The sequence below is a fragment of the Vipera berus genome (assembly GCF_964194415.1).
Source record: "Vipera berus genome assembly, chromosome: 1".
Classification (NCBI taxonomy): Eukaryota; Metazoa; Chordata; class Lepidosauria; order Squamata; family Viperidae; genus Vipera; species Vipera berus.
In genome coordinates, this window is record NC_138202.1 from 314,868,781 (window position 1) to 315,157,138 (window position 288,358).

The following is a 288,358-nucleotide window of genomic DNA, read 5'->3' on the forward strand; positions in this document are numbered from 1 at the left end:
GAATGAGTGCCAGTATATCTAGTACCGGTAATCACTAATGAAAGAAGATGTGAGAAGTTTGGTCCTGCAAGAAATTCAATCTTTTTTTTTAAAGAAAACTTTGGGACAACTCCTTGAATTTGGAAAAGTGGAAGCCTGTGCCTAAGACTGCACTGTGAACTTCTTGTAATAGTTTATTTGGAGAGTGCAAGAGGGACGGAATGTGACACAAGTTTCATAATATTACCTCAGCTTTCATGCAGCTGATTGGAGTTTAAAGTAAGAAGATGGTTTGTGACAATGACTGGTGACGACAGGCTCTTAGTCCACCCTGGCTCATGTTACAGGCATTGTTGTTGGTTTTTTTTGACTTTGTGTCTGCTTCTCCAATTATGTGGGGTAGGATAGACTGCCAGAACTCTTTTATCATCTATTTCAAAGTAATATCTTGCCAACCCTCATTTGACTTAGAACAGCCAATAAACCTCACCTTGACCATATAAGAATCCAGGCCTGAAGTATAACTTCCAGAGGAAGACATACTTCTCTTCTTAGAGTTTTCTCTCCTTAAGAACTAAGTAAGGGTGTACACCCCACAATCTGGACAGAAATACTAAATCTACTCCATATCCCAATCTAGTACATTTATTGAGGACTCCAGTCAAGAGGAGCCAAAAGTAGTTGCAGTTTAAAATAGGCACAAACTTTGAAAACTAAAGCTTATAAGGGTCTTAACTTTTGAAGATACTTACAGGCAGAGCCATTTACAAGAAGAGTCAGGGGGGAGGAAAATAACAAGCAGCATTGCAGTGTTGTGATGCAAGCTCTGTCCATTTTATACATGCATTGCAATACCATATGCACAAATGAAAGGGAGAGCTTGTGTCATAGCAGCACAACTTCCAATCCTAGGGATATCTCTATTACAGGGTAATTTCAGGAGTTTCACAGCAGGATCTGACTTTTCTTTTAGCTCCTTGAACGCAATTAATTTCAGCCGAGGACAAATAAGAATAGCTTCCAATGAAGAAAATTCACTTTATTGATCATTACTTCAGTTCATCTAACCATGTGTCTCCCAGGTGATTCTTTTAAAACCTGATTAACTTGTCTAAGTCTAAAAACTTATTTATTCGAACAAGCCGGCCTGGTCTGATGGGTTTGGGGTTTTAACATTGATTTTAATTAATTTATTGCATCGGGCACAATTATTTAATATTTTTTTAACTTTTGTATCTTGTATTTTTGATATTTATTGCCCTGTACACCGCCCTGAGTCCTTCGGGAGAAGGGCGGTATATAAATCAAATAAATATAAATATAAGTCATAAGAACATCAGACTTTATTGTTGATCCAGACACATTTCATTCCACGTATGTCTTTCTTTTGGAGGAATGATCTAGCATATGGGAAAGAGAAGCTTAGGATTGTAAATACATGTAGTCCTTGACTTACAACCACAATTGAACCCAAAACCTCTGTTGCTAAGTGAGACAGTTGTTAAGTGAGTTTTGCCCCATTTTACGACCTTTCTTGTTAAATGAATCACTTCAGTTCTCAAGTTAGTTATACGGCTGCTAAGTGACTCTGGCTTCTCCATTGACTTTGCTTGCCAAAAGGTCACAAAAGGGGACCTCATGACCCCAGGACACAGTGACCATCATAAATATATGAGACAGTTGCTGAACATCTGAATTTTGATCATGTGATCACGGGGATGCTGCAACTGTCATAAGTGTAAAAAACGGTCATAAGTCACTCTTTTCAGTGCCATTGTAACTTCAAATGGTTAATAAACAAATTATTGTAAGTTGAGGACTATCTATATAATACATACGTTTAAGCCCTATAGTAGTCCACCTGTTTGGACCATAGAATTGTTATGTACTCCATGAATCATGAAGCCCTCAATTCAAGTGTTGTCTACACCACAAATAGAAGGCAGCCTCATAGAAACCTCTTCCTCTGATACTTTCAAATGTGTAAATAAGTCCAATGTGGAGACTTACAATATGACTTCTTATAATATGGTATGGTATGATTACTTAAAACAAACTCACATTTGAAACGTATACCAAAACCCTATAGGATAAGGCTGTACACAATTGATGAAAGAGATGTGGTGAGAAGTGAGGTGGGTTGAATTTCAAAGATTGAATCAAAATGAGCAAACAAATCTTTGGCATCAGGTGTCTTGTAATCACTATATTTATCCTGTAAACTTCAGTAACCTTTTTATAGAGCTAGAACAGCATTTCCCTAAGGGCAGGAAAGCAACAGAGCTACTGTTTCTTCACAAATGGCAATATGACCAGGACACATACTAATCTATAAAGGCACATTCCTTTTACAAGTCACAAAAATAGAATATATATAATAAACAGAGGCTCTGGTAATGAAACTTATATCTGAGTATAGACTCTAATGGGCTTTTACACTATCACAAGTATCATTCATATTCTCATTTTCTAAACTGGCAATGACAAGTTATAATTTTGTGAAGACATTGGTCATGTTACAAGCTTGAGCCAATATATTCATAAAATATATGAAGATGTAAATACAATGCTTATAAGTAAGTTCATATTAAGAAGAATATGAATTTTCATTATGTAAGAGAAATGTGGGTCATCTTTATCAGTTAATATTATTATGAAACCAATTGTTTTATTGTTAAAAATAAGCTTCTTGACTATTGTATAATGCAATTGGGATATTACTTTAAATAAGTCCTTGATATGGTTACAACAGTGGAACAATTCTTGTGCTGAATTCACTTGGAAATTATTTAAATACTTCCCTTCACCTCACCTCCCAAAAATCAAAGAAACAAAGATTATTTTTTCTGAGCCAATCCATAATTTACAAATAAACATTCCTCCAGTTGAGTTATTTGTTTACTTTCAATATTTAGTTATAATCTCACTTTTCTACTCTGGCAAGTATTCAAGGTAGCTAAGATCTTATAAAAGTAGAAAATAAATACAGATACTTAAAGGTCAAAACATTGGAGTGTTTGCTAACAATTTTTCATTTTGTATGGCTGCTACTACCGCCTTCCAGGGGTATTCTAGATCAGGGTTTTTCAACCAGTGATATGCGTACCACTGGTGGTGCTTCGACACATGGCAGGTGATACCCATATGACTGGTTGAAAAGCACTGGAAAAAAAAGTGTTAAAAAGGGTAAAAGTGGATGAGCTGAAGCTGCGGCAGTGCCAGAGAGGCCTGGGGAAGAATCAGCTGGAGCTGTGGTGTTGCTGAGAGCCCAGGATCAGCATGTGCGGCTACAGCTGATTGGTGCTTCTGGTGGCCTGGGGTGTCTGGCAGGCACACACAGTCTTCGAGCGGAGATTCAGCTGGAGCAGCGGTGTTGCCAGAACTCTTCTGAGAGCCCAGGATCGGTGCACACACCTACAGCTAATAGGCACTTCCAGTGCACCTAGAAGGGAAAAGTAGAAGTGGGGGGAGAGAGGAGAGGATATAAAAGGAGTAAAACCAGTACTTTTTCCTTTTTTTATGGATTGCAACATTTTATTAGATTATAGAATAAAATACAAACATACAAAAGCAAATAGTAGGACACAGTGGGGGAGGAAAAAGGGAAATAAAAGTGAGGTGGAGAAGGGAAAAAGAAAAGAAAAGGCATTGGCTTCCAACGTCCTCTTTTGCAGTAGATTGAAGCATGAACATAGAACCTCACCTTTTAACTTTTCCATAATAATATAAACTAGCTAGTCCTATAACAACAAATCAATCTAACCAGTGAAACCCAAAATTCCCCCCCTTTTTTTTAGTCATCAACTTTTTTACACCTTGCTAAACACTGGTGGTACTTAAATATTGTCATATCCTAAAGGTACAATCTGTGAAAAGATTGAAAAGTCCTATTCTAGATTAACCTCAGAGAATGAGAGAGATAGAATGCCATCATTGGTGTTATCTGTCTGGCAAATTAAGAGGAAAAATAGAGAAATAGAATCAAAAGCATTGTTTCCTGGCCTTGCAACACTGACGGATATGAGTTGCAGAATTAGCCTTTCTTCCAGTCCTTCCTTTGGGAGGTAGATCAATCTCACAAGTGATATATAAAGCAAAAATTAGCTTTAAAAAATGAGAGGAAGTAAAATTCCTATTTGGCTTTGAGTAGTTTTATGTAAAGCATTCAGTGGCAACAACAATAAAAACATAAAGCTGTTAAAGTTACACACTATAAGTTAAAACAATCTCTAGTAGAATAATATAAAGGAATATATAAAGTTCTGGGCTGGCCATAAATTGAGAGTAATCTACTACTAATAGAGGAATTATCCTGTAAAGGGATTTCTTATTACATAAAAACAAGTTGCTAAGTTTGGGCAGAAAAATAATCACAAAACATAATGAAATGTAAATAGCAACACAAAGGAAAAATATTAACATTGTAAGGAGCTATAAAGCTAGATGGCATCAGCATATTGATAAACCCCACTCTAAAATTCCAAATGATGCCCTTCTCTCATCCATTCCTGTGGTTTTAAACAGATGTTGAAAAGCAGAGGGGGAAGAGATAAATATTTGTGGGTCATTACGGGTCAACATTCTAGATGCCAAACAGTATCCACCAACAACACTTTATAACACAAAGGACCTGGGATCAATATAAAAGTGTGCTCTCAAGATCCAATTAACTAGCATACAAAGATGCCATGGTTTGTAGCATCAGAACTGCTGTAGGATTAAAAGAACTAACAAAGATGCATTTCCCAGTTTTTCCTGTGAATTATCCACTATGATCATCAAAGCAACTTTAATACCATAGTCTAGCCAAAACCTCTGCTGAAATCAGTCTTATCAGTATCATTCAGCTGCAACTGGAATTATGACACTAGCCTAGATTTGTTACAAACAATTTTTTCCAGACTAACCTTATCTCTTTCTCTATTAGCAATAGCAGCTTTGAAGACTGCAATGGACATTGTGTACTTGGAAATCAATTAAGTCTTTGATGAGGATTCTCATAATACTCTCCATAATGATTGGCTAAAATATGGTGTAGATGACATTACAGTTAAATGAATTCACAATTAGCTAAATGACACAATGGCTAAGTAACACAATTGGCTAAGTAACAAAGAGCATCCATTAAAGGCTTCACTTCAGTTTGGAAGGAAGTATCATACTGAACTCTGGGCCCTTTACTACTCAACATTTTTATAAGTGACTTGGATGAGGAAATTGAGAGGATGCTCAAAATGACAAAAGATTGTGAGTAATGGCTAATACTCCAGAGGACAGAGAGAAAATCCATAAAGATCAGACAGGCTTGAGCAGTGGTGTAAAATGAATAGAATGGAATTTAATAATGTATATTTCCATATCTGAGTAGGAAAAATTAAAGGCACAAGTACTGTATAGGACAGGGGTAGGCAACCTTGGCTCTTTTATTACTGCCAAGGTTGCCTACCTCTGGTATAGGAGGACACCTGGCTTGGGAGTAGTACATGTGAAAATGATTTTAATGCCCTTGTTGACCACAAGTTAAATATGACACAGCAGTGTGACACAGCTACTAAAAATTCAATCTTGCATTAAGCAAACATTAGCAGTATAATATCAGATGATGAAAACAAATTGCTCCACTTGACTCTGCCCTGTTCAAAATCCACCTCGAAAACTACATCTACCTCTGGGTTCCACAATTTGGAAAGGAACATGGCAAACTGGAGTGAGTTCAAAGGACAGCTTCTAAGATACTGAGTATTCTGGAATCTAAAACTTTATGAAAAATGGATAATGGATCTGCATTACAGCTTACAAAAGGGATGAGTAAGACAATATACCATAGCAGACCAGATATCTGAAGTATTGCCACATAAAAGAGGGAGCAGACTTATTCTTTGTTATCTCAGAATGCTGGAGTAGAAATAGTAAATTAAAATTATAAGGATATAGATTTAGCTTGTCAGGTGAACTTTATGACTTTATGAACTGTCAGTTGGTGGAACATGCTCCCATGTAAAATGGTGATTTCTCCATTATTGGAAGTCTTTAATGAAAGACTGGGTGATCAGCTGAAAAATGAACCCTAGCAGGAGGTTAGATTAAATAATTCAATCCTATGATTTTATGATTATTTCCTTGTCAGTAGTTTTTCTCAAACGTGAGTATTTGACATTGGCGTATAATTGTGTAATTGTACATTGCAAAAGGAATATCTATTTAATATAGATTTTATTATTCAGAAGGTCATACCATCTCACAAGGATACACCAACCACTTTATTTACAATGGTAGGAGTCTCATTTTGGCAAATTTAATGATCTATGAGGAATAACAGACGATGATCCTCATTTCACTACATACTCTGCTACATCTTCAGGAACCACAAGGTGAAAGATAATCCAAAGTACCAGGACAAGCAGTTAATTTAGGCATCTGATCAGCAAGAAAGATACAAATAACTCACTATAAACAAAGTGTATTTGAGCCGCCCTGTTTCAACATCTTGATGGAGATGTTGCACAATACAGAAAGACAAAACTAGTCCTTTTGTTTCAGAGACAATGGAATTATTGTCATCTCCAATGCTGTGGATTATATGTTAAATAAAGCTTCAGGCAGGGTTCTTTCTATACTTATTTGTTTCACCCCAAGCATCCATCACTTGTTCTCCAAATACAATACTGGATCTTCCATTTCATCATTCAGCTCTTAATAAAAAAACAGGCTGATTTAACTCTGCAACAAGAAAGGTAGCATTTATAAATGATAATACCAAGCAGACATCTCCATATTTCATAGAGCAGTCAGGACATAGATAATATCACTGGTATGGAAAATTCCTTATTCTGATCTATCGTGCACTTAGGTTAAGCACTATTGTAGCTCGAATGAGAGTTTGCTGTCTTAGATTGGCTGAAACAAATATGCGGGTAGAGTCCTTACTCAGTTTATTCCAGTAGATAATTACATTTCTTGGAAGGAGAAAATAGCTTTTGATCTGGCTTAACTACCGACCAATTCATGACCTATTTTTGATGGATCCAAAAAAAGGCAATGGTTGAGGATAAACAGAGAGTCCTGTATTTAGATTTACAACTTGACAAATCTAAAGCTTCATATCACTACTATAGAGACCAAGGTAGCGCCTTTTATGCCATCCCTACATATTTTACAGTATCTTCTCTATCCCACAGACAGGTATTTACACTGGTGAATGTTGACATTGTACACTCAAAGGTGATGAGGGCCAATTCAGGAAGTTCCTTTTTCCAGAATGACTATGTACATGCTGAAATAATTGTGCATGTTCTATTAATTGGTTCTCTGTATGCTGCTTGGCACAAAGAACTATTTTTTTCTGTAATTAACAAAAATTTGGATTGGTCTTATCAAAGATGCTATGCTTTTTACTAAGAGTGTAATACTATAAAAGTTGCAGTGTTTCTATGTTAATCTGCTGTTTATGACCATACATCAATTAAATAAAACAAATGATTTCTCAACTCCTGCAGATGTTTATTATAAACTTTCAATCTAAAACTAAAGAAGGAATGATTGATCCAAGGCAGCAAAGTTATACAAGTCTCTTTCATCTCTGGATCACAACTCTATCTTAATAGAGTATTAAATGCAATGTGTGCCCTAACATATATGTAGAACCAGAAGAGTTGGAACAATTCCATGTTCATAAGGATGTCGTAGAAATCTGAGATGCATCTAACTGGACAAGCTTGATGTGTGAACATTGAAATATCCATGACAAAATGTCTAGAGTCTCCTATCCCATGTCTAAGATCAGCCTGGTTAGTTCAGAAAAGGAGACTTTTTGGCAGCAGTTTGCATCTGAAGGCAGAACAAGAAGCAATGGATGGAAACTAATCAAGGAGAGAACCAACCTAGAAATAAGGAGAAATTTCCTGACAGTTAGAAAAATTAATCAGCTTGCTTTCAGAAATTGTGGGTTCTCCATTACCAAAGGTTTTAAAGAAGAGATTGGAGTGAAATGGTATAGGGTCTTCTGCTTGAGCAGGAGGTTATTCTGTTATTCTGTTATACACTAACATTAGCCTGTCCTGGTTACCAAAGTGCAGCAGTGTGTACTAAAATTTGTCAGAATGATGGAAGGAGCATCTGGTATCAACATGGAACTCCTATAGGCCATGGATCTTCTACCAATCCTCCAAATCTATCTATTGTACCATGGAGTCATCTAATGGACAGAACTGAGCAAAAATAAATTCTCTGACTTCCATAATATACTGTAGATCAGCAGATAACAAATACTGTATTTTATCAGGAGGTGGTAGAAATGTGAGATAAGAGACATCATCACTGCTGCCATTTTGAGTTCCTTTGTTAGGTTGCCACATGAAAGGAAGAGAGGTCAACTCTTGTTCCCTTTTTGTATATGTCCCTCTACTGGTTACTGTTCAGTCTTGACCCCCCAATTTACCCATACACATCATATTTAATGTAGTATCCAGACTGAAAAAGAATGCTAATAAAATCTTACTGTTATGGATGTTGGATGTTCTTACTTGATGCTTACTGGCTATTTTGAAGTTTTTGTATGTATATTGTTGGTCCTAATTCAGTTATTTTGTCCATGATGTAACTAATTCATTCATTCATTCATTCATTCATTCATTCATTCATTCATTCATTCAAATAATAGGGTGGGCATGGAAGAACCTGCAGTAATATATGAAAATGAAGGAATGGGTCTACTCAACTTTACCAAACCTTTCATTCCAAATCCACTTTGTTTTTAATAAAGCCTCAATAATTTCAGAGGTCTATTTTTTAAAAAAAAAATCCTTCCATATACAAGTAAATATCATTAAATTCTTGGTCCACCACTTGCAAAACATATTTTTATTTATTTCTTTTTTAACAATATTTTATTACTTTTTTATAATCACAAATCCTTAATATTTTATCAGCAACGTATTGTCTGGGTTCCAATATTTAGCTTACTAATACATGTTAAACTCCTTTCTCTCTACCTCATTTTTCTAGCCATTGATAAAACATATCCCATGTTTTAAAGTATTCTGAATCTTCTTTCATTTTCAGTGTAAGTGTGTCCATTTCTGCATAGTCCAAAATTTTCTTAATTATCTTTTCTTCCACTGGTAATTCTTCATCTTTCCAATGTTGAGCAAATACAATTCTCGCTGCAGTTAGTACATGTAACATTAAATATACACATTCTGTCTCATACTTTCCTACAATTATACCTAACAAAAATAATTCTGGCTTAAAATCTACATGTTTTTTTATCATTTTCTCTAACCGTATACATATTCTTGACCAAAATCTTTTGGCTTTAGGGCATGTCCACCAAAGATGATAGTATGTGCCTGGTTTTTATCTACATTTCCAACAATTGCTAGACATATTTTTAAACATTTTTGCTAACCTCACAGGTGGTAAATGCCATCTGTAAAACATTTTATATAGATTTTCTTTGTAAGCCACTGCCTTTGTTATTTTAGAGTTTCTTTCCCAAAGGCTTTGCCAGTTTTCTCATTCTAAGTTATGCCCAAAGTTTTTTGCCCATGTTATCATTGTTTCTTTAACTTGTTCCTCTTTCATCTTTAAACTTAACAGATACTTATACAGTTTCTTAATCAATTTTTCATCTGACGCCAATAGTATCTGGTCAAATTCTTTCTGTTCTTTATAAAATCCAGATGTTTTAGCATCTTTTTTATATCTCATTTGAATTTGCAGGTGTGGCCACCATGATAGATCAATGACCTGTTCTTCCAGTTCTTGTCTAGATTTTAATTTCCCTTCAATATTCAAAATGTCTTTATAAGTCACAATTTTTTCATAGTTAATTAAGTTTGGGTGAACAAACGCTTCCATTATTGAAAGCCATCCAGGTATTTTCATATAAATTTTTGCTTTTACTTTTTCCCATTCTAGAAGTGTGGTTTGAAAGTATGTATTTTACTCTTCCCATACCATAGGAAGACATGCCATCCAAGTTGTAGTTCATGCCCTTCTATGTATAGAAGGGACAACCTGAGACCTCTGGGTAATAAGTGACTCCTGGAAGCTTCAGGAATGGGCACCCATGGCTGTATTGATACTTTTTGAATAATAGAAGGGGAATTCTGGGAGTTGTAGGCACAACAGATCTGGACAGTGTCACACCAGGGAAGACTAATGTAGACACTGCATGTAGGCCCCTTTCCACATCAGCTATAAATGTCTTGCTGATTCTTTTGATCTACATAATGACAACTCAATAGAAGCTTATGGAAAATACAAAAGATTTCAAACATGAGTAAACATTTTAAAAATACCTTTTTATTTTCCAAGAAAAATAGAGAAATGATTAAATTGGGTAGCTCTTAATGTTGCTTTATTCTATCCTCCCCTCCCCCAAATCTGACCTTTTTTTCTATTTTGTCTTTTTAACTTTTTTGTTGTTGTTTTCTGTCTTTTTTTTTTAATCTCATTTATATCCCGCCCTTCTCCGAAGACTCAGGGCGGCTTACAATTTAAAGCACAAATCAATGTGCTTAGCAATAGCCTTCATTCTATGTATATGCCTGCTTATTAGGGCTTTCGCCCCCCCCAAGCGGCATTATTACAAAGTCAGCTTATTGCCCCCAACAATCTGGGTCCTCATTTTACCTACCTCGGAAGGATGGAAGGCTGAGTCAACCTTGAGCCTGGTGGGCTGCGAACCTGCACTAATTGCAGGCAGCTGGTGTTACTTAAGGAGGCGTTAGCCCACTGCTCCACCAAGGCTTTTTAAAATAAGACTGGAGGTTAGAAATTCTTGCCAAAGACTTTGGATTGTTCTGGCCATTAGAATTAAAGTGCTTCCAAAGGAATGCATTTTCTTAAACTTGGGTAGGATCATGCACAATGGTTTAATTTTCAGATATCAGATCTAAATTAAAAGATGCATTTTCCAGTTCTCTGGAGATAGCAAGAATGCAAACATCTGTCTACTTAGTGCTGGGAAAATGCCATATCAATAAAAGGAGATTAGGTTAGGATTTGCCTTTTTAAATATTTTGAGAATGAAGCAGATCATTTTCAGCAATAGCCATGAATCAAGTAAAATAATTCATTATCCATCTCTCTACTTCCATAGAATGCAATGAAAAACTATGTAAGATTGCTCACATTATTTTGAGATTATTTTGCAGCATTTATGAGAAAAAAATACATTTCTGTTTATGAACCTTATGAAATATTTGCAAGAACACCTAGAAGGAGCTCGTTATCATTATTTTTATATTTATTGTGTACATTTATATCTCAAATTTCTTTCATTGTGGAACTAATCCCATGAGAGAAAGGACATGGGAAATGCAAGCTCATATTCTTATTACCCGAACATGGATAAGAGTCCATATTTGGGTCTATATCATGGTGATACATCCAATAAGATACTAACTATTAATATATCAAGAGCAGAGTTACTTCTTGAAGAGCAAATACTACCAGTCAGGGAGCAGATTGGTTTCATGGGTGTCTGTCTGAACTTAGATTCCAGCTAGATGAGCAGGTAGAAGATGGTTTCCTGAGATCTCTTGAAGAGCAAGCTGTTTTGGAGGTCCTTCCCCTAATTTCATTTTACTCTCTTTTATACTACCTTCTTTGTATTATTGTAACACTGTTGTATTTTTACGTTTTCTGTTGGTTATGTTTTAATGTTGTATTTTTTCTATATAGGGCAGCATCATTTTGATGGTGATGGCACATAAACAGTTGGTGGATGGCAGGGGAAGAGATTAAGCCCAGGTCTCTCTGTTGTGGGGCACCACAGGAATCTCCTTACTTATATTCAACCTTTACATAAAACTGTTAGGCAAGATAATCCATCTGCATGGGTTCTGCATCAGTTGTTATTGTTTAGCCAGGAATTGAGATGTAAAGTTGAGTATCATCAGTGTACTAATGAGACCTGACCCCCATGCAGATGGATTGCCATCCATCAACCATCAAAATGACTCTTGCTGCCCTGAAAAAAATTCAACATAAAAGATAACCAATAGAAAAAGTACGGTAAAAATACAACAGAGTTACAACAATACAAAGAAGGTAGCCTTGAAGTGCTATATTCAAAAGACGTGCTATTCAGCTCCCTGGAGCTGTTCAGGTCTGGATGGGGAAAAAAATGAGATTGAGATTGAGATTCAGTTCCAGCAAAATGGGTGGAAAGGCCTGTTGATACCATATTTTAGCTCTAAGTGGGATGGCATTTTCCCCAAACAGAAGCAATTCACAATTGGGGGATTCTCTTGCATACAGAAATCTTGTTGGAGAGGAGCTGCTCGGACATTACCCCTGAATTGTATCGGAAGAGGAATGGGAGGGAAGAAAGGAGAGGAGAGAGGGAAGAGAGTAGAGGAGGGGGAAGGAAGTAGGAAGGTCGGAGGGAAAGAGGAGAAGTGGGGAGAAACGGGAGGGGAGTGGTGAGGGAAAGAGGAGAGGAGAGGAAGAAGAGGGAAGTAGGAAAGAAAGGAGAAAGGGAGAAAGAAAGTAGAGAAGAGGAAAGAGAGAGAAGGAGGGTGGATACAGTGAAAGGGGAAATGAGCAGCACCCAAACTTACATGTATGTATCTATGTATTGCAGTATATTTGTTGATTTGTTTGTGGAAGAAATAGAAAAATAAAAATGAATATAAACACAGGGGGGGGGGGAAAGAACTCTTGTTGGAGGAAGATACCAGATGTCAGACCCAGCCCAAGAATGACATAAAACAACCCAGCCAAAGTTCAATTCTTTATTTCCTCATACCATATAGACAAAATTTTGCCAGGCTAAATATTTACTACTATAACCCTAATGGATTCACCCTGGGAGATTTTAGGAAGTGGCTATCCTAAATCTCTTTCTCTGATTCATCTCCAGGTTGTGTCTCTTGTCTTGCCCCCCCCCCCTTGCAATGTGCTCCCTCCATCCTGGGAAACTGATGCTTCACTATAGCCCACCACACCATCTCCCCCTTCATAGACTTATTCCACCACAGAAGAGGTGGCATGAGTCTGCAAGAGGGCCTTTGCACAGCTCCATCTTGTGTGCCATGTGTAATATTTCCTGAAATTAGAAGCTTTATTCACTGTCACTCATTCCTTTAGCCATTACTTGATTGAATTATTGGATCTACATGGAGCTGCCTTGAAGAACTGTTTGGAATCTGTTTGTAGTGGCTCAAAAGGTTACGGTGCATCTCAGGGCTCTCCTGTAATACCTTGAGAATTGCACTGGTTGCCAGTTGGCTTCTTGATATAATTCAAGGTGTAGGTTTTTGCTTTTAAAGCTCTTTATGGTTCAGAGCCTGCATATCTGGAGGTAAATTGTAAGCAGTGATCATATGATGTCTTGCTTAATGACCAAATGGGAAGTAGTGTCATAAGGCTGTTGTAATCATGTGTTTTTCTGCTTAGTAACAGAGTTGCTGGTCCCAATGGTTGCCATTAAATGAGGACTACCTATAATGTATGGTTTCAGTTTTAAAATGGATTTTCTGTCTGTTTTAATCCCAAATTATGAATGTGGAGAATTGAATACTGCTCAGTATTGACTGAACGGAATGACCTATAAGCCCTATTAAAAAAGAGTAAATAAATATTTTTAAAGGTGGAGTGGGTCAGAAAACTTCTCTAGTTCTGGTGCACATGTTCTGGTTCATACATTCTGGTGAGAGAGAAGTTTCCTGAAGATGGGCCCCAGCATGAATCTGAAAGCTCAGAAGACTAAACCTCTGGTCCCAGTGATCAACCCAGATTGGATCCTGCAACATTATCCTGGGACACATACATTTGCCTTCATTCCCTAATTCTGCCTGCTCACCTCCCTGTCCCTCTTTTACCAGGGGATATCCATTAGGAATTTTCCCTGATTAGGAGATATCCACTCAGGGCATTTCAAAAAAAACAATTTGCTTCAACTTCATGGCTGTTTGCTTCAACCTGGGTCCTTCCTTTGACTGTTATGGAAAACCACAAAGGGCTCTGGGTTTTTTGTTTTCAACAGAATAGGATAAAATTAATATAAATGTCTGTTACTAGTGAAGGAATAACAACTGCTTAGTATTTGGACAAATAACTGCATAGGTATGAGGGCTAGGCTCTTCTAACATTTTCTAGATTTTTTTTTTAAAAAAGCTTTGACACAGATTATGTTTATGTTAAATTTATTATCTGTCCAACTCCAGTGGATTCTGGGCAGTGTTCAAAACTAGAAAGAAAACCCCATAAAGCTAGCGGTGAAGATTCCAGTGAACCCAGGAAGATGGAAGAAAAGCTAGGAAAACGTATGAATTGTTGGATGCTGTGGCAACTCAGGAAAGATGGTTTGGTGATGGATGCATATTAGGCAGCATGTTCTCAAAATGTCATATTCCAATCTCTGTTCTTCTGTGGCTTCAGGGGTGGGTCCAGAATGAAAGCTGAAGGAATTATTCCATGGGAATTGAAGGTCAGCCTCCCAGGAAGTTGATTTCACTCTTCTCCTGTTCATCCTCTTACCTTTTTGCTCTATTACAAAGAAATGGAAATAGCACTGCTGTCTTGTTCACAATATCTACCATATTGCAGCAGTACAAACCACTGGTATCTGGGAACACTTCCTGGTTCATTTGGGATTCTGCAGTTAGCAGTTTAGTTAAAACCAGCTCATTTTGACTCATTATCTAGAGCTTGGTTGAACTTCCTGCACACCCTTATTACTAATAGACAGTATCAATTCCTTATGAATCGCAACGTGGATGTTTTATAATTTTAAACATGTTTACATCTTACAACCCAATCCACTAGAGAACACATACACTGGTGGAAGCTTTGGTACAAGTATTCCTCATTAAATAGGAAACTTCACCTGAAAACACACTAAATGCATAGCCAGAAGATCAGCCAGCCTATATAGCTTTAAGATATCTAGATTTATTTCATCTGGTGAAATTTCTTAAATAGCAGCTGTAATAGAAGCTCATAATGTAAATACAGTTTGTGTGTCTACTACCCACATACATACACACACATGCACGTGCGTACAAACAAAAACACAAACTTGGGCTTCCGGTTTGTGTGCACGGTGCTTCTGGACATGCAGGGACAGTCTGTCTCCTGCCGTCCATTTCTTTCTTGTTTGGAGGACCCTGAAAAGGGTCAAAAATTGCCCTGGAGGGGCGATTACCGAGAGGAGGACTTCCCTGCGATTGTGAAAGGGCAGCAGCCCTCTGCTGGAATCTGGGATCATCTCCTTTGGCCTGAAGAAGAAGAGACCGCCATAAAGATTGCCGATCACTAAGCCGCTCCCTGCCGAAAGCCAAAAGTACTACCTAGCACTAAGAAGCAATCTGGAGGACCTGGGTGAGCTTTTACCTTTCCTATTCTCTTAATCATCTTCCTGTGGGACTTTCTTGAAAATCTCCTTCCCCATTTTTTGAGAAAACAGAGAATATCTACTTTGGGAACAAATCTTAAAGCCTCAAAGAAGAAATCCAATTAATGCAGCAAAGAATTTAAGCAATTAAAGCTGTATTTACTAAAAAGCTTCTATTTGTTGCTGGGGACTCACTATCCTATTCTCTCTTTAAACTGTGAATTAAAGAAAAAATTTGGACTAATCCTACAAAAATTTTTAACTCTAATTTTAAATTTATTTTAATTTTTATTTTAATTTATTGTACAGAGGCCTTTAATTTTAATTTTATCTTAACTGCTGTATTTATTGTATGTTATTGTTGTTAGCCGCCTTGAGTCCTTCGGGAGATAGGGCGGCATATAAGTCCCAATAATAAATAAATAAATAAATAAATAAATAAATAAATAAATAAATAAATAAATAAATAAAAGTTCTACATTAATTTGGAAAAATAAAAAAAAGAAAAAACCCTCTTACATTGCATGTTATATGTTGTTGATGACATCTTGTGGCGAAGCCTGGTGCAGCAAGTAAATTTCCTTTTTCTGTTGTGAGAGCTGACTGAATAATAGAGCTGTTCTTGAAGATAAGTGTGGGAACACCTGGCACTGAATACAACTCTTCAGGAGGTGGAAAATCTTTGACTATTATTAAAACAGCCTCCATGGAAGATTTAACTGTAAACAACAACGAAATGGATGAATACATCCCTCCACTTGATTATAAACTAATACTAGATACAATCTTGGCAATGACAGAGCAAATTAAAGCCAAGCTGCAAGAAAAATCTGACAATTTAAAGCCACCAAATCAAAGTCTGACTGTAAATGAGGAAAAGATAACCCAAAACCAAATAGAAGAAGTGGAAACTAACACTAAAAAAGTAGATTTCAAAGAACAACAAAAGCAACCTATAGAAAACCTTAAAGTCCAAACTTTAATAGCAACTACAAAACTTACAAGCCAAAAAGTAACAGCACCTGAAGAAAGCAACACCAAGAGTGAAGACACTAAAGGCCTTCAAATACACTATATTGAGAATTCAATTAATCAAATGTCAAACATAATACCAGCTACTACTTTCTACCTAACCCAGACAGAATTGGAAGAACAAAAAGATTTGATTGATTTAATGACAATTATATTATATCAACCACCAAAAACCGAACTACCAAAGCAAAAATACAATGGTTACAAAGGGGACATTTTCCTTGCAAACCTGACATTTGGATATGGTTCCTGGATTCAAATAAAAGGCCTAGGAAGAAAGGAAGATACATTTGAGAATTTAAAGATACCAAGAGCGAAATATGATTGGCACGAAAGGAAGGCAAGAGTTAGATTTAAAAGAATGAATTTGTTTCTTTTTTGGGATTCCTAAAGATAGACTATAAAAATATCTTTTTATGGATTAAGGGGAATCTCTAAAAAATATCACTGATTTTACATTTAATTTTTAGATTTGTAAAGGAAATATAACTCCGAACTATATTATAGAATTTGGAATGACATATCAAAAGATGGTATTTTAACTATAACTATTTTGAACTATAGTATACAATCTAGAATTTTATATATAAAAGATAGCATTTTAATAATTGTTGAACGGCTAAGGCAAAAATATATTTCTAATAACTGGTGATTTGCTAAGATGAAAATTAGACTTTAATGGTAAAACATAAAAATGTTTTGTAATGAACAATATAAGTTTTGTAGACAAAAGAATTATTCTTTATTGAAATAGGGAATTGTGGGTTACCCAAAATTAAGCTTTTTTCTATATACTATAGGCTATTCTAGAATATTCTATTGCAATTAGATAAAATTTAAAAACAGGATATTGATATATATTAGTGAAAATATATTTTTAATTTTGTTGATTGACTAGGTTATAACTAGAAATATACTAACTTGCTTATTTTGACTATGTAATCACTAAGGCACAGGTCTGCAACCCATGGCTCCGGAGCCGCATGCGGCTCTTTCAGCCGTCTCCTGTGGCTCCCAGTCCTCTGCCATGTGCAGTCCCCCCCAAAAAAAAAGTGGGACTAAAAAAGTTCAACGAATCAATTCAAATATGCAGGGTAGGTGCATATCTCGCCTTGGCTCCACTCTTCAGTCAAACCCTGTTCTGCGCATGCACGCATGTACGCACATGCGTGCACATTTTTTGCGGCTCCCAGTTTTTCCTTTTGTGAGGGAACCGGTTCCGAGTGGCTCTTTCACTGTTTCAGGTTGCTGACCCCTGCACTAAGGGAATTAGAGAGGGCATCTCTGTTGATGTAACCTAACCTATTTACAAATGGCTATTTCTTATTTTAATTACCCAACCACCATATTGTTTCACAAATACATGTACATGTAAATATTAAAAATCAATAAAACTTGTTTAACAAAAAAACAACAACACAAACTTGGCATCATTCATGTATTGTAGTGTAAATAGGAAGTGGATTGAGGGGGAGACTTCTGGTACTGTGCAGAAGCGACTGGTTGCGGGCTTGCAGACTGCTGCATCCCCAGGGCCAACTTTTGTCCTGCCTGGAGACCCTAATGGGTCCAAGCCACCCCGGAGAGGTGGCAAAGAAAGTAGGGTGCCCCAGTGAATCTGGAATGACGGCGGTCGTTCAGTTCATCTTGGGTAAAGGCTTCTAACCAGACAGGAGAAAGGCTGTATTTCATCAGTCAGTCCAAGCTACTTGTAACCAGAGTCGAAAAGAACTAACCAGCATTACAGTAAACAGTGTGCTTGAAACTGGGTGAGGAATCTGATTTTCCCTTTTCTATTCTACACTTAATTTCCTGGAAAAGATCCCCAAGAACCAAAATAGCTCTGAAAGTGAAGGTGGGGGACTTCTGCCCCATCCTTATACTAACAGAAGCAGCGAATTAAAATTTCTATGGAGGATCAAAATATATGGTAGTGAAATAAATTTATAAACTTGAAAGCTAAAATTTAACTTGTACAAGTTTAAGACTGTTGAATGGTTAAGGCTCTCATTTTAAAGACCATTGTTCATATTGAAAACTAAATAGATGCTGACACCTAGTGGTGGATGAAGATTATGACAGCTATGATTTCCATAGACAACTTGCCAAAACCTGGGAAAAGCTAATTTGTGTTTGCGACATTCAAAGTTTAATAATAAAGAACAGCTGTGACCAAAAAAAGACAACAACCTGGGTTGCAGACAAAGAGAATTATACACTTTAGGAAAAAAAATCTTTTTTGAATTCTTTGGATTACAAATATCTATTTAACTGGGACTCTAAAGCTATTTGCAGATAAGAAGGAAAACTCCAACTTTTGGCCATCATGGATCAGAGACATGTAGACAGAACACACCAAGAAAACATAAATACCTCTCAGGAGGAGATATATAGTATACTGCAATTAATTCAAATAACACTGAGTTCAAATCACAATGAAATCCAAAATAACTTTGAAAATACAAATCAATCTATCTCTAAGTTAACTTTACAACAACAAAAAACTTCCAGGAAACAAGAACAGAGAAGAAGCAGACAAAACAAATAAGTGGACATAAAATTGAAAATAGAGATTCAAATACGGAACTTAACAAAGCAAGAAAACATGATTTAATCCTAGTGTGTGTGGGGGGGAAATTACAAGAAATGGAAAAAACAACTCATCCCTTAAGACTACAAAATAAATCTGAGGACAAAAAAACAGTTTGGATAAAATGGAATGTAGATGTTGAAAACATCATAGAGAAAGGAAGTGATAAGAGAAGCAAAGAAGGAGAAAGAGAAAACATTTTCAATAAACATGGAAAGGCAAAAGCCTCACATAAAGACACTTTATTCGATTTACTTCTTATACCTACAGCAACAGTCATGAATATATGGAAAAAACTTTTTGATTCAGCAAAACACTTTGAACAAGAAAGATACTGGTCAAAGAAAAAAGTTCAAAGTGAAAGTTAAGAAAATAGATGATGGTATTTACCTGAGAGAATATTTTAAAAAGAAACATTTGTTTGAATATGGTTAAAGAAATAGAAAAGATTCTGAATACATATGTCATTCTAAGAGAGATGAAATCCTTAAATAATACTGTATGCTTTCCCCCCCTTTTTATTTTATTTCTTGATATAAGTAATATAATACTGCTGAAATGGCCTAGATCAGGGGTGTCAAACTCAATTTCATTGGGGGCCGCATCAGCATTGTGGTTGCCCTCAGGGGGCCAGGTGGGTATGGCCAGGGTGGGTGTGGCATACTGGGTGGGCCTGGCTAGAGTGCCTATGGCCTACTGGGTGGGCATGGCCAGCTCTACATCGTTCGCATCAAGGGTGCCTATGGGGGCCTGGGCAGGAGTGGGACAGATCTGGGGGTCTCTGGCAGGAGGAGGGTCTCTGGGCCAGGGCCAAGGCAGTGGGGACCGTTCCCTCACTGTTTCCAGGATGGCTTCGTGGGCCGCATGAAACCACTTCGCGGGCCGGATCCGCCCCCCAGGCCTTGTGTTTGACATGTCTGGCCTAGATGAAGGAAATGTTTTAGATAATGTGTCTGAATTTAGGGAAATTATAATGTATAAAATAGAAAAAAAATGAATAAGAGTTAAAGGATTAGATGTCTAGGCACATTAAATGGAATATTAAAGATTATATAAATTTTTAATCATAGTTAAAAAGAATAAGACATTTTGGGAATGAATATATATTAGCTTAGGAGGAATATATATTTCAAGTAGTATTTTACTTTTTATGTTTCTTTACTCTTGCTTTCTTTTGCTTTTCTTTACTGTTTTTGCCTAATCTTTAAGAGATGTAAAAATATTCAGATGGTTTATATGGGGAAAATGGATTTAAATCTTTAAATGCAATTAACTGTTGAGAAAATCTTAACCAGCAAGAATACTTAGAACTTTATGGGAGAAACAAATCTAAATAAGGCCTGTAACAGGATATAAGATGAGGCAACCAAAATGATTAGATAGAAAAAAAATATTATATTGATGTGATCATTATTTCTAGGAATATTGGGAAAAGTCATATATGTAACTGTTACTTATCAAAATAATAAGAACTGTATTATTTCAAGGTTTCAAAGAAGACATTTTGGAGAAAAGGGGAAATCAACTAAATGTACTATGTGGATTATAGAAACCAATTGTTAATGATTTTTCTTTATAAATGTAAACCCAGCAAACACGCTGTTTACCAACTATTAAGTGATTTATGTTTTTAAAAAAATCAGTAAAATATATGGGGAAAAAAGGAAGTGGATTGAGATTCTGAAAGAACAAACTCAAAGTGATACAATAAATCAGGAGTAAAAAGTCCAATTCCAATATATATATATATATATATTGGAATTCTCCAGCAGAATTGCAAGTATTGTATTGTAAAAAGGAAGTGGGTTGATTCCAGTAATAATATCTCTGAAATATAAATACTTATACCATTAGCCTGACCACAAATATTTCTGAAGGTTAAACATTCAAGGAAATAGATTAGCAACTCCAGGTTTACAGTAGCAGCAGTGAGTCAACTGCAATTAGAAAAAATATATGATTTCATCATTTCTGTCTCCTGGAAGAATTTGTGAAATAAAAAATTTGGCAACATATTCCTTCCACCCACTCACTCCTTTATCTTTCCCCATTAGAATAGCTCTTTAATTGATAAAATGTATATCTGTGAGCAGTTTAAAATAGATAAACTTCTAATCTCTGTGAGAGTGGAGAGAATGGATGGAAAGAGAATGAAATCACCATCATATCTGCCGGTTCTTCCTCTGCACTCAGGATTGCCGTGACCACGTCCTTCAACTATCCTGCACGTTAAATGGTGAAGGAAAGGGGATTTATGCATTTGGAAAATGTGATGAGTAGGTCAGGATGGAGAAGCTGTGGCTCTCTAGAAGATGTCAAAAGTATCTTCTTCTCTGACACTACAGTTCAAGCTGTGTTAAAGTCCAGCTCTACCTGAACACTTTCAAATCTGGCAAAGACCTTATATACAAACTAAAAAGCGTTGATTCTATTTATTTTGGGGCAGAGGTTTTTTTTTAATTGGAACATTTTCAGTTCATTGTTTTCATTTCATTTCATTATTCTTACAGAGCACAAAAGCTGCATGAAACATTCATTTAGATTCAAACAAGATTTATACTTCACAGTTAACCTCAGAGTTTTCCATCACTGCAATGGTGTAGTGATACATAAATCTGAACATCTATCATTCCCACCCAGAGAAATGTGTTACTTAACCCTTTTTATACAAACATATACAGGTAGTCCTTGACTTACAATCATTTGTTTAGTTACTGTTCAAAGTCACAACAGCACTGAAAAAAGTGATTTACACATTTGGTCCTCGCACTTAGAACTGTCACAGCTTCCTCATAATGATGGCCACAAAATTTGGGCAATTGGTAACTGGCCTGTATTTAGAAAAGGTGCAGCATCCTGGGATCATGTGATCACCATTAGTGACCTTTCTAGTCACCTTCTGACAAAGTCAGTGGAGGAAGCTGGTTTTGTTTAACAATCTCATGATTCGCTTAACAACTGCAATGATTCACTTAACAACCATGGCAAAAAAGTTCATAAAATTGGGTGCCACTCCTGCAACAACTGCTTGATTAGCAATGGAAGTTCTGGTAGTAATTGTGGTCCTAAATCAAGGACTACCTGTAGAGATATATAGACACAGACATATGGGAGGTGGGCTTCAGGCTGTTTGGGATAGAACTATAAAGTAGGAATAGTTTTTTGTAATTATAGTAGTAATACAAAAGATACTACCTGCTATTGTAGTATACATAATCTGAATTTGTAAATGTTGTTGAGTTTGAATGTTACACAAGAAAATGTATGTCCTATAATTAACAATGGAAGAAATGTAATCCCTTACATGTACAAAGCTCAGTCTTAAAGCCATGCATTGCATGCCAAAGATCCTAGTTTTAACCACTGAGCATTTCAAGTAAGGCTGGGAATGATTTTTGTCTGAAAATCTAGAGAATGTGTGCCAGTTCTTGCAAACTCATCAGTGCTAGATAGATCAACATTTATCTTAAGTCAAGTTACCATATGGCATTTGGTTCTGGCTCTGTCTTATGACAAAACAGAAAGTCGTCATAATGTTCAGGATTCTCAGAATAAATCAATGTGTTGTCAGACACAGCATACACACAGTGTATATAGCTTTACTTTGAGCCATAAGATCATTAGGCAGTTAAATAGAAACAGTAGACATATTCCCTAAGAACTGCTCTTAGTATCTACCACTACAGCCGCTAAAGCAGCTTTGTGGCTTTGGATTTGACTGCATTTTCTCTCTGATAAAGCAGATTTTATCCCATACATTTCTTCATAATGTATCTGTTAGTTTACCATAACCTTACTGCAAAAAGAAAAGAAATATGTGACTGAATTAAGACTGAAAACTTAATTAGGGTAATAAGGAACAGCTGTTCACCAGTGTCAATGTATTATTCTTTCTATAAAAAGCTTGATTGCTATGGATGTTTTGAAAGAAACAATCTATGAGAAACTTCACTGGTTTTCCTCTTCTGCTTACACACGCAAATATTCCCCATTTGGCCTGCCTCCCACCTGGGACACATTTTTGGAATTTTACGTATCCTATTCTTGCTTGCATTTATACTTAAGGGACTGTGGCTATATCATTCTGTATTATGATTCACATTATTGTTCTGCTTCTTTCAACTCTTCTGTTGTAAACTGCCTATATTCTCCGCTGATTGGGACGATCAACTAATATTATTAAATAGATCTGAACAAAAAATATTTTATTTATTAGGTTTTTATTATGTCTTGTTGACCCAGAATTAGGGGACAGTATAGGAAATATCAATGGCCCTACTATCTTTGGGCTCTTGCCAAGTCCTAGATGCAGGGTCATGAAAGGCCAGCAAGGAAAATACCCAATGTCCTAACCCACCCAAGAACATATGATATCTATAGGGAAACACCCAGAAGGGAACATGTTTGTTACTTCTGCTCTCTTATCTACAGTATGCCAGACCTACTGGGTGAAATCTTTATCATATGCGTGTCAGCTTTGCTGGATAGCTTGCTTATGTAACCAGAAAGAATAAATACAAGGATTTCTTGTGTTTCGGGGCTGCTCTCATTTAGAGGAGCCCGTCTTTTTGTTCAGCTGAATAAAAACATAAAGCTTGAAGGCAACTTCTGGATTCCTGTATTTTTTTCCAGCAAAACCTCAGAACCTGCATATCAGCCTTTATGAATTCAATGCAGCAATCCTACATAATACTCTTTCATGCTCCTATTTTCTCCACAACAACAACTCTATGAGGTGGGCTGGGCTGAGAGACAGTGATTGACCCAAGATCACCCAGTTGGCTTTCATGACTAAAATAGGATTAGAACTTACAGTCTCCAGGTTTCAAGTCTGCTGCCTTAACCACTTGACCAAACTTGATTCTTGTTTTCAGATTTCTACTCATGGTACTCTCATCTCAGATGAATGTTCCTAAAAGAAGGATGCTCAATTTTTGTGTTTTGAAGGGTAAGAATAACATTTTGGCATATACAGTAGCAACTTCAGTACAGCCCAGATTCCACTAATGCCATATAAAAAGAAAAGTTCATGCTAATAAATGCTATCATATATAAATACATATGCAATTAATATGCATATAATATGGAATGTATTATAATATCACCTTTATAAAAGAAATGTGATACTAAAGAAAGATATTTCTTTCTTGCAACGTCCATATACTTTGCTTGTGACTGTACTTAAGAATATAATTTTAATCAAACCTAAATAAAATTCTGGGTCTAGTTAAAACTGCCTAAAAAAAAATTAATCGGTCCCACAGGTGCCCATTGATAATGAATAATAGCTTCTAATCTCCCCACATTCAAGAAAATAGTATGAAGAAAAATTGTGCTAATTGACACGGTGTACACCCAACGCTAACTTAAACTGCAACAATAAATATTGAAGTTACAGTTCATTTACTGGGATCAGAGCCATTGTGAATGCATAGTTTCCCAAGAATTCATGTGGAAAATTTCTGTCAAAGAGATGGATTATGAGATCCTTCCCCAGATGGTTGAGGATTATGGATTTAAGAATGTCTTTCCTGGCCTTGTATTCATAAGTAGAATTTGCCATAATAACCAACACTTTACAAAAAAAATGAAAGGTATCCTTCTTCTCCTATAAAATGCAGTTAAGCCCTATGAGGACTTTTCCCCCTGTACATAATCCTTCCATGGCAGCTCACCAATAAGATGCAACTACAGAAGATACATTAAACTCAGCAGCAATGATGATATCTATAGCAAAAAAAAAGCATAAAAAAAGAAAGCGAATTGGCCAGGAACTTCCACATCTCCTTTTTATGTTGTAAAATTCCTGCATTTCCCAGAAACTTGAGCAGAGCTCTGAGCTCTCCCTATAAATAAATAATATATAAACAATATGGAAATAGTAGTAGAAATTTCCGCAAATTGGCTTGGCAGATTTTGCATTTCCCTTCTTTTCTGCAGCTCCATATCATTAACATTCCTAGAGGGTCAAGGTTACCTTTAGAATATTGTGAAACAAACCCTAAAGTGCTGCAATGAAAAGTGGGAGACAGGAACTCTCAAAATTAAGAAAGTCACCCAAGGGGTCCAAGACCCTACTGCCTGATTTTGGACAATTGTCCCTTTATATTGCAGTCTCCTTCATCCTCTCCACATACAGACCTCAGCCATGAAATACATGGATTTGAGAAGTCTCCCCAATCTTTTGGAGGATTTCTCCTTTGGGAATGAGGGGAACAAGGAGTCGAAGGTAATTTTTTTTTTTGAAAAAGGTGCTTATCCATCTGATATTTGAATTGAACATTGCACGCAAATAGTCTGAAATCTTATAGCTTAAACCTGTTTTAACAGATGCTGAAAGTATTCCGTGATTATGATTATTAGGATTGAAGCCAGGATAAATGTAGGATTTGAGTGCAATTATTCTGGCTTCAGGGATGATTTAATATTTATAAATTTGACATGATGCCACTTTTCCCTTCCTCCCCCCACATCTGATCTCTCATAAACAGATGAAAGATGCAAATTACTTTCATAAGAGGCCTTTGATTGTACAGAAGACATGTATACTGACTTTAGCAATCATCATTTCCCACTCTTATGTGCCAGTTGCAGCCCGAAGTGCTTTTGCTCCTATAATAAAATATACAAAGTCTTGGATAACATTTAAAAATGTGCTGTTTTCACTTCTGCTCCTGTTATTATTTCACAAGCAAATCATGTTGTCTGTCTTCCAAGATCAATGCATACTCTCTCCTTTTAATCTATTAAATTATAAGATGAGTCTCCTGTACACAATGCAGCGACCACACTAGTTAGTGTACATTGAACATAGAAAGATATGGTTGCAAAGGGCTAATCACTCTGGAAAGAAATAACATATCCACATGGGGTTGGCAAGCTTTAAAAGATGGGTTCTGTCTCCCTGTCAAGAGTTTATTTTCAGACAGAATTCTAACGATATTCAGCTGCAAAAGTCTATCTCTACCAAAATAAATACAGAGATGTCATTAATCTTGATCTTCATCTGTTTGGCTGGAAGTCTTGGGATCTGTGTGTCCTTGTCTCAACCTATGAACCACTGACTTGCAGGTAGCAGTTTCTTAGGAAAAGCCTTCTGAACTAGATTAATTGTGCTGGATTGAAATTTGAATGTTTCTGTAGATAGGAGGAAATATAAGAGGGCCTTGTGTTAAATTTAGGTTAAAGTCCTACATACATACATAGATACATGCATACATACAGTACATACATAGCTGAAGTAGGTTTGTTCTATTGAACTCAGTGAGACTGAGTACTGAGCGGTGATACTGTACAGAGAAATACATTTTCAGATACAAATAGATTAGTGAGTGTGCAGTAAAGAATAGAAATAATTTTAGATTCAAAAGTCTGCTCCAGATTGCCAACATTCATTGAAACAAAATGGGTGATGGCAATGCGTAGTTCAATTATTTTGATTATGTACCATCAAGTTGGTGTTTTGACAACCGGTCTCTAACCGGGGCCTTCAAGTCTTCCAACAGTGCATCCATTGCCACTGTAACTGAGTCCGTCATCTTGCTGCTAGATGCTCTTTTCTTTACTTTTTTCTTTTCTTGCAGCTTTCCCAGTATTAGAGCCTTCTACAGAGAGCGAGGTATTTGTTTAATGTGTCCAAAATATGATAATTTGAGCTTGGTCATTTGTCCCTTGAGTGAGAACTTTGGGGTGATTTATTCAATGATCCATTAGTTTGTTTTCTTGGATCCCCTCAGTATTCTCCAGGAATCTTCTCCAACACTAATTTCAACAAGCATTTCAATGTGTATTGACACCAATTTCAATGTGCATTTCAGTATGTATTAGTATGTATTAGTTTGACAGACCATAGATGCCAGGAAAGGGAATAGTGGGCAATCCAGATAGGAACTTCCATTTCCTATTTAAATGTCAGATGGAATCCCATAGTCAAGTGGGAAGGAAAATCATATTTCTAGGAATCCCTAAAATCAAGCTCTCACCAATATGCTGGGAAACACAAGTGTTGTTCTCCTTTCTGGATTCCATGTGTGCCTTTGTCTAAGACTCATATACTTTAATAGGCCATATCAGGATACAAACTAGCATCTCTAACATATTTATCCTCCATATTCATCTTCAGCAGTAATTTATACGTATTAGCAATCACATTCTTATTGTGAGCCTTATTCTCACAACATTTATCAATTTAGTTAGCTACCATTTGGTCTGTGAGTATTTCATGAATCTGAAATATCTTCATAGGCCAGAAATGGTCTCAACTCAGGAACAATAATCACAGGACTGAAAAAAATTGAATGTTGGATTTCACTACAATCTCTTATATGTATACAATGCATAGTCAAATCCTAAAGTAGCATGCGCTTACATATTTTGAAAAGAAGAAAGTGATTCACCAATCTTTGAACTGATCATCTTAAACAGTTCACTATTTTATTTTTTTAGATATTGCAATAAGCTATTCTGAAGCATGTGGGACAAAGGCTGTAACTGTAATTCTTTATATAACAGGCATTGCCAAGATGTTTATGATACTTGATTATTCCATTACCCACATGTTTTGCATATTTCAGATGCTTTAGCCGTTATGACCATAAAGGAGTTTACTACAATCTGATCCAATATTGAATTAGGTCTATTTAATATCCAGTTTCCATGTACTCTAGCATATTTAATGCTGCAGAGGATAGAAGTATGAGAATGTAGGTTTTTTTCTTCCCTCCCTCCCTAATTTGGTAGGGTCGATTGAGTTGTCTGCTTAGGTGTAGTTCTGAATATGTAAGAAGAAAAAGGTATGTAGAGTCAAGAGTCATGCATACTGTCTCTGATTTCAGTACCCCCATACAGTACATACCAGTTCTTCTTCTTCCTTTTCTAACTTTGAACACTTTATGCAAACATCTGAAATGGAATTCTAAACATTTCAGTTGAGCGTGCTTAAAAGCTTGTTAGGATCAAGAATTCTATATGATGAAGAATCCCACCTGCTGGGAACTGGATTGGTGAAGGCATGCATAGGAATGCTAAAGACAGGGCCCGAACATACACCATTGGCTTCCTGTGGCCTCATATGTTTAAATGCCAATGCTTAAATAAGGACAGTATTTCTCCCCTCCCAGGCAGATGTATTTTCCAGTTCAGCTATCTATTATCTTCATAACTGAAGATGTCAAGGAATAACTAAATTCCAAAAATATGTGCACTACCATCAGGTTAAGACTTGTTTTAAAATCCCTCTACTGAAACCATTCTATTCAGATAGGCTTTCCTAGCTACAGTATAGTGGTCCATGGGAGATGCCTTGAGTTATGCCCAATGGTTTCTGAGGTTTATTCAAAGGTAGATATTTTCCATTGCAACACCTGTTATATTAAATGAGATCCCTTTCAAGATCAGGTAATATCACAGTGTAAACCTTTCTTCTGACAGATGATTGATTGGTCTATTTGTTTCATTGAACATATATGTGTACCACCACAATCAAAACAAACTCTCAGCAACCAGTTGTACATCTGGTTCCCTAGACAATTTTTTTACTATGCTTATTAACATCCAACTAATAATACCATCTAAATAATAATAGTTTATATTTTGACTTTCATCTTATTAGCAGACAATGGTATGGATAGAAGCAACTGTTTGCCACATAGATGGATTGAGAAAGTGAAGAGTTTTGTGGTGAAGAAAGTGCCAACTGATTTTCATCTAGCTTGGGATTTTGAGTTTGGAGTTGCCCTAAGGAAAACAGATAAAACCTGAAGGCTCACCAAACAAGGGCCCAAAATTAAGACTTTTGCCTTACATTAATCATAGCTCAATCATATGACTGTAAACAACAGATATTTGGGTTGAGAATGGTAAAAAGACATTAATATTGAAAGGGAAATTGTATTTTATGCAGTTGTATTACAAAATAAGGAAGAAAAATGGATTGAATATTCTTATATAGAATATATGACCATAAAGTTCTATTGTAAAGTTATTAATATTTCTTCCTCAGTATTGTTTACCATGTTTTACAATTGCTTTTGGCTTTTGTTCTTTTTTTTTCCTGCTACTAATGTTAAAATCTCATATCCACATTTTTTTTGCCTACCATAGAGAAAGTCAATTGGTGCAATATCCTTGTGATTATTGTCTGAGTACATAAATTTGCTGAGGTAACTGTCAACCATCAATTAATAACCCAAACCCTAATTCTAAATTAGGAATCCTAATCAAAACCTGGTGGTGGCGGGGAAGCATAATATAGCAAAAATAAGCAAACAAAATCAATTGGTACATAAAACTCACTGGTGGAGAAAAACTTTTTGGCAGATAAAAAGGAACAAGAACCTTGCATTGATATTCTTGATATGAGGAAAGGCAATTAATAACAAGCCAGCATTTCTTTACATAACATTTTTAAAAAGGGTGCATGTAAAACTCAAAATTTTAAACTCGAAGACTACACTGGCTAGAGGAATATAAACAGTTGGCTCATGTTGCTGGAAGTATTTTCTTGTAAAAAGCTAGTAGCCTTGAACTCTGGAACTGCCTTTCCAATTAAGATAGGTTTGGCACCAACTTTATCGACTTTTTCAGAGCTATTGTAGCCTCCCAATGGCTGTCTTATCTATATCAGGTGGACACAGTAAATCTTTCAAGCTTATCTTAAAATTACAAATGTCATTCCAAATTTCTCATACACACAGACTTACAGGAAAACAGAATCAAGAGGAGCAGACAGGAAGAAGTCAGATATGAGATGAGTCAATAGCACTTAGCAATAGTACTTACACTTACATACCATTCCATAATGTTTTACAGCACTCTCTGAGTGATGTCAGCATATGGCCCCCAACAATCTGGGTTTTCATTTTACCAACCACAGAAAGATGGAAGGCTGAGTCAACCTTGAGCTGGCCAGGATGTACTCTCTATTTACATTTATAGAAATGGGACCGCAATACAATACATATTCTAGATACACAATTAATTGGAGTAAGTCTAATGTTATGCAAAATGAAAGCTGCATATCTATGAAAATGGGTAAAAAAGTGGAAATTGCTAAGATTATGTTAAATACCCGGGAATAATTATTCTTTGGAAATTTTTGTTTAGTGGACATGAAAATAATAATAATAACATAAAATAAAATAAAATAAAATAAAATAAAATAAAATAAAATAAAATAAAATAAAATAATAAAATAAAATAAAATAATAAAATAAAATAAAATAAAATAAAATAAAATAAAATAAAATAAAATAAAATAAAATAAAATAATAATAATAATAATAATAATAATAATAATAATAATAATAATAATAATAATAATAATAATAATAATAAGAAGAAGAAGAAGAAGAAGAAGAAGAAGAAGAAGAAGAAGAAGAAGAAGACGTTGGAAGGGACCTTGGAGGTCATCTAGTCCAACCCCCTGCTCAGGCAGGAAACCCTATACCATTTCAGGCAAATGGCTGTCCAGTCTCTTCTTAAAAACTTCCAGTGTTGGAGCATTCACCACTTCTGAAGGCAGTTTGTTCCACTGGCTAATTGTTCTAACTGTCTGGAAGTTTCTCCTTAGTTCTAGGTTGCTTTTCTCCTTGACTAGTTTCCATCTGTTGCTTCTTGTCCTGCTTTCAGGTGCTTTGGAGAATAGCTTGACTCCCTCTTCTTTGTGGCAGCCCCTGAGATATTGGAACACTGCTATCATGTCATCCCTCACCCTTCTCTTTGTTAAACTAGAGATACCCAATTCCAGCAACCGTTCCCTATATGTTTTAGCTTCCAGTCCCCCAATCATCTTTGTTGCTCTTCTCTGTACCCTTTCTAGAGTCTCAACATCTTTTTTACATCGTGGTGACCAAAACTGGATGCAGTATTCCAGGTGTGGCCTTACCAAAGCATTGTAAAGTGGTATTAGTACTTCACTTGATCTTGATTCTATCCCTCTGTTAATGCAGCCTAGCACTGTGTTGGCTTTTTTGGCAGCTGCAGCACACTGCTGGCTCATATTGAAGTGATTGTCTACTAGGACTCCGAGATCCCTCTCACAGTTACTACTATTGAGCAAGGTACCACCTATACTATACCTGTGCATTTGATTTTTCCTGCCTAAATATAGAACCTTACTTTTTTCACCATTGAATTTCATTTTGTTAGATAGTGGCCAGTGTTTGAGTCTGTCCAGATCCTCCTGTATTTTAAGCCTATCTTCTGGAGCATTGGCTATTCCTGCTAGCTTGGTGTCGTCTGCAAATTTGATGAGTCCCCCATCTATCCCCTCATCCAAATCATTAATGAAGATGTTGAAGAGCACTGGGCCCAGAACAGAGCCCTGGGCACCCCACTACACACTTCCTTCCATGTAGATGCAGTTCCATTGAGGACCACACGCTGAATATGGCCTGTCAGCCAGCTACGATTCCATCTGGTGGTGATGCTATTTAACCCACATTTTTCTATCTTAGCAAGTAGTAGGTTGTGATCTACTTTATCAAATGCCTTACTGAAGTCCAAGTAAATTATATCTACAGCATTCCTCTGGTCCACTAATTTTGTCACTTGGTCAAAGAATGCAATAAGATTTGTCTGGCATGATCTGTTTTTGACAAACCCATGTTGACTTTTAGTGATGACTTTGTTTTCATCAAGGTGTTCGCTGATTTGTTGTTTGATTATCTTTTCCAGAATCTTCCCAGGTATTGAGGTCAGGCTGATAGGTCTGTAGTTTCCTGGATCTATTTTTTTCCTTTTTTTTGAAAATGGGAACTACATCAGCTCTTTTCCAGTCCTCTGGTAGTTCCCCAGTGCTCCAGGATCTTTGAAAAATATAGTTCAGTGGTTCTGAGATCACGTCTGCCATTTCCTTGAGAACTTTGGGGTGTAATCCGTCTGGTCCTGATGATTTGAACTCATCTAGGTTGGTCAGGTGCTCAATTACCATTTTCTTGCCTATCTTAACTTGCGTTTCTATTCTGTTTTTTATGGCACTGGTTTTGGTAGGTTGGACTGTTTTTTTCCCTTTGTGTAAAGACAGATGCAAAAAACAAGTTAAATAGTTGTGCTTTCTCCCTGTTGGTTGTCACCTTCTTGCCACTTTCCTCCACTAATGTACCAATCATTTCCTTAACCTTTTTCTTGTTTTTTATATGTTGAAAGAAACTTTTTTTTGTTATTTTTGACTTTGGTCGCAAGCCTTAGTTCATTTTGATCCTTAGCTTTCCTTACTTCATCTTTGCAGGCACGGACTATTTGCTGATATTCTGACTTAGTTATGTGCCCCTCTTTCCAATTCTTATACTTGTCCTTTTTATCTTTCAGCTTATCAGAGAGTTCTTTATGCAGCCATGCTGGTTTCTTTTGAGAGCTGTTATTTTTCTTCTTTGTTGGTATTGTACTAGACTGGTCCTTTATTATCTCACTTTTCAAAATTTCCCAAACTTCTTGAGTTGTTTTCCCCTTTAGGATTCTCATCCATGGAATTCTTCCCAAGGTCTAAGTTTATTGAAATTAGCTCTTTTAAAGTCCAAGACTCTAGTTTGGCTGTGTTCTATCGCTTGTGCTTCCAGAATGTTGAATTCCAATATCACTTCCCCACAAGGTTCCTGTGGCTTTGACACTTTCTATCATATCATCTCTGTTTGTGAGAATTAAATCCAATATGGCTAATCCCCTAGTTCCCTTCTCTACTTTTTGGGAGACAAAGTTGTCTGCTAGGTTTGTCAGGAAACTGTTAGATTTTCCACTTGCTGCAAAGTTTGTCTCCCAGTTGATATTAGGGTAATTAAATTCTCCCATTACTATTGTGATGTGCTTCTTACATACCTTAGTTAGCTGACTAGCAAAAAGTTCATCTATTTCCTCTGCTTGGTTGGGCAGCCCATAATATACACCTATGGCAATGTCATTTCCCCCCCTTTTATATTGACCCAAATGCATTCAAGTTTACAGTTTTTGTCATTGTTGTGCTCTATTTCTGTAGAGATAAAGTTATTTCTTATATAGAGAGCAACTCCACCTCCTCTTTTGCTTAGTCTGTTTCTTTTAAATAGTTTAAATCCTAGCTGTGTGTTCCATTTGTGGGTTTCATCCTACCATGTTTTCGTAATGGCAACAATACCATATCCACCCTCATTTACCTGAATTTCTAGTTCACCCTGCTTACTGTTCATACTCTGTGCATTGGTGTATAGACATTTGAGTCCTTTATGACTGACCCTGTGTTTACTTGCTACATAACTTGTGTGGTGCCTGACTTCCCTTATTTTTCTTAGATTGCCAGGGACAGTGATGTTCTGTATCAATTAACTCACTGTCCCCATTGTTTAGTTTAAATGTTCCTCCAGAAAAGCTGTGAATTTATTGCCAAGTAACTCAGTCCCTTTCTTGGATGGATGCAGACCATCTCTTTTGTAATTTTTTTCATTGGACCAGCTACAGACATCATGACTAATATAACCAAAGCCTTCTCCTTTACACCACTCCTTTAGCCACATATTAAATTCTGCTATACACTGGCCTTTTCCATTTTGGTCCTTATACACTGGTAAAACCTCTGAAAAAGTAAGCCTACAGCCTATTCTGCTAAGTTCCTGCCCCAAGCTCTGGAAATCATTCTGCACAGACAGCACATCGTTTTGGGACAGATTGCTAGTGCCAAAATGTACAATAGCCTCCACATCACAGTCCTTGCTGGCATTCTTGATTATTTTAGAAATACGTTTCTTGTCCCTACTGGCAGTAGCACCTGGAAGACACCTGACCTCTTTCGAAACCTCTGTGTCCTTTCCTAAATTTACATCCCTTATAATTGAATCACCAACCAGAAGGTGGCTTCTCTTTTTGGATGCCTTTCTCTTCTTGCACGACTGGTGTGTAATACCAGATTCACACTTCTCCCTGTCAAAAACAAGTTTTTCATCTTGGACCATGATCCCCTGCTTATTTGAGTTATTATCAAATTTTATTTCTTAGATAAAAGGGAATGTCATAAGATAATTAAATATATTGATGAGTATGTGGGAAAGAAGAAGTGCAGCAAAATTAATATGATTTCAAAAGTGGCATATATTTTGAAAGGATTGTTTATACTTGTTCCATGTATATTTTGAATAGATTAACAAGTTAATGGAAAAGTTACCTAGAATTTAATTTTTAAAGCAACTCATCTCAAATGATAATAGTGATTTCAATTTTCCTAATTTAAAATATATCACTTGGCATTTTATTAACTTCAATAATGTATTGGGAAGAAAACTGAATCAAGTATGTTATCTGTGAGCTTACGGAACAATTATTTGATATCTTTAAAATATGCTTCATCTACTTGTAGTAGAATTTCTGTGATTTTTCTAGCACTTCAGGCAGCCAGACATATTTGGGCATTACTGGGAAAGAAATTAAAATTTGAATAAAGTTGTCCTAACAAATGTGATGTTTTGGAATAACTCTCTTTTATTATATTTAAAATACAATTTTCCTTTGAAAAACCCCCCTTCCCCCTCCCTCCTCCCCTCCCTACCTCCCCCCCTCCCCCTCTCCCTCCTCTCTCCCCTGCCTCCCACCCCTCTACTTCCCCTCCTCCCCCCCTCCCCCCCCCCCGACTTCCCAGAGCAAAATACAAGGTATATATCTAAAAAGCAATCATAAACAATCATATACTAACAATTATAAACTCTAAAATCCATCACTCTCTAGCTTATATAGAGTAAACCAATCCTTAACAATACTAAATATGTATAAAGAACTAAAATAAAAGAAAACTAGCATCATTCCCATCTATGTTCTTCCACATTTCACTATTACCTAGACATATTCTCACTTACACATCACAAGCACCAATCCCTATTAACCTCTCTAGCCAAAATAGGCTATAATAGATAGTTCTTACACAAATTAACCCGCATTAACCCACAAAATTTTCTTCCTCTTCCTCTGTAGTAAATTGTCCATTAATTCCAAATTGAACATTCTGTTACCATAGATATCATCCCAAAACTCTTAAAAACACAGCTACCACTTGACTATAAGTATATTGTGGAAGTTCCATAGATTTCTACTGGTCTTATTTTTTAATCTTTTTTGAGCGTTTTAAGGCAGCACGCGTCACCCTCTGTTCTCTAGGATCATCCAAAAGAGTTGCAGCTTGATCTCCTCCTGTACCCTTCTCGTCTATCTGTCCATCTTCATCCTCTTGATGTTCTCCTTCTCCAGATCCCTCTGCAGCTTCCAGAAGTGTTGATGGGGTTGCTTTTAAAACATTGTTGTAAAAATCATGCGCTTGCTTCACAGTACCCAAACAGTACCTTTTGCCATCATACATGAAGCTCAACCCAGCTGGGATCTCCCATCTGAACCTTATATCTCTTTGCTTGAGCTCTTGCACAAGAAATATAAAGTCCTTCCTTCTCTTTAAAATCTTTGGAGGAATTTCTTTTAGAACCAAAACTTCTTGACCAGCAATCACAACTTTAGTATCATAGGCAGCTTGTATAACTTCATCTCTAATTTCCCTTTTTACAAAATAAACCACCACATCTCTAGGCAACTTTCTCTGCTTAGCAATCCAGGAATTCACACGAAACACTTTGTCCATGCCTTGTTTTATTTCAGATGCTGGATGGTTCAATACCCCCTCAAAAGCCTCAGAAACCAGCTGCTTTAAATCTTCCTTAATATTCTCTTTTAGGCCTCTAATTCTAACAGCAAACTGCATCTGGTAAAATTGAGCCAAACTCTGTTCGCTATCCATTTTGTCTTTTAAATCTTCAATTTCCAATACTTTTGCTTCTAATATAGCATTCTTTTGAGTCAAGTCTTCCACTTGATCATCCAGCACCTCCACACATTTAGCTACTTTATGCACTGAGGACAAAATGTCTACCTTCATCTCTCTAAGTTTCTGCTCCATCCTTTCTTCCATTCTCTGCTCCAATTTCTCCAATTTCTCCTCCATCTGTGCAAATTTAACACCCATTGACTCCAAAATTAACTGGGTATGTTTTTCAAGATCCTTCGATGTCAATACATCAGGAGAATGCAACGCCTGCAGTAATGATTGTTGTTGCACCGGAGAATTTCCAGCACTCCGAAAAGTTCTAGGGGGAGGTTTAGCCGCCATCTTTTACTTACAATTGTGACGCACTTTCACTTTAAGTTTTAAGCATAGTCCATCAAGCTTGAGAGTAAAATAAAATAATCCTCTTCATCTCTTCACCTTTTCCTCTTGTACCGCTCTGCCTGCTCCTTTAAATCATAGTCCTTTCTTCAGGCAGGGATGGTTCGCAGACGCCTGGCTCTGCTCCAGGAAGTTCGGAGCAGAGACGACGGCCAGCTGGGAGCAACCCAGGCTTCGGGGGAGTTCGATCCTTCAGCCGCCCAAGCTCGAAGCTCAGGCGGCCTCGGAGAACTCTACCCCTACCTGGGGCCTCACCCCCTCCTCTTCTCCCGAGGAGGGGGCTTCAATTTCGCCCGAACAGCTGATCGGCGCTGTTTCGGGCGAAAAAACAAACAGCTGAGCCGCGGGCAGCCAGGGGAGGCTGTCTTCGGCGCCGCGCCGCCAGCGGAAGTCGAATAACTCTCTTAAAAATTACAAGAAAAATAATATTTTGGGATGATTACTCAAAATCGGCTAATTAGTAACAAAACTTTTAAAATGTCTGATAGATTATAAAAGGAATATATTTCACCAGCAACAATTGAAAAGCAATACATACTGATAATATGTTGCTCATTTGGTGATTATGCTATTGCAGCTTCTATAACTCTAGTATAGTTTTTAATGTAATAGGAAAGATTTTTAGAAGTTAAACCAACAATGTAATCATTATCAACAATTACACATTTTCTCTCCAACAACTGGGATAATCTAGTATAATTTTGGAATAGAGAACCTCAGTATCCTATATTATACTATACCAGGGCTCTTCAAACTTGGCCCTTTTATGACTTGTGGACTTCAACTCCCAGAATTCCTCAGCCAGGCATGCTGGCTGAGGAATTCTGGGAGTTGAAGTCCACAAGTCATAAAAGGGCCAAATTTGAAGAGACCTGTACTACACTGAAAGGTTTTAGATTTTAAGAAACATTAAGTATGATTCTCTGCTAAGCTTGTAAGCCGCCCTGAGTCTTCAGAGAAGGGCGGGATATAAATGGAATTTAAATTTTTTTTATCTCAGCAAAAATTCTTTTTCATGTTTAGTGGACTCTTCCATAAATGTTTAAAAAATACAATCCAATTGTCATGCTCATCTCAGATTTAGAAGACTCTGCTCTGGAATCTTCTGAAGATTCTGCTCTGGATATACTAAATGAGTATCATCTTCAGGAGTCAGTAAGCAGACTAGCATCTCAGACTGAAGCTGCTAGCAATCCTCAAGAGCAGCTGTATCCATGGTGAGATCAGAATGCCCAGCCCTTGAGCTCATGCACCAAACAGCCTTTTTCACTTGGCAAGAATGTAACTGTTCTTGATTGGCTCCCATCTGGTAGAGGCTCTATTTAAGAGTTACCATTAACTTATAGGACAATCTAATAGGAAATAACCATTCTACTGAACTCAATGCAATTTTCATAGTCAATAAAAAAACAGGAAAAGCAATACTGGGATACAATCCTCAAAATGACAGAATGATCTCAGTTCGAATCCAAGGCAAACCATTCAATATCACAGTAGTCCAAGTCTATGCCCCAACCACCGGTGCTGAAGAGGATGAAATTGACCGGTTCTATGAAGCCCTACAGCACCTTATAGAACTAACACCCAGAAATGATGTCCTTATCATCATGGGGGATTGGAATGCTAAAGTAGGAAGCCAAAAGATAACCGGAATAACAGGCAAGTTTGGCCTTGGAGTACAAAATGAAGCAGGGCACAGGCTGATAGAATTTTGTCAAGAGAATACGATGGTCATAGCAAACACTCTTTTCCAACAACCCAAGAGACGGCTTTACACATGGACATCACCAGACGGTCAACACAGAAATCAGATTGACTATATGCTCTGCAGCCAAAGATGGAGAAGCTCTATACAGTCAGTAAAAACAAGACCAGGAGCTGACTGTGGCTCAGACCATGAGCTTCTTGTTGCAAAGTTTAGGCTTAAATTAAAGAAAGTAGGGAAAAGCGCTAGGCCAGTCAGGTATGAATTAAATCATATCCCTGTTGAATATACAGTAGAGGTGACAAATAGATTTAAGGAATTAGATCTGATAGACAGAGTGCCTGAAGAACTATGGACAGAGGTTCGCAACATTGTACAACAGGTAGCAACCAAAACCATCCCAAAGAAAAAGAAATGCAAGAAAGCAAAATGGCTGTCTGAGGAAGCTTTGCAAATAGCTGAGGAAAGGAGGGAAGCAAAAGGCAAGGGAGAAAAAGAAAGATACGCCCAATTGAATGCAGAATTCCAGAGAATAGCTAGAAGAGATAAGAATGCCTTCTTAAATGAACAATGCAAAGAAATAGAAGAAAACAATAGAATAGGGAGGACCAGAGATCTTTTCAAGAAAATTGGAGAGATGAAAGGAACGTTTCATGCAAAAATGGGCATGATAAAGGACCAAAATGGCAGGGACCTAACAGAGGCCGAAGAGATTAAGAAGAGGTGGCAAAATTACACAGAAGAACTATACAAGAATGAGCTTAACGTCCCTGATAATCACAATGAGGTGGTCACTGACCTCGAGCCAGACATCCTAGAATGTGAAGTGAAGTGGGCCTTAGAAAAGCTGAGCAACAACAAAGCTAGTGGAGGTGACAGTATTCCAGCTGAGCTATTCAAAATCTTAAAAGACGATGCAGTAAAAGTGCTACACTCAATTTGCCAGCAAATTTGGAAAACTCAACAGTGGCCACAGGATTGGAAAAGATCAGTTTACATTCCAATTCCAAAGAAAGGCAGTGCCAAAGAATGTTCAAACTATCGCACCATTGCACTCATTTCTCATGCTAGTAAAGTTATGCTTAAAATTCTACAAGCTAGACTCCAGCAGTATGTGGATCGAGAACTACCAGAAGTACAGGCAGGATTTCGAAGAGGCAGAGGAACTAGAGATCAAATTGCTAACATACGCTGGATCATGGAGAAAGCTAGAGAGTTCCAGAAAAACATCTACTTCTGCTTCATTGACTATGCTAAAGCCTTTGATTGTGTGGATCATAACAAACTCTGGCAAGTCCTTAAAGAGATGGGCATACCAGACCATCTTATTTGTCTCTTGAGAAATCTATATGCGGGCCAAGAAGCAACAGTGAGAACTGGACACGGAACCACTGATTGGTTCAAAATTGGGAAAGGAGTCCGGCAAGGCTGTATACTGTCGCCTTGCCTATTTAACTTATATGCAGAGCACATCATGAGAAAGGCAGGGCTAGATGAATCAAAAGTTGGAATTAAGATTGCTGGAAGAAACATCAACAACCTAAGATATGCAGATGATACCACTCTAATGGCAGAAAGTGAAGAAGAACTAAAGAGCCTCTTGTTGCGGGTGAAGAAGGAGAGTGCAAAACTTGGGTTGAAACTAAACATTAAGAAAACCAAGATCATGGCATCTGGCCCTCTCAATTCCTGACAAATAGATGGGGAAGAAATGGAGGTAGTGACAGATTTTATTTTCCTGGGCTCCAAGATCACTGCAGATGGGGACTGTAGTCAAGAAATTAAAAGACGCTTGCTCCTCGGGAGGAAAGCCATGGCAAATCTAGACAGCACACTAAAAAGCAGAGACATCACCCTGTCAACAAAAGTGCGTATAGTCAAGGCTATGGTCTTTCCAGTTGCAATGTATGGCAGTGAAAGTTGGACCATAAGAAAGGCTGAGCGCCAAAGAATTGAAGCCTTTGAACTATGGTGCTGGAGAAGACTCCTGCGAGTTCCTTGGACTGCAAGGCGATCAAACCGGTCAGTCCTAGAGGAGATCAACCCTGACTGCTCTTTAGAAGGCCAGATCCTGAAGCTAAAACTCAAATACTTTGGCCACCTAATGAGAAGGAAGGACTCACTGGAGAAGAGCCTAATGCTGGGAAAGATTGAGGGCAATAGAAGAAGGGGACGACAGAGAATGAGGTGGCTGGATGGAGTCATTGAAGCAGTAGGCGTGAGTTTAGATGGACTCGAAAAGATGGTAGAGGACAGGAAGGCCTGGAGGAACATTGTCCATAGGGTCGCGATGGGTCGGACACGACTTCGCAACTAACAACAACAACAATGCAATTTGTATAATCATGATATTCCTTTTCTTACTGCAATAGAAAAGTAGAGAAATGTTACTGTACTGTTACATTTGTTGTGTTCTAAGGTTTTTTCTTCTTTCCCCTTCCTATTTAATTAGTATTATTGTCTTTGGAAATATAGAGCTTTTGTTGGCTAGTTTGAAATGAAATAAATCCGTATTCTTCTCAATTGCTGTTATTGTATTTATAATGCTCAGTAAAACTATTGTTATGGGAGAAAGGAGGGAATGAAAAGTGAAATATAAATTAAATTAATAATACATTATTTTTAGTTGCTTTCTTTCACAGGTTTTACCTAGTTCAAGCACATCTGACCTTCATCAGACTTCCTAGCTACATCTTCTGGTGCAGCAATTCTCAGGTGGAGCCAAACAGAGAAAGTCTTTGTCAAGTCTTTGGATCTAAAAGAGTAGGGCTTTTCAACCAGTGGTATGGGTACCACCTGTGGTACATTGGCACCTGGCAGGTGGTACGCGACCATCCTAGAAAAGTAGCGGGGGAGGGGAATGAGCTGAACTGGTGGCAGCACCACACAAGCCTGAGTGAGAGATAGCTGGAGCTGCAGGGCTGTCAGGGCTCAGCAGAAGTGCCAGGATCAGCACTGCTTTCTAGTTGATTGGCGCTTCTTCGGGGCTGTCAGGGCTCAGTGGAAGTGCCAGGATCAGCGCCAGGCTCCAGCTGGAGCTCGGCGCTGATCCTGGGAAGAAGTGCTGATCGGCTGGAATGTTGCAGCATCTCCAGGGTCTTGTGATTTACATTCAGATGCTTGGCAACTGATTCATATTGATGACGGTCACGGTGTCCCAGGGTCATGTGAAGTGACCAAAACCTGCTGCAACCACCTAGCAGATGGGGGGGAATAAAAACCAAACCTCCCCCCACCCCACCTGCCAATCCTCAACAGAAATGCTCACAACAATGAAAACCTTGGACAGGAGGAAGAGTGCTGCCAGGCAGGCAGGTAGGCGTCTTGCTCGGCTGTGACATGGGGGGCACTGTTTTGAGTGCCATTGTAACTTCAAACTAAGCGAACTCTTGTAAGTTGAGGACTACCTGTACTTCATCACTTTTTTCCTTTTGACACTGCTAGGCGACTGGTGATATTCAGATGTTGCCATATCCTAAAAGTGGTACAATGGGTGAAAAGGCTGAAAAGCCCTGTAAAAGAGAAATTGATGGAGCAGGTTCCAGTTACTAGGTCAGCATTAAGTAAAAAGTATGCTGTTTAAATGCATTTTATTGCTTTTTTTAAAGATTATATACTAGAATTACTATGTTTTACTGTGTTTTTAAATATATGCATGTGAGAAAGGTTTTGCTGTATCATAAATGAACCTGGAAAAAATTGATATTGAAAGACAAGATATAACATTTAAAAAAGAAATAAAATATAATAAAAAGTAATAAAACTATCTGCGTTCCTGCACATATCTAGTCTTGGTTCTGGGCTTGTTTACCTGTTTCCACCATCATCTGACATTCTGAACAGTCACTTGGTAGAACTTCTTGGGCTGCAAATCCAGAACCTTTGTCCTAATGGACCACTTACTACTTGTCTCAAGAAGTTTCTGAACAATCCCAGAAGTGGGTGGAAGCCACTGTGTTTAATTATACAATCTAATGCTGGGATACAGTGGAAACTCTGACATTTCCCCTGACATTTTATGATGGAAACTCTGACGTGCAGACGAGAGCATAAATGCATGTTTGAATAAAAAGAGCAGTCAGTAGACTAGAGTCTGTCTTCAGTGACAATAGAAGCCACCTGGAAGGATTATTTTATTTTAATCTTTAAAGTTCTCTGAATTCAGGGATGTCAGTTTATTTTTCACACATAGAACTCATTCCTTTTAGCCTATAAAATGTAATGTTTGCAAATGTTGAGACACTGAGTCTTTCCTTAATAAATGGATTTACAAACAAAATGTCTTCTCTACAACTTAGCTGCTGGCTGGATGTACATTTCTGCTTAATCAAAAGAAGAGAGAAAATTTGAGGGAAAGACAAGGGGCACTTATTTTCACAAAAGGAAAATGTGATTATAAGTATTATATTTCTTGTAGAATTTTAAGTGTTTTATCAATAAAATCAGTGGCAGAAATATTTAAATGCTTCTATTTATGCTTTTTTTTTCCTATTCAAAAGCTGTGACTATTTTATGTTAGTCAGGTGTATTTCAATCCAGGAACACAGATCCTTAACTACTGGAAGACTTGTAGTCCTATAACATCTTGTGCTGCTGCATTTTGATAAGGGATTTCTAAAAAAGATGTCTTCCAAAATGGGGGAGGAAAGAAAGTCATTTGATGGACAAGAACTGAAGGTCTTTATTTAGAGGAATACAACCAAAAAGGTTCAGAACTTTGAGCCCCTAACAGTGCAAAGTCTATGGAGATATTCCTGAGAATATGATAAGCATCAGTCTATTTGTTCATGTTCCTGAAATGGATTCGTTCTTGCAGGAAAAGGCTGCAAGGAACATCTTCTAGTTTCTCTTTGTTTAGATGTCTCAGTTGATTAACTTTTTTCACTTCTTTTATGTTAAGAAATGGAGTTATTAGGCTTTCATGCCACTTGAATCTCTACAATATGCAGGGTAACTTCTCTCTGCATTAAGCAACAGTGTGTATCTTGTTGATAATCTAATCTTTTACCAACTAAAAAAATTGCTTGATTTTGAGAATTGTATTGCAGTGAAAAATTGAAAATGCCAGTCATTTTCAAGCAAAGACCTGCCTTTTCAAATGAAAAGTGCAGACAACTGCCACCTTGTTGTCTTCTGAATGGCAAGATTAAGATGACTTACAGGAGACAAAAGGAAACATTAAACATATTAAATTATCAGTTTACCCTACCTGTATAATAGAAAGTTTTGATAATCAACTATGTTCCACACCCAAACATATTTAAGGGTCTCAAGTCATTCATTTAATGAAACAAGGACAATTATGTTGTCACCATAATCCATATTTAGTAGATTGCAGTGTAAAGACATGACATTTTCAGAAACTCTGGAATGTTACTTATATAAAATGTATACTTTGTTGGCTTTCAAACACATTTCAAATATTGCATTGTTACTTGTGCATAGAATTGGTATTTTGATTGTTTGCATAACATTTTTCCTCACAGAACAGACATCTCTAGAGTTACTGAAATGGTCTTGAATATCATGTTGTTACTTGTCTCTTAATTAATGTAGCTCTGACCTATCACAACTTGGAAGTAGCTTAAAACAGGTTTTCTTTGAGTAAAAGCCAGATAGTTTAGAAGAAAGATGGATAAGAATTAAAAATATATACAATTATGATGAAATGGAAGATACAGGCAAAGAAATTTTTTTCTCTTCTCTTATTGTATTAGAACAAAAATTCAATTTTGTAAAATAAACGCAGAGATATTTAAAACATAAGAAGTACATCTTTGCACAACAATTCATAGTAAACTACTGGTGGTATTGCCTTCAGATCTTGTGATGGTTCTAGTTTAGATTTAATTCTCAAAGAATATGGCTAATGAGAGTTCCTAGTCTTGAGTCCACTAATTCCTAAATCAAAAGTAGTATAGAAACAGAGAATCCAAGTTTTGAGGAAGTATTATATCTTAGCTACGAACGACCAAGATGCGCTTAATTAACATTCTGTGATACCTTAGCTCATGATGTCTTAGTATTCATATTAAATCTACAGGAGAAGGCAGAGAGAGAAACCTATAAAGTATGCATTGCAATGTCATGATGAAAACACTATCTCTTATGTCTTTGCACGTGACACAAGTATGAAAGGGTGGTGTTTATATTAGGGCATCAAATGTTTCATCATCTTTGTGTCATTTAGAAAGTTGATGCCTATGTGCCAATGCAGCAAATCTCCCATCTTAATTTGCTTATATGAATTTTTGTGAAGCCAACCTACCTGTATTTTTTTTATTTATTTATTTATTTATTTATTTATTTATTTATTTATTTATTTATTTATTTATTTATTTTATTTATTTATTTTAGTTATCTCAACTAGTAAATCTCCACAGTGATAGTTCTTTTTGCTAATGGTCTGATGGATCTGTTAAAAACTCAGTAGTCAATTCTAAAATGCCATTTCTTCAACTTCAGGAAAATATAACATAGAGGTTCATCTTCTCAAACTGAATTGTTCAATCTTTCTCCAATAATGCATATTACTGGAGAACCCTTACTTGTTGCATTTCCTCATTCTTGCTTTATTGCAGCAATACACACACACACACACACACACACACACACACACACACACACCAAAGTACTTTCTCTTTGTTTTAGGAGGAATCCTCTAGAAGATCAGACCACAGTTTATCTAATCCAGTATTCTGATAGTACCTGGGAAAATACAAAAATGATAAGAACAGTTTATGATTGTAAGCTGCCCAGAGTTACCCTGTGGTAATATGTACATGCAATTTCCTCCCTTTAAATGTACAGTGTATAGCCTCCAAAAAATTAAATGACAGTCACTAGTAATCACTTCTCTGGAAGCAACCTGAGAGTTTGCTAGTTACCTGGAAGGTTAAACAGGAATTAAAATGGATTAAAATTTTGCAGCACACCTGTTTTTGCATTGTTGCTATTTCATACAGTACTTGATTTAGAAAAGCAAAGCTGTGTTTCATTTCAGTGAATATATATTGTCTTTCAGTTGGTGTAATCACTATAGAATAACAAATTAAATTGAAATCTGCATTCGATGGCATGATGATTTTAGGCACGTAAGATGAGTAACAGCTGCCTATTGCAAAAGAATGCAATCACATAACAAAAGCTATATGGCACGAGATCACTGAAATTCTTCCTGCAGCTGCCTACAAAAACTATGCACAGTATTAGTACATTTTTCCCAAGTTATGAATTCATCCACCTGTTTTCTTCTTTAAATGTGTTCAAGAACCTCTTCCTCAGATAAAAATTACAGGACCAAACAAGGAGAAATCTTATTGATTTCATTATCCCACTTTTCCAGTGCCACATAAATTCTTCTCATTTTTTATACCATGGTTATTGTTCACTTATATAGTGTTATGCACATAGTATAATTAAAAAAATATTAATCCTGGATCATAATAAAAGTGGCAACTGCTATAGTCTTGGGGCAAATTTCTAATTTGCATTAAAGTCTTCCAGAGATCCTAAAAGGGCTTGTTGATCAGATAAAAACCTCACAAACACAGGCACTTCAGAAAATAAATGCAATAATGTGTTCAAAGTACATTTTCATAAAAGAAATTCAAAAGGAACTAGGAGAAGGGAAGAGCCACTCAGGATTACATGAAATAAATTTATGAAGGGAAGAAATAATAAATAAACAATAATATTAAAATCATATATCAGCAGACAGGCCAAGAATCTTAGGAGTGACCTAGTAAAGAATTTTTAATACATGTTAGATACATATATCGGTAGAACTAAGACTGAAAAAAAAGATGGTGCAAAAAAGGAGAGCAGAGGATCATTGACTGAATAGTTTATAGCTGCTTTTCACACAGTTTGCCTGGAACATGAATCAGTTAGGACTCAATCAAGGAAGAGTTTTGGTACATATAAAACACCCTACATCCGGTGTCCCCATGTACTGCTTTGCTACAGAACTATATGTTCAGCATGAAGATTGGAGAGATGTTTGTGTGTACATTTTGCTGGAAGTGCTTATAATACACCTCCTCTTCCCCAGACACTCACATATGAAAACCCTACACAGAATTTCTAAGCTCCTATAATATCAGAACCAGTATGGTGTAGTGGTTAAGGCATCAGGCTATAAACTAGGACACTGTTAGTTCTAGTCCCACTTAGGCACAAAGCCATCTGTATGATCTCGGGCCAATCATATTCTCTCAGCCCTAGGAAGAAGGCAATGGCAAATCACTTCTGAAAAACTTTGCCAAGAACATTGCAGGGGCTTGTCCAGGAAATCTACAACAATTAGACACAATTGAAAGGAGGGGAAAAATGACTTAGACACAGGAAAGAGTTTGGCAGTTCTGAGGAAAATATGAAGAAGCTGGCTGGAATAAGGTGAGAAGCAGCGTTTTTAGAGAATCTGATGACATTTCCACATCACTACTCCAATCTCTCTAAGCCATTTCAAAAGCCACCTATTGTCTTTTTACTTTTGCCAAACTTGGAACACAACAATAGGCATCAAATATCATGTTACAGTTGACCAATAGGATAGTGAAAAATAACAGATTTCAAACAATGATTACCTCTGCCACTGTCCTTGGAGCCATCATAAATCCCTTGGCCCCATTCTATGCCAAAAGAAAAAGCTGCATTGCTTACCTCCCCATCCATGTTTTGCAGTGCAATGAATGTCCATTTGTCTATTGGCCACAAAATCTAAATAGTTGTTAAAAAGAAGAACTACAAAAAACCAAAACATATCTCCTTCACTGTGTTTTGTGGCTCTGGCAAGCTAGGATAATGAAAGTATATCAGTATTTTTTATCTAGAATAGGGTACAAGCAAGAATTTGAGCCAAAAAGAGAACAGACCACACAGAGTCTGCAAAGTTACAAGAAAATACCAACATTGCTCTGGTTTCAAGTAAACTACAATAAACTGCACTACAATGGAGATCAGGAGAACAGATTTAGATGACAAATATTGACCATATTGTAGAAAAACTACAGCTTAACACTGATTCTGCATCTAGATGGGGGCCAAGAGGCGGAGGGGAAGACACCCTCTGTCAATGAAGTGTTGACAACTGCCTGGAGCCAGCCCTGTCACCTCCCCAGCAGCTGAAACTAGCCAGGAGGGACATGGGTCCAATAAACAGGTTGTAGCGCTCAGTCTACGCATAATCCTGTCCACATCATCCAAAGACACAGGGTCAAACTCACCCCAAATGGTAAAACCAAGACCTGCCCTCTCCACCCCGCCGGACTCTGCCCAGTCGGAGTCCAAACCAGTCCGGATCTGAGCGATTTTGTCCTGCAGATACTGTACAAATTCCTCAGCCCTACCTTGCAAGGGGTCATCCCTCAGTCGCTGATTAAGCAGTGAGCAGGTCACTCTAAACAAGGTGGCTGGGCGGTTATCTGCGGACGCAATGAGAGCAGAAAAGTAAACACGCTTTGCTGCTTCCATCGCCACTAGATAAGACTTAAGATAAGTTCTTAGCTGTGTTCGATCAGATTCAGATCTGCTGGACCTCTAACAGCTCTCTAGGCGTCTTTTCCGGCGCTTCATCTCTCGGAGTCCCTCAGTAAACCAGGGGGACACCTGGGATCTGCCACGGGTCAGGGGCCTCAAAGGCACAACTCGATCCAAGGCCCCAGCAGCCGCCCTCTCACAGGCCACCACCAGGGCCTTGGCAGAGTCGTGGGCAAGGGAAGCAGGAAATGTCCCAAGCTCCGTCTGGAACCTCTCAGGGTCCATCAGGCGCCTGGGGCAGAACCACCTAGTCGGTTCTGCCTCCCAGCAGTGGGGGGTGGCGTACTGAAAGTCTAGCCAGAGAAGGAAATGATCGGACCATGACAGGGGTTGGATGGTTAAATCTCCCCTACCCAGACCATAAATCCACTACCCAGAGATAAAAACCAGGTCGAGTGTGTGCCCTCCGTTATGAGTTGGGTCCTGAATTATTTGAGTCAGGTCCATGGCCGTCATGGAGGACATGAACTCCCGAACCAACTCAGATGCCTCACCCACGGAAGGCAGATTGAAGTCCCCCAGAACTACGAGCCTGGGGAACTCAATCGCCAACCCGGACAAGACATCGAGAAGTTTGGGCAGGGCCTCTGACATGCAGCTGGGAGACAGGTATGTAATCAATAGGCCCAACTGAACTCCAGGACCCCACTTCAAAAGGAGAGACTCATACCCACCTATCTGAGGGATAGTGGCCACTCGTGGACAAAGACTCTCCCTAATAATAACCGCCACCACCACCCCGCCCTGCCCTGGGCCCGTGGCTGGTGAAGCACCCAGAAGCCTGGTGGGCATAATTCTGAGAGGGGGACACCCCCCTCTTGGCCCAACCAGGTCTCTGTGATGCAGGCCAGGTCCGCATTCTCCTCCTCAATGAGATCATGTATGAGGGGAGCCTTGTTCACCATGGACCTGGCATTGAAATAAACCAGCCTAAGCCCAGGGTCCTGCAATTCTATGCCCCTGGGGGAGCGAGAAGAGCAGGGCGGGAACAGGCAACCGCTTGAAGACAGCGGTGGTCCGTTCACCGATTACGATAGAGCCCTCTGCTCCCACACTCTCTGCCCCTCCCAATGACCATCAAAATAGGAAGACCCTCCTCACTCGGAGCTGAGTCCACCCCCAAATCCCTACTCCCCCCCCCATGACCATCTGATGGTCTGGACTGCTGTCCGGGTTGAACTCCCCCAAGTTCATTCCGGATCCCTTGGGCTTTCCCCCTCCTGGATCCCCTCCTGGATCCCCTTTATTTAAAAATCTCAATAAAAAACCCCTCAAACTCCTCTTTGCAGCATGCCATAGAGTGTTTGGAAGCTAGAACTGGCACAGAATGAAGTTTCAGGACCTCCTAGGATGGCCCCTGAAACACCACTGTTAAGTGAGCTGCACAGTTTGTCAGCTTATGGGTTAAATTCAAGATATTTGGGACCAGGCTATCTGAGGAACCTTCTCAAGTGGGATAGACCTGCCTCACTTGCTGTGGCAGAAGGTGCATGCTGGGGATCTTGTCAGCCACGGAATTTTGTCTGGTGGGGTCCAGGAAAAGAGGTTTTTCTGCTGTCACTCCTGCTCCTGGAATATCATGCCACTGGAGGTGAGATCCACCCCCATCTGTTGGCCTTCGAAAGGACCTCAAAATCTGGCTGTGCTAACTGGCTTGGGGTCCCGATGGGAGCCTTTCACATTGGAGCTAGTTAGTGGACTAAGAAAAATTTCCCATCCCCATCCCATTTATGTTCTGATTTCTAGTTTCTGTTACTTTTAAAGTTTTTAAGCTTTAATGTTTATTTATTCTGTTTTTATGATGTTGTAAGCTGCCCAGAGTTGTACAATTAGGAGATGGGTGGCATATACATTTAATAAATTAATAAATTAATAAGTAAAATTCTGAACTATTTTTGCATATGTGAATGGGCCCCGAAAGGGAAAAAAAATAGATACAAATGGTTGGAAAAGACTCTGAGATTAAAAGGTACTGGGGAAATAGAGACTAAGAAAGAGAGATACCTCCTACAGTTATAATTCCCAAATTGCTTTACATTAAATGAGGCTCAGATCTATAGCTACCTTTTAAACCTAGATAGGTTTTAAAAATAAATCTCTCATCTGTGGAACACAGTATTGCAGAATTAACTTTTCTGTAGAAACATTATGTAAATTATTTGCTCATCTCAAATTACCTATCACTGCCTTTCTATTTTTCCTCTCCCTGCTAAATAAATCATACTGTGCATAAATACTATATGTGCGTACACGTGTATATCTGTATGCATGTGTTTGTGTACTTAGCACAATCACATACTGTCATTGAAGTAATAGCAGTTGTAGTACAACATACATTGAGAGTGCTAAATGGGAAAACCTCTACTAATTATTAACTCATGACCAAAAAGGATGGCTGCAAATAAAAATGGATTAAAAACAAAAATATTTGTTTTGTCAGAACAAGTTGTACTTGAATGCTTATGCTCCACAGGCACTCGGGACCTAAAACAAACACTAACAGGCATTTTTAAAGATAGAAAGACTATACCTTTGTCCCAACTGTCATCAAATTAAAGTCAGTAACAGAAAATGATAGAAAAAAGGCAAGGCCCATTTATAGAACTTTGGCTAACAATCAGGAGATTTTACATCACACAAAGAATTTTTGAACTCATTAAATGCCTTAATATGGAAAATGTGTAGCTGCATTAGAGTCATTTTGCAGTCTTGCAATGTATAATTATATAATTTTGAAAACTTTTAAGAATTAGTGCCTGAATATTTCTGTATTCTTGTATTCTTCCATGCAAAATCCGTTTTCCATTTGTGTCTTCCTTTCCTAATCTGCTAAGATGAGAATCATGAGATATTGCTCTCTATGCAATTCTAAAAAAAACTTTCCAGCTGAAAAATGGAATAAATACTTTAAATTATTATCTGCTGACTATTGAATGACCATTATAGTTCAGTTTGGAGATGCAGGCTCTTTGCAAAGTGATAAAACAAGCTTAGCTGCACAGGGAAGAATCTCTTGGATACAGGGCACACCCCCAACAGTGACGTTTTGGTAACCAAAAGAAGAAGGTATGGAAGATACTTTTATCACTATGTGCAGTTTCTTAGATAACCTATCTAAAATTACCCTTTGATTATTCTAACTCAGGGGTCTTCAAACTTGGCCCTTTTATGACTCGTGGACTTCAACTCCCAGAATTCCTCAGCCAGCGTGCCTGGCTGAGGAATTCTGGGAGTTGAAGTCCACGAGTCATAAAAGGGCCAAGTTTGAAGACCCCTGTTCTAACTTATCCTAAAATGCTCCCCTCCCTCTTACTTTAAATAACCATTCCTCAGTGATTTGCTAGATGGCCTAAAAGGTAATGTAAGTCTGTCTTTTAAGATGTATTTTCTGGGAGGAATTCCGTCTCTCCAAATAGGCTCTTTTCTTCTTTCTGTCATGTTCTCTAACCTCATCAATTTTGGTAATATACTCTGTGTGGTTCTGAGGTGGGGAAAATCTATTTTCCACACTGAATGTAATATCTGTTCCACTCTAAAATTCAAACAGATGATCCAAGAAATCTAACCAGCATATAGACACAGGGTCATAGGTGGGGTAGAATACTGATTGTCACAAAGGGTCAATCAAGCTGCCGTTTTCTTTCTACCATTAGTTTGACTGATTGACTGAGCAGCTATGTGCCTCTTTGTTTCATTTTGACTTGACAGTCACTCTACTTTTTTCAAGCAAAGCACTTTAGTTTCTGTTGCCTTCTTAATTTGTGTTTCTGAGTTTGAGACCTTGCTTAGTTCAGGCTCTATATCACCAGTCTCCTTAGGTGCACTGCCTTCAGCTAACTCCTGCAGCTCAGGCTGAAGACTCAGATGTACCCTTAATATCTCCTCTAGAATAGTTTACTCTAGAAACCAATGACATTTCTATCCCTACTAACATTGATGGGGAAAGAAGAGGATGGGGGGGGGTGAAGACTTGGCTCATCAGGAAAGCCTATGGACATTCAACAGAGTTCTGAAGAACTGATAGCGTGCTCTGTTAGGGAATGTCCTGATGTATAAACATACAGTATGTTTTAAAACTTAATACTGCATTGAAATCTTATAACTTTTTTGACTGGACCAGCATAAAACACTGAGTAATTAATTAATTAAATGATCTGTATTTAGTAAAATAATCCATAATGTGAACTGTAATGTTTGACTACTTTAATTACAAATTCTGTGTGTAGCTTTTCTGACTACTAAATTTAACTTATTAGGCACTTATTAGCTGTGGCTCCCACCATAGAAACAGGCAGAAAATGAAACCTACTGTTTTTCCATGTATCTACATATATGCCTCACTCTGTAACAGAGTGAGTGCCTGTTACTCGTCCCAGCTTCTGCCAACCTAGCAGTTCGAAAGCACATAAAAATGCAAGTAGAAAAATAGGGACCACTACGGTGGGAAGGTAACAGCGTTCCGTGCGCTTTTGGCGTCTAGTCATGCTGGCCACATGACCAAGGAGACGTCCTCGGACAAGCGCTGGCTCTTCGGCTTTGAAACAGAGATGAGCACTGGCCCCTAGAGTCAGAAACGACTAGCACGCATGTGCAGGGGAACCTTTACCTTTTACATATATGCCATTTATATATCTGATAGCTCTGCAGAGAAATCATTCACAATGCAACCAAACTGTTTTCAAACTATCTGCAGCTGCTTCTAATTCTTGAACAGGCCTATTTATATGAATCTAATTTTAACACAAAGCAAATCTTCTGTAAAAAAGTTAGCTGCACTGGTAGATACCTCATATTTGATCAAATCTTAGCCAATTAGTATGACTCCCCACCCCTACCCCTTTTTGGATCTCTGAATGTTTTGGAAATGATGCAAAGAGAATAGAATTGCCACAAAAGCCAAGCGAGCACAAGACATGAAATTATTTGTTTCTCTTTCTGATTAGGCAATTGAATGCTGATAGAATTTCTTTTGGTACCACAGTCATTCCAGTGGCAATTCAAATTCTCCAACTGAAATGAACTTGAAAGAGGATAAACTGTCTTCATAATCATTTAATGAGCAATAGGCTACTAAAAAGAGGCATGTGATTTTCCCTGCCCTGACTCATATACTTGCATATTCTTTCTCATTTATTTCAGCCAAATATCAAGCTGAATTCATTTAAATAAAAGGTACCGGTAAGTTGATATGGAAAATTAGAGGCAATATGATTTTGTATGGAAAAAATATAGCAGAGCCAGTTGAAAGAGTACCAAAGTCATTCTATTCACATGGCTTGTCCTGTTTCTTTCAAAATGCACTTCTTTCTATGCCTCAGGTCACTTCCATAAGATCAATCATTCCATGTACAGTATATTCAAAATCAATTTAGCATAGCTATGGAAAAGTTTGGCATTCGCACTAACAGAAGGAAAGGAAGATGTAAGAATGCATTTAACAAAAACTGCACTGTAGACTTCTTGCTATGAAAAGCTTTGCATACAATTTTTGGTGCAGCCAGTTAAATAGCAGTTAAACATGCTTTTGGTATACCATCATGCTTACTTCTTATAAGCTGTCTGTCTTCTATAACTTTAAAAGTATGCTGTGCTGCAGCTGCCAAAAAAGACAACACAGTCCTAGGGTGCATTAACAGAGGGATAGAATCAAGATCACGCGAAGTGTTACTATCACTTTATAATGCCTTGGTAAGACCACACATGGAATGCTGCATCCAGTTTTGGTTGTCTCAATGTAAAAAAGATGTTGAGACTCTAGAAAGAGTGGAGAAAAAGAGTGCAGAGAACAGCAACAAAGAAGATTAGGAGACTGGGGGCTAAAACATATAAAGAAGAATTATAATTTTTCAGTATCTCCGCAGCAAGCTATTTTGGATTTGATTTTGAGATACAGCCAATATCACAAATGACTTTCTCCAAGCTGGTACCTAACCTTGTTCATTGGTGCTGATGGTACTTTATTCTGGAAAATCTGGAAGGTATAAAGATATAAAAGGCTGACCTGGTAAAAGCTAAACAATTATAACTAAACGTAGTGAAAATCTATGAGTGTTTATATTTCACAAAGCAGACAAAACAAAAAAAAGGTTGAAAACTGACAGAAAATAAAGGTAAAGGTAAAGGTTCCCCCGCACATGCGTGCTAGTCGTTTCCGACAGAAAATATATTGATCTTTATCCTCTGAACTTTCAGCTGGCCATTGCAATATAAAATAGAAAACGTCCTTTTGTTGTCTTTAGTATTTAAGTAAGATATTACTTTTTTTTAATGACTGCTATATATTTATGGTTTTCCAAAGCAAAACAGGTTGAAGTATTTGGGTATTAATTTCATTTCCAGTATGTTTGTTTTAATTATGAAAAAATACCATTTAATTTTAAAGCACAACTGTTGAATGCATATGTATTCACAATTTCCGAGAGATTGTTTTGTTCATTTTCCACAGCAGGAACAAGGAGGATCTTTGGGTTCTTCCATATGCTATGGATTAGCATTATCAATCAAAAGGCATTATATATTTTTTCTAGCTTTTCTTCTGTAGTAGATATTATTTATCATTGCAAAAAATATGAAGCAATACCTGAAGAATAAGAGAAGGTTACACATGGGAACTAATGAGTCTGGGTTACTCACACCAGCTTCAAATCCCTATTTTAAGCAGGGCAGCTAATCAACAAAAGTCTTTTCTGAAGTTAAAACTTAAAATTTAACACGGACCTAAACTTTCATGTACAATAATGCAGTTGCTCAGAACAATACAATGTAATCCTTTGTTGGCAGATAAATAAACATAGGGAATCCAGAGAGGAAAATGTAAACTGTAGAGTCAAATGACATCAAATGGAAAAAGACTACAGCTTGTACTAAGTCAAATATATTGAAATCTATGGGAAAATAAACCTTGCTACGGGCATTAAAAATAGTAATTTCGTGATTGTACAAACTCCTTAAGCTATGTATTTAAAACAAAACCAGCAGCTTACATACCCAGCTTTTTTTTGCCTTCATTTCATTTAGGAAAACACTAAGAAAATGTGTACATGGATAAAAGTGAGATAATATTTGGATATCTACTGTATATATATATATATATATATATATATATATATATATATATATATATATATATATATATATATATATATATATATATATATATATATATATATATATATATATATATATATATATATATATATATATATATATATATACACACACACATTTATGCATAGAAAATTTTTGGACAGACTCTGGTTCAAACAAATTTACATTTGGGAAAAGAGAAGCATGGGAAAACTGAAACTGATTTATCCTTTCCCACTCTGGACATAAGTAAACATATTTTGGGTATTACAAACTATATCTCCATTCACTCTCAGTAAGCTGAACTGCAATAACTAACCCCAGTAAGAAATTCCTCTGTTAAAAGAACTATGTGTTTTAGATCAGAAACAGATTCTTTAGGGTGTTGTTAGATAAGTATTTAAGATGTCATGTATTACAAAGTTACTTTGATTCTGGTTGCTTCTATTGATCTCTGCAGCAACTGAGATTGCTTTTCAGCAATATTTTGGACATGAATTGTAAACTTGTAAAGGGCAATTTGATGGGGGGTGGAATGTTTATTTGATGGGGGGGAAATGATGAAATACAAAAAATTGTATAAATGGAATGTAAATGTGCCAGTGTCAAGCCTGGCACTTTAAAACCTCCAGCTAAATACTTGATGCTATAAACAAGGAACCATTAAGGTAGGGAAGGGGGAGCATAGTGGAAATAATTTTTATCAGAAAAGTTTTTTAGAAGGTACAACAATACAAATCTAAAGAAAAAAATAAAGTAAAATAAACAAAAGTGAAGTACAGTAAGAGAATAGAAACAAAATGAAAGAGCAAAGACAAAGGATAAAAGATGTAAAGATATAGAGAACTTCTTTACAGCACTTATAATCGTATCTATACCTTATTTTCTCTGTCTCTGTCTCTAAGATTAGATCATACTTCCCTTCTTTCCATATTCTATCCTTTCTAATAATTAAACCATAAAACACAAGGTCATTTCTATAAAGGATTTCTAGTCAGCAATAAACATATTGTTTTTTTCTTTAAAAAGCAAGTCAATTTTGCCAATCTTTCCATCTTTATGTTATAATAATATCATTGCAGTACCATGTACAAAAACAAGCATCCATAAATACTTTCTGGTTGTCTGTCCAATTGCTCCAGCAAGAGAAATTCTGGTTTATCTGAAGGTTAATCTTTAAAATTCTTTACACCACGGTGTGTATTTGAAACCAGAAAACATCTATTTTTCATTAAACAATGTCTCACCCACTCTTGATTTCAGCAGCTGTACAGTATTAGAGAAAAGGCCACAGTAAAAATGTATAACCTTTAAAAATATATTATGTTAGGAGAATAGTTTGTACAAAATGTGTAAATTACCGGTAGAATAAAGTGGTCACAAAACGATTAGAGAAATGTGTTCCAAATATATTCATTGTTTCTGCTAGTTTTAAAAAAATAAAAGGGAATGAAAAATGGACTGAATTTAGTAAACATTAGAAAGCAATTTTAGATATGGCAATATTTTTTAAAAACTTCTCAATGGCTGTAATTTCTATTTAGCATTTATGTCACAGCTAACTGTCTGTCATGCTTTATAGTTGAAACTAAGCTTCCTTTATGTGGAGAAGATAAAAGAAAGCAGTGCCATCTTCTTCTTCACTCTCCTGCCTGCTGAACAGATTTGGCTCAGCTGCTTCAGAAGCTCTTAAATGGGGACAATGATAATTTTCTTAAGACAAACAAAAAGACAGGAAGTTCTTCCTGCTTTATACACCAGACCCCAATTGATGCCACTTAGGAGATGCTGCCAATATTACTTTATTTTCCTATTGGATGGGCAGTCATCGGGCGGAAGGAAGAAAAATAATCTTATTTAGCAGGACCAGCAAGATACTTTGATCTGTTGTTAGCAAATTCAGGGCCTGGAATATAAATCCATACAAGGTTAGCTCAAGGGCACAGCACAATTCTCAGGATGTGAAACAATTTGTCTTGTGAGGGCTCTAAGGGAGGGAACCAGCCATAGAAAATCTACTGTACTCTTTTGTTTCTTTGCTGTAGAGTCTCAAGAGTATTTGGTTTTTCTACCAAAGCCATTTCTGAAACCAGGTACCATCCAGACTCTAATTACATCAATCATAATAGAAAGTCAGTTCTGGAATTTGGAGCCAGCATGATGAAGCAGGAGGATGTGGAGAGGCTCCTGGCTGATTATTTCCTCCCTTTCAGTTGTGTATCTATTTCTATCGTATGCACATTTCATTGATGCCAACTAAACATCTCCCTCAAAACCCTGTAATTATTGTGCCCCCTTCATTTTATTGATGTGAAGGCTACAAATGTGATACTGGTGGGATTCATCTGGCCACAGGCTGTACCTTTTATAGTCCTGGTTTAGAAAATTAAAGTATATCCATTTGCAAGTCACAAATGTTTCAAAAATATCCCAATTATCCTCAAAATCGGTTTCAGCACAAGCCTCCGAAAGTATTTACGAAGAGGATGTCGTGCACAATTGATGAGATTGCCTTACTGATGATGCTGGGTTATTTAAAGTCAGGAAGGTCCACTTCAATAGATTCACAACTGAAAAACCCAGTTTACAGCCAGTGTTGGAAGGGGTATGGTGAACAGAGCATCCACAGCCGCAATCTTCTTTTTTTTATTCCCAGTGCTTTTGGAGGAAGGGATGGTGATAAAATGGCTGTAACTTTAGCAACCTCACCCAGTGTTTGTCTTTCTAGAAGGGATAACATAAACTACAATGCTTTTAGCAGTAGTTTCTAGTCTCTCTGGTGTGATGTGAAGATTAATTTTGCCATCTTTGGTCTTAAGTCCCAACTTTAAAGTTTGATGTCTTACTATCATGACTCAGACTTATGGAGAAGATACTGACTTTTCCCCTAAGAAATAAAAGCCATGCAATCAGATGAAAAGACTTGGGATTCTGGCTAAATTCCTGACTGATCTTGACAGAAGACAGCATTCACATTGGTTAACATGGGTTTACTCTCTCCTTTTTCACTCATTGTGAAATTCCATCTCCAAGGAATTCCTACTATTTTAAGGACTGGTGATATATGACAAGCTGATTTCCACGGCTGTAGATATCAAAGCCTTAATTAACAATGAGATATGCCTTTCAAATATAAGATATCGAAAGAAACATTTCCCACCCTGCAGCCACCTAAAATTAAAATTATTTCTCCCTTGGCTCCCAAACTTATCTCTCAGCTTGCCTCCCCCTCCCTTTTTTTCCTTAAAAAAAAACATTTGCTGTAAAAACAAGCAACTGCTGTTTTGTAGAATCGAGCAAGAGAAGAAAGATACCAGAGCACATTTCCCTGGAGGCCACTTGTTCTAATGTAAACAATTTTTAGAAAACCCAAAGGTTCCTTCTTCTTGCCCCAATAATTCTGCTGCGCAGGAATATAATTACCATATATGTTTTTAGAACGAAGTTTTATTCTGTGTTTTTGCAAAAGCAGGATAAAATAAATCTAAAAATGTATATGCTTACAAGTACCATTGCAGGAGATTAATTTTAGATTCTGGGTTTAGGGATCTTGCAGTGACTCCCCCCTTGTTATTTCCTCTATTTCATAGTGTTGTATGCTGCTCCTCCTGTATCTCTGACTCTCTTGAACTTAGGGTCCAAAGTCCTGTCCCCTGATAGCACCACAACATATAGGTGCTAATGTTTTGAACTAAATGCTTTTATTCCATTTTTTCTGCTGCCAAAGTAACAAAAAAAATTGATAGCTTACATCATCAGTCAAGAACAGAAATTTGTAACATATATTTATAGTATAAAACATCCATGTAAGAATATAAATTAAAAAAGCAAAGTTCAAGCAACAATCTGTCATGATAAAACTTCTCCTAACCATAATAAAGTACAATACAATAAAGATAGTAACCACAAATCACCTACCAAATAGTGTCTGGAAAATGTCTGTCTCCAGAAACTTCTGAGATGTTAAGAGATGTAGCAATGTTTCATTCTAAGGCAGTGGCTCCAAACCTTTTTTATACCCCACACCCCTAGAATGCTTCTGATATATTCTCGCACCCCTTACAGAAGTTCAAAATAACGGCAACCAATTATGCTTATACACTATAATTTTGAAAACCAAAGTTTTCAGACCCGCCGGAATGTTGTCTCGCATCCCCGGTTGGGAACCCCTGTTCTAAGGGGCAACTATTCCACAGGGCCAGGAGACCAAGTGAAAAATAATGCCTCCGTTCCCCTTATATCACAGAAGTGGGTTATAATTAGGAGCATTTCCACCTTTAAAGCCTTTCATGGCAGAGTTCCAGATTACCTGAGGAACCATTTCATTCCTATTGTATCATCCATTCCACTGATCCAGCAGGAAGGGCATGTTATAGACTTTATTGGGTAAGAATTTCGACTGGCAGAGTCTATGAGGGGAAGCCTTCTCTACTATTGCTCCATCTTGTGGAACATCTTAAACCTGGAAGTGAGGTTGATCTCTACCCTTTTGGCCCTCAGAAGAGTGTTAAAGCCTGGCTTTCTCAACTAGTATGGAAAACCAAGTGATGCACCTCCCTGAGGGTGGCTGGTGCCATGAAAATGCTGTCTTTTTAACTTCGTATATTTTATATGTTTTGGTTTTTTTCTCTCTCTCTTATTGTAAACTGCCCAGAGACACTTATATAATGAGAGGGGCAGTGAATAAATCTGATAAATAAATATACAATTGTGGATATCCTGGCAGTTTAAAATATGAAAATAAAAATGTTTTTACATAAGGCACTTATGTAGTGCTAATATTCAAGGTTACATGCTCCTGTTCCTCCACCATACCCAATTTTTAGATGTGGCTCACAGAACATTCTAAATTTTGTTTAAAAATATTAAGAGAAAAAAAGGAAATATTAAAAAATGTGCATCATCTTTGGGTGAAGCCTACATTAGAAGGTGAATAGAACGTATTTTCATTTATTTCAAATTTGAAGCAAACACTTCTTAACTGGGTCCAGCCAGATGGGGGGCTGCCATGAAATTCCATTCTCATCTATTTCTCCATAGCTTGTGCAGCACAAAGAAGTACAATATGTCTTTTGTTGCTTGAATAAAATTCCATGGCTGGAAAGAGAAGAACTATTTGATCTGGTGATTTATAAATTTGCTTTCAAATAAAACATATCATGGTGACTAGGGCAGTTTTGGTAATTTCCTAGCATTTGGACTGAGTTATAAAGATCCAGGGGGAAGGATTTGGAACAGATCCCTAGTTTATTTGTTTGTCTCTTCAGCCAATCATTCATCCTGAACATAGGTGTGCTGAAATTTTGTGAGATGCACTAGGCCAGGCATGTCAAACTCACGATGTCATGTGATGTTGCATGAAGTATTGCAACTTTTCCCCCATTGGCAGCAATGGGATGGGCATGGTTTCGGCATGATGCATCCGGCCTGCGGGCCAGCAGTTTGACATGCCTGCACTAGGCAGTTGACATGATGTAGAGCAAATAATTATGTTACACACAGATAGGTTATTCTCTTATATTTTTACTTTAATACTCAATGTTTCCCCAGTATTCAGCATTATCTGACTCCTCAGTGCCAGGAACGCAATGTCTGAATTTGACATGGGACCTATTGTTGGAAACGTCATCATACTTTTATCTCAAATGAAAAGATTATGAACACAAACATTATTTTAAAGAACAGAAGCTTGAACATTCTGCAGTGATTTCCATGAAATCTGACACAGTTTGAAGATTCTATCTTGACCCCAAATTGCTGTTGAAAAAAACCTCCTAAAATATATAATCATTTCTCTTTTTCTGTGCCAGATTATAAAGAATGGAATTCTCTTTTTCCACTTTTCATGCTGATTTTGGTCATCCAAGTGATCTACATCTGATTGGGCCAATTCTGGAGTTACAATCTGGGCCTCTGTATTAGATGGGACCCACTGAGAAATGATTAAATATAGTGGAAGTTATTTTATTTTATTTAAATCAAATCAAATTTATGTCCTAGTTCCATTCACATTTTGATTGTGAAATTTTGTGAGATGCACTAGGCCAGGCAAAACCAAATATAGTTCTCAACTCAAAACAAATTGTGCAGTAATGATAAAACATATTTCATAAGGTTGTGCAAAATATACTGTTCAAGGGATAAGCCAGTAGCTAAAGGAAAATAAATCTTCTGGATCTGAACTGGAAAGGGTTTGTAATTTTTCACATGTCCAGAGGATAATGAAATATTCCATTCCTGGAATTATACAATTTTCACAACACCAATAATTCAAATACTTCGAACTATTTTTTCAGCTATCCTTGAAACAGAACTGCATGATTGTCCATTTTTATTAAAGGTAGTTCTTGGCTTACATCCATTTGTTCAGTGGCCATTCAAAGTTATGACACTGTTAAAACAAAGGACATACTACGGGTTGCCAAAGTTCCAGAAGTCATGTGATCGTGATGAGGCATGGAGATGCTCAGCTTGCAATTATGACATTGCAAGGAGGTATAGTCAAGTGAATACTATTTGTGACCTTCCCTGCTGACTTCCACAAACAAAGTCAATGTGGAAACCAGCAGGGAAATAAAAAATTGCTCCTGTAAATTGTTCCCACCTGTAGCACCCCATCTGCCCTGGCCTCCCCCAACTCACACATGGCCTTTGCCAGACTTCTCAAGCCCTTCTATAGATGACCAGGCTGAGCCTGAGGGCAGGTCAAATGCTTCATCAGTCTAGAGTCCTTGTGCCCCTGAAAGAGACCTAAGTCCAGCCCCCCCCCCCCGAAGTCCATTGACTCTTATCTGGTACCAATTCGCATTGACCATTAGTTCAGATTCTTGTGTATAGGTTGCATGGAATAAATTTGCAGTGCTTTTGTACTCTATCCTGGCTCCTGGTTTCTTGTGCCTTGACACCTTCCCTAGCTTCCTCCCATCTGCAGCAGGGTCTAGGACAACTCACCACAACCAACTTGCTGTGGCCAACTCACCACAGGACAACTTGCTGTGGCCAATTGTTTTAATTGATTTTAATTTTTTGTATTTCATGGTTTTAACTGCCCTGTAAACCGCCCTGAGTCCTACGGGAATAGGGCGGTATACAAATTCAATAAAACAATAAAACAAATTTGCCACAGAACAATTCAATGATGTATTGTTTCATTTAATTACTTTTATTATTGGTGACCACATTTTCTTTGAAATTATTGTAACTCTTGTATTTATGGATTAACTTTATTTTATTATTATTGGCTAAGGTTCAGTTGAAATTAATATAACTTTTGTATTTGTTGAATTGTCCCATGGGGAGTTGTCCCGTTCCTTCTGCAGCATGCCTCCACATCACCCTAAGCTCCTTACTTGGGACTCCTACCACTTCCTGGTTAACGAATTATGTCTTGGGTTTATGGCAACCAGGACTGCCAGGATTGCTATTGCTAAGTGTTGAGATCACATGACACTAAACTTTACAACTGCATTGCTTAGTGAAGGAAATCCTGGTCCCAATTACCATTGTAACCCAAGGACTCCCTCTATTCTTCTTAGATATGATTTTGAAATTTAAAGTGTTTAATATACATTAGGAAGTATTTTTATTTATCCTGGGGAAGCTTATTATTCAACTGAAATATATTAGCAATTTTCCACCTTTCCATTAATGGAAATACTACCAATATTTTGTTTGAGCCTAATGGAAGGTAAAGGGAAAGAAAATGAACTGTTTAAATATGGCTTCTAGTCAAATCCATGTGAGGTTTACTATTGAATTTACAGGAGCCATGCTTAATGGATATTGGATACACTATGGAGTCCTTGATGTTTCATTACCTGACGAGATAACATCAACAGTTTTCATCACCACTCACAAACACTGCTGATGTTCCCTATTCATGTAATGAAATGTCTGCAAGCAATTAAGCTCAGAAAGCACCAAGACTTGATAGATCAACTCTGAGCTATATATGTTCTCTTCTCGTTATTGGATACAGCACCCGAAGTACAGTAATAATAAGTCATGGAACTTGTTCCTCTGATAGTGTAAGAAGCAATTTATACCAAATCAAATTGTTTATTTGGTAGTCCTCAAATTATCTATTTTACTCTAACAGGCTGCTAAATCCTTAGGCAGTGGCCTTTCTCAACCTCTTTAATCTTATTTTTTTCACTGATTATATAAAAATTGTTTTCTGAAGCACTTCTATGCAGAACATGAGCTGCATCATGGAGGTATTGCCTTACTAATAACTAAACGTAACAGTTTACTGTCTTTGCTATCAGATGTAATCTCTAGTCTCCAGCAGTTGCTGGAAGCAAAGATGGAAGCTTGCTTGCTTGCTTATTGATTGATTGATGAAAAATTATATAGCCGCCTACTTACTCAAGAGACTCCAGGCAGCTTACAAACAGTAAAAACACAATAGAAAAAAACAACCACCCCACTACTGCACTCCTAATCTACATATGGGTTTCAGAGGCTTCTGGATGTAATAATACAATGATGGAGTAGATTTTGTTGTTGTTCTGTTCTGGCAGGACTCTTATTCCTGCAATTTTAATTTCTTTTTTTTGTTATTCTTTTCAAGCTAATGAAGCAATATCTGGTTAAACTTTCAACTGAAAGTTTACTTAATAGATTAAAGCATTTTTATAATAAGTAAACAAATTTTTAAAAAACTTACATAAAGTAATGAGGAAAAAATGTGTAATCAAACTCTTTTGCCAGCACATAATACAGACCATTTCAAATAACAATATACAGCAGGTTAGAATGGGGAAGGGTTAAGATACAGACTGGGGATATAGCAACCTGATCAAACAAAAGACATGGGTCAGAAACAGCATTTTCTGCTCTCCGCTTCACTGAAATTTCTAGAAGAAAGAATCTAGAGTTTTTCAAGAATTACAATATATGGCCGGCCAAGATAACAGAATAACAATTGAGAATGCTCAAGATTAAGACTTTCATAATCAATCAATAACAGTAACCCACTGCACTATATCCCATTCCTGCACAATACAGTACTGCTAATATTGTTATATGTTGTATGCTCCTATGACAATAAGCTGAGAATCATGTTTCAAAGTTTTTCAGTTTTTGTTTGTATATACAAGCAAGTAAATAATTTAGGGCAATTTCAGATGACCTTCTATTCTGCTTTATTAATAAAATATTAACTGTAGCATCAGTTATCTGAAGGGCTTATTGCTTTTACAATAATATATAAATAAGAACATAGAATACACATTATTGCCTTAAAATTTGGATAGAATACATTGTAACACAGTCATGAGTATTCACAAAGAACAGACAGATTATGAGATTCTGCCCCATGGATTGAAATTTATTGAACTTTAGGATGAAAAGTGAAGACACTGTAATCACTTTAAAATAAGAATTGAACACAGAATTGAGCAGGTATTTATTTAACTTGAACTGTTGAATCATGTAGAGCTCAGATCATCTTACTTTATGGAGGTAGTGTAGAACTAGCAGCTTTTCTCAGGACAACTGGGAATCAATCATCCAGGTTGATTTTTATTGGAGAAAAGAATCCTGTAAGACCATAACTGTCCAATTTTTGGCTAGCCTGGGCACAGTGAATGAAGAATTGTCTTGGGCCATATATAAAATATATAATATAGTTAATATATATAAATAACAAACTTTATTTTTTATATTTTTTGTTGTCTTGTGGGGCCACATTACTAGCTTCCAGGGCTACATGCAGCCTGTATGTAAAAATTCTATTTATTAGAATCAGGTGTTCACAAAGCAGGACCCTCAATTAAAAGAGAAGATGAAAAGAAATGAAATGTTCATTCTCTAGATAAACAGAGTTCATTTGGGAAACTGATATATCTTCAATCCTGAATATTTAGAAATTAATTCATATTTTACATTCATGCAAGAGGGTTAGAAGGCAGATGCAAGGTTATCCCAGATTTTGCTACAACAACCATAGCATAAAAATGAAGGAGAAAATCCCCAGTTTATGAACATAGAACATCTTTGGTGGTTAGAGAATGGTGACTGATTGTTGAAAACTTTAAAATCTTCCCAAAAAAAGCATACAAAGCTTAATGACAGATTTCTTTTTCACTTGCTTTGCATTCTCTTTCTCTGGGTAGACGGCTCTGTTGAAAGGAAGACATGGAAGTCCCCAACAAAGCTCTCTTTACTTGACACAATATTTCAATCTTACTAGGATATACCAAGATCAATCTAAATTCTAGTAAGTAGTAGTAGCACTATGCAAAGGAGACACATACTCTAGTTTGCAAAAGTACAAAAGTGTTTAATGAAAAAAGAATCCTTTAACAATGACACTATTTTCAGTAATGACCCACTAAGATATTCAGCAGATATAAGAAAGGCAATGTTGTTATTAAGGAAAAATGGAACAACAGAAGCAGAAGGGTGAATTTAAAAGTATCCTGAACGCAGCAAACATTTTATTGAAGGATTTTTTTTTGCAATATTTAGAAGGAAATTGCCAATTTATGTTTTATTCCTTCTTAAGGGGAAAAGACCTCAATGAAGCAATAGATGGCAGCTCTGCATATTGTACTTTATGCTGTATGTGTGTCCGTGCATGTGCATGTGCATGTACACACACACACACACACACAGACACTGTAAAACATTTGCATTTAATTGCAGAAGCCAAAAAACAAACCAACTGCAGATGCCATACACACACCCCATACAATTTGCATTTAACTGAAGAAGCCAAAGACTCTTTAAAAATGGTTGTTTAAGGCAGATGAACCTTCTGAGCCCAAATTAGGAGAAACATTATCAGCAGGACAATCAGAAACTGGTACCCAGGAGACTTATGCATTTGTTCTTTCTTTGAAAAGGACAATGAGCTCTTGTTTTATGCTTGTTCCTATTTCCCATCCTTCCTATTTTGAAAGGTGATGATAAACTCTCTCTTGCTGTGGTATATACTGTTGTTTATTTTGAGTTTTTATATTTTGTGAGTAGAATTACTATTGCAAGAATTATTATTGCAAGCTGTATAAACTGAATAAATAATCTCCCCTGAATGCATTTTGGGCTAAACGGCCAATGGGCCTCACACATTTTCTTAAGGCTGCCTCAGAAAATAAATGATGCAGAAATTCAGTGGGGGCAGTACGCACTTATGGCAGCTTGTACTCTTCATGTCAGAGGGCTATATTAATACTTCCAATGAAGAAAATGGTTTCATTCAGTTAACTCTGCCAAAAGCTTTTGCTGACACAGATGGTATTCATGGTGCTTTACTTAATTTCCTGAGTTGCCCACATTGCTACCTGAAGACATTTTGCTAGTAGAACAATGTGTTCCATTAATTTCATCAGCCTGCTTTTATAATTCTGCTACTGGAATAAAAAAATTGTAAATTTCTTAAGTTTTCTTTAATCATAACTTTCACTGGCAAAGAGTATTTTTAATAGGAGAAATATCATGAAGACTCACCAGAATTAATCTAACATGTCCAAGTGCATTATTTGTCATGTGAACAATATGTAGTTTATTTCCTTGCAAAACTTTCAGACACCTGTTATGCTAACTAGAAACATTGGAGAATGTTCTTATGTCTGATTCCAGAAAATTTACCATGATTTTATTAGAAAAAATGTTAACCATCACAAAACACCTGCATGACTTCTGTTTAATATCTTCCCTGGGCAAGTTTGAGTTCAGGTGTTTTACTTAATATTTGTTAACACATTTTAGGCTACATAGATTCACTCAGTAAGACTCCTATAGATTTTTTAAAAACTTCCTTCCTACATTTTTAAGGCATTAGAATACTTTCAGGATTATGCTACTTTAAAAGTCAGGCAGGAGTTTTTTTGGGTGAATGTTTCCTCATACAAACATTTAAAAAAAACAACACAAAACTTCACTTTAGTAAAGATTACCCTTATTCCCCAAAACAGAACTATCCTTTTTGGAGCTTCGTCATATTAGTGACAATGATAATTGCTTGACAAGATAGATCTCTGAAAAAGGCGAGGCAAATAAATGACACACCATAAAAATTTCCCCTTGTTCTCACCCTGGCATCTGTGGAAAGCTTCTAACAGTAGTAGTACTCTAGCTGTCACTATTAAATAGCACATTGTTTTACTGAAAATTGCTATTAAAATAAATGCTTTTTAAAAATTATGCTTGTTGATACTACTTGTAAGTGACTTTGGTAGGCTTTGAATATATTTGATCTTCCTTCCTTGTATTGTATGTTTATATACATTTTTGCTTTCAAAGAGACTTTCCAAGCATTATAGGAATGCATCAGTTTTATCAGTAACACCAGGTACATTACTGTTAACGGGCACTCTTGTTCCTGTGTTGAAATATGCATATACTAGGTATGTGTTTGTATATTAATATATCTACAATAATATCTCTACCTGATTTATAAAGATTCCTTGATGCCTATGACTTCAAGGAGGCATCAGTACAAACAGATCCAATGAACCTATACAGCAGCTGGTCTAGTCACAGTATAATATGCAGGCAGCAAAGAGATATTCAAATGCTTCCTGAAAAAGATGTCTTACATGTCAGTACAATTTAGGAAATGCTCCATGACATTTTATGGATTCTTGAAAATGGTTTCTTGAAAATGCTTTCCAGAGTTCATTTTTATCGTAACTGTACAGTAGAGATTTTTTCTGGGCCAAAAATGTATACATGTCGTATGTTCTTTCATAGAGGAATTTTTAAAAGCAGTTCCAAAATGCAGCAAGCAATACAGGTAGTCTTCAACTTATGACCACAATTGAACTCAGAATTTATGTTGTTAGGTGAGAAGTTTGTTAAGTGAGTTTTGCCCCATTTTATGACTTTTCTTGCCACATTTGTTAAGTGAATCACTGCAGTTGTTAAGTAAGTAACATTGTGATTAAGTGAATCTGGCTTCCCCCATTGACTTTGCTTGTCAGAAGGTCACAAAAGATAGTCACATGATGCTGGGACACTGCAACCGTTATAATTATGAACCAGTTGTCAAGCTTCCAAATGTGAATCACGTGGCCATGGGGAGGCTGCAATGGTCATAAGCAGTGGTGGGATACAGCCAGTTTGCACCACTTCAGCAGAACCGGTAGCTAACTTTTTGTTACCCAGGCCCAGAATGGATTTCTGGAAGTGGCATCCACACACAGAACCGGTTGTTCACATATTTGAATCCCACCACTGGTCATAAGTATAAAAAAAGGTCATAAATCACTTTTTTCAGTGCCGTTGTAACTTCAAATGGTCACTAAATGAACTTTATAAGTGAAGGACTACCTGTAATGGTGAAATTATTTCAGAGAGCAAAAGCCATTTTAGTTGCTGACAATGGAAGATTTAGATAAGGAATGAAGATCACAAGAAGTGATATAGTCTAATTCTCCCCCCCCAAAAGGAAGCTGGCAACACCAGAACTATTCCTGTATATTAGTTTTCCCAATTGGATACCCTTCAGGTGAGTTAGTGTACTGCACCCAGAATTTTTAGCCAGAAAGACCCAAAAGCACAAGACACATTTTGATTGATTCTTCAGAAAAAAATGGATTAATAACTATGAATCTTCATCTGTAAATGTGTCTACTTTATAACTACATTGTTATTTATCATAAAAATCCCAACTGTATAATTATGATGTCACACATAACAAATTCTGGAAACCATATTCAAGAAATAATTTTCAGGTATCCACAAGATGTTATGAAGTATTTCCTATAATGCACTCACATGCAAGGAATTTCTATACTACAGTGATCTCAGTAGTATTCCTAAGTATAACTGAGAGTCATTAAAATGTAGTATTTTATTTTGAATGATATCAGATCAACAAGTGTGTTATTTCTATGCAATGAATTAATCAGGTATTTTATCCATTCTCTCTCTTATTAGATCTCTAAATTCTGCAGTCTAAAATTTAAGACAAAGAATCTGGGGCAGATCAGCTGTTCTGAAATAGATCTTATTTTATTCAGGAAAACCATGCCAAACAAAACTTTTCTAAAGCAAAATCTGTCTGTCGAGGGCTCTGATTTTAATTTGTTTTTACTTTTGCTGTAATCTCTGACAGTCAGCTCTTCTGCATTTAGAAGACACACTATAATTTCCTACAAACACCCCTCCTTTTCCACAACCCATCAATGTATCCAACATTTGGAACAGATATTACTCATCAACAAAGGTCTCTCCATTTTAAATTACATTACAAAATTATAGGCATTGTGCTTTTTTAAAAAAATCTAATATTAAAGTTATGTACTAAATTGTATATTAATATTTAAAATACTCTGAATCAGTGTATTTAAATCCAGAATTTTCTAGCTTTTTTATAAGTACATCAAACATGATATAATGTCCATTTTTGTTGCTCACATTTCCAATATAAGTTTCAAGTGCCTTTATACATTCTAGACAATTTCTCTGGTGACATATGCCAACAATACATCATTTTTTAAAAAATCTGTTTAAGATTATAACTATGTACATTTCAATCCTTTCAGATACATATATTCACATTATTCCATCTGTCAACTGCAACTTCTTCCTTTAGCTCCTGAAGGTACATTTACCTTGTCTTCAATCCATAAGGGAGACTATCATAAATCATTCTTACTTGTACTGATTATTTTAGTGTTTTCCCTTTTAATCCAGTATGTCCAGTAGCAGCAGCCTTATGATGCTTAAAATCTGTAATGCTTTGTTCCCTATGACATTGGAAAGGAGTACTGGATGTGTTCAAAGAGGCACCTATTGGGTATTTCAGGCAGATGCTGGATGGAGATGTTTTAATAAATGTCTTACTTTTTGCTATTGCAAAGAAAACTATGGAATGAATGTTTACTTACTAGTGCTCACTCAGTCTAAAAGAACTTCATGTAACTTTTGAATGTAAACTTGAGCAGATATGGAAGCACCTACTGTACCTTCACTTGAGCAATTTGTCCTCCAGAGCTGGATTGTACAACGCGTACTTCCTCAATTGTTTTTGTTGGCTTTGCACAAGAAAATAGTGGCATAATAGTGAAATGACAGGTGTAAGAGTTGCTTACAGGAACTCAAAAGTTACACACTTTGTTAAGCCTGTGTTGGACTAAATGGGGCTTTGGGAGAGGAGTACACAAAGGCCCTTGACAAAATCCTGGTGTCAGGTCTTGCTGCAGCGTCATGATTAGCAAATAAATATTGCTTGACCTTCTAAAGAAGGAAGGCTGCAAAGCTAGAAAGTTCAGCCTCTTTCTTTGCCTAACATGGGCTTAAGGCAAATGATCTAGGCCAGGATACCAATGTCTGAATAATAAAAAAATAAGAAATAAAGACCATTCGCAAACAGACTAAGCCGAATAAAGATTGCCAATTGGGACAGCAAATTTTTACAAGGGTATAATTTTTCCGCAGGCTCAATAAATCGGTGAAATCGATGAACTCCAATCCCGAATCCATTCCATCTGGCAGCTCCCCATTAAACTACACGGGTTCCTCTCGAATAAGTCTTTCTTTAATTGCCAGTAACAGTCTTCCGCTAAGAATCCTCTAAATCAGTCAGCTTTTTGCTGGGATGTTGTTATTCCCGAGAAAAGCCGCTGGACTAACGCTTTCCCCCGAAACACGCTGCCGCCCCAAAATCGCCCAAGCTCCAGGGCAGCCTTACTTGGAGTCAAGCCTCCCTGTTATTCCTCTTCTAACTTTACAAGGACCGGGCCGCAGGCGTAACAAACTGAAGGCGCCGCCGCCGCCGCCAGCTTCCCTTCTCCCAGGCCCGCCTCGCCCCCAGACCCTCCACGCGCTCCGCAACGGCCGCTGGAGGGGAAGCCCCGGCTGCCAAAGGAAGGCGGAGTCGGAAGCGCGAAAGCAACGCGGCCGCTGCAGGGCGGGCCCAAAAGCGGCTGAGGGAGGGGGTTAGAAACTGGCAGCGGCTACCGCTCCTGCGAGAGGTGGTCGGAGTGAGCGAGCGGGCGGGCAGGCAGGCAAGCGGGCTAGTTTTTTTTGCCGAGCAGCTGCGCCGGAGGCGCGTGGGGCGCGAAAGCAGCGTCGGCGGCGGCAGGGAGGGAACGCGAGCGGGCCAGCGGGTGCGGAGTGGGCAGCCGCAACCGCGGCGCGAGTGAATGAGCTGCCCCCCTCCCCGCTTGCCGCCTCTTCCTCCTGCCTTCTCAAACGGAGCCGGCGGCTCGAGGTCGAACTCGGAGGTTGACGCCGCGGCGCCCAAAATGGACGGTTTCGCCGGCAGTTTGGGTAAGTTGAGGCGCCTGGTAATGGCTCGGGGTGGCAGTCGGTCGGGACAGCGTTGCCACAAGTGTGTGTCGTCTCTGCCTCAGTCCAGGCCAGGGCCATTTCCTCCTTCGGATTCTTTAGCGCCGAGGGGCAGACTCGGGCGACGCGAAAGCGCCTCAGACCTCCTCCGTGATCCTCAAGGTGAACGTTTTTCTTCGCGGCAAAGTGTAGCGGCGGCGATCCTGTCGCCCTGACCTTCCTCTTTTTGTAAGCTGCCGGCCGAAGTCTTTCGTCTGAAAAATGCATGCCGGGGAAGGGGAGGGAGAAGGCGGGTGGGAAGAGAAAATGAGATGTTGGGGAATATTGACAGAAAAGCATGGATGTATTTCGGGGGAAAAAAAAATTCTAAATTGGAACGAGCAGGGTGACTTCAGGACATTAAGATACTGGGATGTTGGATATAAATCTGATACGCACAAATTCATTGCTGTTTTCCTGGAACATAGTACACACTAATGTATGCATGACTTTATCATTCAGTTGCTCTCTTTTCAAGGAGAAAAACGAGCAGTTCTTCTTGTTCTTGCTACGTTCTGACCTCTCCAACGGCGCTCACGGCGCTGATAAAATCGTAAGTGCATTAAAAACCTTTCTATGGAGAGGAAACGGATAGCATCTTTGCTACCTTGACTGACTTCTCTCTCCATGCCTGTTGTCTTAGGAGTTGCTTTTCTCTGCTTTTCTCCTCCAGATTTACTACAAGTCTTGATTTACTACAAGTCTTGTGTATAAGGAGACGATTTCATTGAAGTTATTATAGGTGAACCTGTTATTTGCCCTTAGGTAGTGAATCCAAATTATTATTTTTACTTACAGGACAAAGAGATAAAAATGGACATTTTTGTTCCCCCCCCCCTTTTAAATTTCAGAAAGAGTTACAAAAAATCCCTCTAGTGAAATATTTAATTTTATAGTAATGAATGCAGTAAAGCATATACTCATATATTTTGTTATATCTCCCTTAAAATGCTAACAGGGTACTACAGTTCTTGTACCCAAATAGTGTATGGAGGACAAACAGTGCAGTACAACTCTGAAATGCAAGAAGAGCAAGATACATTTCTGCTCATCCTGTGCATTGCTAATTTTCACCAAAGAAGGAATGACGATTTAGTGCCTCAATGCCTCCTTTGCTTATAGGCTTTTCTATTGCCAGCTTTTACTGTAATGGCCAGTGGGTCACTTTCACCTGAATTCTTGAGTCCTAAGTATCTAAGGACCTTAAACTGTTTTATTGCTTATTGATAGTTTCTTCTGAATTGTGATGTTTTTGGAACTTGTCAAACTGAATTTATAATAGATTTTTTTAAGATTCTGCAGCTTTGTATAAAAATTAATACATTGTAAAATAAAGTAAATTAATTAGGGATATTGTAAATAGAACCAAATAATAATTGAAAGAGTAAATTAGTGTTTATATACTGCGTTGTATGTTCTTTAAATAGCAAAGTTAATTTAGACTAGTAAGTGGTGATATGAAAATGAACAATGCACAATGCATTTATTCCAATTTTCCAGAAATTTCTGGATTGTTTTCCTGAGAAGAGTAGGAAAAGTATTCCTTTTCTAATGGCTTCAAAATTTCTGAAAATGTTACATCTTTGCACAAGATGGCAAAACATTGCTTGGAGATATGATTGTGATTGCGTGTTGATGCCCTATAAAAGGCTGTGCATTTAGATCTAAGTTAGGTCTTGTGCTTATCTAATTTGCAAGTAACTGTGGAGGGAGGGGAAGGGAGAGAGAGAAATCCTGGAAAGTCATGAAATACTTACTATACACTCTCATCTAGAGAATCTTCCCACAGGGATATTTGTCAGTTTTCTTATGGTGAGCCAGCAAAAACAACCTAAGGAAAAGCAAAGAGGATAGATAATCATAAGTTTGAATGTATTTACCTTGATTCACAGCAATGGACTCAGGGTTATGTGGCTGTGGGATAGGTGAGTGGTTTTTAAGAACCATTGTGGAAAGAGCAGTGGTGGTTCAGTGGTTAGAATGCAGTACTGCAGACTAACTCATTGATCATTCCAGGATATTCTGAGCGACTGAAGGTTGACTCAGCTTTCCATCCTTCTGAGGTCGATAAATAAGGTCCCAGATTGTTGGGGGCAATATGCTGGCTCTGTAAACCATTTAGAGAGGGCTGTAAAGCACTGTGAAGTGGTATATAAGTCTAAGTGCTGCTGCTATTGCTGTTCATTTCTAAGAGGCCAGGGCCTGGTCCTAAGAACAGGTGGCATTGGTGGCTCAAGCCAGTGGAGGGCAGAGACAGTGGATACATGATTAAATTGAGTTTATGTAAGACAGGTCTTATGAAACCTGAGAATCATCAGTATAGTGCATATAATTAGTTTTGTGATCTCTAATTATGCCTCTGAACTGTTTTGGAACAGACTGCCTATTGCCTTTAACTTTCACTTCAGTACATCTGTTTTGTGATAGCATAGCAGTAACAATAAATTATAATGCTAATATAGGACTAATACCATGGTGGCATGAATGAAGATCTGATTCCATTGTTCTTGGAAAAATATTTCTGATATTCTTGGAATGCTTAAGCAACACCTTGTTGCTTTCCATCTGCCCTTTCTCTTTTTATCCATACGATCATGTTAATTTTCATGGAAATGCTAGCATAAGCCTAAAATATAGTTTGCTTTAGTTCATTTGGAAAGACACAAAGAATAAAAAATAATATTTTGCGATTGAGAATTCACAGATAATGCTATCCAACTGTTGATCTTTAGTTACTTGGGTTGCAGTTAGTCCTGTTGATATCCTAAATCTATGTAGCTGAATAAATCCAGGTTTAGCTAACTACATGGCATTAATACTATAAATTGATCAGTATTTACTGTAAGGTCTCCCTGAAAAAAATTGCCATTGCAGATTGAAAAGAAAAAAAAACGTAAGGAGAAACTAGGTTGTAATGTTCTTTTTTACTGTAAGCTCTCGTTTGAAGTGGCCATAATACAAATTTATACCATAAGTAAGAATTTGATTTCTGCCCCATATCAGGTGTAGAATACAGTTGAAATATTAAATATGGTTGTACAAATATAACCATATTTCATTAAACGTTGGTACTATTGCAGGGGTGTCAAACTCAATTTCATTGAGGGCCGCATCAGCATTGCAGTTGCCCTCAAGGGGCCGGGTGGGTATGGCCAGGGTGGGCATGGCCTACTGGGTGGGCGTGGCCTATTGGGTGGGCATTGCCAGCTCTATATTGTTTGCATCAAGGGTGCCTATGGGGGCCTGGGCAGGAGTGGGACAGATCTGAGGGTCTCTGGCAGAAGGAGGGTCTCTGGGCCAGGGCCAAGGCAGTGGGGGCCGTTCCCTCACTGTTTCCAGGATGGCTTCACGGGCCGCATGAAACCACTTCACGGGCCGGATCTGGCCCCCGGGCCTTGTGTTTGACATGTCTGTACTATTGCATTAGTGAAATTTGTTTTAATGTTTTAAGGTAGAAGACTTAGTAAAAAGCAGTACATAACATTTCAGTTTAAAATATTTCTTTTTATCATTCATGAAATATTTTTATATGAATTTGTGGAGTGAAATGAAAGAGGGTTAGAGATTCAGCATCTGAAGGTCAAAGTCATTTGATGAATCAGTAGTTGGAAAACTGGGTCAGTTTCCCATTGTAGCACAAGTTGTCCCTTTCCAAATTTTCTAAAGTACTTGCCCATACTTGCTGTTTCTGGAGTGGAAAAAGTTAAATTACAATGTTAAGGAATTTCATAAAAAAATGATATTTTCATGAGATCTTATTGTAGAAAGTGAAACCTGAGCTAAGAATGTAGAAACAATTGTCAGATTGCTTCTAATAAAGCTTAAGTATAAGGTAGAATCCATTCTTTTCTCCTGTTGAAATCCCTTCAGTAAGGATTCAGTTTTAAACACTTTTAGTGGGATCATGCAAATTATTACTCTAATGCTATACTTTATGAAGGTAATAATACTGGCTTAACTAAGTTTGGTGTTTTGAAAAGGTTTATATTTTTATCACTTGCATTTTTTGCTTGTGTCATTTTTAAACATTCTGTATTTTCAAGACAAGCTTCAGAATAATAAAAATATACTGTGTAGATTTTCCTATTCCCAGGCTTCTATTTTGGGGCAAAGCCTGTTGCTCTAGATCAGGGGTCCCCAATCCCTGGTCTGTGGACCAGTACCAGTCCATGGCATGCCAGCAACCAGTCCTCACAAACAAGCAAAGCCCCCCATCCCTAGGATGCAGGCAGCACACAAAACCATACCCTCCGGTCCACGGAAAAACCTCTCTTCACAGAACTGGTCCCTGGTGCCCAAAATGTTGGAGACTTCTGCTCTAGGTGATACAGATTTGGATTCCATTTCTATTTCTATGGCTTGGGATTTAGGTTACTATGTTTCTCACATTAATGCTCACACATCCCGCCCCAATTTAATAGGCTTATACAGCCTCTGTGATTGTCAGTAATTTGGGGAAATGAAATTACAAAATTACAAAATAACAGATTTAGAAAGGACCTTGGAAGTCTTCTAGTCCAGTCCTCTGCTTAAGCAGGAGACCTTATACAATTTCAACAAATGACTGCCCAATTTCTTTTTAAAAACTCCAGTGATAGAGCCCCCCTAACTTCTGGAGGCAACCTGTTCCACTGATTAAGTGTTCTCACTGACAGGATATTTTTCCGTAATTCCATTTTGGATCTCTCTTTGATAAGCTTCCATCTGTTATTTCTTGTCTTGCCTCCAGGTGCTTTGGAGAATAAATTGATCCCCTCCTCTCTGTGGCAGCCCTTCTGGAACACTGCAATCAAATCATTCCTAGTCCTCTTGATTAGAGTAGACATACCCATTTCCTGCAACAGTATATCATATTTGGCTTTGTTGTTATATCACAGTTTAGGGATGCTGCACAAATCCTGAGCTTGAGGGGATAAGTTACTGGGTGTCAAATAACTCATTAAGGCTTTCTTAAAGCAGACAGGGGGACTTTTGATGAACATAACACTAGGCCAAAAGATAAGCTGTGTTCCCTATGAAAATACAGGCTCACAGTCAGGGGGACTCAAGACTTCTTTCAGAAGATGGCCAGTATAACTTAGCATGCTATAGGCTGTTGCACTGGCTATGCTTATTTTGGAGACACAATCATCTATTGATGCTAAAGAAAGACTGAAAAAATATGTTTGTTGGTGACTGTCTTTGAAAGGTGCCTGGAAACTTCAATATCATTTGTCTTAAAAACAGAACTGTCTTAGGGAAGAAATTAGTTAATTATTATTTACCCAATTTACCTATTATAAGCCAGACTGCAACTGTATTTTAAAAATTACATTTTTATGAGTTTTGCAATACATTTTTCTAAAGCACATACAAAAGCAGATATAAGAAGAAAATAAGTTAAACGGCATGTTAATGAACTTAACAAACATTGTATTAAGAAAAATTGTTCACAGTAATGTATATATTAGGAAAGTATAACCAAATCTGGGTATATGAAAATATATGACTTTTAAAATAGGAAAAATGATTAATTATAACTGAAAATATAAATTGGTCCATAATCACATATAAACAAAAACTGTTGGTAAGAATTATTTAAGGTATTTATAAGGGCAGTTAACTTAATTTACAACTCTGAGATGTATACATCTGTAATAATAAAAAGCAAGCAAGAACAAAATAAAAATAAGCAGTATAACCATACATATAGATACTATTTTTAAATAGCTTGATCCGGGTCTGAAAGTTAATTAGTATAACAACATATTTAAATTATCTTGAATGTGAGCCTCATCCTTTTAGAATGTTTGGCAGGTCAAACCTAATTTGCAACATGTTATTAAACCTGGCAATCTCTCTGTGTTATTCCATATTCTGTCAAATAATGTTTCCTGGACATTTTGGAAATTGTAATCAAAAGGCCACAGGAAACGAATATATAATGCTTTGTTTTTCTTAACTAAACATCTGTGACTCATGGAAAGATTACACTTACTATTTATGAGTATCTTTATTTTAGAGCTGAGATAGATCATCATATCAACTTGCATTAAATATTACTTTCCTATCTGTCTTGATTATCTAAAGAATACCGTATATGCTGTATATGTCTCTTTTCAAAAGAAACTGGCAGGATAAAATGTGGTTGTTCAAGATGATAAAATCCTGCTGTAACTTGCATCTTGAATGGATTTGATTGCATTGTATGTGTGAAAATATCAGTTATTGGTTTCACTAATAACTAAAGCATTTCTTAGTACGCTGTGAAACTGGTTTGAAGGTGATTCAAATTTTTGAATCCATTTTATGTGTAAAGTCAGTACCTTTAAATTGATTAAAAGATTTGATGGACACAAATGTTTTTGTTTAATTTGCATCCTGACTTAGAATATGACTGATTAAGCACATTCTAGTGTTTTTCACTGTAAACAAGATATTGTATGATAGATATAATGGTATGCTCATTTCTTAATGTTCTGTTAGCAACTTTCAAATGACCAATATTATAAAATATATAATTTCTATCACAAAAAGTGTGTTTAGAGGTATAGTAAAAGCTTTTTCATTCATTTGTCACCTATTATTTTAATAAATACACAAGACAGCTAGATACCTAATACTTCTTTCTCCTCCTATTTTCCCCACAACATAGTTCTCCGGCGTGTTCATCATCTATGTTGCATTTCTATTTGTTGTTCAGCAGTGCTTCTATTTTCTCTTGTAGCACCAAGCAGAGCTTCTCATTGGTTTAGTTTTGCGATACCATGATCTTGTCATAAAGTTAAATTTGAGATGAGCTTTATTTTCTGACTTTCTGAAGTTAATTGTGAATGAAGTATATTGTTACCTTACACTGAGTATTGAGATGGATAAACTCACAAAAGGGAACTCTTCTTAAGATCCAAATTTAAAGTTAATTAGGCTTAGTCTTGCAAAAAACAAGAAAATCAGCCCCCATTTAGCCCACATATTCTTGGTTGAAATCGAAAACTGGCATATCTGTTTTTTGTTTTATTTTCTAAATTTAACTGGTAGTGGTCTTTTTCATTCTTTAATTTTTGTCTTTTTCTCAAGAATTTTTAAAATGGATTGTTTTTTTAATTCTTCATAAAACTAATAAGAATTAATGGAATTTTATCTAACACTTTCCTTTATTGTTTGATTTGTTCTTGAAAACATTAACCTAGATTACATGACCATAATGGAGCCCAGAATTTTTGTGCTGTTTACTTCTGTATTTTTAATATTTTTGTACATCAACCAGAATCATGTCATTTTGAATTGGGCTACCATATAAATGTTCTAAATAAATAAATACATAAATAAACAAATAAGGCATTTATGTTCTAAATAAGTCATTGATCTCCTCTGGAAGTTGTATACTCTTATCTAGTAGGCCATTATTCAAATTTTCTGTATGATTTGGCAATCAGTGCTTTACTCATAGAATAATAGTGTTCCTGGATTTCTAAACATGCATGTAGGTCCTCCCTTTTTGTCTGGATTGTTCTTGTTAAATAAATTACCCTCTTTGCATTCTGCCTCGAGTTTTGTCCCACTATTTGTTACATAATGACATTATATGTCCTAATTATATGATAGTTTAGATTGAGCACACAACTTCATTTGCACTTGTAATTTGTACACTGATAAACTAGTGTAATAATCTCAACTTCATTTTCTCTTCTTAATCCATAGTTGTCTTAGGGAATAAAGTTATTTTTTTCAGTGTTGTCCTCTTAGTCCAATGCTGTTTATTCATAATGTATAGATGTATATGTCTAGACCAGGGGTAGGCAACCTCGGCTCTTTTATGACTCATGGACTTCAATTCCCAGAATTCCTGAGTCAGTTGACTCAGGAATTCTGGGAGCTGAAGTCCATGAGTCATAAAAGAGCCGAGGTTGCCTACCCCTGGTCTAGAGCTATTAATCAATTGTGGTAAGGATCCTAAGAAATACCTTTTACAATCTTTTTTTGGCACCAGATAAGTACACTTGCAAAAACACTTGTCCAAAAAAATTTGGAGTAATATCCAAAGAAATTCTTTCAAGTATATAAACATTTCTTGAAGCTAATTAACTATGTTCATATTTTTGTTTTGCTCAGGATCCTGTTTCCTCATTTTTTATAAAATCATTTTTCCTGTGTTCTTAATGCTATGTGAATTTATTGTACATAGATGAAGCCTGAATATATGATGGATACATTAAGATTTTAAGAATCAAAGTCTGTGTGAAGATAATGTTTTGTCTCTATTCAGGGGGACATCTTCAGTGCGGTTTGAATTGTGTTTGGTTTGTTTGGAATGTTGCTTCCAGTATTTCAGTTGTATTATTTCTCTTGCTGTCAGTGGTTGGTAGGCGGGGTCGAATGTCAATTTGTCTGTTCACTGATTGGTTGGTGGAGAACCAGGACTCGAGGAATTCTCTTTCTTTCTTTGACTTTGCTTAGGTTCTAATTGTGCTTAGATCGAATTTGTGTCCTTCTGAGTCAAGGAGAGAAAGAGAATTCCTCGAGGCCTGGTTCTCCACCAACCAATCAGTGAAGAGACATATTGATATAAACCCCACCTACCAAGCACTGATAGCGAGAGAGCTACTTCAACTGAAATACCGGAAGCAACATTCCAAACAAACCAAACACAATTCAAACCTTACTGAAGATGTCCCCTCGAATGGAGGCAAAATGTTTGCAACCTAATTACCAAGCCTGGAGATCAAACCAACAGCCTAACTACCAACCTGAGCTACTAATATTCAAATACATCGTGTGTGTGTGTGTGTGTGTCTGTCTATCTATCTATCTATCTATCTATCTATCTATCTATCTATCTATCTATCTATCTTGCTCAAAAAAATAAAGGGAACACAAGATAAGACATCCTATTAAATACAGTACATTGTGTTGTTTAAGTGTTCCCTTTATTTTTTTGATTTTATATATATATATATATATATATATATATATATATATATATATATATATATATAGATAGATAGATAGATATAGATATAGATATAGATATAGATATAGATATAGATATAGATATATAGATATAGATATAGATATAGATATAGATATAGATATAGATATAGATATCTATATATACACACACACACACACACACACCCCATGGCAAAATGTAAATGTGTGAAATCTATTAAGATGCCAAGCATAGCTATACTTGGATACAAACAAGCTAGGTTTTGTCCCAATTTTCTACATGAATCATTGACTTATTACGGTAAGTTATATTTGTAAGTGGTATATACTGTTGTTCACCACCCACATTCTTTCTCACTTTATTTATTTCTGGCCATATGTACAGAAAAAGCTAAATAAATAGATAAAGGTAAAGGTTCCCCCACACATGAGTGCTAGTCGTTTCCAGCTCTAGGGGCTGGTGCTCATCTCCGTTTCAAAGCCGAAGAGCCAGCGTTTGTCCGAGGACATCTCCGTGGTCATGTGGCTGGCATGACTAGATGCCAAAGGCGCACGGAACGCTGTTACCTTCCCACCATAGTGGTCCCTATTTTTCTACTTGCATTTTTATGTGCTTTCGAACTGCTAGGTGGGCAGAAGCTGGGACGAGTAACAGGCACTCACTCTGCTACGCGGCACTCGAGATTTGACCCGCCAAACTGCTGACCTTCTGATCGACAAGCTCAGCATCCTAACCCACTGAGCCACCACGTCCCTGCTAAATAAATAGACCTTGATAATTTAGCACTGGATCTATTTCTGGGATAATGGCTAATTTCATTTGTTCTTCTTTAATACTAAAGTTTTGATTGTCTGTCTGTCTGTCTGTCTGTCTATCTATCTATCTATCTATCTATCTATCTATCTATCTATCTATCTATCTACACAGTGAATTTCATTGTGTTCCTTCCCGCTCTTAATAATTCTTGCTTAGCTACATGCAATAATCCTAGCTATTGGTAAAAGGTGTTTTATTTTTTCTTTTGATAATATGGAATTCCTTGGTTTTAGATTATGAATAGTGGAACCCAAGATAACACACATTGCATTTCAAATAAATATGGGGCACAAAGGTGGATTTTTAGTATCTTTACTCCTTAGAATGTATAGATTATTTCTTGCACTTGTATTTAAAGGACAAAGAGGGCTAGAATTAGGTGCTTCATATTTGACATGCCACATCTACTTGGTGTCAAGTTTCTGACGGATGAGCTTTTCAAGTGACTGAGGCATTGTTTACCTTAAAAGTCTTTTATTAGCCCTATACATTGGCAAAAGCTTGCTAGAGAAAGCTGGAATCTGAATCCCCTCCCTCCCCTTTGCACAATATATTAAACACAATTCTCCACCTTTCTATTTCTGTCATGAATCACATTCCCCAATTAATTTGAAGAATCAGTTTCTCTTCTGTTAGACAACCCACCAAGTTCTTTTCTTTCTTATTTCAGACAGCCTTGAGGTACAATCTTCTTCCTCCCTCCTCCCAGCAATAATCTAATTCTAGCTCTTACAGTAATACACAAGTTTAGCATATGAAATAGCTGCTTCTTCATCTCTTGTCAAGCAAGAACATTTGATGTTAGCAGCGTTGACATTTGGTTTAAATAGTTACTTAAAAATGTCAAAAGAATGTTTTCTTGGACATCCTTAACTTTCATAAATACTGCTACTCCCTGATTTTTGTAGACAACTACCGTATTCCTGCATGTTCCATAAACCTGTTCGACTTTACTAGTAATTTAAATCACAAAATGGCTCTTGTAATATAAACTTGGTATTTTTAGTTGACATTTTGACTTGATAAGGACTAACTTAAAAAAATCCAGATTGAAAAATGATAACTGTCCAACCTATAACTTTTATTTTACAAATAACTTTCAGATGAGTGGCCAATTGGGGATCATTTTATATATAGTATTCAGTAATAGGATAATTTTCATAAGTGGCAGCTGATTTTCTCATGGTTCCCATCTTTTGTTAAAAGATTTAAAGTATTTAGGATTAAAGCTGGTCAAAGGAGATATCTTGCCTCAGATGGGTGAATGAATTAATCCTTCTCATTTTCTTGGAATAGTTATTATTTCCACAGGACCTAAAAGAATTTTCTGCTTACTCCACCTACTGTTTCTTTATTTTAAAAGTATAGTCTACTATATTATTTTAACAATTTGAAATTGTATGAGCTTTTCTAGTGCATCCAACTAAATTGGCAGCTATTCAGCTATGTCCTGGGAAAACGGGAACTCGAAGGCTCATTTGATTGAAGAAACATTTTCAGAAGCATTAGGAACAGAAATATAATTGACCTTGAAGGTTGACTTTTTTTAGTTATGCATAGGATTATAAAAATACTGATTATTTATGTGACTATCAAATAGCTGGAATACCTGAATTTCTGCAAAGTAAGTGCCTTGTCATTTTCTTTCTTCATACTATCTGAGTCAGATTGAGATTGCAGGTACTAAAGTAGGGTTTCTTGTTGTGTTGAACTAATGTATTATGGATTCATGTGCTCTTTGATATATGGTGATAAAATACATTAAAACATAAATTAAAAAACAAACATACATAGAAGCCAAACTCTGGAAAAGATCTTAAGACAATAAGATTTAGATATGGACGGGTCTAGAGAAGAGAGCTGTAACTGCTTCATGATTTTCTTTAGTATATTGAAGACTATCTTTTTCAACAATGAACGTTCAATGATATTTTACTTTAATTAAATTATATTCTTATTTATCCATTAACGAGATTCTGTAATATATGTTATATTAAATATGCGTCTTTGCCAATTTTTATGACATTTTCTAATACCAAAACTCCAATTGAAAAGTGCTAATTAAAAAAAGAAATTGAATTTTATTTTTCATTTCCTTGCAGAAAGAAATATTCAGTGTTGCTAAAGGGCTACATAAGTAGAATAGGATGATCTTATCATTTGGAACCCTGAAATTCAAGTAACTTTAAATCTGCAATTATGTCTTCCAACATTTACATACATATAATTCCAAACAAAATATACATGGAATATAATATTGCAGCCTTGCAATATCTGCACTTTTTAAAAGTAGGTTGCAAAAAACCAGTGCTTGTATTTTGATTCTAGTTACAGTGGAGGGAAATTCCTTCCATCTCAGCTAGCATTGCAGTAGACAGTACAGGTGCTCCACGCTTAATGGAACTCTGTTGCTTAGTGAAGCAGTGGCTAAATGGAAAATCACATAACTGTGACTATGCATTCTGGCTGGAAAGAGACAACACTATACAGTTTCACACTTTTCGGCTTTTATTTTCCTCCAAAACATTCCCCCACCCTTTGAAATATTCAAGTGGTGAACCTTTTAAAGACTGAGTGCCCAAACTGCAACCCAAAACCCACTTATGTATTGTGTGCCGGGTGGGCATGGCCCATTGGGTGGGTGTGGCCCATTGGTTCGGTGTGGCTGCGGTGGTAATGGCAGACTGAGTGGGACTAAAAAGTTCAATCAATCAATTCCAACTTTGCGAGAACTTTTTTTTCCCTGCGAGAAGTTGAAAATGATTGATTGAGCTTTTTTTTTTTGCACACGGCGGCAGAGGCCTAAAGTGAAAAGGTTTTATAAAACCCAGTTGAAGGCCTAGGACTGGGGCGACGGCTCTGCGTGCCACCTGTGGCACACAAGCTATATGCTCGCCAGCACGGTGCTATGCAAACAGCTTACTCTCTTGCAGTCCCTTCCTCTCCAATCATTTCTGCAAGATGGGAAGCAGGTTCAAGGAAAGAAGAGAATGGCCACAGAAATTTCTCTCCCCCCCCCCCAAGCATAGAAAGAGATTTCAAAAGAATACTACAGGCTGTTTGCATAGTGCACCTGCAACTCCCAGCCCCTGGTTGCATTGCCTTGCTTTTGATGTGTACAACACAGCAAACAGGAGCCTGAACACTTCAGAGGGTGGGTCTCTGCTTTTCAAAGGGAGAAAGGGGAAAAAAAACGACAGGACAGGCACAGAGCAACGTGTACTTCCTGTAATGGTGATAATGTGATTGAGGGACACTGCAAAGATCATAAATGGTTGTATATGAGCTATAAAGTTATATTTTTAGCGCTCTTAACTTTCAGCAGTCACTGAATGGTCAATAACCAGACTACCTGTATGTTTATTGACCAGGCTGAAAAAAAATACAAAACATTGGTAGAAGTAGGACAATCTGATTTTTTTGTTTCATTGAGCTCCTATCACAGTGGTTATGTGGCAAATAAACTATGGCTAACGCATGCATTTTTCTGGGTAAAACAGATTTAGTTGCAAAACAATTTCTTTTAAATGTCACTGGGTGGCTTTTCATTTTACTTGATAGAAAAATATATAAACAAACCCAAAATAATAAAAAATATCTGGGTAGTTTATAATAAATTATAGCACAATAGATATGTAAAAAAGAAGCCTGATACAGCATTGCCTTAACTCAAGCTACAATATTTTTATATTAATATGTGAATATATCTTGAGGTTTTTAAGAAAAATCTTTTTCAAATTATTAATAGCAGATGCATGCATCTATTTGAATACAATTTAATTTGTTTAAAACTTTAACTTAAATTTATCCTCTATGTTAATTCATCTGTATAATATAACTACTTACTATATCTTGTTTAGACTTGATGGTATGTTTTATGCAAATAAGAATCTTTGTAGTTTCCACACCTTAAATTAATGTGTCTGCTTCAGGCTGTGAAGACACGCCTTTCAGTTTATAAAGGCTTTTTACTATTGCTTGCGGTGAACCTTTTGAAAATAGATTTTTTAATTGCCTGTAATTTTATGGTTTACTTTCAAGATCAGGAGTACTTTTAAAGATTTTGAATTTATAGAGATATATTTGAAGTATAAATTATTTCAGAAATACTGGGAAGCTTCATGAGGAAATCAGATACTATTGGGAGTCAAGTTCATCATTATATTGTCCCAATTTAGTCACTCTAAATAATGGTATTGTGATTTCTTGCTATTTTTAAATATTGTTTGTTCTACTTTGCAAATGATAAAGAAACTGGTAAGGAAAAGAATATAATATGAGTTTTGTATTATAATTATTCATTAATATTTTACATAAAATGGTTCAGGTTTTCCCCATGCTCTATTTAGAAGGATAATTTCTAATTATTATGAAAAAGATGCAAAGTTGTTAATACCGGTAGTTTGTATAATAATGTCATCAGTGATCATTATTTTTTTCCTTAATGATAGGACTTTTCTGTTGAAATCTTGATATGAGTATGCAGGAAAGAATTGATACTGAAGCTGAAAGTGAAGTTGAGCTTGATTTTTATTTCTTTTGTCTTTAGTGGTGATTAGCTTCTTGGAAAATTTTGAAATGAGATTTATGTGGTGGTTATTAAATTACTAATTGTGTTCTATTTGATCTGAAGGAGTTGCGCGGCTATGCAAAGATTAACTAATAATGGAAGTTGATGCGATCTTTTTTCTATTGCATGTGAGCAATGTTTCCTGCTGCTTTCTTGCCTGAAAATGTGGATTGAGCTGTTTCAAATGCTGATACTATCTTCATTCCTATTTTTTACGTCTTTTCTCCTCTTAGTCTAGCCTTGAAACATTACCCAAATGTTTGTTTCAAGCTTTTAATTCTTTTACATTTAACTTGATTTTTTAAAAAATGGACAGAGTTGCTTGAGAAAAAAGCAGCAGTTTGGATGTTGATACAGGTTTGGCCGGAGAAGAGGAATTTCTTTTGGCTTAAATAGGTTGGAGACAAAATATTTCATATAGTTAAAATATAAATAAACTTGAATAGTGTACTCACAGTTCAATTATGTATATTTTTTATTAATTTTGTATAAGCACTTTAAATTGATTCATAGTAGGTTTTCATATTTTAGTTCAATTATTTAGAAAAAATACCAGTAAAAACATAGTATTATTAAAGGACAAAAAATGAACAATACAACATGGCAAAATATTTCAATAAATGTTAGAAAAAGCCTAATTAGGTTAATTTTGCCTTTTTTGTACAATTGGAAAATCAATTAGTAGTTCATCCTTATTTGAAAAATGAATCTGCTAATTACTTACGGTAGGTCTCTGTTGACATTATCTAGAGAACTATGCAGACTTCTTGCATTTAACACACTGTACCCTTACACTTACCATAGTCATGTATTGAATTTTTTCCATTCATTTAAAAAGTAAATTTAAAATAATTAGATTATAAATAAATGGTTAAGATAGGGACACTAATTTTAAAAACTTCTGCTTGAATTTCTTCTCTTTCCCATACCTGGATATTTTTATTTATTTTTTATTCTACTTTATAAATGGGATATCTGAGAACATATTTCATACAAGACAATCAGGCTCAGTAATGCTTTCATGGTTTTATTTTTAAGAAAATAAAAGAGGGATTTCAGACTAGGTAATGGAGGACTGGGTGACTAGAATAGAATAAAACTTTGGTGACACATTAGTATTGTATTTACTGAATTTATAATCTTCATTTCCATCAATGGATTAAGGCCTCTAATGAAAAATAATATAAATAAAATACAATTAAAAAAGAACAAAAGTACCCACATGCTCCTGTCTTTCAATTTAAACCCTGCTTATATGCCAGAAGTGTGCATAAATAAAACTATTTTTTGCCTGTTGACAATAGGGAATAAGAACAGTCTGACCTCTGTTGATCACACCAAAAGTCTCTCTTAATTGTAACTGAAGAATGGTATATCTTAATGCCTCAATTACCTTATAAGGCAAGAGTTTTTTAAAAGGTAGCCTGGATTCAAATCATGGACTTTATAAGTAGCATTTTGAATTATGCCTGGAATCTGATCAGCAGTTTGTTTCTTAAAAAATAAATCACATTCTTCCCATCACCAAAATCATTCCACAGTTTAGCCACAGCTGAAAACTAAGCCGAGACAAGGAGAATTTGCAGACAAAGGGAACTTGCAGCACAATAAACTTTCAAAGAAAATACATCCTATACACCACTGACTGAATCCCTCTTCCTTGATTTATTTTTTGAACCTTCAGTTTTTATATACTTTTTTGATTAAATTTTACTTTTATCCCATTGTTTCTCACTTGGCCTCTTTACAATGTATGGGCTTCAACTCCAGAATTCTCCAGCCAGGGTAACTTAAAGTTACCAAGGTTGAGAAACATTGCTTTATCTAGACATCAGGAATTGATTTAAGTCTTGAACAGGGTCCTTGGTTTTAGTACAGTACCATTGAACATCTACAGTCTTTATTATTTTGCAAACCTTAGGTCCTCCTCAGACTATTTTAGTGAAAGTCAGATTTACCGTAAATGTCACCAACACTATTTTAGATTATTATAGGAGAGAGTCTGGAAGCAATCAACATTGTGTTGCATCCCCTATACGTCTCTGACAGAGTTCTCTTGGTTTCTCCCTGCCATCAGAAAATAATCTTCCCCAACTGGGTGATTAAATATGTACAGCGGAATAACCTAAAGGTAAAGGTAAATCATGATATTATTTCCTTTTCCTCTTTCTATATGACAGATGGGATGCCTTCCTTTCTCTTCCTCCTCCTGCGACCATGTTTGGATTGATTCTGTAGACAGCAGACTCTCTTGCACTACAAAGGTTCTATTATACCATATAGGAATAAGAAGTTGACACATGCTAATGAGTTTTGGAAAATACAGATTCAAATAAGTGATCTTACAAAGTATCTATCTTTCTGAAACTCAGATGCCTAAATGCTAAAAGAAGGGATATTGAAAAAGATAAAGAAAAAATAGCTTTCTATATAATCCAGCAGTCCCCCAACCTTTCTGACTTCATGGACTGGGAGCGATAGCAATGGAGAAGGGGATGGTTTCACACATGCAACCTAATCCAGTGCATGTGCAAATGAAGCTTCACCGTCTCGCCCACTGCTTGCGCAGCCCGATTCCCAACGATCCATGCTGGGGATTGGAGATCCCTGATATAGTTCCTCTCCCATAATTAAATTAGCAACCACATCTACAATATTAGTTGTTTCTGATTCATATTCCTTGATAAATGTATTTTTTGAAGTTTCATATTTAATACATTACTGAAATAAATGCATTACTTCAGTAGATCTTGACTGAATTCTGCTGTATTTTTTAAACAAAGAACCAAAAAAATTCATCCTTTAGCATATGATTTGATTTTGCTTATTTTTTTTAATTTTTTGTTGTTGTTAGTTAAGAAGTTGTGTCCGACCCATCGCAACCCTATGGACAACGTTCCTCCAGGCTTTCCTGTCCTCTACCATCTTCTGGAGTCCATTTAAGCTCACGCCTACTGCTTCAGTAACTCTATCCAGCCACCTCATTCTCTGTCGTCCCCTTCTTCTATTGCCCTCAATCTTTCCCAGCATTAGGCTCTTCTCCAGTGAGTCCTTCCTTCTCCTTCCTTCTCATTAGGTGGCCAAAGTATTTGAGTTTTAGCTTCAGGATCTGGCCTTCTAAAGAGTAGTCAGGGTTGATCTCCTCTAGGACTGACCGGTTTGATCGCCTTGCAGTCCAAGGGACTCGCAGGAGTCTTCTCTAGCACCAGAGTTCAAAGGCCTCAATTCTTTGGCGCTCAGCCTTTTTTATGGTCCAACTTTCACTGCCATACATTGCAACTGGGAAGACCATAGCCTTGACTATACACACTTTTGTTGACAGGGTGATGTCTCTGCTTTTTAGTGTGCTGTCTAGATTTGCCATGGCTTTCCTCCCGAGGAGCAAGCGTCTTTTAATTTCTTGGCTACAGTCCCCATCTGCGGTGATCTTGGAGCCCAGGAAAATAAAATCTGTCACTGCCTCCATTTCTTCCCCATCTATTTGCCAGGAATTGAGAAGGCCAGATGCCATGATCTTGGTTTTCTTAATGTTTAGTTTCAACCCAACTTTTGCACTCTCCTTCTTCACTCGCAACAAAAGGCTCTTTAGTTCCTCTTCACTTTCTGCCATTAGAGTGGTATCATCTGCATATCTTAGGTTGTTGATATTTCTTCCAGCAATCTTAATTCCAACTTTTGATTCATCTAGCCCTGCCTTTCTCATGATGTGCTCTGCATATAAGTTAAATAGGCAAGGCGACAGTATACAGCCTTGCCGGACTCCTTTCTCAATTTTGAACCAATCAGTGGTTCCGTGTCCAGTTCTCACTGTTGCTTCTTGGCCCGCATATAGGTTTCTCAAGAGACAAGGTGGTCTGGTACACCCATCTCTTTAAGGACTTGCCACAGTTTGTTATGATCCACACAATCAAAGGCTTTAGCATAGTCAATGAAGCAGAAGTAGATGTTTTTCTGGAACTCTAGCTTTCTCCATGATCCAGCGTATGTTAGCAATTTGATCTCTAGTTCCTCTGCCTCTTCGAAATCCTGCTTGTACTTCTGGTAGTTCATTTATTTATTTTATTTTAATCCCATTTATATCTCCGAAGAATCAGGGCGGCTTACAATTCTAAAGCACAAATTAATGTGCTCAGCAATAGCCTTCATTCTATGTATATGCCTGCTTATTAGGGCTTTCACCCCCCATGTAGCATTATTACAAAGTCAGCTTATTGGCCCCAACAATCTGGGTCCTCATTTTACCTACCTCGGAAGGATGAAAGGCTGAGTCAACCTTGAGCCTGGTGGGACGCGAACCTGCACTAATTGCAGGCAGCTGGTGTTACTTAAGGAGGCAATAGCCCACTGCTCCACCAAGGAGGCTTCCTAGTTCTCGATCCACATACTGCTGAAGTCTAGCTTGTAGGATTTTAAGCATAACTTTACTAGCATGAGAAATGAGTGCAATGGTGCGATAGTTTGAACATTCTTTGGCACTGCCTTTCTTTGGAATTGGAATGTAAACTGATCTTTTCCAATCCTGTGGCCACTGTTGAGTTTTCCAAATTTGCTGGCAAATTGAGTGTAGCACTTTTACTGCATCGTCTTTTAAGATTTTGAATAGCTCAGCTGGAATACTGTCACCTCCACTAGCTTTGTTGTTGCTCAGCTTTTCTAAGGCCCACTTCACTTCACATTCTAGGATGTCAGGCTCGAGGTCAGTGACCACCTCATTGTGATTATCTGGGACGTTAAGCTCATTCTTGTATAGTTCTTCTGTGTAATTTTACCATCTCTTCTTAATCTCTTCTGCCTCTGTTAGGTCCCTGCCATTTTGGTCCTTTATCATGCCCATTTTTGCATTGAACATTCCCTTCATCTCTCCAGTTTTCTTGAAAAGATCTCTGGTCCTCCCTATTCTATTGTTTTCTTCCATTTCTTTGCACTGTTCATTTAAGAAGGCATTCTTATCTCTTCTAGCTATTCTCTGGAATTCTGCATTCAATTGGGCGTATCTTTCTTTTTCTCCCTTGCCTTTCGCTTCCCTCCTTTCCTCAGCTATTTGCAAAGCTTCCTCAGACAGCCATTTTGCTTTCTTGCATTTCTTTTTCTTTGGGATGGTTTTGGTTGCTACCTGTTGTACAATGTTGCGAACCTCTGTCCTTAGTTCTTCAGGCACCCTGTCTATCAGATCTAATTCCTTAAATCTATTTGTCACCTCTACTGTATATTCAACAGGGATATGATTTAATTCATACCTGAGTGGCCTAGTGCTTTTCCCTACTTTCTTCAGTTTAAGCCTAAACTTTGCAATGAGAAGCTCCTGGTCTTAGCCACAGTCAGCTCCTGGTCTTGTTTTTACTGACTGTATAGAGCTTCTCCATCTTTGGCTGCAGAGCATATAGTCAATCTGATTTCTGTGTTGACCGTCTGGTGATGTCCATGTGTAGAGCCGTCTCTTGGGTTGTTGGAAAAGAGTGTTTGCTATGACCGTATTCTCTTGACAAAATTCTATCAGCTTGTGCCCTGCTTCATTTTGTACTCCAAGGCCAAACTTGCCTGTTATTCCACTTATCTTTTGGCTTCCTACTTTAGCATTCCAATCCCCCATGATGATAAGGACATCATTTTTGGGTGTTAGTTCTATAAGGTGCTGTAGGGCTTCATAGAACTGGTCAGTTTCATCCTCTTCAGTACTGGTGGTTGGGGCATAGACTTGGACTACTGTGATATTGAATGGTTTGCCTTGGATGTGAACTGAGATCATTCTGTCATTTTGAGGATTGTATCCCAGTATTGCTTTTCCTACTCTTTTATTGACTATGAAGGCTACTCCATTTCTTCTGAGGGATTCTTGCCAGCAGTAGTATACCTGATGGTCATCTGAATTAAATTCACCCATTCCTGTCCATTTTAGTTCGCTGATACCTAAGATGTCGATGTTCAGTCTTGTCATCTCTTGTTTGACCACGTCCAGCTTTCCTTGATTCATGGATCTTACATTCCAGGTTCCTATGGAGAAAAAATCTTTACAGCATCGGACTTTCCTTTCACCACCAGACATATTCACAGCTGAGCGTCCTTTTGGCTTTGGCCCAGTCACTTCATTCTTTCTGGCGCTACTAGTACTAGCCCTCTGCTCTTCCCCAGTAGCATATTGGACGCCTTCCGACCTGAGGGGCTCATCTTCCAGCGTCATATCGTTTTGCCTTTTGGTACTGTCCATAGGGTTTTCATGGCAAAGATACTGGAGTGGGTTGCCATTTCCTTCACCAGTGGTTATCACGTTTTGTCAGAACTCTCTGCTATGACCTTTCCGTCTTGGGTGGCCCTGCACGGCATAGCTCATAGCTTCATTGAATTACGCAAGCCCCTTCGCCACGACAAGGCAGTAATCCATGAAGGGTTTTTTAAATTTATAAATGCCCAATACCAAATGAAAGGGAAACAAAGATAATTGAGTGAGGTTTCCCTTTTTAATTACAATATGACATAATTTGAAAGAAGAAAAGTAATTTGTAGAACAGGCCTAAAAACAATAAAGTAAAAGCCATGAGAGCTTGAGTTACTAATATGTTACCATTAAAATGAGGGAAAAAAACCAGATTATAAATGAGAAAAAGTTTATAAAAAATAAACCAAGAATGTATATTAATATAGGGATTAGCATTGGAGAACTATGAAACAATTATGTTTAAAAATAGAAGAGAAAGCAAGATAATTAGTGGTCTATTTATGAAGAATTATTGAGATGGTGCTGAATGATTATATGTGTTACTGTAACAGATATGTTTTAAGAATCTGGTGAGAGAAGAGGGTTAGTTGAAAAACTTGAATAGATTGTTTATCTTTTGCTAAGAATGGAAATACTTGCCAACAAAATGCTACTTGTCACATTGTAGTGATTTGCCTCAGACAAAATAAGCACAAATACAACTTGCAAAGGGAATACAAGTAGTCCTCACTTAATGATGGTGATCAGAATTTTTATCAATTTTTTAAGTGATGCAGTCATAAAGTATGACAACATGACTGTGCTGCTTAGCATGCACTTAGCAGTTGCTGTTGTTAAGCAAATCTCACACCATCATTAGTGTGATGTTACATGGTCACCATTTGTTAGCTCCTGCCAGCTTTCCCATAGACTGCTTGTTGAAAACTGACAGTGAAAGCTATAGATGGAGATCATGTGACCAAGGGATGCTGTAACACTAATTGTGGGCTGGTTATCGAGTACCCAGATCACAATGACATGACTACACGAATGCTGTCACCATTTTTAAATTTGAGGACCCATCATAAATACCACTCATTTAGCACCATCATAGCTTTGAATGGGTGCTGAATGGGTGCTGTTAAGTGAAGATCACCTGTATGATGATCTTATATATAACATTATATGATCTTATAAGTACATATGATCCTACATGTAACATTGAAACTTAAAAGGAGATTTGGCGGGGAACTCTTATGTTGCATCCCAGGAGGCTTCTAGAATGCACAAAGAATTTTTTTAAAAAAGAAGGTACAAACATAAGCACCACCACTAAAATACTATTTTGCAGTAGTAAAACAACATAATGCTGAAAGTAATTTTAAAGGACTAATTAGTTTTTAATTTTTTTAAAAATTAAATGCCATAACACGAATGCACAAGGCAGTCTTAGGTTCTAAAATAATTCATGGCACAACTTGAAAATAACAGGCCCTTTGCAAATGAGTTCTGTATCCTTTCTGCTGCTACTGTAGCAACAGTACTTTTTTTCTCTTCAATGCTTTTCTTAAATATTTTTTTTCCTATAAATTGCCATTAATCTACTTCAGGCAGCATGTGGGAAAGTTTATCAGTTGTAAGGTGAACTTATTCTGCTTTGTCTGGATTTTTTAATTAGTCATTTCACTTTTCCTGCTTTCTGAAATAAAATACGGTTTTCAAAACTTATCTCATCTTTGCCTTCTCATGCTGCATGGGCAAACCAGGCTTCAGGTTTTGCTTGCTTTTATTTAATTTTTATTTCCTTCCCACTTTTCTTTTGGTGCTCAAACTGGCATTTGTAGCACTTTCTTTAGTTTATCCATTTTTCCTCACAATATCTATCCTGTAGTTGAGAAAGAGAATAATTTGTCTACTCTAAAGTTACCCAGTGAGCTTTCACAACTGAGAGAGGGCTTGAGGCTTGATCTATTCAGTCCTAATTTATACTTTAATTGATTGGGTGCAATCATATAGGAACTGGATAGGATTTGCTCTCAAATAAGGCAGAAAATTAATTATTCCTTATTACTACTTTCACCTTAGAACAGGGGTGTCAAACTCAATTTCATTGAGGGCCGCATCAGCATTGCGGTTGCCCTCAGGGGGCCGGGTGGGTATGGCCAGGGTGGGCGTGGCCTACTGGGTGGGCGTGACTAGAGTGCATATGGGCCTACTGGGTGGGCGTGGCCAGCTCTACATCGTTCGCATAAAGGGTGCCTATGGGGGTCCGGGCAGGAGTGGGACAGATCTGAGGGTCTCTGGCAGAAGGAGGGTCTCTGGGCCAGGGCCAAGGCAGTGGGGGCCGTTCCCTCACTGTTTCCAGGATGGCTTCGTGGGCCACATGAAACCACTTCGCGGGCCAGATTCGGCCCCCGGGCCCTGTGTTTGACATGTCTGCCTTAGAACTATAGTATCCCTTTGCCTGTCATATGTCCTTGAATCTTGAACAAGTAGGTGTAGATTTAGTTTGGAAAACAGCTTTGTCCTTTGGAAGTTATGGCTATATTATCAGTTGGAATAGAAAGGAGAATCCCCTTTTTTGAGTATATTGAGGAGGGGGAGGAGAAGAAGGAGGCATGCAACAGTTTTGTATATGTTCTTTTGAATAGCATCCCATGGATTCAGTTTGTTTCTATTTAGTTTAGTTTAGTTTAGTTTATTATATTTGTATATTTGGTTTTAGATTATTAATTTGCCCCTTGTTTTCTGCCTTGCTTTCCTTGATAGCATGGTATCCTGCTGCGGCGTCTCAGGGGATTGGGAGTGGGAGGCACGGTTCTTCAGTGGTTCTCCTCCTATCTCCTGGGACGCTCGCAGTCAGTGTTGGCAGGGGGGCAGAGGTCGACTGCGAGGCCTCTCGTTTGTGGAGTCCCTCAGGGGTCGGTCCTCTTGCCTCTCCTGTTCAACATCTACATGAAACCGCTGGGTGAGATCATTCGTGGTTTTGGAGTTGGGTATCATCAGTATGCTGATGATACCCAGTTTTTCATTTCAACCCCAAACCACCCCAGTGATGCCCTCGACGTGATGTCCCGCTGCCTGGAGGTGGTTCGGGTCTGGATGGGGAGGAACAGGCTTCGACTCAACCCTGACAAGACTGAGTGGCTGTGCGTACCGGCATCTCGGGATATTCAGGATATCCCATCCCTCTCTATGGGGGGTGAGTTATTACCCCCCGTAGATAGGGCCCGCAACTTGGGAGTCCTCCTAGATTCACAGCTTTCCTTAGAAGACCATATAGTAGCCGTGACTAGGGGGGCCTTCGCCCAGGTTCGCCTGGTGCGCCAGTTGCGGCCCTATCTAGACCGGGATGTCTTACGTACGGTCACTCATGCACTCGTGACCTCTCGTCTGGACTACTGCAACGCTCTACATGGGGCTACCCTTGAAGAACACTCGGAGGCTCCAACTGGTACAGAATGCAGCCACGAGAGTTGTGATGGGAGTTTCCCGACACTCCCACGTTACACCTCTGCTCCGCGAGCTGCATTGGCTTCCAGTTGTCTTCCGGGTGAGATTCAAGGTGTTAGTAATGACCTACAAAGCCCTACATGGCATGGGTCCGGACTACCTTAGGGAGCACCTGCGGCCGGCGTCAACTTCCCTCCGCCCAGTATGCTCCCACAGAGAGGGCCTCCTCAGGGTGCCACCGGTCAAAGAATGCCGACTGGTGGCCCCCAGGGGGAGGGCGTTCTCTGGGCGCGCCGGATTTATGGAACCATCTTCCGGCCGAGCTCCGGATGGCGCCTGACCTCCGCTCCTTCCGGCGCGATCTCAAAACCTACCTTTTTTAACAAGCTGGCCTGGCCTGATGGGATGGGGAATATTGGTTTTTATAAATCGGTTTTAACTTTTTAATATGTATTAATTTATTCACGGGCACTGTTGTTTAATCGCTTTTAATTTTTGTATCTTGTTTTTTAATATGTATTGCCCTGTTCACCGCCCTGAGTCCTTCAGGAGAAGGGCGGTATACAAATTAAATTATTATTATTATTATTATTATTATTATTATTATTATTATTATTATTATTATTATTATTATTATTATTATTAATAATAATAATAATAATAATAATAATAATAATAATAATAATAATAATAATAATAATAGCTTACCCTCAGACCTTACCGTATTGACAGAACAAAGCCAGGACTCAACACTATCTGGCTGTTACTGCACATCATGCAGGACTTTTTTAAAAAATATTCTTTTCACCTGTATTAATTCTGCTTGTGCTAATTTATTTTTCATGTTCTATTTGTATGATAAATAATGTTATAACTTGATAATTTTGCTATGATTTTTATACATGAGCTTCCTAAACTCTTGGTAGTTGAAGCATTAAATTACTGTGAATTTACCCTAAAAACCCTTAATTCTGTAATATAAAAGAACCAAACCCAACCATTTAAAAGAACCTATCCAGTTCCATAATGCTTGAAGCTCACTGAATAGTAGCTGAAGCTGGAAGAGGAAGTTTTTCCTACATACACAGTTGATTTATGGAACTATCTGCTATTGGGTATGGACATTCACTTAGGTAATCTTATAAGAAGTTCTATTTTCTGGAGGCACCCTGGTTTGTCTTTTTTTAAAGCAGTCTTTCTGTAACTTATTCTGTGTATGTTGCTTTGATGCCAGGTAATTATTGGTGTTTGAATGAGTTAGGACTTTCTGAGGATAATACAGCTGAATTAGTTTTTATTTAGAAAGAAGCAGCTAGATGATAACTAAATTAAGCTGTTGTTGTTGATAGCTGTTTTGGATTCATAGGTTTTAATTTTGTCTCCAGGCAAACTGATATTCCTTGGCAGAATTGCTTGCATGTATAATAATTTAGCTTTGATATATGCTGATACTGAAAATATCTACAAAAATATATTTTTTTTCGTTTGTTCCTTTTTTCATTTATTTAGATGCTTGCCTTTTCAAAATTTATTATTACCTTTAGAACAGGCTTTGTTAGCTTTATGTGTTTTTCAGATTAAAGGTATAATCAGCCAAATGTCTTGTTAAGTTAATATTGTAGTGCCAGGTACTCATCAGCCCAGTGCTTATAATCTTTGTCATTGATTGGGACAGATCACCTGTTTATTCTGCTAAGCAAAGATAACTTTGGACATAGTGTACTGTGCTAAAATAAGATTACAATTGGGTTGCACGTTTTTTGGCCTCATCAACATTATATTGATTGATGAGATGGCTATCAGCTTGTTGGCTTTCTTTTCCTCCATTCATGCCTTAATGATATCAGGAGCATTTACAGATTAGCTTTAGTTGAAGTTTAACAAAGGTGCTTCTTTTTCAGAGGAAAGAATAAAAGAAATTATGCTATAAATAGCTAATGTTGCATAATTGCTTCCTTTTGTTTTTTTTCCTAGTATAAAATATTACGCCATTAGCTCATCCAATTTTTAGAAATACATGTCTATTAACAATTACACTAGGCACATAAGAGAACTTAATTCCACCTTTTGTGTATATTTGCATGTATTTATTTAATATATTGGTACAATAAAAATTAGCATATACACTGGGCTGAGAAAACACAAATGATTAGGTAAATATGTCCAGATCATGTGAAATATACATGGCTATGTATCAAGTATGACTTTTTAAAATTATCATTACTGCACTGGTTTGATCAGTATCTCAATATGTTTCTTAATATGACTTCCAAATCAAGAAAAATAATATTTATGTATTTATTTAATTTCTATCTTGACTTTGTACAACTCAAGGCAAAATATATGTAGATTATTGTACAACAGCTATACAATTTGAATACAGTTCTAACATGGTAATAGGCCCAGCTTCAGCTTATCGTTTAATAATAATGGGCTTCAATGCCCTTTGTCAGAATATCTCCTAGGCAGGCTTGCACTTGGCTGAAGCTTGCTGAGAAAATGGGCAGCTTGTAGGGAGAAGTATAGCTTATTTTACACCATTTATTTATAAAATATATGAGTTTTCTCACCAACATTTAAAAACAATATGAAACAACAAAAACAGTAGAACAATTTATTAATAAAAACAATATGAACCATAAAACCATATCACAAACTTCAAAATTCAGCCAAAATGAGTATATCAGTCTACAAAAGTTAATACAACCTCTATCTGTCTGTCTGTCTGTCTGTCTATCTATCTATCTATCTATCTATCTATCTATCTATCTATCTATCTATCTATCTGTTTCTTGTGTTGCCATTGATGAATTAAGAGTCCATAGTTGTCATAGTGACAACTATGATCATGAAGTCCTGAGCTGATTCTGCATGACATTAAAATCTTTGAGGAATTTCAATCTGGGGTTATCCAAACCCAACTAAGAGAAAACCTTAGACCAGGGGTGTCAAACTGCCGGCCCGCGGGCCTGACGCATCGCAACGAAACCACGCCCACCCCATTGCCGGCAATGGGGAAAAAGCTCTGATACATCACGCGACGTCATGTGACGTCGCAAGTTTGACATGTCTGCCTTAGACAGCTTGCTAAATAAATTATTGGAGAAAACAGAATAATATAGCAGCAATTTTACTGTCTATCCCTGGCTTAACACCAGGTATCTGTCCTCAAAGACAGATTGTCTGCAAAGACAAGGAATTACTAGATGGTAACAACTTTTCCCTTTATACTCCATCCTAGATTATGCTATAGCAAATACCCAGATGGGCATAGCTAGATGAGAAGAACTGGGTCTTGTTAATGTGTGGCAGGCTAACTCTATAATCATGAATGGAGATTGGCATTTAAAAATAGCATTAGATGCCCTATTGTAGATCTATTGAGAACGCCATATATACTCCAAACAGAATTTATGGCAGTCACTGTTATTCCTTTCCATTGGGCATAGAGTATCAAACTCTTCACTATTCTTTCCATGCTGTGCCACAACACAATCAATTCCCAAAAGTAGATGGACTTTTATTATTTGTATTGAATACACTGCTCCCTAGAGATGGATATGACTGGACAGGGGAAACCTTTACTTTATTTGGCCAAGGGTGATTAGACATAATCATGGGGTTTTAATTAGATTTCAGCAAGTGTTTATCAAATACCAGCCCCCTGTTGCAGTGTTGAGTTTCATGTAAGTGAAAGACATCAAGAAACTAAAAAAAAGTGGAAGATCGATTAGTTTGCTGGTTGTAATCTTACACCATTGTTTTCTTTGGAAACATTCTTTTTTGTTGTTCTTTGACTATTGCTGCTAGACAGTATGCTGTAAAATTCTGGAGCTGTCCTGTAGTGGACAGTCAGAATATTTTTTTTTTATTAAGAACACAACAATATTTCTCCTTAACTAGGATTTTGCCTTTTCTATGTAGTCCTTTACTCATTTTGTCTGTTGAGTGGATGGATTGTATTCTTTTCTCCTCTTTCTGGTTCTGCTGCTCCCTCAGCTTCTCTTCCTCTCTGAAACAGCATAGCTTCCCAGCTCCTCTAGCTATAATAGGTTTGGCAAATTCCAGCACCTGGCAAGCCTAAAATATGCTAAATTAAGAATCTCCCTTTGCTTTTCTACCAACACACACTTAAAGAGAGACTTGGAATGGATGGAGATAGGTCATAGACTGATATAGAATGGGAAGAAGTAGTAGGATACAGTTATTTTGGGTACAAACACGGATATGGGATAAGGTACAGATCAGAACCTCTTTCCTGTTGCTTTCAGGTTTTTTTTTCTTCTGCAAGAACTTTGAATTTATACATCACACTACTCATTGTTTGCTTTGATGTAGTCTGGCAAATAAACTGTAATTGGCTATGAGTTCATGCAACATACTAAATCATAATTGTTTATAAGCCAGTGGATGATTTCAATTATATTAAGCTAAATATAGAGGATGTGCATATAAGAGAAGGTACAAAGCAATCATTCCCTAATTTCTGTATGTAGAATTAGGGAAGAAGCATTTATGTTTGATTAATATTGACAACATATAAGTATAACAAAGAATGCAGTATAGTTTCAGAGAGAACTGAAGGCTACAGAACAGACTGCAGAAAAACCTATTCATAAAAATGTGTGTTTCTTTAAGATTTGTAATCACCTTTGTATACTGTAATCTAGAGTATTTTTTAACAATTACATTATATTTCAGTTGAAAATAAGGTTAAGAGAAAAGTGAAGGAGAAAATCTAAATCTTCAGTAGACTGAATTATGCTACAAGATAGCTCATATTTGATTTATGTTCCAGAGCTGTAAAAAAAGGCATCTAGGCTCTTTAATAGCCTACAAGATTCCTGGCCAATAAAGAATTCTATTTTATTGAATATAATGCAGCTGACAAAATAGTGGCTATGAACTGGGTTTATTCCTGAGCATTTATTCTCTCAATAAACAAACAAAGAAGTATAGTGTTTGTGGCTATTTAATTGGATTCTCTTTATCTAGTTTTAGAACTTGTGTGGAGAAAAAATCACTTTTTAGGTCATATTCATACAGAAATACTGAGCATTCAAAAGGGTTCAGAATATTTTAAGCACCACTGTATATTCCACTGTATGATTTGTGTCAATTCTTAGTTAATTATTTTCTTGCTGGTTAGATTTTAATTGAGATGACTCATTTTTCAAGGCCTTCTCTTGCAACAGAAAGCTGCAAGGAAGTAAAAAATAAGATCACTGAAGATTGTACATTTCTTATATCTTCCTTGAGTATAACCAACTGGTGACATTATAAAGTTAATTATTTCCTAACCAGTATGTGAAAGATTTTTTTAATTTCATAACCTGTGTGATAGAAAAAAAACACTCAAAACCCCATAGAGAAAGAGAAGGAGACTTAAAGGATTTAGGACAAATTTCTATTAAAAGGCTGTGCAGCAGTTTATATGAAGTTCTTGTAGGAATAGGATTCAAGACCTGCAGTGAACCCTGTAACTAGGATTTCCCTTTGATGAATTCCAGTTTTGTGATGTGAGCATTGTGACCATTAATCATTTATTATTGCTCTTATGGTTCTTGCAACTCTTCAGTAATATTGTAGAATAAAAAAGTTAACAATTCATCATTTCTTCTGTTCAGTTTTTGTAGGAGAATGGCATATCATTTTACTTAAACACAGTAAACGATGAAGTAAAGAATTAAGATTCAAAGCACCAAAATTGTTTCGCAAAGACAAAAATCAAATACATAGGCTTTCAAACCATATGGATGTAATTTGTCAAAGTTATGAATAACTAAGAGAGCTCGATAAAAAATGTTGTTATTGGCTCTCCAACTACAGAATATTTTGCGTGCCGTGACAAATGATATATATTCCACATGAAACTGCTATGGATTCAATCACAAAAAAGGCCTGTTATTTTTCAATATCAAATCTACACTGAAGTCTCTTCAGTGCTGGTCTAATCTAAAGTGCTGGTCATTTACTTTAAAACTTGAAACGATGCAATACCAGGATACAAAAGGAAACACGGTGCCAGAATCTGTTTCTGTCCAGTCTGGTCATTGGGAGAGGGCCTGATAGAAAGTTCCTCCTTTCATGAAGTTTGTGAAGTGGGGATTGGAATCAGGCTGTCTCTGAAATAACCCCTACTTTATGGAATACTCTTTCCCCAAAAGAATATGCAGCTTCTATTTCACTGCAATTCTGTAAAGTTGTCTTGTTTTTATTCAGTACACTTTAGTCCCAGTTGACTAACTCTCAATATCTGTCCTGGATCGTATTTAGGGTTTTATCTTTGCTTTCTGTGGGTTATCTTTTTGTTTTTGATACTGTTCTCAATTTTGTTATTGTTTATTTATTTTTTTAATGTTATTACCCCAAGAGTCCTTTGGAATTGGGGCAACCTATGAGCACTATGAGTAAAAAAATAAAGAAGGAAATAATCTTCTGAAACAATATCTTCTTGTAATACAAATCCACTTTTAATATCAAATTTACAAATTCTTGCAACAGAGTGCAACTGTAATTTGGTTTTCTCTACTGGAAAGTTTCTGCTGAATCATTTGACTGATTTGGCTGCAGTAATTTATCAATTTTTGCAAATGTCTTTTCTCTTTATTTATCTCCTCCTAATATTTGTTCATTTGCTAAAATGTATATTTATTGGGCAGTTTGGGCTTAATATATCAATTTTCTGTAAAGTGTCTATATTTGGCTATCTGGAGAAAGTGATCATTTGTAACATAGATGGTTGTCTTTCCTGAAGAAGAATTAATAACAGCTATCTGAAAATGTTTATTAAAGTCAACCAGGTATCCTATTTCTGCATAAGATGGTCTTTTGGCCCATTCAGTAGAGCTTTTGTAATTTATACAGGGATCATACATCAGTGGCCCAGACCTTCGGTCCTTTCGACGTGACCTTAAGACATATCTTTTCCAACAGGCCGACCTGGACTGATGATAATGGGGTTTTTGATTATGATTTTAAATGTTTTTATTGGTTTTAGTGGGACTTTGACACAATTTAATTCTTTTTTAATATTTGTATTTATTTGTATTTTATTGTTGTTAGCCGCCCTGAGTCCTTCGGGAGATAGGGCGGCATACAAGTCTCTTAATTAATTAATATTTTCTGCTTCCCATCCTAATAGATCACCACCTTGATTATATTCTCTGGGCTAGTCAATAATTCAAACCTATTTTTCTAATAGTTAGTTTACATTTCCCTGGTACATCTAAATTTTCCATATTAAACATATCAATCCCTTATTTTTGCTATTTTCCAACTATTTTAAATCTAGTAATCAAATTTCCCTTTATCTCAAAATCTCCCTTTAGCCCACTAGCTAACAAATTAGGGTCCTCTCTAATGAATCAAAAGGCCCCAGGCCTTTTCTAGCTTTCTTCTTTTGCCAACCAGGCTTCCATATCAGTGTTTTTAAATCATCAAATAGATCTCTCTTGCATTTTTGTATGTATTATTTGAATTAAGGGAGACCATCTCATTGCCAATTTTCTGAAAAATCTGACCCATTTATAGTCCTTAGGCTGTGCCCTGATATCCCAGATCCCCATGTTTGTTCAGATGTAATTGTCTTCAATTTGATCTGGGCTTTCTTTTTCTCAAAATTCTGGTTTACATAGAAAGTCATTTCCAGTTTTGAAATTATTGTTTCGTTGTCTGAGTTTTCAGTAGGCTGTGCTTGCTGTTCTGTAGAGCCCTCTGTCTTGGTATCTACTTGTTCCATTCCTGTTGTTTTTTTAGTTAATCGTTTTCTAGCTGCAGTCAGGATTTCGCTTTCCGGCAGTAAGCTGGCACCTTTGTCTTTCAAGTTAGCTTTAAGTCTGTCAGTATCTGCCAGGATGATTTCAAGTATAGGTTTTAGCGTATCTGAAGTCTTTTGTTGATTCTCCTCCATTTCTGACATAGTTAGAGACGGACTTTCTAGTGAAGGCTATTTATTAAACGAAGGTCAGTAAGTGTTCACCTCCACCATTCCTACCAAATACATTACCCAGCTGCTCTCTCAAAATTCAGTCTCTGATAGATAATACCAAGGTCAGATCTGGGCAGTAAACAATTCTCTTTGTCAGAGTAAATAAAACTGCTGTACTGAGCTTCACCACAAGATGTCCCCAATAGCATTTAGACACTTTTTCAGATCCTGGGCTAGATTCTTATCCAATTTAAGTTCTTTTTGCAAGTAAGACAAGATAGCAGATTCCAGTGAGAATAGGAATTTTGGGGTCCCAAATTCCAAACAGAAGAGAGATATCCAGTTGTGGTTAATCTTTTCAAAGCTTTATTTTCCCAGGGTAAGCAGGAGCCGCCATTTTAGAGGGTGGGGTAATGGAGTTCCCTTCCCTCTCTTCAGGAGGGGATAGATTTTCAATATGCTTTTAACAGGAAAGGTACTTGTAGAGAGAAGATAAAATCTCACCCAATTTTCCACGTTGCTTTCAAGGTGCTTGGTAGTGAGTTTGGCCTTGGCTGTGAGCGGCTTAATGATGGGCCATAAATGGCCGATCTTTTTCCCATCGGTTCTAAGAGCTGCCTTGGATCAAATAGGGCTGCCGCCCTTCCGTGACCACTCGGGAGTCATCTTCATGCTCGTCGCCCCTCCAAGGCGACTTCTGACTCTTCAGGGTTCCCCGGTGGGAGAAAACCGGACGGTGGGGGGAGCGATCTCCCTGAACATCTGCCAGTGCTGCGATCGCAAACCGGAAGCCGTCTTTAAAGTTTTAATTGGGATTATTCCCAGCAGATGCTTCTCATTTCCCAAAACACAAGCCTCTGTTGTAGATATGGAGCAAGGTAAGTAGTGCAAATGTGTTATTTGCTCTATGGATTTCAGGAGAACATCTCAATTTAGACTGCAAAATTACAGATTGACCTTGATTTATAACCACAATTAGGACCAAAATTTCCATTGCTAAGCAAGACATTTGGTACTTTGTTGCCACAATTGTAAGTGAATCATTGCAATTGTTAAATAAATCACATGGTCATTCAGCGAATATGGCTTCCTCCATTGATTTTGCTTGACGGAACCTGACTGGGAAGGTCACAAAGGGTGATTGAATGAACCTGGGACTTTGCAACTGTTGTAAATACATGCTGGTTTCCAAGCCAAGCACCAATTTTGGATCATGTCACTGTGGGGATGCTGTGATGGCCATACGTTTGAGGACTGGGTGTAATCAGTGCTGTGGTAACTTTGAAAATTGCTAAATGAATGGTTGTAAGTCAAGGCTATCTGTAATATGTTCTGGGATAAAATGCTTTAAATAAGCTTTACATTGAAAACTAAGAAATTGGTTTTTTTTATAAATAGAGAATCTACAATCTGTGTTGAATAATTTGCATTAGCTTTTATGTCATTAGTTGAGAAGCTAAAGGAAAATCTTTTTATTTATTTTAGTTGATAACTTAAAATATTTTATTTATTTATTTATTTATTTATTGATGGGATTTATATCCCGCCCTATCTCCCGGAGGACTCAGGGCGGCTAACAACAAAACATATAATAAGTACAGAAATCAAGATAAAAATAAAATTAAAATCATCTGTGCAATAAATTAAAATTAAAAACTAAAAAATAAATTAAAAATTCTAAATATAATTAATTAAAATGCCTGTCAGTCCAGGTCAGCCTGGTGGAAAAGGAGTGTTTTGAGGCCGCGGCGAAAGGATAGGAGATTTTGGGCCATCCAAAGCTCAGGGGGAAGCTGATTCCATAGGGCTGGCGCTCCCACAGAGAAGGTCCTCCCTCTGGGGGTCGCCAGCCGACATTGCCTAGCTGACGGTACCCTGAGGAGGCCTACTCTGTGTGAGCGTACTGGACGATGGGAATTTGTTCCCAGCAGCAGATGGTCCTGCAAGTATCCCGGGCCTAAGCCATGTAGGGCTTTAAAAGTAAGTACCAGCACCTTAAATCTCACCCGGAGGGCAACTGGTAGCCAATGCAGCTCACGCAGGAGGGGTGTAATATGGGAGTATCGGGGTGCTCCCATCACAACCCGTGCAGCTGCATTCTGCACCAGCTGAAGCCTCCGGGTGGTCTTCAAGGGCAGCCCCATGTAGAGAGCATTACAGTAATCTATATGGGAGGTAACGAGTGCGTGGGTGACTGTACGTAGGGCATCTCGGTCCAAAAAGGGGCGCAATTGGTATATAAGGCGAATCTGTGCAAATGCCCCCCTAGCCACGACTCCAATATGATCTTCAAAACTGAGTTGTGAATCTAGGAGGACGCCCAGATTGCGTGCTCTATCAATGGGAGGTAACATCTCTCCTCCTATAGTCAAAGATGGAACCTCTTTGATGATGATGATGTTCATTCATTCACGTCTGACTTTGCAATTCTATGGGTTAGGTGTTTCCACATCTTCTGATCTTGCAATACTTCTTTGAGTTGTTCTTATTTAAGAATCATTATTTACGGTGTAGCTTTGGAGTAAAAATAACTGCAGCGATTAAATTTCTGAGCCCAGATACTTTTTGGAGCTCAATTGGGCCCCTATAAGTAATTTCTTTCTCTCCAAAGAGTACAATCCAACTTTCTGAGATCCACCTTGTTGTGTTCGAACAGAGTGCTTTGTCATGAACCATTTCTACGTAAAATAGAAATTTCTGCTTGGATTTACCTCTTCTCTTTTTTCTCAGTTGGCTTGGTATTTTTAATTATGACCGTTAGCTTCCTTCAGTTTTTCTGGTTCCAGGCAATACATACAAAATTGCAGTCTTAGGGCTTTCCATGGACATCCATCACCTTGATACTATGAATGTGCATCAGCTGATTTCAAGCAATGGACTGTCAAAGTAGAGCTGCAATCATATTTATCAGTCCTACTTAGAAATATCTTTTTGAACCATTCTGCCTATTGTCTCTGACCAAACACCTAAGCTGCCTAATGATTCCAATGTTTAGAAGGACTTTCTTTATCTTTGGATATTTAGTGCCCTCCAAACAACTGTTATTGAAGAGAGATGCTGAAATATCCCTTTTGAAGAGAGATTGTATCCAGTTGTAGCGGAATAATTGAAACAATGGAACAATTTACTTTGTATTGTTCACTCTGTAGGTGCTCACCATAAATTATCTCCATTCTTCTGGACGTTCTGACTCATTCTTTTTTTTAACTTGTTACCACCGGATCAATCTGATTTCATTTTATTGACCGCAGTTTTACTCTACAGTTTGTATAGTATCGTATGTCCTTACTTAGATCTGTATGTATTTCTCTTTTTATTTTAATTAATTGTAATTTTTGTTTTAATTACTAGTTTGCTTATTTTGTTTTATTTGCTGGTACAAATAAAAGCTGATACATTGATACAAAATATAAATATAGCAAACTATATTAATCATAAATTTTCACTGTGCCATTTTACCCTCTTTTTCTTTGTTACCAAATAACAAAAATTATTGAAACTAGACCTTCCTACTGTATTTTGAAGTAGCTTTACTTTGAGTTATATCTTGCTCTAAACTTACTTTCATGAATTATCTACTGTGATCTTGAAAAGAAAAGGTAGGAAATAGTCTTGTTGCCCAATCCGGGCGTCGTAGGCCTGTAAAATGCTTCTGACCAAGTCGGCTGTGAAATTGCTCTGCAGCCCTATATCTGGGAAGCAGAAGCATTTTGCAGGCATCCAACGCCCGGATCGGGCCGCTGGAGCATCGTAAAATCTCTCCACGGCCATGGATGCAAGCTCCAGAGGCTTCAAAAATGCTTCTGCTGCCCAGATCTAGGGCTGAAGAGTGATTTTACTCCCCCCCCTTGGCTGCTTTGGAGGGAGGCGAGTGGCCGCTACGTGCCCGAAACCGGCCCTCTTTGGCAATGCGCCAGGTAGCTGTTCTCCGGAGGGAGGCAAGTGGCCACTACACGCCCGAAACCGGCCCTCTTTGGCGATGCACCAGGCAGCCGTTCTCCGGAAGGAGGCGAGTGGCTGCCTGGCGCATCATGGAAGAGGGCCAGGTTCGGGCACGTAGCAGCCACTCACTTCCCTCCAGAGAACGGCTGCCAGGCTGCCTTTCCCCCCCAGTATGGATTGTCCTGCCACTGCCACCGTTTCCGTCTCCCACATGGATCACCCTGCTGCCGCTTGGAAAAGGTCTCTGCCCCACAGATCTAGGTTCGCCACCCTGATCCAGACTGTTTTTGAATTTTCTAACACGTTTTCTTTAGAGATAAAGCATAATATGACTTTTCATGTAAGAATAACATGAATAACACAACAAACACAATTTTAACTCTGCACAAACTGTAAGATTTTTATATATTCATATTCACTAGAACAAAAAACAGATTCTGAAGGCATTCTAAATAATGATTCCTAGGAAAGGAAAATGAGATATAATGACTGTTTCTTTCTGCATACTATTGGCTCCTAGTATTTTTTTTCTAGGATTTAATTTTTTCCCATTTAATGCATATTTGTTGAAGGATTGGACTAAGATCTATTGACTTTAAATTTCAGTAGATTAATACAGAGAAGAGAAATATGCAGTATTTTTCATTGTGAACAATGTCCTCCCATGTAGAGTTACCTTTTTCATGTTCTTATCCATTTTTCTTTCACTGGAATGGGTGTTATTCTTTTGGCTGAAACTGTTATAGGAAAAATGTTCCCAAGAACTAAACAGTAAAAATTCCTTAGAAAAGATGGTTCACAAACTGTGCACTATGGTTTCCCAGGAAACCATACGTCGGAAACTTGACAACCAGTTTATTACTAAATAAACAGCACAGGTGAATTTGGTCTGGCCCCTGGCATGTTATAAACCAAGAAAATTTAGGAACCTCTGCCTTAGAATATTTGTTTAAAAATAAATTGAAGAAGGATCACATAACATGAGTGTTTTTTTAAAAAAATCAGAAGATACATTGTAAAGCCTACAAAGACTTGGTAGAATTTTATTAATTTTATCAATTTTATTCTTCTGTTCTATTAATTGTTGCACTGGAGGCTAATATGCAGGGAGAAATGAGCCATCTGTGATCACCAGAAGCAGTTCTGTGAATCATAATGCTTTTCAGTAAAATGGTTTAGAGATTGGTCTGAAAACTAACAGGTTATTTAAATGCTTATATGAGTCAGCCTGCTATGCACAGTTGTTCCTTTCTGATAGCAAATCTGATATTCTCTGTATTCAAGAAAACTGCCATTGGGACTTCCGGTGGTGACGCGGCGCCGAAGACAGCCGTTTTCGGGCTGCCCGCTCCGCAGCTGTGTTTTTCCATCATAAACAGCGCCGATCAGCTGTTTAGATGGATTTGAAGCCCCCTCCTTGGGAGAAGAGGAGGGGGTGAGGCCCCAGGTAGGGGTTGAGCTCTCCGGGGCCGCCTGAGCTGAGAGTTTGGGCGGCTGAAGGATGAGCCCCCCCGAAGCCTGGGTTGCTCCGAGCTGCGCAGCGCCTCTGCTCCGGGATTTTTGGAGCAGAGCCAGGCGTTAGCAACCACCCCTGCCAAAAGGAAATACTTTTGATTATCAAGATGCAGGCAGAGCGGTACAGGAGGTTAAGGTGAAGTGGACTCTTTATTTTTACTCTCTAGCTCAATGGATTTTATAGCTTTAAAGTGAAAGTGCGCAATAAGTGAAAGTGGGGGAAGATGGCGGCTAAAACTTCTAAAGCTCTTCGGAATGCAGGGTCTTCCCTGGTGCAAGAGACCTCATTGCAAGCTTTGCTTCCTCCTGCATCTCCCCCGGTATTGACGCTTAAGAATTTACAAGATGCTCTTGGAAAGCATGCACAATTGATGTCTGATATGATGGATGAAAAGTTGAAAAAGCTGGAGGAGAAAATGGAGGAGAAAATGGAGAAATTGGAGAAGAAGATGGAAGAGAAGTTGAGAGCGATGAGGGTGGACATCTTGTCTATGGTTGAATCCGTAGCTGAATGTGTGCAACAGCTGGATGTAAAAGTGGAGGATCTCAGTCAAAAGAACTCTACTAGAAGCAAAGGTATTAGAAAATGAAAATATAAGGGATAAAATGGACGGAGAATTGAGCCTTGTTCAGTATCATCAGATGCAGTATGCTATTAGAATCGGGTTTAAAGGAGAATGGTAAAGAAGATTTAAAGCAGCTGATTTCTGAGGCTCTGGAAGGGGTACTGGGCCAGTCAGCATCTGAAATTGAGGGAAATATGGACAAAGTTTTTCGTGTAAATTCATGGATTGCAAGACAGAGGAAATTACCCAGAGATGTGGTGGTCTATTTTACAAAGAGAGTAATCAGAGATGAAGTCATTCAAGCTGCTTATGATACTAAATTGGTAGTGGCTGAGCAAGAAGTTTTGGTTTTAAAAGAGATCCCTCCGAATATCCTAAGGAGAAGGAAAGATTTTGCATTTCTAGTACAGGAACTTAAGAAACGTGATATTAAGTTTAGATGGGAGATTCCAGTTGGATTGGTGGCGACGCACGAAGGTAAAAGACATCGTTTGGCTACTGTGGCTCAGGCATGTGATTTTTATAGTAATGTGTTAAAAGCAACCCCCCTATCATTTTTGGAAGCTGCAAAAGGATACGGTGTGGGAAAGCTTCAAGATGTTGCAGATAGACAGACGGAGGACAATGGTGTTGGAGGGGATCAAGTCACAGTCTCATCGGTTGCTGTAGGAGGCCAGAAGATGACCCGTGCCGCCCTAAGAAGAGCGAGACGAGAGCAAGAGCAAGACCAGCAGAAAGTTACGGAATCGCCAAAGCGTGTTTACAGTGAAGATGTGGGGGGGGAGCGGTCTAAAGAAGTTTTGGGGGCCATGACAGATGTGCTCCAAAAGTTTTGGGGCGTTAAGATTGCTGATTAAATTTTTAAATTAGAATGTCAATGGAGTAAAATTATTATAGAGGAGAAAGAAAGTTTTTTTTAAAATTTTTTACACAATTTAAGATTGATGTTATTTGCTTGCTAGAAAAGTATATTAAGGTTATGGACTTAAAGTATGTGTTGAACTAAGAATGGGTACGCAAGCTCCTAATTAACAACAAGTTGTCTTAGAGTCTGCCTAAACCTTCTTTTTATACTCTTTTTATTTGAAGTCAAGGATGATCTGGAACTGCGAGACATTTGGCGTGATACATGCAAGAACTATTTTTGATCATAGTTTAGTTTGGTCGGAGATTATTAAGGTTAACAGAGATAGGCGCTTTTGGCGCGTAACTGGGAATTTGCTTGGAAATTAGAGAAAGGTGGGAGAATGCAAATAGGTGAAAGTTTTTTTTCTTTCCTTTTTTTTCTGAAATTAATATGAATAAGGACTGGGATTAAGAAAATTTATTCTGAGTAAAGTTCTTTTTCTGTTTTCCTCTTTTTCTTTTTTACTTTATTTGTAATATTAATATTGTTTGTATTCATTTTATATGAGTTAGAGGGAGATAGAATTTATAGTTTATTGTTGATAACATAGGGGTGTTTACGTTTGTTTTTCGATTTTATACCCTGTATTTAGCTCTGGGAAGTCGGGGGGGGGAGGAGGGAAGGGGGGAAAGGGATAGGGAGGGTTGGATAGGGGTGGGGGAGGGGGGGATTAAAGTCAAAATGTATTGTAAAACTTTTTAAATAAAAAAGAAAAAAGAAAACTGCCATTGCTAGTAGTTCCAACTATTTTCTCAGCACTGTTCTGAATTGGATATGCCATTCCAATTTTGACTATTATATTCCCTTATTTACTTGAATAAAACTGATACAACACATAAGCATTCATTTAGGAAGTTTAAAGTAGCAAATATGTAGCAAATATGCTGATTTCAGTAACAATGTCCTGACTAGGATCATTTTCTTCTTATCTGGATTAATTTTAATTGTATTAATACTGCTTATGCAAATTTAATAAAGTTCCCTACTCATTATAACAATGTTATCATTCAACAGCTTTTCTTAAATTAAATGGTGGCATACAGGATTGTTTTAATTTTTTTCAAGTTTATTCCTACAGTACCCCTTATGACATAAGTTAGGCTGAGCAATAGTGAATGGCATAAACGACATAGGCAAATAAAAACTTGAACATGGAAGAATTGTAATGATTCTGGAACTAGACTGAATTTTTATGACTATAATCTTAAGATAGCTATTTAAGCTAAATCTGTTTAAACTTAAATATGTTGATAATTACTTAAATTTGCTCTGTGTAGGAGAGATAACTCTGTCTTCAAATCAAAGTTATGTGATATTCACAGCACATGACTCATCCTTATGATGCCTTTTGTCCAGAGTATTGGAAAACTCTTGACATCAATGTGTCTGTTTTCAGCTAACAAATTCATATAATAGAATCTGCTTCAGTAACTATCATGACTGCTCCCAAAGTGTAAAATATATTTGGTAGAGGAAATGGTTTTTGTTTAAATAAAAAGTAATTTGAATACCTAGTTTTTAGATGCTTCATGCAAAGCTGTAGTTGTAGTAATAATGAAACTAGTTATCGCTCTGTAGGCAGTAAAATGTGGTTACATCTTGCTGGAAATCAGCCAATTAGTCATTTATTTATTTAATTTAATTTATTTTATTTTTATACCGCCCTTCTCCCAAAGGACTCAGGGCGGTGTACAGGGCAATACAATAAAATACAATATATAAAAATTAAAAAATATTAAATACAACAGCCCAATTCAATAAATTAATACAAAACGTTAAAATACCCCTAAACCCATCAGACCAGGCCGGATTGTTCAAATAAATATGTTTTTAGGTCATGTCGGAAGGAGCAAAGTTCGGGAGCTGTCCGGAGCTCCACCGGTAAACGGTTCCAAAGGTCTGGCGCGCCCACAGAGAACGCCCTCCCCCTGGGGGCCGCCAGTCGACACTCTTTGACCGATGGCACCCTAAGGAGGCCCTCTCTGTGGGAGCGCACTGGATGAAGGGAAGTTGATGTCGGCAGCAGGTGCTCCCATAAGTAACCTGGACCCATGCCATTTAGGGCTTTATAGGTCGTAACCAGCACCTTGAATCTTACCCGGAGGGCAACCGGAAGCCAATGCAGCTCACGGAGTAGAGATGTTACATGGGAGTATCGGGAAGCCCCCACCACCACTCACACGGCTGCATTCTGCACCAGCTGGAGCCTCTGAGTAGTCCTCAAGGGCAGCCCCATGTAGAGAGCATTGCAGTAGTCCAAACGGGAGGTCACGAGTGCATGAGTGACTGTGCGCAAGGCATCCCGGTCTAGATAGGGTTGCAACTGATGCACCAGGCGAACCTGGGTGAAGGCCAGTGATGTAACTGTTGCCTGGGAAACAAGCTGCCCATCAACGTGGTACCCATCTATCTACTTGCAGTCACCTGCTTTCAAACTGCTGGATCAGCAGGAGCTGGAGCATGTGACAGAAGCCCACCTTGTCCCACAGCAGCACCCAGGTCTCAAACACGAGCCTGCTGATCATCGGCCCAGTGTCTTAGCCTCATCAGACACCACACTCCTTTTGCCTCTGGGCTAATCAGCCATAAAGGTATCCCAAAGGTGCTTTTTCAGGAAGCATAAGGTAAATTTATATCATAGGTACACACACACACACACACACACACACACACACACACGGACACACACACAAACACACACACACACCAAAATGTATATTTAAGAAAAATTACACCATAAGGTCTTTAAAAAATCATCTTAAGCATGAAATCGTATTGAGAATTTCTCAAGCATTTGTGCTTTTTCCTGTAAAACTATTTTTTCATATTTTGTCATTTTTTGATATGTTATGAGAATAATATAGTTCTGTTTGAAAACTGCCCACACTTTAGTATCCTACATTTTAGATAAAGTACTATCAGGTCATGCTAAACTCCTGGCGATTCAAGTATTGCTCTCCTCATATGTTTTTATCACTAATTTTATCAGTAATTTTCTTTTATTCACAACATTGTCAAGGCCAGTTTTATTTTCTAGTTTATCATCTGCTTAAATCTCATGTACCAATTGTGAGATTTTTCTGCATGCTGATCATTGTCCCAAAGACAGCCATCATTTTTCAGTTGTTTTTCTAGATCGGGGCTTTTCAACTGGTGGTACGCTTACCACCTGTGGTACTTTGCCATGTGGCAGGTGGTACACGACTGCTATCCAAGTGTAGCAGGGGAGGGTAATGAGCCGAAGCGAACCAAGCCAGAGGAACAGGCAGTGCAGGACTGTCTGGGCTTGGCAGAAGCCCATGAGCAGGCAGGGTTCCAGCTGATTGGTGTTTCTGGAAGCATCATGGAGCTGGAGGTGAACTGAAGAAAAAAGGGGGGGACCAAAGAGGACGCTATAAAAGGAGGTGGTTTGGGCAGGAAAGGGGAAAAAAGACAACAGGGAAAGAGAAGAAGGAGAGGTCAACTGGCAGGGAGGAAACAGGGACAGAAACCGCAGTTGTTGCTGGAAGAAAAGGTCCCCTGGTTTGTTTTCTCCAGCCAGGAGAATGCAAACAGCGCTGATGAAATGAAAAGCCGGCATGTCGGAAAGGAGGTGGGTTCCTTTAGTTCTGGATCAGCTGGCAGCTGACTAGGTAGCTCAGGGGTCTACAAACTTAGAAACTTTTAAGACCTGTGGCCTTCAACTCCCAGAATTCCTCATCCAGCCATGATAGCTGAGGAATTCTGGGAGTTGAAGTCCACAAGTCTTAAAAGTGCCTGGTTTGAAGACCCCTGAGGTAGCTGGTCGTGGTGCATATTAATAAACATGGATAAATGCATCATACATTTGTTGGTGCAGGGGGAAAGTGATTCAGCAAAGTAACAATCACCAAAGAAATTAAAACTGTTACTTTTTTCCTACAGTTTGTAATGTTGTATTAGATTATAGAATAAAATACAAAAGCAAATAGTAGGACACAGTGGGGAGGAAAAAGTGAGGAGGAGAAGAGAAAAAGAACAGACTTCCTCTGTTGCAGTAGAAGAAAGCATTAACACTGAACCTCAACTTTTTGCTTTTCCATAATATTATAAACTAGCCATTTCTTTAACAACAAATGAATCTAGTCAGTAAATCCCCCAATCCCCCCCTTTTTTGTCATCAAGTTTTTGACACCTTGCTAAGCACTGGTGGTATTCAAATATTGTCATGTCCTAAAAGTGGTACAATCTGTGATAAAGTTGAAAAGCCCTGTTCTAGATTAATAATTTAAAGGAGTCTGTCTTCTTTCTTGGGTTCTTTCTCACTATCTAGCTTTCTGCCATATATTACAATTTATTAAATAGTCTGATATTTGTTCTCATAGAAATAACTTCATCCTTCATGAGTCTGACTAAGTCTGTTTTTGCCTACTTCTGTAGAATTAATCTTCAGCACAGTCCATCTTTACCTATTTTTAAGCTCAATGTAACAAAATTAATTACCACTTTTATTATTACCGTATATACTTGAGTATAAGCCGAATTTTTCAGCCCACTTTTTGGGCTGAAAAATTCCACTTCGGCTTATACTCCAGTCAACAAAAAAAACTTACCGAGGACTTGTGCGTGGCCGAGGCTTTGGTGCTTCCGGGATCGCGCGCACCTCTCCCAAGCCACCGCCGTCCAGAGACCTGCCGAAGTTTGGGGAGGTTTGGGGAGGTGCGCGCGCACCTCCCCAAACCTCCCCAAACGTCGCCGGGTCTCCGTTCCTCTGCGCCCTGCCTGCCTGCTTCTTTCCACAGCGGAAAGAAGCAGGCAGGCAGGGCGCGGAGGAACGGAGACCTGCCGACGTTTGGGGAGGTTTGGGCGCCTCCCCAAACCTCCCCAAACGTCGCCGGGTCTCCGTTCCTCTGCACCCTGCCTGCCTGCTTCTTTCCACAGCGGAAAGAAGCAGGCAGGCAGGGCGCGGAGGAACGGAGACCTGCCGACGTTTGGGGAGGTTTGGGCGCCTCCCCAAACCTCCCCAAACGTCGCCGGGTCTCCGTTCCTCTGCGCCCTGCCTGCCTGCTTCTTTCCACAGCGGAAAGAAGCAGGCAGGCAGGGCGCGGAGGAACGGAGACCTGCCGACGTTTGGGGAGGTTTGGGCGCCTCCCCAAACCTCCCCAAACGTCGCCGGGTCTCCGTTCCTCTGCGCCCTGCCTGCCTGCTTCTTTCCGCTGTGGAAAGAAGCAGGCAGGCAGGGCGCAGAGGAACGGAGACCTGCCGACGTTTGGGGAGGTTTGGGGAGGTGCGCGCGCACCTCCCCAAACCTCCCCAAACTTCGGCAGGTCTCCGGACGGCGGCGGCTTGGGAGAGGTGCGCGCGATCCTGGAAGCACCGAAGCAAGTCCTCGGTAAGCTCCGGGCGGTCACTTGCTTCGCGTCTCCTGAGGGAAGGGGGGGCGACTGGAGCGGGCGTGTTTCCTCGCCTGCTGGGCGCCGCGATTTGCCCGGGGAACGCGCGGGCCCTGAATGGCAGCGTGGAGCGAGGAAGCGGACAGCCAGGGCTTCCCCGAGAGCCGCGGCCACACAGGGTATTCCTGTGTATTCAGGCTTGCAAAATGGCGGATCGAGCCTCTGCTGGCGGCAGAGGCTTGCAGAATGGCGGATCGGCTTATACTCGAGTCAACAACTTTTTCCAGTTTTTGGGGGTGAAATTGGGGGTCTCGGCTTATACTCGAGTCGGCTTATACTCAAGTATATAGTAGTTTGCAAAGCATATTAGTTGGTGTTACTTTGTGCTCTTCATATTAAACTCTAACCCATATGTTTCACTTTCCATTTTTATATACACAATAAATTCTTCTGGATTTTTCCTCATTTCAATTAATATACATTGTATTGGATGCTGATTCATGTCTCTGTATTTTTTTTTATAATTCCTCATTTGACATTTCTCCTGACATAACTAGGTTTATTTTTCTTTGTAAATTCTTGTGTGACTCTATATTCTTCACCTACATTTTTTGGCATAGGTATATATATATTTTTTCTAATCTCTTGGTTGCACACCTTGTTTCATATATGTTGACATAGATCTGGTAGCATTTTAACTGCCTCTTCTCCCAAATCAGCTCAGAGGGCATTTCATCTGAACCTGCTACTTTTCTCGTCAATAGCAGCTCTATTGCCTGTTAAATTGAACTTTTTTGTGGAGCCATTTCTGGGACATATACTCCCTCTGCAAATGTTTCTGACATTCTCTAATTCTATTTATAATGGAGGGCAGTATAGTATTTCTATCTTACATATGCTTATATCATATCTAAGATAATTATTTTTACATTAGTTTTCAGTTTTTTTTGTGATTTCTGATACTAAAAAGGGGTTTCTCCCTTTTTGGTTATTTGTTTGTATTTGTGGGCATTTATTTATTTATTTGCTTGTTTATATAGTTATTTATTACTTGGTTAGTTAGCTGGTTAGCTAACTAGCTAGCTAGTTAGTTTCCTGCCCATCTCACCACAAGACAACACTCTTGATTGACATATGCTTCTTGTCTGTTCTTGATTAATTTGAAAATCTTTGTTCAGTCAGGTTTGACCATGATATTCAAACTGTTTTGACTTGGCTATGATGTTAACTTGAAAAACCATTTTTTCTTTACCTTTCTGAAATATGGGAATTCTCTTTTTCCTTTTTGGTTTTCATGCTGTCTCTTATTTATTCCTTAGTTTCTCAAGTTTTATTTCTTATATGTATCTCTAATTTATATTGATTCTGTATTCTGAATGTAGGTCCTCAAGCTCAAGTTGTGCTCACAAACCACTAATATACTGACTGTTCTGCAATCTGCACTTGGAAGCATTTAAGTGTGAAAATTGCACTTCAAATGTTCTGTTTTCTCTTGTAGATGTAGTTCTAATTCTGTCCATCTGACAGTCCTTGTATAGAATGTTTGTTTATGTTGCTTGAAACAGGTGTGGGGAAATTACCTAAGAATCCTCTGCTGTCCTCTCTCCTATTATTATTGTTTGAATGGATGTTGTATTTAGTACCTGTTGTAATTTCCATAGACTTTTCTGTGTGTTCCACCATTGTGTTGATTGTAGAAAGCATGCATTTGTATAACATACTTTTAAACATTTTTAAGAACAGAGAAAAGCAAATATTAAATAAAAAGGTATGATATCAATAAATTAGCAGCCAATAGTAAAAGTTGCATAGTTAGTGCTCAGTATATTGTTAATGAAGGATTAACTATAAAAACAAAATGCATTGTGTTGTTTTTAACCAAAAGTAAAACAATTTTGAAGGCCTTTTTAACACTTTCAATTAAATGCCAAGATTTCCACTTTTATTTTATTAAAATAAATCAACTAAGAGGAAAAAACATTAATCAAATAGATATATAATTGTTTCCAACCCCTCTTTCATAATACTTCAACTGATATATTGTATTTATAAATATTTACAATTTTAACTTAAGTTCTTTAATCAATTCTTTTTACTCTTACAAACCATATTCTAAAAGTTTAAGTTTGCCTTGCTGCATAACATATAACATGTATAAGAGCAATTCTTGCTTGAATGTAGTCAAACTTTGTAACGAATATATGCTGTTAATTTTGCCTTTGCTGCATATTCTCTATGTTTGTTCCCAATCTGATATCGTTGGTAATGTATCTTTTTTCCAGTGTTGTAGTACATTTATTCTCATAGCCATCAACATAAATAAATTGTGGTTTTTTTTCTTGATATATCCTAAAATTATATCTAATTAAAAATGATTTCAATTCAAATTGGGTTTCTAAAATTCTCTAAATAAGGTATATTTCTTTCCATTATTTATTCACATATCTATTGCATTGTTAAAATGTTCATTCTGTATCATGACAATTTCAATACTATATGATTTGTCTATATTGGCAATTATTGATGCATTGTATAGTATTTATAAGCATTTTGACCAGTTTTCTCATAAATTGTAAAGTACGGTGAATTTTATTGCTTTGTTCCATTTTATTGTTATATTGTGATTATGTCTTATGAAGTTCTGCTTCAATTTTGTTATACAGTTTTGATTTATCTCTCTGTCATGTTTAAGTAACAGTTTGTGTATACTTCCTAATAGATTGTTTTGATTATCTATGCATATTTCAAAGGTTTTCATTTTTCTTAGAAGCCCATATGCATTTTTGAGGCCACTTTTTATTCTTCCAACAATTTGTAGATCATTTGTATAACACTGCTATGTAGTAATTCTAAGAGATAAAGATTTGGGGCTTACTGGATAATAGCTGAGCAATATTCAGCAATGTCTTCTTGGGATTGCCATTTTATTTGTTCATACGAGTTTATGCAGTGTATAGTATATCTTGTAATCAATGGATTTAAAGTGTCGTCTGTGGTCTACCAACATTCCCTTATTATAAAATGTCCATTTCATTTCATTATTTCCATGTTCTGGTTTCAAATTCTCCTTGATTCATACTTCCTATACTCCATGTCCTAATTATATGTGCCTTTCTAAAATGTGGAATCCTTCTTTCACTATTAGTACATATTATTGCTTTCAGATATATTCAGTATTTATCCCCATTAACATTAAAAGTATCTTTTGATTGGAGTTGGGTGAATAAGTGTTATCTCATTATCTGGTATAGAAACTTTCCTAAATGTTTCAGTCATGCCCATACAATTCTATTAGCAATAATATAGAAGTGATTTGTCATTGTCATTCTTCCTGGATTTTCTTCTTTGTGGTAATTTAGCTTCCCTCTGCAGAAAGCTGTCTGTCCTCACTCATCCCTGTTGTGGATTCTTCCTACCCTTTCCTTTTTACTTTGCAGCAAGGCTGATTCTAAAGGAATTCCTGCTCTCACCAGCATCTCTCTAAAGGTTACTGAACCTATTAAATAGTCCAACAGTGTCAAGGCATTAATCCTTAGGGCTAAGCTACTCAGTAAGAAACATTATAATTTGGTACGAACCATGTATGAACAATATGCTTATTATTTAGATAGTCATAAGTCACACATAATGAATTTTAAATATAGATATGTATATTATTTTAAATATGAAGATCCAGACAAATAATAGCCCACTAAATAGTTTTTGTGGGCTTCAAATCACTAATAATAATAATAATAATAATAATAATAATAATAATAATAATAATAATAATAATAAATAATAATAATAATAATAATAATAATAATAATAATAATAACAACAACAACAACAACAACAATGATGACGATGATGATGATGATGATGATGATGATGATGATGATGATGATGAAAGGGACCTTGGAGGTCATCTGGTCCAACCCTCTGCTCAGGCAGGAAACCCTATAACATTTCGGACAAATGGCTGTCCAGTCTCTTCTTAAAAACTTCCAGTGTTGGAGCATTCACCGCTTCTGGAGGCAGGTTGTTCCACTGGTTAATTGTTCTAACTGTCAGGAAATTTCTCCTTAGTTCTAGGTTGCTTCTCTCCTTGATTAGTTTCCATCTGTTGCTTCTTGTCCTGCCTTCAGGTGCTTTGGAGAATAGCTTGACTCCCTCTTCTTTGTGGCAGCCTCTGAGATATTGGAACACTGCTATCATGTTCCCCCTCGTCCTTCTCTTCATTAAACTAGACATACCCAATTCCAGCAACCGTCCTTATATGTTTTAGCCTCCAGTCCCCTAATCATCTTTGTTGCTCTTATATGTATTCTTTCTAGAGTCTCAACATCTTTTTTACATCATGGTTACCAAAACTGGATTAAGTATTCCAAGTGTAGCCTTACCAAGTGTAAAGTGGTATTAAAACTTCACGTGATCTTGATTCTATCCCTCTGTTAATGCAGCCTAGCACTGTGTTGGCTTTTTTGGCAGCTGCAGCACACTGCTAGGTCATATCTAAGTGATTCTCCACTAGGACTCCGAGATCCCTCTCACAGTTACTACTATTGAGCAAGGTATACCCCCTATACTATACCTGTGCATTTGGTTTTTCTTGCCTAAATATAGAACCTTACTTTTTTCACCACTGAATTTCATTTTGTTAGATAGCGTCCAGTGTTCAAATCTGTCCAGATCCTCCTGTATCTTAAGCCTCTCTTCTGGAGTGTTGGCTATTCCTGCCAGCTTGGTGTCGTCTGCAAATTTGATGAGTTCCCCACCTATCCCCTCATCCAAATCATTGATGAAGATGTTGAAGAGCACTGGGTCCAGAACAGAGCCCTGGAGCACCCCTCTACACACTTCCCTCCATGTAGATGCAGTTCCATTGAGGATCACATGCTGAGTATGGTCGGTCAACCAGCTGCGAATCCATCTGGTGGTGATTCTGTCTAACCCACATTTTTCTGTCTTACCAAGTAGTAGGTTGTGATCTACTTTTATCAAATGCCTTACTGAAGTCCAAGTCAATTATCTCCATAGCATTCTTCTGGTCCACTAATTTTGTCACTTGGTCAAAGAATGCAATAAGATTTGTTTGGCATGATCTGTTTTTGAGAAACCCATGTTGGCTTTTAGTAATGACTTTGTTTCCAAATTAGAATTTTTTTATTGTAAAGATTAAGAGAAGTGACATTTACAGAAATATACAAGAACCAGCACCTAGGCAAAGGGAAAAACCTGAAAAACAAAATAAAATTCAGAGGTAGTTTAGACAAGTGCCTCTTTGATTCACTATACTATAAGGAAGAAGGCAGCACAATCAAATTGGCAAAAATCTGTTTTTATACATTAGAAATAAATAAAATATAATTCTGGCCTTCCTGCAGAGTTGATTTTATTCATTTCATTGTTAAATTTTTATGCTACCCATCTAACTGATACAGTGACTCTGGGTGACCTAATAGTATGATAAAAATTAAAAATTTCCTACAAGACAATTAAAATTAGAGGAATTAAAAAGAAAAGCTTTTTAAAACCAAGATGATGAGTGGTCTGGAGGTGGGATTCTTCTCTTCCCATTCCACCATGTATTTTCTGGTCTGGTCTATCTCATGGGGCTGACATTAATTAATTCAACTTTCCAAACATGCCACCTCTTCATAGTAGAACTAAAATTTTGTCTCAGATCTATGAACTTAAATTTGGGATAACCTAATGTAGTAATATGTTCACGAGTCTTAACCTGAAGATAATTCTTTCTTCAAAATGTTTTATATATTTTTTATTATTGCTTTTCTTTTTCTTCTTCTTTGTTCCATATAACTCAAAAATAGCTCCAAGGACATAGGAAAACCCAGCCTGCTGTCATTAACTAAAACACACTAAACATTGACACTGTAAAACATAAACTCTTCTAAACTGAAATTCCCATGGCTTTGAGGAATTTTTATTTATTTATTTAAAATGTGTCAACATTTTCCCTGAACAATAACTCTAAAGTTGATTGGGCTGAAAGAGAGTGACTGGCCCAAGTCACCTAGCTGCTTTCATGGCTAAGGTGGGACCTGAACTCACTATCTCCCACTTTCTAGCCTGGTGCCTAAACTACTAGACCAAACTGGCTCTCTACATACAATCAGTACAGATTTTTGTACATTCTTGATGTCCCAAAGTGATCCCAAAAGCACTGAAAGTATTGATGCCTGTCCACTTTACATACTATGGGGTCTTTATAAACTTTCTTCTTAGTATTGCAGCAAGAGGGAAGAAGCGTCTTAAGTCTAATCCCACTCTTGCAAACATTGGGCTATATATTTCATTTAAGAACTGCTGCTATGAAGGAAAAAAACCATGTCCTTCACTATTGCATAACATAATGGAAGATGTTTTTAAGAAGATAGGAGAAGAGTTCTTCATTCTATATGCTTTATCATTTTCAAGATTCTGATTTAGCTATTAATGCAAAATACTGACAATATTCTTGTCGTATGTCTCTGGCCAGACCACCTGCCACTGAACATCTTGTGTTTAACAACCAGTTAACATTTGATTTGTATGTTCTAAGAACAAGAATAGAGTAGCAGCAGGGAGCACACCATGGATCTGATAAAATGTCAATGAGAGAGCTAAATTTATCCCGGAGGATATTTTTCTCCTAAAGAAGAATACATTTATTGCTTCTCAGAAAAGTCAGGAGTCAGAAACCATCAAGTGGGCTATAGGGTGTCTATTAAAAATCAGAAGCGGAAATATATGCTTTATCAAAGATGACACCACAGAAGATGAAACATCTGTTCTTTAGATGTTAATAGTTGTGGCTTTCTAAAATAAGAAACATCCTTCGTCTCTTAGAACACATTGATGTGTAGAGATGAAGACTGCTTTTTGTAAAGCAATTTCCATTCTAGTAAAACCCAGGGCAAAAGTCCTTGTGGGTCCTTTTTTCTTAAATAAGTTTTAAAGTAATTTAGATTTATTTTTTGCAAGGGGCTTTGTTTTACATCATTCTTGTGTACTGTTCTCAATCAAATATTTGTGCAGATAAGAGATATTTCATATTCTAGAATATAACAAGTCTTGAAACATGGAATACTGATGTTATCTAGTGATCTATTTTGGCACATAAAAGACTCAGATTCAAAGAAGATATTCTAAGGTTTAATATTGGTGCTTTACGAGTTGCAGATTAGAAAATCAAATTTAGCTACATATAATTACTTAATGCACTGAAAGCGATAGAAAAAGTATTGGTAAAAAAAATGACATGCACAGATTTCTTGCCTTGGACAAATCTATTTTGAAATAATTGTATTTAAACCTGAAAATCTCCTTTATGTTTAATATCTAATGAATGCCATTCATTCCTTTTTATTTTTTTCACTATTTTTTAGGAAGCTTCATGAAAAATTGTTCAGTTTTTCACTTCCTAATTTTTTTACTTTCATTTTCTTTCTCCCATTGTTAGGAATTGTTTTTTGTTAATGTATCTTTAGACTAGGCAATAGGCACTATTTGTTAGTTTTTCTTGTTTTTTCCTGGTCTTTATATCACCTCGCATACACATCTACTTTTATTCTTATTATTGTGATAATGTGGAAATACCTTAAAACTTGCTGTCGTAGGAATGGTTTAGTGGTTTCCAAGAGTAATTCCTCAAAGTGTTGCAAATCTACGAATTTTGCATATCTCTACTCTTGTGTTTTGTTTTTGTGATTTCTTTGATACTACAAAGAGGGGTTTCTCCCTTTTTGGTTATTTGTCTGTATTTGTGGGCATTTATTTATTTGTTTGCTTGTTTATTTATTTATTATTTGGGTAGTTAACTAGTTAGTTAGCTAATTAGTTAGCTAATCAGTTATTTAGTTACTTTCCTCCTATCTTACCACAAGACAACATTCTTGATTGACATATGCTTCTTGTCCTTGATTAATATGAAAATCTTTGTTCACTCATCATCCATTCACAAGTTTGACCATGATATTCAAACTGTTTTGACTTGGCTATGATGTTAACTTGAAAAACCATTTTTTTCTTTACCTTTCTGAAATATGGGAATTCTCTTTTTCCTTTTTGGTTTTCATGCTGTCTCTTATCTATTCCTTAGTTTCTCAAGTTTTATTTCTTAGCTGTATCTCTAATTTATATTGATTCTGTATTCTGAATGTAGGTCCTCAAGCTCAAGTTGTGCTCACAAACCACTAATATACTGACTGTTCTGCAATCTGCACTTGGAAGCATTTAAGTGTGAAAATTGCACTTCAAATGTTCTGTTTTCTCTTGTAGATGTAGTTCTAATTCTGTCCATCTGACAGTCCTTGTATAGAATGTTTGCTTATGTTTCTTGAAACAGGTGTGGGGAAATTACCTAAGGATCCTCTGCTGTCCTCTCTCCTATTATTATTGTTTGAATGGATGTTGTATTTAGTACCTGTTGTAATTTCCATAGAATTTTCTGTGTGTTCCGCCATTGTGTTGATTGTAGAAAGCATGCATTTGTATAACATACTTTTAAACATTTTTAAGAACAGAGAAAAGCAAACTTTAAATAAAAAGGTGTGATATCAATAAGGTGCTGGTACTTACCTTTAAAGCCCTACATGGCTTAGGCCCGGGATACTTGCAGGACCGTCTGCTACCGGGGACGACTTCCCATCGCCCAGTGCGCTCACACAGAGAGGGCCTCCTCAGGGTGCCGTCGGCCAGACAATGTCGGCTGGCGACCCCCAGGGGGAGGGCCTTCTCTGTGGGAGCACCAGCCCTTTGGAACCAACTCCCCCTTGAGCTTCGGATGGCCCCGGACCTCCGGTCCTTTCGCTGCGACCTCAAAACTTTTCCATCAGGCTGACCTGGATTGATGATGGGTTTTTAAATATGTTTTAATTTTTAACTGTAGTTAATTTATTTTGGGGCTATTTAATTCGTTGTTTTAATTTTTGTACTGTTGCTTTTTATTGTTGTAAGCCGCCCTGAGTCCTTTGGGAGATAGGGCGGCATATAAGTCCCAAAAATAAATAAATAAATAAATAAATTAGCAGCCAATAGCAAAAGTTGTATAGTTAGTGCTCAGTATATTGTTAATGAAGGATTAACTATAAAAACAAAATGCATTGTGTTGTTTTTAACCAAAAGTAAAACAATTTTGAAGGTCTTTTTACACACTCAGTTAAATGCCAAGATTTCCACTGTTTTATTGTATTAAAATAAATAGAAATACAAAAATAAAATGTTTCAAAGAAAGAATATACAGGTAGCCCTCACAAACTCTGATATTCCCCAGAGTTTTGGGTGTAAGTCATTGCAGTAGTTAAGAAAGTTAACACTATCTACTATGATATGCTAAAGGACATAACATTATGCATCTGGGAGGAAGAATGGAAAATTAACATTTGGTAAGCAACCTTTCCTTCTCACATCTTATTAATTCCAGAAGAACCCCTTTATTAACTCCAGAAGAGCCCCATTGCCACTGCATTTAGTAAAATTAAATGGCTCTTCTTTTTTAGCCAAAGGGCTAAGTTGATACATTTTCACATATTCAAGATTGTTTTATTTTTAGTGAAGTGATTTTTTTTAAATCCTAGTCCTAAAATAGCAACTACTGTATTCCCATGTCTTCTTCTCCTCCATTCTTTCTTGCACTCTGTCATTTGTGTATTACTTTGGTAATGGTGATAATATTTTTAAAACCGGAAGATTTATTGCAAAATAGCCGTTTGCTATAGATACTGTGGGTGGGGATCATCCTGTTTATAGTGGCATGAGGTACTCTTATCTAAAAAATGTTAAATTCCTTTTCACATATACAAGCAGTCATTGATGTACATTCTATTAGTGACCATTCGAAGTTAATGATGGCATTGAAAAAAGTGACTTATGTCCAGTTTTCACAGTTTTAGAGCATCCCCATGGTCACATGATCAAAATTTGGACACTTGGCAACTGCTGTGTATTTATGACAGTTGCACTATCCAAGTGTCATATGATTACCATTTGTAACCTTCCCAGCCAGCTTCCAACAACTAACGTCAATGGGGAAGCCAGATTCACTGAATGACTCTGTGATTCACTTAACAACTGCAGTGATTCTCTTTAAAAAAATCATAAAATGAGAAGCAACTCAACAACTGCCTTGCTTAGCAATGGAAATTTGAGGCTCAGTTGTGGTTGTAAGTTGAGGAATACTTATAATTGAAAATAAATGTGGCCATGTTTTGCAGGGCAGCCAAATTTAGAAAATCCTAAAGCCTTTCTTACCCTTCTGAATATTTTAGTATCATAGAATCATAGGGAAGGAAGGGACATTAGAGGTCTTCTAGTTCAGCCCCTTGCCCAAAACTGGACTTACTATACCATCCCGGACAAATGGCTGTCTCTTTTTTCTTGAAAACTTACAGCAATGGAGCACTCATAACTCTAGGAGGCAAGCTGTTCCATTTATTAATCAGTTTAATCTAGATTTAATTAAAATTTAAAGTTCTTCCAAACATTTGTGTATGCTGATTCAAATATTTGCTTATAGGTTTTCATAAATAGACTACTATTTTTAAAGCTTTTACTTTAAAGAAAGGCAATTAGCTTAATTGTGAAATTTCTAAATATATATATAAAAATTTTTTTTGCAATTAACATTTCTATGCCTTTTTGGAATGCCACTGTATTCTTTATAATGATGACTTAATATTTTGCCAATTCTACAATATAAATCAACAGAATAAAGTTTGCTCTAGAAAGCTATATATAGATTACAGTTGCTGGTTGATATTTTTTCTATGTTGTAAAATGGAAAAATATTACTTCATGGCTGAAAAAGTTACTTAGGCTAAGGAGCGAAGGATTATTTCCTAGATGTTATCTAAATTGCATACCATATGATGATAAGTCAACCAAGTCAAATCACCTTTATATATTTAATTAAAAAGTTATAATGTAGTCCTTCTAACGTTGTTACAGATGTTCAGCTTTGTTTTTTGCCATAACCCTATTATATTTTCTGCACTAAAGGCACATTTTGAAGATGTTGGGGCATAAATATAAATTTAAACTCTTATTCATGTGATAGACTTCAGTTTGAAAATTGTAGGTAAATATTTTTAGTTGGGGGGAAGAGATAGCAAGTAGGGCGATTAGCACTTTGGAGCAGATAATTCCTAATCAATTTTTAAAGCATTTGAATTATTGCAAGAACAGTTTTGATTGATGAAAGTTATAAAAATTGTTCAGTTACAACATCATTTGCACAATTTGGTCTAGATGTACTAGTGTCCAAATGTCCTGAATCAGTATCAGTATTGGAATATATTTTATTTCAATAAAAGTCTGTGATTTTTTAAAATCATTTGCATGATTCTACAAAATTTTGTAATAAAAGAGTATTACTAAAGTGGATATTGATGTAATGGGCTTTGAGAGTAACCCTCAGGAAGAGGAGGAAGAATCAGTCAAAACAGCAGTCAAGTAAAAAAAAGTCTTGAGCTGAAAGCAAAAATGGAATTTCAGAGAGTGCTTCAGATTTTATCCTCTTTAGTTCTTTTTAGGATAGAGGCAGGGAAGGGGAAAGGTCCATTCAGATTTGCAAGACTCTGTTATTGTAATCTTATAATAAAAGTAGTTTTAGTATCCCCTTCATGGATTACTGCCTTGTCCTGGCAAAGGGGCTTGCGTAATTCAATGAAGCTATGAGCTATGCCGTGCAGGGCCACCCAAGATGGAGAGGTCATAGCAGAGAGTTCTGACAAAACGTGATCCACTGGAGAAGGAAATGGCAACCCACTCCAGTATCTTTGCCATGAAAACCCTATGGACAGTACCAAAAGGCAAAACGATATGACGCTGGAAGATGAGCCCCTCAGGTTGGAAGGCGTCCAATATGCTACTGGGGAAGAGCAGAGGGCTAGTACTAGTAGCACCAGAAAGAATGAAGCGACTGGGCCAAAGCCAAAAGGACGCTCAGCTGTGGATGTGTCTGGTGGTGAAAGGAAAGTCCGATGCTGTAAAGATTTTTTCTCCGTAGGAACCTGGAATGTAAGATCCATGAATCAAGGCAAGCTGGACGTGGTCAAACAAGAGATGACAAGACTGAACATCGACATCTTAGTTATCAGCGAACTAAAATGGACAGGAATGGGTGAATTTAATTCAGATGACCATCAGGTATACTACTGCGGGCAAGAATCCCTCAGAAGAAATGGAGTAGCCTTCATAGTCAATAAAAGAGTAGGAAAAGCAATACTGGGATACAATCCTCAAAATGACAGAATGATCTCAGTTCGAATCCAAGGCAAACCATTCAATATTACAGTAGTCCAAGTCTATGCCCCAACCACCAGTGCTGAAGAGGATGAAATTGACCAGTTCTATGAAGCCCTACAGCACCTTATAGAACTAACACCCAAAAATGATGTCCTTATCATCATGGGGGATTAGAATGCTAAAGTAGGAAGCCAAAAGATAAGTGGAATAACAGGCAAGTTTGGCCTTGGAGTACAAAATGAAGCAGGGCACAGGTTGATAGAATTTTGTCAAGAGAATACGATGGTCATAGCAAACACTCTTTTCCAACAACCCAAGAGACGGCTCTACACATGGACATCACCAGACGGTCAACACAGAAATCAGATTGACTATGTGCTCTGCAGCCAAAGATGGAGAAGCTCTATACAGTCAATAAAAACAAGACCAGGAGCTGACTGTGGCTCAGACCATGAGCTTCTCCTTGCAAAGTTTAGGCTTAAACTGAAGAAAGTAGGGAAAAGCACTAGGCCACTCAGGTATGAATTAAATCATATCCCGGTTGAATATACAGTAGAGGTGACAAATAGATTTAAGGAACTAGATCTCATAGACAGAGTGCCTGAAGAACTATGGATGGAGGTTCGCAATATTGTACAAGAAGTAGCAACTAAAACCATCCCAAAGAAAAAGAAATGCAAAAAAAGCAAAATGGCTGTCTGAGGAAGCTTTACAAATAGCTGAGGAAAGGAGGGAAGCGAAAGGCAAGGGAGAAAAAGAAAGATACGCCCAATTGAATACAGAATTCCAGAGATTGAGGGCAAGAGAAGAAGGGGACGACAGAGAATGAGGTGGCTGGATGGAGTCACTGAAGCAGTAGGTGTGAGTTTAAATGGACTCCAGAAGATGGTAGAGGACAGGAAGGCCTGGAGGATCATTGTCCATAGGGTCGTGATGGGTCTGACACGACTTCGCAGCTAACAACAACAAGTTTTAGTATTCATAACAAGTCTCGTCTACCGCATAGGGCAGATAATTAGTGTGTCCTTGAATGTCTGCTTACACCTAATATTGTTGAAAGACTTTTGACAGTGGTTCAAAATCTTCATTCTAAATGCCTGATCTTTTCTGTGTACTAATTTTGTTATTAATTTTGCTGGTGTTTTGCTACCTCTAAAATCACAAATGGTATGCCTTGAAATATTTGGGGAGCAGTAGTAGGGAATATTGTCCTTCTGCCAAAGTTAGCAGTGTGAGTGATGGATGATGCAAAATATTCTGCAATTACCAAGTCTAAATAGATTGTCATTCAAGATATGTGCAGAATTACTTGCGTCACCTAAAGACTGGTTTGTGGGGAAGCAATTTTAATGTAGATCTAAAATAATATAATTTTATATTCTAGTTAGAACACAACTGCATCATAATCCCATCTGCAGAATTCTTTATTGTACTGGTATGTTCCCCTAAATTCAATTCTGCTCCTGGGGAATATTTGTATATCCAGATAGCAACAACATAGAACTGGTTTGCTAATGGCTTCTTCCAAGAGGTTTTTTTTTCCCCTTTACTTCCCAGTTTACTTTACAAACCTAGGATTTCCTGATAGAAATCAAGATACTAACCAGGGCTGGATTTCTTAGCTTTGTTCCAGATTGGCTAAGATCAGCAAGATGGTCCTATCTGCCATGTCTATATCAGTATAGTACAAAGTAAGTTGTGTGCACTGAGAAAATACAACAGAATTGTAGATTGCACATATGTATGAATATTGTAAACAAAATGTTTTTAGTTCTTACTTTTTTGTAAGTTCTTTATGTTGAAACCCTGATGGCAGAGTGTTTAGAACGATTCAGGCAAATTCTGGTGGGCTCAAGGTTGATCACAGCCTTTCATCTTTCTGAGGTTGATAAAATGAGGACCCAGATTATTGGAGGCAATATACTAATATTGAAAACCTCCCAGAGATTGTTGTAAAGCACTATGGAGTGGTATATAACTCTAAGTGCTATTGCTTTGTTGTCCGTTTCTTTAATAAATTATTGTTATTCCCTCCATCTATGAACTTGAGTTATTCTGGTTGAGTTTGGGATGAGCACAGCCAGTTGAAATATAAATTGCAAGATTTTGTTCTCTGTATGTAAAGGCATGCTTTCAAAGAGGGATTCAGGGAAGAGGACTCATTGACAAATCTAATCTGATTATATTGGGCAAGTTTTTAGGGAAGTAACTATTCTGCTACCACCACGACTTGTATTTTCACTGTGGTTCTCCTTTCCCTTTGTATATTTTTAAGTTGTGCATTTGGAGAGATTGTGAAAGGCTTTTGGGGGTGGAGAGCACTCTACATTCTAAGATTGCTTTGTTTTGAATTTTATCTTGCTGTGATCATTCTGCCAGTTGGCTTTAGTCACAGCTATCAAAAAAACTGAACACATGTTGCATTCATTAACTTCTGGCTCTGTTCAGTTTTGCAAGTCAGACAAAAGCATTATCATATTAAATGAACTGTTGTGCAGCTGTAATATGAGTTCTCACATTTGTAATGAAATGATAATCTGGAGAGAGTTGCACTTTTCTCCAATTGGCAACACTGTGTCTTTTTAATGGACAACTATATAACTTCAAAATTACAAAAAACCATAGATCTCTCTCTCTCTTCTCAGGCAAAGAAGAGATTGCCTACAGAAATTTCTCTCTCTGTCCCCCTCTCCCTTTCTCTCCCTCTCTCTTTGTTTCTGTCATTTTTCTAAGATGCTTCAGCAGAAATTAATCTGACAGTACATATTTGACCAAAGTTGATGTATTATGTTAAAATGGTGATAGTTTCTGGTTGCTATCCACTTGAGATGGCAAACTGTGTATTCACTGTTTTTCCGGCACAAAAAAATAATAATTTTATGATTCATTTTGTCATATTATAACAGATCAATATAGGTGCAACTTGTTTGTGCCTTTTCTGTACTTCCTTTGAAACAAATATTTTTATTCTCTAATTGTATGCAGAGGATACACTACTAACTTGGTTGCTTTCACTCATTCCTCTGTGTAATTTTTAGTTTTCCTCCCTCCAGTTATTGTGGAATATTTTACATTATATAAATCAAGATTATAAATGTTCTTTGACATAACGTTTAGAGGAATAACATAACTTCAGCTTATCAGTGTCATAAAAATGATTATTAGTCATTATTTCCATAATTTGGTGTCAAAAATTCAGCCTTATTTGACAAAGAGAAGCTTAAAAATCCGGTCTTTAAAATTTAAACCATGCATTCTTTGTTTTGAAACGAAAGAGGTTCTGGATTTTCTTTTACCTGCATATGACACTTAATAAAGGTTTTATTAAAAGCTTTATTATCCTTCCATTTAAAAATACAACAAATTAAATATGTGACATTTGGTAAATTCTTTAATTTGTGGTTTATTCTCTATGCTAAATCACAGCAAAATATCTGTTGTAATAATGCCTTTATTACTGTACTTATGATGACTAAGGTTTAACCACTCCTTAGAGCAGTCTCAAATTTCTTTCCCCCATGTAATACATCCCTCTTCAGATTGCCTCCCCGTCTTTTCTTCATTTCTCCCCCCCACACACACACACATACATACACATACAGTAATAGGAAAAAGAGAGTTCCAGAGCTGAGAGGTAGAAAAGCTTTTCTTAAAAACTTTTTACGTGTGCTGTTTGTAGTAGGCCATCTGGACTGGCAGGATTTCCTCAGAATTCAAAAAATGTTATCTGATTTGAAGATCTGGGGATTGCTCTGAAACTCTGGGAAAGCAGCAGGAAGACAGAAGTAGACAGAACTGGCAAGAATGGAAGAGGCCTTGACTTGTCTTGCTTCTCTGTGCAATTCCTCTGTGCTCATAAACTTCTACACTGGTAAAGTATAGCTTTCTTTTTCGTGAACTGATAATGCCAGCAATTATCTCTCATATCTCACTATTTCAGGGAGGAAATTCTGTTCTTATTCTTATTTGAATTTCTCACTATCCTGTCAACAAAGTATTTATCAGATCAAATGCAGCAAGAAAAATGAATTTCCACTGGTTCCTTGGAATATATATTATTTTCCTAGATCACTTTTATGGAAGCTTTAAATGAATTCCATTTTTATTCATTAATGCCTATGATGTATTTTGTGAAATAGATAGTAATCTGAAACTCATTCTGTATGGCAGAATGAAAATTCCCCTCTAATTAAAGAATACTGGCATGGAAATTGAATTCATTTCAGTTTAAACTTGTCACTCATTTATATATAAAACTTAGACTACCTTTTGCAATTTTTTTTATTGAACAGGAGACATAGTAGAAGCCATGCCATAAAGTATCTGCAGGATATTTCTTTATAAACATTACAATTTGAAGCATTTGTATTTTGCATTTAATATTTATAAAATGTTTTCTCTTAATTAACATGTTGAAATATTTCAGTACTAATCTGTTTACGTATATCATTAGTTTGATGTTTGTAGATGGAGGAAAGTTTGCTATTTTATTATGTTCATCACACACTTTGAAGTGATTGTGAGTGGCTTACAGTAAGATAAAGATATACAAATGATATACAGATATCCAAAGAATTTTAAATATGACAATGGATTAAAATTGCGAAAGTTAAAAGACTAAAAAAACATGGGTTTGGAGGGGAGATAGGTGGGGTTGCCTTCTTTGTTAGCTGTTCACTTCCAGCCAACAACCTCCTTCAGGATCCCATGCCAGCCAGCATAGCCAGGTTTTACGCCTTTTCATGAAGGCTAAAAGAGAGGGAGTGGCTCTTACCTTGTGTGGCAATTTGTTCCAAGGGGCAGCAGCTGAGGCAGAAAAGGCTCTTCTCCTAGATCCCACCAGTCAAAGTTCCTTAGCTGATGGGATCTCCTCAGCCAGGACTAGTGGGGTGGGCTGATCCCATTGGGGAAAGATGGTGTGGACTATGGACTCCTTGTCTTGCATCCTCGCCTGCATCTTCTCCTCTCTTTCTCCAAGGTCATTCATACATTCCACTACAGCCTTTAAGACCTGGCATTTTACTGAAGTGTTAGGATTGTATAGGTGGATATAGAAGGAGGGCAGTTGAGCCTGTTATGGGGCATCCCAAGGGGACTATTATGGCATAGGTTGCTCTGGTTCAGCTCAATAAATGGCTCAGTTTCATTATAGGAAAAGTAACTTAAGTGATACAGGTAGTCCTCAACTTAAGACCAGAATTAGGACCACTATTAAAGTCATTGAGGAAAGCGGTCATTAAGTAAGATGCCTACGTGAACGTTTTACTTAGCAACTGCAGTCCCACCTTTTTCAGTTGTGGTTGTTAAGCGATCGTGTGGATTATTAACCAAGCGTGGGGTGCCTTGAGGGGTGGAGGAGGCATGTGGAAATTTTATGTGGGCCAGGAGGCCCAGGCCTTCTCTTTTCCTTACCATGCCTGTGGGGTGGGGTGGGGGGGTCTGGGCCTTCTTCCTTTCCGTATCCCACCACACCCAGGTCCATTTACTTTTGCATTGTTTTTCAGCTATTGACAGGAACACCCAACCAATGTTAGGTGCAACCTTCCTACTGATTATTCTGGATCAGAATTTGGTTTAAATCCTATAGTCATTCAAGAAAATAAGCAACATTTGTTTTGGGTTTTTTAATTTTCACAATATTTTTACTAAATAATTAATCATCACTTTAAGATCATGTGTTGATTGATATTTGTGCAAAAACAACTTGGTTAAACAACAATAGTAATTGACAGTAAAAAGGCTTTGCAGTACATCTGAATTTGAGATAAAACTAGTGATGTTAAAAATGCTACTGGAATATTTCCATGTTCCATAATTGAGTAATTAGAATTTAGTGCTTCACTTCCTGGAATATTTCCAGGAGCAAACGGAATAATAACTATTATAGAAATTTTAAAAATTCAGATCTTATGTGGCCAATATTTGGCTACAGTGCGTACCATTTAAAAAGCAAATACTGTACGTCCATCATCATAAGACAGTGAAAGGATGCTAGTGGCAGAAACAGCAGCGGTAATAAGATTTACAGAGCAAGTCCCAGCCTGTGGTAAACATTCGGTCTTGCTGACTCTGAATAATATTTCTTATTGTTAATATGGTTGCATTCTTAAATATTATGTGCAATTCTTTTATTTAAGCTAAAATGTTTTTTTAAAAAATATTATAGGTGCTTACAATATCTTGAAAGCTGCAGCGTTGGAGTTTCCCTGTTTAGGGGCAATTCCTAAACATTTTTCTAATTTAAATTGTGGTTGGCATGTGGTACTTTTCTGTTGTAGGGAAAAAAGTCTGATCTTGTAAAATGGGAGAACATAACAGTGCAGAAGCCACATTGAATTCCTCAGAGGAAAATGAAAATGATTCGATGCATTTTCTTGTTTGATACAACAAATGGTTTGAAATATTTTCTATAAGCACCATTACACTCCTTTCTGGTTTAAGGTAAAATATTTTCTACTCAACCCCAAGTTGTTCAAGATAATAAGGTTGCCAGCTGAATAAAATTGGAGATGTAATTGAATATTAGAGGTACAAACTGGTGCCCTTTGGATGTGTTTGAACTACAATTTCAGAATGTCTATGGAGATTCTCAGTCATTCAGTCATAGTTGTCCCAAAAATGCTTTCTTACGAGGCAACTGGACTTTCTTGTTTCTTCTTTGAAGACGTTTCACTTCGCATCCAAAAAGCTTCTTGAATGAGAAGCAAAATGTCTTCAAAGGAAAAACAAGAAAATCCAGTTGCCTAGTGAAAAAACATCTTTGGGACAACTTCAGAGTGTTATATTTTTGTCCAAACTGATTTGTAATTTGGGAGGATACATTGGTATATTTGGTATACCAATGGTATATTTCAAGAACATCAAGTTGTGGATATGGATAAAACATGAGAGAACTTGTTAAAACCCTGAATGGACTGGGGGCAAAGCTGAATTAACAAATGTGCTAATTTCTAACAGGTTATTTGGATTGTTGGGCAAATCATTTATTTTCTAACTCTCCCAATAAAATCTTTTTTTAATCAGGATCAGTATAATTTATTTTTAAAAAATCTTAAATACATGACAAGTAAAAGTGGCACAGAACATAATAAATAAAAGATATACCAAAGTTAAGCAGTAAGTAAACTTTCCTTGTAACAGCTCAATAAATGGGAAGCATCACAAGTGCAGGAGAAAGCTTCTTTTCTTGAGAGCTTTGTCAAAACAATATGCAACAATTTATTTTTCATAGTTGTATTTGTTGGCTTTTATTCTGTCTTTTCACTTTGGACAGCACTCATGGCATTAGAAGATTTAGAAACAAGGAAATATTGCATGTTAAAAATGCAGATCGAATGCTAAAATCATTTAACAGGAACTAATGAAAAAACATTTATCTTCACATATTTTCTAAACACTGTGAGATTGGAAGCCAATACATGTAGCAACCTCTCCTGCTTACAAAAAAGATCTTCTGAAAGTGAGAGTATCTTCAAGAGGACCTTTCTTGCTTTACACAGACATGAAGTGTAAAATGCATTCCATTAAACTGATTTGTACTTCAAAAATAAAGTCACCCAATTGCAAAACCACTCAAGGAGGCATATAAAGCAGTTTGTGCCTAATAAAAGGAAGAAACAATGATTAAACAGCTATGTGGAGAAAGGACAGAAACTTCAATGACATCTCATTTCATTGTAGGTTTACAAATCATTTGTGTTTGCCAGAAGATCAAGATTTTTAATTTTAAAGTTCTTGAACTCCAAGAAGAATACTATTCCAGAGGTTAGGGATGGCAACAAAGATTGTGCCTGGTGATTTGCAGCAAATGCAGATATTTCATGTATACACAATCCCTGTACTTTGTACTGCTTAGTTGCCTAGCTGCCACATGATATACCAAGTATATCTTTTGGCCAATTTTCAAGGGTAACTCTGTGAAGAAGATGTTGTAGTAATCAAGACATGGTATGACTGAGGTGTGTTTAGTCATTGTTAAATCCAACCAGAAAGAGTTACAGCTAGTGCACTAGATGTAATTGTGCAGAGATGTTCATTGTCCCAGCTGTTGCCTGCAAATCCAGTGACAAGAGTGTGAAGATGCTCTTCCTGGGGAGATTCTGTTTTTTCTAAAACAGGCTGTATGTCTGATACCTGTTTCCAATAGCATGTCTGTCCTATCTGGATTTATTTTCAGTCTGTTTTTTCATATCCATCCCATTAGTCACGCATCCCATTATTGACCAAGGGAATCAACTGTTTCCTTAGAATTGGATGATAAGGAGCAATAGAGTTACAGAGTTCTAGATGACCCCTCCAGCAATATGTGGGACAAGGTTCACTGCAATTGAGAAAAATAAACAAGTTTTACATTTGGGTTTGTAATCTACAGAGAGGGGAAAAAAATAAGCCATTTTTCCTGCTAATGTAATTGGTTCCAGATATTACTGTTAAAATGTTCTCGATTTCTGATTTCATGTTTTTTGTCACTGACAGTTCTTTGGGATTGAGGCAGGTTGAGTGCCATACATGGAAGGATGAATTGATTAATATTTTCCAGCTATGCCTCTTCTGCTATGCCCAGCATAACCTAGACTAAATAAAATGAGGACAAAAAAGCTTTCTGAAATAGTGAGGATGTGGTTGTTTGGCTATGAAGCCCAGAACAAAGTTTACAGTATATAGCATATGGAGAAAGGGGGTTGTGACACTTGCAAAGTTTTGTATTCTGTTATTGAAGATGGTACCAGTATGAAAAGAATCAATTCTCTAGAACAGGGGTAGGCAACCTTGGCTCTTTTAAGATTTGTGCACCTCAACTCCCAGAATTCCTGAGTCAGCATGGCTGGTTCAGGAATTCTGGGTATTGAAGTCCACAAGTCATAAAATAGACAAGGTTGCCTACCCCTGATCTACAAGACAAACTCCTTCATCAAATTTAACTTTGCCTTTTAGAGAAAACCAGTGGGTTTTTTTCTTGGCTCTAGGCTTAGAACTAAAAAAAAAGGAACAGGAAAGAGCATGAAGCAATATGTATTTTTGATGCATATACTTGCAATTTAAGGGATTTGGACAACCACAAACCTGGCTGATTGGAGTGCAAAAAGATGAGTCACAGCTAAGAGGCTACATTCACCATGGCTGTAATCAGAATCTGGGAACCTTGAACTATTAGAACTATTATCCAAGCTCATAGCCTGATTAGTCCAGGAGGCAAGAGAGCCTCCAGAGGCAGCAGAACAGAGGAGGCATGAATCCTGGCCATGAACACCTCCACAATGTGGCCCAGCCTTCTGATGGATTTGGCACTGGATGGTTCCAAAAGTGGAGCACCAAAATTGTTCAGCTGTGACAAAATCACATGAGTTCACTGCTATCATTTGTCTATTGTCAGAGTGATAGCAAGAAGATTGAGCCGCTCACTTACCAACTGCAATTGAGACCAGCAACTCCATTATTTTACTTTTTATTTTATTAGTTTTATTCATTTATAACATAAATGTGAAAATACAAAAGCGAATAGTAGGGGACAACAAAAAAGTGTGAAGAAAGGGAGGGGAAGAAACAAAAGGTATTGATTTCCGACTCTCTGTTGCAGTAAAATCAGACATTAAAATCAAATCTCAACTTTTTACATTTCTATAATAGTATGCACTAGCCATTTCTGTATCGGCAAATCAGTCTAATCGGTAAAACCAAAATCATAATATCATTTTTTTCCACCTCAAGTACAAAGTCCAGAAGCGGTTTCCAAGTCGAAACAAAAGTACTTATGTTCTTTTCTTTTATCAGCACAGTCAATTTGGCCATCTCTGCTAATTCCATCACCTTTGTAACCATTCGTCCATGGTAGGAATCGAGGCATCCTTCCAAGAGCAGTCTTGCTGCTGTCACCATATGGCCTCGTTTCTGGTTTAATCTTTATGTTCGCTTTAAGAATTTTCTACATTGTGTGAATTCTACTCCAGTATTTCTTTGTCTTATCATGTGACCACCATAAATGATAAAAAGTCCTTTCTTTACATTTACATTTTCAACATTCATTTGAAATACCTTTATACATTCTAGATAACTTATCTGGTGTTAAATACCAGCAATAGATTATTTTGTAAAAAATTTCTTTTAGGTTATAATTTAATGTGAATTTTAAGCCTTTTATCCACACATTCTCCCATTGTTCAAGTATTAAATTATATCCAAAATTCCTTTCCCACTGGATAGAATCAAGATCACATGAAGTGTTAACACCACTTTACAATGCCTTGGTAATGCTACACTTGGAATACTGCATCCAGTTTTGGTCACCATGATGTAAAAAAGATGTTGAGACTCTAAAAAGAGCACAGAGAAGAGCAACAAAGATAATTAGGGGACTGGAGGCTAAAACATATAAGGAACGCTTGCTGGAATTGGGTATGTCTAGTTTAATGAAGAGAAGAACGAGGGGGGACATGATAGCAGTGTTTCAATATCTCAGGGGCTGCCACAAAGAAGAGGGAGTCAAGCTATTCTCCAAAGCACCTGAAGGCAGGATAAGAAGCAACGGATGGAAGGAGAACGGCAGGACAAGGAGAAACTTCCTGACAGTTAGAACAATTAACCAGAGGAACAACCTGCCTCCAGAAGCAGTGAATGCTCCAACACTGGAAGTTTTCAAGAAGAGACTGGACAGCCATTTGTCTGAAATAGTACAGGGTTTCCTGCCTGAGCAGGGGGTTGGACTAGATGACCTCCAAGGTCCCTTCCAACTTTATTATTACTATTATCATACAGTGTTTTACATGTTCATTTTCCAAATTCAATTTTAATAATGTTTTATAGACCTTGGCAATTATATGATCATCACTACCACATAGTAGGATTTCCAATTCATTTTTAGCAAACTCAAAACCAAGGCCTTTTTTGTCTAGTTTAAATCTTTCCTTCATTTGTTGATATGTAAACCAGTGACAAGCATGACTAATTCTATTTTTTTCTTAGACTTGAGGTTACGGTCACCAGAATTGAAAGATAATGTTTTACCATATGTCCACCAGTGCAGCTTCACCACCATTTCTTTTCTAAAAAAAGCTTATTGGGGACACCCATAGGGGCAATTTCATAAAAAAAAACCTTGTTTTATATTTATTTCAAACTCTTCATATGGCATGCCTAATAAAATGATTATTAAAACCAACATTTACTTTAACTTTATCGTACCATAAATACCCATGCTATCCAAACCTTAATTCATGTACTTCCAAATCAAGCAGCCACTTATTCTGGAGGTTCACCCACTCTTTTAACCAAACCAAACAGCATGCATCAAAATACAATTTCAAATCTGGTAAACCCAGACCCCCTTTTTTCTTGGCATCTTGCAATAACTTGTATTTGATTCTTGGTTTCTTTCTTTGCCATATAAATTTAGAGATATTCCTCTGCCACTCTTTAAATCAGACATGTCAAACACAAGGCCCGGGGGCCGGATCCGGCCCGTGAAGTGGTTTCATGTGGCCCGCAAAGCCATCCTGGAAACAGTGAGGGAACGGCCCCCACTGCCTTGGCCCTGGCCCAGAGACCCTCCTTCGGCCGGAGACCCTCAGATCTGTCCCACTCCTGCCCAGGCCCCCATAGGCAGCCTTGATGCGAACGATGTAGAGCTGGCCATGCCCACCCAGTAGGCCATACGCACTCTAGCCACGCCCACCCAGTAGGCCACACCCACCCTGGCCATACCCACCCAGCCCCCTGAGGGCAACCGCAATGCTGATGCGGCCCTCAATGAAATTGAGTTTGACACCCCTGCTTTAAATGATCCGTTGCAAGTATTGGTATTGTCTGGAGCAGAAAGAGTATCTTTGGTAAAAGCATTCATTTTAATTACTGAAATTCTTCCCAGTAATGATAAATGTAATTTGTCCCATCTTTGTAAATCCTTTGTGATATCATTCCAAAGATGTACATCATTATTTTGAAACAGTTTTGTGTTTGTGTTTGTCGACATAATCCCCAAATATCTCACCTTTGTCCACTAGGACTCCAAGATCCCTCTCACAGTTACTACTATTGAGCAAGGTACCACCTATACTGTACGTGTGCATTTGGTTTTTCTTGCCTAAGTGTAGAACCTTACTTTTTTCACCACTGAATTTCATTTTGTTAGATAGCTCCCAGTGTTCAAGTATGTCAAGATCCTTCTGTATCTTAAGCCTGTCTTAAGCATTAGATACGTTAGATGCTTTTGTGTGATTTATGTACTGAAAACAAAAGCAAAATTCTTTTTATGGAGTTTTTGGTGTTCTCTGCTTGCTGAGGTTTCATTACCCAACTAGGTAACATTAGTGCCATCACCTAGGTTAGAGTTATGCAGAAATAATTAAAATTAAAATTATTCACAATTTTTAAAAAATATTTTATTAATTTTCCAATTTTACATCTAAGTATTTAAAAAGCAACATGGTGGCTGGGTTAATCAATAGTTCAATAGCATATAAAAATCTTTAGTACAAATCTCAAATTACAACATCACATATTTCCTCTCTTTTTCCCTTAATATCTACTATCTCGTATTTAAGCTAATACAGTTCTTATTATATCAACTAAATAAAAACATCATTATTACATTTACCAATAAATTTTTAGCTTATACCTATTTTAATTATTTTTACATTCAATTTTTATAGACAATCAATGTCCTATTATTGGTTTTTCCCCAATTTTTAGTTTCCCATCAATATACAAATTTAACATTTGATATTTATAATTTCCAGGCTTTAGGTAAGCAAAGTTTCCCTTATCTCAATTCACAACAGAATCTAATATTCAAAATACACATCTTATCTATTTGAATATAGTCTTGTTCTATTTCCTAAAGGTTATCAATTTCCCACCATGTTAAATCATCTGTTTAATAAGACAAAATCCCCTTTAATAAATCAAAACCATTATATATATTGTTTGGGTTAAATAAATCAAACATATTCATATTTTTTCTTTTGGGTCTAATTTTTAAATATTAAACAAATAGAATCCTTATTTTCAACTAGTTTCCAAATATTTTAAATTTAATGACCAAAATTCCCCTTATCACAACTTCTCCCTTTAACCCTCTAATTAGTAATATAAAATCCCCTCTAATAAATCAGAACCCCAATTTTCTTCAGCCTTATTCTGGCTTTCTTCTTTTGCCAACTAGCCTTCCATGTCAGTACTTTTAGATCATCAAATAGATCTCCCTCTATTATTATATAATTTGAAATAAGAGAGACCATTTAGTTGCCATTGTTTTGGAAGAGCTAGCCCATTTGTATTCATTAAATCGTCTCCCTATTATTCCAATTCCCCATGATTGGCCTGATATGTTTATCTTCCATTCAATCTCAGATTCGGGCCGTTTTGGACTTCGACTGGGCAGAGTCGGACGGGGGGGGGAGACAAGCGGTCTTGGAAATATTATCTGGGATGAATTCAATCCTGTGACTCCGGAAGAGGTGGACAGGATCATGGGAAGGCTGAGTTCCACCACGTGTTTGTTGGACCTGTGCCCCTCCTGGCTGGTGTATGCAGCTCGGGAGGGGACATGAGGCTGGATCCATGCAGTAATAACTGCTTTTTTGAGGGAGGGTAGTTTCCCTGCCGCCTTGAAGGAGGCGGTGGTGAGGCCCCTCCTCAAGAAGCCTGTCCTGGATCCAGCTGTTTTGAACAGCTATCATCCTGTCTCCAACCTTCACTTCGTGGCGAAGGTTGTTGAGAGCGTGGTGGCATGTCAGCTCCCTCTGTTCCTGGAAGAAACTGACTACCTGGGCCCGTACCAATTGGGCTTCAGGCCCGGGTACAGCACGGAGATGGCATTGGTCGCGCTGGTGAGTGATCTCTAGCAGACTTGGGACAGGGGTTGTTCCTCTGTCCTAGTCCTATTAGACCTCTCAGCGGCTTTCGATACCATCGACCATGGTATCTTGCTGCAGCGTCTCAGGGGGTTGGGAGTGGGGGGCACTGTTTTACAGTGGTTCTCCTACCTCCTGGGCCGCTCGCAGTCGGTGTTGGCAGGAGGGCAGAGTTCGGCCCCGAGACCTCTCGTTTGTGGAGTTCCTCAGGGGTCGGTCCTCTCTCCCCTCTTGTTCAACATCTATATGAAGCCGCTGGGTGAGATCATTCGTGGTTTTGGGGTGGGGTATCATCAGTATGCTGATGATACCCAACTTTTTCTGTCCACCCCAAACCAACCCAGTGATGCCCTCGACGTGATGTCCCGTTGCCTGGAGGCGGTCCAGGTCTGGATGGGGAGAAACAGGCTTCAACTTAATCCCGCCAAGACTGAGTGGCTGTGCATACCGGCATCTTGGATTAACCAGTCTATTCCATCGTTAACTATAGGGGGTGAGGTGTTATCCCCCGTAGATAGGGCCCACAACTTGGGCGTCCTCCTGGACTCACGGCTCAGTTTGGAAGATCATATAGGAGCCGTGGCCAGGGGGTCTTTTGCCCAGGTTCGCCTGGTGTGCCAGTTACGGCCCTGTCTGGACCGAGACTCCCTACGCAGTCACTCATGTGCTTGTGACCTCCCGGATAGACTACTGCAATGCTCTCTACATGGGGCTGCCCTTGAGGACCACTCGGAGGCTTCAGCTGGTGCAGAATGTGGCCGCGCGAGTTGTGATGGGGGTTTCCCAATACTTCCATGTAACGCCTCTTCTCCGTGAGCTGCATTGGCTTCCAGTTGCCCTCCGGGTGAGATTCAAGATGCTGGTGATGATCCATAAAGCCCTAAATGGCATGGGTCCGGATTATCTTCGGGAGCACCTGCTGCCAGCATCAACTTCCCATCGTCCTGTGCGCTCCCACAGGGAGGGCCTCCTCAGGGTGCCGCTGGTCAGGGAGTGCTGGCTGGTGGCCCCCAGGGGGAGAGTGTTCTCTGTGGGTGCACCTGCCCTTTGGAATCAGCTGCCTGTGGAACTCCGGATGGCCCCCGACCTTCGCTCATTTCGCCGGGACCTAAAAACTTGGCTATTCAAGCTTGCCGGCCTGGACTGCAGGTTTTTGGGTTAAGGTTTTAGTTTTTAATTATTTTGGGGCTATTTAATTTAATTTAATTTTATTTTAACCTGTATATATTGTATTGTTTTAATTTGCCCTGTAAACCGCCCTGAGTCCCTTCGGAAAAAGGCGGTATATAAATCGAAATAAATAAATAAATAAATAAATAAATAAATAAATAAATAAATAAATAAATAAATATTGTTCTTCTTTCTCAAATTTCTTCTGATTTATATAGAAACGCTTTTCCATTTTTAGTGTTGTCACTCTCTTTTCTGGATTTTCCATTAACTGTAATTGTTGGTCAATTGAGTCCTCTGTCTTAATATTTGATTGTTCCACTTCTTCTGTTATCTACGTTGTTAGTTCTTTGGTCAAAATTTGAGTTTGTGTATCTAAGCTGGCATCTTGTTCTTTTATGTTGGGTCTTATTTTGTCACAAGCTGAAAGAATGGTTTCGTGTATTGCTTTCAACATGGAAAGGATCTTTTCCTGGTCTTCATCCATATATCTCTTAATCTGTATTCTCTTAATAATGTGTTAAGTTGAGGACTTTAAAATCAGACGTTAAAAATAATTTTATAACTAGGTATGGGACCTCTATTTCATGTGTTTATAGGTAGTCTTTATAGTTCTTTGTCAAGTACGATTTTATAGTCCAAGGTATTTCATCATCTCATATAATAACCAGTGTTCCTCAGATAAAGAGATAGGAAAGCAATTCCCCACATATAACTCTGAAAGTCAGTAAAGGTTTACATTCATAGTTCAAGCAGAAGTTCTCTTTACAGCTGAGTTTCTCACAGATAGTATCAAGGTCGAAAGAGTTTTCTCTGAAGACTAGGCTTCAAGCCAAGTCTCTTTTAGGCAATAACAAATTGTAATACCAAACTTCGCCGTTTTAAACTTTTTAAATCCCCCGTTATTATAATAGCTTTTCAAAGTTTATTTCTTTTCTTTTTAGCTAAAAATCAGCGTATCCAGTAGAAATAGGAATAAGAAAACTTTAGGAAAACTTTTTAGTCCCCAAATTTCGAAAGTATACGCATCCAATTAGATTAAAAATGTTTTTATAATTGCTTTGTTTCCCCTGGGTAGTCAGTCGCTGCTGTTCTTAGAGGGTGGGGTAGAATTTCCCTTCCCTCTCTCCTCACTGGAGGAAAAATACTTAGGGCAGCTTTTGCAGGAAAGATATTTAGAGTCTTAAAGAGAAGATCAGATCTCACCCAGTTTCATCCACATTGCTTTAAAGGTGCTTGGTAGTAATTTTGACTTCAGCTGTCAGCAGCTTAATGACGAGGCATATTGCTATGGCCAATCTTTCCCCTGCTGGTTTGGAGAGCTGCCCCGGATCAAGCGGGAGGGCTGCCGCCCTCCCGCGATCAAGCAGGCATCCCCTCCTTGCTTGTCACCCCTACAGGGCAACTTTTGACCCTTTCTAGGGTCCTTCAGTGGGATGAAATTGGACGCTGAAGATGGAGTTTACCTCCATGTGTCCGAAGGCGCTGATGGCAAACTGGAAGTCAAAATGGTTCACAAATTTTTGAGCAACACTCTATGTGGAATAATGGAATAAAAACAGTGGGCTTTTTTGAAGTTCTGAAATATGCATGTATTATGCATCAGTTTAATAAAGGGAATTGAAATCAGCTTTTTGCAGTCCAAATGTACAGCCCAATAAATGTATAGTTGAAATCAGCTTTTTACAGCCCACCAAATATTATGGTCTTATTAACAATAATACTATAAGAACAGGATGGAGTTACTAAAATTTATATAGTTCCAAGTGTATAATGGAGGTGAAAAACTCAGAAGGTTTAATACTATTTTTAAAAAACAGTTTCAGTAGGAAGATAAACAATACATTAAATTTATTATATTGTTTCAAAGCTAGATTTATATGAACACTTCAATAAAAATGGTCTTTCTAGACTACACTACCCTAGAGTACTGTAGCCATAATTCTTGTCTGATCATTAATTTTCTTGTTGCATTTTTACAGTTAATTTCATATGCACTCCTGGGAGTGTTGAAGAAATAACTGAATTCACTATCTATCCAAATAGCTTACTTTTATCCTTCTTCTTTTTTTTTCTCTTAGATTTCAATTATTACAAAACCTGCAGGACTTATTAGCTAATGCTTAAATCAGAATCTAATGCAAACAGTTTTAAATAAGAGTGTATTTCAGTAAAACAAATAAGGAAGCTAGATAAAACTAAGTCAAAATAATACAACATTTTAGTGCAGCCTAATCAATAGACAATTGTATTTTGCACCAGTTGAAGCTTTACTCTGTATAAATAGTGGAAGCGACCAATATGTGGAGGACAAATTAAAGCTCAAGTTCCAAATGGAAGTGCTGTGGCCAGCTAAACCTCCATGCAGCTGCCATCAAAGGGTGTCCAGCAGGCAGTATAAAATCCAGAGAACTCCCAAACAGTTTATCCCATCTTTCAGTCCGTATGTAACCCTATCTATATCAGCAGTCTCTCCAAACAAGCCCTGGTTGATATGATTATTAATAGTAGGTTTCAGTTTCCATTTTTCATCTGGCTCCAAATGCTACCTAAGCATTTGTTTAAGAAAAATTCACCACTTCTCCTAAATTTTACTTCAGTAAGGTATAGTGCTAGATGTCATGGGCATCTAACTCTACACCTTAATCATTGAAGACATTGATTGTAGAAATCTACGAACCTGAGCTATATCCCATTTTTAAAAAATAGTTTTCATAGTTCTAACTAATTTTTATTTATCTTCCCCCCCCCCCAATCTATCCTTGAAGAGCATTTGGAAGCTACATGTGCAGAGTGCAGTGGCGTGGGCAGTTTGGGGGGGGGGGCAGAGACCTGGAAGTTTCAGTAGTGGCCAAAATTGTGGAAACTTTTTGGGAAAAGTGTACATTTGAGTGTACGTTTGATGGCTAATAACACCACTTTGTTTTGGAGTAGTACCATAAAATTATATATCAATGGAAAGATAATTTAATCAAGAATGTAATGCAATAACTTTTCTGAAGGATTTGCTTTTAGAATAGCAGTTATAAAGAAGAAAAGTGAAACACATAGAAAAAACACGATATACAAAAATTATCACCATAGAAAAAACGAGATATACAAAAATTATCACCATGTCAGTTAATACTTAGTTGGGTAACCTTTAGCATGAATTACGGCCTTACAATATCTTCCCATGGAGTGAATCAAGTCCTTTAGTTCTGCAGCTATTGTAATGTGAAACCAAGATTGAATGATTGCTTCTATTAACTGGGTTTTATTGCTGGGTCGCTTCTGACTAACAAGTTTCTTTAGTCGGCTCCATAGATTTTCAATTGGGTTAAGGTCCGGGCTATTCCCAGGCCATTCCAGCAGTGGAATATGATTATCTGGAAACCACTTTTTGCACACAGCAGCAACATGACATGGAGCTGAATCCTGTTGAAATATAAATGCTTCATTGTCTTGGAAAAGATCATGTGCCCAAGCTTCAGTTTGGGCTCAAGTATTTCATTAATGTATTTTTGGCCATTTATATTCCCATTAATCACACAAATTCTGCCCACACCTTTTGATGTCATACAACCCCAGATCATAACACTGATTATGTGTTTTACGGTATATGTAATGCAATCAGGATGCAAATCTCCGATTCAGATATCTTGGTCTCATCACTCCAAATAACACTGGCCCATTGTTCCTCTATCCAGGTAACATGGGTTTTAGCCCAGTTTAGTCTTTTCAATCTTTGAGAAATAAAAGTGGCTTTTTTTCGTGGAATTCTAGATTTTAGGCCAAATTCCTGCAGTCTGCGCCGAACAGTCCTTGCACTCAACTTCACATTGCATTGCGCCATTTCATCTTGTATACACCCAGATGTTTTTCTTCCGTAACGTAGGCAGTCTCTTAATTCTTCTATCATCACTTGCTGTTGTGTACCTTTTCCTGCCTTTACCAGTGTGGTTTTGTAGTGACTGAGTCTCCTTATACCTCTTCAAAAACTTAGAAATGCCACCTTTGGTTAAGTTTCCACCAATGTTTCTTCTAATTTCTTTATAACTGTAGCCTTGTTCTCTTAATAATACTATTTTACATTGCTTTCTGGGCAACCAGTCAACTCTTTGCACCATTACTTTAATTTTATTACACTTTACAAGCTCACTAAATGAAAGAACACAAAAAAACCCAACCAACTTGATAGCGATCACATAACACACTGACAAATGTCCTCCTCTCAGCTTCAATACATGACATCAATAACTGAATCCTACTGTGATCTGATTGGCTCATTGCCAAAACAAGATGACACCTGATTGGCTCTCTAAACACTCATGCTCATTGGCTACAATCAGATGAAGGAAAGCTACCTGATATCAACCTAAGCAAGTTGTGCTTCCTTTTTCTGGTTATTTGGCTATAACCTTTCATAGAATACAGATAATTGAAGAAAGTTTGTTGCATTACATTCTTGATTAAATTATTTTTCCACTGATATATAATTTTATGCTACTACTCCAAAAGAAAGTGGTGTTATTAGCCATCAAACCTCAAATGTACACTTTTCCTGGGTGTGCAGCTAACAAGTAGGCTGGCTTGGTCGCTCAACAGTGAGAAACTGTTGAGAAACAGTGAGAAAGCAGGCACAGCAGCGCCTGCACTTTCTGCGTCATATGAGAAAAGCTCATCTTCCTTCCGCTGTCCTGACCATTTTGTACAGGGGGACGATTGAGAGCATCCTGTCATACAGCATCACAGTCTGGTTTGGAAGCATCACTGCTTTAGACAGGAAGGCGGTGCAGAGAGTGTGAGGATGGCCGAAAAGATCATTAGCAGTTCCCTCCCTCACATCCAGGACATAGCACAGAAGCGTTGTTTGAACAGGGTCCGTAAGAGTATCTGGGACACTACTCATCCTCTTCATAACCTGTTTTCCTTGTTACCTTCTGGGAGGAGGCTTCGTGGTATTCATAGCAGAACATCCAGATTCAGCCATAGTTTCATTCCATACAGCATTAATCTTGTGAACTCTCAGGCTTCCTCCTTCCATTATATATTCAAGATGGACAGTATTTAATATTTTATTGTTATGTATATGTAGGGGTGTGGGTCTATACATATGTTGTATATAGTATGTTTTAGATGTGTGTCATGTATGTGTTTCACTAAATTTCATTTTTGATGTGTGCCGTTGTGCCCACAGTAAAAAATGACAATAAAGATTATCTTATCTTACTATATAATACTCTAAAAAGCTGGTTATGATGGTCATTATAGTCATATTTCATCCAGTTTCAGGTTGCCCAGAAAGTGATGTAAAATAGTATTATTAAGTGAACACGGCTACAGTTATAAAGAAATTAAAAGAAAAATTGATGGAAACTTAACCAAAGGTGGCATTTCTACTGTATACTTTTCCCAAAAGGTTTCTACAATTTTGGCCACTACTGTATATAAACTGAATGATTTCTTATATGAGTATGTACCTCATAACTTGTTATGTTGTGCCACTGCAGCCAAATAAAGTGGCTATCTGGAATAGATCCTTGCCATCAAAATTTGATGAATTCTATTTTAAAACTTTTCAATAAAAAAAATATTGATGAATTCAAAGAGAGAAAATTCTACTAACTGCCTGCAACTAATTAATTTGACCTTGTTGTAAAGAGGGAGTTATTTCTAAAATGTCACATTCACATTATGCACTTGTTTTCATTAAAAAATCTATTTGTGGTTTTATAAATAAACTAGCATTTTAGTTTTATTGTGTCTTATGGCCAGATCATTAAAACTGTTTTCTTAATATGACTATAATAATTATACCAGCATAATACAACATAAGCAGGTCCCTTTATTGTGATTCACTGATTATGTGCCATGAAACCAGCTATTAGCAACCATGTAGATAAACCTTCTCCAAGATGATCTATCCCCAACCTAGCACTTCAGGTTCCAACAGTGTATTTTTCAGGGTTATAATTTAATCCATTTTGCTGCTGGTTGTTCTTTTCTTCCTTTTTCTTCTGTCTTTTCCAACATGGACTTTCAAGAGAGTTACTACTATGTGTCCAAATTATGTATTTTAAACTTGATTATTTGTGCCTTGAGTGTGAATTCTCGATTGATTTGTTCTGTGATCCATGTGTTTATCTGTCCATCATATTCTCAAAATCAAAGTTCAAGTTATCAATATTCATTCTGTCTTGTTTCTTCAAAACCAAGTTTTCCTTTCCGTACAGCATCACAGGGAAAATTTGCCTACATGATTTTGATCTATGTAGGTCTAAGCAGACTATCAACACATTGAAATATACAATACTGGCGAATATCTGTAGCTCGGGTGTAGGATGAGGGTGAAGGTTCGTTTGCCGAGCTTGTGGGTTGGTTTCCAAACGTTTTGTTACCAGGCTAGGTAACATCTTCAGCCGCTGAAGATGTTATCTAGCCTGGTAACGAAACGTTTGGAAAAAACCCCTCAAGCTCGGAGAATGAACCTTCACCTGCATTGAAATATCTTTTCCGGTGTCGTTATTGCTAGTCTGCAGCTATTTCCTAACTGTTGATAGTCCTAAAATGCAGAAGCTTCCCACCATTTCAGTCGCTTAATTGTTAGTCCTAGGGCAGATTGCTATACTTGTCATTAGTTTGGCTTTCTTTATATATAATCTCAGTCCCATTTTTTCACTGTGTCCTGGGATTTTATTACTAGAGTTTACATTTTAGTCAAAGTAGTGTCATAAATATAGGCTATTGTTGATTTTTCCTTCAATTTTTAAACCACACTTATCTTCTACCAATATATAATCCCTGTATAGATTCAGCAACAAGGAGACAGTATAAAACTTTGACTCCTTTCTTTACCAACCTGGAACTAATCGGTTTTGTCATGTTTTGTATGAGGACAATGAGATATTGTGAAATTCCCATTTTCATAAGGATGTTCTTCAGCTCAACATGGCTGACACAATAGAAGATTTTTCTATAATCAGTGAAGCACGTTAACTTCTTTTTCATATTCCTTGGCTTTCTCAATTATCCAGAATGTACCAGCAACGTTCCTCAGTCTTTTCTAAAATAATTGGAAACATTTGAAATTTCCCTTTAGTGCTCTAATCCAGGAGTGGGCAATTAATTTTCCCAAGGGGACACATGAGAAACTGGTATTGTTGTGGAGGGGCAAACCAATGTAACTTGATGGATGTCCTCAAACTCCGCCACCTCAACTCCTCAAGCTGCTTCAGACAAGGGGCAAACACTGCAGGCACAGAAAAGTGCTTTCTCTCCCTGCTCTCTTCTATGGCTGCCAGCTGACTGAAAGAGTGCACTGCAAGTGCATAGAGCAGGTCCCACTTGGCTTCTTCACCTGCCTCCTGCAGCTTGCTTAGTTACAAATGATTTTTAATTTTTGATTTATCATGTGAACTGAACAGAGGACAATCAAAGGGCCAGATGTGGCCGGGGGAGGCGTAAAATACCAAGGTCTGCTCTAATGTGTGTTGGATTCTAAGCATTTTTTTTTACTACCATGTAAAATTAGAGATATTGTATACCAGTTTGCACATTCTGTTAAGTCTCCTGTTTGATACCCTTTACTTTAATTTCACATAAGGCCTTTTTGGGGTTGTGCAGTTTCATATAGGTACTTAAAGTGTAGGATACGGTTTTCAACAATTTCTCACATCTAATGGAGAGGTTTACAGTCAAGACATTAATTCCATAGATTCTCTAAATGTTGCCACTTTGGCTGGGAACTTTGGGAATTACAATCCCAATACATTTGATGGATGCCAGATTGCCTCTATAATGATACTGTAGATGCAGATACCAAAATGTTTCGAAAGTTCAGTCTACTTTGAATAAACTTGAGACTTTAAAATTTGTTTTATAAATATTTTCACAGACCTCTCAATTTTATTGTGTTTTCCTGTTTCTGTTATATAGATTGGTTGTTTCTATTTTATTATTCGTCAGCACGAATTTTTATTTTGATGGAACAATATAAATAACAAACAGTTCTCTTTTAGAATATTATGGCACACCTTAAAAGCACCATATTTTTTATTCCCATAGATGATAGCATTTCTGCCGCAAGTACCTCTGATGTCCAAGATCGCCTTTCAGCTCTTGAACTGAGAGTGCAGCAGCAAGAAGATGAAATCACAGTGTTGAAAGCAGCTCTGGCTGATGTTGTGAGAAGACTTGCCATCTCAGAAGATCATGTTGCATCTGTGAGAAAATCGGCACCTAGTAAAGGTAAGACAGCCCTTCTCTGCATATCTTTTTCATTTAAGATTGAGCATGTGTGATCTATGTATTATGCATTAGTGAAGCTTATTAAGTTCACCAATTAAATATTTAATGATAGACCATTTCCAGAGTTACAGCTTTTTCCAAAACACGTGCGGCCCAAGTGCGTATTTATTATAACAGTGGCATATCTAGTGATTCAACACACTAGAATATTTTAAAGAAATTCCTCTGTACAACTAAATTATTTTCAGTAATAATCATGAAATGAAAAGAAGAATGGCCACACATATAGTGAACATTTTGTTTTATTGAATTTTGTATATATAACCTTGCCAGCAAAAAGAAAAAAGTATAAAATATTAGGGGAAAGCCAAAGGATTTTATATAAAAATAATGGGAAAATAACTTTCTTAAATATTGGTCTGTCATAGTACTAATTTATCTTCATGTTATTCATGTTCAATAATCCTAAGCCCAAGCGAGACAATGATATAACTAGATCCATTCAAATTCAGTTTGCTTACTAGCTTACATCTAATAGCCAGACCAAAGCTATAACTTTCTTACCTACTAGATATGAGAAATGCTAAATGTTGAACCTTTTCCTCCAGCTCAAGGCTGAACAGTCTGTTAATTCTGGTCTCTTTCTGGGAAAGCTTGGTGTTGCCAAAAGCCTTTCCCACTCCTTCTGAAGGCCATTTTATCTGCCTAGAGAAATTACTGGGGTAATTATTATAGCTGTTTATAATCCACCTGATGCCAATGTCAGTGCAGCACTTTCCAAGCTATATGATATCATCTCCAGGCAGCAGCAAACTCATCCAGAGGGTGCTCTTGTCGTGGCTGGGGACTTCAATCTGGCCTGTGTTAAGACATTTCTCCCCAAGTTTGTGCAGTATGTGCAATTTTCCACCAGAGGGAAGAACACTCTAGACCGTGTGTACTCTAATCTGAAACAGGCATACAGAATGCTCCCCTTCCTCCACCTGGGTACATCCGACCATCTTTCACTCCTGTTGTGCCCAAAGTATGTCCCTCTCAGGAAAAGAACTCAGACAGTCACGAAAAGGGTTAAAATCTGGCCAGCGGGTGCTCTCAGTCAGTTGCAGGACTGCTATGAAACCACTGACGAGTGTATTCGAAGATCAAGATGTGAATGTATATACGGATGCCGTACTCTCTTATATCAAAGCATGCATCGACAGCATGACAACAGAAAAGTGCATTAGAGTATACTGGAATTGCAAACACTGAATGACTGCAGAAGTACGAACACTCCTAAGAGCCCAGGATTCTGACTTATGTTTATATTGTTGTTCTACGCTGTTCTTCCGCAAGACCCTGAGGAAGTGGACAGGGACACATATAGAGAGGCCAGGGCAAATCTCAGAAGAGGCATTAGGATGGCGAAACAACAATATAAACAAGGTGGAGAACCATCTAGCAGACAACAACTTCCTCAGGGTCTTGAGGAAGAAGAGGCTAGAACAACGGCTAATGACCTCCTTTTACCGGTCTACTATAGAAAGCGTCCTCTCGCACTGTATTGTGGTTTGATATGCTGGCCTGACAGCCGCGGATAGGAAGATATTACAGAGGGTGGTGAGCACAGCACAAAACATTGTGGGCTGTCCCCTGACACCACTGGATGACATCGCCAGGGCTCGCTGCCTTGGAAGAGTGAGGAAAATTCTCAGGGACGACACACCCTGGTCGGTATCTCTTTACTCTCCTAGCATCGGGTAGGAGATACAGGAGTATAGCCAGCCATACCAACAGGCTGAAGAACAGCTTCTATCCATGGGCTGTCAGGCTCTTGAATGGGAAATAACTTTATGTATGATTGACTTGCGAGGCCGGTGTGTTGTGTGCAATTAGCTCACATGGTGTAATAAGATGGTGGATTTATTGCCACTGTGAGTTGTGGTGGGGGCACAAAGGGAGGCTCAGCCAATCTCAATGTATACATGGTTGTACTTTGACAGTAAAGGTTCATTCATCGTACTGATCATTTGACAGAATTGTTTAGTATGTGAAACATGAGTAGTGCTATCAAAAAACAATAAGGTACATTGCATTTCTAATAATCACTATTTTTTCTTTGTCATAATTTTGAGAATATGAATTCATTTTGAGTCTTTATAAAAATATAAAATCAGTATCCTTCAGGAAGAACAATATGTTTAATTGTTATAAAATGTTCTAATTGGGTCACGATTTGAGATGAATTCTACTAACTCCAAAAAAATTTGTTTGATGACATCTTTATCTTTATCTTTATTAGACTTATATACCGCCCTTCTCCCGTAGGACTCAGGGCAGTTCACAAGGTTTTTAAAATAACAATACAACAATTACAAAAATTAAGAACAGTTAAAATGATTACATTTAGACCTTGAATAAATATAAAAAATATAAAACCCCAATTTAAATCCAATTAAAACCCCAATTAATACTCTCAGTCCAGGCCAGAAAGCTCAAAGAGCCAAGTCTTCAGGTCCCGGCGGAATGAGCAAAGGTCAGGGGCAGTCCTAAGCTCTACGGGCAGCTGGTTCCAAAGGGCAGGCGCACCCACAGAGAAGGCCCTCCCCCTGGGTGTTATCCGCCGGCAATCTTTTACCGGCGGTACCCTGAGAAGACCCTCCCTGTGGGAGCGCACAGGACGAAGGGAGCTTGATGCCAGCAGCAGGTGTTCCCTCAGGTATCCTGGACCCAAGCCATTTAGGGCTTTATAGGTCATCACCAACACCTTGAATCTCACCCGGAGGGCAACCGGAAGCCAATGCAGCTCGCGGAGCAGAGGTGTTACATGGGAGTATCGGGAAACCCCCATTACAACCCGCGCGGCTGCATTCTGCACCAGCTGAAGCCTCCGAGTGGTCCTCAAGGGCAGCCCCATGTAGAGAGCGTTGCAGTAGTCCAATCTGGAGGTCACGAGCACATGACTGACTGTGCGTAGGGCATCTCGGTCCAGGTAGGGCCGCAACTGGCGCACCAGATGAAGCTGGGCAAAAGCCCCCCTGGTCACGGCTCCTATATGGTCTTCGAAACTGAACCGTGAATCCAGGAGGACGCCCAAGTTGCGGGCCCTATCGACGGGGGGTAACACCTCACCCCCCCATCATTAAAGGTGGAATGAACTGGTTAGTCCGAGATGCCAGTATGCACAGCCACTCAGTCTTGGCGGGATTGAGAGAGGTTGTCTAAGAACTAACTATTATTTCCACATTGCTGCTGTTCCTGTTGAAAATATAGGAGTATGAACAACATCTTTTCAATGGCTTTCCTAACGGTTTCAGATCTGGACTGCAAAAATCCAAAAAACTTGATGGCAGCAAAAAAAAATGCAGAGAAATCTTTGCTGCCATCTAACAATCTTATATCTTTCCTACCCTTTAAGTAGAGATTTTTTTCCATGTTGTATGTAGACTAAACTTTGGATTATTGACAACTAAAGCATGCATTTCACTAAAAAACTGACCTTTCTACTAATGTCTTGAGAAGCATTTGCAGTTAACCAAGGGATAGGATTAAGAGAAAAAAGAAAACAGTAATTTGCCTTTGTCTAGAAATTTAAAAATAGATATCTTTTGCAAAGATAGTCTTAAACAGGCAGCTGTTTCACCTTACATCAATAGCAATGGCAAGAAATTTTATTTCTTGTAAAATGACTTTAAAAAATTCTCGCCCCAGTTCTCACTGGGGATATTCTAAAGTTAGTGACATAGTGGAAACAGAAAATAGTTTTTCGCAGAAATCGTTTACTAAGAAAATTATACCACTTCTGGATGCTAGTTCCTCTTTACTGCTAACTTGATTCATGAATCTACCCCTCCAAATAGCAAATCAAGGAAATAATTTGCAAGCATGTAAAAAAGAAAAGAAACTCTTTGTACATTATTGCCCATGTTTTATTCTACTTTTCCTAAAGCATTAAAATGCTTTAAAATGAATTCAAACCCGATGCCCTAAAAAGTATTAAGTACAGTATACTACAAAGGTTCATTTAAATTGAAGTCTTATGTATATGGGGATGAAAGTGTGTAGGAACAGAAGTATCAGATGGGTGATACCGATACTGATATAGTATCACTGATGTATTATGAGTGGCTGATATATAATCATTGAATTTCCTTGTTGAGGTACTTCAAACATTCACCCGCTTGCATGGAATGCTGTTCATTTTTATGGCATGTTTTAAGCCTGATGGTCAGCTGTAGGAAAAGGGAAAAATAAAATTTAATATGCTTTTGCTATAGTCCTAATGAGGACTACTATTTTTTAAAAAAACATTCTATAGAGAAAAAATTTAAAAATGCACATTTGGACATGTGCATATATTTGTGAGAGAGTGGGAGAGAGAAAAAGGAGAGATGGGTATGTAAGTTTACACATAGTTGGTTTAATCTTTTTTAAAAATATATATAATATGTAAAGCTTGAGATTTGCATATAATGAGGATCATATATACATGGAGGAAAAAAGCTACTGAGCAAGTTGATAGGTTTAATAAATTGGCCTGTTTGATTTCCAAAGCTTGCCTAGCTATTTTTTTTCCTTGGTGATAGCATTCATGACTAACTTGCTTTCTTTAGCCACAATAACATCATAATCCATTTCGTATATGGAAGTGAATTATATCATTTATATTTTATACTTCTACTACTGTTTAGTTTGCAATATTAATATTTGGACTGAGAGTAGCTGGATATTTTTAATTTAATCGAACATTGGTGAACAAATTCTGATGATTAATGAGGGTAACTACTTGTTAGTATTTGTATATTGTTTAATAAAGGGGAAGCAAAAATGAAAATGAGTTTCTTGAAGAAGAAAGTAAGTGCACTTGACATGTAGCAAGATTGCTCTTATAAAATTTGCTGTGTTATTTTAAGAGCCATTTACAGTATTTTAACACCTTTTATTATTGTCAGTTGTTATAGTAGAATTCTCATTTGAAAATATAGAAGTATAATAACTGTTTTGGGTTATTAATTAAAGAAGTATCAGACTATTTCAGAAATTTTAGAATTGGTGTCAAGCAACACTGAAAATATGTGGGAAATGCAGCAGCTGATAGACCTAGTAGATGTAGAAGATAGCATATTAAACACCAACTGCTATTTTTTTTTACAATCTGAGCAATGTTTACTTTAGAGCAGGGGTGTGTTGCAAGGTATTGGGACTTTTTCCCCCATTCCCGGCAATGGGTGGACGCAGTTTCACCATGACGCATCCGGTCTGTGGGCCAGCAGTTTGACACACCTGCTTTAGAGGTATGCCAAAATTAGATCTGAGTTACCCAGTAACTCAAGAAAAAAAATAAAAGTCATCTACAATATACATTACAATATAAGATTTGTAACAGCCATTATGTAGGACAGAGAGCCAGAAGACTAGCAGAATGTATCCATGAACACCAACTAGCAAAAGACATGATGGAATCTCCTTAATTTCACAACAGATGGACATAATTTCAACTGGAAAACTGAGCATCCTAGACCAGAGATCATCAATCTTTTTATGCTGGCGGCCTGGAGGGGAATGGAGCAGGTGGGAAATTTGCCCGCGAGCACATGTGCGTGTGAACAAGGCCGCGCACCTGTATAACGCTAGCAGCCCCGTTTGTGCATGCGCTAGCTGCTGCCTCTGCTAGCGTCGCGTGGATGCGTGAACAGGCCACACAACTCACACAGCACTAGCAGCCCGTTTGCAAATGTACGCATGTACTAGCCGCTGCCTCTGCTACCGCTGTACGTATTCACAAACGGGTCTGCGGGCTCTAGCTCGAGTAGGGGTGTGTGCGCGCACTAGCCAGCCTGTCCCACAGCCTGTCATTGGGCCGCAGACTCCTGTCCTAGACCAAAATGCTAGGAAATTTCTGGAAGCTTGGCACTCAGACAGATATGCCATCAACAGGCACATGGAGATAAACATTTACACGCCATCCAAAAGAAACTAAAAAGGAAACAAAAATACCAGAATACCTCCTTACCAGCAATCAGTACCTAAATGGGGATTAATACCAGGATTAACATCAGACAAACAAGTAATAAACAATACCCTAATAATGGAACTACCAATTCAGAGAAACAAGCACTTAAACAACAGATTAATCAAGAAAGTCAAGGAAAAAAGAACACACATGCACACAAGATGCTGACAGGGCAAGCTGTTGTGTATAAAGACAGACCAAACCCCATTGCCTTCTAACATTGAAGATGTTACCTAATCGGCTAATGAATCATCTAAGCAAGCAACACAACTCAAAAGAACACCAAGGACTCCATGGTTTAACCCAGAGCTACATATATTCTTTTCTGTTGGTAAAACTGCAACTTTTGGAATATTTACATTGAAACAAATATTAATAACATTATTCAAAAATGTCTATCATTTGGATTTGGATTACTAGCCAGTTATCTTTTCCATGTTTTGGACCAAGATTAGTTAGTATTTCTTTGAAACATGCATTACAAAGATAGCTCAAATACAAACAATCATCTTTTAGCATGTTTATTCTGCTATCATCATTTTTATTATTTTTATCTTTGACCTGCTGTAGTTTTTAAATAATAAAATTAGCTTCATTTAAAAGCTCTGCTTATTCAGTAATTTTGTTTGATACATTTTTGTAAAAATTCCCTTCATCATTCTTCGGCTTTATTAATAAAGATAATCTTGTCTTCCCGATTATGTGCCTGTAAAAAAAAAGAAAATTATGGAGGATTTTATCTGAATATAAGTTATCTTTTATTCACACAGATATTTGACAGAGCTTTAATGAATTATCTCTTGAATTTGGCAGATACTATTCTAGGAAATAGAGATGGAATTCATTATCTATGGAAGGTGTTTTCACCTTTTTGATGTCTCACAGTTTGATTAATCTTAATTACCTATACATAGGAACCCATTTCATATTCAGCTCTAATCTGGTTCCAGTCCTGAGTCAAATAATATTAGTGACTGCTGTTGAGGCAATTTATGTCTGTATTCGATATGCACCCTACCATTAATCTGTTTTTTATAGGGGAAGAGTGATGGTCTGTTGTAGTTGTTTCAGGCAATTCAGCTGCATTTGGCACTTAGAATGCCCTCTATAGCAGCCACATGCATAAAGGGAGCTATTCATTTGTATTGATTCATGGAAATACGTATCATTGGGGCAAATAAAGTTGACCTTGCCACATAGCTTGCCTTTAAAATGGTTGGCTTCTCTATGCGAATGTCAGTGACACAGTAAAGATGCTTAATCATCTGAAATGACCTTTTAAAACAGTGAAGTTTTCTTTACTAATGTATAAGACTTTTAATTGTGGATGATACAGAAATTTCATGATCCGGTGTCCCTTTGCTTCACTAAGTATTAGTTTTTCTTGACTGGGTAATCTTTGGAATAGTGACTTATAGCAGAGAAAGGCAACAAGGAATTCATTGCTATTTGGGGAAAGAAACTTGGAGAAATTAAAATTATTATTATACTGCATGTTGTTGGTAGTGAAGCGTTGAGTGTATTTGCAAGAATATAGATTAGTTTTAACTCAATTTCTTGCTTTTCAAAAAACTAAGTTGAGTTACATATGTTTTTAAATGATCAAGATATGAAATTACATTGAAAACTGCAAGTAGCCCTCAACAGTATTGTTTTCAGTGTGAAAATAAAAGTCGAGGAAAAACCCAACAAATTCTGCTTTATCCAGTAACAGTGTAAAGGACTGTTAAAATTTAACTTACAGTTTTATAGGAAATATCATTGGTTATAGGAAATATGATTGCATGCCCAGTACATTAAGATAGGTAGATGAATAGCCAGAGAGAACTTGCTCTGGAAAGAGCAACAATACTGAATCCTTGCACAACTCTTTTTTCTGCCTGCAAAGCACACGTATTCACATTTCTACAGAACACTGGAACTACACATTTTAGTTATACTAGGTGGGGAGAACTGTTCATTTACTGAGAGGTTCAAAATCTCATTGAAAAACTGCAATAATGGCATTTTTAACAGCATGTAAAAATAGTATGGCCTAATAATGAAAATGCTTAATATTTCAAATAAAGAAAATGTTATTCTTTGTTTTGGAAGAATGTGTATATCATTGGCAGCCCATCTGTTAAGATTCTACTCTGAGCTATTATTTGAAAAATACTATAAAACTTAGTATTGTTTTATCAAAATTTTGTGGAGCACATTTGGTTCCTTCCTTTAAGCCAGGGGTGTCAAACTGCTGGCCTGCAGGCCAGATGCGTCATGGCGAAACCACGCCCACCCCATTGCCGGCAATGGAAAAAAAGTCACGTGACATTGCAAGTTTGACATCCCTGCTTTAAGCAAACCAATCTGTTTAAGCATTATTAAACATGTTTTGCCATCAAGTTGCTGATGACAGTCCTTACATTTCCAGCTCAAGCATGCAGGATTTAATTTTTAGCACTTTCTCTTACAATCAGAGTACCTTAATGACCCTATTCTTTTGGATGAATTCATTGGGTAAGCCCTGTTGTCTAAACTCAGTAGATCAATACATGAAACAGCATTTTCATTGTAAAATATTCTCGCTCCCTTCAAATAGGTTCTGGTTTCCACAAATAAGTACTGTATACATTTTTTTTAGTAGGATAAACTAGCACTTGCATTCTTGGTTATCTTCTAGTATTTTATGGATATGCTTTGGTTGTTTGGTTTCGCATTTTTAATGTTCTGTTTTGCTATTTTTTTAAACAACAGCTTTATATTATTTTTATATGCTTTCATGAATATTAAATAAGTAATATGCATCTATTTATATATAGATTAATTTATCCCATTGAGCTTTATTTGAACTCTTTCTTTTTACAGTTTATGAATGCTAAAGATTTTACTACAGAATCCATGAATATAAACTATTTTTATCTCTGGGGAAACAGTAGTCTTGAAATGGATTGTTGGGGATGGAGAAAGCTTTTTATTGCTGTCCATGTTTACAGCAGTCCTGCTTCAGATTACTATTTCTCTACAGCTGTTAAATGTGAGAAAACAATGCCCTTGTTCTGGGCGCTGGATGGATAAAAAAATTAATTTGTTAATAACATTCAGTTGCACTTAGGCAAAAATGCCCTTAATCCACTTTATACAATGGAGCAGTCTTGAATGGTGAATTAATTTCACAGGAATCCATCTGACTTTTAGATAGGGAAAAAATTTTCTTTAGAAAATATCTTCCTAAAGTTTGTCCATTATTTAACTTTTACACTTGCTTTTTTTCATTTCCCCCCTATATACATACTGTATTTCTTGATCCCTTAAATTAAAAACATGCATACCAAGTGTAGTAGAATAGCTGATATATAAATGAATGAATGAATGAATGAATGAATGAATGAATGAATAAAAGGTAAAGGTAAAGGTTCCCCCGCACATGCGTGCTAGTCGTTTCCAACTCTAGGGGCCGGTGCTCATCTCCGTTTCAAAGCCGAAGAGCCAGCGTTTGTCCGAGGACGTCTCCGTGGTCATGTGGCCAGCATGACTAGATGCCAAAGGCGCACGGAACGCTGTTACCTTCCCACCGTAGTGGTCCCTATTTTCCTACTTGCATTTTTACGTGCTTTCGAACTGCTAGGTTGGCAGAAGCTGGGACGAGTAACAGGCGCTCACTCTGCTACGCGGCACTCGGGATTCGACCCGCCAAACTGCCGACGTTCTGATTGACAAGCTCAGCATCCTAACCCGCTGAGCCACCGCGTCCCTTTATATATATATATATACACACACACACACACATATACACATATACATATATATACATTATATATATATATACACACACACACATATACATATATACATACTTACATATACATACTACTTTTCTTTATAATTATTATGGAAATAAATGTATGTACTAATACATATATGCCAATAAATTATCCATTTTGGGTCCAAGGTGTAAATGCTATTGAAGCAGAAATTAGAAATAAATTGATGAAATAATAGATATCTTCTGGCCAAAATTACAAATTTTGACTACTTTTTGAAATAGATTGCTAATGTAAAGCTCTGGAGAGAGATGGCAGAGATTTTACACTTCATGTATAAAAAGATTATGAGTAGCATCCAGGTTTTATTGCATTTGGAGTTGACCCACTCAAATGAATGGCATAAATGAGTCATAACTGAGTCAAGTCCTTTTGACTTTAGCCAATGTAAAGCATTGTGCAGGACATTTATTATTATTGCTATTGTTCTCCAATTAAAATGATCTATAGTTTAATATCTTCAAAATATTATTAAAAGCCAGAAATAGACCTTTATAGTTCTGTTATAGCTACCTAAATGTTAGCCCTTCAAGAAGGCAGACAAGAAACAGAAACCTTGAGTTGTAACACAGACTAACTTTATTGTAAGAATCTTGCAAGTCTGAAAGTGATTCTCCCCTCTTTTAGTTTCCCCTTTGTACTAAGGCAGCATATTAAAAAGAGGCAATAATTGAGAAGGCAGTCATTCAGATTAACATGGCACATAATTATTCTGGTCACAAGTCCTCCACCAGACAAATGGGCACCATAGGTTAACCTTTTAATAAGGATTGAGGATCACAGAGAAAAAAGATACTCTTATGCCTAAAGCCCCAAAGAGCTTTAAAGACCACATATAGCCTAAAGAATCTTGCAAGTCTGCAAGATTCTTTAGGCTATATGTGGTCTTTAAAGTGCGTATAGTCAAGGCTATGGTCTTCCCAGTTGCAATGTATGGCAGTGAAAGCTGGACCATACGAAAGGCTGAGCGCCAAAGAATTGATGCCTTTGAATTATGGTGCTGGAGAAGACTCCTGCGAGTCCCTTGGACTGCAAGGCGATCAAACCGGTCAGTCCTAGAGGAGATCAACCCTGACTGCTCTTTAGAAGGCCAGATCCTGAAGCTAAAACTCAAATACTTTGGCCACCTAATGAGAAGGAAGGACTCACTGGAGAAGAGCCTAATGCTGGGAAAGATTGAGGGCAATAGAAGAAGGGGACGACAGAGAATGAGGTGGCTGGATGGAGTCACTGAAGCAGTAGGCGTGAGCTTAAATGGACTCCAGAAGATGGTAGAGGACAGGAAGGCCTGGAGGAACATTGTCCATAGGGTCGCGATGGGTCGGACACGACTTCGCAACTAACAACAACATAGCCTAAAGATCTACGGGTTCAAGTCAAGGGAAGCCAGTGCAACTGTGTAAGAACAATATAGTACAGTCTCTCTTAGTATCCTAGAGATTAACTTATCTACCACATATTAAACTTTGTACTATTCCCCAAAGTACTTTGATATAAGATATACATCAGTAATGCAGCTGCAGGCTACTGGCTAATGTACCATTGGTCTGAGATCATTCTTTTTGAAGATTATACCAGGTGAGACTAGGATCAGGACGGTTTTCAGATTGGACACTGCTCTTTCTGGGCAGGTTTAGTTCCAAAATCCATTCCATTTTCCCCAATACAATCATTCACAATTAACATCCTTATTTTGCTGATTTTAGTCTTTTTTGTTTTTGTTTAGAGCAAGTGAAGTGTTAATACCACTTTATAATGCCTTTGTGAGGCCACACTTGGAATACTGCATCCAGTTTTGGTCACCACGATGTAAAGATGTTGAGACTAGAAAGAGTACAGAGAAGAGCAACAAAGATGATCAGGGGATTGGAGGCTAAAACATATAAGGAACGGTTGTGGGAATTGGGTATGTCTAGTTTAATGAAAAGAAGGACTAGGGGTGACATGATAACAGTGTTCCAATATATCAGGGATTGCCACAAAGAAGAGGGAGTCAAGCTATTCTCCAAAGCACATGAAAGCAGGACAAGAAGCAATGGATGGAAATTAATCAAAGAGAGAAGCAACCTAGAACTAAGGAGAAATTTCCTGACAGAACAATTAATCAGTGGAACAACCTGCCCAGAAGTTGTGAATGCTCCAACACAAAGTTTTTAAGAAGAGACTGGACAGCAATTTGTCTGAAATGGTATAGGGCAGGGGTCAGCAACCTGAAACAGTGAAAGAGCCACTCAGAACCGGTTCCCTCACAAAAGGAAAAACTGGGAGCCGCAAAAAAATGCGTGTGCCTGCGTGTACATGCCCGCATGCGCAGAACAGGGTTTGACGGAAGAGTGGAGCCAAGGCGAGATATGCACCTACCCTGCATATTTGAATTGATTGGTTGAACTTTTTTAGTCCCACTTTTTTTTTTTTGGACTGAAAGAGCCGCATGCGGCTCCGGAGTTGCAGACCTGTGGTATAGGGTTTCCTGCCTAGGCAGGAAGGTCCCTTCCTACTACTACTACTACTACTACTACTACTATTATTATTATTATTATTATTATTATTATTATTATTATTATTATTATTATTATTATTATTATTTCAACAATACAGTAAAATCTATTTCAAATGAATACATAAATAAAATTAATTTGACACAAAACAGCTCATTAAGAGCACTATAAAGGCTGGTATAGAATTTTTGAATGAAAATAAGCTTTATCTTTCATTGAAACCAGTACTTCCCACAAACAGAATTTAGAGAGAGATTGCCATAGCTGGTGAATGATATAATGAAGAAATAGATTTGAGTATAATTATCATATTGGTAATATCCTGTGTCAATTCTTCTGATAATTTCACATCATGGTTTCATGTAATTGTTAAAAACATTGACGATTAGATGGAGCCTTGAGGAACTCCTGTATCTACTCCTGTTTGAGGAGGTATAGTGTATGAACGATATCATTGCAATTCAATTCCCCATTCCCAAATTCCAGACTATCCAAAAGGAGATTATAGTTAATAGTATTGAAAGCCCCTGAGAGAAATAATTTGTGTGACAACACAGTCATACTCTGTAATCCTTGAATACCATCTGTCAGTCCAACTACTAAACCATCTCAATCTCAGAGACTGCTTAAAGGCAGTTTGAAATGGATATATTTCTACTCTTAGAACTTTTGAAGATAATTGGTATCATTTTTTCTATCACTTCTCAACCACAGAATCTTGTAGATTATCTACTAACAAAGGAAAACCTTTTAACAGTCTAATTATTCATTTCCTCCTTTAAACGTGGAGTTGTCCTCTCTCCCTCCGTGAGGCATGAATAACATATGTTCAATATTCTAATCATTTCCATTCATGATGAAATCAGCTACATTAAGCAAAGACCCAAAGGATTGATGGTAAACAGTGCTTCCACAAGCAGCTTATCCATATCTTCAGGACTTAAAAAGTGTACCCCCTTATCTGAGTCTGCTGTCCGGGTTAGCTCAGCTATGAAAACAAATTATCAGCAAATACAGCATATTGGTAAAAATATCACAGAAAAGTTTCTGGAAGCAAATTTAAATTGGACAGATTTAAATCCTAATCTGGGAAATCTCTGCTAGATGTGAGTTTGCCAATTCAATATATGCAAAATAAATGACTTCTTTCTTGCATGTCCTGCCCTAATATAAGGCTTCAAATGAGCTCCGTGCTGTGTTACTGAATTGTTGTTTGTATTCCAATCATCTACCTTGCTGCTTTTATAGTTTTCTGTAAAGTTGTTTTAAAGCAGATTGAAAAGGATAATCAAAAACAGGGTAACCTGTTCCAGGTAACCAACAGGACATTAACAGTCTGAAAAGATGTTCTGCTAATTAACTGCAACTATGTATTTTTTCTGAACGTAATAGGTATATATCCCATTATTTTAAAATACATTATTTATTGTAATCATAAAAGACATCTAAATAATCCGATGCCATTGGTTTCGTTCTACTCCTAAAATATATCTTTGGAGTTTTCCATTTGCACGTCAATTGCATATTAAGATCTAGTCAACCAATTCAAAGATTTTTCCATGTAAACTAATAGTTCAAAATAACCTCATTTTATACTGCACTAGGAAAAGATTTTGTTCCTGAAAAATGAAAGGGAAAAATAAATTAAAACTTTTATTCCAAATCATGTTTTGTTGATTCAAACAAATTTTGAAATGACAGTATTTACTTAAATTCTGCCCACGGGCAATTGTTGACTAACAACTGCTATATATACACTAATTGTGCAGTTCTTTTTTTAAAGAAAATGTCCTGTCAAAATTGATCTTCAGTGCAATAAACCCTATTTAAAATCAGATAATTATTGTGAAAACTGCTTCAGATTATTTTCTTACTATATTTGTTTAGGTCAGCCTGCTCTCCGTGAAGCTGTCTCTTTGTCCTGCATCACCAATGGAAGCACGGGAAACAGAAAAAATAATCGTAGTCCATCTATCCCGATTGCTGGGAAAAAAACCCTCTCATCTGCTGCTAAAAGGTATATCTTATGCTATCTGTCTGTATGTCTGTCTGTCTTTTTATTTATCACATTTCTATACCTCCCATATTACCTAAGTGACTGGGCAGCTTACAAAAAAAAAACATGTCAGAATATAAAAGCATAAATTAAAAACAGAATTGAAAGAGTTACAATATTAAAAGTTAGAAAGTTAAAGAGAGTATATTCTGACAACACCAGCCATCCCCAGGATTGCTTAACAATCTTTGGCTCCCATGCTAATGGGGAAGTCTTAAATAAAGTCTTAACATTCTTTCTGAAGTCCAGAAGAGTAGAGGCCCACATTACCTCTGGGGATAAGATATTTCAGAAGGTGGGGCAACAGCAGAAAAGGGTCTCTTCCTGGATCCTGCTAGGCAAAATACTTTAATTAATGGGATGCGCAACTGGGAGGATAGGATGATGTAAATGGGACAAGACAGTTCCTCGAGTAACCTGGTCCCATACCATGAAATGCTGTAAAGATGATAACCAATACGTTGAATTAAACCCAGAAGTAAACTGCATCCAATACACCTTGCATAGCAGATATGTTATATGTGTAATCTTAGGGATGCCCAGGATTGTTTGTATCACCAAGATTTGAACCAGTTGCAGCTTCTGGATTTGTTAAAAGGGTGCCCATGTAGCACACATTGCAATAGTTCATATGGGAGGTGACTAATGTATGAAAGAACTTCTTGATCCAGGCACATAAGATGAAGTTGAGTGAAAGGCACTCCTAGCCACAACCACCACCTGCTCCTTGCACAGGAGTTGAGTCCAGGAGAACCCAGTTTGCATACTGAGTCCATCTGGGGCAGTGCAACCCCATGCAGGACCAAAAATGTATACCTTAGATGTACCATACCCACAGCCACTCCTTATTAACCAGGGTTCAGTTCACCTGTTGTTCCCCCTCCAGTCCTCCACAGTCTCCAAGCAGTATGAAGTGGCAACATCCATATTACTTCACCCAGGATGGAGATATACACCTAGGTATCATCTATATTAAGAATGCATTAACATTTGCTAAGACCAATTAGCATGTCGGCCAGGTGGGACATAGATCCCAGGGACTATGTCCATTTCTTCAGGTCCAATAGGCTCAAACTGTTCTCAGATAACTGGGTAAGAACATTCCCCAAGCATACCCAGAGATCTGCATCATGTTTGGTCTCCAACTAAGAACAGATCCAAGTGATTTTATATCTGCCTGGGGAATTGAAAATTCATCAGTGTAGCCCTAAAGATTTTCAATGGAATGCATTTACATGAGCTTGGTAAGCAGATTAGTACAAAAATCTGCCACTACCTTTTCCTTCTTAATCTGTCTCCCCATCTCAGCTTTCTTTTTGTGTAATTTAGGGGTCTAGGATATGGTATGTTCTTTATAGTTAGACCTTGAGCTATAACTATTTGTTCAGTGACCACTGGAAATTATGGTGGCACTGAATGAATGGTATTTACATCCAGTCCTCAAAGTTATAGCCATTGCAGTGTCCCCATGGTCACATGATCAGAATTTGGGTACTTGGTAGCCTGCACATACTTACAAGTGCAGGGGCACTTCAGCTCCCCTCACTTGCTCTTTTGGCTGTCCTGCACAGTGACATTCCTTGGCGACAGTACTGAAATAGAGGCCCAGGCTTTCAATAATCCCAGTTGGCTGCATTGCTTCCGGGTTTCTGTTTAACCCCAGTGCTGCTGCTGAGTGTGCCCCAAACCCTGCTCTGGGCCAGCCACCCCAATGCCATGGGCCCAAGCCCTTGCTATCCTGAATCCACAGGTTATGCTGCATTTGGCTGACCTTAAATCATCTTCCTCCTGATGCTCATGAGACACATTTGCCCGGCTCTGTGTGAGGCAATGCTGCTTCAGTGCACAGGCCTTTTTTCCAAGGCAGCTTACACCATTCTTTAAACAGCACACCCCATCCTTGTTTGGAAGGCCTCAGAAGCTTTCTGCATTGTGACACTGAAGAAGGTACTTGGATAAGCAGCGAACGAACAAGAAAAGAAGTCCAGTTGCCATGACTCAACTTTCAGACAATTCTACCTGCGTGACTGAGAATCTTCATTGATATATTGAGAGAATGGGGCATGTTATTTTTTAAAAATACTCTTCATATTATTATTATTTGGAAAATGACACAAGCGGCCTTGGGAAGAAAGCTTAATATGACCAGTAACTGCCTCCCATAAGGGCAGATTTCTTGTGCCTCATCTGTAGTGGGAGGAAGATGGTAAAAATCAGCTGTGCGTTGCCGGGCCTGCAGAGTGCAGGATGGTGGGAGCAACAGGGGCTTTGTGCTTTGACACTAGGATGGCTGGCTGCTGCAGAGGCTTGCGATGGCACTCCCTGGCAGAGGCTGAGGGCGATGGCTGAGTAGCTGAGATTGCTGAATGCCTAGGTCTCTGCTTCAGCCACAGTGGTAGGGCACTGCCACTGAGATCAAGACTGCCAAAAAGGCAGAAATGGAGAGGGGGGAAGAGATGTCAGGAAGTCCAAGAATTCTCACAATTACCTTTAGAAGATAACCAGAGATCAGGAAGTTGGAGTACAGAAGGCAGCTAGGCCATGTGGCATAATTGAGGAGAAGAAATCTTGCCAGTTTTACTTTCCTTACTATGCTTTGCTCCCTCTTGTCCAGTAGCACTAGCATAAAGTGAGCGAAAGGTGACCTGGAGTGGGCAAAAGTATGTGGAACTCAGTAGGTTGACAAGGATCCTTTTCCTGTGGGGACCCAGCAGGGCAGGATCGGCGGGGGGGGAATAGGTGGGTGGTGTGTTGTAGTTATCCCCATGGTCATGCATAAAGGTGAATGACTGCAGGGGTGCTGAAATGTGTTTGTGTATACCTTTTATAAGTTCAAATGTTCATTAAATGGCCTGACTTAACTCGAGGACTATTCTGTATTTGCTATGTGTAATTTATAGTTTTGGTTGGGTTGGTGTGTTTTTTTGAAATCTATAGAATATTGCTTGGAAAAATATAGCATATGATAACCTATATGTTTTAGACAGTGATGGGATGATGATGAGGAATTCCACAGATCACGTAATGTATAAATTACTCACTAAATTCTTAGACCAAGTATCTTATCTTTTAATAGGTAAATTAAAATTCTTAATGTAAAAGCTGGATGAAGAAAATTGTTTAAATATCTGGTTCTTCTGTAACCTGATTCACTTTTATGGCTTCTTTCCTATTTGTTTGCTTTAAAAATAATTGATATGTTTATATATGTGTGTACATACTTTTTTATACTTTGTTTTGCAGTGGTACAGAAAAAAAGAAGGAAAAACATCAAGGACAAACAGAGAAAAAAGAGGACTCTCATTCTAGTGACCAAACCCCACAATCTCAAGTATCACCTTCTCCCCAACCCTCTGCACAGATTCTCCCAACACACAGGCAGACCCCAGAAGTCAAGAGCTCTGCTCCAGGCAAAAGGTTTCCTAAATACACAGCTAGGAAGCAATTGCAATGATACTAACATTACGCTTTGCTCTCCATTAAAAGCATGCATATGTCTTTTAAAATCTTCCATTCTTCTTTTGAACTCCCTTTAGAGTTCATATTGCTTGTTGCTGGAGAGTTAACAGTTCTCCACCAAGCCACTTTTCCCCCAGGTCATATTTATTAGAAACATTTAGAATGGTAGTCAGTTTAAAATAGCACCATAATATATAAAGCAAGAGCAAAATATTTTAAAACATTATTTAAAAGAAGCCCAAATAATGGTAAGAGCTGTCAGAGGCTTAACAGTAGTTTTTATTGCCTGTCTGAAATTCAGCAGTAATAATCAATCTGATCTTCATTCAGCAGCAGTTATGTAACATGTGAGGTAGTGGTCAACTAGAAGTCTACTTACAGTCTTACAGGGTTGCTTTGATCCAGTCATTGTCAGCTGAATCTACCACACAGAGTTATTGTTTCTGTGAGGAAACAAGCATTATGTGAACCTCTGGAGGACAGGCAGATCATGCATTTAACAATTAAAGGCATAATTATAAATGGCTTGCTACTGAGATAACTGCCCTGAAGTAAAATTAGCCAAAGGAGAAAAATATACTGAAGGCAGGAGAGAAAGATTAATGTAGTGGCAAGGACTGTCCATTTAACAATGCATTCTGAAAAAGAAATGTATACACAATGTGAATGATCACACTGTTCATATCTACAGTAACTATAGTGGATCCTTGCTGCATTTCATAGTTTAATGAGCAAAAAATATTCAGCTATTCAGAGGATTACATGCTAATGACCCTCAATTCTTTTCACTAGCATTATAAACCTTTTTGCACATTGTTTCTTAGGATGTTCGGCGTTGGGTGGCTTGCAGTGCTTCCTTTTTTCTGCTGGGTGCTTTGTATATTATCTTCTTTGTTTTGATGCCAGTTTAGGAAACTCTTTCCCATCATGTCTGGCTATCTATTCTGGCTACTATTCTGCAGGGAATTGATAAAGAGGTCTTTCCAATCTCGTAGCACTATTGAATTATAGATACCAAACACTGGAGTTAAGCATTGCATATGTAAAGCAGTAGCTGTAGCACCTTTTCTGATTTAGGATAAAGGAGACAAATAGCAAAATTTCCTAGGCACTCTGGTTCCAGAATCTTTGAATATTTTTTTTTTAAAAATTACCATGAAAACTCTGAACTCTTTGAAGCAAACATAACAGCCTTGAGGCTTGTTTCTGAAATGATCTAAAAAGAGTTCCCCAATTAGATTTTGCATTAAAAAATAGAGACAGAACATGCAAACTTCTAGGCAGATCATAAGAACTAAATCCCATATATTCAAATTATTTTGCATATTAGTTTGTGCTGGATAATCCCAAAGCTGCATCCAGTTAATTTGAAAATTTGAATAAATTATTCTGTCCTAACAGTGTATGGCAGTCAATAGTTCTGTATGATTCTAGTCAGAGGCTTTTAAAAATCAATAAAGATTCTATTTAACTAAAATCTAAAGTGTACAGTCTGTAACTGATACCTGAGAGATACCACCTCTTAAGTATCTGAATCAGGCTGAAATCTCTTGTGCAATTCCCCCCCAATACATTTAAAAATACCCAGAATCTTATGTAATTTTTTAATATATTTTTAATGTAAATAAATAAATCAGTAAAATAGTGTTACACATTTCAGTTGCTATTGGTGGCATTTTTCTCCAATGGAGGAAGCTGCAAAATCAAAATGATTTTTTAAAAGTATATTTTTGAAATGTAGCTAAGGGATAGGCAACCTGTTATTCCTCAGATTATAAAACGGTTGAGCCAAGGTAGCAATAACAATAGCACTTAGAGTCATTTACTTATATACCACTTCATAGTGCCTTACAGCCCTCTAAGAGTCAACATATTGCTTGCCACAATCTGGGTCCTCATTTTAATCAGGGATTGCAGAATTTTTTCCTCCACAATATTTGTAGGATACAAAGTTGCCTATCCCAAGGTATGGGCTAGTTACATATTATTTAACTTAAGTTTCACTGTGATCAAGTAGAAACATTCATGATTAATTTTGTTGTATTAATTTTATTGCAACTAACTTTCTATGAATTCACCCTGTATATTTTAATAATTGTTGGACAGAAACATACATGTGTATTGTTGCAAAAGCAGGGGAATCAAATACTATTGATTAAAGCTCCTTCAAATTGTTGAAACATGAGTTTCATGTTCCTATTTCTATGAAATAGAAAATACATCTTGCAAGCCATGTTTCAGACACTACTATTTTTATTGACCCTTCTGTCCTAAATAAAACTATTACATTCCATTAAATAATCACTTAAGGTCTGATGACCTTCCACTGCCTTAGATGGGTAGCAAATTGAGCAAAAATGTGTGAGCAAATATGTATGCTTTTTGCTTCTTCAAGAGCAGTTTGAATCAGAGATTAGATCTGAACCTCTACATATGTGACTTGGGTTTTTTATATGAGGTGTGTATGTGTGTGTTCCCATATGCTGGGAAGCTGTACTTGCTTGGTGTCTACAGTACTTGGAGACACGGCAGATGCTTTCCATGTAAGCAAAATCATGAGGTTTAACGCAGCTCTAACCAATGCATGTTTAACAGTTTGTCATGAACTCTGTTATCCTGCACAAAATTAGCTTTAACATGGAGTTTGGTCTGTTCTTTCTAGTATCTTCCTGTACAAGGTATCTGTTCCTGGGATCCGCATGTTAATTTGTGACTTTCTGAGCAAGGAAAATGTGCACTCTCATTTTTTCCCTAAAGTTTGACTTCATAACTTTTGTTACTTTCTTTTTTCCTTCTAGCTTTTGCAGTTCTTGTGGAAATTAACTTACATTTTCACAAATTGTCTTTTTAAAAATTGTCTTAATGGGATTCATTGCAAAGCAGTTAATTGGGCAACTGTAGAAATGTGACTATTGTAATTTTCAGCCTGACAAGATGACTGAGTGACAGTCTTGTTTTCTTACCTGGAAGAGGTTTATCCTGTATCTCCCAAGGAAATGGACAAGATTCTTAGTTCTATTATTCTAGCTGTTTCGTCATTAAATCCATGACTCTCCTGATTGGTGAAGATTTATATGATCCACACAGTGATAAATTCCTTTTGAATGAGACAATAATAATGCTCAACTTTGAATGGGGTGTGATACACTTCTCAAAAGCCATCATTAAACCCAACAATCCTGGACCACATTTATCCAATCTTAGTCTCCTTTTTGGGGGGGAAGGTTCTTGAGATGGTGGTTGGACTGGAGTTTCAGGTTTCCACACCAGACCATTGGATTCAGATAGCATTTACTCATAACTGTGAAACCAGGGCGGTCATAGTACAGCCATCCTGTTTCTTCTTGTCTCTCAGCAGCTTTCAGTACCTTCAATCATGGTATCCTTCTGGCCCAGCTAAGGAGATTGAGAGTGACTGACTTGGTGTTACACTGATTCTCCTCCTTTCTTTATGGCTGTTTCTACCGGTAGTTGGTATTGGGGAGAGGAGATATCAAGCCTGAAACTTGATGCTCTCACACTTCATGTTCTCACCCTTTATTTAACTTCTAAATAAAGCTACTGGAAACATCTGTCAGCCTGTGGTCAAGAAGCATCTGTACACAAATAATGGTCAATTGTACATCTCAGCCTCTGGGCACTCAAGTGATGATGTCAAGATTTTATTCCAGTGCCTAGAGGCTGTTAAGATCTAAATGGGGAGAGCCAGGCTTAAATTCAACTCTTTAAGACTGTTTGACAATGGGTTCATGGATCATCTGGCTTAGGACATTTTCTGTCCTTACTTCTGAATTATACTTTTCCAAATGGAATTAATGTACAGTTTGGGGATCTGCCTGGACTTGTAGCTATTTGAAGTCCTGGTGGCAACAGTGGTTTTGGAGGGAAACGTTCTATTTCTGATAACCTACTTTATTGTGGTTAGCAATAATTTATTCTTTGTAATCTTGTCAAAGCATTAAGATTACCAACCAGAACTAGATGAAAAATAGAAGACTGAAGAAGAGCTGTGAGCACATGTCCAACCAGGACTCATAGGCTCCTTTATTTTAAAAAAATCTCCCCTGGTTTTCCCCCTGATTTAAAATAGGGAAAGTTGTCAAGTTATTGTTTCTAGATTTGGGAATAACAATGCCAATCAAGTGATCTTTTTATTTTTACCAAGTGTTTTAGAGCAACCTTTGATAACTGTACTAAGAGGCTTGAATAAATGTTGCCCTTTTGACTGTCTTTCAATATCCAGTTAGAGCACTATCTAATCCTTTCTGAGAGTCCTGTGGATTTCCTTGGAGAAAGGCCTATCCTAGCATTTCTTTTATCTTCTGCTGCTTGACCTGTTTTGTTTCCAGCACAATTGCTTGCAGTATCTCATTTAGTCCTTGGTTTAACATATATACTAAATATAGAAATACACTGTGCTTGTCTTTCTAGTTTGAAGAGATTATCAACAATTGAAAAATCACAAAGCTCATGGGAAAGTTCAGAAGACAGTCGTAATAAATTAGTAAGAGCAACTTCTGCATCAAAATTGATGCCTAAAAGTGTCAAGAATGCAGATAAGTAAGTACTGGATTCCTTGTTGGCATCAGAAAAGTTATTCTGAGTTGTTAGTCTAGAAACCTTTGTAAAAATATAATAATTTTGAAGACCAGTCCTGTCTTTCACTATCACTGGTGGAATTGATTTTCTCCTTCCTTGAGTTTATCACTGCCACCACTCAAATCTGTTGGAAATAAAGGCACCAAGAGCAGATTTGGGAATTAAGATAAGGAAGATCACATTTCTTGAGCAAAATTATGAAATGTTGGATGATGCCCTGTACAATTGCATTGACTTTCATCCCCTTTCCAACATTTTAATGTGCAAGTTATGAACCTACATGATTTTTGGTGGTGTAGTTCTAGAAAAGCTCCAGGTGTATGTTTCATTCATCTTCTGAACACCTGCATTCTTACTTTACCACATTTTCCCCTTTAATTAGGTAGCTTTGAAGTAAATTGTTCTGTTACATTACTTAATCAGAATCTTACCATTATTTAGATTTCATATAAAGCCAAATTACTTTTTCAAAATATAAAATGTAAAAGTTTTAAAATAGATTCATATCAAAAATTCCTTTTTAAAAATGCATATTTTATTCATTACTTTTCATGTAGATGATTTAACACTATAATTTGTGTCAATGTCACTGTATTTTAAGATCAAAATCTTCTTCTCCTGTTCATAACACCCTCTAATTCTGTTAGAAAACAATAGTCATTATCTCCAGCCAGTAAATCCAATGGGCCCTGTCAGCTGAAAATTATGCTAACCCATCTGAAGGATTTCAGTTAAGGATGAATGATCTAAACCTTTCGGATTTATGCTTTTATATATTAGTAATACCATGCTTTTCTTTCCATAGACACAAAGATGTGATTGTCAGTCAAGGTAATCAGAAATATTTGCTTTTTGCTGTTATTAATTAAGATTAATATGTTTGATAATCATTCTCAGTAGTTGTTTTGGAATAATTAGCATCTATTGTTAACATGATAAAATTGATTTACTGTTTACAGTTCAATAGATTTGTTTATCTTGCCTGCTTACCTCTGCAGTGGAAATATTGCAAATATTACTTAGAAGAACTTTGCATCTAAAAAACCTGTGTGTCCTGATTCATATATCTTTGTGCACAATCAACTGTGAGTTTGGATCTGCTGCCTTCATTTTAAACTACTGGAGTTTTGTCGTGCAGAAAAAACTACAGGCTGCTGTATAGTCATATTAAACATTGGGCTTGGGTATGGCCCAAAACCCCATACTAAAATGCAGCATAATACTCTGTTTGCTGTGACAATTGTTTGGCTTTCCAATTCAGCATAGAGTCTCTGTGGTTTATTTGCTGTACTTGATTTCTTTCTCATGTGCATATACAGGTAGTCCTTGGTCACTTAGTGACCTTTCAAGTTATGATGGACTTTCTCTGAAGTTCTGGCAATCAGCCCCTCCCCATAGCAACATCACTGCATTTTGGGTGCTCGACAACTGCCCTCATTTATGGCCATTTGCAGCATTCTATTGTCACGTGACCATGATGATGGGGCACTAAATTTACTCTACATTTCCAGCATTTACTCCTTATTTTCAGCAAAAACCACCCCATAAGAAACAATGGGTTTGCTTAATCACCATGGTATTCACTTAAAGAGTACATCATTTACTATCATTGTGTTCACTTAGCAACCATCTCATAAAATTGGATCCAGTCATGTGGTGACTTGTTTTATGACTGCCACTACTTACAATCATAATTGCTGGCTCAATTACAGTCATAACTTGAGGATGACACATTTATTTTGCAAACTTAGATTTGTTGCAATGGTAGGCTTCACCTGAGACAAAAAACATCTGGGAGTTTTTTTGATTTCTACACATAAATAAAAAATGTTAACCCTAAAAAAGAATAATCAAGGTATTGATTAAAATGATTCATGCTTAAATGTTGTTTGTTTTGTTTTGTTGGCTTTAATTTGGATTTTTATTCTTTCCTCTTCCACAAAGCACATGAGATCATCTATGCAATTTTTAATTGTAATTATTGGAATTTTTTAACTTCAATAATACAATATTGTAATCACATAAACACATTTCTCTCTAATTGACAAATGTTCATTGGATAATGGACACAAATACACATACCTAAGCTGAGTTATTGTCCAGGTACTCTCCTTCTAATAGTATGAAATGCTAACTAACAGATCCTTTCTTGCCTTTGGTATTCTGTATTCCCAGTTATACAGTAGCCTCACATCAGGATGAAGAGCAAATAAATAAATAATAAATCCAAAACTTGAAAACTTTAAAAAAAAATATGACAAAACTTACAAAAGAAACTTGTTTATGTCAGAAAATGCTGCTTATTTGGCTGAAGACATATCAAAAGAAGTTTAAAACGTGTTGAATTATATATTTACCTTACTCTTAGCTAATAAAAGTTCTTATTGAGGATTAGAAGAAAGTTGCTTTGATTTGCAAACATGACTGAAACATAAATGTTGAAAACAAGTTCATTTAGCTGTATGGCCTATATACTAAAATGGCTGCAATTTGTCTTTTGTAGAGGCATACACATAGTCATGCTTATGACTTCACACAATTTCATAATTTGACTATCTGCAGATATGGAATTATCTTCCTCCTCATTGTATGGTTCAGATGATTTACTTATCTATCCCTATACTTTGGCAAATGCCCTTTACTTATTTGGTATTTCTTTTGTGGCACTCCATACACCAACCTTTTCTTCCTTGTTTTTTTTCCAAATTTGTTGAAGCTGCAACTCCCCATATTTTCCAACTACTTTATAGGATAATGATTTTAATACCAACACACTGAGAGTGCCAGGTTGGGAAAGGTTTCTGAAAATGGACATTTCTCTATTACGCCATTTATTTATTTTATCAAATTTATATGGCTACCTGTCTCACACAGGGTTTAAATACTACTTCTGCCACATAGTGCTAAGAAGGTTACACAATCCTATACAGTACAATATCAATATGACAAGATATAACATCTCTTACCCATCTTGGTCAAGACTGATAAATATGCAAATTTCTTCTTTATATTAATGTGCATTTTAATGTAGCTTTAATTGTATTAGATAACCGTACAATTATTAAAATGCACATTAATATAATTTTTGTCAACTTTAAACTAGATAAATAGTAGTTTGTGAAAATGAGTAGCTATAAATGGTATAAGGCCTTTTTATATAATGATTAGTACATTTCTAAAGATAATATATTCAGAAAGAAACTGTATAATCTTTTTCTAAAATTTTCAAATCTAAAGATTTTCATACTGACAATATTTTTCTCTTTTAATCCTACTGATTTTCAGTGTCCTTAGGGCTTTGGGGGCCTTTTCCATATCTGTATTAGTTAATTGTCACAGTAAATTGGATCAAGGTTACTGTAGAGCACTTTGGAAAAAAAGTGGACTTCTAAATATTACATATTACATGGATTAATGTTTCTTGCTTATTATTCTCTAAAAATAATACTGATTATAGCATAAATATTATTAGATTAGAATCTTTTTACATGATGCATGAGTTGTTTCTGGCTATATAACACACGCACACACACAGGATTAAGAGTATAGGTACAATAGTCTGGCACATGGTGGGAAGAGTTTGTTCTTTTTTTATTATTATTTTTGCTTGTTGTGAGCTGTATAGGAGCAAGCAACCAAACAAATTATTTAAATAAATAAATACCTGAGATATGTGTCAAAGCCAGCATTTATGCATCCCTCAGTTTACCTTCTTTTCTTTCTTAGTAGCAGTGAGGAGGGATCTGAATCTTCCACTTTAAATTTTACCACACATCACATTTAGAGTCAGATTAAAGCAACTAAAATGATCAAAGGCCTGGAGACTAAAACATATGAAAAACGGCTACAGGACTTTGCTTTGGTTAGTCTAAAGAAAAGAAGAAACGGGTGACATGATAGCAGTATTCCAGTATTTGAGGGGCTGCCACAAAGAAGAGGGCGTCAGATTATTCTCCAAAGCACCAGAGGGCAGGACAAGAAACAATGGTTAGAAACTGACCAAAGAGAGAAGCAATCTGGAATTAAGGAGAAACTTCCTAACATTGAGGGCAATTAACCATTGGAACAGCTTGTCTTCAGAAATCGTGGGCGCTCCATCACTGAGATTTTTAAGAAGAGACTAGACAGTCACTTGTCTGAAATGGTATAGGTTCTCCTGCTCGAGCAGGGGGATGGACCAGAAGACCTCCAAGGTCCCTTCCAGCTTCTATTCTATTCTATTCTATTCTATTCTATTCTATTCTATTCTATTCTATTCTATTCTATTCTATTCTATTCTATTCTATTCTATTCTATTCTATTCTATTTGATTGAATCTTGACAGCTTTATAAACTAAGGCTTCCAATTGGTTTTTCTCACTAAATCACATATAGTAATAACCTTCATAGAAATCTAAAATAGAAGGAAAAGCTTTCTCCTCAAGGTAGAAAGGAAATGTAGGAACCTTAATTAAACTTGTTTTAAGAATAATAAACTGATTTCTTGTTGATTTTGGATGAAGACCTACAAACATAAGAGAAGGAATATTCAGAAAATGGTGGGAAACCATTTAAGTTCCTGGGACATTCTGTTGCTGACCTAAAAAATTACTATATTCTTAAAAAAGGAGTTTCATAGGAAGAAATCATGTATTATAATGTATCAGAATATTTGATTGAGTCCATATAGACCTGACTTTAGATACTGATTTTTTCCCTACTATAATTATTAATTAACTGATCAATAGCAGAATTGTACTGTTTATTACCAATCACTTATGTTGTATTGTTTCCTAGAGCCATTTTACATACTTTTAAGATTATTTTTAGTTATCACAGCTTATACTTTTTAAATACTTCATGACTGTTTATCCCCATTTTTTATAGTTATGTTTCTCATTTGCTTATGTGTGTGCAATACTTTTCAGTAAAGAATAATACCTCGTATATCTTACAAACATACTCAAATTCCAGAAGTTTATGGCATCATATTTTAAAGGGGAACATATGAAGAGTGCTTTTTTCTTCATTCTTTTTCTTCTTTTAACGTCATTCAACTTATTATAGCATTAACAGCATCGGTTAACTGTAGATATATTTTTCAAAGTATACAAAAGTCTTGAAATGAATATCAACAACATGCCGTGACTTAATGATTCTAATAAATTTTCTACCATGTTTGGCTTTAGATCAAGGATGCAACTATGTGCCAGTGCCTATTTTAAGGACTCAGCTTTTGACATGGCTGAATGTGCAATAAAGCCTTGATAGGTTGCTGCCAGGACAGCAAGTCTCTGCTTGCAGATTTCTTTTAACAAAAAGTGTTAATGCAGTATAGGATTATCTCTTTGAATTACCTGAGGTGAACGTATAGAAGTACACCCACCCAACCTTTCGTTTTCTTCATAAATAGTGCATTTATTTTATAGATATAAGCGCTTTTGCTTAAAAATATTGTGAGATATATCTGCCAACCAATAATTTTGCATTTTTTTTCTAATTTGCCTGCAAATATGAAATCCCTTCCTTTAAGATGATACATTTACACAGTTATATTTTAAGAAAAAATGTAAATGAAAAATAGCTGTAGAAATAGCTGGCATGACAATCTTGGAAGTTTGTGTACTTACTGGACAATTACGCTGTTTGAAATAATAATAATAATAATAATAATAATAATAATAATAATAATAATAATAATAATAATAATAATAATAATAATAATAATAATAATTTAATTTCTATACCGCCCTTCTCCTGAAGGACTCAGGGCGGTGTACAGGGCAATAAATACAATAAAATACAATGTACAAACGTTAAAAAAGAATTAAATAAGTAGCCCAATTACAATAAAAATTAATAAAATTAATATTAAAATATCCCAAACCCATCAGACCAGGCCGGCTTGTTCAAATAAGTAAGTTTTTAGGTCACGGCGGAAGGAGCGAAGGTCGGGAGCCATCCGGAGCTCCACCGGTAAATGGTTCCAAAGGTCTGGCGTGCCCACAGAGAACGCCCTCCCCCTGGGGGCCGCCAGTCGACACTCTTTGACCGACGGCACCCTGAGGAGGCCCTCTCTGTGGGAGCGCACTTGAAAGAACACCAAACCTGGGGGAGACTGAATTAATCTTTCTTGCCAGTACATTAAAGTCCTACAAATAGTAACTTGAATTGAAATGTCTGCAAGAAAACAACCAAATTCAGAGAGCATGATCTAGAATTGGAGAAATGCATCGATTATTGGCTCCTTTGTTGCAGTTATTTTACCATTTGTATTTATGATAAACATTTTGAAAACAAAAGTTAATTCTTTTAAAAGGAAAGCCTAGTGTAAAAGCCCTCTGAAATATTATCATTGCATTTCTTTTTGCAAAAGGAAGTGCAAACCAGTGTTTTATATATTAAGGGCTATGTTTTTCTACCTTAGGTAGAAAAGAAGTGATTTGATGGAAAAGGATTATTGCATCCTACTTTTTAATGACTTACTTTCAGTGCCAGAGTTGTATATCAAAACGTTCCTGTTTTGAACATAGGGTTGCATGCAGTGCTTGAGCACACCAGTCTTGCAGTGATGTTTAAACTTTCTTTGTGATGGCCAACTACAGTAAAGAAAAATGAGCAGACCACCTCAAACTGTCACCATCTGATATCTGAATCATTATGTTCATACAGGCTTTTTAAAAAAAAACACAACCAAATAGTTCCTTTTTCATGCTTCAGTTACAGTATTATAGAAAACATTTTTTGGTTCTCTGTAATTCTGTAGGCAAGATCAAGAAATACAGGTAGAGTGTTGCTTTCATATGAAGAAGAATATTCAGAACATGTATGTAAAACATGCTTCTTTTAATGAATATCCAAATAAAATATATATAACCATTATTGACGGCCTGTGTTTTCCCATTTGATAGATAACCAGTTTAGGACTGAATTTCTATCATTGTCCTTTTAAATATATGAGATATTACATATTTCTTTTTAAAAATAACTAGTACCCTCTTGAAAAATTTGAAGAAACACTGAAGATAAAAAAATGTTGAAATCTTGCCCAATATCCACATGAACAATGTCTTCTGGTTGTAGTCTTTAAAAAAACTGTTGAACAATTTGGAACTGATCCAGTAAAATTCAAACTAATGTTCTGGAACATGGTAATTAAGGCAATATAAATTAAAAGGGAGTCTTCTTTTAGCTTGTATTTGCAGGAACGTGGCCCAGAGCTAGAATTCTTTGTTTGAAAATGCTTTTGTTGATCTTCTGACATTATCTGTATAGTTTTTCAAAAGATTTTTGCTTTAATGCTTAATTTCCCTGTAGGTTTGTATATTGATGAGACCATTTCTTGGTGTTGGTTTTCAAAAAGAATTGAGGATAGTGTAAGAAGCAACCCCCCCTCCAGATTACACCAGTTAGATTAGTGATAAATTGTTTATGTAGACATTTTAATTAAATTATCTGAGAAATGAATTTATTTTATAAAGTTTGCATAATATGCCCCAATAGAAAAATGGTGGTATTTTCTTGTTATTTCCATGCATAAGAACTCAAGAGCGTCTTAGTAACTTTGTAGGAAATTATTTATAATCTCAGCTCCACAAACTTCATACTTTCATTTCCTGTTTTTCTTCTGATGTCATTGAATTCTTTTATGAGTTCAGTGTGTTCAAAAGTTCATTAAGAGTAGTCAAAAGTTCTTGCTTCCCACAATAGGCAGGTAGACAAAATGCCTGCCAGGAAGCAGTACTAACTCACCTCAGTACAATTTGTATATAGCATATTTTGGAATGATAACTAAAGGCACTTCATGTCCATTGACTGTTGAACTATTGAATATATAATTAATTTCATCTAGACTGAATTATTGAAACATGAATGAAGCTGTTTTACCATATATTCTTGATGCTTTTCCTTTCATATTTCCCATTTTACCAAGAATATGTATCAAGTTGTGTTACACTGCAAATTTTTACAATTTAAGGAAGACCTGTTAAGATCCTTCATTCACACAATCCGCTATAAAGGCATTTTCTTACTTCTTAGCAATTCAATTTGTTAGATGTTATTATTCTATTAAGATCTGTACAACTACCATTAATCATGATCTTCACTAAAAGCTCTTGGCAATTTAATGCAGCAACTTCCACGAGGCCACATGTTCCCCATATTGTACACGACTAAGCTCTTTGGGCTGATGTTTCATTGGATTCAATTCTAAGCTTCACCCTGGCAAAGGCATAGCTTACATATGCAGTGAAGCATTTGTAATTACCAACATTTACATAGGAATCAGTTTGTAGCTCTAAATGAGCCTCACAGAGTATACTTCTTGTACAGTAGTACTTGGTAGTCAACTATTTTGAAATTTGTCAAATTTCGTACTCAACATACATTGATATAAAATTTTTGTCATAGTACTCAGTATTTGTTTGGTACTCAAGATGCTAGAACTTGTTGTTGTCTATTGCCTCATGACTAATATGTTATTCTGCATGGGAAAAATTTGTTTGATACTTGTCATTTTTGGTACTCATTGCGCCTCCTGGAAATAATTGATGGGTGCCAAGGTACCATTGTATTTGTTTTGAGGCAAATGTAGTGTTATTCCCCAGAAATCCCCACAAAGAAAGGGGTTAAAGCCAGTTTCAAAGATATCCATTTGAGAAAGATGCAGGTGCTTTAGTTTTATCTGAATAGTCCAGAACTTTTCAGCTCTTTGTATTTCATGGCACACATCTCATAAATGGAACTGCCAAGTAGCATCTCACAACACTTATCCCATAGGTAGAACTCCTGAGATGTCACTGGTTGCTGAGACATGAGAGGAGAAATGGAAGCAGTTCACTTCTAATGATGATGCAGCATACCTGTGGATATTTCATAACATGCCAGTGTATTATATTAGAGTAATTGATAATTGTTGAAATAATGCAACATTCTACTTAAGAATATGTTTACTCTGCATATACTTGACCTTTAAAGTAAAATATTACTGATGCTTGTTTTCTTTTTACATTTTAATTCAGATGCTGGCTCCAGCATTATTTATTTTATAATTATTTGGTTCATTCGGCTTATAATTTTTAAATCTTCCACAGAAGACAATAAGGGAAAATGAATAAATAAGCAATAGAAAAAAATGCAGACATTTTAGAATCAGATAAGAATTTTCTTACGCACTTAATAGAGGAGGAGGATGGGAAAGTTGCGGAACTGGATAAAAGATGTGTTTTACTTTGCCAGCACCAATATTCTGAGCCACTAGTTCACTGACATTATTATGAATGTCTTGTCATAATTCTGTTTGGGCATTCTGGCCTAAAATTGTGAATCTATATCTATCTATCTATCTATCTATCATCTATCTATCTATCTATCTATCTATCTATCTATCTATCTATCTATCTATCTATCTCTGTCTGTCTGTCTGTCTGTCTGTCTGTGTATCTATCTATCTATAGCGCAAAACATTCTCATTCTGGTATGTGGTTTTTGTTTTAACAGAAGGCGAGTATATCAAGATGTTCATGCGGGGACGGCCCATCACAATGTTTCTTCCTTCAGATGTTGACAAATATTATGAAATCAAGACAGAGCTGCCCCCTGAGAAATTAAAACTGGAGTGGGTGTATCCTTATTGCACACTTCAAGGAAAGCATTTTCTATTTTCAATATTTTGCTTTCCCTCTTCCCTTTAAAATCTATCTTCCAATTTTGCCTTATTATTTTAAGGCTTTTTTAATTTGGTAAAAATTAATACATTATCTCTTAGGGAGAAAAAATATTGCTGTCATCTGGAACTTCTTGGATGTGAGTTTTCTTGTAGCAACCACTCACCAACTCAATTACTTTTCATTTTTTAAAAATAGTTTCACACAGACATTTCCCATAGTTACTTTAGAGCCCTATATTTCTTCATGCTGTCAAGCACTGGATTACCATCACTTAAAAAGGCAGCAGTTGCCTTCTTGGATCATGGAGGTGACTGTCTTATACACATTAGGGAGCTTTGTTTTTTGTTATCTTGAGGTCTACCTTCCCTTGTGTGTATTTTTTGCATATCATCCAAATGTCAGGCCAGAGCCATATACAAACTACATTTTTCATTCATTCATGTAAACCAGGCATGTCAAACACGTGGCCCGTGGACAGGATGCGGCCCGCGCAGGCCACACCCACCCTGGCCCTGCAAGAGCAAAAAGGCCCACAATGCGATTGGGTTTGACAACCCTGATCTAAACCATTAAACCATTGAACATCATTACTCATCTACAATCTCAGAAAAGATGCAGCATGCAGGAAGAAAATACTCAATGTGAAGACTACCCAATGAGTTTGAAAGATCAGAGTAGCAAGATGGATTGTGACATAATTTTTAGTGTTACAGGGGAAAAACTTGTTACCATGTTTACAGTGAATCTCAGACTATCATCCCATTTTAATGGTGAATCATTTGATATGAAAATAGATAAACTAGGCTACCTTTTCAGATAAATACTGTGTGAACACAAATATGTGAATGCAGCATTGATACAATTTTAATCGGATAACAAGCAGTATTATAAACTGAATGTCAACCCAATTTCTGCACATATGTTACCCTTTCAGCAGGGCTGTTGTCCACAGAGACATCTGGAAAAGTGGGAAGGATTGACAAAAGTACTACCACAATGCAGGCTCCATCTCTTTTGCATTGTGATGTATCATACTTTTATTAAAGGGTCAGAGGTTACAGAGGAACATTAATTTCATTATTTTGAAGGAAACATTAGACTTATGGATGCTTCTCCTGCTGTAAAGGAAGGCAGAGCTAGTGAAGGAATGCAAAAGCCATTAACAAAATAGATAGTACATGAAATTTCAGCCCTGGGAAAAAACATAAAAGAGATTCAAAATAACCCCAACATGATTCTGTGTGGTATAAGGCAGGATAGTGGAAAATTTTGGCAGGCTTTCACAATTCTATAATACACTACAACAATAGAGTATGTGGTCTTTATTAATAATTCCATTCCAAGCTTTTGGGGCACTATATAAAAATATGTATATAATAAAATTTAAATACCAAACATAAGGTCTAAACACTACAAAACTTTTTAAAAAAAGATGAATATCAACATTATTTATGTCAGCAGGAATCCAAAGTGATTTCATAAATGCTAAAAACTGAATTGAACTGTGTAGCTGTTAGTCAAGCTTAAAAAATATATCACTTATGAAATAATTTTCAGTTAGAAGTTTCAAAAGGACTTTCAAGTGTCTGTAAGAAAACACCAGATTCTGATACCAATGTGGACTCCAAACAAGTCTCTTGGGCTCAAAATTCCAATTCCAATTCCAAGTGGAGTGGACTATAGGCAGAATATGAGAGAAACATGTTTTCATTTTACCACAGATCTTTATAGCACAAGCTTCCATCATTAATGCTGATTCATTCTGAAAAACCTTGACATTAAAAAAAAAGATATGGTTATCGTGGCAGGGACTGTCGAGCTAATGTTTACCTCTTACCTACTGGAGAAATAGTATATTTCATAGCATCTGTGGTAATACTGTTTAATTATGAAGAGCGGACTCAGCGTCATTACTTGGGTCATACAGATTGTGTTAAATGGTTAGTAAATGTTTCCATTATTCATACTTCAGTTAATATTAAAGAGATTGATAGTTTCATGCTATTTGCCATGTGCCTGGTTTCCAACATCTAATATACAAACATGCCAAGAACAGTGATGAAGACACTCATGTATCATAAATAAAATCATGTGGTTTCTTCCAGAATTTAGAGGCATTCTTTCGGATACTTGATTTTATTGAGGAATTTTCCAATCCTATGTTATTAATGAAATGTTTCAGCTCTTCTTTGGTAAAAGTTAGTTAAACTGATATAATCTATACTCTCTCCATATTGCCTCAGCATTAATAAGTTAAGTTATGACTTTGTATACAAAGTCATTAATTAATTTTTCTTTTTCCATATCTGAACAATTGCTATTTTTAATATGCTCCTTAGAAAATAATTGTATAGTAAATATAAAATATAAATATTTTCAGGTACTTTAAATCAAAATATCAGTGTGGTGACAATTTAACGACTTTTGCTAACATTTCTATCAGCTATAAATTTTTGATTTTGAAAGAGAAAAATGTGACGTTTTGATCATGCCTGTGTGCTGATTAAGGATCACATGAGCAAGACATGATGATTTAGATCCATCATGCTGGCACAAAACAAGCCCTATTTAACACTTTGAATAGAGTGCTTTGGATTCATAAAAAGTATGCTGCTATTTCCCTAAAATCTACATGAAGCTGTCAAATACTTTTTCACCACTTCCAGATAGGCAGTTAGTGTGAAAGCATGCATTATTCCTAACAAGATTATTTCTTCCAGCCTTGCAGTTCATCCAGACAAAATCAGGATAGCAACTGGACAGCTAGCTGGAGTGGATAAAGATGGAAGAGTAAGTTTTTAATGACTTTATCTCAATAATTGGTTTCTGATTCTGGAAAGAGTCTTAGGAATTTCTCATTTTTACTATTGTTTTTGTCCGGTGAATAATTCAAAAGGTCTGAATTTGTGCACGTTATCTTGAATTGCATTATGCAATGTGTATTTCCCAAAGAAGTCTTCAGTTAACCACATGAATCTTGAAAAGTTTATTTTAACCAGACTTCTTCTGTACCTGCTTGTCTTATGCCTTTTTTAAAGGAAGATGCACAGTGGGAAGGAAAGTATGAGCCCTATGACATGAATGAACTTCACATTGCATAGATCTGAATTACTGTCTATTTTTTCCAATAAATATCCTTAATCTAAATGCTGAGATATTGCTGCTCAACTATATCTTTCCTTACTTGTATTATTTAAAACATTTCAGTAACCGTTGATGTGGTTTATGGCTCAGTGATGGTTGGAAGCTACAGCCTTATATTCATTTATCTGATACATTTTAGAGTAAATATGAATAAGATTATATCTAAAACGTGTTCTGAATATTGAACTGAAATGTCTTTATTTATTGCAAGGACTTCACTCATGTCAATGTTTATTCAGTAGATCAATGACTGTCTTCATACAAATCAATATCTGCTTAATGGAAGGGCCTCTTTATCTTTTCAATAATCATCTGTTTCAAATTATTTTTACTTACAGCCTTTGCAGCCCCATGTTAGAGTATGGGATTCAGTGAGCCTAATGACTCTACAGGTTATTGGCCTTGGGACTTTTGAACGTGGAGTGGGATGTCTGGACTTTTCAAAAGCAGTAAGGAAAACTTTATGACTTTGTTTCGCAAACAATATATTAGGTGTGTAGCTGAGTGTATCTGTATAAATATCTGTGAATACTTTGCTCACTTATTTTAACATTGCATCTAGCACAGCTATTCCCAGCCTGATATCTTCCTGTGTGGACACATTAATGAAGCTTTGAAATTTTTTACACAAGGACCTCTCTTCTTGAAGTCAATTTTCTGGTCATTAACTGCATTATTTCCAGTGCCACTGTATCTCATTCTTTTTTATACCTGGTTTGTATCCATTATTTTTCTTATTTACTCATTAGCAATGGTTGTTCCAAGAAATTGTAGTTTTTGGAACAAAGCTGCCTCCAGTAGTTACTGGTGGTGTTGGAATTAGAGCTACCTTAGAGGGTTGCAGACAATTGTTTTGATTCCATCTCACATATTGTGAGGCATCTTTTTGGATCTGAATCCAAACATAGTCTTTTGTAGCTAGTCATCACCAGATTATAACAGACATGGATGACATGGATCAGGCAAATAAACTATATTACGGCATTCTGACTTACACACTTAGCTAGATCTTTTGTATAATTTATCCAATAATAAACTATAGTGGTAACTATAGATACAGGAATAAATAGCTATTTAGAGTTGCTGGAGTAGGCATATAAATGGGTAGATAAATAAATGATACTATATAATCTGACTGCCTAGAACAGAGTGAACTATGATTGGTCTCAATTTCAGTCTGTTTGTTCTACGATCAAAAATGATAAAACTGTTGAAATTCAACCTGTGGTATTCAACAGTTTCTAGAATACCACAGGTTACTCCTCTCTAGCGAATGGAAAATTATTTACTGCTCAGAGAAGGGAATATAACTGAAAGTAATACCTGGCAATAAAGTTTAATATGATATATTGTACTATCTATAGAAAGCTTTCTGTCCTATAAGGGCGTTCAAGAAATCTATTCTTAGCAAGTCCTGATACAAAAATTTAATTTTCATTCTGAAGCTGATTTAAATCTTGACAGAAAGAAACAACCTTGTTTTGCACTTCTGCCCTTTTACAGATAGGGTTAAAGTATGTTCTTCCTTGAAATAATATCCTTCTATTATAGTAGTGCTTGCAGTATAAAAATTGTAATAATAAATCCTTGGCTGTAATAGATGAATTTGTTACAAGTCTCATTAATTAGAATTACATACAATTAGCATTTCATATAATATAATTTTCTGAAATTTATCTTAATTTATCTGCCATCTTGGTTTATTTTAGTGCCATTTTAATGGAATGTTACTTGTAGTGCTTACAATTTGGCCACAGGAATTTGCTGCAGTGGACAGTATTCTTTAAGGAGAAGCAGAAACAAAAACTAGCTACTGTTTTTTAGTAAATGTATGAAGACTTGCAAATTAATGTTTTGAGGGTATAACATGATATTTACAAGGTTTCTGACTAAGAGACATGTTATTTACTAAGGAGTCAGGATTGAAAAAAATGTACTGTGGATGGCAATAAAAGCAATCAAAAGGCTGAAAGATCCATGTGCAGGCATTTGAGCTAAATTTTCTCATATGCTAAACTTAATTTTTCCTTCTTTTCTATTAATGATACACCATCATCATAGTGTTTAAAAATTGAGAATTAGTTTTAAGAAAAGAAAGTCACTTAATTCAGTTTCCACTTACCGGTACTAATTTTGTCTTTTTTATTCCCTTCATATAATATAAATCTTTTTATAGGAAAAGAGAAAAGTGAAAAAAGTGATTTTCTATTATATATTTTCAAATGTTGTGCTGGAATTTATTGACACAAATGCATTATTTTGTTTGCTATATTTCACTTTTATTAGTTGAATATGGGGGGGAGAGAGAGAGAGAAGAAAGAAAGGAAAGAAAAGGAGAGAGAGAAAATGAGGGAGGGAGGGAGGAAGGAGAGATTGTTCGTATAGAACAGGGCAGTTCTATAGGAGCATTTCATATTATCCATTGCTAGTCTACATTGTCAATAATTGCACAATTATGTTTTATTGAATTGATAAAATCTACGGAAGTTTTTAGTACTGATACTTTATCATTGATTTATCATTTATCACTGAATGTACAAACTGTGAATTACCTAAGTCATTTAATAGTTCTTAACAGTTCACTCTAATTCTTTATTCCATTCAGTTGTTAAATCTGCATTTCAGATGTAAATGCATTTTATAAAGAACAGAGGGAATTTTAGGCATTAGAGTAATATAAACAAAGAATGACTTTTCTTATGTTATATTGTTTCTACTTCTAGTTGAAGAATTTTATAAATCGTTGTCTAGCAGGGAAAGTTTGATTGATTTATTTATTTAACACATTATGAAACCATTCTTTATGATACATCTTCGCTTTGCAGAAAAAATATGTAAATTAGAACTGAAACATATGAAGGCTATTCCTCTATGCCTGGAATTACTTGTGTGAGACTCTGAAGCACAGAAATGTAATTCATATTAAAGACTATATAAACCTAATCTTAATGCAAAACCACTTGATTTAGGTATTTCCATATGCCTAACTTTGTTTTCTTACCTATACTAATAACACTAGTATTGCAAGGATCTGAGACTGAAACAAAAGCTGTGTCAACATTCATTTTTATGTGAGAGTCCAATTTAAAAATAAAGCTGATTCTAAAGAATGACTTAATCTGGGTCATATATTTTACCTGTAGGCATAAAAGTTGAGGTTGAAAACTATTGCATTGTAACATTCTTAGAGGACATTAATATGATGACATGAATTTTATTATGAAATCTTCTTTGCAAGGATTCAGGTACACATTTGTGTGTGGTTGATGATTCTAATGAACACATGCTGACTGTTTGGGACTGGCAGAAGAAATCAAAAGTAGCAGAAATAAAGGTAAATAATAGATTTCATTTTGACCTAAGAGATGCTTAGATGTATTACCAAAGTTATGCAAAATATATTGAATCTGATTGGTATCATCTTACTGGAAATTTAAAAAATTTCAAAAGAAATAGTTGCTAAGTTTGGTTTGTCCCTCTTGGTAATTTTGAAAATTTTTCAGAGAGCAATGTACAGCTTTGTGTTGTGTCTAAAACTAGAAATGATGCCTTCAGTATGTATCACTCTAGTGATACAATTATTTATAGCAATATCTCCATTTCACTAAATGAATTTGTCAGTTGGACCAAATAGCAATCTGTCAGCAGAGATAGACATCAATTGGATACACCCAATGACCTACAGATTTACAACAGTATAAGCATTCTTGGGGGGAAAATCATCAAATGCATGAAACGTTTTTATTTTTATTTATTTATTAATCATATGTATATAGCTGCCCATCTGAACAAAGGTGATTTTGGACAGTGCCCAACACTTAGTTAATTTAGTTTTTTTAAGTTAACAGGAAAAAGTATTTGTGAGAGAAGGAAATAAAGAAATAAAATAAAAAAAACCACAAACTATGACTTCTGTTCATGAATCAAAGCAATGGAATGTATTTGAGTTTTGATTAGCTTACCAATGCCAGAATATTTGTATCATGGTCAATGCTGTACTTACTGTACATAATCTCTAAGATAAATAATATAAACTACACTTCCAAGGTAAATCTTTCCCCCTGCTGCTTTCTCCAATTTTATCACTATTACATTCTAATTGTATCTGATGTTTCATTAAAATACCCAGAGAAAGGTGTCTGTGGGCCAGAATCTTCATATTCCTTTGTTTATATAGAAGGTTAAATTGCAACCTTCTTATATATAGCTGGATGCATGCACCACTTCCTATTATTACAACAACTCTGGAAGTATCATACACTTGATGTCAGCCAAAAGGCTGAGAGGAATTGGAAGTCTTTGACAAATGAACTTATCTGCAACTAGATCACATGTTGCTTTCTCTATAGATAATGTAAGGTGTACCCCAAAATACAATTGCTTGAATGCTATGAATCATTAATAAGAAATGAGCAAATCTGCTTCATTATTGTGTTTTGCGTTTCTGTGTACATAATGTTCTGTACCAGCCTGCTACCGGCCCTGCAGAAAAGGCAGGGACAACCCCTTTACAAACGGCAAGAGGCTGGAACTAAGCCTGCCAAATTTATTAACATAAAACAGAGCAAAACAAGACACGAACCATGAAACAGGAGCTATTCAAGCGGTTGCCTTCAGCAAACCAGCCCTCCCATGCATTCCCCTTTTATACAGTTCAGGGCGTGGCTTCTCTCTGCCTCCTTCCGAGGTGCCCCATTGCCTTCCTCTGTTTACTCCTGATTGACTGCCTCCTGCGTCGGGCGTCCTTGAACAGGGCCAGCTGTGGGTCATCTTCATCCACGCTGTCAGGCTCACACAGCTGGGTCTGCGTCGTGACCAGGTGGGAGGGGCCTGGCTGAGGGCTCTCATCAGCAAGCTCTCCAACCCCCTCAGCAAGCTCTTCAACACCCTCCTCCTCCTCCTCTGAGTCATCCGACCCAACTGCCGAACCCACAGGCTGACCCTGAATCACAACACATAACAAGTTCTCTAGTTACTTATAAGAACCAAAACTTTAATAATGACAACTCCCTTTTTCTTTTAAAAGACTACAAATGAAGTTGTCCTGGCAGTAGCTTTCCATCCGACTGATAAAGATACAATAATAACATCTGGCAAATCTCATATCTTTTTCTGGACTTGGAGTACAAATTCATTAACAAGGAAACAAGGAATATTTGGGGTAAGAATCTTTATATTGGCCAAATTTCCTGAAGTTGTAAATTAGAATTTTTGAAGTATTACATTGATTGCATTATATTCTTCCCAAGAAAGCCTTACTTTCTTCTTCATAATAACTCTTCTTCATAATAATTCTTACACATAAATTAGGAGATTTAATAGCATGTAATGTGTGCATGTGTGTATATTATGTATATGTACATATGTGTGCGTGTTTGTGTATATGTGTGAATACACCCACACCCATACACATGTATATATATAGACACGCATAAATATATTTGTATGTATGTTAACATGTTCTAATAAGATAATATACCAAGCCCCAACCCCAGTAAACCTGTCTGAATTGAAGTTACTTGCCTGTGTTTGCATGTATAGTTGTTCACAGAGAAAGCCTTAAATATATTCTGTTGCTTTTCAGAAATACGACAAACCCAAATTTGTTCAATGCTTAGCATTTTTAGGCAATGGAGAAGTTCTCACTGGTGATTCAGGTGGAATATTGCTTATATGGAGCAAAACTACTGTAGAAGGCACATCAGGAAAAGGATCAAAAGGTAACATACTTATTCTTACAGATTTGCAATAGTGGCGAATAACTGTAGCTCAGGTGTAGGGTCCAAATGTTTCTTTACCAGGGTAGGTAACATCTTCAGTGTTTAGGGGATGTCAGTGTCAGTGTTCTGTTTATAAAGGCTTCGGGTTTGGGGGTGTTAAATGAAGGTCTTGTGATGGGTCAGGTAGGAGTCATCAGTGAGAGGCTTGTGATGGGTCTTGTGATAGAGAGATTACATCAGGTCAGGGTCATTGGGAGGTGAACTGCTGGTGGAGGGTCTTGTGTGGATTGATTGAGGGTCGGTGCTGTCTTGCTGGCTGTGTGGCTGATTTGGGTTTTGAGGGATTCGTAAGCTGGTTGTAGGTCAATGTGTCTGTTGATGGAATTGCTTGTGGAGTGTCAGGCTTTGATGAACTCACGAGCATGGCAGGTGGTAGTGTGGCCGATGATTTTAGTGTTGCTCCAATCAAACTGGTGTTTGGTGTGGGTAGAGATTAAGGATTTGGGATCGTGGCGTTTGACTGGCAGGTGGTGTTCATGGATCCTGTTTTTTAATTGATGTGATGCTTGCCTCACATAGAATTAGTTGAAATCATTATAGTCTATTTTGTAGATTACATTGTTTCTTTCATTCTTTGGTATCTTGTCTTTATTTTTTGGATAATTCCTGGTGGAGTGTGGCTGTGGGTTTGTTGGGCTATTGTAATTCTTAGGTGTTAGACAATTCTGGCTGTCATTTCTGAGACCCCTTTTGTGTATGGTAGGGTTAGTTTTTGCACTCTGCCAGGAACTATCCAGAACCAAAGACAAGATACCGAAGGATGAAAGAAACAATTTAATCTACAAAATAGACTTTAATGATTACAACCAATTCTACGTGGGACAAACATCACATCGATTAAAAACCAGGATCCACAAATGCCGGCTGGCAAATCCATAATCTCTACCCACACCGACACCAAACAACACCAGTTCGATTGGAGCAACACTAAAATCATCAGCCACACTACCACACGCCATGCTTGTGAGTTCATCGAAACCTGGCATTCCACAAGCAATTCCATCAACAGGCACATCGACCTACAACCAGCTTACGAACCCCTCAGAATCCAAATCGACCATACAGCTAGCCAGAGACAGCACCAACCCTCAACCAACCCACGGAAAAAACCCCTCCCCCTCCCACGAGCAGTTCACCTCCCAATGACCCTGACCTGATGTAACCTCCCTATTACAAGACCCATCACAAACTTCTCACTGATGACTCATACCTGACCTATCACCTCACTTGACACACCCACACTTGAACACTGATGCTGACATCCTCTAAACTCCAGTGAAGATGTTACCCAGCCTGGTAATGAAACGTTCAGAAACTAACCCACAAGATCGGAGAACGAACCTTCACTCTCATCTTACAGATTTATCTATATCATGAAAATATTTCAAGTTTAATAAAATGCAACCAATATTGGAGATCAAATAAGGTAGGTTCCTGAGAACGCAGATGGCATATGTTTTTAACAAAACTATTAATACATATATAATACTATACTATACTAAATTTTATCAATCTTTAGTTTTTCATGGCTAGTTTTTCAGTTGAATGTACGTGAAAAAAATTTTTTAAAACCCTGCTGAGCATTTTAGATGAATTTTGTTCCAAGTTTTAAATTTCTCAGCAAACCTTTCTCTTCTAGTTTTAAGCAAAATATCTAGAACAAACTGAAATATAATTGAGTATTTCAGAATCAGGGTATATAAAAAGAACACTCTAGAATTAGCTTTAAAAATTTGCTGCCACTATGGGTTAGTATCTATTTCTAATGGTGTTTACATTCTCCTTTAAAATCCAGAAATTCTGAAGATGTTCTTTGCCACTGAGTATCTGTTGCTGGGAAGTAATAGAGCAATAAAACTGTTGCCTTTAGTCCTGCTGGTGGATTTCCTGACAGCATTTTATTTTGATTGCTATAAGAAATGGGATCTTTGATTAGCTGTATCATTACAACTTTTCCAATATGGCTATTCATAATTATCAACTGATGGAAAATATATATGAACAGATAATATAACTTGCTATTATAGCTGATCGGGATTTAAAATAAGAAATGGGCATGAACAATGCAAAGTTTCTAACTTAACACATGGGTCATAACATCGGATAAAATATTTTCATAGAATGCTGTTTATTCTAAGCTTGGTTGTTTTTATCCAACTGTTTCAGTATCCAAACTAGGTAACATCATCAATGCTAGTAACGGGTGGAGTTTGCTCTTAGTTTATATTCTACTGTATACAAATATTCTTCTTTATCAATAGTAATTATCATATGAATAAATGCTTGAAAGAAAGAGAAAAATATGTAGAATTTTTGCAATTCTTAACCAATCATCAAATTGTCCAGTCATCAAATACTGGAACCAAACCTTGTTTTAATTTTAATATTCTGACTTTTAAGTTAAATACGCTTTAGAGGTTATATTTCATTTCAATTTCAATTTTCAGAAACTAATTATTATTAGCAACCAGGAAAATGTATGTCTGGCACTGCCGAGCTCTAAGGTAGTTCTTAAACCCAAAGATAATTATTTTCTTTGGCAGCTAATTAAAATGCTGGGTTGTAAATAGGCATGCCAGAAAAAACAGTTCCAGTACATGACATTTTAACTGCAAATGTATATTTTCAGTGAACTTTGTTTCTAAAGAAAATACTAATGTAAAAGCATAATTATATCATGGAGAGTGCATTTAATATAACTGAAAAGCAAATAATACTTTACTATATACAGCAAAAAGTTTACAATGGAAACATTAATATTTAAATAGATCCAGGTTTTGTTGAGTTGGCTTTTTTATGACTTATGGGTCTTGTTGTATTTACCAAAGGATTAATAAAGATTTGTTTCAAAGTATGCCTTATTGCATATATCTAGAAAAAATGCATATATCTTTGTAAAGGTAGTCTAAATGAAATATGCGTTTTGCACTTTACTTGGGTTTTTACACCAAATTTTAAAGTTAAGCATAAATTTGGTTTTTAATTTGTGTTCTAGAACGGATGATAACTGATTTACTATGACTGGAACATGACCTTTTAAATATTAATGTTAAAGTTTAATGTTACTCAGAGGTTTCTAAATATAAATATTTATACAAAACATTATATGCAAATCCTTTATGCACTAATCCTTTTTTATATCTTACATTTAATTCCAGCTAAACCAGCCCACTTCTTGTTTTATACTGATGTTAAAATTAGAAGTTTGTTAGATACGAACACTGAAAAGAAAAACTGAATTGAGATAATTCAGAACAAATATTTACTTTAATCAAAGTTGGTTAACACCATATGGTTAGTGACTGAAATCAAAAGTTAGCCTGGGTATTAAGTTAGATATAAAGTAAGTGTGTCCAAAATCTGGATCTTTAAATTGGCTTCTGTGGGTTTTTAGAAGTTAGTAGTAATTTGTGGCTATAAAATCTCAGTTTATTTTCTTTACAAGTACATAGGTTTGAAAAAAGTGAATATATGTGAAAAGACACTAAAGATGGAGCTAACAACAACAGAGGTTAACCCCATCTCTTCCATCTAGAGGGCAGGACACAAAACATCTTCCTATCTTGTAGAGGAATTTTCTTCTCTCCCTTTTCAGGCTTTAGTTGAGCTGTGGAGCAAACTAAGCACCATTCCTTACAGGAAGGGATGAGGCAAGCATTGGCATCATGTTTGACCACATTAAAGCCAAACTGAGGACTTCTACACACACACATACCCACAAATTAGTAATTAGGTGACACCAGGTCCTGCAATTTTCTGATGACCTCAAAGAGCTAGAAAATGCACCACACAATATCATCAGCAATAGCCCTCTGATGGCAGGATACATTGATGCAATGAACATGAATTTGGGTGGATTCCAGAAGACAATGGAAGATTGGGGGGGGGGGTGATTGCCGTGATTCATGGGGTTGCAAAAAATTGGGCACGACTTAGCAACTGAACAGTAATTTAAATCTTTCCTATTGGTTCCTTCTTTGGTGACCAAGAATATAATTGAATTTACTGTGAAGTATATTTTTGATCTGGAAAGACTTTACAGTCCCCATGCAGAAGAGGGCAAAACCAGTTCAGAGAGAATTCAAATGACCAAGGGTAAATTTTCTAAATACTTTCCTTTGGTTTATTAATTATTAGGTATTACTTTACTTACTTACTTTACTTTTATTAAATTTGTATACCGCCCTTCTCCCGAAGGACTCAGGGCGGTGAACAGGGCATATATAAATAGCAAATACAAAAATTAAAAAGGAATTAAACAAATGCCCAATTAAAAATACAATAACAATAAAAAACACATTAAAAAACCCTAACGTTCCCCATCAGGCCAGACCAGCTAGTTCAAACAAGTGGGTCTTCAGGCCACGCCGGAAGGAGCGAAGGTCCGATGCCATCTGGAGCTCAACCGGCAGTTGGTTCCATAGAGCCGGTGCGCCCACAGAGAAGGCCCTCCCCCTGGGGGCCACCAGTCGACATTCCCTGACCGGAGGCACCCTGAGGAGGCCCTCTCTGTGGGAACGCACAGGGCGGAGGGAGGTTGACGCCGGCAGCAGGTGGTCCTCGAGGTACCCCGGATCCATGCCATGTAAGGACTTGAAGATCATAACCAAAACCTTGAATCTCACCTGGAAGACAACTGGTAACCAATGTAGCTCGCGGAGCAAAGGTGTAACATGGGAGTACTGGGAAACTCCCAAGACAACTCTCGCGGCCGCATTCTGTACCAGTTGGAGCCTCCGAGTGGTCTTCAAGGGAAGCCCCATGTAAAGAGCATTGCAGTAGTCCAGGCGAGAGGTCATGAGCGCATGAGTGACCGTACACAGGGCATCCCGGTCCAGATAGGGCCGCAACTGGCGCACCAGGCGAACCTGGGCGAAAGCCCCCCTAGTCACGGCTACTATATGGTCTTCCAGAGTAAGCCGTGAATCTAGGAGGACTCCCAAGTTGCGAGCCCTATCCACGGGGGGCAAGGACTCACCCCCCATAAGGAGAGGTGGAATATTTTGAATGTCCCGGGATGCCGGAATGCACAGCCACTCAATCTTGTCAGGGTTGAGCTGAAGTCTGTTCCTCCCCATCCAGGCCCGAACCGCCTCCAGGCAACGGGACATCACATCGAGGGCATCACTGGGGTGGTTTGGGGTCGAAATGAAAAGTTGGGTATCATCGGTGTACTGATGATACCCAACTCCAAAACCACGAATGATCTCACCCAGCGGTTTCATGTAGATGTTGAACAGGAGAGGCGAGAGGACCGACCCCTGAGGAACTCCACAAACGAGAGTCCTAGGGGTCGACCTCTGCCCCCCTGCCAACACCGACTGCGAGCGTCCCAGGAGATAGGAGGAGAACCACTGAAGAACTGCCTCCCACTCCCAATCCCCTGAGACGCCGCAGCAGGATACCATGGTCGATGGTATCGAAAGCCGCCGAGAGGTCTAATAGGACAAGGACAGAGGAATATCCTCTGTCCCGGGCCCTCCAGAGATCATTCACCAGAGCGACCAATGCCGTCTCCGTGCTGTACCCGGGCCAGTTTTCTTTATTCTCGCCATTGGCATTTTTTTTGTTAAGGTGAATTAACAATGAAGATATTGAGTTACACTCTTTACTAGTTAGCACTTGCAGCTATTGGGTGGAGTTTCTTTTATAAGTTAGGATCAGGAGCTGCCTTTTCCCTAAAATAGGTGAAATTCCTCTTCGATCCATCTTTTAGTAATCAGAAAGACCAACTATGTTTTTTATGTTTTCCTTAGGTAAATTTGAGCAAGTCTTTAGAATTATTATTATTATTAATTAAAATATAACCCCCCCAGTCCAGAAGACTATTAAAATTTCACATTTTCAAAAACTTTCTCTAGACTAACAGAAGTAGTCATTAGTAGCTCAATTTTCTTTTTCTTTTTTTAATTTACACATGTACATCTATCCATGGACCCTCCTGATTCTTTCTCCTTTTATTAAAAAATCAGTCAAGTTAATTTTTAATATAAGGAGGCTATCATGTAGCAATTAAAAGTGTTCAGATATAGTTTGGTCAGACTGAAGAAATGCTGCCTTTGTTCAGCTTGAAATTCCACCCTCCTTCAAACATCTTATTGATACACATAGCACTAATTATTTCTTATTTCTCTACATAATCTTTTAAGCTGGTTGGCAAATATGCTGTATTGGCACTGTACTATTTCTTATATGATTATAGGTGTGTATCAAATCAGCAAACAAATCAAAGCTCACGATGGCAGTGTGTTCACACTCTGTCAAATGAGGAATGGAATGCTGCTAACTGGAGGTGGGAAGGATAGAAAAATCATTTTGTGGGATCATGACTTGAATGCTGAAAGGGAAATAGAGGTAAGAAAAATAATGGGAAACTACTTTTGAGTTGAGATGAGGGGAGCTGAAGAGCAGGCACTAATTAAGATTTCAAAAGTACCAATCAATTTCTGTCCTTTTTATTATTCACATAATTACAGTATTGATTTTTATCCTGTTCTCCTTCAGAGTAGCTCAAAAAACCTTAGAGGATCCATCTGCTCTCTTCATAGTACTCATATTAAGCATGTTAAGCTGAATGTTCAGGTTATAGTAAGAATCATGACAACTATTTTCATTTTGTGTTTATTTAAATTTGTCTTCTACGTCCTAATCTTCTTTGCACAATTAACATAGTATTTATTTGCACAAGTATTTCTGAGTTATCTTTCAAGCAAGAAGAATTCCAGGTCAGTTTACAATTCAAGACTTGAAAATAAATTTCAAAAACTTAAAAAATCAGGAAGCGCTAAATTAAAAATAAATGAGAAAAATATTAAATGAAAGCAAAATTATTTAGCCCCGTGAAACCAAATGCACAAAAATCTGCATAAAATGCTAGGTCAGTGATAAAAAAATGGCTAAATACAGCTGATATATCTTTTTATACAGATTGCAAGACTTCAAGTAAAACCATATAGCTTGCTTTGCTCTCTTAATAGGTGAAGATTAGAAGATTCCTCTTCTGCAGGAATGTGGGATAAATTGCCATCTCATTCGTATAGGAAAAATCTATAGCTTTCAGTATTATCTTACATACGGGACACAATACAATTAATAGAATTATGTTCTTTTGCATTAGTTTTAGGTAATGAAATTAAGTAATTTATTAGGTACAGTAACTTGACATCTTTATGCAGAAAGCAAGACACACAATATGGATTTATTTGACGTTTTGTAATCTGTATGCCTTATGCTGGTTTTGCAACATTTCATAACTTGGGGCGGGGTTATGTCTTAACTTCGAATGGTTGCTAAGTGAACCGTCATAACTTGAGGATTACCTGTAATCAGCTAGTGAGGTAGGTTTTACTAGCTGCAATGATAGTTAGCACTATTTTGTGCTTGTAGTAGTGAAATTTGAAATTAATTTCCATCTTCCCTGAAATAAGACTGGATGGGAAACAGGGATTGTAACAGGGAAAACGACAACATTAAAATGTTATTTTTAAGAAATGCATATTTATCACTCAAATCATGTAATATACACCACTCATGTTTTTGAAAAGAGGAAATTTAAAATAAGAAAGGTAACAAAAGGTTAATGATAGAAAAATTGAATCTATTTGAGATTTGTTGTGGCCTTCAGTATTTTAGAGTATTATTATGCTTTGTAATCTATACAGTGGATTTCAAGGAAATATGATTTTTATAGGTTCCTGATCAGTATGGGACAATAAGAGCTGTGGCAGAAGGCAAAGCTGATCAATTTATTCTTGGGACATCAAGGAATTTTATTTTGCGTGGAACATTTAATGATGGTTTTCAAGTGGAAGTACAGGTGTGTCCCTTTCTTCTCTTTGAATTTATAGATAATAGATCTGTTTTGTTTGCTATATAATTATGGATATCTGTCCATTCATTAACATTGTTTTTTTAGGGCCACACAGATGAACTCTGGGGCCTGGGAACACATCCGTTCAAAGACCTGTTCTTAACTTGTGCTCAAGATCGTCAAGTTTGTATGTGGAATTCAGTGGACCACACTCTTGAATGGACCAGGCTACTAGATGTATGTGCCTCATCCTCAATTAGAATACTAGCCATAGTTATGGGATGTTTTCTAAGTAGAGATTCCATGTTAAGAGAAAATCAAACAGTAGGGTTGTTGTTGTTTTGCAACAACAGCATAATTTCCATTTTTTTAAAAAAAAAGTTTTGATTTAATACATCTTATTTTACATAGAAAGCGAGGAGTTGAAAACTTCACTGCGTCATTACCATGTCACTGCAGTTTTTGAAACATTTTTTTTAAATGCAGCCCCAGGCTGAAGAAGTTTGCCCATGTCTGGTCTATAAGTCAGAAATAAAGTATAAGCTTTGCATGGATGGTCATTCTTCAGTATCTTAAGTTAACAAGATTTAGCAGTGAGGGATGGCCACAATTTATGCCTGATGAACCACAGGGGCGGGGGGGGGGGTGAATAATGCTGGTCTAGCTAGAAAAACTTGCTGACAATGATCCTACAATGATGCAAAATGTGTCTTAGAGTAATCAGTTAGTTATTTAAGCTGGGATGAATGGCAGTATTTTGCTAAGTTATTAGATGCCATTAAAATGATTCATAAGTTGCCTTGGCATTGATCCCTAAATTAGTTTTAGTAAATTTTGATGTGATATTCAGATTGCACAGTTATAGACTTTGTTTAAACTCATAAGGTTAAAATCAGTATAGTATAATGGGCCTTATGCTGCACATATGTGGAGTAATTTCAGAGCATATGGCTTCATAAACGTGAACTGTGGGATTCCTCCAATTTACTTCTCTTAATCCAGGTGAGACAGGCCAGTGAAAATTGGCTGTGTAAATATTATTCAATTTTAACTTACATCATAAGATCAACATGTGTCTTTCAGGAACCAGGACATTGTGCTGACTTCCATCCAAGTGGTACAGTGGTAGCGATAGGAACACACTCAGGAAGGTAAAAATGTTGTAATGCTTTTCTTCAGGCAAAAGCAAATATAATTTGGAAATAATATAATTCTGGAAATTGTTCTCTGTTTGATAGTGATTTACTGTTGTTGCTTTTAATTTAGTTAGCATATTTGTGTCTTCCGTTATGGAATTCAAAGCGGGTTATGGGATTCATGGTTAATTAATTACCCATTCAGGCATTGATCATATTCAAGCCTGCTTAGCTGGAACAAGTGGATTGTATCATAATGTCATCAAGTTATGAGGCAAAGCACCTATTCTTCTAATATCACTAAGTCAGGGGTCCCAACCTATGTGGTGTGGCCCACTACTGGGCTGGGCCTATTCACAAATGGGCCGCATGAATGGTGGTCCAGCTTGCACAGCCCCATTCATGCAGGCCCCAGTGCTCGCAGCCTCACTCGTGCTCGCAGCGAGCACTGGTGCTTGCAGCTGTACTCATGCGAGCGGCATGTGTGTGCACCACTGCTTAAACTGATTAACTTTTGTGCGTGTGCACCTGCCCCTCCCACAAAAACCATCTACCTCTGCCATCACGCCAGGCCACCAACCTGGAAAGGTTAGGGAATGCTGCACTGTGACAATTTTTAGAATCCTCAACAGTATGATCAGTGGTGAAAGATTGATTAATTGATCACCAAAATCAAGAAAGACTCAGTGTTTTATATCCTGAGAAATGAATTCAGCAACTTCTGAAAGGCTTCAAATTGTTAATTCCTGCATGAAAGAAAGAGCATCCAGAAGGAAGATTTTTTTCCAAAAAGTACTAGAAATGAACAAGTGCATTCATATTTATGAGTAAACAAATAAAATGCATTCCTATGTACTGTCATAGTACATATGCTTTCTTGATGGTGGGGTAATTAATTCATATATGTTTTGGAGTTACAAAGTTTCCAAAACATTTTATAGTAATAAAAAAATAAGCCTGTTCATAATTCTGTGAAGGTACAGTGCTCAGTAGCCGAGTAGAATAGAGGAACTGTTTGCTAAAGATATCGGGAAAAGAATATAGTGAGGAAGAAATCTCATATAGAGTGTACCAAAAGTCAGGAGCCATAGGCCAATCACACTATATTGTATTTCTTTCAGCTTTCTTTATTTCAGCTACTGTATTAGGAATGTTCAAAGGTCCTGCCCCAAATGAGTATAGGATTTCTTAGAAGAAAATGCTAACTGATTCAAACGTTAGGCTTTCTAGTCTAGAGACTGACTTGCATGGGAATAGTGTTACTCACATTCTATCATTAAGAAAGTTTAGGTAGTAGACTGATATAGGTAGTTCTCAACTTATGACCAGCTGTTTAACAAAAGTTCAAGTTGCAATGGCCTTGGAAAAATGATTTATGAACCATCTTCGAAGTTACACCACCCCAACAATCGTGATCACAATTTGGGCGATTGAGAACTGACTTACGTTTATGACAGTTGCAGTGTGTTGCCGTTACACAATCACTGTTCGTGACTTTCTCAGCCAGCTTCTGATAAACAAAGTCAATTGAGGAAGTTGGATTCACTTAATGACCATGTGATTCACTTAATGACTTCAGTGATTTGCTTAACCTCAGTGATTTGCTTATCAACCATGGTAAAAATAGGCATAAGGTCTGGTCCAGTTATGTGATGCTTCGCTTTACAATTGCACCAACTTACGATGAAAATTCCTGTTCCAATCATGGTCCTACGTTGAGGACTAAGTGTACATGTCTGGGGTATATTTCAGAATTTAGGTGTACACTGTTCTAATTTTCTTTTATTTTCATTAGCACAACTCTTAGCATGTGTTTCTTTATTCCAAATGAACCAGAAGCTCCAAAATCAATGGCAGTTGTGTGTCATCTGGTTTGCATGTTTGTTAAAGAGTATTTGCATGCTGTAAAAACAGTTTAACATCATACCTGCTTGGAGTTACTCAAGATACAATGCAGATAGCACAACAAAGGGGTTTAATAATTTTGGTAATATTTAAAAAAGGAAAAGGAAGATAATTAGAGTAAAATTTGAGTATAATTTTCTATTGTCATTTTACTAGCTGTAGTACTGAATTGCCCAAAATAGAAATCCCTTCCCTCCCCTTTCCCTCTTCTCCTCTCCCCTTCTGTGATAATATTCATTGCTCTATAAAGAAAACATTTCAGCTGTTTTTCCACTACTTCCATTCATTTTACATAGCAGATCCACTAATTGTGGTAGTATGTTGAACTCTTTTAATTTTTATGCTTTTCATGTGGTCCCTTAACCACAAATTGGTTTTAGTCATTTGAGTAGGCTGTTTTCCAAGTGCCTGTTCTTTAAGATTTCAGATTTGTTTTTTTAAGTAGTAGTAGTAGTAGTAGTAATAGGTTTCTACAAGATGAGCTTAACATTGGCCTTTCACAGCTTTGCTGTGATTTTAGTATTGCACAAGATTATAGGCAGTGCTGTCTGTCAGTATTAGTAGATAAAGTCATAGGCCTAAGAAAAGTGGAATTGCATTATCTGATATTGTTTAGGTGTACTTTTGAATTCTCACAGTACAAAAAGTAGTGACTCCCCCCCATCATAGTTACTTAAAATCCCATTTGGAGTAGCCTGCTGATACATAGGAGCTGTGGTCACAGTAATTTTCTTTGTGCAAGAAGATCATCCATAAGAATGCAAATAAAATATTTTTTCCCTCTATGGATTTTTCTTTTCTTTTTTTCTTTTTAGTACCAGCATAGATTCACAATATAGCAAACAAGTTCTTGTTACTAGAGCAACTTAGTAATCCAGTCTGAAGGACAAAATTTTATTTGGGATGTTTGTGGCAGCCCATCTAGCATATTCTAAGAACTCCGAGATTTGAGGAAAATATTTTAAAATATTCCCAGTAAATACAACTACATGTACATCCATGGAAATCTTGTTCATCAAAAAATCTGGATCACTGCAGAGCCCTGTTTCTGAGTTTGGAAGCTGATATGTTATAGCAATAGCAATAGCACTTAGACTTATATACCACTTCACAGCACTTTATAGCCCTCTCTAAGCAGTGTACAGAGTCAGTATATTGCCCCCAACAATCTGGCTCCCCATTTTACCGATCTCGGAAGGATGAAAGGCTGAGTCAACCTTGAGCCGGTGAGAATCTAACTGCCAAACTGCTGGCAGCCAGCAGTTAGCAGAAGTAGCCTGCAGTACTGCATTCTAACCACCGCGTCACCACGGCTCCATTGTTAAGAGAAACATCCTTATCTTTCATGATGTCTAAGAATAGCACAGTCATCTTTCCTAAAATTAATTCATTTTTGCTGCCCATTGTCCTAAGAAGGCAAAACTATCTTCCACTTTAGTTTTGTTGCCAACAGCTGTGAAATTAATAATAATAATAATAATAATAATAATAATAATAATAATAATAATAATAATAATAATAATAATAATAATAATAATAATAATAATAATAATAATAATAGAGTTGGAAGGGACCTTGGAGGTCTTCTAGTCCAACCCCCTGCTCAGGCAGGAAACCCTATACTGATTTATGTTGGTTAGTTGTCTTAATTTTTAACATTAACTCAGATTTTTCTGTTTCTGTTTTTATTTCCATATATCTGAGTTCTCCTTATTCTAAGTTAGCAAAGTGCCTACCCTGAAATTAATCATCTGGCTATCACCCTCAAATTGATAGGGCTTTAGCCTGCACTTAATGAAATCCAGCTGTTTTATCTTCCTATCTTGCCATTAAGTATATTCACTCTATAAGATATCACTCTATAACAGGGGTGTCAAACTCGCAACGTCACGAGATGTGTTGCGATGTATTGCGACTGTTTTCCCATTGCCGGCAATGGGGTGAGTGCGGTTTTGGCATGACACATCCAGCCCATGGGTTGGCAGTTTGACACCCCTGCTCTATAAGATATTCTTTCACTGCCCTCTCTGTTCTGAAGCACTCAGTTCCTCCTGATTCAATTCTCTTCGTATTTCCTGTTCATTGTAAGGATTCTTAAGAAAAGTAGTCAAATGTTTTGGCATATCTATTAGTTTTAATATATTCCACATTTGGCATAATAACTACGATTGCACTGTAAGATGAGCAGCATATAAATTGGATAAATAAGAACAAAGTCAATTGAGCAGAAATAAATCTTAAATTTTCTTAGTCTCTGCAATATGTCTTAGTATCTGCAATATGTATCTCGTGTTAGCTATGTGATCTCATGTCTTTTTAAAAATTTGCTCGTTCGCCATTTCTCTCTTTTCTGTTAGACAGCTGGCCAATTTACCTATGGAAACTCACTTTCTGGGGAGCATTTCTTCTATATCTCTTCCCGCAAATGCTTCTGTCACCTTTAATCCAATTTGTAAAGGATTTCAGTATAGTATTTTTAAAAAATTAAATTTGCCTCTATCACATGGGCATTCGGGGAGAGGCAGGCAAATAATGAATGTGTGGCATGCAAATAGTGGCATGTCTGAAACCTATGCAAATATATAGTTTTTTTTATTTGACATTTATATATCAAAATTATACAGCTGCCCATTTCACAACAAGAAAATTGTAAAACAAAGCTAAAAACAGATAGATAATAAATATCATGCAATATGGTACAGCAATAAAAAGCTAATGACCCAAGACGGGGGGGGATGCAGAAAATTCCTCAGAATAAGCAACAGCCACTGCTGTGCACAAGCATGGGGAAAAGCGGCAGCAATAGGAACTAATGCTTTGCTTTAGTAAGGCAGTAGTCTGTTTTGTTCACTGTAGTTCTGTGTTGAAATAGATTGAGCAAAGCCATTCTCTGGCAGAAGATAAAAGGCTGAGAATAGTTAGGAATTCCTACAGTATTAATAGAAACAAGAAGACATTTTGAAGTCAGAAAAGAGAAATCTGCAACTTCAGACCAATGAAAAATGGCAACAAAATCTTTCCGAAGAATATATAAGAGTTTGGGTAATTATTTGAGGTGTAAAATCTATTCCCAGGCAAGTGCTACAGGAACAGACAGGGACAGCTTTAAGAAGCAAGAATCAGAAAGAGGCAATGCAAGAATCAGAGTGAGATTATAATGTAAAGTTTGAAAGAAGAAACAGATTTGGTGTACCCCTGGGTTAATTTGTACATATTGGTAAAATCAAAAAGAAACTGGCTATCAAGAGGAACAAAAATTGAAAATAAAGAGGTCAACAACTGGAAAAATGAGAAGCACGTGTGGAGGGATGCTAGCCAGAAAGATGAACAAAAATTAAAAATAAGGAGGTCAACAAAAAAAACCAGGAAGCATGTGTGGAGGAATGCTGGTTAGAATTTGGAACCACTAGAAGGGAAGGAATCACAACTTTATCATTCTATCTCTTACAAAAAGTGCTACTACATAATACTGCCCCCACATACTTTTTAAAAAATATTATATGGAATATTAGTGTTCTAGAAGTTTCTAGTAAATATTATAGTTTGATTCCTTTCTCAGCTTCTGGGAGAAGGGATATTGCATTTTTCTGAGCAATTGTTTTGTTGAGTCAGTTTGAATTTCACAGGAAGGGCTAAAGCTACATGTCCCTCCTCATTAGAATGCTTTGTGCACAAATTCTTTGAAACTTCCTTTAAAATGGACTTTATCATATCAGATTGGATTTCCTCCCAAGAGGCATTGCCAGTAAACCATTGCTTTTTTATCATGCTGAAAAGTGTGTGATGTTAAATACCTTCCATCTAGTGTGCAATATATAGTGACTCCTAATTTGCATAACATATCTCTTCCAAGGAGATCTACAGAAGAGACACTTTGGAGAATAGAAATAAATTTTATAATGACAGTGAATGGCTCAGAGACTGATTGGAAATTTCAGCAAGGGAAAGACAAAAGATTTTTGAAAATGTTGAAGTTGTGACAGTAGAATAAGAAGCACCAGTATCTTAAGAGACAAAAGATAGTTTCTGCTCCTGCTGTGCAGTCAACAATGGATTCAGATCCAAAGAGAGATAAGAGTAGCTGAGATGTTGTTACATCTGTGTTGTCCTGCTGAAACACATCCACACTATTTCTACCAGTAGCCAGGATTTCCACAGAAATAACATGTTCTGGTGGTAAGCTAGAGCAGGGGTCCCCAACCCCTGGTCCGTAGACCAGTACCTGGCTGTGGCACACCAGCAACCATCCCACACAAACAAGCAAAGCCCCATCACGGGGATGCAGGTAGCACACAAAACCATGCACCTTCCGGTCCACGGAAAAACCTATCCACAGAACTGGTCCCTGGTGCCCAAAAGGTTGGGGACCTCTGAGCTAGAGGGCATTTCGCAGAAAAGATGGGTTAAAGGTTTGTTTCATATTTTGCTGCCTGTTGCTATATCTAACTGCAATATTTGTTAGGGGCAGCATATCAGATAAAATTTCTTTTATTTTCCTTGCCAGTGCTAGAGGAAACTTTGCAGTCAACTCATTTGAAGATTCACATGCTCTAGTTCAGGCTTTTCCTTTTTCTTATTTAAAAATTTTAGTTGAGTAGCCATTGCATAATCTAATTAAAGGGTTTGTTAGATAGGCATGATAGATTTTAAATGCTGCTGCATCTTTGGCTGTAAACCCTGTATAAAAAGTGCTAGGAGTAAATTGGTTTATTTCAGAGAGTCTAGAATGCTGCTAAGTGTGGTTCTTAAACTACCCAGGAAATCAGCTGAAGGTTGTACTTTTTGTATGATAGCATCAGCTACTATAACATGAAATTCATAAAATATAACAAAAAGTTACAGAGAACAGATATATAAAAGTTCCAACATACTAGGAAAAGTGATTCTGCAAAGATCTTATATTCATTCTAGGCTCATTCTCAAGGTCATTGAAATTATGACATCTTTCCATCATGTTGCATCCCACCATATTGTGCTAGTAATCTACTCTAAACAGGCTTAAGATGCAGAAGGATCTTGACAGATTTGAACATTGGGTGCTAACTAACAAAATGAAATTCAGTGGTGAAAAAAGTAAGGTTCTACATTTAGGCAAGAAAAACCAAATGCACAGGTACAGTATAGGTGGTACTTCTCTCAATAGTAGTAACTGAGAGGGATCTTGGAATCCTAGTGGACAATAACTTAAATATGAGTCAGCAGTGTGCTGCAACTGCCATAAAAAGGCAACACAGTTCTAATCTGCATTAACAGAGGGATAGAATCAAGATCATGTGAAGTGTTAATACCAATTTACAATGCCTTTGTAAGGCCACACTTGGAATACTGCATACAGTTTTGGTCACTATGATGTAAAAAAGATGGTGAGACTTTAGAAAGAGTGCAGAGAAGAGCAACAAAGAGGGATCAAGGGAGTGGAGGCTAAAACGTATAAGGAACGGTTGATGGAATTGGTTATGTCTAGTCTAATGAAGAGAAGGACTAGCAGTGACATGATAGCAGTGTTCCAACATCTCAGGGGCTGCCACAAAGAAGAGGGAGTCAAACTATTCTTCAAAGCACCTGAAGGCAAGACAAGAAGAAATGGATGGAAACTAATCAAGGAGAGAAACAACCTAGAACTAAGGAGAAACTTCCTGACAGAACAATTAATCAGTGGAACAACCTGCCTTCAGAAGTTGTGAATGCTCCAACACGAAGTTTTTAAGAAGAGATTGGACCTCCATTTGTCTGAAATGGTATAGGGTTTCCTGCCTAAGCAGGAGGTCGGACTAGAAGACCTCCAAGGTCCCTTCCAACCCTGCTATTCTATGATTCTATCATCTTTAAGACACTGGTGCCTTGTGGTTGTTCTTATTAATTCCCAGAACAGTACTTTGGTTAGGTTAAATAAGTCTATGTACAAACATTAAATACATATGCATATGCTTAAAATCACACATCTGTATATGCCAGGGATGGGCAGTGGGCAGGTTGACTCAGCCTTCCATCCTTCCGAGGTAGGTAAAATGAGGACCCAGATTGTTGGGGGCAATTAAGCTGACTTTGTAATAATGCCGCTTGGGGGGTGTATGAAAGCCCTAATAAGCAGGCATATACATAGAATGAAGGCTACTGCTAAGCTTGTAAGCCGCCCTGAGTCTTCGGAGAAGGGTGGGATATAAATGGAATTAAAATAAAAAATAAAATAAAATCCACAGGCCTCAAGTTCCAGGCCCATTTTTTTTCAATGGTCAGAACAGCCACTGAAATTCGGGGGCAAACCTACCTATTGTCATTGAAATGAGTGGTTTTTTAATGGGCCTGCTGTGCAATTTAATCACCCCAAAGTGTCTGACCTTATCTGGATACATCACCATTTTAAGTTGTGCAGCTTTTGGATGCAAAGTAATAGTAAATAATTAAATAAAAAGTGTGATCCAGGCTCCAAGAAGAGGTCATATAATAATACACACACTGTATGCCCTGTTTTCAGATATCATGCTGCCTTAGAAACGATTGTGAACAAAAACTTATTTATTGATATATTATTAGGGCAACATTTAACCAGACGTCAAACGAGTTATGTCATTTTATAAAATTCACAGTAACCTTGCAAGTACATTTCTATTTTTCCTTCATAGGTGGTTTGTTTTGGATGCTGAAACAAGGGATTTGGTTTCAATCCACACAGATGGCAACGAGCAGCTCTCTGTGATGCGCTACACAGTAGGTATGCAGAACTGTAACACCTTTGAACTATTTTTTTATTTCTAAATACCTGTCAACTATTCTAAAAGGAGCGTTTTAAAGTAAGAACAGTATTGTATCTGAATATAAATCTTTTTAACATACATATTTTATTGGGGTTTTTTAATGTTGGGGAAATGTTGCTGTCTATTACAAGTCCGTGTATGATATGCTCTATGCTAAATAAATAAAATATAAATGTAAGAACAAAATAATGTTAACTTCTTTGTGAAGTTAGTTTTCCCACATTGAAAAAATATTACTTAGTAAAGTAAGTAAAGCAACAAGGAACATTGATTTTTTTTTTGTTTGTTTGATTTTGGTTTTACTGTACCTGAATCAACAGTGTTGTTTGCCAGCTTCCCTTTCTAAATACTGGTAGTAGCTAAATAAAGGAAGTAGTCATGTAAATTCACATAGAAAATAGTATCCCGGCATATATTATTTATTATTTATTTATTTATTAATTTAATTTGTATACCGCCCTTCTCCCGAAGGACTCAGGGTGGTTAACAGGGTAATACATAATAAAAACAAGATACAAAAATTAAAAATTATTTAAAAGTAATTAAACAGTGATGCCCGTAATAAATTAGTACAGATTAAAAGTTAAGGCCAATTTATAAAACCCAACCCCATCCCATCAGGTCAGGCCGGCTTGTTCAAAAATATAGGCCCTGGCAGCAGCTCAGAAACTGGACTTTTTTTCTGACTAAATTTGGCATTTAAATTCTCGGAACACAAATGCTGCAGGGCGGAAAAAAATGGGGAAAAAAAGATAATAGCTGATGTCAGCAGGGAAGAAGGCAAGTAGGGAAGGGCTGACTTGAATTCAAGCACATTGATTGAAGGAGAAAGAGAGAAGAACATTGATTCAATTGATAGGTGGACTAGTGCACTGCAAGGCTGAGGAGAAAAGGTTCCCAACTTTTGTTGCAAGATCATCCAGTATTTTGGAACAACCAAAATATTCTCAATTTTATTTTGCCAGAATTATCCAGAATCAATCCAGCCATGTACAAAACAGCCATGTACAAATCCAACCATGTACAGAACAAAATACATTTAAGTTTGCTTTCTTGATTTCAGCAAGTCTGCTTCTAAACATAACTATTTCCTGTTAAACAAATTGTCTTATATAGGCAGCATTGTTAGGGCAGTTACATTAAAGCTTTTTAAGATGTTCTGCCTATGTAGGGGTGAACAGTCTTTTTGTCTGAATAGAATACTCTCAAAGAGCCACTGAGAGTTATTTTAATTAAGCTATGTATCATATTTGTTTTTGAACTAATTATCATTTGCACGCACTTCAGAAGACTCTGGTCAAGCTTATGGCTAAGTGTGTCAAATGTGAACATAGTGAAATGTGAACAGAAACATAGTTTATTTATTTATTTATTTTATTTTAATTCCATGTCCCAGTCTCTATTTTCCGTCTTCCCTGTTTTAAAGGAAATCAAAATAGGTTTTGCTAGATGATCTTAATGGAGAAGCAGATTTATGTAGGAAAATATGTTACTTGAAATATCCCAATTCTATTTAATGTATGACTGAGTAAGTTTCAACTGAATGAACAGTTTTATACCATCATTTAAATATATCTCTGTTTGAGGGAACGGAAATTTTATTTTTACCATTAAAAGCCTTTCAGTAGCTCTGTAAACTGTTCTTGCTCATTGTAAATTTTTATTTTATTTTTAAGTCATGAAGGTATTTGTGGCTAGGTTCTCAAATTGCATCTTGAGAGTCTATCAGAAGAAAACCACTGATTTCCTACTTGGGTCCCCATATACTTCCTACCCATTGCTCCTTTTGTTAGTTTGATATGAAATTGAATGACACAACACAAGAAGAATTTGGCCAGAGACTAGAGATATTGAAAAATTAGGCTGAAACAATTCTATAAGCGGAACTTAATTTATATAATGCTTAGCAATTTTCTCTGACCTTGAGCAGCAGGTCTTTGGAAAGCAGAAAACGTCACTGGAAAAGAGATAATGAGCTAGTCTTTCTTTATGACCTTCCTTTGACAGGGCATTCTTTAGAGCTAATTCTAGACTTTGAAGAAGCAGGATAGAATGAGTATTGACACTTTTGAATTTAGGAGTTGTAGAAGACTATTGAGAATGCAATTAGAAAATTATACTCAAGACACAAATGGCCAGGTTCTAATCATTATACTTTGGACATATCATACAAAAATCTAGCTCTCTGAAGAAGTCTGTAATTCTGGGGAAGGTAGAAGGAAAGAGAACAGGACAATAAGCAATACAGTGGGTGAACTCAGTTGCAATGCTGATGGGACCAGGTTTGGGACAAATTGTCATGGAGGAAACCTATGTGGTTGCTAAAAATAACACTAGTTGATGGTAGGTAATTATCAAGAGCCGTACTAATTAACAGTCTTGTATGAACTTTAAAGCATTCTGAATGCTGATCGTTTTCCTTCAGTAGGTAAAATAAAAGTAGTACATGCTTTGAAATTACAACTTGTATTTATGTTGTTATTATCTACAGCTGTTTCATACATGATATGCTAGTGAGTTTTGCACTGTCCAATTACAGTTTGTTTTTAATTTGCATTACAGATGGCACCTTTCTTGCAGTGGGTTCTCATGACAACTTCATTTACCTCTACATAGTAACAGAAAATGGAAGAAAGTACAGCAGATATGGAAAGTGCACTGTAAGAACTGTAAAATGATTCTCTTTTTCACTTTATAAATAAAGGGGGAATACATATAGATCTAGCTGTTTTCCCATCCGGGTACTGTCTAGATCCTGAACGGTTTACTTTCAGTAAGTAACATCATGCTGGACCTTACTTTGTGATGGTTGCTAGTGCAGGAAATGAATAGCACATTTCTATTCAAAATATTCCCAACTAATATTGTGTTCTTGACCACAGTGTTATCCTCAAATGCCACTTTATATATATATATATATATATATATATATATATATATATATATATATATATATATATATATATATGTCTGTGTGTGTGTGTGTAAATTTTAAATTGCTAACAAAGAATTAAGGGAGACTGATATGCATTTCAAACTTATTAGTTTTCATCAGTCAGCCATACCCTTCCGAGATTCGAACCTGGGCTGATTACACATTAGGCAGCTGTGTAGGGTATGGCTGACTGATGAAAACTAATAAGTTTGAAATGCATATCAGTCTCCCTTAATTCTTTGTTAGCAATTTAAAATTTACACAAATATGAGCTGTCACCGGTGTGACTACTGCCTGTCGATGGCCTTCAGGATAGGTTGACACAGGAAATAAAGATTTGTCCCATGTTTGGGGCCTAGCAAGGTAATCTAAAAAATAGTTAACAGGCATTTGTCATATATATATATATATATAATATATATATATATATATATATATATATATATGTGTGTGTGTGTGTGTGTGTGTGTGTATTTTCAATATTTAGCAAACAGCATATGTCTGGGTACGTGCATTTAACTAACAGTAATAGATAGAGTTAATTATCATAAACAATGTTAATTAATCACTCAGTCACCTTCTTACTAATATATATTCAAAATTACATATCACATTCCTTTTTCTCTGACTCGTTTTTCTAGCCATTGGTAAAAGTTACCCCACGTTCTAAAGTACACTGAGTCTTCTTTCTCTTTAATCTCTAAAGTCAATCTATCCATTTCTGTGCACTCTAGAATTTTCTTAATTTTCTTACTTCTTCAGTTGGTAAGTTTTCATTTTTCCAATAGTGGGCAAATACAATTCTCGCTGCTGTTAATACATGTAGTATTGATATTTACAATCTTTCTTGTACTGGGCTCCTATTATTCCTAACAAAAACAATTCTGGTTTGAAGTCTTATTTGTTTTTCAGTCATCTTCTCCAACCATAAAATGTATTTTAGCCCAAACCCTTTTTGCTTTAGGACATGTCCACCAGATGTGATAATAAGTTCTTGGCCTTTGTTTGCATTTCCAACAATTGTTTGAAGAATTTTTAAACATTTTTGCTAGTTTCACTGGTGTCATATGCCATCTGTAAAACATTTTGTATAGGTTTTCTTTATATGGCACTGCTTTAGTTAATATTTATTTCCCTTAATTTTTGCCACTCTTCTAATTCTATATTATATCCAAAATTCTTTGCCCATATTATCATTGTTTCTTTTACTTGTTCTTCCTCCATCTTTAAGTTTAACAGAAATCTATAGAGTTTCTTGATCAACTTTTCATCTGTTTTTAACAGTATCTGATCAAATTCCGTCTGTTCTTTATAAAATCCCGTAGTTTTCGCGTCTTTTTCATATCTCGTTTGAATTTGCAAATAGGGCCATCATGCTAAGTCAATACCTTGTTCTTGTAAGTCTTGTCTATCTTTCAATTTTCCTTCATTATCCAAAATATCTTTGTAAGTCACAACTTTATCGTAGTTAATTAAATTTGGGTAAGCAAAAGCTTCCATCTTTGAAAGCCATTCAGGTATCTTAATATAATTTTTTTCTTTCATTTTTTCCCATTCTGAAAGAAGCACATTCCTTATAAAATGGTTTTGAAAGTACCAATGTATTTTATTCTTTCCGTACCACAGAAAAGCATGCCACTTCTTAAGGCTGTCTTAAGAATGTCTTTTACTTTTAGGGCATGAAGGTATATATGCAAAACATTATTTCCAGTTTAAATGTAGGCAAAATTTGCTTTTAACTGTGGTAAAATATGATAGAGTTCCATGATTTCCATGGTCATTATTTCTGTAGTCCATTCTGGAATTATTTTTTTTTTACCCAAAAACTTGTTTGCAGGATCCATAGAGCTTCATACAATATACCATTATTCAAATCCTGGTATATTATTCTGGACATGTGGAAGTTAAAAAGCAATTTTGTGTGTCAATTGAATTCACATGTACCTTTCAGATCTGAATGCTAATCTGACATTTCAAATTCTCTATCAGAATATATTAGAGTAACACATCTCACTTGAAATGCATATATTGAGAGGTTGGAAACTTTTACATTTTAAACAATTGCCCCACATGAAAAAACCACAGTGATTATATTAGTTTGGAAAATCAGAGTAAAAAGAGATGTATGTGCTTATTCTGCCTTTTATTTTTAAACCCAATTTTAACCAAAATAATAGCTATTCCAAAAAGTTTCAGGGACCGGGAAATCTGGAGTATTTTTCACTCTTTGTATTAGTATGTAAATTAGTTTTTAGTTTTTAGACAAAATACACAGAGTTGGTTATTAATGTTAGAGCTTAGGTCTGGGTTAATCGAAGAATAGCATCTTCTGTATGATCTTCCACCACTCAGCAGGTCACCTGAGAACTCATCCAGCAGTAACAGAGTTAAGCTTTTCCACATCTTTGAAGTTAGTTTGCCTTTTTAAACTCTTAATTTTATATTTTTAGTAAAAACTGTTATGACTCTGATAGTTGGCAGAACAAAATAAAACATTATAATTTATCTGATAATAAAATATGTGACTGGTAAACATTTAATTGGCTCATAGTAGTATTTTACTTTTTGATAGCTCTGTGTGCCATTCATTCTCTTCATAAATTTGACATTCTATCTTTCATAGTTCAACGTTTTTATGTAGTACGTGCAGTTTTTATTAGAGTGAAGTACCAATACTTGTCACATAGGGATATGGTATGAGGGGAAAAAATAATTTGATCCCCTGCTGATTTTGTACGTTTGCCCACTGACAAAGAAATGATCAGTCTATAATTGTAATGGTTTATTTTAACAGTGAGAGAGAGAATAACAGGGAAAAAAATCCAGAAAAACACATTTCAAGAAAGTTATAAATTGATTTGCATTTTAATGAGTGAAACGTTCCTCCAACGTTAGTGCTAGCTTCTCAATTTTTAAAGATTCAGGATAACAGATGGAGGGCAGGGGGAGAGAGACAAACAGATGGGAGCTTTCTTCTTTTTTTCTGAGCCCACTGCATGTTTTCCTGAGCAACTGGGAACGTTGTAAAAGCAAATTCATTCATGTAAAACAGTTGAATTTGGCATTCTATTATCCTTGGCATGAAACAAGCTCTATACGTAACTGCTCACACAAAAAAACATTTCTGTTATTGTATATCCACCCTTTCAGTTGAAGGATAAATTGTAGCCTTCCACTCCATCTTCATACAAATCTTGTTTGCCCAGATTCAGACATGATTGACAGGTCAACTTGCTTTTGCTATTAAGTCAGTTATGTATAGGGAAATCATTGCACTTGAGAAGGAGGTAGCGCACACAAGGAAATGATTAAAGCAGGGATCTGCATCTGTCTACCATATGCTTACATTTCAACACGGCTAACTGGGATTTATGGTAATTGTAATCCATTCATGGGCTTCTAGTTCAGCCCCATCAAAACACAGAGCTTGGTGGATTGGTTTTATAAACTACTATGTTGATTTGTTTATATGAACATTTTAAAGCAGAGGGGAGATAAAAGATGAAAGAGAGAGAAATCACTGTTTTAACTAGAATTTTAATAGCTTCTTTATCTCTCTTTTGTTTATATGTGTTTTAGGGACATTCCAGCTATATTACACACCTTGATTGGTCCCCAGAAAACAAATACATAATGTCCAACTCAGGAGATTATGAAATATTATACTGTGAGTACAAAATTGCAATTACTTCCATACTAGAAAAATGCTAACAGTCATAAGAAGGGGAAAATGTCCTGTACATGGAATGCTTGTTGACAGGATAATAATTTGACCTTCTATAACCTGATCTTCAGTATTATTCAAAGTTATTTTGTTCTTAATGTTATTTCCAAATATACGTAGCTTCTGTCTCTGCAAAGGCATCAGTTAATTTAACATTTTACAAAAGAGGTGCTGGGGTATGATATCAGAGTATAAGTCATAGCTTGAAAGTATTATGTATTCTTGCTTGATTAAATCCCTTCTTTATTGATGTACTAGTTAAAATAATTATTTTAGCACTATTAATATTCTTTTATTTTAGTAAACTTTATTTTAAGAGCTCAAAATGTTCCATGTGCATTAGACCTACAAAACAAATTATTTTCCTTAGACCAAAGGTGGTGGTGTAGAATCTTTTGGGTTTGTTGTTTGTTTGGGATTCCTAACCTAGGAAAAACCATGAGTGGCAGGCTATATTCAGCCCAATTGTAACAACTTTGCAGGATTTTTTTTATATTACCAAAATAATGCTTATTATAGACCTGAAAGACAAAAATTTAAGTTAAAATATCTTGAACAATTATGGTATACTTGAAATGAGCTTGGAGATATCCGGAATATGAACATTATAAATCAGAATAAGGTTGAATAATAATGAAGTAACAATAAACTCTTATGAAGAGCCCATGGTTCTATAGATATGTTTGCTGTCTTTTGTAAATTGTTACTATGTAATAGAGAAGAATAATGACATATGAGACCTAGGCAAGATGAGAATTAAAAGAATTCTGGCCCAATTTCACATACAAATTATAAAACACAATGCCTGTTTCATTGAAGTGTTCCTGCTTTTGACCGTGAATTGAAGGAGGTTAAGATTGTAAGATGCAATTCCAAAAGAAAGCAGTGGCTATTTGTATCTTGCCAAGAAATCATGCATCTACGTAACTAGCAGGAATCAAGTTCAATTTGAACATGACTTGTTTTACTATTAGCAATAATTTTCATTATTTTCATATATGTATTTATTAAATAAAGCTTCATATAGCTGCCCATCTCATATCAAAGTCTGGGCGGCTGCTGATCAACAATTAAAACAATATCTGTATATATAACAACACAACACACATATCTATTAAAACCATAAACGTTAAAAGCCTGGCACTATGAAGTCCCTCATTTAATCCTCTCGCTACCTCTCTTTGTCAAGGCTTGTGGGGAAAGCCAAATATTAAGATGGTAGAGGCCTGGCCAACTTCAAAGCAAAGGGTATTCAATAGGAAATAGGCTGCCCCAGGAATGCACATTTCCTAGATCCATAAAATGACATTTTTAAAAGGGGATGTACAAACTGGACATTAAAGGAATGGACTGACATTATCTGATTTGGTAGGAGAGGTAGATGTCCTTGGGGAGAAGCAGCCCCATAGATAACCTGGCCCTATGGCATATAGCAATAGCGTTATATACCACCCCAAAGTGCTTTACAGCACTCTCTGGACAGCTTACTATGTCAGTATATTGCCCCCAACCATCTGGATCCTCATTTTATTAACCTCTGAAGGATGGAAGGCTGAGTCAACCCTTCAGCCTGCCAGGATCAAACTCCAGGCTGTGGGCAGAGTTAGACTACAACACTGCATTCTATCCACTGCACCACCAGGGCTCCTATATATGGAGAGCTTTAAAGTAATAACATATATTGATCCTAATCCATTTAAGAATAAATACAGCTTCAAGCATAAATTCCACTTAAAAGTGTCTTTGGGCGCTTTTCTTTATTTACATAATAAATAAGTTCACTTGTATAGAAATAAAATTATATCAATTTAAATCTAAAGCTATTGAATGAATCAGTGGATGAAAATTCAAAGAGAAGGACTGTTTAAGATTTTATTCCCCCATCTGTCACTTTAAGTTTAAATTCTATTAGCAGTTTTTGTTGGCAAACAGTTGTATAGTCCAAAGTGAAAGTTAAAGTAGCTATGACCCAAATTTTCAAGATATGTGAAGCTTTTTCATGAGAAGCTTTTTCAAGAGATTTGAGATGTTTCAGCATAGAAAACAATTACAATAGGATTTGCACTGGAATGTAGCATATGCAGACAGTTATATATGCTAATCTGCTGAAATCATGTATTTTATATTAACATGATTGTGTCATCCCTAATTCTTGGACTTGCAAGCTATTGATAAATAATTTAAACTACAGGTAGTCCTCAACTTACGACCCCAATTGAATCCAAAATTTATGTTGTTAACTGAGACATTTGTTAAGTTAGTTTTGCCCCATTTTACAACCTTTTTGCCACAGTTGTTAGGTGAATCACTGCAGTTGTTTATTTATTTATTTATTTTTGGGACTTATATGCCGCCCTATCTCCTGAAGGACTCAGGGCGGCTAACAACAATAAAAAACAACAATACAAAAATTAAAAAAAATTAAATAACAGCCCCAAAATAAATTAACTACACAGTTAAAAATTAAAACATATTTAAAAACCCATCATCAATCCAGGTCAGCCTGATGGAAGAAGAAAGTTTTGAGGTCGCGGCGAAAGGACCGGAGGTCCGGGGCCATCTGAAGCTCAAGGGGGAGTTGGTTCCAAAGGGCTGGTGCTCCCACAGAGAAGGCCTTCCCCCTGGGGGTCGCCAGCCGACATTGTCTGGCCGACGGCACTCTGAGGAGGCCCTCTCTGTGTGAGCGCACTGGGCGATGGGAAGTCGTCCCCGGTAGCAGACGGTCATGCAAATATCCCGGGCCTAAGCCATGTAGGGCTTTAAAGGTAAGTACCAGCACCTTAAATCTCGCCCGGAAGACAACTGGTAGCCAATGCAGCTCACGCAGGAGGGGTGTAATATGGGAGTATCGGGATGCTCCCATCACTACCCGCGCGGCCGCATTCTGCACCAGCTGAAGCCTCCGGGTGGTCTTCAAGGGCAGCCCCATGTAGAGAGCATTGCAGTAATCTATCCGAGAGGTAACGAGTGCATGAGTGTTAAACTAGTAACACAGTTGTTAAGTGAATCTGGCTTCCCCATTGACTTCCCTTCTCAGAAGGTCACAAAAGGTGATCACATGACCCTGGTACACTGCAACCATCATAAATACGAGTCAGTTGCCAAGCTTTGGAGCATGAATGCTTACAACACCCAAATAACAAGGGATAGTATAGTGAAAAAAAATTCTATTTGCAACATACCTTGCTAGTAAGCACTTTTAAACAGTTATTCAAACTGTTGTTTTTATTTTGCTTTTTTTTTAAAAAACAATAGTAATATAGATAACTTAAACAATACTCTAATATTGTTTTACTGTATAATTATTTCGATCCTGTCCAGACACAGAAGTGGACAGAAGAGCCTCTCTTAAAGAATGCCACCAATTTCAGAGGCCCATTTTTAGGGATACAGGAGAGGACCTTCTCCTACTGTGTTTCCAAGATGTGGAACACATCCCTTCCAGAGACGGCTGTTTCTCTCTTTTTTAGGAACATGGTGTTTCATTTCAACAAGCGCTTTTGAATTGGAATGATAATGACTAGTTGTTGCTTCTGACAGGGTTTTAATTGCTTTACATTTCTGGATGTTTTTCTTCTGAGAGTTACTTTGAGAACCCTAGGGATAGAAAGATAGGATACCAATGGAAATTATAAATAGCTATTCCAATACCAGTTATATATATTTTTATAAAGGGGACATTCCAAATGGCTGTAAACTGATAAGGAACCGCTCTGATTGTAAGGACATAGATTGGACAACATACACTTGTGTGCTGGGGTTTCAAGTATTTGGTGAGTAATATATTCCTATTTAATTATTATCCTTAAGTTTTAAATCACTCTACTCTGGAAAATACAAAGATTATACCATTCATAGAGTGTTTTAAATATTCTGCTGCTGTTTCTTTAAACTGAGTTTGTAAATAGAATTGTAATATCAATCATTCCAGTATTTTCTTTTTCATTAAATATAATTGTTTTGGTGGAAAATTGTTACAAATGCATAGGCATCTATTACAAATCAGAATTATGTAACTTGTATCACAATGCCACAGCAAAACCTGTCTTTTGTGTTAGTTACCTGAGGTTGAATACAAGTATATGAGTTGAAGTTTTGCTTTGTGATTTCCCTGTATATATTTTGTCACTCGGGATTTGGGGGCACAGGTCTGAGCATATAACTTTTCCTTTGTTATCATAAGAAACAAGGTTCTCAATTGGGCAGTTTTAAGATGTGTGGATTTCAACTCCCAGAATCTCCAGCCAGTATGCCTTGGCTAATAATTCTTCAAGTTGAAATCCACACAACTTAAAGTTATCCAGGTAAGGAAACACTGATAGGAACATTTGTCATTAAATCTGTATTTGTTTTAAGGCTTCAATTCATTCAGTCCATTGTTATCTTAATATATTTCAATTACTTAAAAATGTGCCTCCTAAATTTGGGCAATAATAAGGTTTTTCTTAGTTGTTTATTAAAGCATATATAAAGCAATAAAAGGACTTAGAAAATATTTTTTTACATGGGGTTCTGCCATGTCAGATAAAACATTTGTCTTTTCTCATGCATATAGGAGAAATTGTATTTCTAGGATAATTATTATACATTGGATTATTTAGTTTTGATTGATGTATTCTAAATGGATAGCTAATCTCTTAAAATTCTTCTGAGCACAGATATAGAACTTGTAGCTATCTAGAATTATCGGCTGACTAAGGCTGATTGGAATTTGGAGTGCAGCATCTTGAGGAGTATAAGTTTCTGTATTTGTCCCTTGTTTTAGTAACATTTTTATTCTTTTGTTTTTATAAAATGAAGGAGTATGGCCAGAAGGATCAGATGGAACAGATATAAATGCCCTTGTGAGGTCCCATAAGAGGAAAGTGATAGCTGTGGCTGATGACTTTTGTAAAGTCCATCTATTTCAGTATCCCTGCTCCAAAGCAAAGGTAAGTTTAGGGACAATGTTTTAGAGCAGGAATGAGAAGAAAAGTGGTTGTGTACTATAAATGTATAGCTATGTATTCAGATTCATATGCTAGAATCTCTTGTGAAAATAACAGTTTCCTTTCCTATGCACCAAATTTCCCAGAATAGTTATTGTTGTGTGCCTTCAATGGTAAATATAACCTAGGAAAAAAATCTGTCCTTTTACCATGCTGGATTGGTCACTTGGACGTATAATGATTAAGATATTACTTTGTCTCACACTACATTTTCTTTTTAATTTCATATCTACCTGTAATTTTTAAACTGTTGGCAGCAGAATTATTGCAGTGAAAGGACAGAACAGTAATTTTATTATTTAATTTACTAGGATAATAGAATGACAGCATAAAAAGTTGAAAGGAAAGCAGGAAATGCTATCCCATTTGAGAAAAATGATTGTCCAATCTCTTCTTTAAAAACTCCAGTATTCCAATACCCACAACGTCTGGAGCAGGGGTCCCCAACCCCTGGTCTGCGGACCATTACCGGCCCATGGCCAGTTAGGAACCTGCAGCTGGAGGTGCATTGAAAGCACGTCTTCCACCTCCAGGCATGCAACGAGTCTGCAAGGGTCTGGGCAGGGGCGGGACAGAAGCCGTCTCGCTCAATGCAGAGGTCCTCTGGTGGCTGCACTTGCAACATCTGAGCTCCGTGTCCTTCCTCCTCTTCCTGGTCCTGCTTCTTCTGCTATCTCTTCTTCTACCTCTTTCTCCTCTTCCTGGTCCTGCTTCCTCTTCCTCCTGCTACTTCTTTTTCCTCCTCCTCTTCTTCCTCACTATCCTCCTCTCCCCCTCCTGGCACCCTAGCTGGGCCCGCCCTCTCTTTGTGCAACTCTCCAAGTTTGCAAGATAAGTGCGCACCAGCCCAGCCTTCAACCGGGTGGCTTCTCTTAACACCTCATAAGAGGGGGGGAAATCCCCACCCAAAATATGTATGTGTGAGGGTGTTTTTTTTCCCCTCGGTGTGCAAATAGGGGCAAGGAAAAGCTGCCTTTCACCTTAAGCGCTGTGTCTCCAAGGGAATCTCTTTTCTGCACCTTTTCTAAGACGGCTGGGCTCCGTCTGGGCACTTCAACTGGAGTTTTTTGCTTTCATTTTGATGCTCCAGATGCCTCACGTTTTGGCAACATCCTGCCTGGTTTTTGTGGTTTATTTTGGTGTGTGTGGTGTATGTGTTCCTCCTTTCTTTGTGTAGCTCTCCAGGTTTGCAAGCTAAGTGAGCTCCTACCTGGCTTGCAGTGGGGTGGGGGGAGAAGCTACATTTCCCCTTAAGCACTGTGTCTCCAAGGGAATCCCTCTCTCATCTGCACCTTTTCCAAGACTGCTGGGCTTGTGCAGTGCCGAGTTGGTTTGGTCTCTCTCTCTCTCTCTCTCTCTCTCTCTCTCTCTCTCTCTCTCTCTCTCTCTCTCTCTCTCTCTCTCTCTCTCTCTCTCTCTCTCTCTCTCTCCTCTCCTCTCCTCTCCTCTCCTCTCTCTCTCTCCCTCTCTCTCTCTCTCTCTCTCTCTCTCTCTCTCTCTCTCTCTCTCTCTCTCTCTCTCTCTCTCTCTCTCTCCCTCTCTCTCTCTCTCTCTCTCTCTCTCTCTCTCCCCCCCCCCTCTCTCTCTCTCTCTCTCATGGTTTTCTCAGCACTTCCTCAACATGCTGGGTCTTTGGTTTGTTTTGATGGAAGGCTGAGTTTAGGATTGTCTCTTTTCCTTCCTGCTATAAATGTAATGCACTTAAATCATCCTAAAACTTCTCTTCCCCCCCCCCTTCCCCCGGTCCATGGAAAAATTGTCTTCCATGAAACCAGTCCCTGGTGCCAAAAAGGTTGGGAACCTCTGTTCTGGAGCAAGTTGTTCCACTGATTAATTGTTCTAACTGTCAGGAAGTTTCTCCTTAGGTGTAGGTTGGTTCTCTCCTTTATTAGTTTCCATCCATTGGTTCTTGTCCTGCCTTCGGGTGCTTTGGAGAATAGCTTGACTCCCTCTTCTTTGTGGCAACCCCTGAGATATTGGAACATTGCTATCATGTCAACCCTCGTCCTTCTCTTCATTAAACTAGACATACCCCAATATCTGAAAACTTTCTTCATATGTTTTAGCGTCCAGTCCCCTAATCATTTTTGTTGCTCTTCTCTGCACTCTTTCTAGAGTGTCAACATGTTTTTTATATTATGGCATAAGTGTGGTCTTTACCAGAGCATTATAAATGGTACTAACAATTTACATGATCTTGATTCTATCCTTCTATTAATGTACCCTAATAGGACTTAGTTAGCTTTTTTGGCAACTGCAGCACATTGCTGCTCACATTTAAGTGATTGTCCAGAGCTCTGCATATAGTCCACAGCTCTCACTCTGTCAGATCCAATAGTTGTCCCTACTGCCCTTCTCCTGCAGGATCTTTGTGATAAGGGGGGAGCTGATAAAGGGGCAAAGAGTACCATGAAAGACAGCTGCAAAACAAGTGTTGCACTGAACTAAGCCAGACATTCTAAAATAAAATTGCAATCACACAAGCACTTACCAAGGATGAACTACTGCTGTTTTCAAACTACTAATGCTTTCTGCTCAGAAGGTCAGTTGCCTTCACAATGAGTAATTTCACAGTGCAAATAGATATTCCCTAACAGCCTACCTGTTTTGTTTCATTTCTCTTGAAGTTCCTGTGAGCTGCTTGTCCCAGCAATCTCTGGTGCTGTGCAAATGCAGTGCAATTGCAACCAGGGACATGTGGACAACCAAAGATTTCCAAGATTGCTGGAAGATACAAACCAATTATTTGATTAGCAGCTTCCCCACTCCTATGACAGGGTTATTTACAAGAAGAATTGGACTAACCCATTCCCTGTGAAACTTGAACCCTTATTCTATAAGTAAAATCTATTGTTTGAAGATTTATATATGCCAAAGTGACCAGTAGCATTAGACTTAGATAGAATTCATGTTTGAGGTTATAATGATTTATATTTGGGGGGGGGGGAATTGTGGTTTGCTAAAATGTACAATGCATTGGAAAGATAAGATATATTTTTCCTAGTTAAATACATGTAATTGGAAGTTGAGTTAACCCTGTTTGATATATAGCTTGATTCTAACACTGGTGTTTTTTTTATTTGTGTTAACAGGCTCCAAGTCATAAATATAGTGCCCATAGTAGTCATGTAACAAATGTCAGTTTCACTCATAATGATAGTCATTTGATTTCAACTGGAGGCAAAGATATGAGTATCATTCAGTGGAGACTTGTTGAGAAAGCAACTTTGCCACAGAATGATACTGCTGTAGACATGGGCACAAACAAAGTGCCTGTAACTGCCAGTGACAGCTTTACACAGCCAAGTATCCCTGTGCCCCTTAATCAACCATTGGATGAAATGACAGCCAGTGAAAATTTAATGGATGGCTTTTCACCATCCTTCGAGAGTGACGTGGAGCATACTGTGAAGACCAATGAAGAGCAGAATGAGGAGCAAAGTGAGGGAAGCAGTCTGGATCCAGGGGAACCAAACTGTGAAGAACCACCTAGTGAAATGAGCGAGGAACAGAGTGAATCCACTGTTGTTGAAGATCAGCAGGAAAACTCTCCAATGTCTTATCAACTTGAAACTCAAGATGATCTTTAGATATTTTCTCTCAGTGCACGTTATTTTGTAAAAGAAAAGAAAAGAAAAAGAGGATTCAAGTAAGGAAGGGAAGCAGCTCTGGCATGGAACACTCAAATTTCTGTGGAAGGCTTGTTAGTTTGATCTACTTCTGTTTTCAACTCATGGGATTATTGTAAGGACTCATTTTGACAGTTCCAGTCAAGTGCTAAATAGGAAACTAGAATGTTACCTTAGGTTAAATATAATTCTGAAATTGCTAAGAGAAAGAGGTATAACTAAGGAAGAGTTTTCTGAGAGAAGCAGGTAGAAAATCTGGGACAGAACTTTTCAGACCGTTCAGAAGCATTAGGTAATACCTGCTATGTAATGTAACCCTGGTGAAAGCCCTTCAGAAAGCTTGTCTTTCTTTTTTTACATTAAAAAGAGAAGGAGAGGAGAATAAGACAACATAATGGCACATATAGTCCTGTGCTTATTGCCATCTTGAGTGATACCTATGCAATTTTCTAAAACTAGCAATTCTTACTAGCCGCTACTTTAGATGCTGGTTGTCCTAAGATAACTCATATTAAAGTATACTTCTGTTTGTTCTGTGTTAGTAGATCTTAAAAGAACCAAATTAAGATAGCAAGTCCTGCTTAGTTTTCCACCGGATGATAATGTAATTTCAAGGAACTACTTGCATTGACCTATTAAAATTCAAGAATACCAACAGTGACTCTATTGCAAACTGACTTAACTTCATTAAGATAAAAAAGTTCTAATTCTCAAGTTCATACCTGACTTTCAGATACAATTAGTACTTTCATTAAGTGACTAAATACTAGAGAAATAGCATTAAGTTATGAAATCTAATGCTTGGGAGTAATGTAATTATTGACTCAGTTTTTTAAAAAAAAATTAGGGATAACCTTAACACAAGAAATTTTCACATAGACTTTTCTACAGCCATCTTTTTAATAGCTGTAATATAAATGTCCCATTTTCTTGGATAATGTTGGCTATTTTTGAATTTTTTTTCTCTATTTGTGTGTTTCTTTTTTCTCTTGTCCAATTTTGTAAGCCGTGCAGCTCAGAGATAGCTGGACCTGGCCAGTTATGGGATATCATGGCATTTTATTATGTGTTAAAAATATCTTTTTTAAAAAAAAATTAAAAATGCATCAGCTACATTTTTTCTTATATATCTAGGTTTTCCTGTTTAAATGTTTGTTGAAAAACATCCTACTTTATATTTTACTTACATAGGATTTTTTTTAAAATTGTGCTGATATTTTAGACCTTATTTAGAAATTGTGTTTAGAAACATTTGTTAAGTCTTAAGTGTGCAAGCGTTTACGTGAATGTGCCATTCCAAAGTGCATCAGAACTGTCATTCCCTTCTGTTAACTTCTCAGGAGTAAATACTACAGATCAGGTATGTAATCTACAATATTCATCAGTGGAAACATTAACAATTGACGTGGACTCCCAAAGGACATAAAGACTGTCACATACAGAGAGTTACAGGTGCACATACATTTTTGTTTACATCCATTCCGGAAAACCTCAGTATAATTATCTTCAGAAACCACGATGTGAATTCCAAGCAACTGATCTCTTGCTTTATCTAAAAAGCTGTACTGTTAAATGATATATTCAAATGCCCCAGTGTATGATTGGCCACTTTGCCAGAGTCCCTGTGGGCAACACATGTAGAAATACTGTATCAAGATAATGGATTCCTTTGGAAAGGAGGCATCTCCGAGGGAGGAGGCCCATTTTCAGTAATTTACAACTTCCCGGTCTGCTTCAAAGTTCTAACCACCCATAATAGAGGAAAAGATGGAGAAAGGAGATTCATTGAACATTCTCCCCCATTTTTTTGTTCCACTCTAATCCACAGGGAGAGATTAACTGAATAACACAGCTTTTAAAAACAGTAAGATAAAATAGTTCTAGTAATTTTAGTTAACATGAAATGGTTTGTAGAGCTCTGTAACATCCTCAGTGAGTAACATGAAAACAGAGCATTTTGTTTGGATTTATCTATTACCTTGAGGTTGCCATATAAAGTGAGAATTAATAGTTGTGATTTTCCTCATGTTATAGATTAACAGATTATTTTTAAATGCCAAAAAGGGGGGAGGAGCCTAACAATTTTTGATTGCTGGCAACTACTGTTCAATAAATAATTAAATCTGTGATAATAGAAATGGGTGGGTTATGTTAACTGTAAATGTTTTAGGGTAAAATTGTGAATGAAATATGATTTGAGTGTGTCATGTGAAGATGTTTGAGCCATTCTGTCTATCATGCATTCCTGTCTCATGGCAGAAAAATCTGAAGATTTAAAATAAAAATAAAAATACAAGAATCAATTTAATGTAGCAGTCTCTTATTTGTATCTTTCCTGGTTCATATGTTTGAATTTCAGTAGTCTAAAGGAAAACTGTTCCAGTTCGCTAATCAATTCAAGACAGATGTGATCTGCTTGAGGCAGAGGAAATGAAGCCAACTCAACCTACTTTGTGTCAAAACTTATGATGAAGCTTCATGGTCAGTATCTGGGCAGGGCAAGAATGATTCAGGGATCTCCAAGTCAAAGTGCCCTTGCAGTCAGACTTCTACATATAGTAAAAACTCAAGGTTTCATACATTCAATATTCTTCAGAGAGAAATGATATAATCGTTTCAATTAAATCCATTTCTTTAAACTCTGAAAAACAATTAATTTAAAAGTCATGATAACCACCATCAGCCTTTATTCCATTTGGTGACCTCCATTTCCATTCTTATGTTTTAAGAATAGAATAGAGCTGGAAGGGACCTTGGAGGTCTTCTAGTCCAGCCCCCTGCTTAAGCAGAGAACCTACACCATCTCAGTCAAGTGACCATCTAGCCCAGGGGTGTCAAACTCAATTTCATTGAGGGCCGCATCAGCATTGCGGTTGCCCTCAGGGGGCCGGGTGGGTGTGGCCTGGGTGGGCGTGGCCTACTGGGTGGGCGTGGCTAGAGTGCGTATGGCCTACTGGGTGGGCATGGCCAGCTCTACATTGTTCGCATCAAGGGTGCCTATGTGGGCCTGGGCAGGAGTGGGACAGATCTGAGGGTCTCTGGCAGGAGGAGGGTCTCTGGGCCAGGGCCAAGGCAGTGGGGGCCGTTCCCTCACTGTTTCCAGGATGGCTTCGCGGGCCACATGAAACCACTTCGCGGGCCGGATCTGGCCCCCGGGCCTTGTGTTTGACATGTCTGATCTAGCCTCTTTAAAAATCTCCAGTGATGGAGCGCCCATGATTTCTGGGGGCAAGCTATTCCACTGGTTAATTGTCCTCACTGTCAACCTTAATTCCAGGTTGCTGCTTTGATCAGTTTTCAACCATTGTTTCTTGTCCTGCCTTCTGGTGCTTTGGTGAATAACATGACCCCCTCTTCTTTGTGGCAGCCCCCCAAATACTGGAATACTGAGATCATGTCTCCCCTATTTCTTCTTTTCTTTAGACTATCCAAATCCAAGTCCTACAGCCGTTCTTTCTACGTTTTAGTCTCCAGACCTTTGATCATCTTAGTTGCTCTTCTCTGAAGTTTTTCCAAACTCAACATCTTTTTTGTGATATGGTGACCAAAATTGGCTGCAATAGTCCAGGTGTGGTCTTACTAGGGTTTTATAAAGTAGTACTAATACCTCGCATGATCTTTTGGTAGCCCACTGCTTACTTCTCTCCATGGGGATGTAGTGCCATTGAGGACTACTTGTTGAGTATGGTTTGCCAGCCAGCTACAGATCCATTTGGTGGTGATGTTGTCTATGCCTCCTTTTTCTAGCTTACCAAGGAATAGGTTGTGGTCTACTTTATCAATTATTTTATTTATTCTAATTTCTCTTTCTATTTTTTAATATCCATAAGAAATCTCATGATCTGAAAATTTGAGTAAAACAATTTTGTGGCTTCAGAGTTTTTATTTTACTTTTCTGGCTTGGAATTCAGCCAGTATCCAAGGAGATAACTTTCTGTCCACAAAATTATTTCAGGTGACCACTGAATTAGGCTCCCTATCCAAACAGGCTACTTTGATGAGATTTAGGGGTTTTGTTTAAAGTATCTTACCTTCAGCTGTGAGCACTCCAGGAGCTTATTGGGTGTTTTGGAATATTAAAGACAAAGGCAAGAAGTATTTGCAAATAGTGAACTATTTACCACCAAGGTTTTTCATACAAGGAATTGCTTTAGGAGGAAAATGGTAAAATTGTAATTATAGTGCAATGGTTATGATTCCAGGGAATGTAGCATCACATTGCAGGATGGTTCCAGAAATCAATGTTTTTTGCCATTTTTTTCACGTTTCCTTTTTTAAATAAATAAATAGGGGCATTAGAAGAAGCTGAAAGCATGAAGCGTTAGGTCAATACATAGAAAACATTGGAACTTTGCTTCTTCTATCAAATTATTCCATATTCCTCATCTGTTCTATTCTGCTCTCTGTTGTTTTGCTGTCAATTGAATATAACATTTTTTATTCATCAGAGTCTCACCTCACTTTCAGTATGATGTATTGGCCTAGGATAACAGTGGACAACCATGGAAATCATGTAGTTTCTCATTTCTGCAGCCTCCACTGCTTCTCAGTAATTCAATGGAAAACCATCAAAAGTCAGTGACTGAAGTGTCAGCCGTTTGATAGTAGAAAAATGAGAGGAAAAGCAGAGAGAGATCACATTAAGACAGAACTAGGCCTCCTTATCTCTTTTATATAAAAATTGCTCTCCCAGCTACAAAACTCTTGCCTGACTCTGCCAGAGGGGTATGTCTATGATTTCACACACAGAGAAGAAGATAGTTTGCCTATGTACATAATAAATGTTTGGGTAAAATGTATCCTAAAACCTATTAGGCTTCTGGGGAAAAAATTAACACCTCCTCAATAGCCATGTAATAAAAAAGAATGCACAGGGTTCAAGAAATTATACTGTAATTGGATACATGCACACATGGAAAGCGTTAGGTTGTTCATTTTCCCTGGGCGGAGATCCCTAAGCTCTTCAATCCATACTACACTTTCCAATATTCCTGGGAAAAGCCTATTTGGAATCCTGCCATCAAAAATCGTCTCTGCAGCTGAACGACACAAAGGTAAGTGAAGTTGTGGCCTATTTTTCGTATTTTCCTACTTTGGGTGGGAACAGATTTTTCTGAGTGGGAGATGCACGTGCTGATCAGGTATTTGGGTAGGAAGTTTCAAAACCAACAAGATAACAAGAGTCCAAGCACATTCAGGCAAAAGATTACCTGACAATGCAAGAATAAGGAGCAATCTCCACTTTACAGGAATCCAATACTCTTCGGAAGTGGTCTGAATCCATGACCTACTGTAAAAGGCCTTGTAGACAGGTGGGCTGGGAATATGTTTTTTGTATAAGCTGTGCTTGGATTGAGCTCTATTGCTCATTCTATATGCACACCTTTTCACTGAAGGTGTTCCATGACAAGCCTCCTCCTGAAGTAATATTTTATAATGTATAAAAAAGTATGTGAATGAAAATCAGATGCTTGGCAAAATTGCCACAGCTTTTCATCAACTTGGGGTTGGGAGTTTTTATAATCCTGAAGTGATTTGTTGTTGACCAGCGTTCGAGGGCTATAACCTGAAGCAGGGATACAATATTGACATGTTCCAAGCAGGCTCCTTGCATGATCAGTAGATTCAGATTTAGGCAGATAATTATAGAGGAAGTAGGGGACCATTTTCCTTAAAAAACAAACGAACAGACCCATGGGTGAAAACTTTTTTTTTTAAACCCTTTAAAAACAAGTGAGTTGACAGGATGGTAATACTGAAAGAGTCACAACAGAGAAAAAACACCAGCAAAAGGTGTAGAAGAGTTTTAAAAAGCAATATGTCTGTTCTAATGGTGCAATGCATCATCCCTTTTATATATGTGTTAATATTTCTTTGAATATTAATGTTAATATTAAAATATTAATATGGCCTTTGAACTGTGGTGCTGGAGAAGACTCCTGCGAGTCCCTTGGACTGCAAGGTGATCAAACTGGTCAGTCCTAGAGGAGATCAACCCTGACTGCTCTTTAGAAGGCCAGATCTTGAAGCTAAAACTCAAATGCTTTGGCCACCTAATGAGAAGGAAGGACTCACTGGAGAAGAGCCTAATGCTGGGAAAGATTGAGGGCAAAAGAAGAAGGGGACGACAGAGAATGAGGTGGCTGGGTGGAGTCACTGAAGCAGTAGGCGTGAGCTTAAATGGACTCCAGAAGATGGTAGAGGACAGGAAGGCCTGGAGGAACGTTGTCCATAGGGTCACGATGGGTCGGACACGACTTCGCAGCTAACAACAACAACAACAACACAATATTTCTTGCATGTAGAAGGGGGCAAGACTTCAAACACATAGTGGCAGCCATTTCTTAACTTATTTTACCCTTTCTATAAACGACTTACATTCTGCAATCCTCTGAAGCCCCCTCAGTTCACGGTAAACAAAAGCCTATTTTAGGCCTAGCTATTGTGCCTTGTAGGTTCAAGAGGGGTGGCTTAGCAGGAGGCAGTGATGATCTAAGCCTAGAAAGGAACCCTAACTTTGCTCCTGAAGGAAGAAAACACTCCACCATAGCAGCCAAAAAAAAGCCCTCTTCTTATTCTTTCTTTTATGCCTAGCTGAAATGTAAGCTGGTGGCCATTCAAATCTTAGGTTTGTTCCAAAAGCTTAATCATGCAGCAATTGAATGGTGATAAATGAATGCAGATAAGGAAACATACTATCCAGTGGTGGGATTCAGCGGGTTTGCACGCCGCTTGCTGCAGGAGGCTGCGAGGCTCATCCTGCGGCACAAGCAGTGCAAAGAGCCACCTGGCATCTTGCCACAAGCAGCGGCAGTGAAACAATCAGCGTGATGAGCCACAAGGCCTACAGCCAGGAGCAGCAGCAATGGCGCAATTGGTGCAAAGAGCCTTGAGGTCTGCAGCCGGAGGAAGAGGATGAAATGGGCGGAGGAATTGTGGAAAATTTTCTTGGTGCACAGCCACACCTAGACCAATAAGGTACGGGACCCAGCCTGCAGGATCTGGAGAGTCTGCCGGCAATCCTCCCCAGCCCAATAGGAGGCATCTCCACCCACACCACAGCCCTGCAGTAGCCTGGATCTGGAAAATACGGAAACCCAGGAGGAGCCCAGCAGCAGCTTGCCCGCACACTGGCTTGGAGCCACGGTGCTTCGGGGCTTTTGTCAATCAGCAGGGCAGCCTACGTAGGATTAGCACCACCGAAGCCGGCCTAGTGCCTAGCAAGAAGGTAAAGTTGGCAGAGGAGGAATGAGAGCAGCAGCCCCAGTGGCAAGAAGTGTCCCTTCTGATCTTGGCCTAAATCTTGCAGGAGTGGTCTCTAACTTGATCCTCCAGCCTCCACTGGCCAAAGGCACCAAGGAGCCCAAAGTGAACTGCAGGCAAGGCAATGGCATGCTGAGCATAATAGTGAAGGCCATGGTAGCCTTGTAAAGTGCCCCCACCAGGGACTTGTAGCTGCAAACGTCTCCCTGCAGACAAGCGGAGCCTGCAGAAGCCCCTCCCTGGACAGAGGAGCTCAGTACCACCTGTCTCCTTGGTGGCGGGACTTTGGCAGTTAGGACCATGCAATGAGCCTCAAGGCCTGTAGCCAGGAGCAGCGGCGGCGGCGCAATGCACCATGTGGCGCGTGACCACAAGCAGCAGGTGATAAAATCACCTTTGGGACAACCATAACCTGGATGACTGAAAATCTCCATAGACATAATACAGAACAAAAGAGAACATTTTGTTGTGATAATTCTACCCAACTGTAACATGGACACATAGTGTCCTAGCCTGCTCTTCATCTGTATTGTTCTGTCACTCTCAAAACCTGGATTATTTCCAAATCTGTCCAACTGCATTGGACTACACCCACCATCACCACTATGAACGGTACACAAAAAGTGACAGCTGGCACCCAAAAAGTATTGCAGTACACTCTGGGAAACCTCTCTGGTTTTCTCCATATTAAGGTAGCATCTGTTGAATTGTGGGGAAAGCTGCAGAAGAAAGTTTTAATAAATATTTTCAAATATGGGCCAGGGTGTGGAAAAACAGGGGCTCCTTCAAATAACTAACAGCATTTGGCCAACTTTGCCTGAAACTAGAAGCTAAGCAGAGTGCTTAAATAAAAGGCCATTCAGACATTCTGACCTGTAGGCTGGAACAGAAATTTTGAAAAAAGAAAACAGAAGACAAATGTCCAGTTATTTCTGCATTCCTGCCAAGAAAACTATAATACATGGGAGAATTATATCTTGTAAGCTGCCCAAAGTCCTCTTATAGGAGAGATGGGTGGCATAAAAATTTAATAAATAAATTTCACAGGGCCAGGCTTTCAAATTTGGATCAGATCTTTTCTCTCACCCTATTCTGAAATTTCCCCCATTCTGAAATTTAAAATCATTTCCCAACACGCATATTGAGGAATTTGTGGATTCCTGGGAAAACTTTCCCACATTTTTGTGGTGATTCCAGTTGTTAACTATATGAACTTTTGTAAAATCTTCAGGGCTTTTGCCAGAAAAATAGCCACTTGGCTTTTCTCAGAAAAACTCTAAAACTATCTTCTCTTTACAGTTTCTTGTGTCATGACGCAAATAAAAAAGTGATACTTCAATTACATGTTTGTGGCTGTCATCCTGACTTTTTTGACACACAAACACATCCTGCATACACCATTCTTTGTTGAATCTTTAAAATTCAGAGGTAATTGCAAGTTACAGTTGCTTTGTGTGTGTGCATGTATGTGTTTCCTTCTTTACTGCAATCTCAGCAAAAAAGAAAATAATTATACTGTGAGTCTACATGAGAAAAAAAACACAACTCCAATGTTTCCCCACAGTATTTGTAATATGTGAAGTTTTTTTAAAAAAATGGGTCACATCTAACTGCTACCATCTGGCTCATGATTCTCCAAGATTATCTTGAAATGTATTTCACATGTGCTTTTGAAGCAAGACTGCACATTGCCAGAAAAGAATGCTTTGCAGCCCAGTCTCGCCTAAAAGCTTTACTATTTCAAAGGGAATAATCTAAAACTAACAAGCAACACTTTTTGCTCAAGGATGCCCCCTCCCTCACCCAAGGTTGTGTCAAAGAAACCAGTGGTCAATTGCTTCCTTACTCCCAAATAAACGTTGCTAACAAATAGGGTTGAAAGACAATTTGATACCATTCCAGTTAACTTTTTTTGTGCAAAAAAACACAAGGGGAAATTTCACAGACATAAGGCATTTTCCCTTATGCTTCTGTCTCTTTTAAAGTTTGTTCCATACAGTAAAGCTTCTCTGTGGGAAAGCAAATGGCCTCCCTTAAGTGTAGGAAATTGTCTCTATTTCCCTTTCCTGCTCTCCAAATAAAGCAATGAACCAGAATTGAAACTTATTATACCTGTTTGGCTTTTTCAAGATCAGCAAGGTACTATCAGTTGTGTCTATTTTGTGGACCAGTTTGTGAACAGAGAATTTAAATGTTCCAAATGCAACCTAGAAAAATAAACTGGAAGAGGCTTGATATCAACAAAGCAAGTAGGGTAATCTTAAATTAAATTTTCCAATGCAACTAAACACTAGATGGAGCTCTGCTACAATCTGAGGGTGGTACCAGTACAATCTATTTCATGAAGTCAATCTCTAAAATTCAGAGATTGATTCTCTGAAGAATGCTTTTTATCAGTTACTGCTGACATATTTCCATAATGGTTACTAAACATATTTTATCACTGGTTCTATTAATCATTTGATGTACAAAGTACTTTCCCATAATTCTCTGAAGTATCAGTTCACAAGGCTACACATAAACCCTTTGTATTATCTTAAGCAGCTTTAAGGTACTCCCACGCACAGGCATCTGGTAGAAGCTGCTAAGCTTGTAAGCCGCCCTGAGTCTTCGGAGAAGGGCGGGATATAAATGGAATTTTAAAAAAAATGATGATGTCATGTGCTATGATGTTAGTGAACAACATATAAAATGTGCATCATTTATGTTGTGATGTACATTGTGTTATGAAGTGCCCTTTGTCATTTGTTCTCTTGTAGCTGGTCAAGCTGCCACACCAAGATTCCGCACAAATGCAGAAGCAGCCCCCGACCTCTCCATCCCACAGCAATGGCTGTATGAGGCAGCTGTACCAGTTTCCATCTGGCTCAGCTCTGGTGTATTTGAAGCTGGCCAGTAGTTTGAAATTTGGATTTGGGGGTGATCCAGATTCTAACATTGGTGATTCTCCCTCGTCCCTTCATACTGTTTCCCTACTGTTTCCCTAGGAAACTTAAAGGGACGCGGTGGCTCAGTGGGTTAGGACGCTGAGCTTGTCGATCAGAAGGTTGGCAGTTTGGCGGGTCGAATCCTGAGTGCCACGTAACAAAGTGAGTGCCTGTTACTCGTCCCAGCTTCTGCCCACCTAACAGTTCGAAAGCACATAAAAATGCAAGTAGAAAAATAGGGACCACTACGGTGGGAAGGTAACAGCGTTCCATGCGCCTTTGGCATCTAGTCATGCCGGCCACATGACCACAGAAACGTCCTCGGACAAGCGCTGGCTCTTCGGCTTTGAAACGGAGATGAGCACCGGCCCCTAGAGTCGGAAATGACTAGCACGCATGTGCGGGGGAAACTTTACCTTTACTTTTTAGGAGACTTACATTTGCAGGTAGGTCTTTGGGAGTGGCAAAATGGGCACTTTGCAGCTCACTAATCCTCTAATGAAGATAAAGTGGAAATCACCTCTCTTATTTTGCTGTGAGCCAGAAAAGAACTGCAAACAATTCAAATAACCCAGATCAATTCTGGTCGTGTTCCTTCATTCCTGTCACCTCAGCATGAAAGATCCACGGCTAGAGAGCTATAGTGAAAAATCTCTGATGGCAAAAATCCTGACATACTATTCTTTTGGTTTCATAACTTCAGTGGTTTTTAAGAGAGAGCAGAAATGGGCCTTTGCAGCTCGATAGATTTCCTGTTGCAGCAACTTTTGTTTGTTTGCAAACAGACTGACAAATGTACAAAACACATACAGTTCTGACAAAATGGTTGGAGGAACAGGAAGCCTACAATTTGTTTTCTTTCTCTTTTGTATAGAGGGGATGGGATTTGGATAGCTCTAGGAACTGTTGTCCCAAAGGTGTTTTTTCAGGAGGCAACTGAACTATCTTGGGTTTTGTTTGTTTGTTTTAAAGACACTTTGCTTCTCATCCAAGAAGCTTTTTCAGCTCTGACTGGATGGTGGGGAAGCACCTGTGGGACAACCATGACCTGGATGGCTGAGAATCTCCATAGACATTTAGCTATGCACTTTGGGATGAACACCCTTAGAATGGTGAGGGAGTAAGAATGGATTTCCAGAAAACATTGCAGACTGCAGGAACCATTTGCACTTCAGTTTGAGATGCAGACAGCACAGACTCATCCCCAACAGCCTGTGCCTGTCTTCAACAGTGAAGGGACACAGGGGCAGAAAACATCCTTCAGCCAAGAAGTCTCCACACACATTTGCACTCCTCAGATGACCCTGAGGACACAGATAAACCTCCAAATGGCCGCAATGACTCTCTAAAAGAATGCAAATGACCAGCTGTCTGCAAGGGATATAAATCCTGCCATTCCCCACCATCTAGTCGAAGCTGAAGAAGCTTCTTGGATGAGAAATGAAACCGTCTTCAAAGAAAAACAAGAAAGTCTAATTGCCTCCTGAAAAAGCACCTTTGGGACCACCGTGACCTTGGATGACTGAGAATCTCCACAGACATTTAACTCTAGGAAATGTTGTTAGCCCTGTGCAGTAGTCCAAACAGGAAGGACAATCAAGAGCACCAGCTCTATCATTATTGTAAGGTTACCTTAACAGAATCTTTTAGTATTTATCTCCTCCTTTTCTTTTATTCTCGAGAAAACTAGGGAGGTTTCCTTGTGGGATGTTTCCCATAACATCCCTCCTTTTGTGGGCTGAGACATTTATTACATTCAGACTGTCAGTCTTGGGCTCTCTCTTCTGTCTCCCAAAATCATTCCCACATACCACTGAAGCTATGTAGCTCAGAGAGCGGGACACTAATCAGGGCATTGCTTAATTGAAGCTACCACGTTGATTCCTTACCTCTGTGGACATCCTACAAATGACACCCGTTAGTGATTTACTTTGCCTGTTCTTCATGTTGTTAGGATGGCAGAAGTGACAAAGTTTATCAGCAGTCAGTTTTTAAAGACTAGGGAGTGAAATCATGACAGTGTGGATTTTTTCTTATCTATGAAAAAGCTTTGTGCTTAATACAGACCGATAAAGTTGTTCAGCTGGACTATACAATATAAATATGAATAAAGGTGGATTTCTAAGCAATGAAGAAAAGGGCAAATGATCGAGAAAGGCACTGCGTAATAACAGGACTGGGATTTATGCAAGATTATTTACTCTCTTCATGTATTACATGCATGGATGGCATGAGATGCCTAGAAAGAGGAGCAAACTGCACTACTAGCCTTGTCTTTGTAGCATATGACTGAGCAAGCTGACATTTTTGATATCAGTGCACTGGACATGGGCAGCTGAGAAAGAGTGCATGAGCAGCAGAATAATTCCATAGAATTGAATTTCACTTGTTACTCCTTGCATTTGAAACCAGCAGCTTCTTAGCATAACCTCTTGGAGAAAAAGGTCGGAGATATTCAAGCATCAGTTCTTATTGCATCGTATAGTTCAGAAGTGGTATTGTTTCTGCTCCCAGTCTAGACTGCATTCTTGCTTCACATCATTATTTAGTTTGGGACAGTATTCTGGAGAACAGTAATGGTGTATTTAGGGCTGCTATATTCCATCTAAAAACTGGACATATTTTCCTTCGGGGAGATTTTGAAAGGAAATTTTAATTGAGATTTGATTCCCCAGAGATTGGGTAGTTGATGAGTTGGTGCTGGTGCTTTGCACTGAAAAAGTGTGCGCACTTAAGAAGGGGTGTGCGTGGCGTGACTCATCAGGTCACTTGTGGTGATCCACAATTTTAATACACTGTGCATAATTTAGGCAGCAGTGCTTGCACCAGTTAAAAACCCTGTTCTCATTCTTTTCAGCAGAAGCAGTGGGGGTCGTCAGCATTGCCTGCTAGCAACAGGTTTTACTTTTCTCAAGTTCTCTTTGAATCTGCCGCCTCCCTCTTTTCCAAGAAGTGAGGTGGCTTAGTGACTTAATGACATTGGAGATAGTCTCAGCTCTGGCGGTTCAAGCCCTAGCTCTGCATGGGTGCAGCTCCTGTCACTCACCTATGCTTCTGTCCATATAACAGATCAAAACCATGTTCTGCGCAAGTAGATAGATAGGTACCACTTCGGTGGGGAGACGTGCTGGTTGCTCTGTGCAGGGAGTCAGATTTCTGACAGCTCTGAACTTTCTCAGTTGGGGCACTTGCTTCCAAGGCAGCTCCAAGAAGGGAGAGGGCCTTGGCTGACACTACAGGAAGAGACGCTTGCCTTTCTCTCTGGTGAGAAGCCAGCTTGCCCTCCTGTGGTGCACACTGGAAAATGCACAAGCACTTACAGGGCTCGTACCTTGGTAAGCCAAACTACTATGCTGCAATAGCGTTATGGTCTCCTGGCTACTGTAACAACAACATATGCTAATCATAATAATGATACACTTTTCCAAGATGAAGGTATTCCTAATATGGATGAATGCTGTTCCCAACGTCAATGGGCAAGTGTGGCCAGTAGTGAGGGAGGATTGGAGAAACAGTTCAGCTATTTCTTGTGCCTTTGAGGACTTGCAAAATCTAAAAAGCTCCAATGGGAGAGCTTGCTGGAAAGAGTCCTGGGACAGCCTTCTTCTGCCCCCTTTGGACAAGGTGGGCACACAAGAACAAGGAGCTTCAGAAGAGTTAGTAACCTGATTATACACTGAGCCTCTTTCAGAAGAAGGATGTGCTGTATCTATAGGCTATATTTTTCTTCTTTTTGGATCCATTTAGGAAATATTAAGCTCAGCTTTGGCAGCAAGACAAAGAAATGCAGAGTTCAACCATCCTATACAAAGCTAAGCTTTTTCAGACAGTCCAGTTTGGAAAACATTACTTAGCAATGTTGGCGTGTTCTCAAAATGGTGTGGCAATAGGTTATTCTTGTAGAAAATCATGTTCCAAGCAAAAGTCCAGTATGAGTTACAGTTCAGAGGTATGCATTTATTGATTTGATTTGATTTTTAATTTGATTGATCACCCACCTACAGCACAACTTTTAACATGGACCTACAATTTTGTTCATTTCAATGAAAGACATATATATGCAATGAACTGGGATGAAGAAATGCCAAACATATAATCAAGATATGCTGCTTAGGACAATAGGATGTGTGTGTGTTTCCAGACATCCCTACAAATAGCTAGACAGGGTATTTTCCTATATAAAGTTATCCTTATAAGGTATAAGAACAAGTACCATTCCCAAGGTGTTATTTAACTCAAATTTTGCTACAATAGGATCAGTTCTTAACTATGGGTTGTCTTTAATCCAGGACATTCTTAACTTGGGGATTTGTTGCACTGTGTTCAATGAAGGTTGATTTTTTTTTTGTATGTAGTTTTGGAAATTGTGGTATCATTTTAGTGCTAATGAATTTTAGAGATTTAGAATTGTTTTATGATGCTAATATGTGGTTGTAATGTTTATATGTATATATTAAAGCTGCCCAAAGCTTTCTCAACAGCATTCCAATTTGTAAAATAAATACAAAAAAACATGTCCTTATTCCTATTTAAAGCTGTCTATGAGTCCAGCAGTGCTGGAGCTGTTATCATTTACTCAAGTTATTATCAAATGATGGGAAAATAAAATTTTATTGCTTCATGTAGCTGGTATGGAAATCAGAATGAGACACTCATACCAAAATGGAAACACTTTTAGATGAAAACAGGTTTGTTCGTGCAATACATTCTCATTGGTTCAGAGGCAGGTCTCTTGCTTGAACAAGATTCTATGCCAAAAAGAGTCCTCCAGGTAGAAAAAAGTTGAGAGAAACAAAAGAGTAAATACCAAGAATTGGGCACCATTTACTAGCAAAAATAGGTGGCAAAAATAGAGCATTTTTCAAATAGGAAATAGCTGGGGAAAAATAATTACCTCATTAGATGAGAAATGTGTACTCCACTATTGACTTGTTTCATTTTGTTTCTGTGTCTTTGAGTCAGTGTTGACTCCTGGCAACTGCCTGGATAAGAATGAGAGCTGATGGTCTCCTAGTTTCTAGCATGATGCCTTAACTCCTGCTCTCTCCATGCTCTGTTTTATTGAGCATGCATTTTGTAACTTCAGTAATTATCTGGCCATTTATAGACAATGTCTGTTTTGAAAATATACCTTTGTGTTAAATGAAATGCTAAGAAAATGTTCGTAACTTTCTTCCAAGGAGAGGATGCAATGTGGAGCAATGAAAAGTGGCATGCAGATCCCCTAAATTTGGGCAGATCTTGTTATCATTTGAGAATCGAAGCAAATGGGAAACCTGCTAAGGAAGAGCAAGAACCAATGCTTTTTTTTCCTTTTTCTTTTTTAATATAAATAGATTGGTAGCAATCTAAAATAACGACTAATTTGTTATGGCAAAAATTGTTAAGCTATTTGCTTGGGTGAGCAAAACTCTCAAAGCATTTGAAACTCAAGACACCCATATAGTGTTTAAAAATGATCCTTTTCAAAAGCAACTGGGCTGCTTTGTAGTCAAAAGAAGCGATGGTTCAGTGGTTAAAGACACTGAGCTGAAAGCTCACAGCCCAGGTTCAAGACCCCAATGTTGCACAACAGAGTGAGTTCTCGTTACTTGCCCCAGCTCCTGCCCACCTAGCAATTTGAAAGCCCGCAAACTTGAGTAGATAAGTAGGTACCACTTCGGTGGGAAGATAACAGCATTCTGTTGCACCTTCAGCGTATATTCATGCTGACCACATGACCACAGAAATGTATTTGGATACCACTGGTTCCCTTGGCTAAGAAACAGATATTTTTTATTATTATTTTAATTCCATTTATATCCTGCCCTTCTCCGAAGACTCAGGGCGGCTTACAAGCTTAGCAGTATCCTTCATTCTATGTATATGCCTGCTTATTAGGGCTTTCATACACCCCCAAGCGGCATTATTACAAAGTCAGCTTAATTGCCCCCAACAATCTGGGTCCTCATTTTACCTACCTCGGAAGGATGGAAGGCTGAGTCAACCTTGAGCCTGGTGGGATGTGAACCTGCACTAATTGCAGGCAGCTGGTGTTACTTAAGGAGGCATTAGCCCACTGCTCCACCAAGGCTCTTATATGAGCACTGCCCCCTAGAGTCAGACATGACTGGACAGGGAAAACCTTTATTTTTATCTTTTGTGATCAGAACAGGATGTTCCAAATTCAGGCTTAGTTTGAATTGATATGTTTTGTATTCCACTACAGTTTACTATAAAATGTCATTGTAATTATCATTGCCATTATTTGATGAGTAAATTAAATAAGTAACCTACTCCTTCTCATTAGACTTAGAATCAGTTTCCTGAAGTCTAGCACTAAAGCTGTTCTAGTAATGAACATAAAGTAGATAAAGTAGACAAGTAGACAAGTCACAAAGATAATAACAGATGATGATGATGATGATGACAACAATAATGATGACAATATCCATTCAGTTGTGTCCAACTCCTGGAAATTCTATGGGGGTGGTTTCTCCACATCTTCTGATCTTGCACTACTTTGAGTTGTTCTATGCTCTGGCTGGTGTAGGCTTTGGTAATGTCCAGCCACCACGTGGCCTGGTTTCTTTTTACCACTAACTCTTCCAAACATAATTGCTTTTTCCAGTGAATTCCCCCATATGACAAGGCCAAAATAAGTGAGATGTAGTTTTGTGATTATAATAACAAAACTAATTTAAATACTTGGAATGAAATACTGTATGAGTATTCATTTCATGTACTTTTCTATGTTTTGTATTGTGTTTGGGAGGAGTGGAACAATAAGTGGAGCTCTGCACAAGAGCATCTTTTATGCCAGCAGTGGTCCTGGGTGGAGAGTGAGTTTTCTGTCCTTGCTGGCATTTTTTTCAATATCAGTTGGCCTCTTCTGGCAATTTCATTCAGCTGCTACATTTTCTAAATTGACCTGTAATTTGCTTCCTCTTCCCAAATATCTCCCTGTGATCACAACTCCACATGATAATCTAGCTTAATTTTACAAGAGGAGCCTCAGATAGTTGGACTGATTACTTACTGAGTCAGCTTTTATTCCTCAGCACAATAGGTCACAAGAAAGACATCACTTCTAGCCATGCCTGAAGTCCAATTCAACTCTTATGAATTCCAGAAATCTCATTGCTTAGAAGCTGCACTGTGTTCTGATCCCAGATGGAATACAGCTTTGTTTTTTAAACTATACGTCTGTTTTCTGCTTTTGACTCTGCTTCTTTGACAGGCTTATTAATTGTTCCAAGTCTACTTTGTATAATGTGGGGCAGGCTGGACCCCTGAACTGCAGTGCTTTATTTAATTTTATATATAATGCCAATGGTTCGCTTAATCATATTTTACTGAATAATCCACAGTGGAGTGGCTTACACATTATGTGAATCCATAAGGTCTAGTGGTTAAGGCACCAGGCTAGAAATTGAGAGACTGAGTTGTAGTCCCACCTTAGATAGGAAAGCTGACTAGGTGACTTTGGGCCAGTCATTCTCAGCCCAATCCACCTCACAGTTTTGTTGCTATATATGCTCACTGTCTTGAGTTACTTATAAAGTAATAAAGGCAGTATAAAAATTGAATATAAATGAGAGAGAGAGAGAGAGAGAGAGAGAGAGAGAGAGAGAGAGAGAGAGAGAGAGAGAGAGAGAGAGAGAGAGAGAGGGGCAGACAAATGATAAATAATTAGATAAGTTGGTTGGTTTTGGCTTCACATTGTGTGAATTCAGCTTGTATTACAGTTTCTGCTTATTTGCCCTAGGCATCTCAGCCAGTAAGTGTCATCTTGCAATAATACAGTAATAAATACTAATAAATCAAAACTTGGAAAAAGTATTGAGATTTATTTCATAAAGGTCAGCCAATTTTCATTTATCAAAAACCTTGGTTTTGAATACTGAGTAGGAATGTGTTAATTAAAAAAAACACCTGTGTAAGAAATGTGTCAATTTTTAAAACAATAACATAAAGAAAAGCATATCCTTTCAAGTGGTTTGATAACTTAATTCATATTTTGTGAATACTCCAGTTGCAGTGATGAATGCTATTGAGATCCATGTGCTTACCATTGTGTGTAGTTTCATATATTGATGGATGTACACGGCCTGCTATCATTTTTCAGTTGCTTAATAACTTGCAAAAACAAGCACACATTGAACATAAATCTTTATGACTCACAATGTACTTGTCGTACTATGTATTCCCTTGAACGTTGTTGTTTTTTTTTGCTGCTAAAATCTTTGATCTTCTTTGGCAGGAAGTTTTTGTAACAGCAACAGAAGATGCACAAGCCAGGTAGGCAGAGGGTAGAATGGGCTCCTTGGGATAAGCTAAATGTTAATTTATCCTGCTTATATTTAAAAAATGCACATGGTGATTTGGATTAAAAATGTATACTGTAAATCAAACACATTTAATTTTTCTGTCCTCATGCATTTGTCAGCATCTTCCAATGTTACAAAAACTTTTTCAGGCCATTGTTTTTGAAAATCCCAAACTGGGCAAAATCTAGGTTCAATTAGATTTGTCTCTAGATAAGGAACAAATGAGGAATCTACACCCAGAAGTGCATGCCCAGGTCTTTATTCAGATCCCCTGCTTACTTTGAAAACCTTTTAGCTCCAACTGCCAGTGGCACATCCACAATTGGGCAAGCCTTCAGCAGAAGGAGACAGAGGTGTAATGGTTCTAACTCATGCACTTCTCATGAGTTAGAAAGGGGTCCCTGGAGAAATTCTGTTTTGCTGCTCTCTTTCAGCAGTCTTAAGAAGTGCTCTGCTGATGGTTTATTCTTGAAACACCCATGATTGGCCTTGGAAAATTTTCTGTAAAACTTATGATTGAGCTATAGATTCTGTCTGTCGTTATGATCCCCATGAGTCAAGTAAATGCTCACTCATGGAAACAAGATGTTTAGCTCCCAAGGTTGCCAATTCTTCAGAATAAAGGTTTTGGTATTGGCTTGGAACTGAGAAGGTAGCTTGTAGTTGGTAGCACACACCAGATCAGGTTGTAATAAAGAAACACTTACTGACATAGTATTTAATCATGCCCACCTAGAGCTGAATGGAGAAAAATGGCCTGCTGTTCCCCCCACCTCCCAACCTCTGCTTTTCTGGGAATTGGTCTGAAAGCAATGATGAAACAGGCAGCCTGTTTTTGTTGGCAACTGAGCCAGCAGCTATATCCAGACAGAAAATATTTGTGGCTGTGCTATAGCATTCTGTTTCAAGAACAATTGCATCCATAGTGAGATGTTTTCACAGAGTATTTATACCTGTGTTCAAATACTAAATTTATCCTCTAAGCATGAGCCATTTAAAAAAGGTGCCATCCAAGGACAGGAAGTAAGGGTTAGCAAGCTGGTGAAACCCACTGAGGAAAAAAAAAATATTAAAAAACAACAAACAACAACAATAACAAACCACAAGCAGGCAGCGTGTGAATGGGTAGAACCTAGAATAGCATAGTGAATGCTGTGGAGTCCTCTCTGAGCCTGGTTATTTGCTTGCAGATGTTTCATTGCCTGACTAATGAGTGTGGGATTTGCTCCTGGTTTACATTCCCTGTACAAAAACAAAAGTAAACCTCATATTCACTAATACTGATGATGTAGCATAGTCAGATAATGAAATGTTTGCAAGGAAACAATCAAGCTCAGAGAGCACCAAGGGCTCTACAGTTCAACTCTAGGCTACATATATTCTGTTTTATTGTATAGTGAATGTTTCCAGTGGACCTGCAATGTTGTTGCAAGTGCATATATGTATTGGTATTCATAACTTTGGTTTCCTAGCCTGATGTATCCGAAGGGATGACATGAACACTGAAGAAAGACAGTGCAAGGATTCTGCCAATATAACTTAAGATACAATAGCTTGCTATGTATAATAGGATATTGACAACTTGACCTCAGACAGTCAGTCCTATTGATACTTCAGTATGCAAGCATATGGCAATAAGGACAGTTTTATGTAGTTAGTGGCTCTAAGCTAGTGAGTTTTTAGGTTTAATTAATTGGATTCACTGTGTTTACCCTGGGAGGAGTTTACAGGCTGCAGTTGGGGAGGTGGGGTACCGTATCACTGTTTTTTGTTTGGGTTACGTTATGGTTTGGAACTGGAGAAGAGATGAACCCAGCTGAGATGCAGGAGTCGTCCCAGGAAGCATGATAAGCATGTCCAACGATGAACAAGGAAACATTTTGGGTGCTAAATATCTGAGTGCCCCAAATTACCAGTGATTATGGAAATTACATTCCAAAATTTCTAAAGAGCAGAAGTTCGTGAACTCTTGCAGTCTACACAGGAACTGGGAATAGTAATAAGATGAGGGCGAACGTTTGTTCTCAGAGCTTGTGGGTTGGTTTCTGAACATTTCATTACCAGGCTAGGTAACATCTTCAGCGGAGTTTAGGGGATCCCCTCAACTCTGCTGAAAAGGTTACCTAGTCTGGTAACATCTTTGCCTCTTTGCCTCCTCTTTGCCCCCAGGAGCAGTTCTGGGACTTCAACATTTTTTGAATTAATCATGGAAAATGCATCAACTATATTTCCAACCTAATGAATAAGATTTCTTGACAAACTAATTTCCCTTGGCACAGCTTCCTGGTATTTGTGTTGATCAACAAACTCCTAGGTGCTAATAAAATGATTGCAGACTAATTTACTCATATGTTTTTTTTAAGGGACACAAAGCATTCTAATGGAAAGTACACCCTTTGTTTGTTTGTTTTCTCTTCTCACAAAAAAAGTCAGAAGTGGAAATATTTAATGTTTTATTTTTCACAGCCAACTAAATGATATCTCCATGACAAAAGCATGGAAAGTTTCTTTCAACTTTATCTTCCTTCTAGTTCAAAGGAAAATAGCTTTTTAGTAACATTTATATAGAAAGTGACATTTATGAAGATAAGAATTGTGGGATAGGGCAACTTGGATGATATAGGGGAGAAAAAAGTAATCATCAAAACAGTGAAAAGTTTGACATAATAATAAAGAGCTTTGAACAGGGTCACTCCCTGTCTGTCTATCCCTTTAGGATGATAAAATCACAATAGTAAATGGATGAAATCAGTATTGTTATGGGAGTCTCAAATTCCACTTTTTTTCCTTTTTATAGCAAGAAGTTGACAATCTGTTGTTCTTGTGTGCTCAGCCTCTTTCCATAAATATTTTAATTGCATAATGTGGTAAGAAACAGCAAAACCTGGAGAGCTTTTATCCAGAATACCCAGAATACAACTCAACAGAACATTACACAATTTGGGGTTGATGGATATAAAGGAAATGTCGAGAGCATGTTTTGGGTGCTTCCATATGTCATTTACCGGGTTGGAGGGGGGCATTGTCTGTTCACCTTATCATTTCCTTGCTGGTATTTATCTGAAGTAATTCTGGTGAAATTACTTTCTCCCACCCTTTCTAGCTAGATAGATGCCTTCTACCAATCTTCAACTTACCTCTTTTCATGGATACATATCCATGAAGGCAAGGAACTCAGAAGCAAAGGAGTAAACATAGTTGTTGCTAGAGGGTGGTACTTTCCTCTACTACATGCCATTATTATCATTATCAAGTACATAACTTTGGGCAGCTGACAACATTAAAGCAAATGCAAATATGTACAGATACAAAATAAACAAGAGAGAAAATCCATAAAGAAGCCAGAGAATCATAAAAAGCCTCACAAAGCCATGAGAAATGGTCTCAGTCATTCATCCAAGACTCCAGACTCAAGCACAGATTAGGGACAACTTAATCTTTGTACCAAAAGTAAAATAAAAGGAAAAGTGAAACATGAAATAAAGAAAAAGAAACAAAGAAAAGAAAAACAAAAAATGTAATAAGAATAGTCTCTCTCTCTCTCTCTCTCTCTCTCTCTCTCTCTCTCTCTCTCTCTCTCTCTCTCTCTCTCTCTCTCTCTCTCTCTCTCTCTCTCTCTCATCACTTTAAAACAGAGGTCATAGAGATACAGAAATGTATAGTAAAATTGCCTTTATTTTGATACAAATCAGCTCATGCCAAAGGGGGAAGCAAACTTCATCAATCGAAGATTTAAAATTAAGTTTGACTAAGTCTTTCCACTGAAACAAAACATTTAGCTACATTCTATATACATTAAATCAGAGTTCTTCCATTTCTGTTACAGTCCAATGCCCCTTGACATTTTTTAATCTTATATCTCTCCCACTACCTTCATTTTTATAAATATTAAATAAAAATATATCAGCTGGTGAGCAAGCCTAAAATACCTGTTATTGTGCATTGAGAATATATTGAAATATACTCCCAACTCATAATAAACATCCTCTGAGGAATCCAATACATTCAATACATCCAATCCAATATTTTATTGAATTAAACACATCTTAAGAAGAAAAAATATATATTTAACATTCTTTAAAATTTTAATCAATCAATTTATTAAAACAGATTATGCTCCATATCTTTATTCCACTCTTCTTGCAAATTAACAATAATTAATTTCATAATGCTAATCCAGTACCTATTTAAAACATTCTACAGGAGAATTATTTAGGAATTTGGGACATTTTAAGCCCCAATTCCACCTTATCTCCCTCACCAGTCATGATTTCAGTGTTTCTCTTGCCCCTCTCTTCTCGGGGGGGGGTGTCTCTTGGGTTCATAGATCCTTCTCAAAGAATAATGGCCCTGGTGGCTAAGAGGGCCTTTGCACAAATTCATCTGGTACACCATTTGCACCCATTCCAGGAAGGCCTTCAGACACTCATTCATTCTTTGATCAGCCTTCAATTGGACTATTATAATGGAATGCACATAGGTCTCACCTTGAAGGTCATATAAAAGTTACAACTGGTCCAGAATGCAGTGGGGCAGGCAGGGTCTATCAAAGTAGGTGCCCGTGTCTCCTTTGCTTCACAAGTTGCATTGGGTGCCAGTTGGTTATCAAGTGCAATTGAAAGTACTGGTTATTGCATATGCATATAACTGTTTGAAAGATTGCCTGTCTCCATATGTTTCCACTCATCCAGTGAGGTCAGCTACACCGGGGCAGAATCCATGTCCCATGGATTAAGCAATATCACCTTGTGGGACCCAGAGAGTTCCTGACCTAAAAAATGATATTCCTCCAAAGATCCGTCCCCTTTCTACTCTTTTTAAAAAATTAATAATTTTATTAAAGTTTATAAATACAAAGATAAAATTTAATACAAACTAAGAAAACTATAAAAAGTTTTTTAAAAAAGAAGAAAAATGAAAAATAAAATAAAAAGAAGAGTAAAACAGAAAAGAGAGATGGGATATATATAAAATGACACACACCCCTCCCTCCAGACACGCATAAAAAATTTGGCTAACTTAATGCATTCTTTAGTACTTCCATTAAAAAAACACCTTCTCTTCCCACATCTTTTTAGAAAGCAAGTATTACAGACCAGTTTCTATATAGTAGCTGATATTAAAGGATCTCACAGTTCTAAATTGTCCATTGCTGTTATCTGTCAGCAGAAAAGCTTTTCACATGAGGAAGAGAAATCCTCCTTTAACACTTAAGATTTCAAAATCACAGGCTAAAGATCCTAGAGTGGAATAAAATCAACCCACTGGTAGTGAACTTGTAACAATAGGAGGGAGTTAACGAGAAATGTTGCAAACCTCTTGATCCATAAATTATTTTCAAGATTCTCAAGACTGCCTTAAACATGTCTAAAGATAATTAGACATAGTGAATCATAATGGGGGTGGGGAGAAAAGCGAGGTGAAATCTGCAAAGCTGTTGCTAGGCATATGCTAAATAGTGATATAGTTGAACTTCCCTTCTACATAGTGCAATACAGAGAGAACCACATTCCAGGGACCACTAAGGAGCAAACCCAAAGATTAGGCATTCACTATTAGGTTATTAGTTCTCAGTGTCTTTCCTCACCGCAGGGATGGTGGACCTATTAGTTTGATTTGTCCCCAGTGACTAATGGACCTGGCTGAGTTCCAGAAGGAGCCTGAGGTTGTTCTGGAAAATCTGCTTGAAACTCTGCTTGAAACTCTGGTGGCTGCCTGGAATGAGAGGACAGCTAAGGCTTTCAAATAGATCGCATCTAAGTCGGCTCTCCTGCACCCATGGATCCTGAAATTCCTCCTGATTTACAGAGGAACCTTGGGAGAAGAAACATGTGAAGAGATGCCTAGAGTGCTTTTGGAGACAACCAAGAGTGAACCTGACTAAAGACAGCCTACAGTGCCTGCTAGAGCCTACCTCATTGGCAATAAAAGGCAGCAAAACATAATTATTTCTCTGCCTTATTAAATCTGCATTTGATTAAATAGCTGCCTGGTGGTCTCGTTTCAGATGGCCTGGACCTCTTTCCTTGGAGTGAATAATTCTGGGGTTCACCTACCAGGTGGTTGCGAGGAAAGTGCTAAGTATCCAAAAAGTAAAGTTGTTCAGATTTGCTCTGCGTTGGATTCTGGCCTTGAAGCAGAGCAGGTGGAAGCCATGGGGACTAGGTCTTGCATGGTTTTCTGACATAAAAGTGTGGCACAATAATGGGACTCACAAGACACCACTAATTCTTTTTTAAAAAAAATAATATTTTATTAGTTTTCTAATTTTACATTTAGGTATTTAAAAAGCAACATGGTGGCTGGGTTAATCAATAGTTCAATAACATACAAAAATCTTTAGTACAAATCTCAAATTACAACATCACATATTTCCTCTCTTTTTCCCTTAATATCTACTATCTCATGTTTAAGCTAATACAGTTCTTAGTATATCAACTAAATAAAAACATCATTATTACATTTACCGATAAATTTTTAGCTTATACATATTTTAATTATTTTTACATTCAATCTTAATAATAATAATAATAATAATAATAATAATAATAATAATAATAATAATAATAATTAATAATAATAAAGTTGGAAGGGACCTTGGAGGTCATCTAGTCCAACCCTCTGCTCAGGCAGGAAACCCTATACCATTTCAGGCAAATGGCTGTCCAGTCTCTTCTTAAAAACTTCCAGTGTTGGTGTCGTCTGCAAATTTGATGAGTTCCCCATCTATCCCCTCATCCAAATCATTGATGAAGATGTTAAAGAGCACTGGGCCCAGAACAGAGCCCTGGGGCACCCCGCTACACACTTCCTTCCATGTAGATGCAGTTCCATTGAGGACCACACGCTGAGTACGGCCTGTCAGCCAGCTACGAATCCATCTGGTGGTGATGCTATCTAACCCACATTTTTCTATCTTATCAAGTAGTAGGTTGTGATCTACTTTATCAAATGCCTTACTGAAGTCCAAGTAAATTATATCTACAGCATTCTTCTGATCCACTAATTTTGTCACTTGGTCAAAGAATGTAATAAGATTTGTCTGGCATGATCTGTTTTGGACAAACCCATGTTGACTTTTAGTGATGACTTTGTTTGCATCAAGGTGTTTGCTGATTTGTTGTTTGATTATCTTTTCCAGAATCTTCCCAGGTATTGAGGTCAGGCTGATAGGTCTGTAGTTTCCTGGATCTATTTTTTTCCCTTTTTTGAATATGGGAACTACATCAGCTCTCTTCCAGTCCTCTGGTAGTTCTCCAGTGCTCCAGGATCTTTGAAAAATATAGTTCAGTGGTTCTGAGATCACGTCTGCCATTTCCTTGAGAACTTTGGGGTGTAATCCATCTGGTCCTGGTGATTTGAACTCGTCTAGGCTGGACAGGTGCTCACTTACCCTTTTCTTGCCTATCTTAACTTGCATTTCTATTCTGTTTTTTATGGCACTGGTTTTGGTAGGTTGGACTGTTTTTTCCCTTTGTGTAAAGACAGATGCAAAAAACGAGTTAAATAGTTCTGCTTTCTCCCTGTTGCTTGTCACCTTCTTGCCATTTTCCCCCACTAATGGACCAATCATTTCCTTAACTTTTTTCTTGTTTTTTATATGTTGAAAGAAGCTTTTTTTTGCTATTTTTGACTTTGGTCGCAAGCCTTAGTTCTTTATAGACAATCAATGTCCTGTTATTGGTTTTTCCCCAATTTTTAGTTTCCCATCAATATTCAAATTTAACATTTGATATTTATAATTTCCAGGCTTTAGGAACCAAAGTTTTCCTTGTCTCAATTCATAACAGAATCTAATATTCAAAATGCACATCTTATCTATTTGAATATAGTCTTGTTCCATTTTTTAAAAGTTATCTATTACCCACCATATTAAATCATCTAATTAATAATACAGTATCCCCTTCAATAAATCAAAACCATTATATATATGTTGTCTGGGTTAATCAAAAATATTCATATATTTTTTTTCTTTTGGGGTCTAATTTTTAAATATTAAAGAAATAGAATCCTTATTTTCAACTAATTCCCAAATATTTTAAATTCAATGACCAAAATTCCCCTTATCTCCTCCCTTAACCCATCTAATTAGTAATATGAAATCCCTCTAATAAATCAAAACCCCAATTTCCTTCAGCCTTATTCTGGCTTTCTTCCTTTGCCAACTAGCCTTCCATGTCAGTGCTTTTAAATCATCAAATAGATCTCCCTCTATTATTATATATATTATTTGAAATAAGAGAGACCATTTAGTTGCCATTTTTTTGGAAGGGCTAGCCCATTTGTGTTCATTAGATCATCTCTCTATTATTCTAATTCCCCATGATTGTCCTGATATGTTTATTTTCCATTCAATCTGTTTTTTATGGTACTGGTTTTGGTAGGTTGGACTGTTTTTTCCCTTTGTGTAAAGACAGACGCAAAAAACGAGTTAAATAGTTCTGCTTTCTCCCTGTTGCTTGTCACCTTCTTGCCATTTTCCCCCACTAATGGACCTATCATTTCCTTAACTTTTTTCTTGTTTTTTATATGTTGAAAGAAGCTTTTTTTTTTTGCTATTTTTGACTTTGGTCGCAAGCCTTAGTTCTTTATAGACAATCAATGTCCTAGCCCATTTGTGTTCATTAGATCATCTCTCTATTATTCTAATTCCCCATGATTGTCCTGATATGTTTATTTTCCATTCAATCTGTTCTTCTTCTTTTCCTCAGATATCTTCTGATTTATATAGAAAGTCTTCTCCATTTTCATTGTTGTCACACCCTTTTCTGGATTTTCCATTAACTGTATTTGTTGGTCAATTGAGTCCTCTGTCTTAGTATTTGATTGTTCCACTTCTTCTGTTTTCTTCTGCATTGGTAATTCTTTGGTTGTAGTCAAAATTTGAGTTTGTATATCTAAGCTGGAATCTTGTTCTTTTATATTGCATCTTATTTTGTCACAAGTTGAAATAACGGTTTCATGTATTGCTTTCAACATGGAAAGGATCTTTTCCTGGTCTTCATCTATATTCTCTTAATAGTGTGCTAAGTTGAGGACTTTAAAATCAGATGTTAAAAATAATTTTATAACTAAATATGGGATCTCTATTTCACATGTTTATAGGTGGTCTTTATAGTAGAAGTCATTTGTGAAATAAGATTTTATAGTCCAAGGTATTTTATCATCTATGCAATCAATGTTCCTCAGATAAAGAAATAGGAAAGCAATTCCTCACATATAGCTCTGAAAGTCAGTAAAGTTTTAAGAGTTTTATCTGAAGTCTGGGCTTCAAGCCAAGTCTCTTTTAGGCAATAACAAGTTGTAATACCAAGGTTCACCACACAATGTCACCGATGTTTAATTTTTTTTACCTCCAAAATTTTTATAATCCTTTTTCCAGTTTTATTTCTTTTTTGTAGATAAAAACAAAAGTCTCTAGTAAAAATAAGAAAACTTTTGGTCCCCAAGTTTTAGAAACATACAAATCCAATTAGATTAAAATTGTTCTTTTAGTGCTTTAACTCCACCTGGGTACTCAGTCACCACTGTTCTTAAAGGTTGGGGTAGAAATTCCCTTCTCTCTCTCCTCACAGGGGAAAAAAATACTTTGGGCAGCTTTTACAGGAAAAGAAATACTTAAGTTCTTAAAGAGAAGATCAGATGTCACCCAGTTTCATCCCCGTTGCTTTAGAAGTGCTTTATGGTAAGTTTGACTTCGGCTGTCTGCAGCTTAGTGACGAGCCATATTGCTATGGCCGCTCTTTCCTCTGCTGGTTTGGAGAGCTGTCCTGGATCAAGTGAAAGGGCTGCCACCATCCCGTGATCAAGCGGGAGTCCCCTCCTTGCTCATCGCCCCTACAGGGCAACTTTCAACCCTTTCCAGGGTCCCCCAGCAGAACTAAATCGAACACGGAAGATGGAGCTCGCCTTCCAGTGGCCACAGTGGCCACAATGGCAAACAGGAAGACACCAGTCATTCTTATTCTATTCACATCGTTACCAGAATATTAAAAACAACAGTGCTCTGCTAAATTTAATCTGGAATTAAAAATGAACTACAAAGCATGTCATCTGATTTAAAGAAATGGTTTTTTGTTTTTGTTTTTCATGATTGTGAGTGATCAATTTCATAGAACAAATATTTTAAGTGTTCGGTGGAACCCTAAAACTATCTCCCATTGAGACTTTGCTAATCCATAATTTAGATAGCCATAGCACTTAGGCTTATGTACCTCTTCACAGTGCACCATTAGTGTGGATGTTATCTTAATTTTTTAAAAAGAAAATGTTCTAAAGGTATCCTCATTTTGTTGATGAAACTAAAATACTTTGCTTGGCAAAAGTCATGTGCTTCTGGATAACACCTTAAAATGTTTCTAAATGTTCCAATATTAATAGTCTGTTTGTAATACATTGCATTCAAATTTCTCAGGAGGATGCTAAGCTCCATATCCCCATCCTCACAAGCCCTTATGCTCACCCACGCCCTAGGCTCTCCCAAGTGGTTGTCTAGTGAGCAACACATCCATCTTGCCTGAATTGTTGCCCTCTCAGATGGACATGAGATATGGAGAAGTTTGGGCTGGGACCTGATCTTGCTTCCTTCCATCGCTTATCGCCATTCTCCACCTTCCCTTATTCTTCCTTGACAATCCTGATGACAGGCTCTATTGATGTTTCTAAACCTCTTTGATTAAAAAACAAGGTAAACATCTGTTTAATAAATGAATATCCAATATAAATATAAATATTTAATATCTGATTCTTCATGAATTATTCATTTGTGGCACTAGGCTATTTGTAATTTCTTGTTCGTATTTTGATGACCAAACTTGCCACTAGCACAGCAATAATAAACTGTTGGGTTCATAATGTTTGTTCTTCAGGCTCCTGGAAGCCTAGAATCTCAATAAGTGAATGAATAATGATTGGATTCATGCTGGAGCCCATCTTCAACAAAGGTCTATCAGAATGTGACACATTCCATTAGAGAGACATTCCATGAGGATGGGCTCCTGCATGAGTCTAAAAGCTCAAAAGACTAAAACGCTGGTCCCTGTGACCAACCCAGATTGGATCCTGAACCTTCATTGATCATAGTCTGCTTCATTAGATTTGTGGAGGATATCTTATCTGGTCATGGTGGTATCCTGATGGAAATGAAATAGATTGACTGTTCTTTCTTTTCCTAAGCTCTTAACTGTGCACTGAGTAATTATGAAGGCAGCTGGTATTCATGCAAAGAATAAAACATACAGCAAGAAAAGAATATATATATTTTTTTCTCAGAGAAAAAATATGCAGTGATTCTTGAGGACATTACAGTATAAAATAATTAGATGATTTCCCATCTGCTGCGTCCATTAGCTTGTTCTTAACTGCTAAGTGAGGAACCAGCCATGTTACTTTGAACAACATTAAATAATTCTCTGAAGGAACAAAGATGTTCCTTTCCTTTTCTCCCACGTCTAGTGGTAAGGAACTTTTTGCTGACGAATTTAATCTCTCAGAAGAAATCTATCAGGGATAAGATGTAAGATGTATGTAGAATAAAGCTGATTGCAACTGTAGCTAAGACAAAGGTGGTTGGGTCCTTCATTTCTTTCCACCTTTTCCAGTTTTTCTCTTATATGTACTATTGCAGAAGATTGCAAGGAGATCAACAAATTGTTCTTACTAGAAACCTAAATCGATGACCTGCAAAAGCACAAGGACTCATCCACCAATAAACCAGTACTTCCCAAACTCTCTACCTAACTTCTTTCCCAAACTCCCCTCCCTTGGGGAAGGCTGCTATAAACGTATATGAACTGTCATGGCTTTCCTCCTTTTGGGAAGCTGTAGCTTGGGAAATATCTATGAAGAACTGATTTTTCTCAAGCAGGAGAGCAATTCTAACTCTATTCTAACTCCAGTTCTAAATAAAACTCAACCCTGAGAGAGACACTAAAAACTCCAGAAGGATTAATTACATGCTCAGTCGGCAAATGTTCTATCGCCTACCTGCCTACATCATTTGAACTACTTGCATGACTTAATGGTTGCTCCAGTGGTGGCAGTGATAGAATGTAAAAAAACTATCCCCCTTCACTTGGTATTTTGCCTATTAATTCAGTGTAGAAGCAAACATTATGGATTGGGAGCAACAATGGTTAAACATTAAGGCTGTGCAACAGTTCGGCTTTGATTCTTAAAAGCCATTTCTGCCACATCTTAAACAGCTGTATCATTTCCCACAACTGTATGCAATTGATGGTAGACTGACTTCAAAGTGCTGTACAGCTCTATCAACTATTGCTGGAATAACCTTGTTGCAGAAAAACTCTATAAAATGGGTAAAATTAATCTGAATACAAAATAAATACATTTTTAAATAGGAAAGGAGTTAAAGATGAGGAGAAAAAGAGGGGATGTGAATATGCAGATACCTTATTTATTCTTAAGCAAAATCACAAATGTAAGTTCCAGATCAGAATCCATTTCCTAGAATAAAGTAATATATCCTCTATTATTACTAATAGAAAATAAAACCATGTCAAAGAGCAGGAAATTAAAATTCAGATCACATGAAGCACTTGACAAAACTCAAATGATTTTTCTTCCTAAAAGTGAAAACAACTGAAGCTTTTGGAAGATGTTCCACAGTTAGGGTTGGAAAGGCTCAACTTTGTGCCACAGCCAACTGTAACTCAAGACATGAGCCAAAACACGGATGAAGAAATGGATGGAAGGATTGGCTCACCTAGAGTGGTCTTTCAAACAACCCAACCTCCATCAAAAAAACCTCTTGGCTTTGAGTTTTTCAGTTCTTATAAACATTGGCTCTTGGAAGAGAACTGAAAGGCAGTATAGATGGCAATAGAGATGGAACTAGGTTCAGGAGAATGGAGGAGGTCGGTTGCAATCCTGAAAGTGGATTTATCTGTTTCTTTATCTGTTTAATTGCACAACTGACAGAAGTTTAAGTGAGTTGGCTCACAAAGATACATTCTGCCCTTTGGCCCTCACTAAAAATGAGACTTTCTATTATATTTTACTGGATCAAAGTATATGTTGATTCTAATTTGCTGGTTCCAGTATTCCAAAGCAAGGCTGATATTTGTAGGTGGAATACAAGCATCATTTATTGTCTGTGAGCAAAAGGTTTTGCCTGGAAGCTATTCCAAACTACCTAAATGGACTCATTTTGTTTGGTTACCCATATATTCCTGAATGTTAAACACAAAGAGAAGAAGCCTTGAATGATGAAAGAAAATAGTTTTACAACTTCATATAAAGTCTTTTCCCCACTGGAAGAAACAAATCCCAACAATATCCCCTTGCTTAAAAATATTCCTTTCTATTTCAACCTGATAATATTTCCATCTTCATCTGACAGTCTAACTTTGGGAAAAGATTAATAAGCAGAACTACAGATAATATCCAAATAATTTTTCAGCATAGTGTTACCAGTCGAAACAACATTTTCTTTTAAATTTCTTATTGATTTAGTTCATAACCTACATCAAGGGCTTTTACAGATATATAAAATTGTTATCTTCAACTGATTATTTTCCATTCCATATATTCTTCTTCAAATAAGAGTAAGATCCTCATCAGCATTTCAAACTCCCCTTATCATTATTCACTAAAAAAGAATTTGGGTTGTTATTCAAAAAATGGAAATGTTGTGCATGTCAGTTATGGAAAGTCCACAACGGCAATAATATAATGCTATATAAGAATGAAGAAAAGCAAAACACAAAATGAATTTATCCCATAATAGCTGCAATATCAATATATTTAAAATGAACATCAATATTTAACACTGTTTTCTACAATTCATTTCTCTTATCGTTTCAGAATGCTTTATTATGAAGAAAAGATAGATAGACAATAGAAATGCCTTTTGAGACAATTATGAATATTTTTTACATAGTTGTATTTCTATCTAATAAATGGTAAACTTTATATAGCAATTTTAAAGCCAACTTTGGAGAAGCTGTAAAAGAGCCATTGAGAAGGGATTTGGACCAGAGATTACACGATCAAGAAGCCAAAGAAAACATGAGAAAGAAATCAAAATAAAAGCCTTGATATTACTTAGTATATAATGGAATGGAGAAAAACTTAGACTTTCAAGATTCTACAAGATCCTTTGAAAGTAAAGTATCATAGCTGGAATCTGTGATTTCCATTTCTTGACCCATCCTGGCTCTAAGGGTAATATTTTAATAAAATGTCATAAATAAATAATCATCAGAAGCTTCACATGTTTCTTGATTATAAAAGAAAAGGTAGCAATATTTGTCACTTTCACCTCTTTCTGTATCTTATATGACTCTGTACTACAAGACTGGTAGCTTCTACAACTGCGTGGAACAGTGACCCAATAGAAAGAAATTTACTGGCTGAAAGAAGAAAATTATTTTTGTAAAATTACCCCATGTGAAATATTTTTTCATGCTTTCATTGATAACCAGATAGTTTGTAAGCAATATAGTATCTATTAGTCAGTTGTTCATTTCATTGCAGGATTCTTTTTATAGCTATGCCAATATTCTGCTAAAGACCCCAAATACATTTAGACTAGGGGTGTCAAACTCAATTTCATTGAGGGCCGCATCAGCACTGTGGTTGTCCTCAGGGGGCTGGGTGGGTATGGCCAGGGTGGGCGTAGCCTACTGGGTGGGCATGGCTAGAGTGCATATGGCCTACTGGGTGGGCGTGGCCAGCTCTACATCGTTCGCATCAAAGGTGCCTATGGGGGCCTGGGTGGGAGTGGGACAGATCTGAGGGTCTCTGGCAGAAGGAGGGTCTCTGGGCCAGGGCAAAGGCAGTGGGGGCCATTCCCTCACTGTTTCCAGGATGGCTTCGCAGGCCACATGAAACCACTTCACGGGCCGGATCTGGCCCCCGGGCCTTGTGTTTGACATGTCTGATTTAGACAGTGTAGGAGGAGAGCTGTGTTAGTCCATGGTAGCCAAAGTAGAAAGATTCTGGTAACATATTTATGATTAGCACATTTTATTATAAGGCATAGGCTTTTCGTTGGCTGTAGCTCACTTCATCACATGTGAGATGAAATGCAGCAGACTCAAGGATATGTGTTAACTGCTTTCTTATTTATTTTCCTTCCACAGTTAAGTTCAAGGTCAGCTGGAATAACCTTTAGAGTCCTGGTACCTCCTATTAAGAATATATGGTGTTTTCACAGTGTGAATATATATATTTTTTGTAAAGCATCAGCATATATACATATTTGCTGACACTTTATTTAAACTAAATTTGTATATCATTGATTGCATGATCTCTGTAGGTGCCATACGCTAAATAAATGACTAATAAACAGTATGAAAGATATCAGTGTTCCATTTTGGTTATTTTGTACTGTAAAAGCTGTAAAACAATTCTTCTTTGACTTTGTGATCTCCATAGTATATATTAAACTTGTTTTGATCAATGTTGTTTGATCAATATTCTATACAAAATCTTTATAAACTAGTGATTCTTGCTCTTGGTTGTAAGATTGTTCCCTATAATGTGCTAGCTTGGAAATAATAAAATTATCATCAGATCCTTAGTAATTCTGGGGTTTTACCACACCACATCCCAAGTATAATTTCCAATATTCTACATCGCATGAGAGAATGGATGTTGTATCTTTCAATTTTGGGAACTGATCCTATCTCAGATCTCAGCTGCGACTTAAACTTGAATCTTTTTGAACTCAATTTCTGATTATACACTTTTTCTCAACTCAATATTAAAATAATGTTTCATTTAAATATAAATCTAGAAACTTGTATCAAATAAAAGGACAGATTTTAGCAGATTTGCATGCAAGACAACAGCTTTAAGAAATGCAAATAACAGAAATAAAATAATTAGGTCACAAAAGACATTCTAAATGAACTAGAAAAAAAGAATCCTCCCAACAGAAAAGAACTGTTGAACAACTTTATTGATTAGCCCTTGGGCCATATCAAAGTACAAAGTTCCAGCAACAAACCGTCACCAAAACTAGATAAAAGCAATCCGAAATGGAATTTGATAAAATACAATTTAAAATGGAATTAAAATACAATTTAAGTTAAAATAGTAATAAAATGCAAATTTAAGATATAGATAAAATATGGAAACATTATATTTCGGAGTCGCCCTTACAATCTACCCCAATCAGTCCCACATATGCAGATCTTAACTGGATCATTTTGTTCAAATACTGTGCTACGTTGGATGTTATTTTCAAGTTCTGGCCGGACATAAGGTAAGTTATTTTGATATGGGGATCCCAATGGGTCATTCGTTTGGTATATAGACCAAGATACCTGTCTCTCACCCTCTTATACAAACAACAGTCAAATAGGATGTGACCCAGGTCCTCTACCTCTGCCGCTCCGCAAATGCAGAGACGCTCATTGTACGGTATAGCATGAAATCTCCCATATCTGACCATTGTATCAAGCTGTTCGAATCTCGCTCTCGTAAATATCTCCCTAAGATGTTTTGGGAGTTGTAACTTCAAATAACTGTCCACTTGAAAAGTACATTTGTATTTACTCAGCCATTTCAAGTTACCCACCTTACTAAGGATAGCTATATCAGTTAAAAGAACTGTTGGAAACTTGTAGATCAGATTTTGTGGAGACTTCCTGTGAGGAAGTCCCTGAAGGGGGAGGGGTGACATTATGGCAACGAATGGCAGCAGTGGTGAGATTCAAACATGTGAACAACCGGTTCTCTGTGTGGATGCTACTTCCGGAAAGCCATTCTGGGCCTGGACAACAAAAAATTAGCTAACAATTCTGCCGAAGTAGTATGAACTGGCTGAATCCCACCACTGAATGGCAGCCAGAGGGTAGATCCTGGCTGGTGAAATCTCTCTGGAGAAAGGACCAATAATAAGATTGCCCATATGCATTCTGTATAGCTGTTTCTCATGAATAAACTGTAGGAACTGAAGTTTTTGTGGTCACCTGTTAAATTGAGTGACCGAGAGTTGAGGGATTCCAACTAAGCTCACAGTCATAACATAGCCCATATGGACAATAAGCTCTGCCAAGCCTCATTTCTTAATCACTTTTGGAATTATTATTATTATTTACTGTTTTCAAATGTTAAGAAACTTCAAAATGGAAGATTTATGGCATTTGCTGAATGACTTTCCTTCAAAACTTAATGGTATAAGTTAACAACCTGTAGTCCCAGCATAGCATATCTTGGGGAGGCTAATTTTATGTTTGTAGTGTGCATTATATGGATAATGTTATGACTGCATGTGTTTGTGCACATTTTAGAGTTTGTACCAGTATCAATAAGCTGTCCTTTGTTACCTGGTGATTTGCACTGTGAAAACAGAAAAATCTCTGTTATGCAGAGTCACATACGTGACATGGGCAGCTATATAAATTTACTAAATAAATAAAAGTAAATAGTACTGTAGTCTTGAGTGATGCTTCATGTTATAATTATTTTATATGTAACATTTCTAACCAAACTTTTTTTTTTAACATAGTCTAATCCACCATGATGTATAGAACTGGAAAATTATGCTTCATTACATGCTTGATCTATTTCAAACTGACTCTTTTCTGTTTTTCAGACTGTTATGCCTTTGGTTTTTCCAAATCATTTTGTTGCCCAGCTGCATATGCTGCATTTAGCTATATCTATAAGTAAGACTCTGTAGAAATGAAATATCTTGGGCAGCTGGCCAAGCGTTTATCTTCAAAGGTAGCTCAGAGGGTATAATCAGATAAGGAACTGACATTATAACCATGACTGAACTTGTCAAAATGAATTGCATATTGTATGAGTTCAGCTTATGAATTCACTGTTTCTACTACTACTACTACTACTACTACTACTACTACTACTACTAATAATAATAATAATAATAATAATAATAATAATAATAATAATAATAATAATAATAGAGATGGAAGGGAATTAGTCCAACCCCCTGCTCAGGCAGGAAACCCTATACCATTTCAGACAAATGGCTGTCCAGTCTGTTCTTAAAAATTTCCAGTGTTGGAGCATTCACAACTTCTGGAGGCAGGTTGTTCCACTGATTAATTGTTCTAACTGTCAGGAAATTTCTCCTTAGTTCTAGGTTGCTTCACTCTTTGATTAGTTTCCATCCATTGCTTCTTGTCCGGGCCACAGGTGCTTTGGAGAAAAGCTTGACTCCCTCTTCTTTGTGGCAGCCCCTGAGATATTGGAACACTGCTATCATGTCACTGCTAGTCCTTCTCTTCATTAAACTAGACATACTCAATTCCAGCAACCATTCTTTATATGTTTTAGCCTCCAGTCCCCTAATCATCTTTGTTGCTCTTATATGTATTCTTTCTAGAGTCTCAACATGTTTTTTACATCATGGTGACCAAAACTGGATGCAGTATTCCAGGTGTGGCCTTACCAAGGCATTGTAAAGTGGTATTAATACTTCACGTGATCTTGATTCTATCCCTCTGTTGATGCAGCCTAGCAATGTGTTGGCTTTTTTGGCAGCTGCAACACACTGCTGGCTCATATTTAAGTGATTGTCCACTAGGACTCCGAGATCCCTCTCACAGTTACTACTATTGAGCAAGGTACCCCCTATACTATACCTGTACATTTGGTTTTTCTTGCCTAAATGTAGAACCTTACCTTTTTCACCATTGAATTTCATTTTGTTAGATAGTGCCCAATGTTCAAGTCTGTCAAGATTTGTACTTCTCTACTTTTATTTGCTCTATTATGGAAAGAACTGTAATTCATCATCATCATTATTGACATCATTATCATTATCATCATCATCTATAATTATATATGACTCTTCTAAAGGTGCTCATGCTTGCTACAGGAAATAGTATTTTGAAAAATAAACTTCTACCATATAATTCTAATAAAGACTTGTAAAAATCTCTGTATATGCATTTGAGAAACCTGGATCAAGATTCTAAACTATGTCCAAACAGACATGTCAAGTGAATATATCTTGGTGCTTTGGGCTGTAGAAAACTGAAGAGTGATCTTGATATTTCTCACCACAGTCATATAAAAATGGTGCCTGGATCATAAGGATAGGTAAGGCACAATTCATGTTCTTTTTATTATACAATGATAAAAAATGTCAGCAAGCCTACTAAGAACAGGCAATGGCTCAGGGTATGAAAAGAATGTAGGTAGAGTGGCATGTTGTAAGAAGCAGAATCTCATTGTTCAACAAATTGCTTTAACTTGAGTCTCAGCTATTTTGGCCCTTAGCTATAGAGTTTTCTTTAAATTTCCAAATGGCTAAGGAACCATAAAAGTGCAGCCTGATTTAACCAAATTTGACAGGAACACATGTATTACATCCCAGAGTTCTAAAGGAGCTGACAAATATGTTCTCGGAACCATTGAACCATATCTTTCAAAGATCTTGGACCCCAGGGAATTACCAGAGGACTGGAAAAGAGTTGATGTGATTTCCATCTTCAAAAAAAGGGGAAAAACAGATCCAGAAAACTACAGACCAATCAGCCTGACATCAATACCTGGGAAAATCCTGGAAAAGATAATCAAACAGTAGATCTATAAACATCTAGAAGTAAGCAAATTTCTAACCAGAAGCCAACATGTGTTTGTCAAAAACAGCTCATGCCAAACAAATCTGACTTCACTCTTTGACATAGTGACTAAATTAGTAGACAGGAGAAATGCTGTGGACATAATATACTTGGATTTTAGTAAGGCATTTGTCAAAGTAGATCACAACCTACAGTACTTCTTAGTAAGCTAGAAAGATATTGGATAGACAGCATCACTCCCAGATGGATTTGTAACTGGCTGACAAATTGCACTCAACGTGCAGTTCTTAATGAAACTATATTTACATGGAGAGAAATAAGCAGTGGGGTACCTCAAGTTTGTGTCTTAGGCCCAGTACTCTTCAATATCTTCATAAATGACTTAGAATAGATGAAGGAATAGAAAGGGAACTGATCAAATTTGCTGATGACATCAAGTTGGCAGGAACAGCCAATACCCCATAAGATAGGCTCAAGATACAAAAGGAGCTCAACAGACTTGAACCCTTGGCCCTATCTAACAAAATAAAATTCAGTGGTGACAAAAGTAAGGTTTTACACTTAGGCAAGAAAAACCAAATGTGCAGGTATGTATAGAATAGGTGGAACCTGGCTCAATAGCAATAACTGTGAGAGACATCTTGGAGTCCTAGTGGACAATCACTTAAATATGAACCAACAGTGTGCTGCAGCCATCAAAAAAGCCAATGCAATCCTGGGCTGCATTAATCAAGATCATGTAAAGTTGTAGTACTGCTTTATAATGCCTTGTTAAGACCACACTTGGAATACTTAATCCAGTTTTGGTTGCCACAATATAAAAATATAAAATATAAATATAAAATATTTTTATATTATAAACACATATACACATGTATATAAGATGCTGAGTCTCTGGAAAAAAAAGTGCAGACAAGAGCAACAAAGACAATTAAGGGGCTGGAGGTTAAACCATATGAATAACAGTTGCAGGACCTGGGTATGTCTAGTCTAGTCTAGTGAAAAGAAGGGCCAGGGATGACATGATAGTGTTCAAATATTTGAGGGGCTGCCACAAAGAAGAGGGGGTCAACCTATTTTCCAAAGTACCTGAAGGCAAGACAAGAAGCAATGGATGGAACTAATCAAGGAGAGAAGCAACCTAGAACTAAAGAGAAACTTCCTGACAATGAGAACAATTAACCAGTGAAATGGCTTGCCTTCAGAAATTGTGGGTGGAGGTTTTTAAAAAGAGATCGGACAGCCATTTGTCTAGAATGATATAAGGTTTCCTGCTTGTATAGGTGGTTGAACTAGAAGACCTCCAAGATGCCTTTCAACTCTGTTATTCTCTTATTCTGATTCACTGGTGGTCCATAATGCAGTGTCATCAGTTTATCCCAAAATTTCCAAACAGCTGAAAAAAAAGTCCAAAAATAAAAGAATAAAAAATTCTCAGATCTGAAATCATATAGATGAGTTATGATGAGAAAGGGGATCAAGCCATTTTAACTTTGGAAATTTGCTTCTCTAAAACAGAAAATTGGAGCAGGGCTTTTAAAATGGCTTTACATTTTATTATTTTAATGATAGATGTCCAGAAGCTGCTATAGAGTCCAGTCAGAAGAGTCAAAAGTTATATGTTACCAAATCAAAAGGATTTTTAAATCTCAGATTAAAATAGCTATCAAAACTTCACAGTGGTATTTTATTAGCAAAGAACTAAAGGAGATGTTGACAGCTTTTCTAAGTAGTAAACTTTGGATGTAGACTATAGACTAGCAGCCCCCAACCTTTTGGGCACCAGGGACCAATTCTGTGGAGAGTTTTTTGTGGACCAGAGGGGACATAGTTTTGCATGCTGCTTGCATCCCATGCTTTGCTTGCATGACCTAGTTTCTGGCATGCTGTGGATTGGTGCTGGTCCATGGACTGGAGGTTGGTGACCCCTGCTGTGGACTGATCTTTCTGAAGTGAAAATATCTAGGGAAGATTGAAAGGGAGGAACTAGGTCTTCTTGCCTTTTAGTCCTCTCTCTTTCAAATGATCCTTGGTTTTATCACAGAACAGATGGATCTGATTGAAGTGCTTAAATGAATTTAGAGTTAGAAAGCCACAGATGGTGATAAAGCCTTTCCTATTTCCATGTTCTTCATTCCATCCATTCTAAAGCATCATTTGTCCAGTAAACTTTCTCTGGTCAAATAAAAATGTTAGAATTCAGAGTCAGAGCAAACTTAGTGCATTTTAAAATTACTTGCAATGATTTCATGTACAGGAGAAGCAGTGGAAGAGGTCTAAGAATTGATGATGAAGATGATAATAATGATGATTCAGCAAATGCTGGTGGTTTTGGATCAATTCTGGTTTTATCCAAAAGCCTAAGAACTGTTCAAATAACATAGGTATGTGTATGTAGTTTCATGCGATGTTGTTTGACTATTTTGAGGTCAAATAGCTAAAAAATATAGTTATATCTATTAATATTCCAATAATAATAATAAGGAAAACATTTGATTTATTACACAATCTCTATGTTTCAATCATTAAGTTCTAGTATTTTCCTGTCCTTTTAAAAAACACCATTGTAGTGTTGTTTGGTATTGGCATATCTATAAGTAAAACTTGCTTTTCTTCAATGATTGTGATATCTAATGTTGTGCTCCATATGTTGATCTGTCAGCATTAGGAATCCCATTACATTTTTTAAATAGTCATTCAGGAACACTTTTCAACATTTTCAATACTTTGCGGCATTAAATTAATATCTTTGCATAAATCTTAGTACTTTAGATATAATGCTATTGCAAACAGACTGCAATATAGTGTAAATATAAATTTTATATGGATTGGAAAACCAAACAAAACTATGTGAATTGGCTTTATTGTAATATTTGCTTTATTGTGGTGGTCTAGACCAAATCCACAATATTTCTGAGATATGCTTATGATCATTTTTCCTACTTTATTTGGTTATCAGTGATGTAGGAAGAATTTATAAATTTTATAACTGTGTTAGAAACATTGTATAGGGAATCCTATGTTAACTGAATCAGGTCTCCACAAAATACTGATTAACAGCCTCCATTCTCTAAACTTATACAAACATAAGGATTAATTAAATACTTATTTCAAGCTGCAAACACAGAAAACTCAATTAAGACCCAATCCACATCATTTTATTTAATCAACATACACATCCATGCCCCTCAAGGGTCACCCTAGAACCAGCATGTACACACTTACACATCAAGGTCAAGCTCTCATATAAAACAATCTCTGTGTAGCCCACTTCCTCTACAGCTGCCCCATAGACAAACCTCTTTGTTTGGAGGGGGGGAATTCTTTCTTCACAACTGTCTGGATTTCATTTTTATTTATACTTGTGGAACCCCAGATTTAGTTGCAACTCCAAATTATTCTTCTGACACTGAGGCAGGTTTCTCCTAGTTACACTTGCAGTGTTCTTCTTCAGAATGCATGGAAGTGAGATAATTTCTGAAGTAGCCGAAGGACCACTCGGGACGACAGGCTGCTTAACTAGAGGTTTATTTTAGAGCAAGACAAAAACAGAATAACTCGTCCGGCTTTTATAGCCGGCAGCTGTCAGTGAGGACCAATCAGGAACGTTTCTTTTGGCGCCGCGTCTAACCGGACCAATCCGCGCCGTCTTCTTTTGACAGTTCTTGTTTCCGCATGGCTCGGTGTTTTGACAGCCGCGAGCTGTCAGTGGCTGCGCCTGCGCGGTGCGGGGGAACTTTGACAGCTGTCAAAGTTCCCGCGTGTTTTCCTGTCAGATTTGTTTTCCCCTCATCGTACAACGGAATAACTTGTTTAACTTGTTATTAATGTTGTTTACATATATAATACACCCCTTACCCCTCCCCTGGAGCGTTTCCTCCCCCTTGTTGGTTGTTGGAACCTGCCCACTGGTAGTCCTTTATGTAGGTGGGGGCTCTTCTGTTCCTGTTGGAGCGTCTTGGAAGTGGGGCGATGTCTGGTTCAGGCAGTAGTAAGTTCTCTTGCCCCTCTTCCTCCTGGTTTGGTATTGGCAGTATTTCTGCGGGGGGTTGCAGTTCTTGGTTCTCTGGTTGGGGTTCTGGGCTGTGCGGTGGTTGTCTTGGCCTGAGTTGATCGATATGTCGGCGTAGATCGCCGTGAGTTTGTGTGGATATTAGATAAGAAATGGGTCCGGTTTGTTTTAGCACAGTCCCTTGGACCCATTTGTTTTTGTCTGTGTATGACCGTGCCCATATCATTTGCCCAGGTTTGAGTGTGCGGGTTGGGGGGGAGTGATCGTTTTCTGCGGCGTATGTGTCTGGATGAAGTCTGTCGAGCCGCGTTATCAGTCTCCTCCCCCATCTTAGTTCCGCGGGTGATTTGCCCGTTGTTGTGCATGGAGTTGCGTGTTGTGACATTAGGAACTGGCTGAGTCGCCGCTGCCAGTTCCCTTTTACGAATTTTTTCAAAGCTTCTTTTGTGGAGCGCACCATAATTTCAGCCATCCCGTTCATCGATGGGTGGAACGGTGCAGACGTGACCAGTCTAATACAGTTCTTCATAGCGAACATCTGAAATTCACGAGAGGTGAATTGAGGTCCATTGTCTGAAACCATGGTGTCTGGGAGGCCATGTGTGGCGAATATTTTCCTAAGGGCCTGTATAGTGGCTCCTGAAGTTGTTTTTCTAAGGGGCGTGACTTCTAACCATTTAGAGTAGCTGTCCACTACTATTAGGAAACTCTGTCCCTGGATAGGTCCTGCGAAATCTAAATGTATGCGTGACCAAGGGTTTTTTGTCGTTTCCCATTTGTGAATTGGTGCTTGGGGTGGCTCGCTTCGTGTTGCTTGACAGGTGTAACACCCTCCCACATATTTTTCTATCTCTTTATCTATGCCAGGCCACCAAACATAACTTCTGGCCAGAGCCTTCATCTTGACAATGCCTGGATGTCCTTCGTGTAAGATGTCTAATGTTTGGTTTGTGTTCCTATTAGGTATTATCACCCTGTTCCCCCATAGAAGGCATCCCATATGTGAAGATATTTCATTTCTCCTGTTGTAGAATGGCTGGAATTGCGGGTGTGGGTTTTGTGCTGACCATCCAGTTGTTGCCCACCTGAGGATTCTGCTGAGTATTTTGTCTTTAGCTGAGTTGTTAGCTATAATCTTTGCAGAGAGGGGGCAGTCTGGCAGTTGGGAGATCGCTAGAATCAATCCTGCTGGGGCTGGGTCTGGGTCCTTGCTTTGAGTTGGCAGCCTGCTGAGGCAGTCTGCGTGACCTAATTCCTTCCCTGGTTTATGTATTAATTTATAAGAATATGCTGATAAGAAGGTGGACCAACGCAGTATTCTTGGTGAGAGAATCTGCGGTGTTGTTTTATTCCACGTGAATATTCCTAGTAGGGGTTTGTGATCCGTGAATATAGTAAAGGGTCTCCCATAGAGGTAGTCATGGAACTTTTTTACCCCTGCGACTATTGCTAGTGCTTCTCTGTCTATTTGTGCGTAGTTCCTTTCTGCTTTTGACAGAGTGCGTGAATAAAAAGCTATGGGTCTTTGGGTGCCATCCTTGTATAGATGACTTAACACTGCCCCAATTCCATAGGGAGATGCATCACAAGCGATGCATATTGGTGTGTCTTCTCGGAAAAGGGTGATTGTTGAACTGTTACAAATAATCTTTTTTAATGACTGGAAGCTATTTTCATGTGTTTTGGTCCAGGACCAGGCAGTTCCCTTGTCTAGGAGCCTATGCAGAGGCTCAGCTACGGTGGCTTTGTGGGGAAGGAAAGCGTGATAGAAGTTTAATAATCCTAAAAAGGCTTGGAGTTCTTGTTTGTTCTTTGGGCTAGGAGCTGTCTGAATAGCCCTTAGTTTTTCTGTGGTGGGGTGGATGCCTTGGCCGTCTATTTTGTACCCTAGGAATTCTGTGGATGTGACTCCGATGGAGCACTTTTCGCGTTTAAGTTTGAGACCGGCTTCTCTGAGCCGGCTCAGTACAGCTGACAGTCTGTCAGCTAAGTTTGCTTCGTTTTCTCCGGCGATGAGAACATCGTCAAAATAGGGGCAGACCCCGGGTATTCCTTTCAGGGTTTTCTCCATGATACCCTGGAAGATACCCGGGGCTGCCGAGATGCCAAATTGGAGCCTTTTTACTTTAAAGGCACCGCGGTGGGTGACAATTGTTTGAGCTTCCGCGGTGTCATTTGTGACAGGCAGTTGCAAGTACGCCTGCGTCAGATCAAGTTTTGCGAAAATGGCGCCGGAGCGGATGGAAGCAAATACGTCCCTTACCGCTGGCACCGGGTAAGCGTGGGGGCTGAGGGCTAGGTTGAGGGTCGCTTTATAGTCCGCACATAATCTAATTTCTCCGTTAGGTTTAACCGGGGTGACTATTGGGGTCTCCCAGCTCCCCCCTTCCGTAGGTTCTAGCACCCCAAGACCTACGAGGCGTTCTAGTTCATTTTCTATTTTTTCTTTAAGGGCAAATGGTACTCTCCTAGCTCTTATCTTTATAGGCTGGATGGCTGGGTTTAATTGTAAGGAGATGGGGGGGGCAGTGTATTTTCCTAGTGTGCCATCGAAGACGTCTGCATACTTGTTGCAGACGGCTTCGAGGCTAGAGGATTGGACTGTATTTACCCCAGTAATGGCGATGCCCAGAGGCCCAAACCAGTTTAGCCCTATCAGGTTGGTGCGGTTTCCTGGCGTCACTAGAACTTCTAGGGGTCCCTTGAATTTTTTGTACTCTACAGCAACCTTAGCCATTCCTTCCAGAGGAATGGGGGTTTTTTGGAAATCAGCTAGGTGGACCTGGGTTTGCCTCAAAGGAATTTTTCCCTTGCTTTGCTGGCAGATCTCCTGATACGTTTTGAATGAAATTAAGGAGACTGCTGACCCGGAGTCCACCTCCATGGGGCAGGTGACTCCCTGAATTTTTACCCTGATCCTCACTTTTGAGCTTAGGCTGTGTACCTTATCGATTGTTTCTACTAGGGCCCCTGGCGTTTTCCCTATGTTGGCACGGGTAGTTGGCCTACCTGGGGAATTGGCCTCCAGATCATTCACGTTGTCGCGGGCCCGGCTTCGGCACACCGGTTTGATGTGGCCGGTCTTCCCGCAATTGTGGCACTTTGCATTTCTGAACTGGCAGCTTCCACGGGCATGGTTGCCCCCGCAGCTAGCGCAGGCGGCCCGTTGCTCGTATCGTGGTGGTGGTGGTGGTGGGTTCCTGGCTCTTCGGCGATCAGATGTGTCGCTTCTTCTCTGTTGTCTCCGTTCCATTCTGCGCTGAAGGGCCTCCCCGTCAGTGAAGTCCACCGATTCGTCGCTGTCACTGAGAGTTGCGCTCTCTTGGTATACAGTCGCTGGGCTTTCTGGAGTCGTGGTGGTCGATTTCTTCTTGTGGTTATATTCGTAGGCCATAATTTCTCGGGTCAATTCAGCTAGACTCATGTCGGGTTTAGATGTCAGTTTTTTCTGTAGCCGCTCGTCCCTCAACCCAATCACCACCTGGTCTCTGATGCGGTCTTCCAGGTCGGGGAAGCAGCAGTTCCGCGCGGCGTGCCTGACCCCAGCGATGAAGTCATTTGCGGGTTCGTCTGGTCGCTGTTTCTTCTGGGCGAATTGTACTCGCCAATACAGTTCGGAGCGTGCCGGCATATAATGTTTGTTAAGCTGGTCTACCAGGTCCGCGTAGGAGACTTCGGTGATGGGTACCGGGCTAAACAGCCCGACGGCAGCGTCGTATACCGGGGGTCCGCTGATGTACAGGAGAGCGGCGGCCTTTGCTCTGTCGTCGGTGATTTTGCTGACGAGGAGAAATCCCTCGACTTGCCCCAGGTGTGATTGCCATCTCTCTGGATGGCGGGTATCGAATTCCCTCACACGCCCGAAGTTGGCCATGTCGTCCGGTCCTAGGTCTCGCTCCGTTGGAAGTTAAAACTTCCAGTGACAGCTCTGGCCGGGAACTCTCTTCCTCGGCCGTGACTTCAGCTCAGGAGCGATCCCACCTTCGTCGCCAGTGAAGTAGCCGAAGGACCACTCGGGACAACAGGCTGCTTAACTAGAGGTTTATTTTAGAGCAAGACAAAAACAGAATAACTCGTCCGGCTTTTATAGCCGGCAGCTGTCAGTGAGGACCAATCAGGAACGTTTCTTTTGGCGCCGCGTCTAACCGGACCAATCCGCGCCGTCTTCTTTTGACAGTTCTTGTTTCCGCATGGCTCGGTGTTTTGACAGCCGCGAGCTGTCAGTGGCTGTGCCTGCGCGGTGCGGGGGAACTTTGACAGCTGTCAAAGTTCCCGCGTGTTTTCCTGTCAGATTTGTTTTCCCCTCATCGTACAACGGAATAACTTGTTTAACTTGTTATTAATGTTGTTTACATATATAATACAATTTCTAATGTAGGTATCTTTTTTATTTCTTAGCTTTATACCTTTCTCTATTTGCTAGAGAAAATTTGTGGAAATCCAGTGACAGATTTTGATGACAGTCCTCACCAAGTGGAATAAAAAGGTCTTACTTCAATAACAAAACAAAACCAAACCAGAAAAATGGATAAAAGAGAATGCCTATTTGTGCAAAATTTGCACCTGCTGTGTTATGTGTGTTTGTGTGTGTGTGTGTGTGTATGTAACTGTAGAAATAATCGCTATAATTTCTTCTAAAGGATGAGATATTTCACTCTAATAAGATTATCTGTTGTACTGTTTTTATTTCTTTAAAATTGACTTTATGCTTTGTATTTTTTTAAGCATTGCTTTCATTTAAATAATTGTATGGTAATACTTTTTTATTGCAAGCTGGGCTTCTGGAAGGAAGACCAATATACAAATAAATGAACACATAAGGGGAAAGATTGCAATGAGTTGCCCTGATTCTGCTTGTTCTATCTGCTGTCCAAGGGCTGACTCTTGAGAAGCATCAAGGAGCCTTGCGTCCCCCTTTCTTTTTTTGATAGTGGTGCAGTTTTCTGTTTTTAACCAGCTTATGACTGGGCCATTTAAAAAAATGAACAGAAAGACTGGCCTCTGTAAAGTTAGCCACATAATTATCCAGGTTTGACTTTAGAATCTAGACCTCTTTTTGACCTGATTGCTGTCAAGGTAGCCCAAAATATTTGGTTGCTTGAAGCAAATGATCACGACTATTTTTCCTACCAGGTCTTTAAACCAGATTCTATGTCATGACTGACTAAAGCATATCCAAAAGATTTGTGATCCAAAAATATTCAGAATTGTTACTAGTCTTGTTTTTATCATTGTTACTTAAAACAGAACCAGCAAGCACCCATTAAAAATTCTGTTAATTTGATCAAGGTCACTAGGAAAGTATAACAACTGTGTCTTTCATGCTATAGCAATAATTGTGCTATATCTCTTCCAGTGACGTCTCTAAATGCAAGCTGCTGGTCTGTAAGAATTTAATATATTTCCTTTTATGTGAGACATTAACATGACATACTGGCACAGGAGATAAGATTTTTAAAAACATGTTAACTTTCCCTTTAAAGTTTAGATGAAATTGCTGAATGGAACTGTTTTCATATGCTAGAATGAATTTCTTGAAGAAAAAAATGATGTTTTTATGTGTATCTACTTAGAAAAGGCAATTAGAGAGCTATTTGTGACCTCTCATTCCAGCTTCTGTAACTCCTATAAGGCCATATCTATTTAGATAGTTATTCCTAAGAGATAGCTATTTGTTGGAATTGATTTGTTCAGCAATTCTGGATAGAGCTTTTAATAACTTTTTTAATATTATGAAAGCGAGAACTGGAGGAAAATTGCAAATGCCATATAGCATGTCATGAATTGGGTGACTGAACAGAAGAAAGAGTGGACTGACGAGATTTGCAGTTTAACAGCTTCCAATTTCCAAATTTGGAAGAGTACTGCTTTAAAAAAGAGATAACAATATGATATATTGCTTGATATATGATGCCGTCTTCAAAGGTTTGTCCAGCTCACAAGGAATCTGTAGACTGAACGACCTTCCCTCTGCAATCATGCTCAAAAGAGAGGTCAATCAGGCTTCCGGTGGCGACGCGACGCCGAAGACAGCCGTTTTCGGGCTGCCCGCTCCACAGCTGTGTTTTTCCATCGTTAACAGCGCCGATCAGCTGTTTAGATGGATTTGAAGCCCCCTCCTCGGGAGAAGAGGAGGGGGTGAGGCCCCAGGTAGGGGTTGAGCTCTCCGGGGCCGCCTGAGCTGAGAGTTTGGGCGGCTGAAGGATTGAGCCCCCCCCCCCGAAGCCTGGGTTGCTCCGAGCTGCGCAGCGCCCCTGCTCCGGGATTTATGGAGCAGAGCCAGGCGTTAGCAACCACCCCTGCCAAAAGGAAATACTTTTGATTGTCAAGATGCAGGCAGAGCGGTACAGGAGGTCAAGGTGATGTGGACTCTTATCTTTACTCTCTAGCTCAATGGATTTTATAGCTTTAAAGTGAAAGTGCGCAATAAGTGAAAGTGGGGGAAGATGGCGGCTAAAACTTCTAAAGCTCTTCGGAGTGTGGGGTCTTCCCTGGTGCAACAGACCTCATTGCAAGCTTTGCTTCCTCCTGCACCTCCTCCGGCATTGACGCTTAAGGATTTACAAGATGCTCTTGGAAAGCATTCACAATTGATGTCTGACATGATGGATGAAAAGCTGAAAAAGTTGGAGGAGAAACTGGAGAAGAAGATGGAAGAGAAGTTTAGAGCAATGAGGGTGGACATGTTGTCTATGATTGAATCTGTAGCTGAATGTGTGCAACAGCTGGATGAAAAAGTGAAGGATCTCAGTCAAAAGAACTCTATATTAGAAGCAAAGGTATCAGAAAATGAAAATATAAGGGATAAAATGGACGGAGAATTGAGCCTTGCTCAGTATCATCAGATGCAGTATGCTATTAGAATCAGGGGTTTAAAGGAGAACTGTAAAGAAGATTTAAAGCAGCTGATTTCTGAGGCTCTGGAAGGGGTATTGGGCCAGCCAGCATCTGAAATTGAGGGAAATATGGACAAATTTTTTCGTGTTAATTCATGGATTGCAAGACAAAGGAAGTTACCCAGAGATGTGGTGGTCTATTTTACAAAGAGAGTAATTAGAGATGAAGTTATTCAAGCTGCTTATGATACTAAACTGGTAGTGGCTGAGCAAGAAGTCTTGGTTTTAAAAGAGATTCCTCCGAAGATTTTAAGGAGAAGGAAAGATTTTGCATTTTTAGTACAGGAACTTAAGAAATGTGATATTAAGTTTAGATGGGAGATACCAGTTGGACTGGTGGTGACGCATGAAGGTAAAAGACATCGTCTGGTTACTGTGGCCCAGGCACGTGATTTTTATAGCAATGTGTTAAAAGCAACCCCCCTATCATTTTTGGAAGCTGTTAAGGGATACGGCGAGGGAAAGCTTCAAGATGTTGCAGACAGACAGATAGAGGACAATGGTGTTGGAGGGGATCAAGATACAGTTTCATCGGATGTTGCAGGAGGCCAGAGGAAGACGCGTGCCGCCCTAAGAAGAGCGAGACGAGAGCAAGAGCAAGACCAGCAGATAGTTATGGAATCTCCAAAGTGTATTTACAGTGAAGATGTGGGAGGGGCGCGGTCCAAAGAAGTTTTGGGGGTCATGACAGACGTGCTCCAAAAGTTTTGGGGCGTTAAGATTGCTGATTAAATTTTAAATTAGTATCTTAATGGATTAAATTTATCATAGAGGAGAAAGAAAGTTTTTTTTAATATTTAACACAATTTAAGATGGATGTTATTTGCTTGTTAGAAAAGTATATTAGGGTTATGGACTAAAAGTGTGTGTTGAACTAAGAATGGGTATGCAAGCTCCTAATTAACAACAAGTTGTCTTACAGACTGCTTAACCCTTTTTTTTTTTTACTCTTTTTATTTGAACTCAAGGATGACTTGGAACTGCGAGACATTTGGTGTGATACATGCAAGAATTATTTTTGATTATGGTTTAGTTTGGTTGGAGATTATTAAGGTTAATAGATAGGCGCTTTTGGCGCGTAACTGAGAATTTGTTTATTTTTTTTTCTTTGAAATTAATATGAATAAGGACAGGGATTAAGAAAATCTATTCTGAGTAAAGCTCTTTTCTGTTTTTCTCTTTTTCTTTTTTACTTTATTTGTAATATTAGTATTGTTTGTATTCATTTTACATGAGCTAGAGGGAGATAGAACTAATAGAAGAGAGGTCAATCTATGCTGAATTGTTAACTCTTGGCTGAAAAAATTCCACAGAAAAGAATAACAACAACAACAACAACAACAACAACAACAACAACAACAACAACAATAATAATAATAATAATAATAATAATAATAATAATAATAATAATAATAATAATAATAAAAACTGCAGCTTCCTGCAATAACTCCAACAATGCTACAAAAACTGCACTACTTGGAACATCTTATATTTTAAGGAGATACCTGGTTGATACCTAGGATGCTGGCAGCAACCCTTGTCAACCATCAGTGCCAGTCAGTTTGAATGTTCAGTTGACTGAGATTCATGTATAATAATAATAATAATAATAATAATAATAATAATAATAATAATAATAATAATAATAATAATAATAATGAGCCTTGGTGGAGCAGTGGGCTAATGCCTCTTTAAGTAACACCAGCTGCCTGCAATTAGTGCAGGTTCGCATCCCACCAGGCTCAAGGTTGACTCAGCCTTCCATCCTTCCGAGGTAGGTAAAATGAGGAGCCAGATTGTTGGGGGCAATAAGCTGACTTTGTAATAATGCCGCTTGGGGGGGGGGCAAAAGCCCTAATAAGCAGGCATATACATAGAATGAAGGCTATTGCTAAGCACATTGATTTGTGCTTTAGATTGTAAGCCGCCCTGAGTCTTCGGAGAAGGGCGGGATATAAATGGGATTAATAATAATAATAATAATAATAATAATAATAATAATAATAATAATAATAATAACAACAACAACAACAACAACAACAACAATAATAATAATAATAATAATAATAATAATAATAATAATAATAATAATAATAATAAAAGTTGGAGGGGACCTTGGAAGTCTTCTAGTCCAACCCCCTGCTCAGGCAGGAAACCCTATACATTTCAGACAAATGCCGGTCCATTTCTTCTTAAAAACTTCCAGTTTTGGAGCATTCACTGCTTCTGGAGGCAGGTTGTTCCACTGGTTAATTGTTCTGTCAGGAAATTTCTCCTTAGTTCTAGGTTGCTTTGCTCTTTGATTTGTTTCCATCCACTGCTTCATTTTTCCCCCAGTAATAACAAAACAGCTTTCTGTGTCTCTGGATTGGATGGTGGAAGAATAGTTGAGCACCCTGCATTAGCCTGCATTAGCCTGTTCATGACCTATTATGCCAGATACAAGAGGATTTTGCAAATGTGGCGCCTAGCAGAAAAAAATGTCAAATTAAGATGTGGCTTTAGAAGGAAGCTAAGAAGCCACATAGAAGGAAGCAAATGTAGGCTGACCTATTAATTTCAAAAGGCTACACATCTTGTTATGATTAGCTTTTGAAAAAAGGAAAGCTCTTAGTTCTCGTACATAGAAATGCCCTAATCATATCAGAATATCTACGGTTACCCTCCATCTCTCAACTTTTAATAAGATTTTACGATCAGTGTGATCGTTCACCAGAAAAGAAAGATTGACGCCTGATCAGGCTCAGAAGGAAAAATCTTCAGCTGAGAAATGGAAGACTTAGATTATTTTGTCTCTTTATCCAAAGCATAGTTTACAGCAGCATTCAATTTATGTGAAAACCATTTATTCACTTGAATTCTACCTTCTAGTTAGCATTATGTTATTTTCTTATCATTTGTATCCTTTGAATCTGTGCTCTGAAAAAAATCAAGATGAATACATTTCTTATAATAGCTGTAATTATACAGCACTATAATTATATCTAACAGATTTTTACACAACAGTAGTATTATTTAGCCTCCTAGAATTTTATATAATTGACTTAAAGAAAATTATAATATTTAGATGTTATCAAAAATTATTAAATTACAATGTCATCCATTTACTTAGAGCAGCATTCCTATTTACTGTATATTCCAAAAAATCAAAAGAATGCTTTCATTGTTTTTAATTAAAAGGCTTGTTAATATGTTGTATCTTTCTTGGTGATTAAAGCTGTGAATTGAATACTAGAAATGTTGATACTAGAATAAAGTTTATAACTAAAGTAATACTAGAAAATCTTATGTTGGTTAGATATGATGTGTGATTAAAAATAAGAAGTTAAATGTAAATAGAAATAAATGTTCAATAACAGCCATCCTTTAAGTCTAAGATGGTGCATGGTGCCTTCTACTAGGATATTTTTGGTTCTTATGCCCTGTCAGTTTTGTACCTTGTCATTTTGAAATCCACTTTAAGATCAGTGTCAGTTTAACATTTCTCTTCCATAACATCTTTTAAAAACAATTTATAGGTAATGACCTATAAAGCCCTAAATGGCTTGGGTCCGGGATATCTGAGGGAACACCTGCTGCCAGCATCAAGTTCCCTTCGTCCAGTGCGCTCCCACAGGGAGGGTCTTCTCAGGGTGCCGCCAGTAAAAGATTGCCGGCGGGTAATGCCCAGGGGGAGGGCCTTCTCAGTGGGTGCGCCTGCCCTCTGGAACCACTGCCCGTGGAGTTGAGGACTGCCCCCGACCTCCGTTCATTCTGCCGGGACCTGAAGACCTGGCTCTTCGAGCTCTCTGGCCCAGGCTGAAAATTTTAATTTTAATTTTAATTTTAATTTTAATTTTAATTTTAATTTTAATTTTAATTTTAATTTTAATTTTAATTTTAATTTTAATTTTAATTTTAATTTTAATTTTAATTTTAATTTTAATTTGGGTTTTTTATTCTCTCAGGGACTATTATAATCTTTTTAATTGTTTTTAATTTTTGTATTTCTTGTTTTAATTCCCTGTAAACCGCCCTGAGTCCTTCGGGAAAGGGCGGTATACAAATCCAATTAAATACGGTAAATAAATAAATCAATAATGGCAGACAATCATAATATCAACTTCTTGGTCTATTGTTCACAAATATCCTTCAATACATCTAATGTTAAAATATTTTGTTCCATTCTGTGTAAGTCAGAGTTAAGTGTTGTTCTCTTTTAACTGTAATCTCTAGCTTCTTCTACTTCTCACTAGTGTCCAATCTTCAAAGTCCCAACCTATCATTTTTTAAAAGAATTCAAAACAAAGCATTTTCTTCTGGGAAGGATTCTTATAATTCCAACATTTTATTTCAAATCTCAACCTTTAATCAGTTTGTAAGTTTTCAAACTCAACACTTACATTACCCTTTTCTTGTCTATTAAAAACAATTAAAGCTCTTAAGCTTGTATTTAAAGTTAAACTTTTTGGACTGAAGGTGACTCATCCAGTATTTTCATATTTATCTATCCAAAGTTTCCTAATAACTAAAAAGCAGTTAACAAGCAATATCCAAAAGTGATTAGAAAAGGAAGTATGCAAAATGTGTCCATAAAAGTGCTGACCATGGTTTGAGCAAGAGGACTATTCCATCACCTCCCAAACCCAGGGCTTTTTTTCTCATGGAACGCTCAGAACAGAGTTCTGGCACCTTTTTTGGATGGAACCTTGTAGGGTAGGCAAAGTGTGTTGTATGACATGTGTGAGTTCCGGCACCTTTTTCTTTTACAAAAAAAGCACTGGCTATACCCATTGGAGAACTGCTGTTTTGCAATCTCTTCACAGAGTATAAGTTGTCTGATGATCTCAAGTCCTCTCCTTATCCAGAGATGAAGCACGAAGAACTGATCTATTCACAGGCTCTTCATTCCACCACAATCGTTAGCTCCGCTTTTCATAAAGTCATTTTCAGTTTTCCATTTCTTCCATGGAAACATTTCAAGTGCATTTCTTTTTAAATGGAAAGCTTCTCTCTCAAGGGCGACATGGGAATGTTTGAGCATTTTGAAAGCATTTTGTTTTTAAAACAGCTCTGTTTTGAAATTGAGATACTTCTAAAATGTTTGGGGCAACCTGATTCCATTTGAAACAGCATTTTCATATTCAAAATAATGAGCAAAAGGGGAAACACTGAAGAAAGCTATCAAGCACTAGGGAAGTCAAGAGACCTGGGCAGTTCAAAGGGGTATAAAGATTTGTTGCAAGCTGAAGCTCTCTGCAAGAATCTGATCTACTAATGTCCCAAGCAAATTGGCAGTAGAGAAGAGTAATTCACAGGATTCACAGGAATTCAAGGTGGGCTGGACTTAGATCTCTTCTGGGCATGAAGGGATTCATGACTGATGATGTGTTTGATCTCTCCCTTCGGCTCAACCTGGCCATCTCCTACAAAAGCTTTGGAAACATCCCATTTCCTCCCTTTTCAAACCTTGCAGACTTTGCTTGTTTCTGTAGCATAAGAAGGCCAGCTGTTGGAACCAAGTTTGCATTCAGCAGCTCTGCACAAATATAAACCTAATGACCAGTAGAGCCAATAGATGGAGTGGTGGTCAGCTGCAGGACTCTGCACTTGGATCCCCTTTCCTTGTCTAAAAGTCTTACTTAGTATGCCTATATGTGATATAAACATCTTCTAATGGTTAGACTGATAGTCTCAAGGCTTTCATTAACTGCTTTCTCTCTCAGTTTATTTTTTTTTTCTTCTTGTCTGATTTGGGCTCTTTGTAAAGTTCAGGTCCTTATCTGATAGGTCTCTCTCAATAATAATAGAAAGCAAACTCTCAGATCCAGACAGACTTAAATAATGAGGCATTCCCCTCTCCTAGTTATTTAAAAAATAAGGCTTTTATTTTCTTGCATTCAAGCATCAATTACTTTCTTAGAAATGTTATACTTCTAACACCAGTGCTTTTCTTTCCTTGTGGAAAAGGTAATATTCCAAAATGGATAGCCATCTGTAATCAATATCCTAAAATAAATATAAAGTTATTGCCCATATAAAGTTAGGCAAAGGTAAGGTTCCCCCGCACATGCGTGCTAGTCATTTCCGACTCTAGGAGCCAGTGCTCATCTCCGTTTCAAAGCCGAAGAGCCAGCGCTTGTCCGAGGACGTCTCCGTGGTCATGTGGCCGGCATGACTAGACGCCAAAGGCACATGGAGCGCTGTTACCTTCCCACCGTAGTGGTCCCTATTTTTCTGCGTGCATTTTTACGTGCTTTCGAACTGCTAGGTTGGCAGAAGCTGGGACGAGTAACAGGCGCTCACTCTGTTACGCGGCACTCGGGATTCGACCCGCCAAACTGCTGACCTTCTGATCGACAAGCTCAGTGTCTTAAATGCTTCTGTACAAAAATGAGCTGCTTGCTGTAAACAGTGTTTTGGCCTCATGGCCTCAAACAGAATATTGGGATCAAACAATGAACCAATCAATTGTACAATTATAAGATAGCAAGTTAAGTAACAGCATGGAAGAGTTATCAGAGAGAATTTCAAAAGAAGCTTACTGTCACATAAGTACTCTTAATTGAAAGTGTCACCCTCAGATTGCCAGCACATATGCATTGGGAACAGTATTACTTTAATGACCATGTAACTCTCTTTTCCGTTATGAAATTAACACTGTATTAACAGTTATAAATTAAATATACAGTTTGTGATGATCTTAGTAGAAGGAACCAAGGCAGTCTTTTCAATTATTCAGAGGCTTTCTGATCTTCATGTTCAACCTTTACAAATTGTCAGTAAAGAGACTTATCACCATGTGCTGATGCAGTGGGATTTCCCTGCTCACTAGAAATAATCTTCAAGTTGTATTTAATATTTGCAGTTCTCCTGGGTTATAACTCCACTTTGCTGGCAGGGGCTGCTACTACTCAAACACCTACACTAGTCAATAAAATACAGGGAACAGAGTTCATAAGCATCAGCTTTTAGGCAATTGCATTTTATGTAAGATATAAATAGATTGGTTTTGAAAAGGACTTTCTTCAAGGCTGGCTGGAGAATTCTAGAAGTTGAAGTCCACATTACTTAAAGTTGCTGAGATTGAGAAACCCTGAAATAACCGAACAGAGTCAAAATAGGTGAGTCAGTCCTTAAGGTACAGGCTCTATACAGTGAACATTTTAAAAAACCCAGACTTGAAATTATGCTTGGTAAGCAATTGCAGACAGTATTTGGCATCTTTCAGTACACACATCAGATTGCTGTTAATCTTGCATTAGTCCTCTGGCAAATCAGATCCTATACCCACTTCAATTTCCAAACACTTTATTCATATGTGGGGCCAGCTCTGATGTGTACCTTTGCTTCAAATTGTCCCTGGTAACCAAAATCCTGGAACTGTCGAGCCCCGCAGGCCCGACATTCAATGGGGGCCAGCTTGCTGGGGCTGGGGGCCCTCCCCCATCCTGCAGCCTCTCCCGACCTACCCACCAGAGGCCCCGACAGCTTGGCAGTTCCCAGTGCACCGCCCCGCGCCTCCTGGGCCCAGGAGAGCCACCAGCCACCGCATCCGTCTCCGCCGACCGCGCTGCTGTCGGCGGAGCTCCCCGCCATCGCCGCGCATGTGCAGGATGAGCCAGTGGACGGGACGACCAACGAGGAGGCTGGGGCAGCTGGCGTGACTGAATGGGGCAACGGAACGGCGGCCCGAGGCCACTGGCAAGCGGTTGCCGCCTTGGGAGCCCCTTCCTCGCCTCCGGATGGCTGTTTTAAGTGTAGGGAGGGGCCCTGCCTCCGAACGGAAAACGGCACACATGCCTGGTGGTCGGGAGGGGTTTTTCAGCTAAGCTGGGGTGGGGCTGGGTAGGCAGGTTATAAATAGGGTGGGGTCGTGGGGGACATGGGGCCGGATGAGGGGGAAATTAGCCTCAAGGGGGAACTTACCTAAGAGCTGAGGGGGACGGCATGCCAGGCAGCGTCAAGCACCAAAGTCGAAGGAAGGCATGGGCGGAGAGGGACGGGGCGTTTGTAGGGGGCGGTGGGCAGAGGTCAAGCACTTGGGCGTGGTGGGATTGGGTGTGGTGGTTCCGTGGGTGTGGTGTTTGTCACAGTGGTGGGCTGTTACAAAAGCAGTGTTGGGGCAGGTAGCCGCCAACGCTGACTTTTTTCCTGCTTCGGGTTGCTGTGAAGATGAATAAAAAGCTTTCAATCCTTTGTGGGTCGTCTCTCGTTCCTGGTAAGCTGTTGTTCCGCTTGCTTCAGGACGAGTTTTGACAGGAACACTATGATTTATTTTGCACATGATAATAGAATCTCAGAAAAGGAATTTCAATAGGCATTGCTGAAATTATTTCTCCAAATATCTAAAAAAGATATAGGAATCCTTTTTTAATTGTATATCTGCCCCCATTTAAACAGTTTAACTAATCTAATCACAAGCTGTTCATAATTTGAAGAACAGCTCACCAGGTTTTCAGACTGGAATAATTATAAGGTCAATGCTACCTGATAGCTTTTGGCTGCCTCCATGCCAATCGCAGGCACACCAAATATACATGATTGTAATCCATCTTGCCTCAATTTATAGAAATATGAAAAGACAAAGCTTATACTACATTTGAGAATTGCAGTCCTATTGGATTGGAATTCAGAACTGAGTAAATAAGATTTATGATGATGTCCTGGCAAACTCTGGAATGGTCATATGATTTCCAGGCCTTGCTTCCTGCTCAGTTTCTCAACCAAGCCAAGGAACAGCATTTGAACCAAGTCCTTTTTAATAGGCTCAGCTGTTAGGATCTATTTATGGTGCAAAAATACCATTAAACAGATATCTACAAACAAATAAATGAGATAGGAACAGCTGCTTCCTGGATCATCTAATATTTAGGAAATCCTGAACTAATAAATTAGTACAAAGAGAGCAACCAGTATTCCCAGATGGCAGAAAACAAATTGAGACCAGTGAGATTATAATTAGCTAGGTTGTGCTGGGATTTCTTTAATAATGATGCAGCTATGGCATCTTCAGTTATCAGATATATGCCTGGTGTTGATGTCTCACAATTGACTCACAAGGGCACATAGAACAAAAATTAACTCTTCATTAGGACAGGGCTTTTCAACCTTTTCACAGATTGTACCACTTTTAGGACATGACCATATTTGTGTCCCACCAGTGCTTAGCAAGGTGTCAAAAACTTGATGACTAAAAAGAAAGGGGAGGAGTTTGGGTTTTACTGATTAGATTCATTTATTGTTATAGAAATGGCTAATTTATATTATTATGCAAAAGTAAAAAGTTGAGGTTCAATGTTAATGCTTCCTTCTACTGCAACAGAGGAACTCTGTTCTTTTTCTTTTCTCCCCCTTTTTGTGTTTTATTTTATAATCTAATAAAATGTCACTAATTGAAAAAAAAAGGTCATCTAGTCCAAGCCCCTGCTCAGGCAGGAAACCCTATACCATTTCACACAAATGGCTGTCCAGTCCCTTCTTAAAAACTTCCAGTGTTGGAGCATTCACCACTTCTGGAGGCAGGTTGTTCCACTGGTTAATTGTTCTGTCAGGAAGTTTCTCCTTAGTTCTAGGTTGCGTCTCTCCATGACTAGTTTCCATCTGTTGCTTCTTGTCCTGCCTTCAGGTGCTTTGGAGAATAATTTGACTCCCTCTTCTTTGTGGCAGCCCCTGAGATATTGGAACACTGCTATCATGTCACCCCTAGTCCTTCTCTTCATTAAACTACACATTCCCAATTCCAGCAACCGTTCCTTATATGTTTTAGCCTTTGTTGCTCTTCTCTGTACTCTTTCCAGAGTCTCAACATCTTTTTTACATTGTGGTGACCAAAACTGGATGCAGTATTCCAAGTGTGGCCTTACCAAGGCATTGTAAAGTGGTATTAACACTTCACATGATCTTGATTCTATCCCTCTGTTAATGCACCCTAGCACTGTGTTGGCTTTTTTGGAAGCTGCAGCACACTGGTGGCTCATATTTAAGTGATTGTCCACTAGGACTCCAAGATCCCTCTGACAGTCACTACTATTGAGCAAGGTACCACCATGGCTGGTTGAGGAATTCTGAGAGTTGACGTCCACAGATCTTAAAATTGCTAAGTTTATAGACCCCTGAGCTAGCTAGTCAGCCCTTCTTCCTCTCTCCCTCTCCTCTTCTTCCTCCCTGCCTTCTGAGCTCTCCTTCCACAATATAGTAAGAATGCACACACACCCAGTCCCTTCCCTGTACACTTAAAGACACAGAAATCAAGTGCAAAGCAAGAAAGGCTCACAAAAGCCTCCCAGAATAAATAAATACTAAACTCTGTTTTTTTCTTCTTTAACCTGCCTCAGGCATGTCTCAGTTTAAACAATGTAGCAAACGGGCTTGGCAATTGCAAAAAGCGATAACCTTAAATTAAGCCTGTTTACCTACAAAAAAAACTTGCAAAAAGCCATAGACAGACTCAAGATATGGAGGTAAAACTAATTACATTTTTAAAATGGATTAAACCTACACTTTGGACTCATTGCTAGCCTTCGTGAAACAGACTAAAATATTCCAATAACCAAAGCACACAAACCGAGCCTCTGAATTACAACACGCTGTAAAAGCTGCATAAAAACTCTTATAGTAATCCATTCAAGTTTCCAGCTGATCTGGAAACCACTGGCTTCTGGAATAAACCCACCTCCTTTCTGACATGCTCGTCTCCCAGCTTTTCATCTCATCAGCGCTGATTGTATTCTCCTGGTTGAAGAAAATGAACCAGGGGACTTTTTCTTCCAGCAACAGCTGCTGCTTCTTCCCTGTCTTTTTCCTCCCTGCCTGCTGAGCTCTCCTTCCACAGCTTCTTCTCTGTCACCTTCTCTTTCCCTATTGTCTTTCCCCCCTTTCCTGCCAAAGCCACCTCCTTTTATATCCTCTCCTCTCCTCCCATTTTTCTTCAGTTCACCTCCAGCTCTGCCCTGCTTCCAGAAGCGCCAAACAGCTGCAGCCCTGCAAGAGCTCCTGGGGCTTCTGCCAACAGTCCTGCAGCTCCAGCTGCCTCTCCCTCAGGCTTGGGTCATTTCAGCTCATTCCTTTCCCCCACTACACTTCTCTAGGATGGTCATGTACCACCTGCCACATGCCAAAGTACCACTGGTGGTACACTTACCACCGGTTGAAAAGCCCTGCTATAAAAGATAGGGCAATGCAAAGCTGATCACTGGTAGCAGAACACTTCTTTTCAAGGGGAATCCTTGAAAAAACTCAGGGAAATCTCTTTTAAAAAATTTCCACTGTTGGAGCATTGGCAACTTCTGAAGGCAAGTTGTTCCACTGATTAATTGTTCTAACTGTCAGGAAATTTCTCCTTAGTTCTAGGTTGCTTCTCTCCTTGGTTAGTTTCCATCCATTGCTTCTTGTCCTGCCTTGGTGCAGGTGCAGGTGCTTTGGAGAATAGCTTCCCTCTTCTTTATGGCAACCCCTGAGATATTGGAACACTGCTATTGTGTCACCCCTAGTCCTTCTTTTCGTTCCAGCAATCATTCTTTATATGTTTTAGCCTCCAGTCTCCTGATCATCTTTGTTGATTTTCTCTGCACTCTTTCTAGAGTCTCAGCATCTTTTTTACATCATGGCAACCAAAACCAAGGTGTTACAAACTGGTATTACCACTTTACATGATCTTGATTCTATCCCTCTGTTAATGCAGCCTAGCACTGTGTTGGCTTTTTTTGGCAGCTGCAGCACACTGCTGGCTCATATTTAAGTGATTGTCCACTAGGATTCCGAGATCACTCTCCCATTTCCTACTAATGAGCCAGGTACCACCTATACTATTGAGAGTCCTGACATCCTGATTTGTCTTTATCATCCCTCCTTGGTTTATTTCAATGAAGCCCTTGTCTCAGTCTCTTCTGAGTAATATATTATTTCCCAAGGTTCAGTCCTCATGGCTTATACAATGGTTTTTGCCTATTTCTTTCATCATCCTGAGTCCCTATAGTATGGGTCTATGCCTAGCCAGTTCTTTATATTGATGGTCCCAGCAGAAATATTCTCTTTGGACTCTCCAAACTACATTTGTATCATTTTAGGATTTATTTTAACCATGTTTCCCTGAATTAATCACAGTGGCATGGCTGACATGTAAAACTATTGCATAAATTATGGTTTATAAATAATAATAGCTCGGCTCACCTATCATGCTAAAACAGAACTAAACAAACTACATATTATGGCTCCATTTAGGGCATAAATGTTTCTTTATTTCAGTAATATCTAAGACAAATTAAGTGCAAGATTTTCAGTGTCTATCATGGGAACTCCAGTTTTCACTCTTGGGATGTCTTGTTTCACATTTACAAATTTTATTAGTTTATAGTATAAAATACAAAGAAAATACAAAAGTAAATAGTAGGAAAGATAGGGAAAGGGAAGAGAAAAATAGGGGAAAGCAAGGGGGGGGGAGAAAAAAAAGGCATTGACTTCCGACTTCCTTTGGTGCAGTAAAATAGAACATTAACATCAAATCTCAGCTTTTTACTTTTACATAATAGTATAAACCAGCCATTTTGATAACAACAAATCTATCTAATCAGTAAAGCTCCAAATCAAAATTTCATTTTTTCCACCTCAGGCATAAGTCCAGAAATGGTTTCCACGTAGAAATAGAAGTATTTGTATTTTCTTTTCTTTAATCAAAACAGTCAATTTAGTCATTTCTCCTAGTTTCATCAGTTTTGGCAGCCATTCCTCCATTGTGGGGATCAATGTGACCTTCCATTTCTGAGCATAAGTAGTCTTGCTGCCATCAAATTTCCAATCATTTCCCCCAGGTCTTTATCCATTAACCCCAAGAGATTTTCTTTCTATATTCAGTATGACAATTTTCTGTATTAAGATATGAATCCTCTTCCAATATTTCTTTGCTTTATCACACATCCACCATAAATGATAAAAAGTCTCTTCTTTACATTTACATTTCCAAGATTCTTTTGAAATGCCTTGGTTTGATCCTTTCTGCTTGTCTTCCATTAGCATGGATGAAAATCCTGTTCTACTGGATTTCTATGGGTTGGTGCCTTTAACTTATCCAAGTATTAAAATATGTTTTAATTTCTTGATGTTTAACTATGTTTTTTCCATTTTTTATTTTGCATTTATAAATTGAATTTCTTTCCCTATTTTTCTCTTTCCTGGCATGGCTTATTTTATGCTGTAAGCTTGACAGGAGTTTTTATGTACATGAGCTCATAGGACAGTGGTGGCGAACCTATGGCACGCGTGCCAGAGGCAGCACTCAGAGCCCTCTCTGTGGGCACACTTGCCATGCCCCAGAGATGGCAACCATCCCTCTTCAAGCAGCCACCTTCTAACTCGCCAAATTCCCATGTGGCTGGATGCATCCTGGCATGGCTGGTTTCCCTCTGCCTCCATCCCGTCCCACCTGGCCTCGCATGCTCTCCTTTTCCTGGGCATGACCCACTGCATCACCTCCTCAGCTGTTGGCCGGCCATCCAGCTCAGAGGTGGCTTCTTTGAACTGCTGGTGGTGGGCTGCGGAGCCCCAGAGTGCACTGGTTGAGGGGCCAGCAGGCTGTGGCTGCTGATGAACACCTTTGGCCCCCATGTGCTCACTGGCCTCTGTGTGCGGGGGCCGATAGTGTCAGGCAGCAGCCACCCTGGCCCTTGCCTTGCCCCATGGCAATGGCACCCCTGCCCTACCTCGCCGCACCCCACAGGACGAGCCTCCTGCCTACCATCCCACCTGCCAGAGACCCCCTGGATTTCCTCCATCCCTGCCCACCCCACACAGGCATCCCTCCCCACCAGCAACATTGAGGTGACCACGACCACCTTGTCCACACCCACCCAATCTGCCATGACCACCACCACCACACCCACCCAGTGGGCCATGCCCACCCGGCACCCAGCAATAAATAAGTGGGTTTTGGGTTGCAGTTTGGACAGTCGGGCTCTAAAAGGTTCACCATCACTGCCCTAGGAAGATAATATTTATATAAAAGCTATATACAATATATAAAAGCTATATACAATAAACAAGATGTAATCTAAGAAGAGAACAACATTATGTTACCCAGAATGTGAAATTACAAACCAGAGAAAAATATTTATGAACTCAAGTTAAGAAGAAAAAACTAATCCTTTTATACTTTCAATGATTCTAATGAGATTGCATAACTGTTCCCCAAACTGCTATTTGTGTAAAATTAAAAATAATTTTATTGGTTTACAGTAGCTGGAAAGAGAGAATGATCAGGAATAGGTAAAGTGGTTCTTTCCATACATTTCAGTTTGCATCCTCCTTGATCTCTTCCTTTTAATCATGCTAGATGAGACAGATGACAGTTAAAATCCAAAAGCATTTAGACACAGCAGGCTATCTATTTATGGATTAAAAGAAAATAAGTAATTCCCCCCTTTCTCAAAGTTAATTGTTACAGAAAAATAGCAGGAATGAATTCCACACTCAGTCCAGAAATTAAAGCAGGGGTGGGGAACAATGGCCCTTTTATGGCTTGTGGACTTCAATTCCCAGAATTCCTGAGCCAGGAGTTGAAGTCTACAAGTCATAAAGGGGCCATTGTTCCCTACCTCTGAATTAAAGACTATATTGGCCAGGAGTACATATCATAGTTTTTCCTGAGTCAAAGTCATACTCATCATTTTCAAATAGTTGAAAGTTGCATTTATAGAATTGATTTGAATATCGATGAAATAGAAATTTTTAATGTTATAGTTGTTCTTATCATTGAAATCATTATCATGAACAATTGTAATAGAGAAGCAAGCAACCACACTTTTGGTAAGAACTACAGTTTCTCTTTCAACCATATCTTAAAACAGACAGGCGAGATTGTCCCCATGAAAATTTCAGATGAAAAAATTGTTGTGGGACAAATGAGGAAAGAAAGAAGATATTTCATAATGCATCTAAAAGTAAAACTGTTCAGTGGAAATCAAACTCTGAAGCTAGGGTTTCATAGACCTTATATATAATTGGGATATGGACATGTTAATGAGCAACTATGTTTTCTATGAATGAATGATGTGATGCAATAGCAATGCATTATTTGTTTTATCTAACAAGGTTTCTCACAATGTCCTCCTATCAATCTGGTTCTATTTCATTCGGCCTTTAAACTTTTTTCTGTTTTTCATCTGAAATTGTCTTGCTATAAACTGATTTTTCCAGCTTTTGTTTTATTCATGTTAACATA

The 288,358-nt window shown here is 37.7% G+C and overlaps 1 protein-coding gene and 2 long non-coding RNA genes across 5 annotated transcripts; 2 read left to right on the plus strand and 1 right to left on the minus strand.

Annotated features, from left to right (window-relative positions):
* Positions 1–14,124: 14,124 nt before the first annotated feature.
* Positions 14,125–25,542, minus strand: LOC308660650. 2 transcript variants are annotated; one of them, XR_014024771.1, is made up of 4 exons: positions 25,457–25,542; positions 24,623–24,674; positions 23,761–23,859; positions 14,125–14,478 (listed from the first exon to the last, which is right to left on the minus strand). It is a non-coding gene; the product is annotated as an uncharacterized lncRNA (long non-coding RNA). The 2 variants fall into 2 exon arrangements; XR_014024772.1 differs by lacking the exon at positions 25,457–25,542 and having other exon boundaries at positions 24,623–25,100.
* Positions 25,543–70,384: 44,842 nt separating this feature from the next.
* On the plus strand, positions 70,385–226,535 carry EML4 (EMAP like 4). Of its 2 annotated transcripts, none has more exons than XM_081315099.1 (23): positions 70,385–70,666; positions 150,187–150,369; positions 164,550–164,679; positions 167,962–168,135; positions 172,609–172,737; positions 173,582–173,607; positions 182,257–182,380; positions 184,217–184,366; positions 185,147–185,216; positions 185,909–186,019; positions 188,809–188,904; positions 190,597–190,731; positions 191,155–191,290; positions 197,553–197,704; positions 199,041–199,166; positions 199,266–199,397; positions 200,244–200,311; positions 208,825–208,913; positions 211,519–211,616; positions 215,471–215,558; positions 219,290–219,388; positions 220,416–220,546; positions 223,696–226,535. In XM_081315099.1, the coding sequence occupies exons 1-23, from the start codon at positions 70,540–70,542 to the stop codon at positions 224,191–224,193; spliced, it is 3,072 nt and encodes a 1,023-aa protein (XP_081171225.1). In that variant the 5' UTR covers positions 70,385–70,539; the 3' UTR covers positions 224,194–226,535. The 2 variants fall into 2 exon arrangements, with proteins under 2 accessions (XP_081171225.1, XP_081171226.1); XM_081315100.1 differs by lacking the exon at positions 70,385–70,666 and adding an exon at positions 130,877–130,994.
* Positions 226,536–253,217: 26,682 nt separating this feature from the next.
* LOC308668133 lies at positions 253,218–258,026 on the plus strand. Its single transcript, XR_014026447.1, has 3 exons — positions 253,218–253,418; positions 256,556–256,915; positions 257,836–258,026. It is a non-coding gene; the product is annotated as an uncharacterized lncRNA (long non-coding RNA).
* The last annotated feature ends 30,332 nt before the right edge of the window (positions 258,027–288,358 follow it).

Coding starts and splice junctions, on each gene's coding strand:
- EML4 (XM_081315099.1), top strand. CDS start 70,540: ATGAGCTGCCCCCCTCCCCGCTTGCCGCCTCTTCCTCCTGCCTTCTCA. Junction 182,381..184,216: donor AAATTAAAACTGGAGTGGGT/GTATCCTTATTG, acceptor TTAAAAAAAAAG/ATATGGTTATCGTGGCAGGG. Junction 199,167..199,265: donor GTTTTCAAGTGGAAGTACAG/GTGTGTCCCTTT, acceptor TTGTTTTTTTAG/GGCCACACAGATGAACTCTG.